General features: G+C 51.5%; 4 protein-coding genes across 7 annotated transcripts; 1 reads left to right on the top strand and 3 right to left on the bottom strand.

Moving 5' to 3' along the window:
* The first annotated feature begins 31,366 nt into the window (after window positions 1-31,366).
* On the top strand, window positions 31,367-190,501 carry OBSCN (obscurin, cytoskeletal calmodulin and titin-interacting RhoGEF). 3 transcript variants are annotated; one of them, XM_047851995.1, is made up of 118 exons: window positions 31,367-32,352; window positions 33,512-33,781; window positions 34,478-34,738; window positions 35,491-35,799; window positions 35,922-36,188; window positions 36,978-37,253; window positions 37,680-37,955; window positions 38,598-38,873; window positions 56,110-56,385; window positions 59,317-59,592; window positions 63,377-63,652; window positions 67,060-67,335; window positions 79,377-79,652; window positions 83,413-83,688; window positions 86,362-86,637; window positions 90,028-90,303; window positions 92,160-92,435; window positions 94,628-94,903; window positions 98,848-99,123; window positions 100,776-101,051; window positions 102,008-102,292; window positions 102,488-102,754; window positions 102,877-103,146; window positions 103,939-104,205; window positions 104,460-104,726; window positions 104,893-105,005; window positions 105,104-105,257; window positions 105,437-105,598; window positions 105,686-105,790; window positions 106,485-106,751; window positions 106,849-107,118; window positions 107,247-107,513; window positions 107,875-108,141; window positions 108,245-108,511; window positions 110,654-110,926; window positions 111,526-111,792; window positions 111,936-112,202; window positions 113,740-114,012; window positions 114,326-114,592; window positions 115,349-115,615; window positions 115,703-115,966; window positions 116,284-116,547; window positions 119,294-119,557; window positions 119,899-120,162; window positions 120,502-120,765; window positions 123,686-123,949; window positions 124,482-124,745; window positions 125,082-125,345; window positions 125,886-126,149; window positions 126,674-126,937; window positions 127,274-127,537; window positions 128,087-128,350; window positions 128,687-128,950; window positions 129,491-129,754; window positions 130,091-130,354; window positions 130,671-130,937; window positions 131,707-131,973; window positions 132,078-132,350; window positions 132,777-133,049; window positions 133,298-133,494; window positions 134,079-134,154; window positions 139,800-140,072; window positions 140,401-140,676; window positions 140,950-141,237; window positions 141,353-141,712; window positions 142,798-143,171; window positions 144,182-145,046; window positions 146,249-146,527; window positions 154,549-154,627; window positions 154,841-154,965; window positions 155,098-155,295; window positions 155,720-155,752; window positions 155,966-156,064; window positions 156,358-156,576; window positions 156,899-156,971; window positions 157,182-157,249; window positions 157,947-158,066; window positions 158,199-158,338; window positions 158,690-158,890; window positions 159,000-159,082; window positions 159,260-159,433; window positions 160,033-160,189; window positions 160,438-160,554; window positions 160,651-160,815; window positions 161,168-161,326; window positions 161,436-161,613; window positions 162,041-162,154; window positions 167,011-167,178; window positions 167,390-167,492; window positions 167,652-167,781; window positions 168,770-168,871; window positions 168,999-169,011; window positions 176,372-176,635; window positions 177,657-177,753; window positions 177,983-178,104; window positions 178,659-178,771; window positions 178,918-179,086; window positions 179,236-179,317; window positions 180,053-180,253; window positions 180,757-180,817; window positions 181,205-181,282; window positions 181,593-181,765; window positions 181,910-181,936; window positions 182,509-182,661; window positions 182,762-182,807; window positions 182,942-183,019; window positions 183,406-185,431; window positions 185,929-186,006; window positions 186,324-186,434; window positions 186,583-186,750; window positions 187,663-187,785; window positions 187,962-188,132; window positions 188,566-188,650; window positions 188,872-189,111; window positions 189,339-189,562; window positions 189,685-189,760; window positions 189,899-190,048; window positions 190,192-190,501. In XM_047851995.1, the coding sequence occupies exons 1-118, from the start codon at window positions 31,374-31,376 to the stop codon at window positions 190,367-190,369; spliced, it is 27,408 nt and encodes a 9,135-aa protein (XP_047707951.1). In that variant the 5' UTR covers window positions 31,367-31,373; the 3' UTR covers window positions 190,370-190,501. The 3 variants fall into 3 exon arrangements, with proteins under 3 accessions (XP_047707951.1, XP_047707935.1, XP_047707941.1); XM_047851979.1 differs by lacking the exons at window positions 67,060-67,335; window positions 168,999-169,011 and having other exon boundaries at window positions 37,680-37,979; window positions 168,770-168,878; window positions 176,351-176,635; XM_047851985.1 differs by lacking the exons at window positions 31,367-32,352; window positions 33,512-33,781; window positions 34,478-34,738; ... (7 more) ...; window positions 67,060-67,335; window positions 168,999-169,011 and adding an exon at window positions 61,235-61,262 and having other exon boundaries at window positions 132,057-132,350; window positions 168,770-168,878; window positions 176,351-176,635.
* Window positions 190,502-219,133: 28,632 nt separating this feature from the next.
* Window positions 219,134-227,360, bottom strand: TRIM11 (tripartite motif containing 11). Its single transcript, XM_047872798.1, has 6 exons — window positions 226,812-227,360; window positions 224,051-224,146; window positions 223,613-223,843; window positions 221,259-221,281; window positions 221,070-221,170; window positions 219,134-220,549 (listed from the first exon to the last, which is right to left on the bottom strand). The coding sequence occupies exons 1-6, from the start codon at window positions 227,217-227,219 to the stop codon at window positions 220,002-220,004; spliced, it is 1,407 nt and encodes a 468-aa protein (XP_047728754.1). The 5' UTR covers window positions 227,220-227,360; the 3' UTR covers window positions 219,134-220,001.
* Window positions 227,361-228,196: 836 nt separating this feature from the next.
* TRIM17 (tripartite motif containing 17) lies at window positions 228,197-235,341 on the bottom strand. 2 transcript variants are annotated; one of them, XM_047858598.1, is made up of 7 exons: window positions 235,261-235,341; window positions 232,754-233,187; window positions 231,956-232,051; window positions 231,343-231,573; window positions 229,365-229,387; window positions 229,174-229,274; window positions 228,197-228,930 (listed from the first exon to the last, which is right to left on the bottom strand). In XM_047858598.1, exons 2-7 carry the CDS (start codon window positions 233,180-233,182, stop codon window positions 228,383-228,385), a joined length of 1,428 nt encoding a protein of 475 aa, XP_047714554.1. In that variant the 5' UTR covers window positions 233,183-233,187; window positions 235,261-235,341; the 3' UTR covers window positions 228,197-228,382. The 2 variants fall into 2 exon arrangements, with proteins under 2 accessions (XP_047714554.1, XP_047714602.1); XM_047858646.1 differs by lacking the exon at window positions 231,956-232,051.
* An 11,937-nt stretch (window positions 235,342-247,278) lies between these two features.
* H3-4 (H3.4 histone, cluster member) lies at window positions 247,279-247,676 on the bottom strand. The gene is given in 2 exon segments (XM_053447927.1): window positions 247,279-247,535; window positions 247,538-247,676. Coding segments are annotated over 2 exon segments (396 nt in total).
* Between the last annotated feature and the right edge of the window lie 16,941 nt (window positions 247,677-264,617).

Genomic DNA, 264,617 nt, shown 5'->3' with positions numbered 1-264,617 from the left:
TCCCCCAGCCTCCCCCCACCCCGCGGGGACTGTTTGCAGGGTACTCCCCCAGCCCCGCAGTGGGAACTGTTTGCAGGCTCCCTCCCCAGCACCCCCCTTCTGCCCCCCGTGGGAACTGTTTGCACCCAGACCCCCGTTGGGGACTGTTTGCAGGGTACACCCTCAGCCTTCCCCCCGCCGTGGGGACTGTTTGCAGTGTTCCCCCCAAGCCTCGCGGTGGGGACTGTTTGCAGAACCCCCGCGGTATCACACAGGACCCGCTGGCCTCATGCAGCCCCTCTTGCACGCGCGGTCCGCGTGCCCGTGAGTTGTTAGTCTTATCACCAGGGGCGCTGCTGTCTCGTGAGGTTGCTTTGTGTCCTTATCTCCTCGCGCAGCTTGGTGTAGTGGTCTGTCACGCTCTGTTCCAGCGCTGCGGGGGCGGGGACCTTTGGGTGGTGCATGTTCACCCCGGGCTGTGTGCGCACGGTTTCCGTGTCCCTGGGATGCGGGCCCGGGAGAGGCCAGGCTGCCTCACGTGGTGGTGGCGGCAAGCTTATTGTCCCAGGAGTTGCACGTTTTCCCAGCACTGCTGCACCGCAGTGCGCTCGGGGGGGGGGGGGGGGGGGGGACCCCGTTTCCTGCCTCCTGCCTAGCATCCGGGGGCGGGGAGTGTTCTAGCTGCCCCCGTAGGTGTGTGGTGCTGGTTTTGGTCTGAACTTCCCCCGCGGCTCCTGGGTGCATTCACTGGTGGAACGCCTCCTCGGCACTGGGGTACAGGCCCTCCTCCCTTGTCCGAGGCCAAGGGTACTCACGACCTGCGGCAGGTGCTGCAGATACTGCCACCTTGCTCCTGGGGGACCATGGCCCATCAGTAGGCAACTTGGCATGCTGTGCGCTTGGTTCACCGACGCCTGATGTCAGGCACAACACTACCCCACCCGCAGTCAGCAGATGAGGCCCAGGGTGGCCTTCTTGCACTGAGGACCACCAGACGGCTCTGCATCCTTCGCGCTCCCGGGCAGTGTGAGTAGGGAAACCACCAGCAAAGGTCCAGAAATGCAGGCGGCATGGCCCTGAGCCAACCACCTTAGACGGGGAAGAGGACACTGGTTTCAGTGTGGAACAAAGCACCCGCCCCAGCTCGGTCTCACCGCTCTGAGCCTATACGCAAGGACGACTGATAAGGGGTCACAGACACACCGGACCAGTGGGCCAACTTGCACCTACAGAGGCCAGAGGAATGAGGGTCGGCTGTGGTTTGCAGATACTTTCTCCCGGGATAGCTAGACCTGCCATCCTTGCACACAACAGAAGCTTTAGGTTTTGACCTGGTGCAATTATCAGTGCTTCCTTTTTTATTTCCTTGTTTTTTGGCATCTCTGTTGTGGAGACAATAGTAGTTTATAGTTTCATTTTATTTTTTAAATTTACTTTGAGAGAGAGAAAGAGTGCGCACGTGCACGAGCGGGGGAGGGCCGGAGAGAGAGAATGCCATGCTGTCAGCACAGAGCCCGACATGGGGCCGGAACCCACGAACTGTGAGATCATGACCTGAGCCGCAGTCGGACACTTAAGCGACCTAGCCACCCAGGCGCCCTTGGTTTATAGTTTCCGTTGCTTTTGGCCTTAGGGCAATGCTGGCCTCACAGATGAGGTAGGAGGTGTCTTCATGCTCTGCCTCCTGACAGGCTGCGGAGGTGGTGTTGTTTCTCCCCGAGATGTGTGGTGGAATTCACCCATGAACCCCACTGGGCCTGGTGCTTTCTGTCGTGGAAGGTTGTTAGCTACCAGTAGATAGAGGCCCATTTGTGCTATTTGTCCTTCAGAGGGTGTTGGCAGGTGGCATGTCAGGCAATTGGCCTGTTATACCTGGGTTATCAGCTTTGGGGCACAGGGTTGTGCACCATATTCTTGTTGTCCTCTAACGTCCGTGGGGCCTGTAGTAATGCCCCTTCTCTCCCTGGCCTCTCATGTATTTGTTGATTCATTTGTTTAGCATATTTATTTTTCACCAAAGTGTAGTTGGCACTTAGCGTTACATTGGCCTCAGCTGTGTGCCACACTGATCCAGCTCCTCTGCCCCTTACACTGTGTTCCCCACTCCATCCACACTACCACAGAGCCACTGACTGTTCTCTGTGCTGTGCCTTTCATCCCTGTGACTTACTCGTGCCATACAGGAAGCCTGGATCTCCCACTTCCCTTCACCCATTTTCCCCTCCCCTCTGGCAGCTGTCTGTGTGTTCTCTGTATTTGTGGTTCTGTTTCTGCTTTTTGTTTGTTTCTCAAATTCTGTGTAGGTATGAAGTCATATGGTATTTGTCTGTCTCTGACTTATTTCACTTAACATATTACACTCTGGCTCCATCCGTGTCCTTGCAGATGGTGAGATCTCATCCTTTTTTGTGGCTGCATACTATTGCACTGTCTGATGTATCCATCCCTCTGTGGATAGACCCTTGGGCTGCCTCCACATCTTGTCTGTCATAAACACTACTGCACAAGACACAGGGGTGCATTTGTCTTTTCTGATCAGTGTTTCACCCTCTGTGGGTAAACGCCCCATCGTGGTGTATCGATGTCCACTCTACCTTTTACGTATCACACTTCTGGGGTCAGGTGCAGGAGCTGTTTGCCGAGGCCCTAGATTCTGAAAGTTTTCTCCAAGATCTTTATGGTTTCTGTTGTGTGTTTAGGTCCATGGTTTGAACCAGTTTGGCGAACATGAGGTATGGGATTTGTGGGAAGGTGCCCAACACCATCTGTTGAAAAGGCTCCTCCCTTGGGTTGTGTTTGCACCACTGACAGGGGCCAGGAGGTCATGTCCGCGTGGATCCCCATGTGGGCCCCCGTGTGTGCCCCATCCTGCTCATCTGTGTGGCTCTCTGCCACACCACGCCTCTTGATTCCTGTGGCTGCACATGTGCTGGACGTCAGGCACAACGGTTCTTCTACCTTCTTTTTCAAGATGTTTAGGCCTTCTAGGGCCTGCGCCTTTCCATATGAATTTTGGATTAAGTGTGTGCCTGCAAGAAGCCTTGTGGTGGTTTCCCTTCTCCCCTTCCTTTCCCTTCCCTTCCCTTCCCTTCCCTTCCCTTCCCTTCCCTTCCCTTCCGTCTCCTCCCCTCCTGTCCCCTCTTCTCCCCTCCCCTTCCCTCTCCTCTCCTTTCCTTTCCCTTCCCTCCTTCCCTTCCCTCCCCTCCCCTTCCCTCTCCTTCCCTTCCCTTCCATTCCCTTCCCTATCCTCTCCTTCTCCTTCCCTCCTTCCCTTCCCTTCCCTTCCCTTCCCTCCCCTCCCCTCCCCTCCCCCTCTCCTCTCCTCTCCTCTCCTTTCCTTCCCTCCTCCCTCCCTGCTGTTCCCTTCCCTACCCTTCCCTCCTTCCTCCTGCCTCCTTCTTCCCTCCCTTCCTTTCTCCTTCCTCCCTCATCCCTCCTCCTTTCTTCTCCCTCCCTCCTCCTTTCTTCTCCCTCCCTCCCTTCCCTACCCTTCCCTCCTCCTTCCTCCCTCCCTCCTTCCTCTTCCCTCCCCTCCCCTTCCTTCCTTCTTCCTCCTCCCTCCCTCCCCCCCTCCCCTTCCCCTTTTTCTCTCCCTCCCTCCCTTCCTTCTTTCTTGTCTTGAAGCATGGTGATTACTGTGTAAAAGAGGACTATGAATTTCTCTACCTACACTAACGAATAAATTCTCTTCAAGGCAGTTTTACTTCGGCATAGAATTCAGGTATGCACACTAGCTCATCTAAGTACCTTTGCAAACACATGGAGGAACTTCTGAGTGCAGGCCTTGTGCTGGGTGCTGGAAATCTAGCGGTGGACAGTTGGCACACGGTGGACAGTTTTCAGCCCATGCCACTTGTGAATGGACTCTTTGTATTGGTAGACTCTCTGTACAGCTGATCAGTTTGGCGCTACCTTATTTTGTAGTATTTGAATATTGGAAATTAAGAGGCTTGTCCGGTATCAGTAAAAATTTGTGTTGGGGGCACCTGGGGGCTCAGTTGGTTAAGCGTCTCACTCTTGATGTTGGCTCAGGTCATGATCTCATGGTTCATAAGTTTTAGCCCCGAGTTGGGCTCTGTGCTGACAGTGCAGAGCCTGCTGGGAGTCTCTCCCTCTCTCTGCCCCTCCCCTCTCACTCTCTGTGTCTCTCTCTAAAATAAATAAATAAACATTAAAAAAATTTGTGTTGGAATGCATCACCTCCGTGCAGGGTCTGATGTTATCACCTGAAGCACTGAAGATGTCAAGCACAAGACAAAGTGACTGAAGGTCTGAAAGACTCGAGTGATGATTTAGGAAAATCTCTGACCCACAAGGCATAATTGTAAACAGTATTTTCCAGTATATAATGGGGAAGACTGTGAACTAAGTTTTTCAGCTTAGACTTTTCTGCTAAGGAACCTATCTATAGTATTCATGTAGTTATGTTATGTTATTAAGTAGGCTTCCCACCCAACGTAGAGCCCAATGCAGGCTTGAACTCATGGCCCTGAGATCAAGACCTGAGCTGAGATCGAGTCCAATGCTTGACCAACTGAGACTCCCAGGCACCCCTACCATATTTATTGTAAATGTAACTCATAGGAAAATTGTGATTCCTTCTCCAGAAATTTACTTTATGGCTAGAGGTAAGACAGGTGGTGGAAAGTCCATAGAGAGGAGTCCCCGATGGGGGGGAGGGGACACAAGGGAGATGGTGACTTGGACTGTAAGTTGGATCCTCACAGGCAGGTTTTGTCCTAAAGGGAAGGGGACAGACGGTGTGGATGATGGGCTGCAGCAAACCTTGAAGCTCTGCCAGGCTCTCAGAGGCGGAGAACCAGCAACAAAAATTCAGACCTAGAGCCATCCACTGAAACTTCACCCTCCTGGGGAGAATGGAGTCAGATGCCAAAGCTGAATTCTGTAAATGACATACAGTGCCATGTAGGGTGAGAGAGGGGGAGGGGGAGGGGGGTAGATCAAGCAGGGGTCAGGAGAGAGGAGGAGGGAGGGGAGGTGGATCAAGCAGATGGCAGGAGAGGGGTAGGGGCAGGGAGCTGGATCAAGCAGGTGGCAGGAGGGGGGTGTGGGGGCAAGGAGGTAGATCAAGCAGGTGTCAGGAGAGGGGGAGGGAGGAGGGGAGGTGGATCACGCAGGTGGCAGGAGGTGGGGGCAGGGTGGTAGATCAAGCAGCTGGTAGGAGGGTCGTGGGGACAGAGAGGTGGACAGGCACCTGGCAATAGCGTCCTGGAGAGTGCATGCACCTGTGTGTTATGAGCAGGGGCACAGAGACAGGGCTAAGATGTGTAGGAATTCAGACTCACAGAGCATCAGTGTCAGGCTGCGATGGGTTAAGAAGCCTGCGGATCTGCAGGGGTTGTGCGATCTGGGACTAATACAGTCTTCAGTTAGCTCTACCCACTTTAAGACCATGGCTGATCTTTCTGCCGCTGCATTGACTGACTGGTTTGGAGAGCATTGCTCTGTTCTGTGAAGCTAGGTGATGGCTGTGGCCCCAGGGCACACAGACAAGGAAAGGCAAGGGCTGGAAAAGATACTCTGTGGAATGGGAAACGAAAGGGAGCCTGGGACAAAGCAGACTCAGGAGACCCAGAAGGCCACCGCGTGTCCTGTCAGGGGGCCATGGCACTGTTGAGTGTGTATGCACCCAGCACTGGAGCACAGAATAAGCACTAGAAGGTTCCCAGGGCGGGACACACAGTAAACACCAGTGGGGGCCTCATCTCCAAGCTCCACAGCGGACAGATGGTCCACACAGCAGCTGGCCTGCAAACAGTGCGCCTGGCCTGTTCCCCAGGCCACATGGATCCAGCACACAGATTCTTTCTCCATGGTGCCGTCTTGGGACATGCATGTTTTACTGGGCACAGTTAACTTTTATTAGCATCTTTAAGGTGTGTGCATTTACCATGCTTAAAAAATCTGCACCACCCTAAAGGTCATGACGCTGTGACCCTACTACATTGGTTTCTTTTCTTTCTTTCTTTCTTTCTTTCTTTCTTTCTTTCTTTCTTTCTTTCTTTCTTTTAAAAGATATAGAAGATTTTATTTTTTATTTATTTTTATACTAAATATAATTTATTGTCAAATTGGTTTCCATACAACACCCAGTGCTCATCCCAACAGGTGCCCTCCTCCCTCCCCATCAGCCACTTTCCCCTCTCCCCCACCCCCAATCTGCCCTTAGTATGTTCTCAGTCCTTAAGAGTCTCTTATGGTTTGCCTCCTTCCCTCTCTATAACTTTGCTTTTTCCCCCTTCCCCTCTCCCATGGTCTTCTGTTAAGTTTCTCAAGATCCACATATGAGTGAAAACATAGTGTATTTGTCTTTCTCTGCCTGACTTATTTCACTTAGCATAAGACCCTCCGGTTCCATCCACATTGCTGCAAATGGCCAGATTTCATTCTTTTTACATTGGTTTCTGATACTTCTGCAGTTGTTCTTGCCATACTGACATTGTAGTTTTGGGGTTTTTTGTTTTTGTTTTAAATTTTTTTTAATGTTTATTTTTGAGAGAGAGAGAGGGCGAGGGAGGGGAAGAGAGAGAGGAGACACAGAATCTGAAGTAGGCTCCATGCTCCGAGCTGTCAGCACAGAGCCTGATGTGGGGCTTGAACCCAAGAACTAGGAGATCATGACCTAAGCCAACTAAGCCACCCAGGTGCCCCAGGATTTTTTTTTAAGTGTATTTATTTATTTTGAGAGGGAGAGAGCATGGAAGGGACAGAGAGGGAGACAGAGAATCCCAAGCAGGCTCTGAACTGTCAGCACAGAGCCAGATGCAGGGTTCAGACCACGAATTGGCAGAAGTTGGATGCTCAGCCAACTGAGCCACCTGGGTGCCCCCCACACTGAGGCTTTGAGGCTTTAATCTTCCTCAGACAGATGTGGGTGAGTGGTGTGAGGTAGGGGTCAGCTTTAACACAGACTTCCACATTGTCCCTTGTGGATGGCCACTTGTCCCAGTGCTGCCCACCGAACCATCCTTCTTTCCCTTGTCCCTGTGTCTGTCCGAACCTGGGCTGGTACCATGTCATCTTAATTTCTGCATCTTGGCGATTGTTCTTGGGAACTGGTGTGGCCCTAGAGCAAGCCAAGATGTTGAGAGAGCACCCAGGCCATTCTTTTCTAGAATCAAAGTATAACTGACATACAAGATGACATGAGTTCCAGGCGTACAACATGATGGTTTGATATTTGTAGGTACTGTGAAGTGATCGCCACGGGACGTCTAGGTGACATCATCACCACAGTTACTTACAGGGCTTTTTTCCTTGTGAGTAGAACTTTGAAGAACTACTCTCTTAGCAGTATTCAAATGTGCACTACAGTGTTCCTCCCTAGGGTCACCATGCTATACGTTATGTCCCCAGGACTGGTTCATTTCATGACTGGAAGTTTGTGCCTTCTGTCCACCTTCACCCATTTCATTCCCCTCCCCAACTTTTGTCAACTACCCGTCTGTTATCTGTTCTCTGTATCTATGCATTTCTTTGTTTTTCTTTGCTTAAGGTTTTTTTTTTTTTTAAAGATTCCACCTATAAGTAAAGTCCTGTAATTGAGAACTAAATGTCTGTGTTAGACTTATATCACTTAGCATAATGCCCTTGAGGTTCATTCATGTTGTTGGAGGTGAAAAGTTTCCATTCTTTTTATAAATGAGTACTATTCCCTTGTATATATACACCACATCTTCTTTATCCATTCATCAGTCTGTGGACACTTGGGCTGTTTCCCTGTCTTGGTTGTTGTCAATAACGTGATATAAACATTGGGGTGCAGATATCTTCTCAATGTAGTGCTTTAATTTTCTTTACATAAATACCCAGAAATGGATACTAGGTCATATGGCATTTCTAGTTTTAATTGAGGACCCTCCATGCTGCTTTCCACAGTGGCTGCACCAGTTTGCATTCTTACCACTGGTGTGGAAGGATTCCTTTTTCTCCACATCCTCACCAATGCTTGGCATTTCTCATCTTTTTGGTAATAGCCACTCTAACAGGTGTGAGGTGATATCTCATTGTGGTTTTGATTTGTATTTCCCTGATGATTCATGGTGTTGGGCATCTTTTCATGTGCTGTTAGCCATCTGGATGTCTTCTTTGGAAAAGTGTCTATTCAGATCCTCTGCTCACTTTTTAATCATACTGTCTTTTTGTTTGTTTGCTATTGAGTTATATTTATTTTTTATTTTTTTAAATATTTATTTTTGAGAGACAGCGTGCACATACGTGAGGGCAGGGGAGGGGCAGAGAGGGAGGGAGAGAGAGAGAGAATCCCAGGCAGGCTCCACGCTGTCAGCATAGAGCCCGACATGGGACTCAATCCCATGAGAACCATGAGATCATGGCCTGAGCTGACATCAAGAGTTGGATGCTCAACCAACTGAGCCACCCAGGTGTCCCAAGTTATATTCATTGTTTTATATATTTTGGATATTAACTCATTATCAGATATATGAGTTGCAAATAGCTTCTCCCCTATCATAGGCTCCCTTTTCATTTTGTTGATGGTTTCCTTTGCTGTACAGAAGCCTTTTAGTTTGATGTAGTCTATTCCCTTGATATGTGTCTACTTTCATGCCAGTACCATACTGTTTTGACTACTGTAGCTTTTTAATACAGTTTGAAATCAGGAAGTCCAATGACTCCAGCTTTGTTATTTTTCTCAAAATTGCTTTGGCTATTTATGGTCTTTCATGCTTCCATACAAATTTTAGGATTGCTCTTTTTCTGTGAAAAGTGCCTTTGGATTTTTAATAGAGATTGCATAGAATCTGTAGATTGCTTTTGGTAGTATGCAGATTTTAATGATATTAATTCTTCCAATCCATGAGCATGGTATCCATTTCCATTTATTTGTGACTTCAATTTTTCTTTTCTTTTCTTTTTTTTAAATGTTCTTAGTCTTTATTTATGTTTGAGAGAGAGAGAGAGAGCAAGCAGGGGAGGAACAGAGAGAGAGGAGACACAGAATCCAAAGCAGTCTCCAGGCTCCGAGCTGTCAGCACAGAGCCCGATGCGGGGCTCGAACCCACAAACCGTGAGTTCATGACCTGAGCTGAAGTCAGATGCTCAACCCACTGAGCCACCCAGGTGCCCCTCATTTTTTCTTTTTTAATCAATGACTTACAGTTTTCAGTGTACACATCTTTCACCCTCCTTGGTTAAATTTATTCCTGAGTATTTTATTCTTTTTTGATTCAATTGAAATTAGATTGTCTTATTACTTTCCCTTTATGATAGTTTGTAATTAGTGTATAGAAATGAACAGATTTCTGTGTATTGGTTTTGTGTCCTGTGACTTCACGAATATATTGGCTCTTGGTGCTTTGCTGCTCCATGTGAATTTGAGTCAGACTGACTGCTGTCTGTTCTCACACATACTCTTACACACACACGATAGCATTTGACCAGCATTGCATTAAATTTGTCAAGTTGAGAACTGTTACCCTAGTGCTACTGAATTTTCAAGCCCATGGACATCATGTATGTCTTCATGTATTTAAATCAACTTTAATGTCTTTCACAACAGTTGTATCATTTTCCTAAAGTTCTTACATATTTGTTTTATTTATCCACGTACTCTTAAAAATGACTGCATTACTGGGGCGCCTGGGTGGCTCAGTTGGTTAAGTGTCTGACTTCGGCTCAGGTCACGATCTCACGGTTCGTGATTTCAAACCCCACGTCCGGCTCTGTGCTGACAGCTCAGAGCCTGGAGCCTGCTTCGGATTGTGTGTGTGTCTCCCCTGCTCATGCTCTGTCTCTCTCTCTCTCATTGCAGGGAGTATGGCTGGAGTCACAAAAGATGACTCTGCAAACAAAGTGCAGTTAAGTGAAGGTCCTCATACTTGAGTCTCGAGTCTTGTCTAGTCATCTGGGAATGATGCTCCAACTCCAGAATAAAGCTTCTTTTTATTAGGATAATTACTAAAGACTACATGCATAAAGTTAGCTAAGCAAGTGTGTTAATCAATTTAATGGTTTAGCTTTTCAAGGTTGAATTCCGAGTTAGTTGGTTTCTATAACACTAGGAAGGGTCAGGTGTGGAGGAGGATCTGGCCCTGGACAATGTTAATGGCTCTAGACGTTCCTTATGAGCCACAGCCACGCTCAGCTATGTAAACATGTCCTAAGGCCTTGCACCTTCTCCAGCCCTTCCCTTTTGAAGTCTTTTCCTTTGATGCTTCTCTCTTGCATCTCCCACACTCTCTCAAAAATAAACATTAAAAATTTTTAAAAAATGACTGTATTGCTGCCACAAATGGCAGCTTTGTGAAACTGCATTTATGTTTTTGTTCATGACTGTGTCAAAATAGATTTGCAAAACTGTAACTGATTCTTCATGACTCTTTTTTTTTCTGTACGTGGTCCAGGGCTTTTACTGTAGACAGTCCTATAATCTGAGATGAGCGACTGTTTTGTTTCTGGCAACCCTCATGCATTTACCGCCTCCCTGCCTTCCTGCGGTGTGTTGAGTTAAACAGGGATGAATGAGGTGCCCCCCCACCCGCCATTCTTGTTCCTCAGTGAGATGCTATTGCTATTTTTTTGGTGGATATCCTTTTTCAGGCTGAGAAAGTTTCCATAACTGGAAGTCTAAGTGTGTTAAGGTTTTTTTTTCCTTTAAAGTCATGAATGGTTGTTGGAGTTTATTGATTTTTGTGGGCACGTGTTGAAATAAATGATGCTTGTCCTTTCTGAAAACTTGTCTGTATCATCACATTTTCAGATTTGTTGTGAAAAACGTTGTTCGTAGTATCATTAAGAACATAAGCTATATTGGGGTGTAGCTGGTGTGCAGTAAACTGCATCCATTTAAAGCATACAATCCAGTGAGTTTTGGCCAGTGTCTTACTGTCTTCTGTTTCTTTAACCATGCTGCACATTAGATCCTTGGGACTTTCCATCTCAGAAGGGACAGTTTGTGTCCTTGGCTGACAGCGCCCCTCTCCTCGTCCCCCAGCCCCTGGAAGCCACAATTTTACTCTCTGTTACTGTGAATTCGACCTTTGTTTCTTCCCCAGTGGGGCTGTATGAGTTCATTTTGGATGCTACCCCCTTGCCAGCGACTCAAATGTGAATTTGAGTCAGACTGACTGCTGTCTGTTCTCACACATACTCTTACACACACACGATAGCATTTGACCAGCATTGCATTAAATTTGTCAAGTTGAGAACTGTTACCCTAGTGCTACTGAATTTTCAAGCCCATGGACATCATGTATGTCTTCATGTATTTAAATCAACTTTAATGTCTTTCACAACAGTTGTATCATTTTCCTAAAGTTCTTACATATTTGTTTTGTTGGATGCTACCCCCTTGCCTTACAAATGTTTCCCCCGTTCTTTGGGCTGTCTTTCCCCACTTATGGATGGTTTCATTGCTGTACAGAAGCTTTTTCTTCCATGTAACCCTCCCTCCCTGTTAATTTTTGCTTTTGTTGGTGGTGCTTGGGTGTTATGTCTAAAAGATCATCGCCAAGACTGGTGAATAAAATCTTTTCAAATGACTTCTAAACTTTAGTTATTATTTTCCTACAAAGCCAGTTTAGTTTACTGGTAATACAGTTGCATCAGCTTTCTCTTGGTTGACATTGCCTTTTCTTTATTTTCCTTTTCTTTGTCTTTGAACTTTTTTATATGCTTATATTTCCAATGGTTCTCTAGTTAAAAAAAAACAGTAACATCATTTCAAGTTTTCTTTTTGTTATGCATGCCCCAGATCTTTTCTTGTTTAGCTGAAATACATGTCTATGTGTGTACATGTAAAACCACACATGTGTATGTGACTCTGGGTATATTCCTGCCTCTGGCACCAGCAGCTGCTCCTTGAAATCTGTTGCTCTTGTTTAATGCTGTTGCCTTAGGCTAATGTCCTGTGCAAGTCAGGGGTCCCTTGGAGCCTTGTGGCCTCAGAATTATGTCACTTCTTAACACTTTCACAGATGCCAAAGAGCTTTAGTCCCTGTAGGATAAGTCTACTGATATCAAAACAGAAAAACTGTGAATGTTTATTAATTAATCTAATAATAAGTAAGCCCAGGAGATGTTAATGTAAGAGACATATTTTTAATGAGTAAAGAATCATGTTTCCCAACAACAACAATGCACAAGTGGCATTTGTCACAGCGTGCAGATCTCTCTAACAGCCAGCTTCACACACAATGCTGGGTTCTCTGTTCCAGAGCCCCACAGCCTCGGATGATGCCACAAATGTGGGAGCATGTGTAAAATGCAGATGACATTTTCCCTGGGGACTGTCCTGACTGCCAGGTCTCTTGCAGGGCCTCAGAGACCCATGAGGTATGGGGACCCCACAGTGAGAGCCACTACCAGCTTCTTATGTTGAGCTCTGATTAAGATTTCATTGAAAGAAATGCTCTGAAGGCAGGTTGGAAAGTGCTTAGTGAAGGGGATACCTGACCCCAGGCTGGGCCTCACAGCTGCAGTGAGGCCACTCCTGCCCTAGCCCAGCTGGGCCTGCCTCGTGGCCTTTACTGAGGTCTTCCCTTTTGCCCTCACTTGGTCCTCACCATGGTCTTCCCCATGGGTCTCCCCATGGCTTTCTCCATGGCCCTCCCCTTGGCCCTCACCATTACCCTCACCATGGGTCTCCCCATGGCTCTCTCCATGGCCCTCACCATGACCCTTACCATGGCCTTCATCATGACTCAAACCATGGCCCTTACCCTGGTCCTCACCTTGGTCCTCATCTTGATCCTTCCCTTAGTCCTCACCATGACCCTCACCATGGCTCTCACCATGATCCTCACCATGACCCTCCCCTTGGCCCTCACCACAGACCTCATTTTGATCCTCCCCTTGGTCCTCACCATGGCCCTCACCATGGTCTTCCCATGGCCCTCACCATGTTCCTTACCTTGGTCCTCATCTTGATCCTTCCCTTTGTCCTCACCATGGCCCTCACCATGACTCTCACCATGACCCTCCCCTTGGCCTTCACTATGACCCTAACCACGGCCCTCACCATGGTCCTCCCATAGCTCTTGCCATGGTCCTCACCTTGGTCCTCACCATGGCCCTCACCTTGGCCTTCACTATGACCCTAACCATGGCCCTCACCATGGTCCTCACCTTGGTCCTCATCTTCATCCTTCCCTTAGTCCTCACCATGACCCTCCCCTGGCACCATGGCCCTCATGTTGATGCTTCTCTTAGTTCTCACCATGGCCCTCACCATGGCCCTCACCTTGATCCTTCCCTTGGCCTTCATCATGACCCTAACCATGGCCCTCACCATGGTCTTCCCATGGCCCTCACCATGACTCTTACCATGACCCTCCCCTTGGCCCTCACCATAGCTCTCACCGTGGCTCTCATCATGGCCCTCATATTGATCCTTCCCTTGGCTCTCACCATGGTCCTCATGTTGATCCTCACTTTGATCTTAAATTTGGTTCTCACCTTGGCTCTTACCCTGGTCTCATCATGGCCCTCTTTGTGGCCTTCATCTTGGTCCTCACCATGACCCTCATCATGGCCCTCTCCCAAGGCCTTCTGTCCTTGGACTTGGACTGGAACATTGGCTCTCCTGGGTCTCCAGCTTGCTGATCCAGATGTATGTATATGTATGGGCACCCCATTGGTTCCGTCTCTGTAGAGAACCCTAACACCAGTGTCTTCCCATGTGAGTGGGTGAGAACCTGCCACATTGCCTCTGTGGTGGTGCCCTGATTTATTGGATTCTCCTCAGGTGGTTGAGACATTGCCGCTGTGGTGGTGCCCTGATTTATTGGATTCTTCCCTGGTGGTTGAGCTTGTTGACAATGTTTTCCCATCGTGTGCCACCTTGAACATCTCTGTATTGTAGTGCACACATGTTAGAAATCCCAAAAGCCTTGAGTGTGGCAGGTGTCATTTCCAGTCTGTTTTTGGTGTCTTTTGTCAGGCAGCCATTCAAATTAGTTTTTTCTCTTTTAGGATGGCTGCTGTTTTGTGTCTTGCATAAGAAATGTTTGCATATAAAACATTAAAAAATTAAAAATCTCTGCATACACATGTTCTTGATTTTCTTCTAAAAGTTTTTTGTTTTGATATTAGAGAGCACGAGGGGGGGGGGAGAGAGAGAGAGAGCGAGAGAGAGAGAGAGAGAGAGAGAAAATCTTAAGCAGGCTCCATGCTCAGCATGGATCCCATGACCCTGGGATCATGATCTGAGCTGAAATCAAGAGTAGGATGCTCAATTGGCTGAGCCACCCAGGCGCCCCTTGTTTTGATTAAAAATTTTTTTAATGTTTATTCATTTTTGAGAGACAGAGAGAGAGTGTGAATGGGGGAAGGGCAGAGAGAGAGGGAGACACAGAATCTGAAGCGGGATCCAGGCTCTGAGCTGTCAGCACAGAGTCTGACGTAGGGCTCGAATTTGCCAACCATGAGATCATGACTTGAGCCGATGTCAGATGCTTAACTGACTGAGCCACTCAGGCGCCCCTTGATTTTGTAAGTTAGGTTTTAAAATTCAGCTCAGCTTGATTATTTTTTTGAAGTAAGATTCATATAACATAAAGTTAGCCATTTTATTTTTATTTTTAATTTTTTCATTGAGATATAAATGACATATGATATTATAATGATATCAGGTGCACACAGTGACTGGAAAATTAGCCATTTTAAAGTGTACAACTTTGTGGCTTTATTACATTCACTATTGTGAAACCATTACCTGTATGTAGCTTCAAAACATTTTTGTCTCCCCAGAATCAGGCAGTCATATCCTGCCCCCTTATCCCCACCCCACCCCCTCCCCTGACCTTGGTAACCGAGAACCCACCTTCTGTCCCTGGATCTGCCTGTTCTTGGACATTCACATGTGGCCTTTTGTGTCTGGCTTCTCTCACCAAGCATCTTGTGTTCAAGGTCCAGCCATGTTGCACCAGGTGACTGTGCTTCTCTCCTTTTGTAAGGAGAGACCACACTGTTTATCCATTCATCAGCTGAGGGGGACGTCTGTGAATAGTGCTGCTGTGAGCATTTGTGTACAAGTTTTTGTATGGACAGGTACACATCCAGGATTGATGGGTCATGTGGTAATTCCTGGGATAAAAGTCATCTTGAATTTTATATGTGGCATTGTATTCACTCCCTAGGGCTTCTGTAATAAACTGGCACAAGTTGTGTGGCTCTAATCAGCAGAAATGTATTGTCCCAGCACCAAGGTGGGGGCAGGGCCACACTCCCTCTAGAGGTTCTGGGTAGGGGCAGGGGGCTTTCTTGCTTCTTCCAGATCCTGGTGCCCCAGATGGTCTCTCCCTCTGTCTTTACATGACCACCTTCTGCCTGTGTGTATCTGGGTCACCTTCCCTCTCTGTGCACCTAAGTTTCCCTGGATGCCATTTCTTGGGTTGGGGCCAATCCTGATTACCACATCCTAACTTGATTGCATTTGCAAAGATCCTACCTCTGTATAAGGTCCCATACATATTCTGGTGGTAAGGACTTTGACATATCTTTTTCTGGAGTCACCATTCATTCCATGCAGGTGCAAAGTAGTGACCTGATGTTTGTGTCTTCCAAGGAGAACTGATAGTTCTTGTTCCCAGGCTCTCTGTTTGTTCTATTTTCCATTCCATTCTATTCTACTTTATTATTCTATTCTGTTCTGTTCTGTTCTATTCTATTCTATTCAATTCTACTTTATTATTCTATTATATTCTGTTCTATTCTACTTTATTATTCCATTATATTGTATTCTACTTTATTTTTCTATTATATTCTGTTCTATTCTATTCTACTTTATTACTCCATTCCATTCCATTCCATTCCATTCCATTCCATTCCATTCATTTGCCCACCCCTGAGCCACTATCTTCATTACTGAGCTTTCTGATAAGGTGTTAGCACATCTGAGAGTCAGTGTTTAGAAAGTAGGGTGTGTTTCTTGCTTGGACAGTAACAACTTTGTTGAGAGCATCTCTCAGTACAGCCCTTGTGTAAAAGACAAGGGTAGGCTTTTGAACGAGGTGACTCTCAGATTGTGATGCTCAGGGGATAATGAATGGGGGTCTTGAAGTTCTTTGGGAAGGCCAACAAGGCAGTGACTGATCGGAAATGATGGAGTCAGTTAGTAGCAAAGCTCTGGCCGTGAGAAGAGCCACTTTCTGATTATGACAGAAGGGGCAGGATTGCCAAATTAAGTCACCCGGTTAAATGTGGCCCTTAATTTCTACTCTAGGAATTTGTGCAGCCCTAATCTTAGCCCTTCCAGGGAGGGAAGGCAGCTGTTGGAAGGGCGGGTGGCTCCATGCTCCATGGCAACTCCCAGACCCTGTGGGCTCTAATTTTAAACCATGACAATGGTGGGGGGGGGGGGGGGGCGGCACACAACTGTGCTGCTGACACCAGTACCAGGGTGCCCGGGGGCTCGTTTTCTTTGGGCACATCAACAAGGTTTTCCAAGAGCCTTTTCAAAGGTTTGGCAAATACTCTGGGCCAGAAAAATTTCCACATACATTCTCTGGCATTTGTTTTAGCAGACACAGTTTAGATCCTCAGAATCCTTGCATTTACTTTGTTAAAAGTCTTGCCTGGTGTTTGCTCCTGAAACTCTCTGTCAGATTATGGACTCACTTTTGGGTTTTTGCCCAAGTTAGTCGCTGCAGGTGAATTCCTCCTGAATGCTGTTCAGAGCATCTCTCTGCTCTGAAACTTTCAGGGTTGATGAGAATGTCTACACTGTACCCAGCAGCACTGCAGCCCCCCTCCTCCTGCAGGTGGGCTACCCGTCTCCTGCCATCCTCTGCAGGTGGCCTACCTCCCCCCACCACCCGGAGGCAGGCTACCCCCCTCCAGCACCCCCCACCCGCAGGTGGGCTACCTCCCCGGCACCCCCCCACACAGGTGGGCTATCCTCTCCCTCCCACCCCCACAGATGGACTAGCCTCTCTCACCCCCCCACACAAGTGGGCTATCCTCTCCCCCCCTGGTGGGCTATCCTCTTCCCACCCCCTCACAGGTGGGCTGTCCTCTACCCCCGCCCCCCCACAGGTGGGCTATCCTCTTCCCACCCCCTCACAGGTGGGCTATCCTCTCTCCGCCCCCCCACAGGTGGGCTATCCCTTCCCCCACACACACAGATGGGCTATCCCCCCCCACCGGGTGGGCTATCTGCTTCCCGCCCCCCCCCATAGGTGGGCTATCTGTCCCTTGTCCCCCCCACTGGTAGGCTACCCCCTCTCACCCCCACCCGCAGGTGGGCTACCCCCTCTCCTGCCGCCCCCCCTTCAGGTGGGCTACCCCCCTCCCACCACCACCCCACAGGTGGGCTAAAGCATGTAAAGCAGCCTCCCCCCCCCCCCCCCCCATAGGAAGCCTGTGTTGAGAACAGTTACTACCCTGAACAATAATAACAATTGAAAGCACACTGCATTTATTTTCGTGTTCTGACTCTACACTTTTTAGGATACCATTTGGCTGAGCTGCTGTTTCGTGTTCCACTGTTTGGGGGAGAGAATGAGTGGTTTTCCCAGGAGCCGTGCCCTTTGTCATGTACCTGGCCAGTGCCTGTCTCTGACCTTGTGGGTGGTCTTCTGCCCTTGTCCACTGGGCGTTGTTTTTACCATGTGTGTATTGGTGTGCTTGTTGGGTACCGTCCCGCATTTCCCCAGGACTCTCCCTTTCCCCTTATCCTTTATTCTCTCTGTCGTTTGTACTGCACGACCTGTTGCAATCTATCTTCAAGCTCACAGGTGCTGTCTTCTGCCACTGAGCCGCTCTCGCGAATGCTGACTTTTATAATTCCTCTGTCTTCGTTGGTGTTCCCTATTTGATGATGCACAGCATCACGGCCGCAGTCTCCTGGTGCTCTCAGAGCAGTAGAAATAGCAGCGATTGTTTCTGTGGTCTGCCTTCCCCTCCTGTGTTGGGGCCAGGCTTTCCTGTTCTTGGCATGTCTCCTGTTTGTGGTTGAAAACTGGATACTTCAGGTGATACGTTGTACAACAAGTCTGGACACACTCCAGTCCTGCTTGTGTGGGCTTGTTTTGTTTTCGTGGTGGCAGGTGGGCATGTGTGCTTGGACTGTATCAGTGGGGTCTCTGTGCCCTGCAGGGTGAAGCTGCTGGTGTCGGTGCCGAGTCAGCACGCAGCTTGAGTGTGAGCACCGCCACCGGGTGCAGGGATTTCCGGGGCCTCTCTGCCCATCGCTTTTCCAGTCCCTCCATTCGGAGGCCTGTCTCAGCTGATGTCTCAGTCAGCCTCGGGCCCCCTTGATTGCTGGCTGACTGATCTCTGTTTTCAGCAATGCTCAGCCTCGGGCAAGCAGCGCTTCTCAAGGCCAGTGGGTAGGTTCTGCCCAACCCCGGGAGGTTCTCTTGAGCCAAGTCTTTCCGAGGTTCAGCTTGTTGCTCTTAATTAAGACAAGCTAATGTTTTCAAGGGTAGCCTACAGCCTGAACTTTCCTGCGCTCTGTGTCAAAGGAGGTCAGTTCCTTTGGAGAGCCCCTTGACTGGCCTCTCCTCCCTAAGGCGGGGTCTCAGCAGGCCCTGGGCAGCGGTCCTAACCTTCCCCGTCTGCTCTCCTGGGGCAAACCCTGTGCTCCGCTAGTGCGCTGGACTGGGGGCAGCCAGGTCCCAGATAAGCTCAATCTGCCACGCCTCCGTGCATGGGGTACAGCCTCCAAATGGAAGACTCTGGGCCACAGTGCTGCAGGGTTTAGCCCCCTTGACTTGGATGGGGAGCTGAGGAATGTTGCTCTGATACCACACCTGATCAGGAGCCCTGTATTGGCCACACCAACCACGAGTGGCACTGTGTCCCGCTTGAGCTGGAGGCAGAAGCTCATGGTTCTTACCAGGTTTTAGCAGATGTTCCTGAAGCGTTGGCTGTATGCACTGAGGACAACTCCGGAGATTAGAAACGTTTTCTCTAACTGGCTCTCATCACTTACACCTGGTTTGCTGCAGCGCTGTCCCCGAAGTGGGCCTCTGCACCTGCTGTTTGCACTAAGGTCGATGCCCATGGTTATGGGACAAGGCCTAGGACCCCTGCTGCCTGGACTCTGCACCCCAGGTGTTGCGATCTGGTTGTCCCGGGCTGTGGCCTGCTGTAGGGACGATAATGTGCACCCAGGGCTACTACACCCAGGGTGTTCAGCACTACATGAGCCACGCGGGGTATGTGGGATCAGGTTGTCCCGGGCTGTGGCCTTCTCTAGGGACCGTAATGTGTGCCCAGGGCTGACTGCACCCAGGGTGTTCAGCACTGGGTGAACCACACGGGGTTGGAGATGGCAACTGATGGGGGAGCTTCTCCATTGGTCTCTGGACACACCAGCCTCATCCCAGCGCCGATTGACCACATTCAGCCTGAGGACACAATGCACCTTTCAACATTCTTTACAATATGTGTGACCTCCCCTTAATCTTGGTTATAAAGTATTTTCAAAGGCCACAGGAGTTTTTCCAGTGACATGAGGCACAGTCTCTTGGCACCAGGTAATTTCTGCAAGTGGCTGATGCTTTGGAAAGCAAAAAAGCTGATTCATTAAAGTGCTCAGCATTTACAGGGGCACCTGACTGGCTCGGTCAGTAGCACATACAGCTCTTGGTCTCAGAGTCTCGAGTTCAAGCCCCACGTTGGGTGTGGAGCCTGCTTAAAAGAATGTTTGGCACTGACAACATCCATGCTACAGTAGTGGTTTCTCAGGATGCCAACAGGGTGAAGATGTGAAATTTGGTGTTTTTCAGTGGCTGTAAGGAGTGCCCGTGGGTGTGCAGGCGACAAGATCTGTTAGCTTATCTTCGCGGTTTTATTTTCCACAAGAGTCACACGTGTCCTCAGGGAAATTTTCTGTTACAATTGCAGTGCCCCTTGAGGTTTTACAACAGATAGGTGTGTTGGTGTTTTCCGACAACATCAACCAATTCTCTGATTCTCCACGGATGCCAGCTGGGGGTCCAGCAGTTTAATTCAGCTCTGGTCCCATCTCTGTGGGACCCACAGGCTCGGGGATCCATCCCACAAGACCACCCCACTTCAGACGCCAACCCCATGTCCAGACATCACCTGTGCTCTGACCCATGGGCGACAGATGAGAGGTTCCCACGGCCCCTCCTCGGGTTTGATGAATGTGCTGGAAGGACTCACAGATCCTAGGGAAACACATATGGAAAACTTAGCGGTTTCTTACATAGGAAAGGATGTAATAAAGGGCACAGATGAACAGCCAGATGAAGAGGCACACGGGTGAGGTCCGGGAGGGTCCTGAGCCCAGTGGAGACATGCCCCAACCCAGAAGCTCCCTGAACCCCCCACTACTGGGATCTTTGGGGTCTTTGCCACATAGGCACAAGGGATTGTGATAGCTCCCTAGGGGACGGGGGTGGGACTGAACGTTCCAGGCTTCCAGTCAGGTCTCCATCTTTCTGGGGACCTGCCCCCACCCAGGAAGGAACCAGCCAGGAGTCGCCTGGTTACATCAAGAGACGCTCTGTCACCGGGAAATCCCAAGGTGGGAAGGAGCTTGGTGTCAGGACCAGGATGGAGACCAGATGTGCCACCTTCCTTATGCCACAGGTCCTGAGCTGGGCAGCAGCCCACACGCCGAGCACCTGACCGTGTGCACACCTGCTTTTCCGGAGGACTCAGTGATTGCCTCCGAGTAAACCCAGCAGGGGTTGTCTAACCCTTTAGAACCCTTTCACTGAATGCTTCACTGTGAGGATGTGAGAGTCATGGTTTCAAGCATGCGGGCGTGGCCTTTCCAATGCCAGGTCAGCCAGGGTGCTGTGCCCGGACACCACAGACCAAGGGTTGTGAACACACTTCTTTCTCAGGGCTCTGGAGGCTGGAGGTCTGAGACATGGTGTCTGGTGAGGCTGATTTCCTGGTTCATGGACAGCATCTTCTGGAGGTGTCCTGTGGTGGAAGGGGCAAGGGTGACTTCCTAAGGGCACTGATCCCATCATTGGGGCTCCACCCTCAGCACCTCATCACCCACCAAAGGCCCTGCCTCCAAGACTGAGGCCCTGGCAGTATGAATTCGGGGTGGGGGGACCAAGGTATCCAGGCTGTGGAAGCCGGCTCAGGTCCCAGGGTGGTGCTGGGTGCCTGCTAACTGGCCGCTTAGTCTTAAGCCCACGTGCCAGTCCCTTCGGTCTGTGCTGCGGCCAGGAAGGCTCAGGTTCCTTCTGGGATAAAGGGTCTCTAGGTTCCGCTCACACTTGAGTTGTCCCTGAAGAAAGGGTGTCTTGCCCCAAATGTAGATTCATTCACGCTCTGTCTGGATGGGAGAGGGCACGGCCGACCCCCAGCCTCGCCCTCCCCCAAGGAAGGTCAGCAGGGAAGCGGAGGCTTGGCCTGCCTCTGTGTTCGGCTCAGTGAGCGTTTTCCAGATGATAATGTTTGCTGCACACTTGTTTCTCGCTGGACATAACCATATGAGGCCACACTCAAAAGTTAGCAGGTGGATTCAAAGGGCCCGCGTCCTCAGCTAGGACCCCACGTAGCCGGCACTACTTAGAAACGCGTATGTATTGCCCAGGGGAGCAAGTCTTCCCAGAGGCCAAACCTACTTCCTTAGGAAGGGTCTGCCCCAGCGCATGTCGCGGATAAACTTTGCAGACCCCTGCGCACGGACTCAGCTCCGCAGACACGAGGCTGTGCTGTTTGGGGTGCGGCTGGAAGAGCCCAGGGGCTTGAGTGAGCCCTGCACGCACCTGCAGAAGCTCGGGTCATTTCGGTCGTGCCGCTGTGCTCCCTTCTCTCGGGGCCTCGCTGCCGGCAACAAGGGCAGTAACTTAGAAGATTTGGGGGCCTGCACCCTTGCTCTTGCTATGGAAACTAAAATGAAGTATCTTTGGGAGGAAAGGAGGGGGATGGGAGCCGGTATCCTCCACAGTCAGGGTTTCTCCTGTTGGACGATGCGCAGAGCCAGAGAAGCACACGGGCGGGAGAAGGAACGGGTTCAACGGCATCCATCAGGGGCTACCCAGAGGCACGCTGACAATGCGGGGTGGGGGGGGGGGGGAGTAGGAGCGGATGGGTGGGGGGGGGGGCTCTGCTCTCCCCACCTGAGTCGGGCTGTTTGCATGGGCTGGTGTCCCCCCCACCCCTTCCCCGGTGCAGCCTCAGCGCCCTGGGTGGGGGTACAGCCTCAGCGCCCTGGGTTGGGGTACAGCCTCAGCACCCTGCGGTTGGGGTCGAGCTCATTTGCTCCAGTAGATCTTACCTTGTTCCTGAAATACTCCTGGGGAAAGTACACTTGAACCTGACTGGAATGAGGGGGGGGGGGGTGTCCCTGGAAGCCAGCAGCGTGGCCCACTGGCGTTCACAGAAGCCTTGTGGAGAACTGCGTTCCTCGCCCCCACGGGCCGCCAGCAGGACAGGAGGGGGGGGACCCCCCCATACCCAGGTGACTCGCATCATCACCTGTTTTTCCAAGAATGGATTTTTGTCTCTCACTTCTTTCCTTGCAAAGAAATACATGTTCGGGGTCTGGAGTCAGGGTAACACGTGGGCATGTTGGGTTACAGCACAAGGGTACTGGTGCTGGCCACCATGGCCTACTGACGGCTTTCAGCTTCCTGGCCTTCTGGCCTTTTTCCCAGTCCTGTGGCTTCTGGTGGAGGGTCGGAGGCAGTGTGGGCTGTTGGGCTCCCTTCCTGCCCCAGTGGTGTACCCCCATGACTCTCGAGGCCATTCCTCCCGAGGCCATTCCTCCTAGGCCTGGGAGGGTTGGGACACAGCCTTCTGCAGCTGAGGAAATCACACGCTTCGTCAGGAATCAGACCAGCTGGAGGCCTCCCCTGGGGCCGAGTCTGGCCCCCCATTTCTTGCACACAGTGTAATTGTGTGACAACTTAGTTTTGTAGCCCTTGTGACCTCTCAGGCTTGCAGCTGCCCTGAGCTCCACTGCAGCATCTCCCCTGCCCTTGGTGGCAGGGCCCAGGCCTGGAGGTCAGCCGTGCACGTCCTGAAACACGCTCCAGGTGTGGCTGTGGGCATGGGTGGGGCCACATAGCAGTGTGTGCAGGTGCAGAAGGAGACGGGCCCCCACAGGGGTGTGCCCAGGGTCACACAGCAGTGCTGGCAAGTGCAGGAGATGGCCCCGATGGCTTTCCAGGGGAATTCTACCAGACATTTAAGGAAGAGTTAACACCTATTCTCTTGAAGCTGTTCCAAAAAATAGAAATGGAAGGAAAACTTCCAAACTCTTTCTGTGAAGAGTTACCTTGATTGCAAAACTAGACAAAGACCCCACTGAAAAGGAGAACTATAGACCAATTTCCCTGATGAACATGGATGCAAAAATCCTCAACAAGGTATTAGCCAACCAGATTCAACAATACATTAAAAAAATTACTCACCACAACCAAGTGGGATTTACACCTGGGATGCAGGGCTGGTTCAATATCTGCAAAACAATTAATGTGATTCATCACATTAATAAAAGAAAGGACAAGAACCATATGATCCTTTCAATAGATGCAGAGAAATCATTTGACAGAATACAGCATCCTTTCTTGATAAAAACCCTTAAGAAAGTAGGGATAGAACGAGCATACCTCGAGATCATAAAAGCCATATATGAATGTCCCAAGGCTAATATCATCCTCAATAGGGAAAAACAGAGCTTTCCCCATAAGGCCAGGAATGAGACAGGGATGTTCACTCTTGCCACTGTTATTCAACATAGTACTGGAAGTCTTAGCCTCTGCAGTCAGACAACACAAAGAAATAAAAGGCATCCAAATCAGCCAGGAGGAGGTCAAACTTTCACTCTTTGCAGATGACATGATACTCTATATGGAAAATCCAAAAGATTCCACCAAAAAACTGCTAGAATTGATTCATCAATTCAGCAAAGTTGCAGGATATAAAGTCAATGCACAGAAATCGGTTGCCTTCCCATACACCAACAATGAAGTGACAGAAGAGAAATCAAGGAATTGATCCCATTTACAGTTGCACAAAAAAACATAAAATACCTAGGAATAAATCTAATCAAAGAAGGGAAAAGTCTGTACACTGAAAACTATAGAAAGCTTATGAAAGAAATTGACAAGACACAAAAAAAATGGAAAAAGGTTCCATGCTTCTGGATAGGAAGAACAAATATTGTTAAAATGTCGATACTACCCAAGCAATCTACATATTCAATGCAATCTCTATCAAAGTAACACCAGCATTCTTCACAGAGCTAGAACAAATAATCCTAAAATTTGTGTGGAACCAGAAAAGACCCCGAATAGCCAAAGCAATCTTGAAAAAGAAAACCAAAGCAGGAGGCATCACAATCCCAGACTTCAAGCTATACTACAAAGCTGTAATCATGAAGACAGTATGGTACTGACACAAGAACAGACACTCAGATGAATGGAACAGAATAGAGAACCCAGAAATGGACCCACAAATGTATGGGTAGCTAATCTTTGACAAAGCAGGAAAGAATATCCAATGGAACAAAGACAGTCTCTTCAGCAAGTGGTGCTGGGCAAACTGGACAACAACATGCAGAAGAATGAACCTGGACCACTTTCTTACACCATACACAAAAATAAACTCAAAATGGATGAAAGACCTCAATGTAAGACAGGAAGCCACCAAAATCCTTGAGGAGAAAGCAGGCAAAAACCTCTTTGATCTTGGCTGCAGCAACTTCTTACTCAACACATCTCTGGAGGCAAGGGCAACAAAAGCAAAATTGAACTACTGGGACCTCATCAAAATAAAAAGCTTCTGCACAGCAAAGGAAACAATCAGCAAAACTAAAAGGCAACGGACAGAATGGGAGAAGATATTTGCAAATGACATACCAGATGAAGGGTTAGTATCCAAAATCTATAAAGAAGTTGTCAAACTCAACACCCAAAAAACAAATAATCCAGTGAAGAAATGGGGAAAAGACATGACTAGACACTTCTCCAAAGAAGACATCCAGATGGCCAACCGACACGTGAAAAAAATGCTCCACATCACTCATCATCAGGGAAATACATATCAAAGCCACAATAAGATAACACCTTACACCTGTCAGAATGGCTAACATTAACAACTCAGACAACAACAGAAGTTGGCGAGGATGCGGAGAAAGAGGATCTCTTTTGCATTGTTGGTGGCAATGCAAGCTGATGCAGCCACTCTGGAAAACAGTATGGAGGTTCCTCAAAAAACTAAAAATAGAACTACTGTATGACCCAGCAATTGCACTACTAGACATTTATCCAAGGGATACAGGTATGTTGTTTCAAAGGGACACATGCACCCCCATGTTTATAGCAGCACTACCAACAATAGCCAAAGTATGGAAAGAGCCCAAATGTCCATCAATGGAGAAATGGATAAAGAAGTTGTGATATATATATAGTGGAGTATTACTTGGCAATGAAAAAGAATGAAATCTTGCCATTTGCAACTACGTGGATGGAACTGGAGGGTATTATGCTAAGTGAAATTAGTCAGAGAAAGGCAAAAATCATATGACTTCACTCATATGAGGACTTTAAGAGACAAAACAGATGAACATAAGGGAAGGGAAACAAAAATAATATAAAAACAGGGAGGGGGACAAAACAAAAGAGACTCATAAATATGGAGAACAAACAGGGTTGTTGGAGAGGTTGTGGGAGGGGGGATGGGCTAAATGGGTAAGGGGCATTAAGGAATCTACTGAAATCATTGCTTCACTATATACTAACTAATTTAGATGTAAATTTTAAAAAATAAAGTTAAATTAAAAAAAACAGGGAGGGGGACAAAACAGAAGAGACTCATAAATATGGAGAACAAACAGAGGGTTACTGGAGGGGTTGTGGGAGGGGGGTGGGCTAAATGGGTAAGGGGCAGTATGGAATCTACTCCTGAAATCATTGTTGCACTATATGCTAAACTAATTTGGATGTAAATTTTTAAAAAATACAAAATAAAACAAGATAAAAAAATTAAAAAAAAAAAAGAAGGAAAAGTCCCCGCAAGGGTGTGCCCAGGGCCACACAGCCATGCGGGCAGCTCCAGAAGGAGACGGGCCCTGCAGGGGTGTGCCCGGGGCCACACAGCAGTGCAAGCATGGCCCCCTCCCCTTGGTGCCTCCCAGATGGGCCTCTCCCCTCAGACGGACCACTCACAGCTCAGCCAGGCCCATTGCTCCTGTCAGAGCCATGAGGAGGACGGGACAGTCCCATGGCATGCAGCCAGCATGTGGATGGTCTGGCACACCACATGAGCAGAGTGTAGATGCAGGGAGCATCAAGGAGGCCAAATGTCCCACAAGAGCCCAGTGATGTATGGGCAGGGGCTGCAGCCGGTGGCCTGGGGTCTGTCCACAGGCAGCAGATGGGCTGGTGCCAGGGGTGCATGGCCGGGGGGATCCTGATCTGCAGGTGCCACTTCCTAGAGCCAAACTTGCCTGTCTTTGACAGGGCATAGGGACAAGGGACTCAGAGAGACTTATGAGTGTGAGCTATGGGGGGTTACAGGTCAGAGAGGAGGATGAGCATGGGGGTGAGCTATGGAGGATCACAGGTCATGAGGAGGACAGAGGAGGAGGGTAAACTATGGAGGGTCACAGGTCAGGGAGGAGGATGGGGGAGGGTCTCCAGACCCCTCTATGGAGGGTCACAGGTCAGGGAGGAGGACTGGAAGAGGAGGATCCCAGGACTACAGGAAGTCAGAAGTCAGGGGGTAACTGCTAATATGCTGGTGTCAGGGGATCATCAAAGTTGAGATCATTCCCGGTCCCCGTGTGGCATCAGTGTTCACAGAAGAGGAAGAAGGACCCTGGAGGGCTTGCCCTCTGTTGGCTACAGCGTGACTAGCTATCTGTGTCTGTACCACCTCGGTGTCCAGGATCTTCAGGCACCTTCTCAGAATGTAGCTTCCCAAACCCTGAGAAATGAATGTCTGTTGAAGCCTTCTATTCTGTGGTTTTATCATGGTGACTGAGCTCAGATTTTGGGCACTCTGGGTGCATCTGGTCTGTGCTCAGATCCTCGGTTTCCCCAGCAGACACAGGGGTGCTGGCTGAGGGCAGGGGTGAAGCTGAGTGTGCATAGAACTCCCATCTTGCTGGCTATGGTGGGTCTGCTTCCTCCCTACCCTCCTTCCCACCTCCCTGGGTGCTCTGGACCCCTGGCCCTTACACCTGGCTGTGGTGAGGGTCAACTGGTGGACACACCTGCAGGAAAAGTCCTCAGATCAAGCAGGTGCAAGGGGCATGCCTGCGTGTCTTCCCCTGGTCCCTACCCTCATCTGGGGTTCCTGAAGGGGGTTTCTCAGACCTGGGCTGCTGGAGGCGGGGATCAACCACTTCCCAGCAGGTGGCCCCTCTGGGTCCTGGTTAAGCCCCACCAGACAAAGGCCACCTTTCACCCAGGCAGGGCTGGCCTTTTGTCCCTGCTTGTCCCTGCATCAGGGAGATAGCCATGGAGTTGGGAACAGTCTTCCTGGGTCATTTGCAGCACACACATTGTCCTGCCGGCCCATCCTGGGGCCTGGGGCCCTCCCTTGTCCATGGCCAGCAAAGGCCCCTAGCTGGGTTCTCAGGGGTTCCCATTTAAAGGTGCCATGGACACAACAGCTAGGCCAGGTGCTGCCGGAAGCACCAAGGATACAATACCTGCCCTAGGCCTGTGTGTAGCTTCTGGCTGCCCACCTATACCCAGAGTCTGCAGGACCTTCAGACGGCCAGTGCACTTGGCATGGTCCTGGGACCCCTGTCCCCTCTGGGCAGTCCTGGGTGCCCTCTGTGTGGTTTCTGGTCCCCCTCTCCCCTCTGGCTGGTTCTAGTCCCCTCTGGGCAGTCTTGGACCCCCTCTGGCTGGCTCTGGGTCCCCTCTGACTGGTTCTGGATCCCTTTCTGGGGGAGGGGTCCCAGGTCCCTTCAAGGTGATCTTGGATATCCTCTGGGGGTCTCAGGTCCCCCTCTCTCCTCTGGGTGGTTCTGGGTCCCCTAGGCTCCTTCCTTCCCTGCACTCCGGGATATTAGTCTGAACAGGGTTCCCCACAAGATGGGGTCCCTGCCCTACCCACATCCCTGCTGTCCCCCACCAAACACCTGGCCATGCAGAGTCTGTGCCCTTTGCTTCCATGGGGCTGGGGGTGAAACCAAATCCGGGGCAGTGACACCCGGGCTATTTTGGAGTTGGGCTGGGTTGGGCTGGCTGGTGGTGGGGGCGGGCCCAGCCTTCCCCAGCTGACAGCGTCCGCCTGTCCTTTCGTCCCTGTCCAGTCTGAGGACCGGCTAGAGAGTGGGCTGCTGGGTGGGAGCCGTGTCGGTCCTGGGCCCGTGGAGGGAGGTGAGACCCAGCAGCCCCTGCCCTGCCGTCTGAGCCCCCCGCCTGGGTGCTGCTCCCAGCCTCCCGTAGAGACAGGTGAGGAGGCAGGACAGACAGGGGTGGGGGCCATCCTGGGCCTAGCCCCTCTCCTCCAGGACTGCTCTGTTGAAGGTCAGGGCTGTGGGGTACAGTTGGCCCTGGGAGGGGGCTGGTCTAGCCAGGCTGTGCCGCTCCTCTGAGGGTTGGAGCCCTGGAATCCAGTCCCTGCAGTGACCTGAGCCCTCATTTGGGGAGGGAGCAGCTGGGGTGTGAGGTCAGGGGGCCATGGGGTGCATCCACCTCCTCCTTCGCTGGGGGCTCCCTGCTGTGAGGCAGGCCTAGAGGTCTGGCCGGCCCTGCCCCCAGCTCTGCTGAGATGGATGTCCGCTGACAGCTGGGGCTATTTTAGGCCTGTTGGCTCAGCAGAGGGGACAGCCAAAGGGGCACTGACACCTGACTCCAGGAAAGAATTTCCCCAGGAGTTCGGGAAGCCGCCAGCCCAGGGGTCTAGGGGGAGGCACAGACTCCAGGAGCTGCCCTTGGAAGTCTTTTCTGGAAGGGTGGGGGCGGGGGCAGCAGGGATTCCCAGGAAGGGACCAGACTCTGCAGTCAGGCTGCAAGTCACTTCCCACCCTTGGTGCATCTGAGAAATGGCCCAGGGGCCCCTGGAAGAGGACCTGAGATTGGCCGAGTTCTAGAAGAGCCAGGATGGAGGGTGTGGGCAGGGCTCAGGTCAGCCCCAGGGACTCCTGGGCTCTAGAGAAATGACCCCAGGTGGGGGTGGGGGAGTCATGGTCTCCATGTGGAGGGAGGCTCCTGCCAGTGCCAAGCTAGGTCCTCCAAGGCATCAGGAATCTGAGTGGGGTCTACAGGGAGCTGCCTTCCCAGGCGGGCATCTGAGGAAGGAAGGGGCTTTTCCTGGGAGGCTGGGGCTGTGTCCCCTCCTGAGTCTCCTGTCTCTGAGCTCACTGCTGCATGTATGTGCCCAATGGGAGTTCTGGGGGCCCCCAGAGGGTGTTCCCGACTTGGCCTGAAGGACGGTGGGTGGCTCTGGAGTCCTCGGGCAAGCATTTCTGGAGCTAGGGTTCTACTGACCAGTGGGGATGCCTGCCTGGCAGGGTAGACTCGGAGGCAGCTGTATCTGTGGGAGCCCCCAACCCTGGCTTCATGGTGTCTGCTGCATTGAGGTGGGAAATACAGGCTGTTAAATGAGGAGACAGGCATCAGCACTGTCCCTGGGGGCCTCAGAGGATCTTGGAGGTCTCTGCCCACCCCTGCCAGGCCAGGGGTCAGCCTGTACACCTGCCAAGGTCCTGGGCTGGCTCCCCCTAAGCACGTGTGGTGATGGGAGCTCCCTGTCCTGTCCCTGTTGCTGTTCCTGCCCCCCAGAGGCTACTAGCTGTGGGGTGGCCCCTGCCCATGCCCACTCATGAGCTCAGAGGACCTATCTCCCATAGCTGCACCTGGTGTGTTGGAGGGAGGATTCAGTGTCCTGCTTTGGGGAACCCACCGACTGTGATTCAGGAGGGGGGCCCTGGGAGCTTAGATCTCAGGGGAGATCTGAGTAAGCCTTCTCTAGAGGGACATCAAGGCCCAAGAGGGCGTCCCCAGGGGCGGGGCTCTGGTGGCCACCTGCCCAGGTCCTCCCAGCTCCAGAATATGGCCAGGCTGTGGGGGGCAGGGGCCAGAGGTGCTGACCACACAGTGAGTCAGCAGGCTGGAGCGGTCTCACCTCCTAGAGGGGGATTAAGGGGGATTAGGCCCTGAATCACAGGACATCACACCACTTGTCCCCCAGTGGGCAGCCCACGCTAGAAGCCCAGCTGTGGATTGGGGAAGGAGTAAAGGTGCTTGAGGCCAGCCCTGAGCCCAGTGAGCTGCTATTCTTACATAAAGAAGCCGGGGGTGGGGTGGGGGGGTGGGTAAGGCCCAGGCTCACCATACCCACCTGTGCTGAAGGCCAGCTGGGGCCTGAGGGGGAGGGGAGGCTTAGGCAGAGACCTGTCCCCTGAGGCTTTTGGGTGGTGCCCACCCCATCCCCACAGGGTGCCTGGCCAGTGGAGCCACAAAGTCTGTAGAGTGACAGGGCTCCTGCCAGTCAACCTGGCCAGGCCCTTCCCAGGGGACTCTCTGCCTGTCCTCCCTGGGCTCACTGCTGACTGTGTGCCCTCCAGATCCTCCTGTGGCTGTTCACAGCGAGGGAGTGTGGGCAGCTCAGCCAGTTAGGAGGAAGTCACCTGGCAACAGGGTCTCTAATCCTTCCCTGCTCATCAGGGTTTTTTGGCAGGGGAGGGGAGGAGGCATCGCAGGACAGGTGCAGGCAGCTACAGGTGGGACAGGTCTCTGTCGTGGGCACTTCCTGGGGCGAGGAGGGTTGAGCTGCACCCGGCAGGATGTGTAGCCCAACAGCTTTGGAAGATGAGTCACCCGGAGGAGGAAGTGGGGGGACAAAAGGGGACACGCAGGGCCAAGGGCTCAGAGGAGAGCCTGCTGGGAGATGGGTCACCTTGGGTGCACTCCCGCCAGGGGCCAGGCCCCGTCCAGGTGTGGAGAGCTGAGTGGCAGTGATGTAAGCAGACTGGAGTTTCAGACTCCAGGAAGCAGAGGTGTGTGGGGGACGGGAACTGGTCACCAGGAAGCAGCTGGAGTGGGCAGGGGGGAACAGGCAGGTCTGTGTGGAGAGGTACAGCATGGCCCCCAGGGGAGGGAGGACCCTGGTGCACAAAGAGGAGGGCCAGCCTGGCTGCTGGTGTGCTGTTTTGGGACAGGTTCTCAACTGGACCTGAGTTGGGGCGTAGGGCTAGAGCTGGGGGGACAGGAAGGAGATATGCTCACCCATTAGAAAAGCCCGTCGAGGGGTGCACCAGACTCCAGGTGCCCAGAAAGGGGTAAATCTGATTTTCTGCACCACTGTGCCTTCTGGTAGTTCTACCTGCGCGTGGAGGTGGGGGGTGGAGATAAGGCCGGGAGGTGTCCACCCTGGGTTAGACTGGGTTCTTCAGGGACACTGGTTGGGAAGCCGCGGAGGATTCAGACAGCACCTGCGTCTCATCCCCACTATGACCTTCCCCCAACCTGCTCTCAGGTCCGTCCTGCCGCCCCCCGCCCCCCACCATGGATCACTCATTCAGCGGGGCGCCCCGATTCCTGACCCGGCCCAAGGCCTTTGTGGTGTCGGTGGGGAAGGACGCCACGCTGAGCTGCCAGATCGTGGGCAACCCTACGCCGCAGGTGAGCTGGGAGAAGGACCAGCAGCCGGTGGAGGCGGGCTCTCGCTTCCGGCTGGCCCAGGACGGCGACCTGTACCGCCTCACCATCCTGGACCTGGCCCTGGGCGACAGTGGGCAGTACGTGTGCCGCGCGCGCAATGCCATCGGCGAGGCCTTCGCGGCCGTGGGCCTGCAGGTGGACGCCGAGGCCACTTACGCCGAGCAGGCGCCCCACTTCCTGCTGCGGCCCACGTCCATCCGCGTGCGCGAGGGCGCCGAGGCCACCTTCCGCTGCCGCGTGCGCGGCTCGCCGCCCATGGCCGTGAGCTGGGCCAAGGACGGCCGGCGCCTGGGCGCGCCCGACGCCCCCCGGGTGCGCGTGGAGGCCAGCGGCGAGGCCAGCGCGCTGCGCATCCAGTCCGCGCGGCCGCGCGACGGAGGCACATACACGGTGCGCGCCGAGAACCCGCTGGGCGTCGCCAGTGCCGACGCCGCGCTCACGGTAGACGCGGACCCAGACGCCGCCCCGCCGGGAGCCTCCACTGCCGGGCTTCTGGCGCACCTGCAGCGGCGTCGGGAGGCGATGCGCGCCGAGGGCATCCCTGCCTCGCCACCTGGCTCTGGCACGCGCACCTGCACGGTGACTGAAGGCAAGCACGCGCGCCTCAGTTGCTACGTGACGGGCGAGCCTAAGCCAGAGACGGTGTGGAAGAAGGATGGCCAGCTGGTGGTGGAGGGCCGGCGACACCTGGTGTACGAGGACGCTCAGGAGAACTTCGTGCTCAAGATCCTCTTCTGCAAGCAGTCGGACCGGGGCCTCTACACCTGCACGGCGTCCAACCTGGTGGGCCAAACCTACAGCTCCGTGCTAGTCGTCGTACGAGGTGAGCGCCTCGCCCGCGGGGGCCGGGAGTGCACGGTCCCCGCCCAGGTCGCTGCCCCCAGAGCCCAGAAGCAGGCGCCTCCCCTGTCCCGCCCCCACCTGGAATGGAATCCGTGGTGGAATCCTGAGGCAGAGCTGTTGGCGGCTCTAGCCTCTTCGGGCCCAGGAAATGAGGGTGACACGGATGACCCTCGGCCTGTCCCATTGTCTTTGTGAGAGTCACATGAGTGAACAAAGCGCTTTGTCCTAAGCAACCCCTCCTCCTGAGACACTGTCGGGGTGAGCCAGGCCCTCCACCCCAGTGACAGGTTGCCAAAGGGGTCTCCCAGGCAGAGTCGGGGAGAAAGGCAAGGGCTGGGGCTGGGGCCGAGCCGGGTTGAGCCAGTTCACAGGTTCCCGTTGAGGATCCCTGGAGGGGTCTGGGGCTCCCTCCGGGTTCTGGAGGGAAGCCCTGGTAGGCGACGTGATCAGGTCCTGCGGGCAAGTTGGCGAGGCTCCTAAGAGCAGAGACTGACCTCCACTTCTGACCCGCTGTAGGATCTCAGGGCGCTCCGACCTTCAGTGTGCGCCCCAGGCCATGGCCCACGCGGAGGAAACAGCCCGGTTCCTTGGGGAGGGAGGCTGCACAGGGGGAAATGCGCAGGGCAGCGGGGCCTGGCCCACAGCCGGTGATCAGAGACTGCAGTGATCTGGAGCTGGCCCCGCAGCCTGGCTGCTGCGTGGGCGTGGGCGTGGGCGTGAGTCCCCCGAGCTTTGCGCTGGGCTGCTGCCTGCGGGCCTCGGTTCTCCTTTTTGTCTTCAGGACATCTCCTAATGTTTAAGGGAAAGGGGCTCTTCAGGTTCTGTGCCCTCGCCCGCCCCTGTCCCACCTCCATCCCCCTACCTCCCTACACACTTCCCTGCTGCTCGCCTGCCTCTCCACTCCCCCCTGCCCCGTAGCCCCCTCAACCCTGCCCTGGTCCCCCGCCCCCCACGCTCCAGCCTCCCACTCCGAACCCCTTAACCTGCCCCCCTTCCTGCCCTCCCCCGCAGCTCACCGCTGCTCCATCCCCACGATCTGCCCCCTTCCCCCTCCTCTGTCTCCTCGGAGCTCTCTTCCCTGCCTCGCCGCTGCAAGCATCCCGCCGCCCCAGCACCTCTCACGCGCCTCCTCCCCGCAGAGCCCGCCGTGCCCTTCAAGAGGCGACTTCAGGACCTGGAGGTGCGGGAGAAGGAGTCGGCCACGTTCCAGTGCGAGGTGCAGCTGCCGTCCACGGAGGCCGCGTGGTACAAGGAGGACACGCGTCTGTGGGCCAGCGCCAAGTACGGCATCGAGGAGGCGGGCACTGAGCGCAGGCTCACGGTGCGCAACGTCTCGGCCGACGACGACGCCGTCTACATCTGCGAGACCACGGAGGGCAGCCGCACGGTGGCAGAGCTAGCGGTGCAAGGTGGGAGGGGTCGGGCGGGAAAGGGGTAGGGTCCTACGGGGGGGGGGGCAGGGGGTCATGTGGAGGTGAGGGCAGGGGTCCTGCGGGTGGCAGCATGGGTTGGGGGGGTAGGGGTCCTGCGGGTGGCAGCGCCATGCTGGTGGTGAGGCCTTGCAGGAGGTGGGCAGCGATCAGAAGGGGCTGGGCAGGGGTCCTGCGGGATGTGGACAGGGGTCCTGTGGGGGGGGGGGTGAAGGGGCCGGAAGGGGCAGGGAAGGGGTCCTGGGGGGGGCAGGGGTCATGCGGGATGGGGCAGGGGTCCTGCGGTGGTGGGGGTAGGGTCCTATGGGGGGAGCAGGGGTCATGTGAGGGTGAGGGCAGGGGTCCTATGGGAGGTCAGGGGTCGCGTGGGGGGAGGGCCAGGGTCCTGCGGCTGGTGGGGCCATGCAGGTGGAGGGGTCATGTGGAGGGTGGGGCCTTGCAAGGAGTGGGCAGGGATGGGAAGGGGCAGGGCAGGGGTCCTGGGGGATGGGGACAGGGTTCCTGGGGGGGCAGGTGTCTTGCAGGGGCACTGGGGGCATCATGCAGGGGGCGTGGGGCCATGTGGGGGGTGGGGGGATGGTGTCTTGCAGGGGTGGACAGGGACCCAGAAGGTGTGCTGGAAGGAGGCTGGGGCAGGGGTCCTATCTAACCAGCCTCTCACCCTGACCACCACAGGAAACCTCATTCGGAAGCTCCCGAGGAAGACCGCGGTGCGTGTGGGTGACACGGCCATGTTTTGTGTGGAGCTGGCCAGGCCCGAGGGCCCTGTCCACTGGCTGAGGAACCAGGAGGAGATGGTGGCCGGGGGCCGCGTGGCCATCACCACAGAAGGCATGTGCCACACGCTGACCATCTCCCAGTGCAGCCTGGAGGACATGGGCGAGGTGACCTTCACTGCTGGTGACTGCCGGACGTCCACCCAGTTCTTCGTGTCTGGTAAGGGCCTGGGGAGTGCCCTTGGATGGACAGTGCCCTTTGCCTCCTTCGTCCATGGGGCCCTGCTGTGCTCTCCAGCCCGCTGCACGGAGGGCTTTGGGGGACTGAACCAATGGGTCATAGCTTCAGTTTCCTGGGGCCCCTGGTTTGTTTGCGCCTTTCTTCACCGTGATCACCCCAGGTGACTGTGAGGTAGCAGTCTTGGTGGCCTCCCCACTCTATGAACCAAATTAGAAGGTAGGGATTGTTGTGGGTGGCATGGGGTGGGTGTGGGATTTCAGGTGTAGGCGTGTCCTCTTTCTGTGACCTTTGGTATCCCATTTGTAGATTGGGTGGTAGGTCCCTCCCCCCACCCACACCCATTGGTCAGCCCTTGGTTGGGGTAGGAATGTGTCCCTGCACACAGGTCTGAGCACCCTCAGAGTGGTCACTGCACCTGCTTTGGTCACTGGTTAGCCTAAGACCTGCAGAAACGGATAAGCCTGGTCCCCAGGCCACGTGCACAGTTTGAGTGGCCTGAAGCCGGAGCACTCTTCCCACTGCAACCAAAGAAATGGCCACAGGGCTGGGACAGGGGTGGCGGGCCCACGCCCTCCCTGGGCCCAGCGTCCCCTTGTGCCATGGCCATTCCCAGATCATGAAAGTAGCTCCCCCAGCAGGGTGGGGTTCTGTGACACCTTGAAGGGCTGAGCTTGGACCCAGGGCTTTGGGAGGGAACTGCCGGTCAGTGATATTGACTGTGCTCTCTCCAGCCCCTAGGAGGCCGCCCCTGCATGCCCCTGAGGCCCCTGTGGTAAAGGGAAGGACAGAGTGTTCTGTCACCCTTGCCTGGTCCCCACCACCCCATGGGGACCGCCCTGTCCCCATCGACGGGTATCTGGTGGAAAAGAAGCGGCTTGGTGCCTACACCTGGAGCCGGTGCCACGAGGCGGAGTTGGTGGCTGAACGTGAGCTGACTGTGGCCAGCGTGGCTGAGGAGGGGGACTTCCAGTTCCGGGTATCAGCTGTGAACAGCTTTGGCCAGAGCCCCTACCTGGAGTTTCCAGGGACTGTCCACCTGGGTAAGTGAGGAAGGCTCCTGGAGCCTGTCCCAAGGGCTTCCTGGGGGAGGGGGAACTTAGGCTCTGGAGGGGGAGCAGAGGAGGGCAGAGGCCGGCCCCTTCCTAAGGCCCTCACTCTGCAGCCCCCCAGCTGGCTGTGAAGACTCCTCTGAAGGCAGTGGAGGCGGTAGAGGGTGGCGAGGTGACCTTCTCGGTGGACCTCACTCTGGCCTCTGCTGGAGAGTGGTTCCTGGATGGCCAGGCCCTAAAGGCCAGCAGTGTGTATGTGATCCGTCACGACGGCACGCAGCATGCCCTCACCATCCGCTCCGTGTCCGCCAGCATGCATGGCGCTGAGCTCAAGTTCGTGGCCAACGGAATTGAGAACAGCATCCGTATGGAGGTCCGAGGTAGGGGGACTCCAGCTGTGACCCCCCAGGCCTCTTCCCTAGGGGCAGGGTGGGCTCCCAGGTAGTCTCCTGGATGTGGCAGGCAGGGGAGGGGCGTGTGGCTGTGAACCCCCCAGGCATCTTCCCTAGGACCAGGTGGGCTCTGGGTGGTCTGGATGCGGTGGGCAGGACAGAGGAGGGGGGTGTGAGGCAGCTTGCCCAGGGCTGGGGGCGGCCTCGGCCTCAGCGTGAGTGGAGGAGGAGCTGCAGGACCTCACTTCTGCATCTATCTGCTCCCCTCTCTCTCTGCAATCTTGTCTCTTCCTCTTTTTTTCTGTCTGTTCTCCCATACCCCACCCCCCACTGTATCTACTCTTTACTGTCTCATTCTCTTGCCCATACATCCTCTCTGTCCGCTTTCTCTGTCCACTCTCCTCTGCCCCCTCCCCATCCCTGTCCATCTCCTCTGTCCCCCTCCTCTGTCCCCTCCCCCTCCATATCCATTTCCTCTGTCCACTCTCCACTGTCCCCTCCCCCTCCCTGTCCCCGTCCGTCCCCTCTGTCTGCCTCCTCTGTCCACCCCCTCCCTCTGCCCCCTCCCCTCTGCCCCCTCTCCCTCTGTCCACCTCCTCTGTCCCCTCCCCAATGTCCCCTCCCTTTGTCCATCCCCTATGTCCCCTCCCCATCTGTCCACCCCCTCCCTCTGCCCCCTCTCCCTCTGCTCCTTCCCCTTCTGCCCCCTTCCCCTTCCCCCCCCCCGTCCACCCCTCTGTCTACGTCCCCTGTGTCCACCTGTGTGGCCCCACACAGCCCCAGGGCTGGCCGCCAAGCGTCCAGTGGCAGCTGTGAGGGAAGTGCTGGCCCGGCTGCATGAGGAGGCACAGCTCTTGGCAGAGCTCTCAGACCAGGCTGCGGCGGTGACATGGCTGAAGGACGGCCACGTGCTGCCCCTGGGCCCCAAATACGAGGTCCAGGCGAGTGCCGGACAGCGGGCACTGCTGGTGCGGGATGTGGTGCGAGATGATGCTGGCCTGTATGAGTGTGTCAGCCGTGGGGGCCGCATCGCCTACCAGCTGTTGGTGCAAGGTGATGTCCTCTGTGTGTGTGTGTGTCCACGTCCTCGCCTGCCCACCATCACCATAGTCACGGCCACATATTATGTTCCCAGCTCTGGGCAGGCTCTAGGGGGTCTGGGCAGTGGGAGCCCCTGTCCTCTGTCCTTGTGGGAGGGTGGGGGACTTAGCTGATCTTGGGGAGCGGGAGTCTGGGAAACTGGTTCCAGTGACGCTATGGTGTGAGAGGTGGACAGCCTGTGAGAGGGTGGGGAGGGTCTTCCTAAGAGCAGGTGGTGCGTGAGTGGTTAGAGGTCAGCATCCCAGGCCAGTCCTGCCTCTGAATGGGACCCTGGTCAGTGAGGCCCTGGAGCTCTGGGCGTCTCCATCTGCTGTCTGAGTGGGTGGATGTGTGGCCAGGGCTCTGCCGGCCCCCTGACCTGCCCATGTGCCCTTGCAGGGCTCACTCCCTTTCTGCACAAGGACACAGCTGGTGGCTTGGTGGATGCCGTGGCCGGGGGCCCAGCCCACTTTGAATGTGAGACTTCTGAGGCCCAGGTTTGTGTGCGCTGGTACAAGGATGGCACGGAGCTCAGCCGCTCCAGCCAGCGCTTCCTGCAGGAGGACGTGGGAACGTGGCACCGGCTGGTGGCAGCCTCGGTCACCAAGCAGGATGAGGGCACCTACACATGCCGTGTGGGCGAGGACTCCGTGGACTTCCAGCTGCGTGTCAGTGGTGAGCTGCAGCCTCCAGGACTTGGTGGGTAGGAAGCAGGTCCGGCTGCATCAAGCACTTGTGAGGCCAAGCTGCCCGGCCCTTCCTTTTTTCCAAGAATGCTTGTGGGGGTGCAGTTGCTTCCGGAATTGGGGAAAGAAAGTGCCCACAGAACTAATGTTTAGATGAGAGAGGAGTGTGGGTATGGAGAATAAAAGATAAGAAATTTGCAGCCCTTTTTCTCTTTTTGAGGATGAAAAAGTGAGGCTGGCAAGACCCAAAAGGTGCCGGAAGCCACCTCGGCAGGTTAAATTGGGATCTTGATGGACGAGGCTCTGGCTCTTTCTAGAACCTATTGGTGCATCTTGGTGGATTCTCAGGATCTGGCTTTGCCTGAGTCCTGGCTCTTAGTAGGGTCTTGGCCACTGCCCCCCATGCCTCCCTCCATCTGTCCCCAGGCACCAGCCGGGGTGCCCATCATGCTGCTTAGAGGGGTTAGGGCACAAGCCCCACCCTGTGCCTGAGGAGGGTCCCACTGGCAGCACCTGACATGAAGGATTCCCAAGGTGGCCTGGAGTCTACAGCGTGTCTGTGCCTTGGCTCCAGGTCTTGGGAAACCTCACCTAACTAGACCTCTGACCACCTGTCCCTCCCTGTCCTTAGAGCCCTCAGCCGTGTTTGCCAAGGGGCAGCCGGCATGCAGTGAGGTGCAGGCCAAGGTGGGGGCCAGCGCCATGCTGAGCTGCGAGGTGGCCCAGGACAAGACGGAGGTGACGTGGTACAAGGGCGGGAAGAAGATGAGTGCCAGCTCCAGAGTGCGCATGGAGGCCACGGGCTGCAGCAGGAGGCTGGTGGTGCAGCAGGCGGGGAAGGTGGACGCCGGGGAGTACAGCTGCGAGGCCAAGGGAGAGAAGGTCTCCTTCCGCCTGGACATGACAGGTCAGTTGATGAGGCAGATGTATGACCGTATCCTAGGAACAGGCCTGGAGGAAGTATATAGGTGGGGACTGGGGCAGTGATCTGCAGCTTGGTCAGGGCCTGTATCAGTCAGTTATCTGGTGCCATGTAAGAAGTACCCCCAAACTTTGGAGACGGTTGGTTCTGTGGTTAGGAACTCAGGCAGGGCTCAGTGAGACCGTTCATTTCTTCTGGGACAGGAAGATCCAGCCTGGCTTCATCCATGCATCTGAGGTCCTAGTAGGGGTGGTTTCAGTGGATGCATCTGTCTGGGACAGCAAGCCTCTCTCTCCTTGTGATGCTGGCGAGGTTCACTCCTGTGTCTGGGATACCTTTCTTTCCTCATGATGCCTCACCCCAGGGCCCATTTCTCCCTGTGGAGAGCCAGCTCCTTCCCCTCAGGGCATAGCAGAGCTACAGGGCTCGTTAATGTCTGTGGTCAGAGTATGACCTCCGTCACCTTGTATGGTGGAAAGACAGGCATAAGGCCAGTCTGGTTTCAAGGTGGGGGAGAAGTAGACCCCACCGTTGAGGGGTGTGGACTCAGGGAGGCTTGGCTTATCAGGGACCACTTCTAACAGTCTATCACAGGGACATCCCGGGGACAGTTTCTGTCTGTCTCTAATTCTCTGCCTTCCTGAACACAAGATAAGGATCTTTCTAATGCTTGTTGCCTCATGGTCACAAGATGGCTTCCACAGCTCTGGCCATCACATTCAAGGTGGGAAGAACATGCAAGGGGTGTTTTTTAATTCCTTTTTTGTCTGCTGTGGTTTCAAACACTCTGATGGCCACACCCCCCTGCAGATAGCCTGGAAAAATGTGCCCCTGGCCCTACTGCCTCAGCAGTGGGATGTCGAGGGTGGAGGAGGTGGGCCAGTGGTTACATGGCTGGCCTGTGTGTGTGCTGGGACTGCCCTGTCCCACGGGGTGACTGCACGCTGAGATTGGACACCCTGTTCAAGGCAAGCAGTGCAGGGATCAGAGTGTAGATAGGGTCAGATCTAACCTCTGCTGGGTGACTGGGGCAACTTGTCAGTGTTGTGTGTCCCTGAAAGTCACCTGTGCCCCCAGACCTCAGAACGTGGCCTAATGTGGACATGGGGTCTTTGCAGAGGTGATCAAGGTTGAGGTGGATCTTGAGGTGAGAGCATCCTGGATCAGGGTGGGTCCTTATGAGATGAGGGAGGGGGATTTGAGATGGCCACATGGAGACAGAGGCAGAGATTGGGGATATGGCCACAGCCATGAGCCCAGAATGCCTGGGGCCCTGGCAGCTGGGAGAGGCAGGAGGGACCCTCCTGGAACCTTCCAAGGGAGTGCGGCCCTATGGCACCTTCACCTGTCTCCTGGCCTCCAGACCTGGGAAAGAACAAAGCCTGCTGTCCTAGGCCCCCCATTTGTGGTCATTTGATCCTGCCACCTGTGACTCAGTTTCATTTTCTGCGAAGTAGTAACAGAGCTTCTAAGACTTTGCTGAGAGACTCTGTCCATAAGACCATCCCTGGTGCTCTGTGAGAAGCACAGGCCTCCCGTCCAGACACTGTGAAATCTGGCCTCTGAACCAAGGTTCTGGGGGCGAGGTAGGGAAGAGAGGGGACAACAGCTTGCTTGGTGGGGCTGAGGTCCAGGCAGGAGGGTCCTGGCATCAGGTCCTGGAGGATGAGCCCAAGTGTATCAGGCGGGTGGCGCTCAGGGAGTGAGTGTACGTCAGGGTGCCCGGAAAGTTCTGGAAGGCAGCTGGTGGTGTGTTGAGGCTTGGGATAGGAGGCTGAACAGGAACTGGTGCCAGGCAATTGAGTAAAATGCCATAAAGTCTACCCTTGTACAGCATACAATTCTGTGGTTTTAGTACATTCACAAGGCTGTGTGATGGACCGCACCACCACCTAGTTCTAGAACATTGTCATAACGCCGTGACATGCTAAACCCACCATCACCCTGTGTTTACCCTCCCCCATGGACTCACGAATCCACTTTCTGCCTCTGTGGGTTTGCCTGTTGTGGACACTTTATTTAAATGGAGTCATACAGCATGTAGACTCTTAAGTCTGGCTCTTTCCATCGAGCACCATGTTTCCAAGGTCCATCCATGCTGTACCATCAGTGTTTAATTCTCTTATGGCCAGTAACATTTCCACCATGTGGATTGCGTCCCACATTTCGTCTATCTTTTTATCAGCTAATGCATATCATGGTTGATCCCAGTGTTTGGCTGTTACCAACAGTGCTGCTAGAACATTCTTACATGGGTGAACATATATTTTCAGTTCTCTTGGGGTTGCTTGGTCATAAGTAATTTTATGCTTAACTCCCTGGAGGACCATTCTCCACAGTGGCTGCCCCCTTTTACATTCCCACCAACAGTGTGCAAAGGTCTTTCTCCACATCCTTGCCAGTGCTCATTATTTTTGTTTTATATATTTGTTTTTTGCTTCTAGCCACACTAGTGGGCATGAGGAGGTATCTCATTGTGGTCTTGTTTTGAATTTTCCAGATGATGCATGATGTTGAGCATCTTTTTATGTACATGTTGGTCATGTGCATGTCTTCTTTGGAGAAATGTCTATTCAGGTCTTCTGCCTTATTTTTAAATTCTGTTATCTTTTTATTGTTGCATTGTAAGAGTTCCTTACATATTCTGGATACTATATCCTTATCAGATAAAATATTTTCAAATATTTTCTGCCATTCACTTTGTTGAGAGTGTCCTTTGATGCACAAAAGTTTTTTAATTGTGATGAAATACAATGTACCCTCTTTTGTTGCTTGTATGTTTGGTGTCCTAAGAAACCAGTGCCTGATCCAAGGTCACACCAGTTGACACCTGTTTTCTTCTAAGAGTTGTCTAGTTTTTGCTCTTACATTTAGGTCTTTGATTCATTTTGAGTTAGTTTTTCTATATGGTGTGATATAGGGATCCAGCTTCATTCTCTGCATGTGGGGATTCAGTTATTCCAGCACTGTATGTTGAACAGACGTTTCCCCCAGTGAGTTTTCTTGGTACATTTGTCAAATATCAGTTGATATTGGGGCATCTGGGTGGCTCAGTTGGTTGAGCATTGGACTTGGGCTCAGGTCATTATCTCACAGCTCATGCGTTTGAGCCCCACATCAGGCTCTGTGCTGACAGTGTGGAGCCCACTTTAGGTCCTCTGTCTCCCTCTCTCTGCCTTTCCTCCACTACGTGTGCATGCGTGCTCTCTCTTTCCCTCTTTCTCACAAAAATAAACACTAAAAAAAATCATCTGACCGTCAATGTTGGGATTTACTTCTGGATTCTCAATTCTGTTCTATTGATACATAGAACTGTCTGTTCTATGTCAGTACCACAGTTTAGATCACTGTAGCTTTGTGGTGGGTTTTGAAATTGGCAAGTGTGAGTCCTCCAACTTTGTTCATTTTTCTTTTTTAAGATTTTTTTGAGTATTTGAGGTCCCTGCATTTCCACTTGAATTTTAAGATCAGCTTTCAAATTTTGCAAAAATGGCAGCTGGTATTTTGATTATTATAGTACTGAATGTGTAGATCAATTTGAGTATTGCTGTTTTAACAACATTAATCTTCTGATCCATAAATACAGGCTACCTGTCTATTTTTCAAGCTTTTTAATTTTTTTTCCAAAATTTTATAGTTTTCAGTGTAAAAGACTTGTGGAGTTTGTTGAATCTTCCGATCTATAGTTTTCAGTGTAAAAGACTTGTGGAGTTTGTTGCCATGCATTCATTTTTCTTGATGCTTCTTTAAATGGAATTGTTTTCTTAATTTCACTTTCAGATGGTTTGTTGCTAATACACAGAAACAGAACTAACTTTTGTATATTGGCCTTGAGTCCTACAACCTTGCTGAACTGGTTTATTCACCTATTAATTCTTTCATGGATTCCTAAGGATATTTAAAAAAAATTTTTAATGTTTATTCATTTTTGAGAGACAGAGAGAGACAGAGCATGAGCAGGGAAGGGGCAGAGAGAGAAGGAGACACAGAATATGAAGCAGGCTCCAGGCTCTGAGCTGTCAGCACAGAGCCCGACACGGGGCTCGAACTCATGGACCATGAGATCATGACCTGAGCCGGAGTCAGACGCTCAACTGACTGAGCTACCCAGGCGCCCCTAAGGATATTTTTTTTTAGATACAAAAAGGTGTCACCTGCATGTACAGATAGTTTTACTTCTTTATTTACAGTCTAGATGCCTTTCATTTTGTTGTTGATTATTGATTGAACCTCTTTACTTTTTGTAGGTCTGTTCAGGTTTTCTATTTCTTCTGGGGTCAGTTTTGATAATTTGTGTATTTCTGTGAGTTTGTCCATTTTGTCTGGGTTGTCCAATTTGTTGGCATACAGTTGTTCATGGTATTCTCTTACCATGCTTTTAATTCTCTAAGATCTGTACTGATGTCCCCACATTTATTTCTATTTTAATAATTTGAGACTTCAAACTTTCTGGGTCAGTCTAACTAAAGGTTTGTCAATTTTGTGAATTTTTAAAAATGTCCTTTGTTCTTTCTATTGCTTTTTTATTCTCTATTTCATTTGTCTCCACTCCAGTCTTTATTTCCTTCCTTCTTCTAACTTGGGGTTTTGCTTACTCTTTATAGGTTTGTTATAGTTTTATAGTTTTAAGCTTTATAATTTTATAGTTTATAGTTTTTTTTATAGTTTTATGGTTTTTTAGAGAGAGAATGTGTGTGCATGTGAGGGGGGATGGGCAGAGGTAAAGAAAGAGAATCTTAAGCAGGTTCCACACTCAGTGTGGAGCTGGACGTGGGGCTCAATCCCATGTTCCTGAGATCATGACTGAAGCCGAAATCAAGAGTCAGACACTCAACCAACTGATCCACTCAGGTGCTCCATAGTTTCTTAAAGTGCGAAGTTAAGTTATTGATTTGTGCTCATCTGTTTTGACATAGACCTATAATATACAACTATCAGTACTACTTTCAGTGCACCTTAGTAGTCCTGAGGTGTTGTGTTTTCATTTCCATCTATCTAAAAATATTTTCTAATTTTCCTTATAATTTTTTAAGAGTGCATTGTTTCATTTTGACAGGCTTGTGAATTTTCCAGTTTTCCTTCTATTATTGATTTCTAGCTTCACTCCACTGTGGTTGGAAAAGACTGTTTGTATTATTTCAATCTTTTTACATTTATTGAGACTTGTTTTATGGCCTCTCCCATGCTCTGTGCTTTAGTGAAGTGTGTTTCCTGTTGTGGTTGGGTGAAGAGTTCTGTAGACTCAGCTGGGTCTGCTGGTGTGCACTGCTGTTTATTTAGTGAGCTCCTGTCTGGATGTATGTCCATTACTGAAAGTGGGGCATTGAATTATCCAACTATTATTGTACGACTGTCTGTTTCTCTCTTTAATCAGTTGGTTTTCACTTCGTGTAGTTTGGTCTCTCCTGTGAGTTGTGCTTATGTTCATAGTTGTCAGATCTTCTTGATGAGTTGACCCTTTTATCAACTTATGATGTCCTTAATCAATACATTATTCAACCAATATATAGTGTTTTGTAATGGTTTGCCTTAAAGTCTGTTCAGCCTGACAACATAAAAACCATCTTGTCTGGTTGCTCTTTGTAAGGAGCATATCTTCACTTTAAAATTATTTGTTTCAAAAAAACCCTATTTTTGTCTTTGGATCTAAAGTGAGTCTCTTGTAGACAGCATATATTTTTTTAATCTGTTTTGCCAATCTCCACCTTTTAGTTGGGGAATTAAATCTATTAACAGTTAAATTAATATTTACAAGGAAGGCCTTTTACTATTTTTCTCTCTTTAAAATTTTTAAAAAATGTTTCTTTATTTTTGAGAGAGAAGGAGAGACAGAGTGTGAACAGGGGAGGGGCAGAGAGAGAGGGGGACACAGAATTTGAAGCAGACTCCAGGCTCTGAGCTGTCAGCACAGAGCTTGATGCAGGGCTTTAACTCATGCGCCATGAGATCATGACCTGAGCCAAAGCTGGATGCTCAACCGACTGAGCCACCCAAGCACCCTGTATTTTTCTCTTTTAATATGTCATATCTTTTTTGCTCCTTATTTTCTCTATTACTGGTTTTTACATTTAACTTATTTTTTTCTATTTTCATTTCCTTCTCACTTCTTTTTCTGTACTCAGAACTAAGTATATATATTTACTATATTTAATTTAACATGACTTTATATATATTATATATATTTATGTACAATATTTACTCTTTTGTCTGTCTATATACCTTCCTACCTACCTACCTACCTGTCTAGTTTTTTCTTAGTGTCTACTGTCTACTCTTAGTGGTTTTGACAGTTAACATCTTAACTTTATAATAATCAAGTTTAAAATTATACCATCTTAGTTTAAATAAGAAATTGCTTCTTTACAGCTCTGTGTGCACACACAAAGGACAACTTTATGTTGTTATCATCATAAATTATGTTTTCATATACCAAATTTAGTCAGTTAACTTTATGGTTTTATAATTATTGCTCATGCATTTGCATTTTAAGTCATCTGGGAAAAAAGAATAGTTAAAAACTAAAAATACTGGCTTTTATATTTACCAGTGTCCTTTACTGGTAAATATATTTACTCTTGTCCTTTATTTTTACATATGATTTTAAGTTACTGTCAGTGTTTTTTCATCTAAACCTGAAATGCCTATTTACCATTTCTTGCAGGGTAGTTATAATGCAACAAAATCCTGTGTTTGTTTGACTGGGAATGTATTAATCTCTCCTTCACTCTTAGGGATGGTTTTGTCAGAGATTAAGTTCTTGGTTGATAGTTTTTTTTTTCACTGAGAAGTTTAAACACATCACCCATTAACTTCTGACCTCTATGGTTTCTGAAGGGAAATATGCTGTCACTCTTAGTAGGAGTCCTTGTATGTGACAACTGGCTTTTCTCTTTCTGCTTTCAAGATTCTTTTTGTTTTTGGCTCTTGACAATTTTGATATAATCTCTCCATGTGGCTCTCCATTAGTTTGTCTTGCTTGGAGTTTGTTGAACTTCTTGGATGTTAATTTTAGAGATTTTTGATCATTTTTTTCTTAAACATCTCGGTGTCTCTTCCTCTTGCCCTCTCCCTATAAATATCCCCCATGTGCATATATTGCCCAATGGGCATCTAAGGCTCTGTTCATTTTTCTTCATTCTTATTTCTTTCTGCTCCTCACACCGGATAATTTCAAGAGACCTATGTTCAACTGTGCTAATTCTTCCTTCTGTGTGCTCAAAGCAGATGCTAAATCCCTCTAGTGACTTTCCATTTCAGTTATTCTTTTCAAATACAGAATTTCTATTTAGTTTTAGAAATCTAACTTGTTATTGATATTCTCTACTTGGTGAGACATTTTCCTCAAACATTACTTTATTCTATGAGGAATGATTTCCTTCGGTTCTCTGAACATATTTTAAATAGATGACATAATGACTTTGACTGGCGAGATAGTATCTGGGTGTTCTCAGGGACAGTTCCTGTTGACTGCTTCCTTTCCTGTAACAGGCCATGCTTCTTTGCATGCCATGTCATTCTTTGTTGATAAGTGGAATGTTAAATAATATAACATGGGAACTTGAGTTCAGATTCTCCAACCCCTCCCCCAGGTTGTTGTTGTTGCTTTTTGTTATTGTTGCTGTTGTTTGTGTGTCCAGTGACTTTTCTGAATGACTTCTGTGAAGTATGCATTTTTGTGCTGTGTGAACCACTGAAGTCTCTGATTGGTTAGTTTATTGGTCAGCTAATGGTTTTGTAGTGATTTCCTTAGATGCTAGTAACCAAGAGGTCTCCCAGTTCTTGCCAAAGGCCATTATGTTGTTACATGCATATGCCACTCAGCAAGGCAGTTTCTGAATTTACACTTGTCTTTACTTTATGCTTTACAGCCTCAAGGTTAGCCTGATGTGTGACTTTAGGGCCTACTCAAGTGTTTCCTGAGTATACATATATATATGTGGACTTCTAGATGCCCAGGGATGTGCCAGAGCTTTCCAAAGCCCTCTATGGACATCTCATTCTTCAGCTTTTCCTTGTAAGCTGATTAGTTAGCCTCTTCTCTGCCTGACTTTGACCCCACTTCGAGCAGCCATGATCAGTAGTGCGTGTGATTATTTTCAACAAATGCCAATGGGGAAAAGGCTGTTTGCATGGGATGGCCTTCTGTTTAGGTTTGAATAATAAGGAAAGAAGGAATGAAGACATACAGATAGACAGACAGACAGACAGGCTTGTGAGTGGAGTTTTCCAGTGAACCACCAATAGGTCAAATAATAATAATTCCCTGGGAATGGGCTGTGAAAGAGCTCTTGTCTCATTCTACTCCCTCATGTGGGTTCCAAGTGCCAGTGTTCCCTGTGATTGTGGACTATTGGTTTTCCAGGCTACCTCAGAGTTAGGGAGGAGAGTATGAGGATTGGGTATGTTAAAACACCACAAATCTTGATGTTCTTACTGAGATTCAGCTGTTTTCCTTGAGTACATGCCTCCTAGATTGCTGCAAGCCTTCCGTTAATTTCCAGAACACTAAAAAAGTTGACTGCAACAATTTTGCAAGGTTTATGCAATTTTTAAAAAGTTATTTTGCCATTTTTGCTGACATCTCTTTGAATGATTTTAAAATATTTAACCATCATTGTAATCCTGGGATTAAGGCTACTTGATTGTGGTTTGTTATTCTTTTTACCTGTTTCTGATTCAATGTGATGCTGTTTGGTTGAGTATTCTTATATTTATTTTCTTAAGGAATTCTGGCTTGTAGTATTCTTATACTGTCTTTGTCTGGTTTTGTCCCCAGAGTAATGCTGGCCTCACAAAATAGGTTGGAAAGAGTTATCTTCTCATCTGTTTTCTGTGAGAGATTGTGTAGAATCAATGTGATTTCTCTTCCTTCTTTTTTTAATTTTTAATTTTTTTTATTTTGAGAGAGAAAGAGAGAGAGAGAAAGGGCAAGTGGGGGGGGGGGGACAGAGAGAGAAGGAGACACAGAATACGAAGCAGGCTCCGAACTGTCAGCACAGAGCCCGACACGGGGCTTGAACCCACGAACCGTGAGATCATGACCTGAGCCGAAGTCAGATGCTTAACCAACTGAGCCACACAGGCGCCCCTTCTTTTCCTTCTTTATTTTTGTTTTTTTAGTTATTTCCCTGATAAAGTCAGTGAAGTCTTCCTAACCTAGAAATTTGTTTCTTTAGAAGATTTAAATTTTGAAAACATTTTATTTATAGTGATGAAACTGTTCAAGTTACCTATTTCCTCTTGGGCAAGTTTTAGTAGCTTGTGGTTTTTGAGGAATTGTTTTGTCTCATCAAATTTGTTTAATTTATGTGCATAGAGTTGCTTATAATGTTTTCTTATTATACTTTTAATGCCAGCAGGGTCTGGGAGATGTTCTGTTCCATTCTTGACATTGTTAGTTTAGGTCTTTTCTCTTTTTTCTTTACTAGTCTTGTTAGAGATTTATCAATTTTACTGATCTTTTCAAAGAACCAGATATGGTTTTCATTGATTTTCTCTATTTTTTCAATCTAACTGATTTCTGTTCTTATCTTTATTACTTTTCTTTCTGCTTGCTCTTGGTTTATTTGCTTCTAATTTCTTAAGGTGGAAGTATAGATTACTGATTGAATTTTTTCTTTTCTATTAAAAATATTTAATAGTGTTAAAATTTCACTAAGCATTGCTTTAAATTTATCCTACAAATTTTGATATGTTGATTTTCATTGTTGTTCACTTTAAAATATTTACTAATTTCCTTTGAGACTTCTTTGACTTCTATATTTTCAGAAGCATGCTCTTATCTTTCTGTTATTGACTTCCAGTCTAATTCCATTTTGGTCATACATACATACATACATACATACTTTGTATTACTTCAATTTAAAAAATGTTTTAGAAATTTCTTTTCTGAACTACTATGGCCTATGTTGGTAAATGTTCCATGTATAGTTGAAGGGAAGGTATATTCTGTTGCTGTTGGGTGGAATGCCTTACAAATATGAGTTAGGTCATGCTGGTTGATGGTTTGATTCTTCTATACCCCTGATGATCTTCTGTCTACTAGTTCAATCAATTGTTGTGTGAAGAGTGTTGAAAACTTCAGCTATACGTGTGGGCTTTCTATTTTACTTTCAGTTCTGTCAGTTTTTACTTTGCATGTGTTGAAGCTCTGTTGTCAGGGGCTTACTCATTTAGTATTGTTATACATTCTTTGTAAATGTAACTCTTTTATCTTTATAATATCTCTGGTAATTTTCTTGGCTCAAAGGTTTACTTTATTTTAATTTTAATATAATAATATTAATATAAATTAATTTTAATATGATATTAATATAAATATTCCAGTTTTGTTTTGATTACTGCTTGCACTGTGTATATTTTTAAAATTCTTTTATTTTTACCTATACATATTTGAAGTGGGTTTCTTGTAGCTAACATAAAGTTGGTACATTTTAAAAAATCAATTCTGACAATTTCTATCTTGTAATCAGTGTGTTTACACTATATCCATTTAATGAAATAATTGGTATGTTTTGGTCTACTATTTTATTATTTGCTTCTATTTTTTCTGTTTTTCCCTTTTTTCACATTTACTGCATTTTTGGGTCATTTGGCATGTTTTTAGTATTCCATTTTAATTTGTCTGTTGTGGTTCTATGTATATTTTTGTGTGGTCACCCTAGGGATTGTGTTAAACATATTCAACTCCTTAGAATCATTATTTTACTACTTCAATTGGGATGTAGAACTTTTATCAATTTGTAGGTCCTTTTACTCTCACACCATTATGTTATTAGTTGTTTTATGCACTATGTCTACCATTGAAAACCTCATCAGACAATGTGGTAATTCTTGATTTCAATGATCAAATATATTCCAAAGATTTCAATGGAAGAAGAATAGTCTATTTTGTTTCACCAGTGTATTAGTCAACTCAGGCTTCCATAACAAAAGGCCACAGGGAAAGCCTGGGTGGTTCAGTTGCTTAAGGGTCTGGTTCTTGATATCAAGGTCATGAGTTCAAGTCCTACATTGGGCTCTGTGCTGGGCCTGAAGCCTACTTAAAAATACACACACACACACACACATGCACACACACACCACAGATTGTGTGGTGTATACAACATAAATTTATTTTCTCATAGTTCTGGAAGCTAGAAGCCCAAGATCAAGGTGCCAGCTTGGCCATGTACTGGTGAGGCCTCCTTTTCTGGCCTGGTTTCTGTGGGTTTATGGAGAGCAAGAGAGATCTCTGGTATCTCTCTCTTATAAAGGTGCCAGTCCTATTGTTTTAGGGTCTCACCCTTATGAACTCTTTTAACCATAATTAACTCCTTAAGAGTCCTAATGCCAAAATTGGGGGTTAGGACTTCAACAAATGGATCATGGGAGGGAAGACAGTTCATAGTCCATAACACCCAAATACTTACCATGTGTGTTGGTCTTCCTTAATTCCTGATGCTCTGAATCTTCCTACAATGTCATTTCCCTTAGTAATTCTTGTAGAGGCGATTGGCTGACAGTGAGTTTTCTTAACTTCCCTTCATACAGAATGTCTTTATTTTATCCTCATTCCTGAAGGATATTTTTGCTAGATACAGAATTCTGGGCTGATGGTTCTTTCTTTCAGCACTAATTTTCGATGAGAAAAATTCATGGTCACTCAAGCTGTTCCCCTACAAATCATGGGTTTGTATTCTCTGCCTGCTTTCAAGAGTCTTTGTCTTTTAATTTTCAGTGGCTCTGAAATGGCGTGTCTAGGTGTGGATTTCTTTGGATTTATTCTGTCTGAGATTTACTGGGCTCTCATAATCTGGTTAATGTCTTTTACCAAATTTGAAAAGGTTTGAACTACTGTTTCTTGAAAATATTTTTCTGACCTTTACTCCTCTCTTTCCAGGACTGATGAGATGAATTTCAGTCCTTTTGGTTTCATCCCATAGATCCCTGAGGCTCTATCTAAAAACTCCCTTTCTTGCTCTTGTTTAGATGGAATAATTTCCATTGATTTATCTTCAAGTTCAGTAAGTCTTCTGTTGTCTGGATTCTGCTACTGAGCCCATTCAGTGAGTTATTTCAATTATTTTATTTCCCTACTTGTAAAAGGTCCATTTGGGTTTTTATATCTTGTTTTTCTTTGTTGAGAGTTTCTGTCTTTCCATTTCTTTCAAGAGTATTTGCTTTCATTTGTTGGAGCATTTTTGTAATAGTTGCTTGAAAATCTTTGTCAGATATTTCCAGCATCTGTGTCATTTTGACATTGGTATCTGTTAATAGTCCTCTCCTATGCATGTGAACTGAGAGCTTCCTGGTTTTTCAGGGGGCTGTTTTGGATGGCATCCCGTATATACTGAATGGTATGTTTTGAAACCCTGAGTCTTACATTTAATGAGGGATGTTGATCTTAGTAAAGCTGGAAATAGGCCTTGTTGAGTTCAGGCTATGGGTTCCTGCCAACTCCCCGTAGATTGTTTTCTTTACAGAGACTTTGCAGTGCCATTTGAATCTGTCCTGAATTGCCCACCTAGTGGTAGGTGTGGCTCTGGACAGTGGCCTCTGCCCAGTTCAGAGTTCAAAATTTTTGGTTTGGTTTTTGGGGTCATATTCAATCAAATGTGACTCAATGGTGATCCCTGGCATTTCTGGACAACCACCTGTTCCAGATCTTCTGTCTTCTTTTTCAGTTCTTTAGTTGGGAAGCTGGAGCTCTAGGCATGTTATTGTGATACTTACTTTTAATGGTCCCACCTGCACCGGTGTCCAGTGGCAGAATGATAGAAAAGAGAAAGATCAATGTACTCCTTCAGTTGCATAGGAATACTATATTCTATACCCTCAGTGTTCTAGGGGTCTCTAATCTTCATGGGCTGGGGCATGAGAGCATGGAGAAAAAATGGGGTATCTTCCATTCTCTCTCAGCACTTGGGGTTCTCTTCCCTAAGTTTTGGGAGAGGGATGGGGACCTGCTTCTGGATGTTGAGCTTCCTTGAGTGCAGGCAAAGGGGGAAAGGTAGACTCACTTCTGGTTTGGTGGACTTTGAATTCTGTTTTTTCTCCCCAATCTGCCTGCTGCTGCTTACTTGGAGAATCTTCATATGGCTGCTCCATGGCCCTGTGGCTGCATTTGGTGACTGAAACAGGGTGGAGTGTTTATGCCCAGAACTGGAACCAAGTGCAGGTGTTTTTGTAAAAATATGGGTTTTAATTTTCTGTAACTATGTAGATGGACCCAAACTTTGGCATTTCTAGTGTGGGAAAAATCCTAAGCATCCTTTCAGGGATATTTATAACTCATTCAGGTGAATTTTGAAGGCAAAACACTGTAGCTGGGGGCCTCATGGTGTGGGCTCAGCTGTGGGGTCAGAGTAATCATGGAGGGCTCCCACATGTGCTTCTTCCTGGGCACAGATAGTGGCAGGCCATCTCAAACACACACACATACACATGCATGCACATTTAAACACATACATGCTCATCCATACACACATGCATAGACATACATATACCCATGTACATAAACACATATACATGCTCACAACACACATACACACATGCATAGACATATATTCACATAAATTTCAATGCACATACACACTCACAAACATATATACACACAAACATACATACATGACACATACACACATACATACATGCATATTTTTAAAGTTTGCTTATTTTTGAGAGAGAGAGAGACAAAGTGGGGAAAGTGCAGAGAGAGAGGGAGACACAGAGTCCAAAAGCAGGCTCCAGGCTCTGAGCTGTCAGCACAGAGCCTGATGTGGGACTTGAACCCACAAACCATGAGATCATGACCTGAGCCGAGGTCAGATGCTTAACCAACTGAGCCACCCAGGCGTCCTCATACATGCACATTTAAACACATACAACAACATACACACGTTTAAACACATGTACAAAGACATGCACAAACATATATGTGCACATACAACCGTACATGCATACCCCCACATATATACACATAGACACACACACACACACACACACACACACACACACAGTGTGATCAAGAATGATTTCATGACATGCATATCAAAGAGACATAGTTTTCTTTAAGATTAGTCTGTGAGGACTCCTATGAAGTGAATGTCAGAAATAACAGAGACCTGGTGCAACCCCACCTTGGGGATGCAGCTGAGTCTGGGGCCACAAAATGAACATGAGGTGCCTCACTGTACAGTATGAAAGTTGTGTGTTCAGCTGGTTATGGATAAAGGTGACAGTTGGCTGTATGGTTAGGTGTTCTCTGCTTTTGCATGGTAGTGTTTGTGAGGACTCATCTGGTGGTAGCCTCACGGGTGGAGAAATGATAGAGAGACCATGATTCCAAAAGCAAAGCTGTTGGCTGGAGGGAAGATGTGGCAGAAGCTCAGGTGGGCATGGCATCCACAAGAAGCATGCAGACTCCACTTAACCCATCTGGTCCCCAAGGACATCTTACTGCAGAGGTTTTGCTTCTGGAGATGTCCAAGTCAAACAGAGGCTGTGGTTGAGGGGACAGAGAGGGATGATGAGTGCATGAATTCGTGCTCATGTGGGTGTGGGCTGAGAAGCAGGAGACATAGATGAATCTTAAACCCATGTGTGAATACATAGATCTAGGGGTCACCATATGAGACATGGCAGGTAGACAGGAGCATATTTGCTGGAAGAAGCAGGTGACATGCTAGCCTGGGATGTCCAGGGGTGGTCAGCTATCTGGGCATGGTACTCAGTTGACACTGGTCTGGGGTTGGAGATTCAGGATTTGTTGGCATGTTTGTGGTGGGAGGGACTGGGGGAAGAAGTGGTGTGGAAGGAGTGGATAATGATGGGACCTCCCCCTGGGACACTGGGGGACATGAGACCATGTAGGGAGGGGCTTGGGGTGGGAGGAGAACCAAAGAATATTGAGGCTGACCACAGCCCCTGCCAGTCACTGCATAGATTTTTGGATCATCATCACTGCCTTCCATCCAGACACCTGTCCTAGGTGGTATCAGGTCACCGAGGACAGGTAGGTGAAATTCAGCAACCTGGATGCCTTATCTTTTTCTCCATGAAAAATATATTTAAGGCATAAAAATAGAACCATTTTTACTTTGGCTATTTGAATTTTAAAAAAATATTAGAAATCCAATTAAAAATCTTGTAACTCAAGGATAGTGCCCATTCTTGGTGATAGCATGTAAAGAATTCTCCCTGAAAATACCAATGCTTTGATGTGCAGGCCAAAAACCAAGAGTTCCACTGACTTCTGTTGAGAAAATAGGCATTCCTGAAGCAGAAAGTCCCTAGTGCATGAAATTGAATAATCTCATGTGGAAAGGTAGACTTATAAACACCCCATCTGGATTTGGGGTTCCAGCGGTACTGTGGACTTCTGTAATGTGAAAACTCTCCCATCATAGACATCTTAAAATGTGGGACAGAATGTAATAAAGTCAAGTTAAGTTAATATCTGGACTGGCAAGACGAAAAAGGAACATTTCCAGGTTCTAGAAAGGAAGAGGCACTAAGAAACTAAAGCAATGGGTGATGAGTTGGTGCACAATTGCTGTGGGGGACTTTGGGTCCCAGGGATCTGCATCTGACTTACACCACCAGCTTGCAAATAGGCGGTGGGAGCAAAAAGGAAGTGGAACAAAAAACAGCATACAAGGATGGAAACGTTGTAAAACCACATCATTAAAGAAAAGATGGACCAATAAAGCAATATGCCTTGAGCTCAGGGAGATTATAGGGCACTTGTCTTTCTGCCTTGGCCCAGGTGGGTGGGTTACCTCACCACCGAGGCCACACTTAATACTACTGGCTAAGGAAACCATGCTAGATGCACTCACAATAAAATTCATCTAAGCGCCGGAGGAATAATCCTACATAGAAGAGAGTTGGAAGTCACAGTAAAGATCAGGATTAGACCACCTGGGGACCTCAGATAATAGAACAACTATCTGAAAGAGTATTGAAATAAGCATACTTAAAACGAGTTATATGGGAGACTTGAAAATGTAAGAAAAAAGTAAAATAGTAAGAAAAAGAATAGGCAGATTCAAAAAAGAACCAAATGAATGGGAAGCACATTTGGGAAGCTTCTTGAATGGGAAACACATTTATGATAAACAATTTAGTGGAGCGATAAGTATCAAATTAGACATAGCTGAAGAAAAATCACTGAATTGGAAGATAGATTTGGGGAAGTTACTCAGAATGAAGCAGAGATTTAAAAAAAATGAGATAATGACAGATGTGGGGAAGAGAAGCAGAAGGCCACACATGTGTCTAAAAGGACTTTTAGGAGAGACTGGAGAGAATGAGGAAGAAGAAATAATGAAAGAAATCACGTAGGTAATTTTTAGCACTGATTGAAGATGTGAATCCTAAACTTCAGGATTTACAAGTGATCATGAGGAATGTAGGGAACATAAGTCCACAGATAGACACATCACAGTGAACCACAGAAAAATAAAGATTAATGGGAGGACAGTTATCCTTCCTGCAGATTTGTCAACAGCAATGAAGAGCACAAAGAAGGGATCACCTTCAATGTACTGGGGAAGATACTGTCAACTGGAATTCTGTATCCAGCCAAACTATCATTCAAAATTCAGAATGAAATAGAAATGTTTTAAGGAAGCAAATGGAGAGAATTTACCATCACAAAACCTTGCTGGAAAAAAATGCTGATGGATATACGTCAAAAGGAAGAAAATTTAGTCTAGAGTGAACAAGTGGGTCCTAGAAGTAATGTGATGTGAAGCAAAAGAAGTAAGTTAATAAAAACCACATCCAGTCTCAAGGACAGGGGTTTGATTATAGGAATGGTGATTGGCTTGCTAGAAGTTACAGATTGCATTAGAAGTCATTGTGTGTGTGTTCTTGTGCCTTGGGCATCACCCACTCTTGGTGACAGTGCACAAGAAATTCTCCCTGAAAATACCTGTGCTTTGATGTACAAGTGACAAGATATGCCTCCATTTGTTAGGATAATTATGGTATCACAAATGGTAAATGCCTAATCCTGTAACATGACACATACTGACCTGGAAATTATTTGACCTGGAGCCTTCAGATTCTGAGAAACAACCTGTTCTTTGCTTTATGCATCTCCTGAGTATGGAATTCTCTGTGTGGAGGGATCCAGGAGCAAGGCAGGCTTGTGCCCAAGGAATCCTGGTTTTGAGACCCAGAAGGTGGGCCCTTATTCAGTTCTAGACATTTAATTGTCCATTCTTATCCCCAGAACCTGTATTGGTGTTTGCCAAGGGACAGACAACACACAGTGAGGTACAGACCAAGGCGGGGGCCAGTGCCACACTGAGCTGTGAGGTGGCCCAGGACAAGACGGAGGTGACATGGTACAAGGACGGGAAGAAGCTGAGTGCAAGCTCCAGAGTGCGTGTGGAGGCCAAGGGCTGCAGCAGGAGGCTGGTGGTGCAGCAGACGGCAAAGGCGGATGCGGGGGAGTACAGCTGTGAGGCTGCGGGGGAGAAGGTCTCCTTCCACCTGGATGTCATTGGTGAGTTCCTTGACGTCTGTCTTATGCTCCTTAAGCTAGTTGTTAAGGATTGGGGTGGGGGCGCCTGGGTGGCGCAGTCGGCTAAGCGACCGACTTCAGCCAGGTCACGATCTCGCAGTCTGTGAGTTCGAGCCCCGCGTCAGGCTCTGGGCTGACGGCTCAGAGCCTGGAGCCTGTTTCCGATTCTGTGTCTCCCTCTCTCTCTGCCCCTCCCCCGTTCATGCTCTGTCTCTCTCTGTCCCAAAAATAAATAAACGTTGAAAAAAAAAAAAGGATTGGGGTGTGCACAGATGACATCTAATGGTCTATTTTGTCATCATGCTTTCATATAGCTAGCAGTTATTAATTATATACCCATGGCAGCATTTTATGAATGCTTCTTGTCTTTTCACTTGTGCAAACATTACAACAACCTCAGAGGAGGAATTCTGAATATTCTCATTGTAATATGAACTAAGAAAATTCTATAACTTGCTGATATTCACACAGCCAGAAAACCTAAGAGCCAGGGTTTGGGCCCAATATTCTGAGATTATTTATTTACTTTTTCTGCTTGAAAAACTTTTATCATGCATATTTATTTTGGTAGGTATTCTGGTACTTTAATTTCTTTTTTTGCTTATTTGAAAAAGTATTTATTTTGTCTTCAATTCTGAGGCCTATTTTCTCTGGGTATCAAGTTACATATGTAAATACAGTGGACTCTTGATCAGCATGGGTTTACACTCCACAGGTCCACTTATATGCGGATTTTTTCTATAAATACAGTACAGTATGTAAATGTGTTTTCTCTTCTTAATAACATTTCTCTGTAGCTTATTTCGTTGTTAGAGTGTAGTCTATAATACACATGTGATACAAAGTGTGTGTTAATTGATTATATCATCCGTGAGGCTTCCAGTCAACAGTAGGCTACTAGTAGTTACATTTTAGGGAAGTAAAAGTTATACATGAATTTTTTTTTTTACTGCATGGTGGGTTGGCACCCTTAACCCTTGTGTTGTTAAGAGTCAATTTTATATATTTTCACATTTTAAAGATATCATTCCATTGTCTTCTAGGTTCCATATTTTCTCTTAGAACATCAACTGTCAGATCTGTTATATTCTCTCAAGGGTTTTCTTTTCTTTTCTTTCTTTTCTCCTGTTGCTTTTAAGATATTGTTTTTGGCCTTCAGAAGTTTTACTTTGATGAACCTGGATGTGGTTTTCTTTGTATTCATACCAGTTGAGGCTGTAGATCACCTTGAGTGTGTGGGTTTATGTCCTCATCAACCATAGGCTATCCTTGGCCTTTCTCTATTCTGTCCTATCTCTCTCCTTTGTCAGAACTCTCGTTATATTTTATTTGACCTTTTTATGTTTCCCCACATATCTTGTTGCATCTTTCTTTCTGCCTTCTAATTATTTTTCTCTCTCTGCTTTATTCTGGGTATGTTGTTTACCTGCCTTCCAATTTTCTAATATTGTATTCTGCTATATCTAATGTGCTGTCCAACTCACTTATAGTGTGTTTACTATTTTCAAGTGATATAACTTCCATTTTTTAATTTCTTATAGATTCCAGACTCTGTAGTAAATTTTTCATGTTTGACCTTTTTTTTTAAAATTTCATTTTAAAACTGTATTAATCATGGCTGTATCCCAGTCTGAAAAAACATAATAATCAATCATCTGATATTGTACTTTTTTCTTGTTTAGTTTTCTATTTACTCCTGTCTGTGGCACATCAGCAATGCTTCGATTGACTGTCAGATATTGCATGAGAAAACTTGTTATATGGATGATGCTATCTTATTCCAGAAAGAGGGTTGCTCTTTCCTGTGATAGGCAGGGAGAGGACAATCAAACTTTGGCTCATTCAAGGACCATGTTGAGTTGGGACCACCTTGTAGTTTTGTTCAGGGTAGTCTGACTCTGGTGGGCTCAGAGCATGGAATCCCTGAGATCCTTCCTGCATGTACATACTTGAGTTTAATGGGATATACACAATTTTTTAAAAAACGATGATCTCAAGTGTTGGTAAGGATGTGGAGAATCTGAATTATCACACACTGTCAATGGTAGAGTAAGTTGTCACAATCATTATTGAACACTCTTTGGAAATATCTATTAAAGCCAAATTTAGCCATATGTATGTACTAGCAGTTCTGTTTGTCCCCAAAGAGACATACAAGACTGTTCAAGGCAGCTTTACTCATCATATCCCCAAATGGGAAATAGCCCAGATGAATCACAAGAGGTAAAGCAAACACAAGCTGAGGTGTTCATACAGTAGAAAACTATCCATGCATGCAGCAGCATGGGTAGATCTCACATTCTGTCAAGGGGAGGAAGACAGACCCAAAGAACACCCAATGGATCATGCATTCCTGTGAAATCAAAGTCCAGGCAAAAGTAATTGATGGTGGCGGAGGTCAAGATAATGGTTACTTTTGGGCATGGTTAGTAGTGAGTGGGGAGATAGATGTTTTCTGTTTGTTGTTGTTTTGGTTCTGTGGGGACAGTCACACCAAACTCCACTGGACTGTGCAAATGAATTAGTGCATTAATATGGGAGTTACACTGTGGTAAGGTAGTCTGTGGTGGACACACCATGTGCTGGGGATATAGGAGTGAACAACCCCATCTGCCCACAAGGGCTGGCTGTCACCTGGGAAGGACCATGAACTAGCAGAGACAGGTGATGGAACAGCCTCTGCCACCTTGCACCAGCCTTAGAAATTGCTCTTGAGTCAGGACACATCCAAATGTACACTTGGGCTGTAGGACAGGAGGCTTATGTTTACAAACACACTCCAGCACTCTTCTGGGCATGTGATGGCATTTGCTCCAAGTAGAAAATTTACTGAACCATGAGGCTTTCATTCCTGTGACCTAGGCTGGTGACAGCTCTGTGTCTCTGAACCTGTGCATGCCTCTTTTTCCCCAGAGCGCTCGGCCATGTTTGCTAAGGGGCAGCCAGCATGCAGTGAGGTGCAGGCCAAGGCAGGGGCCAGTGCCACGCTGAGCTGCGAGGTGGCTCAGGACAAGACGGAGGTGACATGGTACAAGGATGGGAAGAAACTGAGTGCCAGCTCCAGAGTGCACATGGAGGCCAAGGGCTGCAGCAGGAAGCTGGTGGTGCAGCAGGCGGGGAAGGTGGATGCTGGGGAGTACAGCTGTGAGGCCGGGGTCCAGAAGGTGTCTTTCCACCTGGATGTCACAGGTCAGTTCTTATGGGACTGTCATAGCCTGTGTGGAGGTGATGGGATTGGCTTACATCCCCAGCCAACCATGGTGCTCTTCCCACCAGACCTCATGTGTTCACATGGCCCATTCTCCCAATGCCCTTACCCATGGCTGGGCCAAGGGAGGTTGGGTGGGAAGGGTATGAATAGAAGGGAGATTGTGCTCCCAGAAACCCCAAGTGCTGTTTCCACACAGTAATGGCAGTTGTAAGTTCCCTGTATCTGCTCAGAAATTCCTGGGTGTTCTTTGGTACCTGGACCTCTGGCTGTTCCCTGCACTTGGAGTCTGAAGTAGACCAGGCATTTCTCACCCATGATACATGCATTTTCCTCTGCTTAATGTCCTGACAGCTCCCAGGTGCCCTCATCTAGCAACATGTTGTTTCACCCTAGGGAGAGATGTTTGAATTTCATTAAACCAGGATAAGGAGTAATTTATTCCAGCCAATCATAGTTGGATGTATCTCAGACAGAACTATGGACTATCAAAGTTTTAGGCATTCTGGGACACCCTTTCCTCCTTGCACATGGACACGGAAGTTATCTTGCACATGGACACGGATCTAGCAAAGTCTGGATCCCTGTTCTCTGCAATGTCTGCACAAAGCAAACTGAGAGCAGAGGGCTGACAGATATGTGATAGACACATGTGAAGTCTGGATTCTCTTTTTGAAGCAAATCTTGCTTCCCCTCTCTTAGAACATTCTGTGTCAGAATTCCCCTTGGGGTATGATTCATCGATTTAGAAATGGAAAAGAATAAGTGGCTTATCTTACACAAGCACACTTTGTTAAAGATGAGGTCTTTAACAGCTGCTGTCTGGTAAAGCAGCATTTCATACCATTTTCTAGAGACTTGCGTGTCTGTCCATTTCTGGCTGGTTCACAGAAAAGGGTCCGAACTAAATGTATTTTCCTTTCCTTATGAGTCTTTTTAAAAATTTTTTAAATGTTTTTATTTATTTATTTTTTTGAGAGAGAGAGAGAGAGCAGGGAAGGGGAATAGAGAGAGGGAGACACAGAATCTGAAGCAGGCTCCAGGCTCTGAGCTGTCAGCACAGAGCCCGACACAGGGCTCAAACTCATGAACCATGGGATCATGACCTGAGCCAAAGTCAGATGCTTAACCAACTGAGCCACGCAGGCACCACTCCTTATGAGTCTTAATGGCAAATAAAAATGGGCTGCAGTCCTACGTTGGCTTCTAGGTGCCACCACCTGACTGTTTGGTATTGTATCCGCAGAAAATTATTTGTTGGTGTATGCAGATACCAAAAAATCTACCATGTGTCTTTTTTTAGTGTTATTTTCAGATGATATAACAAATTATTTTATGGTAATACATATGAAAAGGTTTGGCAAATTGACCAAATTCTTAGAAAACCAGATAAAAGTGACACAAGAAGATTTCAACACCTCAAATAGTCCTAGAATGTTTTAAACAAATAGAGATGTAGTAAATAATCTCACACCATGTGCACTTTCTCACTGGTAGATTATGTGAAATGTTCTGGAAAGAAGTTAGTGCCTATTCCTGGAGATTTTTCTAGAAAAGAGAAGAGGAAGCTATTTCTGATTTACTTCACAGAGACAGCATAATGTTGATAACCAAACTCTGAAAAGCAAAGGATGAAAAATTCAAATTACAGGTCAGTCTGTTATGGATTTTCAAGGTCAAAATCTTAAACAAAGCATTAGGAAAATAAATTAGCAAAGTATTTAACAGATAATACACCATGATGAAGGTCATAGTCTATGAGTTCAAGGCTTTTTAAACTGGAAATATTAGCAGATCAGTATAATGCATGGCATTAACAGACTGAATGAAAAAGAATGAAGTGATTACTCCATAAATGCAGAATATAGTAGCTGATAAAATTTAACATCATAAATCCAGAAGAAGTGTATGATAAAGTTCACATCAATTCATGACATAGAATTCTTAGGCAATTATAAATAGAATGGTTCTTTTTTCAGTTTATAAATGATGCTGCAGAAAAACCAGCTAATCACACAGAGTGATCTGTGAGACAGGGAACTACCCAAGGAAGCTAACCGCTATCACTTTTATCCAATGCTATGCAGCATAGTTAGGGGGCAAATAAAGTCAACAGAAGTTTGAAAAAAAACAAAAATAGAATTTATGGATAATATGATATATCCAAAAGATAAATTATTTGGCCTAGAAAGTTGATAAAGATTACTGTGTAAAAAGTCAATATTGAGAAAACTCTTGTATCTGTGCTGCCAAGAGACACTTTGAAAATGAAAACTTAAGAGTTATAAGAGCATCAAGACTATCATGGTTCTAATTCCTAGTTTGATAAAGAGATGCTGGGTGGCTCTGTGAGGGTAAATTATTACATGTTATTGAGAGACAGTCAAGAGATGGAAATAAATGGATAGAAAACCATGGAAGAAACAGGCATACCTGATACTAATAAACATCCAAGCAAATGGTCATTTTTGGTGGTGGTAGTGGTGGGGACTTTGAAAATTGACAAACAGATCATCAAGGCCACACACAGACAATATACCTCTTGAAGGAGAGCAAAGGGTGAGCATTTGCTGGACCAGGTATCAGAACTATTACAGATAGAGTGATTGAGAATGGTGTCTTGATGCCAGGAAAGATACACTGACCAAAGAACCAGAATAGTGATCTCAGAGACAGACCCATGCAGGAACTGATGACGCCATCCCCTCCACCTCTGTGTGTGTGTGTTTAATGTGGAACTGTGTACGAAGTAGAGACAGCATGGTTAAAACAAATGGTGCTAGGACCATTTAACCATATGGAAAAGGATTGGACTAGTAACTCATACCACTCACAGTCAACCCCTGGTGTTCTCCTCAGAGCAGAAGTGAAACCATATACTCTCAGGTGGTAATGTAGATGTTTTTAATTGCTTCAAGCTTAGGAATGATTGCTTAGAACAGAACACAAGTGCACTAACCACAATGAAACAAATATGAAATATATGAGGACATTAACCTAAAAATGTTGAATCATCAGAAGACAGCACAGAAAAGACAAGCCACACAGATGTGGAGGATATTTACAGCACACGTAATCACCAAAGATATGCCTTCATATATATAAAAAGATCCTAAAAACAAGCATAGAAAGGACAGACAATGCTATTGAAAATTGGGCAAAAGCTTTTAGCAAAAGAGCAAACACTAATAACCAAAAACACTGGAAAAGGTAATTCACTTTGTGAATCATCAGGACCAGGTAAGAGACAGCCCTGGGAGGTAGAGCTCCACTGCCCACAGTTGCTAAGAGTTGACAACACAGAGTAGGTGACAGTGTGGAAGTGTGGAGGTTCAGGGACTGTCTTGCACTGTGGGTGACATGCTCTTTGCACATTCATGTGCAAGACTCTGTATCATCTGGGAAAGTTGAAGTGTGCACACATCATGACCCAACATCTCCTCACCCAGAAAAGCGTGTACATAGGAAAGTCTCTCGGAGTCCTCGCATGGAACAGGGATAGAATATATGGTCCCCACCTGGAATAGCCCATGAGGAGCAGTGATGGAATGTATGGTCCCCACCTGGAACAGCCCACATGGAGCAGTGGTGGAATGTATAAATAAATTGTGTTAGTTGTTGCTGAGAAGGTGGTGAGGCTTCTCCAGGCCACACAGCTGGTGCAGAGCCTGGATAAGATTCTACCACCTCCCCATTTATTTCTTCTTTCCCCTGTGCTACATCTTGAATTACTTTTTGACTTTGTGTGTCCTTCCCTGTCCCCAGAGCCCTCAGCTGTGTTTGCCAAGGAGCAGCCAGCATGCAGTGAGGTGCAGGCCAAGGCGGGGACCAGTGCCACACTGAGCTGCGAGGTGGCCCAGGACAAGACAGAGGTGACGTGGTACAAGGACGGGAAGAAGCTGAGTGCCAGCTCCAAAGTGTGCATGGAGGCCAAGGGCTGCAGCAGGCGGCTGGTGGTGCAGCAGGCAGGGAAGGCAGATGCCGGGGAGTACAGCTGTGAGGCCGGGGGCCAGAAGGTGTCCTTCCACCTGGATGTCACAGGTCAGTAATCTTTAGGGTAGTGAATTAGCCTTGTTTGAGAGAATGGGACTGACTTTGAGAGCAGATCATCCCTAGTGTTCTCACCATCAGTGATCTTCCATCTCACATCCTCCTACCTTCCTGTTTTTCCTCCCATGGTAGGGTCAAGGGTGGCTGGGTTGGACAGGTGTGTAAGAATGAAGGGGACCTCTTGTGTCCATCTTCAGTGGTGTTTAGAACACTGATGCTTAGTTATATATTCCTAGAACCTACCCAATTTCTTTGTGTCCTGGAGATCTGAATCTACTTAGCATTTGGGTCTGAATTAGACCAAGTGCCTCTTGTAAATTTCCTCCTATTGGATGTTCTGCCAGCTATCAGGTTTGTTCATTCAGAATCACAGGCAGGTTATCACAAGCCAGATGTTTGGATCTCACTGACCAAGGATAGGAGGATATTTCAACTACCCATCCATACTTGTAAATACCTCAGACTGACTGTGGATTATCAAAGTTTAGATGTTCTGTGAATCTCTTCCCTCCTTGCACATGTGTAGAAAAGCTCTTTCTGCACCTGTGTGCTGTAGCATCTAGATCCATTCCATGTTGCAATGTCTGTGCAAAGTATACAAAAGCAGAGATTGGTAGATATGTGCCTGTGATATGTACCTCTGATGTACAGGATATTCCTTTTAAAGCATATCTTTTGTGTTCAGTTAAAACATTCTTTGTCAGAATTCCTCTTGGAGTCTGATGTATAAATTTGGAAATAGGAATAAATAGCTTAAGCTGTATCAGCACATCTTGTTAAAGACAAGTGACTGTAATGGCAGACTGACTGGTGGACCAGTATTTATTTTGTTGCATTATGTAGTGATTAGTGTGTATTTGTGCTTTCTTGGCTGGTTCGTAGAGAAGGTTGAGAAATGTATTCATTTTATTTTGTTAAGAGGGTCTTTTGTTTTGTTTTTGTTAGGAGAGTCTTAATGTTCAGTAAAGGTCTGACATTTGACTTCTAGGTGCCACCACAAAACAGTGTGGTATTGTATTTGTATTCAGTGGTTTGTGTGTGTATATAGATACAGAGAAACATGCTAGTTATCTTTGTGAAACGTTATTTGAAGAGGACTTGAAAACTTACTTCATACTAAACATTTTAAAAGTTTTAAAATTTGATAGAAAACTGTATCAAAAATGACATGAGGAGAAATAGAAAACTGAAACAGTCCTATAACTTTTAAAGAAATGGATCCAGAAATATAAAAAAAAAAAATTTCATAGAAAGAGTCTATGTTCAGTGGATCTACTGATTAGTTATACCAAATATTTCTGGAAAGACATTATTACATTTTCATAGAGATTCTTCTAGACAACAGAAAAAGGGTGTACACTCTCCAACTCATCTTATGTAGATGTAGATAAATAATATTGATGTTGAAATCTTACAAGGAAAACATGTAGAGTTAAAATTACAGGCCAATGCTTGGGATTCTGTGTCTCCCTCTCTGTCTGCCCATCCTCTCTCTCTCTCTCTCTCTCTCTCTCTCTCTCTCTCTCTCTCTGTCTCTCTCTAAAATAAATAAACATTTAAAAAATTAAAGGGAGACCTGGGTGGCTCAGTCGGTTAAATGTCCGACTTCAGCTCAGGTCATGATCTTACGGTTTGTGGGTTTGAGCCCAGCATTGTGCTCTGTGCTGACAGCTCAGAGCCTGGAGCCTGCTTCAGATTCTGTGTCTCCCTCTCTCTGCCCCTCCCCTGCTCATACTCTGTCTCTCTCTCTCTCAAAATAAACAAACATTAAAATATTACAGGCCAATATCTTATGAATATCAAAGCTAAAATCTTAAACAAGATATTAGTCAACCAAGTAATCCGACACATGAGGCAGGCAATACACTATGATGGAAGTCATAGTTCAAGAATGTCTGGTTGCTTTAACATTAGAAACATTAAAAAAGCAAAACAGTACATGATATTAACAGATTGAAAGAGAAAAATGTTGTGGTTATCTCGATAAATGCTGAATAAAAATGTTTGATAAAATTTAACATAATCTCATAATATAAAATTATTAACTGACTATAGATAAAGGGTTTCTTCCTTAATTTAATTTGGAAAACAGTACTACAGGAAATACCAGCTAGAATCACCCTTAAAATGAAAGAGACCTGACTTTGTGATTGGAAACAAGGTAAGGAGGCTTTCTGTCCAACAATGGGCAATACAATAAGGAGGAAAATAAGACAAAGGTATAAAATATGGGGACAAACGTGGAATTTACAGATAATATCAATTTCAGAAAATCCAAAAGATTAATGATTAGACTTTAATAAGAGACTTGGAAAAATTAAAACTTAAAAAAAAAGCAATATACAGAACAGACCACACACACACACACACACACACACACACACACACATCAACTCCAGGTGTGTAGACCCCTGAGTGTAAAAGGTAAAACAATTAGCTCTTAGCAGGTAATGCAGACTATTTAGTGACATAAATGTAACAAAAGACTTAATAAATGGGTTAATCACAAAGGACAAGTTGGTATGTTTGTATTAAGAACTTTGATCAGAAGACACTATGAAGAAGGGAAAATGCAAGACACACAGATGGAGAGAATTTTAATAAGACATTTAATGACCAAACCCTTTAGCATTTAAAGCAACAAAGAGCTTGGGGTGTCTGGGTGGCTCAGTCAGTTGACAGTCTGACTTTGGCTCAGGTCATGATCTCACAGTTCTATGAGTTCGAGCCCCACATCGAGCTCTGTGCTGACAACTCGGGGCCTGGAGCCTGCTTCAGATTCTGTGTCTCCCTCTCTGCTCCTCCCCTGCTCACACTCCATCTCTTTCTCTCAAAAATAAATAAATATTAAAAAAATTTAATTAACAAAGAGCTCCTGAAAATGAATATAAGAGAAACATACAGTGGTATTGAAAATGGGGCAAATCTTGAACAGTGACATCATAAAGAGGAAATGCTAATGGCCAAAAACATCAGAAAATGTGCATCACTTTATCAGTAATGGGACCACAGGGAGGGACAACTTCAGTCCCACCAAGTTGCCAACAGTTGACAACACAGGGGAGGCAAGAGTGGGAACTTCCTCCCTGACAGTCCTGTGGAAGGACTCTGCATCATCTGAGAAGGCTGGGGTGTGCATGTATCACAACCCCACAGATCATTTCCTAGAGGAGCTTGTGCAGAGGGATGTCTCCAGTGTCCACACCTGCAGCAGCAACATGGAACAGTGATAGAATGTATAGATAGATTGTGGTTACCCATTTCTAGGAAAGGTAGGGGGCTTCTCCAGGCCTTACAGCTGGTGCAGAACCTGGAGAAGTTTCTGACCCCCTAGCTCACCATTCGGGCTCCTCTTACCAGAGCTGCCTTCCTGACTTGCAAGGTGACTCTGTCCCCAGAGCTTGCAGCTGTGTTTGCCAAGGAGCAGCCGGCATGCAGTGAGGTTCAGGCCAAGGCAGGGGCCAGTGCCACATTGAGCTGCGAGGTGGCCCAGGACAAGACGGAGGTGATGTGGTACAAGGATGGGAAGAAGCTGAGTGCAAGCTCCAGAGTGTGTGTGGAGGCCAAGGGTTGCAGCAGGAAGCTGGTGGTGCAGCAAGCGGGGAGAGCAGATGCCGGGGAGTACAGCTGCGAGGCCAAGGGAGAGAAGGTGTCCTTCCACCTGGATGTTACAGGTCAGTACTTGGGGGTAATACTCTAGCCTTGATGGAAGGTGATGATGGGACCATCCAGGATTACACCCGGATGGACTTTTGTGTCCTTTTCCTTTAGACCTAATCTCTTCATGTCTACCATTTGTCCATATGCTGTTTTCATCTCCTTTTTTTCACATCAGTTTTGGGTCAAGGGAGGCCTCATGGGAAGGGTATGCATGGAAAGGAAAGGGGCCGTTTCTGTAATCTGGAATGGCAATTTGGTGCAACAATGCTCAGTCACATTCCTAGCACCTGCCCTGCTCTTTCTGGTGTTCCTTGGTGTCTAGGATTCTAGTTCCATCTTGTGCTTGGGCTCGAGGTCAACCAGATATCTCTCACCCTTGGATATGGCACATTTTCTCCATTATATGTTTTGACAACTACCCATGCCACCCATCAGTAGCTCTGACCAGTTTTTGTCAGTGAGAGGTGTTTCAATTCACTTGGGCCTAGATTAGGGGAGATTCTGGCCACACAATCATACTTGGAATTGAGATATCAAGAGTGAACCTTAGATTATCACACTTGAGGTGTCTGGGACACTCTTCCTTCTTTTTCACTGATAGAGAAGCTCGCTGTTACCTGTGTGTTGACAAAATGTAGGTGCGTGTTTTGTGACAGTGTCTGCTGTGCAAAGGGAAGGAAGAATGGGTGATTTGTAGATACTCACCTGTGACATTTAGGATTATTGTTTTCAAGCAAACCTCACTTTGCCCTTCTCTCCAGGTTGGAGATACACTCTCAGTGTCAGATTTACCCTTCTGGTTGCTTTTGTAAACTTAGAAATGGGAAGGAGTAGGTAACTCCTGGCACTCAGTGTGCTTTGTCACTGAGGTGTTCCCACAGTAGCAGCCTGACCAGGAAAGCAGCATTTATTTTGTAGCATTTTCCTAATGTTTTGTGTGTATCTGCATCTGCTGGACTGGTACATAAAGTGTAAAAAATGGAAATTTTTTTCCTTTGTTAAGAGAACCTTGGGGAGCTTGGATGGCTCAGTGGGTTAAGCGTCCAACTTTGGCTCAGGTCATGATCTCGCAGTTCCTGAGTTCCAGCCCATTGTCGGGCTCTGTGCTGATAGCTCGGAGCCTGAGGCTGGCCCAGATTCTGTGTCTCCCTCTCAATCTGCCCCTCCCTGTTCACACTCTGTCTCTCTCTGTCTCTGTCTCTCTCTCAAAAATAAATAAACATTAAAAAAAGAGAGAATCTTGATACCAAATAGGGGTGGGCTCCATCCTACTCTGACTCCTAGTTGCCAGAACATAACAGTTTGGAATTTTATCAGCATATAATGATCCATGGGTGGGGGTAGGCACCCCAAATCCCATTTAGGTGTCTGTGAAATCTTATTTTAAGACAATATGACAAAAATATTTTATGGTAATAAATTTGAAAAGTTGTGACAATTTGGCTAATTCCTAGTAAATTGTGAGAATGGACACAAAAAGATACAGAAATCTCAAATAGTTTTATGACTTTTAAATAAGTGGAACCAATAATACAAAATCTTTGAAGTCAAGTAGTTCTCTGGTAAACTATGTTCAATATTCTTTAAAATGGTTATTCTATGCTTGAGGAAATAATTGTTCTGGGGAATATAAAAACAAGATATATTTCATAACTCATTTTAGGTAGTGTGAGAAATAAGCCCACCAACTCAATCAAAGGAGGGGCACAGAGACTTGGAGCACAGTGAAACAAGGCTTTGAGCAATGTTCTTGCAAGAGCAGTGTCTGATGGATAGGCACACTCAGGGCAGTTACAGCAGACAATTTACCTCCTAGCATGCAAGTCCCTCCTGTGTTTCCTCATTGGCTGAGCACTGCGGGTATTACAGTCTTACCCAGACATTGCTTGTGCCCATGGAAGGCAAAAAGTAGTCTGATTGGAACAACTGTACATTCCCTAAGGTGACGCAGAGACTTTCAGCCCCTCCTCCCTTTGTTCTTTGGCACGTGTTCATTGCAAAGCCTACCAAACGGAGAGGGGAAGAAGAGCCAGGAAGTGAAGAGTCTAAGGGTTTGGGACTCCACTGTGTGTGTGGGGTACATACATATTTCCAATAAGTTGTAAATCTATTGTTAACTAGACACAATGGCTTTTATTTGGTATTCAAAAATGAATCATCTCCCTTACTTCTCACAATCCCACCTCTTCTTTTCTAAGTTGATTCCATTTTCATTTATATTTCCTTCATTTTTGAGATCTTACTCAAACATGTTTAGTAGGTGTTGGCTCTCCTCCTCATAGTAAGGTTTATTTTTCAATAATAATAGGTCATTTTGGGCATAAGCACAAACATTTGTTCATTAATAGCAATGAGTCTTTGGACTCATTGTCCAAAGAGTTTAGAATCAAAGCAACCATTCCTTTCCATTTACTAAAGCATACTTCTAACCAGTCACTAAACAAGTCACTACTCCCTGAGTTTTATGCTAGTTCATTGGCTAGAGTTGGTAGTTCCTGCAAAGCTTTGGTGATGGTGCCGTCTGCAGCAATGTTGGGGAGAAAGGTACAGCACTGGTCTCCTAACATAACACAAAAGAAAGACTCCCTATTTCTCTGCTAGCATCATGTCTAAGGCTATCCTATTTTCCCATGCCATTCGAGTGGTAGCATCTAACTTACTGGCTACTCCTTGGAGTGCAGCCCTAGTGAAATTGATAGACCTTTGCTGATTTTAGCAGATGTGATTAATCCAGTCCACATTCTTATCAATGGTAAACCACCAGAAAAGTGAGGACTGAAATCTAGCAGCTATCTGATTCCTGTCCTTAAGTTCATTGGAGACACCCCTGTAGGACTCCTATTGCACCAATGTACACATTGGAATAAAAATATCACTGTAAAGCCCTCTGGTTTCTGTGGTGAATGTCACTGTCTTTATCGGTTTGATGGAATGCCAAAGTGAATGAAATGGCCATTTGGACTAATGCACAAGTTCCACTCCAATTGGACAGAAACTGGTTAAGTAGTCTCCTCTTCCCAAAGTATCACCAAACATCTGCTCGTGGGATGTTCAAGTTAGAATAGTTGTGGCTCTGTTCACCAGTGGCATTTAGGATGTGCATGTGGGTCAGCCAATATCCCACAGGTTTGTTGAATTTTTTCCCTACTCTTGAGAGACAGGAGGAGTGATTCCTTGTCCCTATGAAGGAAGAGGGGATGGCCCTTGGGTCTGACATTTGTAGTGCATGAAAGAGCAATGACAGGATCTTGCAGGTCTCATTTCCCCAAACATCCGTGACTGATGGAGAGCTATCATGCAACTCATTCCTGCAGGGTCTGTATCCCATCCAGAGGGAAATGGAACAATTTGCCCCTGTGGCCTTTATGCACCACAAACATAACAATTGTTTTTGTTAAACATCTGCACAGAGAAGTAAACACATTACACCCATGCATTAACATCTCCGTATCCAGTCTAGATCTTAAGGGTTTGTGTCAGGTCTTTGATTTCAACTTTGCTTATCTTCTTTGGATCATTAGTGGGAGAAATTAAATACCCCCTTGGATCTGTGGTTGGTTGAGGCATACTACAGATGAGGTTATCAACTGACTTAAGGGACAGTAGTCCCTTAAGTTCTTAAATTCTTGTAACATCTACTCCTAATCCATATGTTCCAGGTGCTGCCCTTGGGTCCTGATCTGCAGTGAGGGGGCTGTTAAATGGTTAGAAGCATGGGGTCACACTTTAAGTTCTGGCAATTTTTCAGTGGGATACCCTTAGATGGATGTATTTTAACTGTTAAAGTGTCCATGGGTTTGGCTGTCCATTCCTGAATCTGAGTAGTCTACGATGCCAAGTCCCAACTCCCAAACAAGGTTTGAGGTCCAGATGACTGTAAAGATCAAAGGTATCAATACAAAGATATTTATCTGCCTGTGATAGCCACCTCTGTTTTTCTAAATTCCCACATGATAGGATGAGGCAGGCATCAAATTTCAAAGTTTGAGGGGATTCAGTTCTAGTTACATTAATTAGTAAGCTAATGGGATAGGCTTGAGGCACTTCCTTTTTGGAATTTTCTCATCCTCTGGTGGTTGCCTACCCAAGCCATAGTATTCCCCAGTTGCAAGGCCAGACTCTAACCTTTATTGTACACTCTGAACTTCCTTTCTTAAGGGTAACTTTAAGGGGTCCTTGGTTGTCTTATATACCTCCCATCGTCCCTTCACCTTACTGTCTAGAGTCCGCGTTACCGGCCCCTTGACCTGAGTGTAATGAGTCCGTCCCCTTTCAGCAGTCACTACAACAGTTTCAGTGGTTACAAGGACTTCATAGGGGCCTTGCCAGCTAGGTTGGAGTATTTTCCTCTTTCCAACATTTGATTAATGCCTGATCCCCCAGTTGAAAGTGATGGGCTGTGAAGTGGCAGGGTCTGTGTGAGAGCCCTTTTACCCTAAGGGAAGATAGAACAGAGGATGTGGCCAGTACATATCTCTGAGGAACTGACCTTTAGTTTCCAGGGTGGGTAAGTCCAAGTCCAATGCCCTCCCTAAATAAAGTAGCCTATCAAGAAGCTCATAGGCAGACAACCCTGCTAGGAAGTTAAGCAAACCTATTGTGGCCTTGGAAACTTCGGCTCACTTTCCCTTGAAATCAGGAATTCATCTACATATTGAAAGAGTTGAGTGTCTGGCGGGGGGGAGGGAGAACATTTTTATTACAGATTCCATATTTGACTAAACAAATTGGAGGCCTCAGTAAAGCCCTGTGGCAATACTGTCCAGTGGTATTGTTGCTTTCTCCTGCTTACAGGATTCTCCCATTCAAAGGCAAAGAGATCTCTGCTCTCTGGGTCTAGTGGACATGCCCAAAAGTCATCCTTCAAATCTACTACACTAAACCATTTATGCCCATAAGGAATTTTACTGAGGGGGTAATAGGGATTAGGGACTGTAGGGTGTTGGGTCCAAACTATCTGGTTTACTGCTCCCAGGTCTTGCACCAACTGGTAGGACCCATCTGGATTTCATACTGGGAGTTCCAGAGTATTGTATGGGTAAATACAGGGTTCTAGCAACCCATCCTTGATAAGACCCGTGGTCACTGGCTGGAGTCTTTTTGTTCCTTCTATTGGAATAAGAGACTGCTTCCTGCACACTGTTTCACCTGGTTGTTTTAAGCAAATCTTCACTGGGAGAATTTGAAGCCCTCCTCTGTTTCTCTCTTTGACCCATATCTCTGGATGTATCTTACTTTCTTCTTCCTCTATGAGGTAAGCTATGAGAACTTTAATTTGGCTCCTCTCTATCCCTATATCCAAACCCAGCTGTATAGTGAGGTCTCTGCCTAGGGGGTCGACTCCTGCTTCAGGAACGAACAAGAAAGACACCTCTGTTTCCTCAGTCTCAGTTCTTACAGTCATGGTTTCATATATACAAACCTGAAATTTTTCTCCTTTTATTCCTGAAACCAAAAGTTTTTGTGGTGAGAATTTTGTCCCCTGTGGCTTAAATGTTAGGGAGGAATGGGCAGCTTCTGTGTCAAACAAGAAGATTGTATCTTCTCCCTTGGGCCCCACCTTTGAATGTATCAAGGACTGCTGCTGGAGTCTAGCAAAGGGGAACCCCTAACCCCCTTTATCTTCTTCTTCCAGAGCCATAAGGGGGTCAGTTCCTCTTCCTTCTTCCATAGAGGACACTCCCTTTTAAAGTGGCCAGGCGGTCTGCCTTTATAACATTTCCTTTCTTCTCCTTCTCGCATTCCTCTCGTTTTACTTTGTTCCCTATGATCCCTCATTTCCCCCCTGGGGGATCTCTATTTCCTCCTTCCCTTTCAACCATTTTCTCCACAGTAGTCACCATAATTTTTGCTTTCTGTTGTTGCTTCTTTTCATCCCTCTTTACAAATACCTTTTGTGCCTCCCTGCGCAATTCCTCTATCCACCTTCTATAACTTTCTGGCAATATCAGGCCAACTTCTGGAGACAAAATTAACCTTCAGGAGACCCTGCCCCACTGGGTACTCCGGATCAAGGCCTGAATATTTCCTCATTTGATCCTTAAGCCTCTGTAAGCAAGCAGTTGGGGTTTCCTCCTTCTCTTTCTGTATCTCAAAAGCCTTAAGGGGCACCTGGGTGGCTCAGTTGGTTAAGCATCTGACTTCAGCTCAGGTCACAATCTCATGGTTTCTGGGTTTGAGCTCTGCATTGGGCTCTGTGCTGACAGCTCAGAGCCTGGAGCCTGCTTCGGATTCTGTGTCTCCCTCTCTCTCTGACCCTCCCAGCTTGCACTCTGTCTGTCTTTCTCTCAAAAATAAATAAAACATATATATATATATATATATATATATATATATATATATAATTCCTTGATGATACTCTGAGATCTTAGAGCTGATCCCCTGATCCCTCTGATGATTGGTTTTCTTAATTTCTGCTTCCTCCTAACTCTGTGCCCAAGATCATCATTGTCCCAACCAGGATCTAGGTTAGGAAACTTCTGTTCCGCTGGCTGAACTCCTGGCCAGGTGGGTGCTCTCTCCACCAAACAGACATTGCACCTCTTCTGATTATTCCTCTTTGCTCTCCGGTAAATAGGATATTCATGATAGACATCAGCCTAGCCCAGGAATAAATATTAGGTCCGCAAAACTAATCAACCTGATCTACCAAACCTAGTGGATGTTCCAACAGTGGTTTCATTTCCTTCTTGAAATTCCTCACCTCAGTACTGGTGGTGGTGGGCATTGACAAAACCAATCTCTCCTTGTCCCCTTTAAAAGGACCTTCCTTAATGGAAATAACTTAGGGCTGCAGCAATCTATCCTTGATAAGATCTGCGGTCACTGGCTGGAGACTTTTTTTTTTTTCCTTCTATTGGAATAGGAAACTGCTTCCTGCAAACTATTTCACCCAGTTGTTTTAAGGAAATCTTTTTTAGGGGAATGAAGAGCTCCCAGAGGGAAGAAGGAAGTTCTCTATGTGATTTTTACATTTTTTCAGTTCCCTCCTGAGGTTTGTATACAAACCAGTAAGGCATAAGGTTCCTCCTGTCCACCCAAATTCTCTGTTTTGTTCCCTCCTACCCCCTCCTGTGGGTTGACCTGGGGATTATAAGGAGGAGGAGTACAAGAGAGGGCGTCCCAAGGCTTCTTCTTTAGAGATTCCTAGTACTTTCCGTTTTTGTGTTAAGAAGAAACATAGAAGAGTTCTTGGTAGACAGCAGAGAGCATATTCCTTCACCTACAGTGTACTGGAACTTTGTCATTCACATAAAGGACTAGAGCCTGGCAGACCCAGTCTTTCTCTGAGACGAACTGAGGCCAAAAAACAGAGGGACCTTTAACTGGGTCTCTTGTCCAAACAAAGCAGCAGAATTTGATCATTTTATGTTTGTCCTTGTTCCCTGTATAAGGAGCATCCTCCCAGTACTGTAACATTCGCCCCAGTGGACTATCTGGGGGAAGCTGAAGAGACCCCACCTATTTCTGGGTCTCTTTCCTTACCCCTAGGCCTAGAATTTTTGTTCCCCATCCTTGAAAATGCTGGTTCCTGCTCCTGAGCTTCCCTGGGGTGCTCGATCCCCCAACTAATGGAGGTTTCCTGCACTCTCCAGAACCCACTTTGTCTCCAGCCATTTCCCTCATAGGAGAATGGGACTGCAGATCTAGACTCTGCATTGTCTTCATATCTAGGGTATGTCTCAGTCATACACACTCAGCTTCTAAGGATTTCCTGTCCCAAGGCAGTACTTGTAGTCAAATTTTCCTACCTTGGTCTGGGTGATGAGGTTTTGAGATGATGGTAAGGGTTCATGGGGTCTGGAGCTGAAGACCAAGAAAGAATTCTTGAATACGTCTTTGGTGCAAAAAGTTGATTTTATTAAAGTACGGGGACAGGACCCACGGGCAGGAAGAACTGCACCGGGGTCATGACGGGGTAACTCATTCTATACCCTCAGGCTGGGAAGGGGTCAGGGATAGAGTAAGTCTCTAAGGAATTTTGGAGGCAAGGTTTCCAGGACCTTGAAAGGCTAGCTGTTGTTAGGAAAATGCCATTTATTACCATTTAGTAAAACCTCAGCATGAGACCCTTCAGATGTACATTGGGGGCCATAAGCTTGGAGCATGATTGCCAGCATGTATCTTGGGGCATTTGAGATAAAGGAAATAGACTTACAGGATCCTTGAGGTTGGGGATAATGTTCAGCCAAGATTCTCTTTTGCCCCCAACAAAGTGTCATCATTGAGGCAGCTGAGCTCCTAGAGGAAGGTCACTTTGCCTGTGTCAAGGACTTGTCAACGGGCTGTAGGCAGGAAGGGAATTTCATTTTTCATTTGCTGTAGTTTCCCCACATCATGGGGGCCAGCACTTAAACCCCTTTCCTTTGTTCTTGGGCAGCCAAGAGTGTCCGAGCAATATCACACATTCCACTGGGGGTGGGTGGGTGCTAGCTTATACTTTGCCGTTAGCCTGCTTTATGCTCCCTCATCACATGCACAGTTATGGGTCACCGCGGTGCTGTCTTTTACCCTTTCCCCAGCATCACTTCTTTCTCCAAAGATAAAAAGTCTTCAGCTCCACAGATACCACAGAGGCCAGGAGCCCTCCCATGGAAAGGCCACCCTAACTGGGATGAGCCAGTTAAGTCCTCACCCACAGGAGGACTTGGACCCTGCAGGTTGAGGTGAATCCTGGGACCTCTCACATTTGTTCACCTTCTCTCTTTGTTCTTTGGTGCAAGCTCATTGCAAATCCCATGAAAATAAGTCCCTGAAACAGAGACAGGAAGAAGAACCAGGAAGTAAAGTTTGGGACTCCATTGTTGGGAGGGGGTTGAACATATTTTCTCTAGATTGTAAACCTAATGTCAAATGGACAGCACAGCTTTTATTTGAATCGTCATGATGAAAATGAATCATCTCCCTTACTTCTCACAATAGCAAATGTAACAGTGGTACCAAAATCTTACAAGAAAAGTAGGAAGAATTAAATTACAGACCAACCTATTGGGGATATCAAAAACCAAAATCATAAATGAAATATTAGCAAAATTAATTCAACAATATAGCAAGAGAGTACCACATGGTGATGGAAGTCATTGTCCAGGATTGCAAATTTGGTTGAATGTTAGATCAATGTAAAGCCTGACATTAAGAAACTAAGTGAAAAACGGTGTGATTATCTCAACACAGAATAAAAGTGTTTGGTTAAATTTTTATGTCATAAATTCAGAAAATGTGTTTGATAAAATTCAGCATCAGTCATGCCATAAAATTCTTAACACACTGTATGACAGTGCTCTTTCTTGGTTCAGAAAGTGAAGTTACAGAACACATGAGGAATTTATAGGAGACACTGAAAGCTTTGATTTGGGGACCATACAAGCAGGCCACTGTAATTACTGAGCAGTGTAAGGAGGAAAATAAAATAGATTCCATAAAGATGGAAGATACAGTGATAGAATGTACACTGATGATGTGATTTCCAATTCAAAAAATCCTAAATATAAATTACTAGGCCAAATAAGATTCTTGAGGAAGATTACCATGCAAAAAAACATGCAGATTACCATGTAAAAAAATATTATATGTGCTAGCAAGAAACACTTTGAAATCGAAACCTTACAGTTATAATAGCATCAAAAATGTTGTGTTTCTAATTCCAACTCTGATAAAAGGTTCTAGGAGGCTCTGTGGAGGGAAATTATTAAACATTTTTGAGACAGCCAAGAGATATAAATAGATGGGTAGAAATCCGGGAAAAATCAAATATTTTCATTAATCAAAATCTAAACAAAAATTGAGGGGAGGGTTGAAAAATAATAAGTGGATTCCAAAGGCAAAGTATAGCTGATACACTTTTCTCTTGAAGAGAATCCAAGTGTGAGCATTTGCTATACCAGATGTCGAGAATTATCATAAAGCAATAGTATGTAAGACAACGGGATCTCAATGCAGGAATAGTTGCCAGATCAAGGAACAAAATAATAAAACACAAACATATTCTTGCATAAATGGACTCCTGTCACCCCCAGTTTTGGTTCTACTGCGATGTATAGCTACCCTATGACCCAGCAATAGCACTGCTAGGAATTTACCCAAAGGATAGAGGAGTGCTGATGCATAGGGGCACTTGTACCCCAATGTTTATAGCAACACTTTCAACAATAGCCAAATTATGGAAAGAGCCTAAATGTCCATCAACTGATGAATGGATAAAGAAATTGTGGTTTATATACACAATGGAATACTACGTGGCAATGAGAAAGAATGAAATATGGCCTTTTGTAGCAACGTGGATCAAACTGGAGAGTGTTACGCTAAGTGAAATAAGTCATACAGAGAAAGACAGATACCATATGTTTTCACTCTTATGTGGCTCCTGAGAAACTTAACAGAACCGTGGGGGAGGGGAAGGAAAAAAAAAGTTAGAGAGGGAGGGAGCCAAACCATAAGAGACTCTTAAAAACTGAGAATAAACTGAGGGTTGATGTGGGGTGGGAGGGAGGAGAGGGTGGGTGATGGGTATTGAGGAGGGCACCTGTTGGGATGAGCACTGGGTGTTGTATGGAAACCAATTTGACAATAAATTTCATATTAAAAAAAGAAAAAAATGAAAAGAAAAAAAGAAATAAAAAGAAGTAGAGAAGTTTGTTGTTTTCATAAACGGCATTTGAATCATTTAATGCATGAAAAAATTAAATTCTGGGAATTTACACAACACACAAAAGTCAACTACTGGTGGGTTAGAGACCTCAGTATAAAAGCTAAAACCATAAAACCCATAGAGGACCAACACCCTTGCTTAAAGATTTAGGTAAAGAAAGTTTCTTCAACAGAATGCAGATGCCCCAAATGCAGTGGGACAAAATAGACATATTTGCCTACATTAAAACTAAAAATTTCACTCATCAGAAGACTCCATGAGAGAGTGAAAAGTAGTCACAGCATTCGGAAAACACCTATAAAATACATAGTTGTCATTCTCTAACATTTAAATATGTAAGGAGTGCTTTACAATGATAGAGAGAAGAATATACTGTTGGTATATGAGCAATGACTTGAACAGAGTCACCACACAGGAGCAAATAGTAATGGTCAGACCAGTAATCTTGGGGAAGGTACTCAGCCTCACTGGTCTTCAGACAATGGCAAAGACAATCATGAGGAAGTACAAGGACTCCCACCAGAGAGCCAGTAGTCAACAATACTAAGGAAGGAGCACTGAGTCTCAGCAACTTTGAAGATGACAGGTGAAAGCATTCCCTTCAAACCATAAGGAAAAAGCTGATGTCTTCTAGGAAGGTTGAGGGACACATCTCTTATGGCCCCACAGAGTCCATGTGCATGGGTAGATTTCCCACAGTCCTCACCTGGGAAGGCCATGTGGAGAAGTGACAGGATGTATGATAGAATGTATGGTCCCACCTGGAGCATCCCGGGGGGGCATGGATAGAATGTATGGTCCCACCTGGAACAGCCCAGGAGGAGCAGGGATAGAATGTATGGTTCCCACCTGGAACAGCCCAGGAGAAGCAGGGATAGAATGTACAGTCCCACCTTGAGCAGCCCAGGAGGGGCACAGATAGAATGTATGGTCCCACTTGGAACAGATGAGGTGGAACAGGGATAGAATGTATGGTCCCACCTGGAACAGCCCAGGAGGAGCAGTTATAGAATGTGTGGTTCCACCTGGAACAGCCCAGGAGGAACAAGGATAGAATGTATGGTCCCACCTGGAACAGCCCAGGAGGAGCAGGGATAGAATGTATGCTCCCCACCTGGAACAGCCCAGGAGAGCAGGGATAGAATGTATGGTCCCCACTTAGGACAGACAGGGTGGAGCAGGGATAATATATGGTCCCCAACTGGAACAACCAGAAAAGTGGTAGAGTGTGTAAATAAATTGTGTTAGTTGTTGCTGAAAAGGTGCTGAGGCTTCTTGGCCCACACCTGATGCAGGGATTGGAGAGAATTCCAGTCCCCCTGCCTCTCTGTTTAGACCTTCTTTCCCAGACCTGCATTCTTCACATGGATTGTATCTTTGACCCCATGCATCCCTTCCTCTCTCCAGAGCCTGCAGCTGTGTTTGCCAAGGAGCAGCCAGCACACAGTGAGGTGCAGGCCAAGGCAGGGGCCAGCGCCATGCTAAGCTGCGAGGTGGCCCAGGCCCAGACAGAGGTGACGTGGTACAAGGACGGGAAGAAGCTGAGTGCAAGCTCCAGAATGCACGTGGAGGCCAAGGGCTGCAGCAGGTGGCTGGTGGTGCAGCAGGCAGGGAAGGCGGATGCCGGGGAGTACAGCTGTGAGGCCGGGGGCCAGAAGGTGTCCTTCCACCTGGACATCACAGGTCAGTTCTTTCAGAGTACAAAATTAGCCTCTTTTATGAGGTGAGCTTGGAACAGATTTATACCCAAGACAGACTCTCGTGCTCTTTCAGTCAGACTTTTCCATTGACATCACCCATTCACCACTTCCATTTCCACATCTCAGGTGGGACCATGGGAGGATGGCTGGAGGGAGTGCACAGGAAGGAGACAGGTCATTCTCATACACCATGGGTTGTGTTTCCACGTAATAGTGCTGGTCACATGTTCCCAGCACCTGCTCAGAACCCACTGGTGGACCTTGGTATCCAGAAGTCTGAATCTCTCTGATGCATGGGATTGAGGTAGACCAGATATGTCTCCACTGGAGTTGTTCTGAACATCACAAATGTCGTCCTCCAACACACATGAGAGTTTCTGGTGGTGCAGATGTTTGATTTCACTGAACCAGGATAATGGTAAATTTGGGGCACACAATCATCCTTGGAGTTTTCCCAGGACTGTGCTTTGAGTGTCCACAGCTATAGGTGTTTTGGGAGACTTCCCTGTTTTCACAGGGATCTACGAGTTCTCTCTGCACCCATATGTAGCCAAATCTGTATCTGTATTTTATTGCAATGGCTGTGAAGCTTTCAAAGAGAGCAATTACAAATCAATCAATTCCTAAGGAATTATATTGAAACTGGCACAAGAAAAAATGGACAACTTGTACAATCCTAGCACTTAAAATAAATGGATGATTATATAATTTTCTCACAGAATAATGTCTAAGACCAGTGGCTCTACTGTCAAATTATACCACATATTCTGGAGAGAAATTACTCCATATTCATAGGATTCTTAGAGTGTTGAAAAGAGATGTAGTCATCAACTCCTTTTACATAGGTAGCATATCAATACCAAAATGTGACAATGTAAATATGAAGAATTTTCACAGGCCACCTCTCGTTGATGTGAAAGTAATATCTTCCATAAAATATTATCCAACTGAATTCTGCATTTTATCAAGGGGACAATACACTAGGACAATAGTCATATTCTGGGAATGCAAGGCTGGTTCAACACCAGAAACATTAGAAAATCAACACAAAGCTTGATATTAACAAAATCAAAGAAACAATGATGTGATTTCCCCAATAAATGAAGAGTAAAAGCTCTGGATAAAATAAAGCATCAGAAACACAGGCAGAATATTCCATAATATTTGGCATCAATTCCTGACACAAAATTCTCATAAGCTTTAAATAGAAGGTTTTGTCCTTAATGTAATAACTGGTGGTATTGAAAAGGCTAGCTGACATCACACTTCACGTCGAACTTTGAAAGCTTTGCCTTTGAGATGGGACCAAGACAGGGAAGCTGAATGTCCTCACTTTTATGCAACGTTCACAGCACACCATGGAGGAAAATAAAAGTAAAGATATGAAAGTTGGAAAAATGAAAACTGAAACTAACAGAAGATATGATTATCAATGTGGAAAATCCCAAACAGTTTCGATTTTTTAAGTTAAATTAAAAAAAGTATTATTGTAACCCTACAAGGGTATTTAAAAATATATATCAAAATAAAAAAGAAATCAGAGCATCGCTAAGTTTGAGTAGTTTGGGTATAAAGTAACAAATTTAGGGGCACCTGGGTGACTCAGTCTGTTGAGTGTCCAACTTCAGCTTAGGCCATGATCTCATGGTTTGGGAGTTTGAGTACCACATCGGGCTCGCTGCTATCAGCATAGAGCCTGCTTTGGATTCTCTGTTCCCCTCTCTCTTTGCCCTTCACCCACTCATGCCCTCTCTCTCTCTCTCTCTCCACAATAATAATAATAAAGTAAAAAATTTAGTAAACATTGTAATTATAGTTATTGTGTCTACTATTCAAGGTATTTATATTCAAAAGTTTTAGTCACATTAAAATTTTAATTGTAATTTGCACTTTCTATGAGATTTTAACTAATTGCATTTGTAATAAATTGTATTTTACTTATTTTTTATTTTTTTTTTTGCCTATTCTGGAAATTTCATATGTAGCGTTTTACTTTTTTTAAAATATGAAATTTATTGTCAAATTGGTTTCCATACAACACCCAGTGCTTACCCCAAAAGGTGCCCTCCTCAATGCCCATCACCCACCCACTTTCCCCTCCTTCCCACCCCCCATCAACCCTGTTTATTCTCAGTTTTTTAAAATTTTTTTTAACGTTTATTTATTTTTGAGACAGAGAGAGACAGAGCATGAATGGGGGAGGGTCAGAGAGAGAGGGAGACACAAAATCCGAAACAGGCTCCAGGCTCTGAGCAGTCAGCACAGAGCCCGATGCGGGGCTTGAACTCACGGACCACGAGATCATGACCTGAGCTGAAGTCGGACGCTTAACCGACTGAGCCACCCAGGCGCCCCTATTCTCAGTTTTTAAGAGTCTTAAAAACCATTACTTTTTGGACGCCAAAGAGCGTGAAGAGAGATTAGGACATACAAAAATCAATATATAGAAAACATTTATCTATCTATACACCAGACACCAAAAGCTGGAAGGTGACATTTTAAAGGGGTTACAACAGCATCAGAAAAATCCTGTTATCAATTTCAGGTCTAAGAAAGGATTTTCAGATGCTTTTTGGGAAAAAAAGTATTCAACTTTATTGAGAGACAGAAAAAGATCTAAATCATGGATGGAAATTGATGAAAGACCCAGAGGCAGTCAGTCCTCATCAAAACCCAAATAATAGCTCTTATGTGAGTGAGAGTATTGACAAGTGAGTTGTAAAGCCAGAGAGAGGAAATCCACTTTTGACAAAAACCAGCAAAACCAAAACCAAAAGAAATCCCCAAAGCAATGACGTTGATTTTCTTGGCTTTTGATAAAACGACAGCAATTCAAACAATTGGGGCTTTAAATAGAGACTGAGAAACTTCTCAGGGAAACAGGAAGTGAGTCCAGAAACAGCTTTGTATAAAACCCAAGTCCCTTCTCTCTCTCTCTTTTTTAAATCACTCTAGAGCTCTCAGTGTGACTGTAGTAAAGGGTTGGTCTTTCACAAATGGTGCTAAGATCATTAAACATATGGAAAACTGAAATGAAGTTGGATGTCTATTTCTTGCCATGCAAGAAACTGAGCTGCATGTGAGTTAGAGACCTCGGTGAGAAATGTGGTTCAAGCTCTTACCAACAATGTCAGTCATTCATGACCTCAGCATAAGGAAAGCTTCCTGAGACAGAATGAAATGCACAAAACACAAAGGAGAAAGTAATATATCTGCCTATAACAAAACTCTTGCTTAACATTTTTTTTTCACAAAACAGTATGAAGGGGTGGAAATGCCAGTCACAAGATGGGGAGGGTATATAAATACACATAACCACAAACACTGACATTTACTTAAACAAAGAGCTCCCAAATGAATATGAGTAAGAGACAGTGCTGTTGTAAATGGGGCAAAACACTTGAGCAATGACACCACAGAAGATCAAATTATAACTACCAAAAACTTCAGAAAGGGTGCTATACTTTGCGAGTCATCAAGTCAATGCAAAAGACAGCCACAGGAAAACACAGATGGAGCAGTGATAGAAAGTATACTCCCACCTGAACAGCCAGAAAAGTGGTAGAGTAAATATTTGTGTTAGTTTTTGCTGAGAGGGTGATGGGGCTTCTTGGCCACATACCTGATGCAGAGATCAGAGTGAGTTCCATTCCCCATGCATCCCTGTTTAGACCTTCTTTCCCAGACCTGCATTCTTCACATGGATGGTATCTTTGACTCCATGCATCCCTCCCTGTCCCCAGAGCCTGCAGTCATGTTTGCCAAGGAGCAGCCAGCACACAGTGAGGTGCAGGCCAAGGCGGGGACCAGTGCCACACTGAGCTGCGAGGTGGCCCAGGCCCAGACAGAGGTGACGTGGTACAAGGACGGGAAGAAGCTGAGTGCCAGCTCCAAAATGCGTGTGGAGGCCAAGGGCTGCAGCAGGCGGCTGGTGGTGCAGCAGGCAGGGAAGGCGGATTCTGGGGAGTACCTCTGTGAGGCCGGGGGCCAGAAGGTGTCCTTCCGCCTGGATGTCACAGGTCAGTTCTTAGTGCAAAATTAGCCTTTTCGTGAGGTGAAGGTGGAACAGGTTTATCCCCAAGACAGACTCTCGTGCTCTTTCAGTTAGACTTTTTCCCTTGACATCACCCATTCACCACCTCCATTTCCACATCCCAGGTGGGACCATGGGAGCATGGCTGGAAGGAGTGCACAGGAGGGAGATAGGTCATTCTCATACACCAGAGGTTGTATTCCCACATTGTTCCCAGCACCTGCTCAGAACCCATTGGTGGACATTGGAGTCCAGGACTCTGGATCTCCCTGATGCCTGGGACTGATGTAGACCAGATGTCTCTCCCCTGGGGTTATTCTGGGAGGTCACAAATTTCTTCCTCCCAACCCATATGAGGGTTCCTGGTGGTGGAGATGTTTCATTTCACTGTATAGGGGAAAGGGAAATTGAGGCCACAGAGTCATACTTGGAGAGTTCTCAGGACTGTGCTTTGAGTCACAGTTTTTGGCATTTTGGGGCAAACTTTCCTGTTTTCACAGGGATATAGAAGTTTTCTCTGCACCCATATGTAGCCAAATCTAGATCTGTATTGTACTGCAATGTCTGTGCAGTTTACAAAGACAGCAGACAATTAAAAATCAATCAATCAATTCTTAGGGAATTATATTGAAACTCATACAAGAAAAATTGTACAACTTGTACAATCCTAGCATTTAAGATAAATGATGATCATAAATAATTTTCTCACAGAATAATGTCTAAGCCCAGTGACTCTACTGTCAAATTCTACCAAATATTCTGAAGAGAAATTATTCCATGTTCATTGGATTCTTATAGAGTATTGAAAGAGATGCAGTCATCAATTCCTTTTACATAGGTAGCATATCAATACCAAAATGTGACAAGGTAAATATGAAGAATTTTCACAGGCCACCCCTCATTGATGTGAAAGTAATATCTTCCATAAAATATTATCCAACTGAATTCTGCATTTTATCAAGGGGACAATACACTAGGACAATAGTCATATTCTGGGAATGCAAGGCTGGTTCAACACCAGAAACATTAGAAAATCAACACAAAGCTTGATATTAACAAAATCAAGGAAACAATGGTGTGATTTCCCCAATAAATGAAGAGTAAAACTCTGGATAAAATAAAGCATCAGAAACACAGGCAGAATATTCCATAATATTTGGCATCAATTCCTGACACAAAATTCTCATAAGCTTTAAATAGAAGGTTTTGTCCTTAATGTAATAACTGGTGGTATTGAAAAGGCTAGCTGACATCACACTTCACGTCAAACTTTGAAAGCTTTGCCTTTGAGATGGGACCAAGACAGGGAAGCTGAATGTCCTCACTTTTATGCAACGTTCACAGCACACCCTGGAGGAAAATAAAAGTAAAGATATGAAAGTTGAAAAAATGAAAACTGAAACTAACAGAAGATATGATTATCAATGTGGAAAATCCCAAAGTTACTTTTTGGATGGCAAAGAGAGTGAGGAGAGAATAGGACATACAAAAATCAATATATAGGAAGCATTCTGTATCTAGACATCAGACAGCAGAAGCTGGAAAGTGACATTTTGAAGGGGTTATAACAGCATGAGAAAAATCCTGTTACCAATTCCAGGTATAAGAAAGGATCTTCAGATGCTTTGTGGGAAAAAAGTATTCAACTTTATTGAGAGACAGAGATCTAAATCATGGATGGAAATTGATGAAAGACCCAGAGGTAGTCAGTCCTCATTAAATCCCAAATAATAGCTCTTATGTGAGTGAGAGTATTGACAAGTGAGTTGTAAAGCCAGAGAGAGGAAATCCACTTTTGACAAAAACAAAGCAAAACAAAACTGAACAAAAACCAAAAGAAATCCCCAATGCAATGGCATTAACTTTACCTGATATCAAGACTTCTGATAAAAATACAGCAATGCAAAAAATTGCGTGTCTATGTAGGGCCCCAATGAAGGGGTAGAAATGCCAGTCACTAGATGGGGAAGGTATATAAACACACATAACCACAACAGTCTGACATTTACTTATATAAAGAGCTCTTAAATAAATATGAGTAAGAGATAGTGCTCTTGTAAGTGGGGCACATCTCTTGAGCAATGACACCACAGTAGAGCAAATTATAACTACCAAAAACTTCAGAAAGGGTGTTGTACTTTGTGAGTCATCAAGACTATGGAGGATACAGCCACAGGAAGGCAGGCAGATCAGTGATAGAATGTACGCCCCCCCCCACCCCAGAACAGCCAGGAAAATGACAGTCTGTAAATAAATTGTGTTAGTTGTGGGGCGCCTGGGTGGCGCAGTCGGTTAAGCGTCCGACTTCAGCCAGGTCACGATCTCGCGGTCCATGAGTTCGAGCCCCGCATCAGGCTCTGGGCTGACGGCTCAGAGCCTGGAGCCTGCTTCCGATTCTGTGTCTCCCTCTCTCTCTGCCCCTCCCCCGTTCATGCTCTGTCTCTCTCTGTCCCAAAAATAAATAAACGTTGAAAAAAAAAGAAAAAAAAATTGTGTTAGTTGTTACCGAGAAGGTTGTGGGGCTTCTTGTCCACCCACTTGGCACAGAGATTGGAGAGAGTTGCAGTCCCCCTGCCTCCTTGTTTATACCTTTTTTCCCAGACTTGCATTCTTCACATGGATGGTATCTTTGACTCCATGCATCCCTCCCTGTCCCCAGAGCCTTCAGCTGTATTTGTCAAGGAGCAGCCAGCATGCAGTGAGGTGCAGGCCAAGGCGGGGGCCAGTGCCACACTGAGCTGTGAGGTGGCCCAGGCCCAGACAGAGGTGACATGGTACAAGGACGGGAAGAAGCTGAGTGCGAGCTCCAAAGTGCACGTGGAGGCCAAGGGCTGCAGCAGGCGGCTGGTGGTGCAGCAGGCAGGGAAGGCCGACGCCGGGGAGTACAGCTGTGAGGCCGGGGGCCAGAAGGTGTCCTTCCACCTGGACATCACAGGTCAGTTCTTTCAGAGTACAAAATTAGCCTCTTTTATGAGGTGAGCTTGGAACAGATTTATACCCAAGACAGACTCTCGTGCTCTTTCAGTTAGACCTTTCCATTGACATCACCCATTCACCACCTCCATTTTCACATCCCAGGTGGGACCATGGGAGGATGGCTGGAGGGAATGCACAGGAAGGAGACAGGTCATTCTCATACACCATGGGTTGTGTTTCCACGTAATAGTGCTGGTCACATGTTCCCAGCACCTGCTCAGAACCTACTGGTGGACATTGGAATTCAGGAATCTGGATCTCCCTGATGCATGGGGCTGATGTAGACCAGATGTCTTTCCAGGAGAGTCGTTCTGAAGGTCACAAATATCTTCCTCCAAATCACATGAGTGTTCTTGATGGTGGAAATGTTTGATTTCATGGAACCAGGGGAAGGGAAAATTGGGGCCACCATCATATTTGGAGTTTTCCCAGGACTGTGCTTTGAGTCACAGTTTTTGGCATTTTGGGACACACTTCCCTGTTTTCACAGGAATGTAGAAGTTTTCTCTGCACCTATATGTAGTCAAATCTAGAACTGTGTTGTATTGCAATGTCTGTGCAGTTTACAAAGAGAGCAGACACTTACAAATCAATCATTTCCTAGGGAATTATATTGAAACTTACACAAGAAAAATTGGACAAGTTGCACAGTCCTAAGACTTAAGATAAATGGAGGATCATAAGTAATCTTAGAGAATAATGTCTAAGCCCAGTGCCTCTTAAATTGTATAAAATGTTCTGGAAAGAAATTATCTCATGTTTATAGGATTCTTATAGAGTTTTGAAAAGAGACACACACATCAATTTATTTTACATATATAGCATATCAATATCAAAATATGACAAGATAAATATGAAGAATTTTCACAGGCCACCTCTTGTTGATGTCAAGGCAGTACCTTCAAGAGAATATTATCCAACTGAATTCTGCAATTTATCAAGAGAACAACACACTAGGACAACAGTCATATTCCAGGAATGCAAGTCTGGTTCAACACCAGAAACATTAGAAAATCAACAAGTAGCAATCATTAAGAATGAAATCTTGCCATTTGCAACAATGTGGATGGAACTAGAGAGTATTATGCTAAGTGAATTAGTCAGAGAAAGACAAATATCATGACTCACTCATATGTGGAATTTAAGATACAAAACTGATGAACATAAGGGAAGGGAAACAAAAACAATATAAAAACAAGGAGGGAGGCAAACCATAAGAGACTCTTAAATACAGAGAACAAATTGAGGGTTGCTAGAAGGGTGTTAGGTGGGGGAATGAGCTAAAGGCAAGGGCTTTAAGGAGGACACGTGTTTGGATAAGCACTGAGGGTTATATATAGGGGATGAATCACTGGATTCCATTCCTGAAATCATTATTGCACTATATGTTAGCTAACTTGGATGTAAATTTAAAAAAATAATTAATAAAAAAACTAACAGAAAAATCAACAATAGCTTGATATTAACAAAATAAAAGTAAAAGCAATGTGATTTCCCCAATAAATGATAAATAAAAGCACTAGATAAAATATAACATCAGAAATCCAGGGAGAATATTCCATAATATTTGGCATCAATTACTACCAAAAAATTCTTCACAAACTTTAAGTAGAACATTTTGCCTTTAATGTAGTAATTGGTGGTATTGAATACCTGACATCAAATTTCACATGAAAACTTGAAAACTTTGCCTTTGAGATGGGACCAAGACAGGGAAACTGAGTGGCCTTACTTTTATGCAATATTCACATCACACCATGGAGGAAAATAAAAGTAAAGACATGAAAGCTGGAAAAGTGAAAACTGAAACTAACAGAAGATATGGTTATCAATGTGGAAAATCCCAGTTACATTTTGGATGGGAAAGAGAGTAAGATTAGGATATACAAAAATCACTACAGGAAACACTCTGTATCTATACACCAGACACCAGAAGCTGGAAAGTGACATTTTAAAGGGGTTAACATAGCATCAGAAAAATCCTGTTACCAATTCCAAGTCTAAGAAAGGATCTTGAGGTGCTTTGTGGGCAAAAACTATTCAACTTTATTGAGAGACAGAATAAGATCTAAATCATGGATGGAAATTGATGGAACACCCCGAAGTGTTCAATCCTCTTCAACACCCAAATAATAGCTCTTCTGTGAGTAAGAGTATTGACAAGTATATTGCAAAGCCAGAGAGAGGAAGGCCACTTTGAAAAATACAAAACAAAACAAAACAAAAAACAAAAAAATCCTTCAAAACAATGATATTTAGTTTACTTGATATCAAGACTTTTGATAAAACTACAGCAATTCAGGCAATTGGGTCTTTATGTAGGGACTGAGAAACAGCCCAAGAGAACAGAAAAGTGAATCCAGAAACAGGTCTGTATAAACCGTGAGTCCCTTCTGCTTTTTGTTTTTTAGTTTGGTTTTCACCGTGGTGCTAAGTGTAACTGTAGTGGAGGGTCAGTCTTTCACAAATGGTACTAAGACTATTAACCATATGGAAAACAGAATTGAAGATGGATGTCTATTTCTTCCCCATGCAAAATCTCAGCTCAATGTGGGTTAGAGACCTCAGTGAGAAATGTAGTTCAAGCTCTTATCAAACAATGTGAGTCATTAATGACTTGAGCATGAAGTTGTCCTTAAAAAGAACAAAGTGCACAAAATAAAAAGGACAAAATAATATATCTGTCCATAAGAAAGCTCTTAACATTTTGTCACTAGAAACATGAAGGTGTGGAAAGGCAAATCACAAGATGGGGAGGGTATATAAACACACATAACCACAAACACTCTGACATTTACTTAAATAAAGAGCTCCCAAGTGAATATATGAGTAAGAGACAGTGCTGTCGAAAATAGGGCAAAACACTTGAGCAATGACACCACAGAAGAGCAAATATTAAGGTCCAAAAACTTCAGAAAATTTACTGTGCTTTGTGAGTCATCAAGTCAATGAAGGAGACAGCCACAGGAAGGCACAGGTGGAACAGTGATAGAATGTATGGTCTCTACCTGGAAGAGCCCGCAGAGAACAGTGATAGAATGTATGGTCCTCACCCAGAACATCGCTGATGAGCAGTGATAGAATTTTTGGTTTCCACTGGGGACAGCCCAGGCAGAGCAGTGATAGAATGTATTGTCCCCAATTGGAACAACTAGGAAAGCAGTAGAGTGTGTAAATAAATTGTGTTAGTTGTTGCTGAGAAGGTGGTGGGGCTTCTTGGCCACACACCTGATCCAGGGATTGGAGAGAGTTCCAGTCCCCCTGCCTCCCTGTTTAGACCTTCTTTTCCAGACCTGCATTCTTCACATGGATGGTATCTTTGACTCCAAGCATCCCTCCCTGTCCTCAGAACCTACAGTGGTGTTTGCCAAGGAGCAGCCTGCACGCAGTGAGGTGCAGGCCAAGGCAGGGGCCAGCGCCACACTGAGCTGTGAGGTGGCCCAGGACAAGACAGAGGTGACATGGTACAAGGACGGGAAGAAGCTGAGTGCGAGCTCCAAAGTGCACATGGAGGCCAAGGGCTGCAGCAGGCGGCTGGTGGTGCAGCAGGCGGGGAAGGCGGATTCTGGGGAGTACAGCTGTGAGGCCGGGGGCCAGAAGGTGTCCTTCTGCCTGGATGTCACAGGTCAGTTCTTAGAGAATGCAAAATTAGCCTTTTCGTGAGGTGAAGGTGGAACAGGTTTATCCCCAAGACAGAATCTCGTGCTCTTTCAGTTAGACTTTTCCCTTGACATCACCCATTCACCACCTCCATTTCCATATCCCAGGTGGGGCCATGGGAACATGGCTGGAAGGAGTGCACAGGAGGGAGACAGGTCATTCTCATACGCCAGAGGTTGTGTTTCCACGTAATAGTGCTGGTCACATGTTCCCAGTACCTGCTCAGAACCCGTTGGTGGACGTTGGAGTCCAGGACTCTGGATCTCCCTGATGCTTGGGGCTGAAGTAAACCAGATGTCTCTCCCCTGGAGTCATTCTGAGAGGTCATTGTATCTTCACCAAACACACCTATGGGTTCCTGCTAGCAAGAGATATTGGCTTCACTGAGTCAGGGGAAGGGGAAATGTGGGCCACACAGTCATACTTGGAATTATCTTGAGACTGTGCCTTGGGTTTTCAAAGTCTTATGTGTTCTGGGATACTTCCCTCCTTTCACAGAGGTGTAGGAGTTCTCTCTGCACCCATACGTAGCCAAATCTAGATCCATATTTTGTTGCCATGTCTGTGTTGATTACACAGAGAGCAGAGGACTGGTGTGTATGTGCCCCAACAAACACCTGTGATGCTTGGAATTTCCTATCAAAGCATATCTTATTTTCACTTTGTCATAAGTTGGTGTTTTGCCTCTGAATTCTGTTTGTAGTTAGACCTATACATTTGCCAATGGAATGCTGAGTAGCATATTGTCTACCAGCATGCCCTGCTAAGAATGAGGTCACAGGAGCAGCCGCTGAAAGTAATTTAGCATTTATTTCACAGCATTTCCTAATGATTAGTGTGCATCTGTGCTTCCCTGGCTAATCAATAGAGATGTCTGAGAACTGACTTTATTTTCCTTTCATATAATTCAGATATGTACAGTTACATGTGGCTCCTGGATGCCAGCACATAACATGTTGGTATTACATTGGGGTTTAATGGTTTGTGAGTGTTTACAAATGTTTAAAACCCTATGTGTGTATTTGTGATGTGATTATCTGAGAATATGATATAACATTATGCAAGTAAATTTGGAAAGTTTTGACCAATTGATCAAGAAAGCTATATCAAAACTCATGGAAGAACACATAGACAATTTGAGTAGTCCTATAACCTTATAAATTATTGGAACCATAATAAACAATCTTGTCACACAATACTGGATAACCCTAGCAGCTCTACTATCAAATTGTACCAAGTATTCTGGCTGTAGGAACATTCCTGCACTGCAGGGAGGATGTTCTTAGGCAGTCATGTGGTAAAGTCATGTGGTTTGCATCATCTATAAATGTTGAGGTGTACAGGCATAATGACCCCACAGATCCCACGTGCACAAGAGTCTCTTACAGAATTCCCCCCCCCCACCACAATACCTCAAGCAGAGTGGTGGTAGAATGTAGTCCCCACCTGGAACAGCCCACATGGAGAAGTGGGGTAGAATGTACAGATAAATAGTGTTACTTGTCCTTAGGAAGGCAGTGGGGCTTCTCCAAGTCACACAGTTGTTGCAGAGCTAAAAATTGTGGCTTATATACACAATGGAGTACTACATGGCAATGAGAAAGAATGAAATATGGCCCTTTGTAGCAACATGGATGGAACTGGAGAGTGTTATGCTAAGTGAAATAAGCCATACAGAGAAAGACAGATACCATATGGTTTCACTCTTATGTGGAGCCTGGAGACTTTCAATTCTCCTGCCTCTCCATTCAGTCTTTTCTCAGTGCTGCCTTCCTGATTTGGACAGTATCTTTGACCCTGTGCATCCCTCCCTGTCCTCAGAACCTACAGTGGTGTTTGCCAAGGAGCAGCCTGCACGCAGTGAGGTGCAGGCCAAGGCAGGGGCCAGCGCCACACTGAGCTGTGAGGTGGCCCAGGACAAGACAGAGGTGACATGGTACAAGGACGGGAAGAAGCTGAGTGCGAGCTCCAAAGTGCACGTGGAGGCCAAGGGCTGTAGCAGGAGGCTGGTGGTGCAACAGGCGGGGAAGGCGGATGCTGGGGAGTACAGCTGTGAGGCCGGGGGCCAGAAGGTGTCCTTTCACCTGGATGTCACAGGTCAGTTCCTTTTGATACTAACAGTCTTGTTTGGACATAATGGAGGAATTGCATTACAGATCCCACAGGCTCTGATGTTCCTTCCCTTACTCTTCATCTTTTCCCCTCTGCCATCCTGTTGCCTCCTATTTTCATAGCCAAGGTTAGACTGACAGAAGTTTAGTGAGAAGGGTGCTCAGGGAGTGAGAGGGGCCATTTTTGTGTCTTTGAGCAGTTCTCTCAGTCATGCATCTGAGCACCTGCACAGGGCCCTCCTGGAGTTCCTCAGTGCCCAGGACTATGGCTGTTCTTCATGTTTGGGTTCTGAAGTAGACTAGGCATCTCACACCTTGGTTATGTGCCTGTGCTTTCCTGGGCTCCCTAGATGCCCCCTTCAGTGCTGTAAGGAGTTCTTACTAGTGAGAGACATTTCAGTTCCTTTAAACCAGAGTAGGGGAAATTTTGATGATACAATCATACTTGGAATGATCTTAACTAAACTTTGGATTATTAATGTTTTGTTTGTTTTAATGTATTATTTTGCACATGAATATATGTTATCTGTGCACCTGTATGTAGCAAAATCTAGACCGCTGTTTTCTTGTAGTTCCTGTGCAAAGTAAACAGAACTAGAGGGTTGATAGATTTGTGCCTGAGACATGCACATGTAAGTTCTGGAGTTCTTTTTCTAAAGCACATCTTGTTTCCTTGTGTCTTCAGTAAGGTCATTCTGTGTCATAATTCCTCTTGGAGTCTGATTTATAGATTTAGAAATGGGAAGGAGTAAGTATCACCATGCTCTGCTATAGATGAATCCTTGTGGTGGCAATCACTGGCTGGTATAGCAGTATGTCATAGGATTTCCTAGTGGGTATTGTGTGTTTGTGCCTCCTGGCTGCTTCATGGGGAGGTCTAAGGACTAAATTTATTTTGCTTTTGTTAAATTTGTCTTAACATCAGAGGAGGGTGGGCCATAGCACCACATTAATCCTAGCTGCCAGCCCATAATAGTTGTGATGGTATATCAGTATATAATATTTTGGGGTGTGTACAGATACCAGAAATCCTACATTTTTCCAAAATGTTTTTTTGAGAGCATATGGCATATTATTTTATTGTATCAATTTGAAAAGTTTTGATAAACTGACCAAATTCTTAGAAAACCATCTGAAAAAGTGACACAAGAAGAAATATATAACTCAGGTAGTCCCATAAGTTTAAATAAATGGAAACAGTAATAAAACTTTTTTTTTTATTAAAATTTTTTTTTCAACGTTTATTTATTTTTGGGACAGAGAGAGACAGAGCATGAACGGGGGAGGGGCAGAGAGAGAGGGAGACACAGAATCGGAAACAGGCTCCAGGCTCTGAGCCATCAGCCCAGAGCCTGACGCGGGGCTCGAACTCACGGACCGCGAGATCGTGACCTGGCTGAAGTCGGACGCTTAACCGACTGCGCCACCCAGGCGCCCCAATAAAACTTTTTTTCATAGAGAATGATCTAAGCCTAGTAGCTCTGCTGAAAAATTATACCAAATATTATGGAAAGTATTCATGGAGATTATCCTAGAGAATAAAATAAAGATGTACATTCTTTTTTGATTCATGGAGCTAACATAACATCAACACCAAAATCTGACAAGGAAAGAAGGAAGGATTAAAATTATAGGCCAATCTCTTATGGATATCAATATCCAATATCTTCAACAAAACATTGGCAAATTCATCTAAGCAAGATGTCAAAAAATATGCTTTGATGAAGTCATAGTCCAGGAATGCAAAGTTGGTTTAATATTCAAAACAGTAGAAAATCACCACAGTTGATCTCAGTGATGTAGGGATTAGGGGTGGTAGTGCCCAATGCAGTAAAAAATCCACTTATAACTTTTGACTCCCCCAGAACTTAACTGTTAATAGCGCACTGTTGACTGAGAGTCTTGCCGATAACTTAAATAGTTGATTTTGCATGTTATATGTATTATACTCTGTATTCTTACAATAATGTAAGATAGAGGAAAGAAATGATATTAAGAAAAGAACAAGAAAGATAAAATACATTTATAGTACTGTACTGTATTCATTTTAAAAACACCTGATGCGGGGATTGGAGAGAGTTCCAGTCCCCCTGCCTCCCTGTTTAGACCTTCTTTCCCAGACCTGCATTCTTCACATGGATTGTATCTTTGACCCCATGCATCCCTCTCTCTCTCCAGAGCCTGCAGCTGTGTTTGCCAAGGAGCAGCCTGCACGCAGTGAGGTGCAGGCCAAGGCAGGGGCCAGCGCCACACTGAACTGTGAGGTGGCCCAGGCCCAGACGGAGGTGACATGGTACAAGGATGGGAAGAAACTGAGTGCGAGCTCCAGAGTGCGCGTGGAGACCAAGGGCTGCAGCAGGCGGCTGGTGGTGCAGCAGGCGGGGAAGGCGGATTCTGGGGAGTACAGCTGTGAGGCCGGGGGCCAGAAGGTGTCCTTCCTCCTGGATGTCACAGGTCAGTACTTGGGTGGTGGTGGCGTGCCATGTTAGCCCTGTTTCAGCATGATGTGTTGACTGACTGACAGCTATGAAGAACCTGTGGTCTCTCCAGTAGATCTCCTGTCCTCACATCTCCCATATCCCATCTTCATGCCTGTGGCCAAGCCCTGGGAGAGTGGATGGGAAGATCTGTGTACAGCACACCACCCCTGTTGTGCACCCTGCATGATGTGTCCATGGAGTAATGCTCCTGGAGTTCCTGTGTCCAGTACTCTCGCTCCATCTGGCTTCACTGCCTAAAGTAGAGCCAACGTCTCTCACCCCAGGGCATGTGAATTACTTCTAGAAGCTCCCAGATGACCTCACCCAGCACCACATGAGGGCTGAATATCTTTGAACCTGATACAGGTGCATTTCAGATACCCAACCCAGTCATCTTAGAGTTGTCTTGAGACTGAACTTGGCATTACCAAAATTTCAGTCATTTTGGGACACTCTTCCTGCCTCACATGTGGACATGGAAGTTACCTGTGCACCTATGTGTACCCAAATCTCGATCCCTGTTCTGTCGCAATGTCCGCACATAGTAAACCAGGAGCAGAGGGCTGGGAGATATGCGACTTGGATGTGTATCTGGAATGTGGGATATTATTTACTTACTTATTGATAATTTTTAAATGTTTACTTATTTATTTTGAGGGGGGAGAGAGAGAGAGAGAGAGAGAGAGAGAGCATGAGCAAGGGAGGGGCACAGAGAGAGGGAGACAGAGAATCCCAATCAGGCTCTGTGTTGACATTACCCGAAGCAGGGCTTAATCTCAGGAACTGTGGGATCATGATCTGAGCTGAACTTAAGACTGAGATGCTTAACCAACTGAGTCACCCAGGAGCCGCTGGAACCTTCTTTTGAAAGAAAATTTCAGTTTCCTTTTGTCTCTGTGAGAATGTTCTGTGTCAGTATTGTGCTTGGAGTTTGATTCATAGATTTTGAAGCTGGGAAGAATGAGTAGCTTCTCTGAAATCAGCACACTTTGGGACAGAAAAGTTACTATAGTGGCAGCCACTGACTGGTGAAGCAGTATTTATGTATTTATTTCATAGCATTTGCTAGTGGTGTGTGTGGGGGGGTGGGGGGTGCACGCGTATGCCCATCCCTGGCTGGTTCACAGAGATGTCTGCAAACTTACTTTAAGTTATGAGAGGTTAAGCTCAAATAGGTGGTCTGTGGCCCCACATTGACTCCTAATAGCAATGTGTGATTCTTCAGTAGTGTATCATTACATGATTTGTAGATGTGTATAGATAGTAAGAAACTTACTAGGAACACTTTTGACCCCGTCACTTCAGTAGAACGTGATATTATTTTACTCAAGTAGAGTTGAAAAGTTTTGGCAAATTGTCCAATTCCTCGAAAACCGTATCAAAACATCCACAAGAAGATATAAACAATGTGAACAATCTTATAACTTTTTTAAAAAATGGAACCATCCCAAAAAACCTTTTCATTAGACAAGATTAAATTCAGTGGTTCTGCTGGTAAGTTACAATTTACGAATTATAGATTACAAATTACAAATTCTGGAAAGAAATTGTCCCATGATCATGGAGGATTCTTTAAGAGGACAGAAAAGGGATGTACACTCTTAACCCATTTTACGCCGCATTGATACCCAAATTGGACAAGTGTGAAGAATTGCAATTGGAGGCCAGTCTCGGATGCATGTCAATACCAAATTTTACACAAAATATTGTCCAAGTAACAGTGCAATACTCAAAGTGCAGACACACTGTCTGAGCTCATCTCCTAAGAACATAGGATTGGCCAACACCAGAACATTAGAATATCAGTATAATCTGTCATATTTAGAACTTAAAAGGGAAAACACATTTTTTGTTTTGTTTTATTTTCACATGACTGCTTGATAAAATTTTTACATTATATGCAGAAGAAGAATTTCATAAAATTCTTCCAGGAGCATACATTCAAGGTAGTCAAGTCCTTGATTAACTATAAGAGGATGTTCCTTAATTTGACGCAGGATACAGAAAACTACAACACATCACATTCACAGGGTGTCTCCTTCTAACTGGAGCTCGTACATGGCTCCACTGGTACAATTGTGTGCAACACTGTACAGTGAATCAGGAGAAATATAAAATGAAGTAATATAACTGATAAAGCTGTAGTAGGAAGACATCAGGTTGCAACTTGGGGATAGGTGCATAGCACAAAGGGACAAGTGGTAAGGTTCAAATAGACCATGCTGTGACCAGCTTCACCCACCCATCCTTTTCCAGTTTTTAAAAGGAGATTTTTTAATGTTTATTTATTTATTTTCAGAGAGAGAGAGAGGGAGCTAGAGCAGGGGAGGGGCAGAGAGAGAGCCCAGGTGGAGCAGTGACAGAATGCATGGTCTCTGTGCTGCTACTGCAGAGCCCAGTATGGGGCTCACACCCATAAGCCGTGACATCATGACCTGAGCTGAAACCAAGAGTTGGACACTTAACTGACTAAACCACCCAGGCACCCCCCCCCCCCACCTTTTCCATTATTTTTATTCTGTAATTCTGGCACATGGTATAGAGGTAGATTGTCTTTTCATAAATGGTGCTCAGACTATGTAACTTTGTATCTATCTATCTATCTATCTATCTATCTATCTATCTATCTATTCTATCTGTATATCATCTATCTGTGTCTTACATCTCTCCATCTTTCCATCATCTATGTGGATTTTGTCTCTCTCTCTCTGTCTCTCTCTCTCTCTCTCTTTCTCTCCATCTTTCTGTCATCTATCTGGATCATCTATCTATCTATCTATCTATCTATCTATCTATGTATCTATCATCTACTATATCATCTATCTGTATCTATCTATCTATCTATCTATCTATCTATCTATCTATCATCTATCTGTATCATCCATTACTCCATCTTTCCATCATCTATCTGGATCATCTATCTACCTACCTACCTACCTACCTATCTACCTACCTACCTACCTATGTGTGTATCTACATATATATGTATCATCTATCTATATATATCCATCATCTACCTGTATTATCTATCTATCTATCTATCTATCTATCTATCTATCTTTTATGTCTCTCTCAAATGATCTATTTATCTATAATAAAAATGGGGGGCTCCCCCACATCATGCATAGGTACCAACTCCAGCCAAGCTAGGATTCCAGTGTGAAAGACAAAACACGCTCTTAGCAGAGAACACACAACATTTAATGGCCTCAGGGTAATGAAAGATTTCTGAAACAGAATATGAACACACCAACCACAAAGGACACATTGACATACCTGCCTAAATCACAACTGAGAACTTTACATCATCAGAGGACACAAAGGGATGAAAAGGCAAGTGACAATGATGGATAAATTATTCACAAAACCATGATTATCAAAGCTCTAATGCAAGTGCAAGAGCTCCTAAAAACGAATATGTAAAGGACAGGCCATAATTAGCAATAACTGATAACCAGACAGGGCATTGCAATGATACCACACTGCAGAAGAGAAGAGTCAGAGAAACCTGAACGGTGCTCCACTGTGTGAGTCATCAGGGACTTACGTGGAAAGACCACAGGAGGGACATATCCAGGTGCCAGCAGTGGACATCGCAGGGTAGGTGAGAGCAAGGAGTGGCAGCAGCTCCCTGCACAACCGTGAGGAAAGACTGCATCACCTGGGAAGGCTGGGGTGCGTGTGCATTGCAACACCCCTGCACCTCTCCCAGAGGTATGTGTGCACAGCGAAGTCTTTTCCAGCATCCCCATGTGGAACAGTGGTAGAGCCTATAGTGAACTTTGGGTACTTGTGCAGCCAGCACAGAGCCTGGAGGGGTTTCTGTGGCCCTGCACCCTCATCCAGGCCTGCTCTCCCAGTGCTGCGACCCTAATGGATATGGTGTGTTTGATGCTGTGTGTCCCTTCCTGTCCCCAGAGCCCTCGGTCATGTTTGCCAAGGAGCAGCCAGCACTCAGTGAGGTGCAGGCCAAGGCAGGGGCCAGTGCCACACTGAGCTGCGAGGTGGCCCAGGCCCAGACGGAGGTGACGTGGTACAAGGACGGGAAGAAGCTGAGTGCCAGCTCCAGAATGCATGTGGAGGCCAAGGGCTGCAGCAGGAAGCTGGTGATGCAGCAGGCAGGGAAGGCGGATGCCGGGGAGTACAGCTGTGAGGCCAGGGGAGAGAAGGTGTCCTTCCACCTGGACGTCACAGGTCAGTTCTGGGGCTAATACTTTATCCTTGATTGCCAGCGATGATGGCACTAGTGCGCAGCCCAGACAGACCCTGATGCTCTTCCCAGATCCCAGCCTTCTGCCTTCCATTTCACTCTGGTGGCTGAACCCACGGATGTGGGAAGGGAAGAGTGTCCAGACAAGAGAGAGCTCCTCTTGGGTACTCCATGGTGTGTCCACATGGCCATGCTCAGCCACTGTCCCCAGCACCTCTTCAGAACGTACTGTGGCTCCTTTGGCGTCCGGGATTCAGGCTCTATGTGCTGCACTGGGCTGAGATTGACCAGACGTCCTCACCTGCAGATGCTCTAGTAGCTTCCATAGCCTCATTTAAAGGTTCTCACTATCAAGAGATGTTTGGGTTTCAGTAAGCCAGGATAAGAGGACGCTTCAGCCTTCTGATCATAGCTGGAATCATCTCGAGGCTGAACTTGCATTATTGAGGTTGTAGGTATTCTGGGCCATGCTCACGGGTGTGGAAGCTCCCTCAGTGCAAAACACAGATAGATGTTTATTGCAGCATCTCGGCAAAATAAATAACGAGCGGCGAAGTGGTAGTAGCTGAACACCTGTGATGAGCACCTGTGTGGTTTGGAGCTGTTTTCAAAGCAAATCTTGTTTCTTTTTGTCTTCAGTTAGGATACCCTGTGTCAGAATTCCCCCTGGATGAGGTACAGGTTGAGGGAGGGAGAGGAGTAAGTGGCTTGTGGGACATGAGCACACTCAGTGGTAGCAGCCCCTGACTGATAAGGCGGTATCCATCCCACTGTGTTTCCAGATGGTGCTCAGGGACACTGATGCCTCCTGACTGGTTCCAGACAAGTCTGTGACCTATCTTTATTTTCCTTCTTGTGGGAAAATTGAACTTCAGAGCAGCCCCGCCTGACTCCTGGGGGCCCCCATAGCAGTTTGCTGTTGTATCAGTACATCATGGTTTGTGGGTGTGTATGGACACCACAAAACCTGTTGTGTGTCTTTCTGACAAGTCACTTGAGAGAATATGGCACTCTTTAATGCCAGAAAATCAGAACAGTGGTGAAGTATGGTCCTAGTGGTTGTAGAAAAGCAAATCTCAACGGACGTAAGAAGTGGACAATGCCTACAGCGTCATTGGAACAACAGAAGCAGGAACCAAAGTGTCTTCATGGAACAGTATGGAAGCCTGGTGACTTGCCTGGTAAATCCTTCCAGGCATTCTGGAAATTATATCCTGTTCACAGACATTCTTGTAGAGAAAAGGAGATACACTCTTATCCCATCTTACATGGTAGTGTAGCTTCTGTACTACAACACGATGGGACAGGGGAAAGAGTGCAGGCCAGTGTGTCATGGCTTTCCAGGCCTATATTTAGACAGAATATCAGTGAACTGAAATCAGCAGTGTATCAACAGAATCATGCACTGATAGGAGGTACAGTTCCACTCTCCCTGCATTGCCAGCAGATGCTGACACAGAGTAGGTTGCAGCAGGGAGCTGCGGGGACTCCGTGCCCACATGGGAAGGACCCTGCAAGCCATGCACGTGCAGAGCCTGGAGACTATTCCAGCCATCCCGTTTACCTCTTCTTTCCCAGTGCTGCCTTCCTAACTTAGATGGTGTGTTTGTTCCTGTGTGTCCCTCTCTGACCCCAGAGCCCTTGGCCATGTTTGCCAAGGAGCAGCTGGCATGCAGTGAGATGCAGGCTGAGGCGGGGGCCAGCGTCACGCTGAGCTGCGAGGTGGCTCAGGACAAGACAGAGGTGACGTGGTACAAGGATGGGAAGAAGCTGAATGCAAGCTCCAAAGTGTGCATGGAGGCCACAGGCTGCAGCAGGAGGCTGGTGGTGCAGCAGGCGGGGAAGGCGGACACCGGGGAGTACAGCTGTGAGGCTGGGGGAGAGAAGGTGTCCTTCCGCCTAAACATTACAGGTGGGGGCCAGCATTGGGAAGAGGGTATAAACTCCTGACAAATCAGGAAATGAGCCCTTCTCAGACAGGGCTGTGTGTTGTACCTGTGTTGGGGTCTCTGCTGACGGGCCCGGCCCAGGGCTCTGTCCACTGCCCAGGTCCTTGGATTGGAGACACTCCCTGTAGCCCCTGTTCTGGGACATTCCCGACATTTGCGTCCCCCAGTTTCTGCCCCTCTCCGCCACATCCCCACCTTACCCCCACACAACCTGACCACCAAGGCCTGTGGTCTGTGGCCATAGCCATTCTGTCTAGGGTTGGTAGGCAGACACGTTTCCCATTGCAAACGCACCATGCACAGTTTTGGAGCCCAGCGCTGTTCTGGGAGACTTACTTGAGGGGTTTGCCCTCAGCGGGGCTTGGCTCCCTGTCTCTTGCCTTGGGATCCCAAGTGTCCAGCTGATGTTCAGTCAGCCCTGCGGGCTTGCCCTGCTCTGATGCCCATCTTGGTCTGGGCCAAGCTGTCTTCTCCTGCCTCCTCTCCTGACCCTGCTCCAATGTCTTTCAGTAATGTGGGCCCAGGCCCCAGGCTGTGGTCTCTCTGACCTGCCTGCTGCCCACTGTCTACAGTGTCTGCTCATGAGGCCCCCTCTTCCCTGCTGGGCAGGGATGCTGGGCTCTCAGCTCTTGGCTCCCGGGCCCGTGACCCCAGGTGTCTCTTCCTGACCACCCTGTCGCACCCCCGGGAGCCTGGATAGTGACCGTTAGGTGGCATGGAGCCTTGCTGGATTAACTCTCAGGCTTGTTCAGCAGAGTCTCAGCAGAGGAGGACTGGACGGGCCAGGCAGCGGCAGAGCAGTGGAAGTTTGGGTGGGGTGTGTGTGTCCCATTTCAGATCTCGTCCCCCGGTGCAGCCCCTAGGTGGGATGAGCGAGGCCAGGAATGCCCTGCTCTCATGCTCATTGATCTCCCCACAGAGCTGGAGCCTGAGACCCCCACGGTGGAGAGACCTGGCCGCAGAGAGCCTCTGGTGGTCAGGGAGCACGAGGACATTGTCCTGACCGCCATGCTGGCTACGCCCTCCGTGGCCGCAGTGACATGGCTCAAGGATGGCGTGGAGATCCGCCGCAGCAAGCGGCACGAAACGGCCAGCCTGGGGGACACCCACACCCTGACGATCCGCGGCGCGCAAACCCTGGACACCGCAGTGTACAGCTGTCGCGTGGGCGCAGATGGGCAGGACTTCCCAGTGCAGGTGGAAGGTCAGAGGGACTGGGGTGTCCTCTGGGAGCCCCGTGTGCACTGGGGTGCCCGTGGGGCTGGAGGGTCTCCCATGAGGTTGCGTAGGCAGCATCCCGGCGTGGAGCTGGAGTGGCACTCTGGGCGCATGACTGGTTGGCACAGAGTTTGTCCCCTGGCCCAAGCCCCGCGGCTGACACCCCCCTTCCATCCCGCAGAGGTGGCCGCTAAGTTCTGCCGGCCCCTGGAGCCTGTGAGCGGGGAGCTAGGTGGCACGGTGACGCTGGCCTGCGAGCTGAGCCCACCGCAGGCCGAGGTGGTGTGGCGCTGCGGGAGCACGCAGCTCCGGGCTGGCAAGCGCTTCCAGATGGAAGCCGCAGGGCCCCGGCGCTCGCTCACCGTGTCCGGCCTGCGGCTGGAGGATGCGGGGCAGTATGCGTGTGAGACCCGGGATGACTGCACCAGTGCGCAGCTCTCCGTCAGTGGTAGGCAGGGGCGAGACGCATCTGGGGGCCTTCCTGGAGAAGGTGTGTGCTCTCTGTGTCTGCATGGGGCGGGGGGTCTCTGCCTCTCCTACTCATCTCTCAAGCAAAACTCCTGTCTGTAGCCCCTCGCGTGGTCAAGTTCATGTCTGGGTTGAGCGCCGTGGTGGCGGAAGAGGGCCAGGAGGCCACCTTCCAGTGCGTGGTGTCCCCCAGCGATGCAGCAGTCAGGTGGTTCCGGGACGGCGCGTTGCTGCAGCCCAGTGAGAAGTTCCTCATCTCACAGAGTGGCGCGAGCCACAGCCTGACCATCTTGGGTCTGACCCTGGACGACCCAGGCCAGATCACCGCAGAGGCCGAGGGGGTCTCCTCCGCTGCTGCCCTCCGGGTGCGAGGTACGTGGGAGGGCCTCCCAGGGGGACTGGTTCGAAGGCCGCATTCTGATGCCAACCTGTGTCCAGCTGGTTCGGGTGACCTCGAGGGACACTGGGCTTTGTTGGCTAAGGAAAGGAGACTCAGGTGGGACCCAGGGGCCAGATACCTACTCTGAAGGGGACAAAGTAAACCTCTGTAAGGTGCGTCTGGTTGTGGGTGGGCAGAGGTTTAGGCCATCAAGGGAGACTGCCTGGAGGAGGCATCCCAAGCTGAGTCCCATGGTCGGCAAGGTGGGAGGGAGTGGAGTTAGCCAGTGCAAGCAGGGTTGGGGGTGGGGGGGGGGTGGTGCTGGGACCTCACCTGGTGACCTGCTGCTGGTTCTGAGTGAGTTAGTAACATGGACACCTGGAAAGGTCATCCAGAGCCTGGGACTGGGAGGTGCAGCTGACTGGCTCCTTTCACTCCTTCACGTAGAGTGTCCAGGGTCTCCTTGGGGCAGACTGGCTGGGGGCTCAGCATCTGTGTTACCTGCCCCCCCCAACCGTGCCCCATTGCTGCTGGTCATGGTGGGCTTGTCCTGAGTAGGAGGGTGCGAGGTGAGAGACAGGCTAAGGAAGAAGCAGCTCCCGGGGCCTCTGTTCCCTTCTCTACAGTTGTATCTGTACAGGTGTGCAGCTGGGCCTAGTGTGGAGTGAGAACATGAGATCACGGTGGGGGCAGCTGTGCCGACTGTGGAGGTTCAGGCCCCTCTGTGCCCTGGCTTTCCTGGGAGTGGCAGTGGCTGCGATGACCTCCCTTTCTCATGACCCCAGAGGCTCCAGTGCTGTTCAGAAAGAAGCTGGAGCCACAGACGGTGGAGGAGCAGAGCTCAGTGGCCATGGAGGTAGAGCTGACACGGCCATGGCCCGAGGTCAAGTGGACACGGAACGCAGTGGCCCTGGCGCCAGGCAAGAACGTGGAGATTCACGCCGAGAGCACCAGGCACCGCTTGGTTCTTCACTGCGTGGGTTTTGCTGACCGCGGCTTTTATGGCTGTGAGACTCCAGACGACAAGACACAGGCCAAGCTCACCGTGGAAAGTGAGTGGCAGCAGCAGGCTGGGCGTGGGGGTCGGGCGTAAAGGAAGGAGGATGGAAGGGGGTGTCCCCCTGGAGGGACAGGCCCTGGGGGGTGGCGGGAGGCAGGGAGGATGGGAGAGAAGGAAGGGAAGGGCTGGGCCTTTCCCTCCAGGATGCCTGGCTGGCTCTGAGGCTCCTGGGGAGGTGAGTGGGGGATGGCTGAAGGGCCTGGGTCTCACGGCGGTGCCTCATGCACCCCCACGTTTGTCCCGCAGTGCGCCAGGTCCGGCTTGTGCGGGGCCTGCAGGCGGTGGAGGTGTGGGAGCAGGGCACAGCCACCATGGATGTGGAGCTGTCACACGACAACGTGGAGGGCAGCTGGACGCGAGACAGTGTGCGGCTGCAGCCAGGGTCCATGTGCCAGCTGGCCGTGCAAGGCCCCATCCACACCCTCATCCTGTCGGGGCTGCGGCCGCAGGATAGTGGCCTCATCGCCTTCAAAGCCGAGGGGGTGCACACGTCTGCACGGCTCACGGTCACTGGTGCGTGGGCACGGGGGGGGCCACTCCTGAGTGCACCTGCCTCTGTCCCCAATGAGGCCCGGGGAGCCAGGCAAGGGCAGGGTGGGGGGTGTCATTCCCAGAACTGGCTGTGTGAGACCACACATCTCAGGCCCCGCTTCTCACCTCCCCCTTCCTGCCAACCCAGAGCTGCCTGTGAGGTTCAGCCGCCCTCTGCAGGATGTGGTGGCCACAGAGAAGGACAGGGTGACCTTGGAGTGTGAGCTGTCTCGCCCCAACGTGGATGTGCGCTGGCTGAAGGTGGCTTGGGCTGCTCCCGCCTGTCACTGTGGGCTGGCAGGGGTGGGACTGCTCTGTTGGCCACCTCCAGTGCCTGACCCGACCTCGTTCCTCCTCAGGACGGCGTGGAGCTTAGGGTGAGCAAGACAGTGGGCATGGTGGCCCAGGGCGCCTGTCGGAGTCTCATCATTTTCCGCTGTGAGCTTGGTGACCAGGGCGTGTACGTGTGCGACGCTCGTGATGCTCAAAGCTCAGCCTCCCTGAAGGTGCAAGGTAGGCAGATTAAGGGTCAGGGTCTGCTGGGCCAGAGCCTCCTGGCCACCCTGCATCCCCCCAGCAAAGTGCTTAGCCCTCTGGCTCTGCCCCGCCCTGCACCCCTCAGCAATCTGGGTGGGAGGGGTAAGGAGGAGCTCTGGGCATCCACAAATGGCACGGCCTTCTTGCCACCCCAGGTCGTAACATCCAGATCGTGAGGCCCCTGGAGGATGTGGAGGTGATGGAAAAGGAGGGCGCCACCTTCTCTTGCAAGATCTCTCACGATGAGGTGCCAGCCCAGTGGTTCTGGGAGGGCAGTAAGCTTCGGCCCAGTGACAATGTGCGCATCCGCCAGGAAGGTGAGCTGTTGGGCAGGTGTCAGGAGGGCTCGTCCTCCATCCTGCCCCCAGGGCCTGTTCCCAGTACTGACTGGCCTGTGTTTCCAGGGAGGACATACACCCTCATCTACCGGAGGGTCCTGGCAGAAGATGCAGGAGAGATCAGATTTGTAGCCGAAAATGCAGAGTCTCGAGCTGAGCTCCGAGTCAAAGGTGAGGGAGCCCAGGGGAGGGTTTTTGCTGGACAGTGTATGTGAATGCACAGTTTTGCAGCCTTACAGGGACTGACAGGGCAGCTGTCCCAGGACACCAATGACCCAGAAGGAGGAAAAGGAGGTATTGCCTCCTCACCAGGAAGACAGGGGTCTTGGAGAGGCAGCTCAGGAGGTCACAGTAAATCCTTCCTCCTGGGACTTAGCAATGGAGAGAAAGCACTGTGGGGTCCCGGCATGTGGTGAGCATGAGGCCTTAACAGGTGGCCCTAGCCACAGTCAGGGCATAGAGGAGGGAGGGTCTGCCACAAGTTGGGGGGAAGGTATATGAGATTTGGAATTGCTTGATGCAGGATTGTGCAGGGCGAGGGGTGTGGATGTGAAGAGGCAGGGCAGGGGTGAGGCCAGGGTGCTCTGGATGAGCTTGTCAAGGGCGCACAGTGCAGTGGTGTGTGTGTGGGGGGAGTGGTGCGCCCACCCTTCACCTGGTCAGCTCTATGCAGTGGGTCTCAGAGAAGCCGAGGGTGACACCTGGCCTCGCCACCTGCTGGCTCTGGCAGAGAGGTTCCAGCCCTCTGGAGGCTGCAGAGGCACAGCACTCAGACCCGGGTGGGTGGATGGGTGGGGGTTCAGGTGGGGTTTTTGGGGCACTGAGCATCCCTTATCCTGTCCCCTCACCCCTGGTCACACCTCAGAGCTGCCGGTGACCATCCTGCGCCCACTTCGGGACAAGATAGCCATGGAGAGGCACCGCGGTGTGCTGGAGTGCCAGATGTCCAGGGCCAGCGCCCAGGTGCAGTGGTTCAAGGGCAGCGTGGAGCTGCAGTCAGGACCTAAGTACGAGATGGTCAGCGACGGCCTCTACCGCAAGCTGATCATCAACGACGTGCAGCCGGAGGATGAGGACACCTACACGTGTGATGCTGGCAACGTGAAGACCAGTGCCCAGTTCTTTGTGGAAGGTGCGGGCGGGGCCACCCTGGCACCTCTCCACTGTGCCTGTGGCTGCTGGCGGTCCTCCCTGTGGGACTGCCCCAGTGACCAGCCCCTCACCCACAGAGCAATCCATCACCATCGTGCGGGGCCTGCAGGATGTGACTGTGATGGAGCCCGCACCTGCCTGGTTCGAATGCGAGACCTCCATCCCCTCGGTGCGGCCGCCCAAGTGGCTCCTGGGAAAGACAGTGCTCCAGGCCGGGCCCACCGTGGGCATGGAGCAGGAGGGCACGGTGCACCGGCTGACGCTGCGACGAACCTGCTCCACCATGACTGGGCCGGTGCACTTCACCATCGGCAAGTCGCGCTCCACCGCACGCCTGGTGGTCTCTGGTGAGCACGCAGCTGGGGCGAAGGGGCGCAGACCTGGCAGGTCTGGTGGCAGACCTGGCACAGGGTGGGTTCTGGGACCCCACGGTCCCTCCGCTGACGCAGCGCTGCCCTCTCCCCTCCCGCGGCAGACATCCCCATGGTGCTCACACGGCCCCTGGAGCCCAAGGCGGGGCGCGAGCTGCAGTCGGTGGTCCTGTCCTGCGACTTCAAGCCGGCCCCCAAGGCCGTGCAGTGGTACAAGGAGGACACGCCCCTGGCGCCCTCCGACAAGTTCAAAATGAGGCTGGAGGGCCACATGGCAGAGCTGCGCGTCCTCCGGCTCACGCCCGCGGACGCCGGCGTCTACCGGTGCCAGGCCGGCAGTGCCCAGAGCAGCGCTGAGGTCACGGTGGAAGGTAGCCAGGGCGCACGGGGTCGCCCCGTGCCAGGGCGAGGGTCTCCGCCTGGGGGATGTGTTCCCGGGGTAGAGGAGGGAGGGGCGGGGAGAGGGTCCCGGAGGGGAGGGTCTGGGGGGGAGGGTCCCCAAGGAGGAGGGTCGGGGATGTGGGGAGGGTCTTTGCCGTGGGGCGGGGGCTCCGGAGGGGGAGGGTGGGGGGGGAGCATCCTCAGGGGGTAGGGTTTTGGGGGGAGGGTCCTCGCCGGGGAAGGGGAGGAGCGTCCCTAGGGGGGAGGGTCTGGGAGAGGAGGCGAGGAACCCCCTCTCCCCCCGGGGAAGGGTCTCCTGCGGCGGTGCTGAGTGGCTCTGTGCTCTGGCAGCGCGCGAGGTTACAGTGATGCAGCCGATGCAGGACGCAGAAGCCACGGAGGAGGGCCGCGCCTGCTTCTCGTGTGAGCTGTCCCATGAGGACGAGGAGGTCGAGTGGTCGCTCAACGGCACACCTCTGTACAACGACAGCTTCCACGAGATCTCCCACGAAGGCCGTCGCCACACGCTGGTGCTGAAGCGGGTTCGGCGGGCCGACGCCGGCCTTGTGCGCGCCTGCTCCCCCAAGGTGTCGGTCACTGCCCGCCTGGAGGTCAAAGGTGAGGCGTCGCTGTGGGTCCTTGGGGTACTCCCAGCGCGGGGCGCCGGGGTCCTTGCAGGCCGAAGGTGGAGCTCGCTCACCTGCCCACGACCTCCCCGCAGCAAAGCCGGTGGTGTTCCTGAAAGCGCTGGACGATGTGTCCGCGGAGGAGCGGGGCACGCTGGCCCTGCAGTGCGAGATCTCAGACCCCCAGGCCCGCGTGGTGTGGCGCAAGGACGGGGTGGAGCTGGTCCCTAGTGACAAGTACGACTTCCTGCACACGGCGGGCACGCGCGGGCTCGTGGTGCACGACCTGAGCTGGGAAGACACCGGCCTCTACACTTGTAGTGTGGGCTCCGAGGAGACCAGCTCCAGAGTCAGCGTGCACGGTGCGTGGCTATGCGGACTGGGTCCAAGGGGAGGGTCCCGGTCCTGGAGGCGGGGGCGGATGCAGGGGCGGGTCCGAGTCCAAGGGGCGGGTCCGGGTCCATGGGGCGGTCCGGGTCCAGGAGGCAGGGCCGGGTCATGGGGCGGGGCGGGTGCAGGGGTGGGGCTGGGTCCAGGGGGCGGGTCCGGGTCCTTGGTGGGGAGGCGGTCCAAGGGATGGAGCGGGCACCAGGAGGCAGGGCGGGATCCACGGGGCGGGAGCGGGTTCAGGGGCTGGTCTGGGTCCATGGGGCGGGTCCGGGTCCAAGGGGCGGGTCCGGGTCCAGGAGACAGGTCCGGGCCATGGGGCGGGGGCGGGTGCAGGGGCGGGGCTGGGTCTAAGGGGCGGGGCCAGGTCCTTGGGGCGGAGCCAGGTCCAAGGGGTGGAGCGGGCTCCAGGAGGCAGGGCCGGTCCATGGGGTGAGGGCGCGTGCAGGGCGAGTCCGGGTCCACGGGGCGGAGGCGGGCCCAAGGGATGGAGTAGGCACCAGGAGGCAGGGCCGGGTCCATGGGGCGGGGCCGGGTCCAGGGGAGAGTCTGAGTTCAAGGAATGGAGCCGGGTCCAGGGACGCGTACGGGTTCATGGGGCGGAGTTGTCGCTAGGGGCGAGGCCGTCTCTAGGGGCGGGTCCGGGTCCAAGGTAGGGCCAGAGTCCATGGGGTGGGGCCGGGTCCAAGGCATGGAGTAGGCTCCAGGAAAGCTGGGTCCATGGGCGAGGAGGCCATCTCTAGGGGTGGGGCCATCTCAGGGGCAGGCTGGTTGCAGGAACAGGGCCGGGTCCAGGGGCGGAGCCGGCCCCAGGGGGCGGGTCTGCGTCCAGGGGCGTGTTTGGGTCCAGGGGGCAGACAGAGCTAGGTCTAGGGATGTATCTGAGTCCAGGGGCGGAACTGTTTCTAGGGGCGGGTCCGGGTCTAGGAGCGGGTCTGGGTCCAGGGGCAGAGCCCTGTCCACTGGTGGGTCTGGATCCAGGGGGCAGGCGGGGTCGCGGCCAGGGGCGGGGCCGGGCCCAGGGGTGGGTCTGGGTCCAGGAGGCGGGTCCGGGTCCAGGGGGCAGGTGGGGCCTGCCACTGTGGTGCCCACCCGCTCAACCGTGCCAGGAGCTGCTTTGTAGAGCCCAGGAGGTCAGGGGCAGGCTCCTGGAAGACCAGGCTTGATGGTCCCTAAGAGGCCTAGGTTGCAGACAGTGGGGCGGGGACGTTGAAAAGAAGAGCTCTCGGGGACACTGGGCTGGCCATGAGTGATAGAGTCCCAAGATGCCAGGGATTCAGTGCAGGCTAGTGACATTCAATCTGCATCAGGGGATGTGTGTGGTCAGGTGTGGGAACCACAGAGGGAGCACAGTCAAGGTCGCCTTTTGGGGGTGGCTAATGGCAGAGGCCCAGATGTCAGGCATAGGATGCTCTGGAAGGACTTCCAGGCCACAGGAATAGCCTGGTGAAGGTGGTTGTTGGCAGGCCACATTTCTGGTTTATCAAGTTGCCTCAGAAAGGTTGAGCTGCACCATGGGTTACACAGCCAGCAGGGCAGCATTGCCCCCCCCTTCCCCCTGGCTTGGAACACACGGTCCCTTCAGAAGTCACTGTCAGCCTAGGCCTGGCCTCCTGTGTGCACTGCTGTCCTGGCCCACTCCTCTGGTCCTATTCTCTCTCCTGCATGTGCATGGCAGGCTCGCTCCGCAGTCACCCTGGGACGTGTCCCTGGTGGGCTGGCCAGGGTTTGAGGTGAGACAGGGAATGGGGCAGGGCAGCATGGTGAGTTTGTTCTGGAGCTGGATGGCTCCTTCATTCGGGCCTGTCCTTCACCTCCTGGAGCTTTGAGCTGGCCACCACCATGGACAGTGAATGTTCTCTGCACAGTGAGTGTTCTGTAGCAGATAGGAGGGTGGCCACGCTGGTTTACACTCACAGCTCTCTGTGATCCATACAACAGGGTTCGGCCAGCTGGAGACATTTGCTTAGCGGGGAGTGGGACTGGGGAGGGAGGGAGTGAGGTCTTGCCCCTTGTGGGGTCTGACCTGGGGCAGCAACGGGCTTGACAGTGCTGGTGTTAAGAGGCTGGTGTCCGAGGGCCTGGCCGGCATGACCACCATCTTCCGTGGCCCACAGACCTGCACGTGGGCATCACCAAGAGGCTGAAGTCGGTGGAGGTGCCGGAGGGCCAGAGCTGCACCTTCGAGTGTGTCCTGTCCCATGAGAACCCCAGCGATGTGGCCATATGGACAGTTGGCGGGAAGACAGTGGGTGGCTCTGGCCGCTTCCGGGCCACACGCCAGGGCCGCAAATACACCCTGGTTGTTCAAGATGTGGCTCCTGGAGATGCTGGGGAGGTGGTGTTCTCCGTGCGGGACCTCACCTCCAAGGCCTCCCTCATCATCAGAGGTGGGCACCGTGTGCAGGGATGGGGGCCTGTCTCCACTGGGGTGAGGGTGGACTGGGGCCTCGGGCCAGAAACGGTGCTTCTGGGGACAGTCCCCCAGTCCCCGGGGAGCTCCCCTGTTGGAGGCCCAGAAGCACCTGCTGGGGTGCAAGGGGTGTCTGGTCATCTCAGAGAGCTCACTCTGTGGAGCGAGAGCCTCCAGTCTGTGGGCAGGAGCAGGGTTGGGGGTCTGACAGCATGGTGGCCCCTAGGGCTCACTGCTCACTGAGCTAGTGAAATCGCCATTGGCATTCCTAAGCTTGTGTACCTGGTATAAATACTGGTGCAGGTGGGTGATATTCAATTCACAGCTGGCAATGGCGGTGGCCACACTTTTGAGTCTTGGGGCTCTGAGTGATACCAAGGTGTGAGGGTCTGTGGTCTCATATCTCCCCTCCCAGGCCCCTGCCTTGTGACTGTGGGGCCTCTTGCACTCCAGACCCTGAGGCCCCAGAAGGTCCTGTGGTCTCCACCTCTGCAGTGCTTGCCCTGCCCTCACCCTAAGCACGGCTGGGGTGTGGCCATGCCTCACGGGGGCTGTTCTGCTCTCTGCTCTCTTCAGAGAGGCCGGCAGGTATCACGAAGCCTCTAGAAGACCAGCAGGCTGCTCCGGGTGAGGATGTGGTGATGAGCTGTGAGCTGTCTCGGGCCGGGACCCCGGTGCGCTGGCTAAAGGACGGGAAGGCCATTCGCAAGAGTCAGAAGTATGACCTGGTCACGGAAGGCACTTGGGCCACTCTGGTGGTCCGTGCGGTGTCGCTCAAGGATTCAGGAGAATACACGTGTGAGACAGAAGCTTCCAAGAGCACAGCGAGTCTCCGTGTGGAAGGTGACCCCACAGGAGACCCTGGGATGGGTCCCCTGGCCTCTGTCCCTCCCTCCCTGCCCATGGTGGGGGCTGTTCCCTGTCCGGAGGGGCTGGCATGGGGTCTGCACAGCCCTCAACCCCCACTTCTTCCCACTGCCTCCCAGAAAAGGCCAACTGGTTCACAGACGAGCTGACCGACCTGCATGTGGAAGAGAAGGGCACAGCCGTGTTCACGTGCAAGACAGAGCGTCCCGCAGCTGTGGTGATCTGGCGCAAGGGCCTCATGGAGCTGCATGCCTCTGGGAAGCATGCACCCAGCCAGGAGGGCCTGACCCTGAGGCTCACCATCAGCGCCTTGGAGAAGGCGGACAGCGACACCTACACCTGTGACATCGGCCAGGCCTGTTCCCAGGCCCGGCTCCTGGTGCAAGGTGGGGCCTGGTGCCATGCTGGCCGGGGGTGTGGTTGGGAGTAAGCTTTGTTCAAAGTGGGCTTGGAGGCTGTCAGGGACCAGCCTCAGTTTCCCCATCCCTGGGAGCTTGGCCCTGGGTGGTCTCGTCTCTGAGGTCCTGCTAAAGGGACACAGTGTGAATGAGCATGTGTCCTCATGAATTCACGCAGTTGTTTGCTCGGAGCCTGTGTGCTGGAATGTGCCTGGCCCCCACACCGGGGCTCTGCAGGGAGTGTGGCCTGGGGATGCCTCCAGGTGTCAGGAGTAACAGTTGCACCAGCCAGGCGGCATGAATGCTATTCTCCCACCTCCCAGATGGGGAAGTGGGGGCCCGATGCAGTCCATGGTTGGCCCAGAATCATAGGGCATATTGATGTCCAGGCGGGATGGTGCACTCCCCTCCCAACGCCAGGCTCCAGCATTCAGGGAGGTCAGGAGGAGGGCCCTCCCGGGGGCAGGGGGCTCTGTCAGTGGGAAATAATGAAAGAACAACAAAGAAGCCTTGCTGTGGTTTTTTTCCTGTCCTCTTCTGTGAAATCCAGCAAGCCCAGTGAGCTCACACCACATCCACTCTGTAAACTCGTACTCATGCTTAATCCAGGAAACATCAGCTAAAGTGAGAAACACGCTGTCACACAGCATCCTCTTCAGAGACAATACACACTTGCCCATCTGGCTGTGCGGCCAGAGCCTTTTCTTTGCGCACCAGTCTGTGACTCAGTTTCCTTGTCTGCCCTGCACACGTCATCCACCAATGGGCCATCCATGAGTTCCTTTTGTGGTCCCATAGATGTAAAACACCTTCAGGTGCAGAAGAAGGCTGGAGACAGTCCCTCTCCATCATTAGGACTTCTCTCTGAGCCTTCCCCACACCTAGGTCAGCTGCAGAAGTGGGTTTTTTCACGTCGCCAATCTTCCAAAGCATTTAAGTTTTCACATGGCCACAACTGTTTTCACACTCCTACTTCTTTTTTTAAAAATATTTTTTAATGTTTATTCATTTTTGAGAGAGAGCGAGCGAGCATGAATGGGGTAGGGGCAGAGAGAGAGGGAGACACAGAATCCGAAACAGGCTACAGGCTCTGAGCTGTCAGCACAGACATGGGGTTTGAACCCAGGAGCTGTGAGATCATGTCCTGAGTCAAGGTTGGATGCTTAACTGACTGAGTCACCCAGGGGCCCTCCTATTTCTTCTTTTAATCTATGATTTAATTGCATTCTGTGACCTTGGGGATGGACGTAGGCAGGTGTGGAGAAGAGTTTGGGGAGAGGAGGGCTCGCTCTGACCCACCCCATGTGCTCTGAGAAGGACCCCAGAAGTGGGCTTGGGGTTCATCAGTGGAGCCAAAACTCGCACGTGTGGACAGTTGAGCTCTGATACATTTGCTGTGCTCTGGGTTTCATCATTCTGAGCCTTACTCAGTCCAGCTGTGAGCCCACCCCCAGTCTTGGGGAGTGCCCCTTTCCCTTGGCAGCTGGCTGCAAGGGACCGTGACTTGCTAGTCTGTGCCTTGCAGGCCGGAAAGTGCTCATCACAGAGGATCTGGAGGACATGGAAGTGCGTGAGGGCTCTTCGGCCACCTTCTCTTGTCGCATCTCCCCTGCCGACTATGAGCCTGTCCACTGGTTCCTGGACAAGACGCCCCTGCACCCGAATGAGCTCAATGAAATTGAGGTTCAGCCAGGTGGCTACCACGTGCTGACCCTGCGGCAGCTGGCGCTCAAGGACTCAGGCACCATCCACTTTGAGGCAGGGGACCAGCGGACCTCAGCTGCCCTTCGGGTCACAGGTGGGCTGTGTGCCCAGTGCTGGCATGGGGCCTGGCCCATAAGGCTGAGGGTGCAGCCTTGTAGAAGGCAGATCTTGGCCATGTGCAGAGCATGGTCCTGGGGCTCACAGACAAGGTGCCCGGCCCACAGATCCCGGGGAGGTGGGGCTCTTTGAAGGTGATTGCGGCATGTGGTATGCAGAGCTGATCCCTCAGTCTCCAAAGTGTGGGCTGGGCCATGCCAGGCCTTCTCTGTATCCCTGGCAGCCCGTTTGTGACCCCAGCCTCATGGGGCAGGGGCCCACACCTCCTGAGCTTTCCTCTGCACCTCCAGAAAAGCCAAGTGTCTTCTCCCGGGAGCTCACGGATGCCACGGTCACAGAGGGGGAGGATCTGACCTTGGTCTGTGAGACTACCGCCCCGGACAGCCCCGTGTGCTGGACCAAGGATGGAAAGACCCTGCGGCCATCAGCCCGGTGCCAGCTGAGCCAGGAGGGCCACCGGGCCCTGCTGGTCATCAAGGGTACCACTGTGCAGGACGGTGGGCGCTACAAGTGTGAGGCCGGGGGCTCCTGGAGCAGCTCCATTGTCAGGGTCCACGGTGAGTTCCTGGGCTCATGTCCTACTCTCTGTGTGGGGGAGGCTGTGGCCCCCCTTGTGCATGTCCAGGTGTCTGCTGCTTTGGTAGAGTTGACCATCTTCCACCTGTGTCTCCTGACCAGCAGCGTCTGACTTGCTTCATTCCTATGTCTTGTTTTCTGACATCTCTGTGTCCCCTCATCCTAGCTTGGTTCATCTCCAAGTGTCTCAGCATAAACCACATGACAAATACCATGGATCCACAGACCAGTTAAACCATGGACATTTACTGTGTCCCAGTCCTGGAGGGGGAAGTCTGAGATCCAGGTGTGGGCGGGGCTGTTTCCCCACTGAGGCCTCTCTCCTTGGTTTGCACACACCGCCCCCTGCCTATGTTCTGGCTTTGTTCTCCATCTGTGTCCTCAGCTCCTATGTGATCGCTCAGATACGTGGGATTCGGCCCATCCCAATGACCTCAGGTTACCGAAATCACCTCTGTAAAGACTCCATCTCCAAACACAGTCACATCCTGAGGTTCTGGGGGTTGGGGCTCCAGCATATGAATTAGGGTGGGGGACACAGTTCTCTTCCCAACCGTTTGCCACCCCCCCAGAGGACAGAGTTTTGGAGTTCGCTGCCCATAACCCCCAGTGTAGAAAGAGTGAGGTGGGCCTGCCTGAGCCCTCTGGCTGCTGTGTCCTCAGCTGTCCCCAACCCCAGGGGCCCTCAGCTGGGGTGCAGGATGGAGGGGTCAAGCCAAGCCTGTGCCTGCTTACAGCACGGCCGGTGCGGTTCCGTGAGAGGCTGAAGGACCTGGAGGTGCCGGAGGGTGGAGCTGCCACACTGCGCTGTGTGCTGTCATCCATGGCCGCGCCTGTGGAGTGGCGCCGTGGAGATGAGGTTCTGCGGCCCGGAGGCAAGTACAGCCTGCGTCAGGAGGGCACAGTGCTGGAGCTGGTGGTCCGGGACCTGCGGCCCCAGGACACCGGGCAGTACTCCTGCCACTTCGGGGACCAGATGACTTTGGCCATGCTCACAGTGAAGGGTAAGCATGCGTGCCTGCCTTGCCCACATGCTCCTTTCATTCCTGTGGGAGGTCAAAGGTGACATTCCCTGTTGGGCCCTGTTGTAGCCCTGCCTGCTGAGTTCATAGGGAGACTGAGAAGCAAGGAGGCCTCAGAAGGGGCCACAGCCACGCTGCGCTGTGAGCTGAGCAAGGAGGCTCCCGTGGAGTGGAGGAAGGGGTCTGAGACCCTCAGAGCCGGGGACAGAGTCAGCCTGAGGCAGGACGGGACCATGTGTGAGCTGGAGATCCGTGGCCTGGCCGTGGCAGATGCTGGGGAGTACTCGTGTGTGTGTGGGCAGGAGAGGACTTCAGCCATGATGACCGTCAGGGGTAAAGACCACGTGTGGCCAAGCAGTCGTGATTTGGTGTCCAGTTGACTTTGTGATGTCCATCTGCTCTCATTCCATGTTCATGTTCTTTCTCTCCCACATTCTCTGGTGTCACCCTCCACCCGTTACTCTGTGGAATCTCTCCCCTTCCTGGGCTGTTGTGTGAACTGTGAGAAGCCAGTATCCCAGCCACTTACCACTCCTTGGTCACTGCTGGTCCTGTTGTTCTGTAGAAGTCTGTCTTGTCATCTGTCCCATCATGTACCACCACCCCCCAAAATCTCCAGAGAATCTGATCTTCTATGTCTGACTTCCCAGCCCTGCCTGCTGAGTTCATAGGGAGACTGAGAAGCAAGGATGCCACGGAAGGGGCCACAGCCACTCTGCACTGTGAGCTGAGCAAGGAGGCCCCTGTGGAGTGGAGGAAAGGGTCTGAGACCCTCAGAGCTGGGGGCAGAGTCAGCCTGAGACAGGATGGGACCATGTGTGAGCTGGAGATCTGTGACCTGGCTGTGGTGGACACTGGGGAATACTCATGTGTGTGCGGGCAGGAGAGGACGTCGGCCACACTGACTGTCAGGGGTAAGGATTTTGTGTGGTCATGTGGAGCAGTGTCTCCATGTCTCAAAAAGGTGTGTCATGTCCTGTTGTTCTGCCCTGGTCGCCATAGGGTCATTCTGCCTCTCTGCCTCTGTCTCCTGCATCCTGCAGCATGAATCTCTAGCATCTGCTTGTGTGAGGCTCATCCCAAATAAACTGCAGAGAATGAGGTTCTTTCTGCCCTCAGGGGGTTACATCTCAGGGAGAAATGGGGGGCATCCTACACTACAACTGAGGATTACAGACTTCATGAGTTCTCTGGAGGGAACATGCCGCAGAGGAGCTAGGAACTAGATCGAAGCTTGGCACTCAACGCAGCGATACTGAGAGGCTGACTGAGGAGGGGAGCCAGGAAACACATGCAGGGACATGGAAGAGATGTGGGGGTGAAGTGTGAATGTGGAGGGTGGATGGAGGCAAGGTCAAGGTGTGCAGAGTGAGGTGGGGTGAGGTGAGGTGAGTTGGGTTTGGAGGTAAGATGTGGTGAGGTAGATGTAGACTATGAGGTGAATCATGTGAGGTGGGTGTGGAAGGTGAATGAGGTGAGTTTATGTAGAAAGTGTGTGAGGTGAAGTGAGGTTAGATTGGGTGTGTAGCGTGAGTTGAGGGGAGGTCTGTGTGTGGGGGGGTGAGTTGAGTTGAGGTGACATGAAGTCTGGGTATAGATGCAGAGATAAAGTGAAGTGAGGTGATAGGTGTGGAAGTGAGATTAGATGGGTGTTGAGGTAAGGTGGATGGATGGGTGTGAAGGTGAAGGGTGTTGAGGTGAGGTGAATGAGAAAAATGAGGTGAGGTGAGGTGATTGTGGAGGTGAGGCAGGTGTGGAGGTGAGGCGAGGTGGGTGTGGAGGTGAGGCGAGGTGGGTGTGCAGGTGAGGTGAGATGGGTGTGGAGAGAAGTGAGGTGGGTGTGGAGGGGAGGGGAGGTGATTGTGGAGGTGAGGGGGTGTGGAGGTGAATTGAGGCAGGTCTGGAGATGAGGCAAGGTGGATGAGGTGAAGTGGGTGTAGTGGTGAGATGAGGAAGGTGAGGTGAAGTGGGTGTGGAGGTGAGATGAGGTGATTGTGGAGATGAGGCAGGTGTGGAGGTGTGGCAAGGCAGGTGTGGAGGTGTGGCAAGGCAGGTGTGGAGGTTATGTGGGTGTGGAAGTAAGGTGGGTGTGAAGGTGAGGTGAGGTGATTGTAGAAGTGAAGTGGTGTGGAGGTGAGGTGAGATGGATGAGGTGAGGTGATGTGAGGTAAGGTAGATCAAGAAGGTGAGGTAGGTGTGGACATGAGGTGAGACAGGTGTAGGAGTGAGGTGGGTGAGGAAGGTGAATTGAGGTGGATGAGGTCAGGTGAGGTGGATATGGAGGTGAGGTGGGTGAGTGTGGAAAGTGAGATGAGGTGGGTGAGGAAGGTGAGGTGGGTGTGGAGAGGTGAAGTGGATATGGAGGTGAGGTAAGGTGGGTGTGGAGATGAGGTGAGGTGGATGAGGTAAGGTGATGTGAGGTAAGGTGGTCAGGAAGGTGAGGTGGGTGTGGACATGAGGTGAGGCAGGTATGGAGGTGAGGTGAAGCAGGTGTGGAGGTGACAGTGGGTATGGATGGAATGTGGCGGGTGACGGAGGGGAAGGTCATGTGTGCCATGCCCAGGAAGGCAGGGGGACATCCATGTGGAGGTGGGGTCCAGGTCTGATGCTGACAGGTGGGTAGGTCTGCTCACAGCATTGGCAGGAAGTCTTTTGGGAGTGGGGCATCTCAGACATGGTGGGATTCAGGATGCAGGGCAGGACAGGAGGGCTGGTCCAGGGGTTAGGGATGACAGGCCCTGTGAGGGGCAGGTGGGAGTCCCTATGCAGTGGAGCTGCCTGCCATGGGTCATCCTGCCTGCTGTCCCCGAGGCCCTGCCTCCAAAAGGCAGCTGTGTTGCCAGGTTGATATCTGTGGCCATTTCTCATTTGCTCTCTGTGCGTGTGTCTGCTCCTCTCAGGCCTGACAACCCCTACACCAAGGTCCTGGGGCCTGAGCAGGCTCTGGGAGGAACTTGTGCAGTGGTGCGAGGGGCCCGAGACCCTTGGGAATGGGGGCTCAGAACAGGCCCTGCCATGGTGTGGCTGGTGGCCTCCTGATGTGGCCCGGGTCCTCAGGGGCCCTTATGGGGGCCTGGTCACTTCCTGCAGGGAAGCAGATGAGACAAGGTAGGATGAGGCCACCCCCCACATCCCGAGGGTATCCTAGGAGCACCCGGGCCCCTATGGTGCTTGAACTGTGTGGATGAACATAGCATCTTTGCCATAGGAGCACCGGGTGACCTCATGGAGCATGGGTGCCCTCTAGTCTGGGAGCAGTTGTCAGAGGCTGCAGCCATGATGTGGTCCAAGCAGGGCAGCCTGGGGTATGCGAGGTGGATGAGGGACCTGGGACCTTGAATCTAGCATCAGGTACAGTCTAAGACAGGATTGACCATGGAAGATGCTGGCAGATGTCCCCGTTGGCCACTATGTCTATCTGTTCTGTGGGCACTATGACCATTCCCATGCATGTGTCCATGTCCTGAAGTCCACTGTGGATGCCAGCTCCTCTGTCTCCCTGCTGCCCAGCCCCCACACACTGTGATCCACCCATGTGTCCATGTGTCCATTCTTTGATTTCCTATTTGCTCCAGGGTGCATTTCATTGTTGAGTGTCCACATCCTGACTTCTTCAGTTACTTGGTCTGATGCTCTCTGTGTCACCTTGTTCCTCCCCAGCCCTGCCCGCCAAGTTCACAAAGAGCCTGAGGAAGGAAGAGGCCACAGAAGGGGCCACAGCAAAGCTGCACTGTGAGTTAAGCAAGGTGGCCCCCGTGGAGTGGAGGAAGGGGTCTGAGACCCTCAGAGCTGGGGACAGAGTCAGCCTGAGGCAGGACAGGACTGTGTGTGAACTGGAGATCCATGGCCTGGCTGTGGCAGATGCCGGGGAGTACTCGTGTGTGTGCGGGCAGGAGAAGACTTCGACCACGCTGACTGTCAGAGGTAAAGATTGAGTGTAGTCATGTGGCCCTGTGGCTTGGTGTCTCCACACTGTGACTATGTCACCATCTTCTCCCTGTCAGACTCCGTGGGCATCTGTGCCTCTCCAGCTGTGTCCTCCTGGGGACTCTAGCCTTCATCTCCCCATCCAGTATTTGTCCTGATGTTTGTGTCTGGGCTTGTGTCTGTCTTTCCTGGGCCATTTGCCTCCTATCCACCCTGTGCTCCATTCACTCATTCATGCTGTGGCCCTGGGCAGTTTGTGTGGTGCTTGTGGGTGTCTTATCCTGGACACAGAGTCCCCGAGACAGTCTGGAGTCCTCCTGATCCTTGGCTGTCTCCAGCCCTGCCCGCCAAGTTCACAAAGAGCCTGAGGAAGGAAGAGGCCACAGAAGGGGCCACGGCCACTCTGCACTGTGAGCTGAGCAAGGAGGCCCCCGTGGAGTGGAGGAAGGGGTCTGACACTGTCAGAGCCGGGGACAGAGTCAGCTTGAGGCAGGAGAGGACCGTGTGTGAGCTGGAGATCTGTGGCCTGACCATGGAGGATGCTGGGGAGTACTCGTGTGTGTGTGGGCAGGAGAGGACATCGGCCACACTGACCGTCAGAGGTAAAGATTGTGTGTAGTCATGTGGCCCTGTGGCTTGGTGTCTGCACATTGTGACTATGTCACCATCTTATTCCTGTCAGACTCCGTGGGCATCTGTGTCTCTCCAGCTGTGTCATCCTGGGAGACATCTCCCTTCATCTCCCCATCCAGTATTTGTCCTGATATTTGTATCTGGGCTTTTGTCTGTCTCTCCTGAGCCATTTGCCTCCTACTCACCCTGTGCTCCGTTCACTCATTCATGCCATGGCCCTAGGCACTTTGTGTTGTGCTTGTGGGTGTCTTGTCCTGGACATAGAGTCCCCGAGACAGTCTGGAGTCCTGATCCTTGGTTCTCCCCAGCCCTGCCTGCCAAGTTCACAAAGAGCTTGAGGAAGGAAGAGGCCACAGAAGGGGCCACGGCCACTCTGCACTGTGAGCTGAGCAAGGAGGCCCCTGTGGAGTGGAGGAAGGGGCCCAAGACCCTCAGAGCTGGGGACAGAGTCAGCTTGAGGCAGGACGGGACCATGTGTGAGCTGGAGATCCGTGGCCTGACCATGGAGGATGCTGGGGAGTACTCGTGTGTGTGTGAGCAGGAGAGGACATCAGCCACACTGACCGTCAGAGGTAAAGACTGTGTGTGGCCACCTGAGTGACTTCCCCCTGCCTCTTGGTCTTTGCTCCCCTATATCTCTCAATGTTGCTGTCTCTCCAGGACCACACGATAGCCATGTGGAGCATCCCACAGTCTCACACTAAGAACACACTGGTCAGTCCTGTCCAGGCCCCGGGGTGGATGGTACGGGGACCCCCAGGAAAACATGTACAGATGGGCATCACAGTCCAGGAGAATGGCCCGGGGCTCCTGGCCTGTGATCAGGCTGTGGATGGGCACGCATCCTGGGCCCAGGTGTGGGGCTGGGAGCATGTCACACACATGACGAATGTGTGAAGGAGGACTGAGGGCAGCATTGGGGTGTTCAGGGATAAGGTGGCCAGACAGGCCAGGCCCTCCTTTGTCTGGTGACAGGGTTTGATTGCCCTCTGAAGGGCTCTGTCCCACTTGGCTTGGGCTGCAGGACAAACACTGTCACGGGTCCCACACTCGTAGTGGCTGGAAGTCTGAATCCAGGTGTTGGGACCCAGGAGCATCCGTCCTTAGAGTGTACACATTGTCTCCTCCCATGTCCTCACGTGGCTGTCCCTTTATTTGTGTCCTGATCCCCTCTTGTTAGGATGCCAGCATGATTAATGACCCGCCCAGTGACCTTCTTTACCCTAATTACCCCTCTGAAGGGTAATCGTATTTCCATATGTGCTCATATTCTGAGGTCTCGGGGGTACAACTCCAGGATACAATTTGCTGGTGGGACAAGTTTGTGCGTGACACTCTGCCCTCTTACATCCCTGGAAATGCATGTCCTTCCCACGTGCAGCGTATGCACACCCCGTCCCCAAGGCTCCAAAGCCTTACCTGAGTCCAGTGTCACCACAGAATCCAGAGTGTGATGGAAGCATGTGCACCAGGTTTGGGTGACACTCAAGGTGGCTTCCTCTCAGCCATGAACCTGCGAGGTCAGACTGCACACCTCCCAAACGCAGCCGCAGGACATGTACCAGACGCGCATTCCTGTTCCGAAGGGGAGAAATGGAAATGAGGGAAGAGGTCCCTGGTCCCTGGAGACACGACACTGGGCAGGGAAGACTCCTGGATTTTAAGGCTGGACAAGGAGCCTCTGGCTCAATGCTCTGTCCTCTGGGCCCACAAGTGGTGCCGTGGGCCGTGGGTAGATGTGGCCTGGCCTGTGGATCCCATGCCGTGGCAGTCCTGCAGCCTCTGAATTTCCCTTGCTTTCCTTCTTGCCCTTCTTGACGAGTGATACGTGCCCACAGTTGGGCAGCTCCATGGGCGCATCCCGTAGGACCCCTGGAAGTCTGATGGTTTCCTCCATTTCAGCCTTCTCATCTCTGATTCAGGTGTGGCTGTAGCATTTCTGCATGCTCTCCAAAACTTCGTTGGTCTCCCATGCAGCTCTCAGGAGTGTGGCTCATCAGACCAGCCTTCCGCACACCCTGCCTGGGCGACCCTACCTCTGTTCCCGCTTCTGCCCTGCTCTTACCTGTGTTTCACCACAAGGAGTGAGAAGAAATCAGGCTGCTCCCTCAACTCTCTTCTTGGAGATCTCTCAGCTAACCAGTGCAAGTTCACTGCTTATGAGGCCCACCTTCCACAGATTCTGGGCAGAATTCATCCACCCACAGACTGGGCAGAATTCATCCAGGTTCCTTGCTACTTCCTACAGATACTACTTTTCCTGAAAGTGTCCAGTCAGCTGTTTCTCATTGCCGATTTGGGCCTCACCAGAAGTGCCATAATGCCTGTACTGACCCCTGCTCCCATGATCTACTCCAGGCAATCTAGATCTATCCGGCTGTCTGTCAAAACCCAGCCTTCACTCAACATCAGTTCCAAAGCTGGTTCTAGAACTTGAGGTCTTTGTTATGGCAGGAACCGCTCCTGCTATCAAAACAGGCATGACTGAGATATAGAGAAGTGGCCTTGACATTGGAAATGTGTAGTCTCCCAGTCCTGGAGGCTGGAGTCTGGGATCCAGTCAGGACAGGGCTGGTTCCTCCAGAGTCCTCTCAGTGGCTTGCAGATGACTGCCTTCTCATGTCCTGTGTCTTCACGTAGCTGTCCCTCTCTGTGTGTGTGTGTATGTGTGTGTGTGTGTCCCGATGTCCTCTTCTGATAGGGATCCAGTCATATAAGATCAGGGCCCACCCTAGTGACCCCCTTTTACCTTAACCACCTCTTTAAAGACTCCATCTCCAGCCCTGTTCTGAGGCCCCCTGGGGCCTTGACATGAATTTGGGGTACGGGAATCACCCCACAACATGGTGTGACTAGGGTGGACACTGGTCACCTGTAACTTTAGGACCTCATTGTGCCTACAGTTGGAATTCAGGTGACAAGGGCCCAGGGGTGTGGTTAAAAGGCCATGGCTGCATCCATCATAGTCTTGGAAATCTGAGCAGGAGAGTGAGTGTCTGGTGGAGTCTGGACAAGAACATGTGAGGTGGAGCAGAGAGGGCCTAGTGTGGGTGGGGATAGTGTGCAATGAGCCCAGGTGTGGGCAGCAAGAGATGGATGCCCTGCTTTGGCTGGGAAACATGGGGTGAGAAGCAGCAGTGGAGCAGTGAATGTCATGACCACGAGGTGCCTCATGGGCATTCTTCCATGAAAGAGCCATAACGTCATGTGTGAGTGGGAGGAGCCTGGCTTCAAGCTCAGTGCAGGTGAGGCCAGAGCTGGGCTAGTACGAAAGGTCGGGGTATGAGGATATTGAGAAGACATGACACCTGGAAGGAGGCAGTCCCTGGGTAAAATGCCCCTCAGGGCAAGATGCCAGAGACCATTGCAGTCGAACATGAGCTGATCTGCCTGTCCTCCTCCATACTTCTGCTTTGTTGATCCTGAGTGTTCACGTCATGCCCCAAATCCTCCAGAGGGATGGATGACTTCTATCCATCTGACCCTCCACAGCACTGCCTGCTCAGTTCATCCAAAATCTGAAGACCCAGGAAGCCATGGAAGGGGACACAGCCACACTGAACTGTGAGCTGAGCAAGGCAGCCCCTGTGCAGTGGAGGAAGGGGTCCAAGACCCTCAGAGCTGGAGACAGAGTGAGCCTGAGGCAGGATGGGACCATGTGTGAGCTGAAGATCTGTGGCCTGGCCGTGGCAGATGCTGGAGAGTACTCATGCATGTGTGGGCAGGAGAGGACGTCGGCTATGCTGACCATCAGGGGTAAAGACCACGTGCGGCCAAGCAGAGCTGTGATCTGGTGTCCAATTGACTTCCTGACATCCATCTGCACTCATTCTGTTTTCACATTCTTTCTCTCTCACATTCTCTGGTGTCACCTGCCCTGTTACTCCATCGAATCTCTCCCCTTCTGGGCTGTTGTGTGAACCACCGGAAGACAGCATCCCAGCCACTTACCCACTCCTTGGTCATTTCTGGTCCTGTTGTCCCATGGGACTCTTTCTTGTCCTCTGTGCTATTGTGTCCTGCCCTCAACAATTCTCCATTCTGTGTCTGACTCACCAGCTGTGCTAGCCAGAATCATACACATTATGAGGCTTGAGGAGCAACCAAAGAGGCCATGGCCATACTGTGCACAGGACAGCCTGAGGGAAACCACAACCCATAGTGTGTGCTCAACCACTTAGTACATGGCCCGTGTCCATTTATTTGTCTTTTCTGTGTTGCTTGTGTCCTGTCTCGTCCATGTGCTCAGAGACCGTGACTGTGTCTGTGTCTTTCTGACCATCCCCAGCTGTGCCTGCCAAGTTCACAAAGAGCCTGAGAAAGGAAGAGGTCACAGAAGGGGCCACAGCAAAGCTACACTGTGAGTTAAGCAAGGCATCCCCTGTGGAGTGGAGGAAGGGGTCCGCGACCCTCAGAGTTGGAGACAGAGTCAGCCTGAGGCAGGACGGAAACATGTGTGAGCTGGAGATCTGTGGTGTGGCCATGGAGGATGCCGGGGAGTACTCGTGTGTGTGCGGGCAGGAGAGGACATCGGCCATGCTGACTGTCAAGGGTAAAGATCATGTGTGGCCACGTGGGCCAGTGTCTTGGTGTCTGCATGTTGTCCATTATCGCCACCTTCTCCCTGTCAGACTGTGGGCATCTGTGTGTCTCCAGCTGTGTCCCCCTGGGAACTCCCAGCCTCCATCTCCTTGTCAAGTATTTGTTCTGGTGTCTGTGTCCAGGCTTGTGTTTGCCTCTCCTGGACTGTTTCTTCACCCACTCTGTGCTCCATTCACTCATTCGTGTTGTGGCCCTGGGCAGTTTGTGTGGTGCTTGTGGGTGTCTCGTCCTGGATATAGAGTCCTCGAGACAGCCTGGAGTCCTCCTGATCCTTGGCTCTCCCCAGCCCTGCCTGCCGAGTTCACAAAGAGCCTGAGGAAGGAAGAGGCCATGGAAGGGGCCACGGCCACGCTGCGCTGTGAGCTGAGCAAGGTGGTCCCCGTGGAGTGGAAGAAGGGGTCTGAGACCCTCAAAGCCGGGGACAGAGTGAGCCTGAGACAGGATGGGACGGTGTGTGAGCTGGAGATCCGTGACCTGGCCGTGGCAGATGCCGGGGAGTACTCGTGTGTGTGCGGGCAGGAGAGAACGTCAGCCACGGTGACCGTCAGGGGTAAAGACTGTGTGTGGCCAAGTAGAGCTGTGATCTAGTGTCCAAGTGACTCGTGATGTCCATGTGCACTCATTCCATGTTCACGTTCTTTCTCTCCCCCATTCTCTGATGTCACCCTCCACTGTTACTTCGTGAAATGTCTCCCCTTCCCTGGGTGGTTGTATGAACCAAGAGAAGCCAGCATCCAAGCCACTTTTGACCTCTCAGTCCCTGCTAGTTCTGTTGTCCTGTGGGAGTCTGTCTTGTCCTCTGTGCTACTGTGTCCTGCCCTCAACAATTCTCCATTCTGTGTCCAACTCTCCAGCCATGCTAGCCAGAGTCATACAAAGTATGAGGCTTGATGAACCATCAAAGAGGCCATGGCCACGCTGTATATAAGCCAGTGAGGGAAGCCACAACCCACAGTGTGTGCTTGGCACACCCAGCAAGCACATGGCACATGTCTAGTTTGGTTTGTGTCTTTTCTGTGCTGTTAGTGTCTTGTCTTATCCATGTGTTCAGAGACTGTGATTCTGTCTGTGTCTTTCTGACCATCCCCAGCTGTGCCTGCCAAGTTCACAAAGAGCCTGAGGAATGAAGAGGCCACAGAAGGGGCCACAGCCATGCTGCGCTGTGAGCTGAGCAAGGCGGTCCCTGTGGAGTGGACAAAGGGCTCTGAGACCCTCAGAGCTGGGGCCAGAGTCAGCCTGAGGCAGGATGGGACGGCATGTGAGCTGGAGATCCGTGGCCTGGCTGTGGAAGATGCTGGGGAGTACTCATGTGTGTGCGGGCAGGAAAGGACATCAGCCACTTTGACCATCCAGGGTAAAGACCGTGTGTGGCCAAGCGGAACTGTGATCTGGTGTCCAGTTTACTTTGTGATGTCCATGTGCTCTCATTCCTTGTTCACATTCTTTTTCACATTTTCCGGGGTCACCCTATACCCATTACTCCGTGGAATATCTCCCCTTCCTGGGTTGTTGTGTGAACCATGAGAAGCCAGAATTCCAGCCACATATACTTCTTGGTCACATCTCATCCTGTTGTCATGTGGGAGTCTGTGTTGTCCTCTGTGGTATTGTGTCTTGCCCTCAAAAATGCTCCATTTTGTGTCTGACGCCCTAGTTGGGCTAGACAGAGTCATACAAAGTATGAGGCTACAGGAGCCACCTAAGAGGCCATGGAAACACTTTACATAAGCCAGTCTGAGGAAAGCCACAACCCACAAGCACAACCAGCATGTGGCCCACATCGAGTTTTGTTTGTATGGTCTTTGTGCTGCTAATGTCCTGTCTCATCTAAGTGGTCAGAGACTATGATTGTGTCTGTGTCTTTCTGACCATCCCCAGCTGTGCCCGCCAAGTTCACAAAGAGCCTGAGGAAGGAAGAGGCCACAGAAGGGGCCACAGCCAAGCTGTGCTGCAAGCTGAGCAAGGTGGCCCCTGTGGAGTGGAGAAAGGGGTCCAAGACCCTCAGAGCTGGGGACAGAGTCAGCCTGAGGCAGGACGGAAACATGTGTGAGCTGGAGATTTGTGGTGTGGCCATGGAGGATGCCGGGGAGTACTCGTGTGTGTGCGGGCAGGAGAGGACATCGGCCATGCTGACTGTCAAGGGTAAAGATCATGTGTGGCCACGTGGGCCAATGTCTTGGTGACTGCATGTTGTCCATTATCACCACCATCTCCCTGTCAGACTGTGGGCATCTGTGTGTCTCCAGCTGTGTCCCCCTGGGAACTCCCAGCTTCCATCTCCTTGTCAAGTATTTGTTCTGGTGTCTGTGTCCAGGCTTCTGTTTGCCTCTCATGGACTGTTTCTTCACCCACTCTGTGCTCCATTCACTCATTCATGCTGTGGCCCTAGGCACTTTGTATTGTGCTTGTGGGTGTCTCGTCCTGGATATAGAGTCCTCGAGACAGTCTGGAGTCCTCCTGATCCTTGGCTCTCCCCAGCCCTGCCCGCCAAGTTCACAAAGAGCCTGAGGAAGGAAGAGGCCATGGAAGGGGCCACGGCCACGCTGCGCTGTGAGCTGAGCAAGGCAGTCCCCGTGGAGTGGAAGAAGGGGTCTGAGACCCTCAGAGCCGGGGACAGAGTGAGCCTGAGACAGGATGGGATGGTGTGTGAGCTGGAGATCTGTGACCTGGCCGTGGCAGATGCCGGGGAGTACTCGTGTGTGTGCGGGCAGGAGAGAACGTCAGCCACGGTGACCGTCAGGGGTAAAGACTGTGTGTGGCCAAGCAGAGCTGTGATCTAGTGTCCAAGTGACTTGTGATGTCCATGTGCACTCATTCCATGTTCACGTTCTTTCTCTCCCCCATTCTCTGATGTCACCCTCCACTGTTACTTCGTGAAATGTCTCCCCTTCCCTGGGTGGTTGTATGAACCAAGAGAAGCCAGCATCCAAGCCACTTTTGACCTCTCAGTCCCTGCTAGTTCTGTTGTCCTGTGGGAGTCTGTCTTGTCCTCTGTGCTACTGTGTCCTGCCCTCAACAATTCTCCATTCTGTGTCCGACTCTCCAGCCATGCTAGCCAGAGTCATACAAAGTATGAGGCTTGATGAACCATCAAAGAGGCCACGGCCACGCTGTATATAAGCCAGTGAGGGAAGCCACAACCCACAGTGTGTGCCAGTGTGTGCTTGGCACACCCAGCAAGCACATGGCACATGTCTAGTTTGGTTTGTGTCTTTTCTGTGCTGTTAGTGTCTTGTCTTATCCATGTATTCAGAGACGTGATTGTGTCTGTGTCTTTCTGACCATCCCCAGCTGTGCCCGCCAAGTTCACAAAGAGCCTGAGAAAGGAAGAGGCCATGGAAGGGGCCACGGCAAAGCTACACTGTGAGTTAAGCAAGGCATCCCCTGTAGAGTGGAAGAAGGGGTCCGCGACCCTCAGAGTTGGAGACAGAGTCAGCCTGAGGCAGGACGGAAACATGTGTGAGCTGGAGATCCGTGGTGTGGCCATGGAGGATGCTGGGGAGTACTCGTGTGTGTGCGGGCAGGAGAGGACATCGGCCATGCTGACTGTCAAGGGTAAAGATCATGTGTGGCCACGTGGGCCAATGTCTTGGTGTCTGCATGTTGTCCATTATCACCACCTTCTCCTTGTCAGACTGTGGGCATCTGTGTGTCTCCAGCTGTGTCCCCCTGGGAACTCCCAGCCTCCATCTCCTTGTCAAGTATTTGTTCTGGTGTCTGTGTCCAGGCTAGTGTTTGCCTTTCCTGGACTGTTTCCTCACCCACTCTGTGCTCCATTCACTCATTCATGTTGTGGCCCTGGGCAGTTTGTGTGGTGCTTGTGGGTGTCTCGTCCTGGACATAGAGTCCTCGAGACAGCCTGGAGTCCTCCTGATCCTTGGCTCTCCCCAGCCCTTCCCGCCAAGTTCACAAAGAGCCTGAGGAAGGAAGAGGCCATGGAAGGGGCCACAGCCACGCTGCGCTGTGAGCTGAGCAAGGCGGTCCCTGTGGAGTGGAAGAAGGGGTCTGAGACCCTCAGAGCCGGGGACAGAGTGAGCCTGAGACAGGATGGGATGGTGTGTGAGCTGGAGATCTGTGACCTGGCCGTGGCAGATGCCGGGGAGTACTCGTGTGTGTGCGGGCAGGAGAGAACATCAGCCACGGTGACCGTCAGGGGTAAAGACTGTGTGTGGCCAAGTAGAGCTGTGATCTAGTGTCCAAGTGACTTGTGATGTCCATGTGCACTCATTCCATGTTCACGTTCTTTCTCTCCCCCATTCTCTGATGTCACCCTCCACTGTTACTTCGTGAAATGTCTCCCCTTCCCTGGGTGGTTGTATGAACCAAGAGAAGCCAGCATCCAAGCCACTTTTGACCTCTCAGTCCCTGCTAGTTCTGTTGTCCTGTGGGAGTCTGTCTTGTCCTCTGTGCTACTGTGTCCTGCCCTCAACAATTCTCCATTCTGTGTCCGACTCTCCAGCCATGCTAGCCAGAGTCATACAAAGTATGAGGCTTGATGAACCATCAAAGAGGCCACGGCCACGCTGTACATAAGCCAGTGAGGGAAGCCACAACCCACAGTGTGTGCTTGGCACACCCAGCAAGCACATGGCACATGTCTAGTTTGGTTTGTGTCTTTTCTGTGCTGTTGGTGTCTTTTCTCATCCTTGTGTTCAGAGACCATGATTGTGTCTGTGTCTTTCTGACCATCCCCAGCTGTGCCTGCCAAGTTCACAAAGAGCCTGAGAAAGGAAGAGGCCATGGAAGGGGCCACGGCAAAGCTACACTGTGAGTTAAGCAAGGCATCCCCTGTGGAGTGGAAGAAGGGGTCCGTGACCCTCAGAGTTGGAGACAGAGTCAGCCTGAGGCAGGACGGAAACATGTGTGAGCTGGAGATTTGTGGTGTGGCCATGGAGGATGCCGGGGAGTACTCGTGTGTGTGCGGGCAGGAGAGGACATCGGCCATGCTGACTGTCAAGGGTAAAGATCATGTGTGGCCACGTGGGCCAATGTCTTGGTGTCTGCATGTTGTCCATTATCACCACCTTCTCCTTGTCAGACTGTGGGCATCTGTGTGTCTCCAGCTGTGTCCCCCTGGGAACTCCCAGCCTCCATCTCCTTGTCAAGTATTTGTTCTGGTGTCTGTGTCCAGGCTAGTGTTTGCCTTTCCTGGACTGTTTCCTCACCCACTCTGTGCTCCATTCACTCATTCATGTTGTGGCCCTGGGCAGTTTGTGTGGTGCTTGTGGGTGTCTTGTCCTGAACATAGAGTCCTCGAGACAGCCTGGAGTCTTCCTGATCCTTGGCTCTCCCCAGCCCTGCCCGCCAAGTTCACAAAGAGCCTGAGGAAGGAAGAGGCCATGGAAGGGGCCACGGCCACGCTGCGCTGTGAGCTGAGCAAGGCGGTCCCTGTGGAGTGGAAGAAGGGGTCTGAGACCCTCAGAGCCGGGGACAGAGTGAGCCTGAGACAGGATGGGACAGTGTGTGAGCTGGAGATCCGTGACCTGGCCGTGGCAGATACCGGGGAATACTCGTGTGTGTGCGGGCAGGAGAGAACGTCAGCCACGGTGACCGTCAGGGGTAAAGACTGTGTGTGGCCAGGTGGAATGCACGCATGCCTGTCCTTGTATATGTCTCTGCATCACCACTGTGTCTTGGGCTCTTACCTGCTCTGTGCCGTGTCCACTCACTTTGCCAGTCGTTTTTGTCTGCTCACTGACCCCCATCCTCGTGGCCTCACGTGGTCATCCTGCTGGTGGGGTAGAATCCCCACCTGGTGTCCCCCTCCCACCTTACACCAACCTGTCCAGCTTTCCTGCCCTCATTGGGTCCAGTTGGGTGTGGGTGCTCCCCTCTTGGGCTGACTGTATCTCCCCTCTGCACCGCTTCCCTGCAGCCCCACAAGTGGTGTTCAGAGAGCCACTCAGGAGTGTGCAGGCTGAGGAGGGTGCCTCGGCCACACTGCGGTGTGAGCTTTCCCAGCCCAATGCTGCTGTGGTCTGGAGCAAAGGTGGCCTGGAGCTGCAGGCTGATGGGCGCTGGGAGCCTCGGCAGCGGGGCTACACTGCGGAGCTCGTGCTGTGGGACCTGCGCAGAGAGGACGCGGGCGAGTACACTTGTGCCTGTGGACCCCAGGCCACCAGTGCTACCCTCACCATTACAGGTGGGCCCCAAGGCAACACCTGTCCCAGGGGCAAGTCCCTTGTGCTTTGGGCTGGGCCTCTGGGATGCAGCGCCTCCCTGGGAGTCCCTTGGGGGATAGGGGCTCCTGTAGACATATCAGGCCTGGCAGGAGCCTCAGCCCCCATGACTCCTACCCTGGTAGCTGAGCCCCTGAGGTTACCCCTACCCCCTGCAGCCACACCCCTGTGGTTCCCCCATGAACCCTTGTGGGAACCCTGGGTCTTGCCCTCACTTTCTCCCTAATCCCCATAGCTGTACCCCTGTGGTCTCCCTGCACTCCACAGCTGCACTCCTGTGGTCTCTCCCTGCACTCCCTTAGCTGCACCCCCGTGGTCTCTACCTGCACTCCCATTGCTGCACCCTCATGGTCCCCCTGCACCCCATAGTTGTACCTGTGGTCTCCCTGCACTCCCATAGCTGCACCCTCATGGTCCCCCTGCACCCCATAGCTGTACCCGTGGTCTCCCTGCACCCCATAGCTGCACCCTGGGTCCCCCTGCACTCCTATAGCTGCACCCTTGGTCCCCCTGCACCCCATAGGTGTACCCGTGGTCTCTCTGCACTCCCATAACTGCACCCCGTGTCTCTCCCTGCACTCCCATAACTGCACCCCCATGGTCTCCCCCTGCACTCCCATAACTGCACCCCTGTGGTGTCTCCCTGTGCTTCCATAGCTGCACCCCTGTGGTCTCCCTGCACTCCCATAGCTTCCCCTGCACCTGCCCTCACGCTGCCCTGCTTCCCTGTAGCTGCACCGGTGCGCTTTCTCCGGGAGCTGCAGGCCCAGGAGGTGGATGAAGGTGTCACTGCCCACCTGCGCTGTGAGCTGAGCCAAGAGGGTGCTAGTGTGGAGTGGCGCAAGGACTCCCTGCAGCTCTTCCCTTGTGCCAAGTACCAGATGGTGCAGGAGGGAAGGGCTGCCGAGCTGTGGGTGCACCACACTGAGCAGGAGGATGCTGGCCACTATACCTGTGACACGGGCCATGCGCAGAGCACAGCCAGCCTCTCTGTCCGAGGTGAGCTGCTCAGCGGCTCCTGCCCTCCCTGGGGTCTCACCCCCACCCTGGGAGCAGTGGGCACTGTGCTCACCAGCCCTAAGCACCCCTCCCTGGCCCCCCAGCCCCTAGGCCCACATTCCAGATGGAGCTGCAGAGCATGGAGCAGGAGGCCGGCAGTGTGGCCCAGCTACGCTGCCAGCTGAGTGAGGCAGAGCCTAGAGTCCCAGTGCAGTGGCTCAAGGAGGGTGTGGAGCTGCATGTGAGTCCCAAGTATGAGATACGGCGTGTGGGGACCATGTGCGAGCTGCTGATCCATGGGCTGGAGGCCAAGGACACGGGCGAGTACGTCTGCATGGCCGGTGGTCAGAAAACCATGGCTTCTGTCATGGTCAAAGGTGAGCCATCCATGCCACACCCACTGCCCCGGGGGAACACTTGGCCTGGCACCCACTAGGGCCAAGCGCCCCTCTGGACGTGGCTCTGAGGCCTTTGCAGTTACAGGCTCTTCTCCTTTCTGCTCACTCTGGTGTGGGTGGCCCCAGCATGCAGGGGGACAGCATGTCCTAGGACTTCCTGAAGGGCTTGCCTCCCTGCTGGGGTTGGCCACAGGGTGGGGGTGGACAGAGGCAGCCCCCCACCCCACAACCCCTCTGCTTCTTCTGAGTGCCCAGACTTAAGTGTGATGGAGACAAAGGTTGTGCGTGGCAAATAGAGGCAGAGTGGGAGGATGTTCAAGAAGACTTGCTGGAGGAGGGGAGTGGAAGGTGGGCCTGGTGCACTGGTGTGGCTGGTAAAGGGACCCCATCGCCTACACCCCCCAGAGCCCGAGGTGACCATTGTGCGGGGGCTGGAGGATGCCGAGGTGCAGGTCGACGGGGAGGTGGAGTTCAGTTGTGAGGTGTCACGGGCTGGGGCCATGGCTGTGGAGTGGCACCTCCAGGGCCTGCCACTACAGAACAACGAGGTGACAGAGCTGGCCGTGCGGGGTGGCCGCACCCACACGCTGCGGCTGAAGGGCGTGACCCCTGAGGATGCAGGCACCGTCTCCTTCCACGTGGGCGCCCACACATCCTCTGCCCAGCTCACTGTTCGAGGTAATGGGTGCCACACAAGCTCAAGCCCTCTGTATGCCAGAGACAAATGCCGGGGTCCCTGCCCCTGGGTCTGAGGGACGGGTGGGGAGGCGGCCCTGTGAGGGGTGACTTGGGGACAGTGGAGGTGTGATGGAGGGGTGCCCCACATGCTTGTGTTCAGGAAGTGGGATGGGGTGCTGGGAGGCACCCCTGACAGTGGGCAGTGGCATCCCAGATGCTGAGGCCCACACTGTGTGTCCGCTGTGCAGTCCCTGATGTGAGCATCCTGGAGCCCCTGCAGGATGTACAGCTCAGTGAGGGCCAGGACGCCCACTTCCGGTGCCAGCTATCCAGGGCCTGCGGCCAGGAGGCCCGCTGGGCCCTGGGAGGGGTGCCTCTGCAGGCCAATGAGATGAATGACATCACCGTGGAGCATGGCACACTGCATCTGCTCACCCTGCACAAGGTGGCTTCTCTGGGTCCTGCCCCATTCATGGTGCTCCCTGGGGAGTGGGGGGAAGTCTCCCACTCCATTTGGACCTGGCTGGGGGCCAGCCACGGTGCTCCCTGGGGAGTGGGGGGGGGGATAGATTACCACTCCATTCACACCTGGCTGGGGGCCAGCTGGGTTGCTCCCTGGGGACTGGGGGAGAAGGCTCCTACTCCATTCAGACCTGGCTGGGAGCCAGCCACGGTGCTCCCTGGGGAGTGGGGAGGAACGCTCCCACTCCATTAAGACCTGGCTGGGAGCCAGCTGGGGTGCTCTCTGGGTAATGGCCGGGGGGAGGTTCCCACTCCATTCGGACCTGGTTGGGGGCCAGCCATGGTGCTTTCTGGGGAGTGGGGGGGAAGGCTCCCACTCCATTCGGACCTGTTTGGGGGCCAGCCATGGTGCTCCCTGGGGAGTGGGGGGGGGGGAAGCTCCCACTCCATTCAGACCTGGTTGGGGGCCAGCCATGGTGCTCCCTGGGGAGTGGAAGGGAGGTTCCCACTCCATTCGGACCTGGCTGGAGGCCTGCAGAGATGGAATAGACCCCCTCTCTCCTTCAGGTGACCCTGGAAGATGCGGGAACCATCAGCTTCCAAGTGGGCTCATGTAGCTCAGAAGCCCAGCTGAAGGTCACAGGTGGGCAGCCCCCTCTCCTAATCAGCCTCTTGCTTGCGGATGTCTGTATTTCCTTAGTTGGGGAGCTGTTGGCAGTGGTGTGGCCAGAAGCCAATGCCTTCCAGAGGTGATCTTACCTTGGGATGGTTACCGTCCACCCCTTGATGGCTAAAGTCACACACCAGAAGGATAGTGTGTGGGGGATCCCAGTATTGGATTAGTGCTGCCCACAGGAGGGAGATGTGGGCCTGGGCCTTTGGGATTTCTCCCCTGTGAATGTCTACTCTTGTGGCACACGCCTGTGTGTGCCACGTAGATAATCATGTCTACATTGATACATGCCTGCACATCCACAGGTTTCCAAGTGACACATGTGGTTATATACAACAGCATACAAGGTCCCAGGCATGTAGGGAGGACCTAAAGACCTTCAACTTGGGTTATACTTTGTCCCCAGAGCTGGTCATCTCTCTGAGTGCCTGACCCTGAGAGCTTCTCCTGTGCTGTCTTACTCCTGGTTGTCAAGCTGGCCCCATGCATCCACCATCCATCATTCATCTACATGTCCATCCACTACACGTTCACCACCCATGTTTTTGTCCATGTATCATCTGTTTACCTATATGCTTATCCATTCATCTACCATTCACCCACCTACTATCCATCCATCCATCCATCCATCCATCCTTTCATTTACCATCCATCTATCCATCTGTTGTCCATCTACTCTTCCATCCACCACCCATCCATCTGTCCAATCACCATCCACTTACATATTTGCTCATCTACCATATATTCATCCATGATTCATCCATCCACCATCTATCATTCATCTACACATTCATCCATTACACATTCACCACCTGTCTTTTTGTCCATTTATCATCCGTTTATCTGCTCATCTACCCACCCAACATTTATGCATCCACCATTCATCCAACCATCCTTCATTCATCCATCTATCTACTGCTCATCTATCTGTCCACCATCCGTCTGTTCATTTACTGTCCATCTGTTCATCCATTATCCATCCACTCATCCATCTACCACCTATCATCCATCTGTTCACTTACCATCCATCTGTTCACCCACCATCCATCCATGGACATCCATCCATCCACCTGGCATCAATCTACCCTACATGCCTCTACCTGGAGAGGGCCTGAAGCTGTGCCATCAGGGAGTCCCCAGTCTGCTGGTAGAGTTAGACATAGAGATGGAGTGTGTCCTGAGTCTCAGGTGCCCCACCAGCCCAGATCTTGAGAGGGTCGACAGACACAGTCAGCTCTGTGAACTGTGGGGCTGAGAAAGGCACCAGAGTGCAGTGCCCTCCATCTGAGTGATGGGAGAGGGGAAGTATCTTGGGTGTTGTGATCCAGGTGGGTCCAGGAAGCGCCTGTGTGTTCTTAAGAGTGGGTGTCTGTGAGGGGGCAGTGTGGGAGTGGATTGAGCCTTACAGGTCCCACTGAGGGCTGTGCCTTGGCCCCTCTTGGCCTGGTGTCCCCAGTTGAAGTGTGCTGAATGATGTAAAGATACCTGGCCATGGTCTTATGGGAGGGCCATGAGCATGGGGGTGGGGTACAAATGGGTGTCCTGGTAGGTGGTATATGGACAAGCTTGGACGCTCTGTTGGGAGACGAGAATGGGGAGATGATGCAGTAGGGTGGGGACATGGTCAGGTGTGCACTTTTGGGAGAGGATAGGAGGGAAGGTGGGGGCTGGAATATCAATGGTGTACCCTGGGAAGGGTATGGGGGGTCTTCTGCAGGAGGGCCCAGCCATGGTGGGTACAGGGGTACACAGCAGGCATCGTCTGCATCTGGGAAGCCCCTGGGTTCAAGCCCCACTGTGTGACAGGGCAAGGGTCAGTTGCCATGCAACATTAGGGCCCCAGAATCTGAGGGCTGGAAGGACCTCGGGGCACGTCTGGGTAAATGGACCTCTGGGGACAGGAGAAACATCTACTTCCAAACGCCCAGGGATGGCAGTCTTACTTCCCAAGGGAGATCCCGCACTTTATGAGAGCAGGGGGCCCCATGACTTCTTCCCACCCCACACCCACCCCCCAAGGATTGGAGCCTTAGGGCTTGTCTGCTCTGCCTCCTGAAAAGGGCGTGGATACAGGTGACCAGTCTCCTGTGGTGAAACAGGACATGTCCCAATGGGGGTGTTGGGTACAGGGGGCTAAGCTGCCCTCCCATGGGCTTGCTGTGGGTGGTTTCTGTGTCTCATTCTACAAGCAAGGTGGGTCAGCTGGCCTGGGTGGACCTCTTGTCTCAGCCCCAAGGCAACCTCTGCAGACCCCAGGTTGGCTCCACAGACCCAGGGTGCCTAGACCCCCTCCTTTTGCCCTCTTGCACAGAGGCAGTACCACGCCTGGTACGTGGCTTGCAGAACGTGGACGTCTTTGCGGGGGAGGTGGCCACATTCTCCTGTGAGGTGTCCCGTGCGGGGGGGCCGGAGGCCCGCTGGTGGCTGGATGGCACCCTGCTGCAGGATGGTCCCCAGAGTGCTATCTCCGTGCGTGACGGGACCTTCCACTCCCTCACACTCTCGGGCCTGGGGGTTGCTGACTCAGGCACCGTCACCTACCGTGCAGGGCCCCTGGTTTCCACGGCCAAGTTGTTGGTCAAAGGTATTGGCCAATGGGACCCTGCCCTGAGCTGACGCTTCTGTACCTGCTGACCCTGAATGCTTGCTGCGGGCTCCCAGGGTGCCGGGTCCAGGGCTGGCCCCAGGACTCGAGCTGGGCATCGCTCTGTGTGTGCCGTGGGCAGGCATGGTGGGAGGTCTGCTGTCCCGATTTGTGGAGGAGGAGGCCAGGCTGGGGAGAGGTGAAGCCAACCCCATGCCCACCTCCCTGTGGGGCGCCAGGCCTGGCTTCCTGCCTGGTCACCATTCTGTGGCTGTCTATCCCTCGCCCAGAGGGCAGCTGGGGAGTGAGAGCCCCCTTCCTGGTCCTGGGCCTGGCCTGCTCTGTCCCTGCTCGCCACTGCTTCCCTTGCTGTGGGCTCAGTTGGGGTCCTGTGACCATCTGGGAAAGATCCATCTTTGGGGAGGATGACAGTGGGGTGTCCAGTCCTCCAGGATGGCTGGCCAACAAGGCTTCACTCAGTGCTTCTGTGGAATAAGTGCAGACATTCACCCATGTCCAAGGGGCAGATCAGTTGTTGAGTAGGATTTCAGCAGGCTGAGATGGGACAGGGACCCCGAGGTTGGCGAGGACCCTGGGGGTGCCATGGGCCCAGCAGAGTTCATAGACCCTGAGCAGGGGTGTTGTGCCCCTGCTGAGGCAAAGCATGCCCTGGGCCAGGGCTGGGGAGGGAGGCAGAAGGTTCAGGAAGGGCCCAGCCCCGACAGAGGCCAAGCCTCCAGTGCCACCTACCCCAGGGAGAGCACAGCTTCCCCCATGAGGAGGGCCCTGGGCTGCCGCGATGGGTTCTCCTCCTGCCGCAGCCCCCCCCCCCCATTCCTGCCCAACACCGCTTGCTTGCTGCTGAGCTGCTGAGAGCAGAGGGTGGGTGGGGTGCAGCCACGCTGCACCAGCTGACACATGACCGGGGTGTCGGCCGACAGATCCCACGGTGGAGGTGGTCAGTGCCATGCAGGACCTGGCCGTGGAGGAGGGTGGCCCAGCCGAGCTCCTCTGCCAGTACTCGAGGCCTGTGCAGGCCACGTGGAAGATGGACGAGCAGGAGGTGTGCGCTGACGGGCGCCGTGTCATCATAGAGCAGGACTGGACCGTGGCCAGGCTGTCGTTCAGGCCGGCCTTGCCCTGCGACAGTGGCATCTATTCTTGTGAGGCTGCGGGCACCCGTGTGGTGGCCCTGCTGCAGGTGCAAGGTGAGGCCTTGCACGGCTCCAGCGTGGTTGGGGCCATCCTTCCTGGTGCAGAGGCGGGTGTGACAGTCAGCATTATGTGGCCGTGCTGGAAAGACAGGGCCCCAACAGGCAGGCCTCTGCTTCTCCTGGAGCTGCCTGATGGGACAGGAGGGGGGTACTGGGCTGCATGCCCTGAGTCCCTGATCTTAGGTGGGGCACTGGAGCCCTGTGTCCCTGTCTGCACACAGCAAGGATACCGTGTGGGGGACCAGGGGTGGGGGGGGGCAGTTGACTGCAGCCCCCAGGGGAGGGACGTCATTTGGCCACTGCCAGTTCCTGGTTGGGAAGATCGGAACACTGCCCAGTGAGGAGTGATCTGGAGGCATTAGTGAGAGGGCCATCCAAGCCAGGACAAGCAGGTCCTGGTTCTGTAAACAGTGACGTTTTTAAAGCACCTTTTTCCGGTCCCAGGAGGCACAGCTCAGAATACACAGCAATCCCTCCCTCCAGGGGGCTGTCCCTCTGGGAGCTGAAGTTAGACGTGACAGCAGCTATGGGGAGGGGCTGCCCTTTGAGCCCAGACCTGAGGGAGGCGGGGGTGCAGCTGAGGCATGAGACCATCTGGGATGGGTAGGGTACAGTGGAGCCCAGAGAGGCAGAAAGGGCAGGGGCTCACTGCTGCTTTGACATCTGGGATGTCTAACCCCCATTGGTGCTGTTGATTCTGATGTGGGCAGGAAAGGAGCTGGGATGTGGGGAAGTCTGGTCTGTGGTATGAGGAGCCCGGGAGTGGGACGGTGGCCAGAAGAGAGACATGGGTGGGTCCTGTGGGGGTGTCTGCTCTGAGATGCCCTGCCCCATTCACTCCCTGGGGCTTCGTGTCCAGAGCAGATGCCCCTACCTGCAGGGCATGTGTACTCTGTGGATAAGCTGGGATTGAGCACTAGGGCTGTGAATAGGTTCTAGTTGGGTATGTATCCCAGAGAGCAGTTGGGGCTGTGGTTGCCCCATCCCCCATTGCCCAGGTCAGGCTCTGTAGCGGCTTCCTAAAGTCATGTGGGTCAAGGTCACACCCTTCCCAGCATCCAGACCAGTCCTGGGTCACCTGGTTCTCCTTTCCTGCCTCACATGTGCCCTGCCCAGCTCAGTCATGCCCAGCCTGAGATTCTTCCTCCTCCAGGAAGTTGCTCAGACTTCCCACTGGCATCACTTGCTGTACAGGTGGTGTATCATGGGAATGGGCCGTGGCAGGTGGTAAGCCTGGGCTGCTGTTGGGGCCAGGCAAGCCCAGTCCTGAGCTCATGGCTTAACACATCAAACACACATCCACTTATTAAGTCTGGTGTACTGTGCGAACGAGAGAGCTGGAGAGGGGTGGGGAAGTAGGGCAGGGGTCTCTCTGGTCCCTGTGAGTGAGGGGAGCAGCCCAGCATGTCTGATAGCGCTGGCTGAGGATTGGGAAGAAAGGGGGCCATTTTCAGAGTCCCACGCTGCAACCTGGGCAGGGGCATATAACTCTTGCTGGGGGCAGGGTTTGAGCCTGGCTGTGGGCTGGGCAGCTTTGGGAATACTGAGGCTTCTCACCTGTCTGGTGTGGAGAAGCACGCCCTCCCTGGCCACCAGCCAAGGCAAGCTACCAGCGTGGTGATGGTATGGGAGTGGGCAGGGCCTCAAGAGGCCCCCGTGGTGGCCCCATGTGGACACCGTGCACTGCCCTCCACTGGGCCACATGCTGGTCAGCCCTTAAGCCCTTCTAATGGGGGTGGGCTCTTCCACATAACTCTGCAGGGGGCCCTGGGGCAGAGGAGGCCCCAGCGCACCCTGAGCCGCCGCCTTCCCCACAGCCAAGAACACAGTGGTGCGCGGCCTGGAGAACGTGGACGCACTCGAAGGCGGCGAGGCGCTGTTCGAGTGCCAGCTGTCCCGCCCCGAGGTGGCCGCCCACACCTGGTTGTTGGACGATGAGCCTGTGCGAACCTCCGAGAACGCGGAGGTGGTCTACTTCGAGAACGGCCTGCGGCACCTGCTGCTGCTCAAGAACCTGCGGCCGCAGGACAGCTGCCGGGTGACCTTCCTGGCAGGGGACGTGGTGACGTCCGCGTTCCTCACAGTCAGAGGTTAGGGGTGCGGGGCGGGGCTGAGGCCTCGTGGGGGGCGGGGGGCGTGTATCTGGAGACCCCTCCCACCGGCTGCCGCTCAGCAGGTGTGTGGGGTCTCTGAGACCCCTCCCACCGCATCCTCCGCTGTGGAGGTACAGGGCTGGGGGCTGAGGACGTTGGCAGTGGAGGGGGGGGGGCGTCGGTCTTTTGAGACCCCTCCTGCCAGATGCCGGGCCTCCTTCTCTGCCAGGAGCAGGGGGGCGGGGCTGGCGGGACCCGGTGGCCGGGAGGTTTCCCAGACCTGCCTCCAGGCCAGAGCACTCACCGCATACCCCGGCCCCCGCAGGCTGGCGCCTGGAGGTACTGGAGTCCCCGCAGGACGCGGCCGTGGGAGCCGGTGGGCAGGTCCGCTTCAGCTGCACGCTCAGTGAGGCGGTGCCGGTGGGCGAGGCGACGTGGTACATCAATGGAGCCGCCGTGCAGCCGGACGACCGCAACTGGACGGTCACCGCCGACGGCAGCCACCACACCCTGCAGCTGCGCAGTGCCCAGCCACAGCACGCTGGCGAGGTCACCTTCGCCGCCCGCGACGCTGTGGCCTCCGCGCGGCTCACCGTGCTAGGTGGGTGGTTTGGGCCACCTGCGGGCAGGCAGGTTGCGACCAGGGTTCTGCTGTTCCAGCCCCAGAGGCTGCCATCCAGGTAGGCTCAGGGTACACTGTCTCCCTGGCTCTGAAGTGCACGACTTTTGCGCTCTCAGACGGTCGGGGCCACCAAGTACAGGGGCTCACGGGCCAGCGCCCACTTCTCACCCCAGGATCAGAAACCAGGCAGGCAGGGCTGGGCACCCGCGGGCGCGGACCGAGAGCCTCCACTGACCAGCTCCGTCCCCGCAGGCCTCCCAGACCCTCCAGAGGACGCAGAGGTGGTGGCGCGCAGCGGCCGTTCGGTAACGCTGTCCTGGGTGGCGCCTGCAAGCGACGGTGGCGGCGGTCTCTGCGGCTATAGGGTGGAGATGAAGGCGGCGGCCACAGGCGAGTGGCGGCTGTGCCATGAGCTGGTGCCTGGGCCTGAGTGCGTGGTGGACGGCCTGGCCCCCGGGGAGACCTACCGCTTCCGTGTGGCAGCAGTGGGCCCAGCGGGGGCTGGGGAGCCCGTGCACCTGCCGCAGACAGTGAAGCTCGGTGAGTGGTTGGCCTTCCTAAGGTGGGTGGTGGTAGTCCCGCCTGGAGCGCTCCAGACCTCCCCAAGCTGGAGAGCCCCAGCGCGTCCTTTCTGAAGTGGCTTTGTTTCTGGCAGAGCCCCTGGAGCCAGTGCCTGCGGCCAGCGCCCCCGTGCCTGCGGTCCCCGCCCCCGTGTCTTCAGTCCCCGTGCCTGTGGCCCCGGTTCCTGCGCACCCAGCTCCCACACCTCCCGCTCCCGAGAGCCGGCAGGTGGCTGCCGGCGAGGACGTGTGTCTGGAGTGTGAGGTGGCGGAGGCGGGCGAGGTGGTGTGGCTGAAGGGGGCGGAGGTCATCCAACCCAGCGGGCGCTTCCAGGTTCTCTGCCAGGGTGAGCGGCGGACGCTGGTGATCCGGGGCTTCTCAGCGGAGGACCAGGGGGAGTACCGCTGTGGCCTCACCCGAGACCCGGCCTCCTCTGCAGCTGCCTCCTTCCAGGGTGTGTCCTTGGGACCCAGCTAAGGCGGGGGTGGGGGTGGGGTGGGGTGGGGCGGGGCAGGTGGGGGTAAGCCAGCCCCTCCTCTTCATCAGCTCCTTGATCCTCTTGGGGAGCCCCTCTCACACCAAAGAAGACTGAGGTCTGGTGGGGAGATGCACAGACCCGTGTGGCTGAGTCTCTTGTCACAAATCATAGAGCTGGTACCTCAAGCCACACTGCTCCCTGAGCACGTCCTGGCCCACACACCCCTTGGTACCCACTGCTGGTCCCCTAAGCTCTCGGACCCTGCCTTCTGAGCCTCCTCCTCATGCATAGGGACTTCTTGTGCTCTGAGTCCTCCCACTATGAGCGTCCCCACTCTGACCACATTCCCCTGTGCTCTGAACCCCCCACTATGAGCCTCCCCACTCTGACCACCTTCACCTGGTGCTCTGAACCCCCACTATGAGACTCCCTACTCTGATGGCCTCTCCCCTATGCTCTGAGCCCCCCACTATGAGCCTCCCCACTCTGACCACCTCTCCCCTGTGCTCTGAAACCCCCACTATAAGCCTCCCCACTCTGACCACATCTCCCCTGTGCTCTGAAGCCCCCACTATGAGCCTCCCCACTCTGACCACCTTCCCCTGTGCTCTGAGCCCCCCACTATGAGCCTTCCCACTCTGACCACCTTCCCATGTGCTCTGAACCCCCCACTATGAGCCTCCCCACTCTGACCACCTCTCCCCTGTGCTCTGAACCCCCCGCTATGAGCCTCCCCACTCTGACCACCTTCCCCTGTGCTCTGAACCCCCTCATACTATTTGTCCCACTGCATCTGCACTGATCCTGGCCCCGTGCTCCCCTGGGCTCACTCCTCCTGTGCAGGTGCCCAAGGTAGGGTGAAGTCTGGCTTCAGCAGGGGAAGCTGAGGCTGAGAGGGCAGTTCAGAGCCTCTGAAACTTCATAAAGACTGGACCTCCAGAAAACCCTGGTGGCCCAGGGAGGTGCCAGAGGCCTACTGAGAAGAACCACACAGCCGCCATGGCCAGCCTGGGGTTGAGGGTCTGTCCCGACTCTGCTGATCAGTCTCCTGTCCTTCTTAGTGGTGCTGACCACGGGATCTGAGGATGAGGCCCCTGCACAGCCCAGCCTGCCCCCCGAGGCAGCCCAGGAGGGTGACCTGCACCTGCTGTGGGAGGCCCTGGCCCGGAAGCGTCGCATGAGCCGTGAACCCACGCTGGACTCCATCAGTGAGCTGCCCGAGGAGGATGGTCGTTCACCACGCCCGCGGCAGGAGGTAGAAGAAGCGGCCCCAGACCTCTCTGAGGACTACTCCACAGCAGACGAGCTGGCACGCACTGGCGAGGCCGACCTCTCGCACACCAGCTCTGACGACGAGTCCCGGGCAGGCACTCCCTCCCTGGTTACCTACCTCAAGAAGGCTGGGAAGCCCAGCACCTCACCACTGGCCGGCAAGGTGAGTGTCCAGTGTGGCCTTCGAAGAGAGGCCTGGATGTCTCAGATCTTCATCAGCCATATGCCCACCCATTTCTCCATTATCCATACATCTGTCCATATAACATCCATTTATACAACCACCTATCCACTCACCACCCATCTGCCATCCATTCTCTGTCCATGCATCCATCCATCCACTACCAACCCACCCATCTATGCATCCATCGATCCACCATTCACCATCCATCCATCCATCCTTCCACCATTCACCCACCCATCCACCATCCATCCACCCACCCATCCATCATTCACCATCCATCCACCCATCCACCACCCATCCATCCATGCATCCACCATTCACCCATCCACCACCCATCCCTCCATCCACCATCCCCACCCACCCATCCATCCATCCACCATTCACTCATCCACCACCCATCCATCCATCCATCCATCCACCATTTACCCACCCATCCACCACCCATCCATCCATCCATCCATCCACCATTCACCCACCCACCCATCCCTCCATCCAACATCCCCCACCCACCCATCCCTCCATCCACTATCCCTCACCCACCCATCCCCCACCCACCCATCCACCATTCACCATCCATCCATCCATCCATCCATCCACCACTTACCCACCCATCCATCCACCACTTACCCACCCATCCATCCACCATCCCCCACCCACCCACCCATCCATCCACCATCCACCCACCCATCTCCCACCACCCATGCATCCTCCCACCCACCATCCACCTGGCTGTTAAGAGCTAAACTGGTCTCTCTGTGGTGTTCCTCACAACCTGTCAGTCCCTGTCCAGGTAGGTGGGCTTGCCTCTCAGTGGCAATAGGAGTCATAAGGCATCCAGCCTCTGTGAAAGTTATGCAATTTCAGGCAGGCAGAAGGCAGAGCAGCATGGTGAAGTGAAACATGAGCTTTGCTTCCAGCTTCCTGTATGTCCCTGCACTGTCTTTTCTCTATCACGGGCCTCAGTTTCCCTGCCTTACCTGTGCACACAGCTTGGGATCCCTGCAGTTGGGAAGCCACCGAAGCATCAGGAACAGCCACCTGCAGTTCACCCACCCCCGGGAAGCCTGAGGGCTGAAGACCTGGGTGACCCGTCCATGGACAAGGCAGCGGTGAAGATCCAGGCTGCCTTCAAAGGCTACAAGGTCCGCAAAGAGATGAAGCAGCAAGAAGGACCCGTGTTCTCCCGCACATTTGGGGACACTGAGGCACAGGTGGGGGATGTCCTGCGTCTGGAGTGTGTGGTGTCCAGCAAGGCGGATGTGTGTGCTCGCTGGCTGAAGGACGGCGTGGAGCTGACTGACGGCCGGCACCACCACATCGACCAGCTTGGGGACGGCACTTGCTGTCTGCTGGTGACGGGCCTGGGCCGTGCAGACGCTGGCCGCTACACCTGCCAGGTGAGCAGCAAGTTCGGCCACGTGGCCCACAGCGCCTGTGTGGTAGTCAGCGGGACGGAGAGCGAGGCGGAGAGCTCCTCGGGGGGCGAGCTGGATGACGCCTTCCGCCGAGCAGCCCGGCGGCTGCACCGCCTGTTCCGCACCAAGGGCCCGGCCGAAGTATCGGACGAAGAGCTCTTCCTGAGCGCAGACGAAGGCCCGGCGGAGCCGGAGGAGCCGGGGGACTGGCGGACGTACCGCGAAGAAGAGCACTTTGTCTACATTCGCTTCGAGGCGCTTGCCGAGGCCCACCGTGCGGCCACCTGCTTCCGGGAGATGTTTGGCACCATGGGCATCGGCGTGGACATCAGCCTGTCAGAGCAGGGGCCCCGGGGGGTGGAGATGCGCATCAGCAAGGTGGCTCCTGCCCCCACAGCAGCTCAGGAGGTGGTGCCCCGGCCGCTGACCACAGACGCCGGTGAGTCTGCGCGCTGTCTGTGGCGGGGCCGGAAGGGGGAGGGGCGACAAGGGAGGAGGGGTGGGGGCAGGGTCTGGAGGGGAAGGGCGGGAAGGGGAGGGGCGGGACCAGAAAGGGGGAGGGGCGACAAGGGGGAGAGGCGGGGTCAGGGCCTGGAGGGGGAGGACAGGAAGGGAGAGGGCGGGGCCTGGAAGAGGAGGAGCGGGGCTGGAAAGGGAGGGCAGGGCAGGGAAAAGAGGGGGCGGGGCCTGGAAGGGGGAGGGGCCTGGGATGAGGGGGGGTGGTGCGGTAAAGGGTGGAGCCTAGAATGGGGATGGGGCGGGGCCTGGAAGGGAAGGTGGGGCGGGGCCTGGAAGGGAGGGCGAGGGAGGGGCCTGGAAGGGAGGGTGGAGCAGGGCCAGGAGGGGGAGGGGCAGGGCCGGGAGGTGGGGGGGCAGGGCCGGGAGGTGGGGGGGCAGGGCCGGGAGGTGGGGGGGCAGGGCCGGGAGGTGGGGGGGGCAGGGCAGGTGTGACCTGGGTCAGCTGAAGACTCAGGGAGCTGGCTGGGCTCCAGCTTGGGGCCACTGCGGATGCAGCTGCCCCGAGCTGGAGGAGCCCTGAATTTGGGGTTAGAGCTCGGTTTAAGTCCAGCTCTGTCTGTTACGTGCTAGCTACTCTGAGCCTCAGTGTCGTCTATGAAGTGGGTATAGGAATATGGACTTTCCAGAGTTTGTGTTTGCTCCGTGAGGGTTTGGGGTAAAACCAGTATAAAAGGTGGTATTCCACGGCCCCCATCTTCTGCTCCAGCAACTAAAATTATTTTTAAAGCTACTCCACCATTCCCTTGTGTTTCCCTAGGAGTAAAGAAGGTATATAACCCCCATGGCCTCATGTCTGGAAACCTCCCCTGTGCAATTATGGGCCATTCTCATGCTTGCAGCCCACACGACTTCTGTCTCTCTTTACCTGCCCCTCCTACCTGTTTCCTGCCCACTATCCCTCTGGCTTCTCAGTGGCTTGAGATGCAGGTTGGCAAGGAGAGGATCCTCCTAGAGAACAGGGGTGAAGCTGGCAGACGCAGAATTGTGTTTAGCCCCGGGGTCTGCAAGCACTCCCACGTGAATGGGTGCCGTGAACTGGATGCACGTTGAGCCGCTGGCAGCTGGGCTGACTGGTGGAGACCCTGGGGCCAGCTCATTGCATACCCTGCCTGACCCTCCCAGCCCCAGTGTTCCTGACTGAGCTGCAGAATCAGGAGGTGCAGGACGGGTACCCCGTGAGCTTCGACTGTGTGGTGACAGGCCAGCCGGTGCCCGCCGTGTGCTGGTTCAAGGACGGCAGGATGCTGGAGGAGGATGACCACTACATGATCAGTGAGGACCAACAGGGCGGCCACCAGCTCATCATCACTGCAGTGGTGCCTGCAGACATGGGTGTCTACCGCTGCATGGCTGAGAACAGCATGGGTGTGTCGTCCACCAAGGCAGAGCTCCGTGTGGACCGTGAGTGTGGCAGCCCCCAGAGAGCACTGGTTTCGGGTCGGACAGGATGTGGAGCCTCATATCTTGTGGCTGGGGTGGGGGCAGAGACCTTATCTCCTTGGGAGGTGCCTAGGCTGGGGAGGGTCCTGGGACAGTTTGGAGGTGTCCGGCACACTTGGGCAGTTAGCTATGGCACAACAAGAAATATGTACTTGGTCTTGTTCCGGGTTCCTAGCACACAGTTCTTAAATCCCTGGAAGTTTCCTGAGTGATATGGGACCAGGAGGCATGTTGTATTCTAATGCCGAGACTCCTGGTGGGCCTCAGGACAAGTACATCCATTTGATTGTTGACAGAAGTGCAAGGGCAATTAAGTGGAGGCAGGATAGAATTTCAGATTCAAGGATAGAATCTCAAGTAGTGCTGGAGTCATTGGGACATTTATAGGCAAAGAATTAGACCTTGGCTTTATACAAAAATTAGCTCAAAATGGACTATATATGTAAATGTTAAATACAAAACTATGAAGGTTTCAGGAAAAAAAATAGGGAAAAATATTTAGGATCCAGGAGAACACTCCTTAGATTTGATACTAAGCACACCCATAAAAGGGAAAATTGGTAAAGGTTATGAATGTTTGCTCTGAGAAAGACCCCGTGCAGAGGGTTGTCAGAGTACAGGATGGGAGAAGGTATCTTCAAACCACATATCTAGTAAAGGACTTTATCTAAAAATATATACAATAAATTCTACCTCTGAAACCAATAAAAATAAGGAAAGCATGAAATATATGTGCAGGAAAACTTGGGTTTGTGAGCATAATTCATTCCGGAAGCATGTTTGTAATCCAAAGTGCTCCTATATCAAAGCAAATTTCCCCATAAGAAACAATAGAAACTCAGATGACTTGCTCCACAGCCCCGAAATACTCATATAAAAATGATTACAATACTGTAATATAATGCAAAATAATCAAGAAAATACAAAATATAAAGAAAAATTAACATGTACTTACCCTGAAAATGTTTGTGGCTGGTGTAAGGGAGACAAGGGAGAGGAGGATTATTGTGTAGGGCAACCTTCACTATCACTAATGGAATCACTGCTATCTATTGGTTCCATGGAACCTTCTGCATGGGGGCCATTTTATACACTCACACGGATGTTGACCTCACTACAGTATTAATAAACTCTTGTCATGTATTGAATGTAACTGTCAATAAGGCGGCAGAGGAAATGATCTATATCTGCAGGCAGCCTGACCTAGAATGAAGCTAAGCATTCCTACCTAAGCTCACTCTTGTATGGAAAAGCAAAGGGCTGTCCATAGGTGATTGGAAGTGACAAAAAAAAAAAAAAAAAAAAAAAAAAAAAAAAAAAAAAGCACAAGTGCCAGTTGTGGGCACCTTCCAATGTTTTGAAAAACCACTGATTTCTGTGAAATGCCATGGCCTGAGACTGAGCATGAGCATCTGAGCATAGAAGACAATCACCCACAATCCTGCAGTGAGAGAGAAAGAGAGAGAGAAGAACCATTGGCTCAGTTGTAATCATGTGACATTCAGTGTCACGTACTACTCATATTGCAACACATCGCTCAGTTTATCAAGTTAAAATTTATTAGAAATGTTTGCTCATCTTGTGGAATGCTCGCAGAACAAGTTGTTCACAATCCACAGTTTTACTGTGTATATAAAGAATGGTCAACAGTAAACAATAAAAAAAAAGAAATTAAAAATCCAGTTAGAACAGAAGCAAAAGACATGTCCAGATGTTTCACACCAGAGGACACCCTGAAGGCAAATAACATGGAAGATATTCACCATCATTAGCCACCAGGGAAATGATGATCAAAACCCAGCGAGACGTCACTCTACACTTAGCAGGATGGCTAAAATAAAAAATAGAGACAACACCCAGTGCTGGCGAGGAGGCAGAGAAACAGGATTGATTATGCATTGCTGGCAGGAATGTAACATGGTACACTCCATCTGGAAAAGAGGGTGGCAGTCAGTTACAAAACCAACCGCATAGCTAACATGTAATGCAACAGTTGCTGTTTTTGGTGTTTATCCCAGAGAAATGAAATCCCAAATTCATAATAAAACTTGTACCCAAAGGCTCTTAGCAACCTTATTCTCAACAGCCAGTAACTGGTCACAACCCAGCTGTCCTTCAGTGGGCGATGGTTACATAGTGGTACAGCCATTGTAGGGAACACTGCTTGGCAAGGAAAAGGGATATGTCAGTGTCACCTTCTGTAGTTATGACACAAGCGACCTCGGTTGCTGGAGACTGAAGGGTATATAAGGTCTGAGAAAAACTAGGTTATCTCTAACAGATTCACGGGAGGCCAAAGCAAACCTCCCCCATCCCAGTTTTGGTGGGCACTTCTAAGACCTGTATATGAGTTTCCAAGGGGCCGGGAACACAGGGGCCCAGGAGAGGTCATCAAGCAACACTAACAAGATGTAGGGCCAAATGTGGAGTCAGTATCATCAGCACAACTGCACACAACAGTAAGTCAGTTACCTCGAATGAGACCAGATTGTGTGTTTACCCAGTAGGAGATATTTCATTCTGCTGTGTAGATCTGGATTTCCATCTGCTCTCACTTTCTTTCTGCCTGAGGGACATCTTTCCACATCTTTTTTGTAGTCTGGGTATGCTAGAGTTCTCTCAGCTTTTGTATGCCTGAAAGAAACGTCTATTTCTATTTTGGTTCTGGAAGGTATTTTTGTTAGGATGTTTTTTTTTTTTCTCTTTTTCATTCTTTAAAGGTGCTGTTCCACTGTTTACTAACTTGCATTGTTTCCACCTGAGAAATAGGATGCCATTCTTACCTTTGTTTCTCTGTGCAAAATTTTCCTTTTCTCTTGGGATTTAAAATGTTTAGATATTTACACACCATCGAAGTTGTTTAAAAATGTGCAATTCAGTGGATTGTAGTATATTCATAATGTTGTGCGACCAGCATGACCATCCAGTGCCAGAGTGTTGCAGACTTTGAATCTGAAGTTCTCTCGTGTCCAGCAAGAGAGCAGATGCAGAATTGCATATGAGAGAGGCTAATGTCCGGGAGGAGACAAGAACCCCAAACAGGGGTTTCGTGTCTGTATTGATTGAGCTCTCAAGGTTTTACATATGTGGTGAACTTGCTGAAGAAACCAATAAGCTAGGGACCAATAACTTGTGTGTGTAACAAGGAAAGGGTTCGGGGGGCGAGTGGCATTAGAAGTTGAGATTAAATCTGAGTGTGGTTTTGATTTGTATTTCCCTGATAAGGAGTGACGTTGAGCATCTTTTCATGTGGAGGTTCCTCAGAAAATTAAAAATAGACCTACCCTATGACCCAGCAATAGCACTGCTAGGAATTTACCCAAGGGATACAGGAGTACTGATGCATAGGGGCACTTGTACCCCAATGTTCATAGCAGCACTCTCAACAATAGCCAAATTATGGAAAGAGCCTAAATGTCCACCAACTGATGAATGGATAAAGAAATTGTGGTTTATATACACAATGGAGTACTACATGGCAATGAGAAAGAACGAAATATGGCCCTTTGTAGCAACGTGGATGGAATTGGAGAGTGTGATGCTAAGTGAAATAAGCCATACAGAGAAAGACAGATACCATATGTTTTCACTCTTATGTGGATCCTGAGAAACTTAACAGAAACCCATGGAGGAGGTGAAGGAAAAAAAAAAAAGAGGTTAGAGTGGGAGAGAGCCAAAGCATAAGAGACTCTTTTTTTTTTTAATTTTTTTTCAACGTTTATTTATTTTTGGGACAGAGAGAGACAGAGCATGAACGGGGGAGGGGCAGAGAGAGAGGGAGACACAGAATCGGAAACAGGCTCCAGGCTCTGAGCCATCAGCCCAGAGCCTGACGCGGGGCTCGAACTCACGGACCGCGAGATCGTGACCAGGCTGAAGTCGGACGCTTAACCAACTGCGCCACCCAGGCGCCCCAAGAGACTCTTAAAAACTGAGAACAAACTGAGGGTTGATGGGGGGTGGGAGGGAGGGGAGGATGGGTGATGGGTATTGAGGAGGGCACCTTTTGGGATGAGCACTGGGTGTTGTATGGAAACCAATTTGACAATAAATTTCATATATTGAAAAAAAAAGTTGAGATTAAAGCACAATGATACACCAGATGGACAGTGTTTCTCTGTGGGTGATACAGCCAAGCAGCTCCTATCTCCAAAGTGTAAGGTTGCTGGAGCAGGGTGCCTCAAGGCTAACAAAGCACCTTTTCTCTAGCTAACGTCGGGTGCTTCTACCCTGTAGTGGCTTTCCGCCTCTAACTGGTCGCGGACACTTTCATCCTGTCGAGGCGGCTTTCCATCCTAAGCCTTGTTAACTCATTAGTGCAAGCTCAGGAAATTATTATTTTTATTTTTTTAACATTTACTTATTTTTGAGAGACACAGTGCGAGTGGGGGAGGGGCAGAGAGAGATTGAGAGACAGAGAGAGAGAGGGAGAGAGAATCCGAAGTAGGCTCTAGGCTCTGAGCTGTCAGTACAGAGCCCAAGGTGGGGCTCAAACTCTAGAACTGCGAGATCATGACCTGAGCTGAAGTTGACACCTAACTGAGTCACCCAGGTGCCCCCAAGCTCAGGGAATTCTTATGCTTATTTCCCACACCAGAGCATTTCTGTCATCCCAGAAAGAAACCCTGTGTCCATTCACTGTCAATCCCCACTCTGCCTTCCCTGGCCCCTGGAGACCACTAAGCTACTTTCTGTCTCTGTGGCTTTGCCTGTTCTGGACATTTCATATAAATGGAATCATATGATACGTGGCCTTTTGTGTCTGGTTCCTGTCACTGAACATGTCCCAGAGATCCATGTGTGTTGTAAAATGCATCAGTACCTCATCTGTTTTTCAGGTTGAACAATACTCCCTTGTATGTGGACTGCTTATCCATTCATCAGGTGGTGTTTATCCATCAGTTGTCTTGGGTCTTATAAGTAATGCTGTTGCACACATCTGTGTACAAGTAATTGTTTTTTGTGACATACGTGTTCAGTTCTCTTGGACACATACCTAGGAGTGGAATCACGTGGTCATATGGCAATTCTGTGGCTAACTCTTGGAGGAATGGCCATGCTCGACAGGGGCTGTGCCATTGTCAATTCCCACCAGCAATGGATGCAGGTTCAAATTCCCTACATCCTCATCAGTACTTGTTATTATTCACCTTTTTATTTATTAAAAAAATTTAATGTTTATTTATTTATGAGAGAGAGAGAGCGAGCAGGGGATGGGCAGAGGGAGGGAGACAGAGGATCCTGTACTGTCAGCACAGAGCCAGATGTGGGGCTCAAACCCACGAACCTTAAGATCATGACCTGCGGCAAAGTTGGACACTCAACCAGACTGAGCCACCCAGGGGTTTTTAGTAATTGCTGCCCTAAGCAGTGTGGTTTAGACCTGCATTTCCCTGGTGACTAATGATGTTGAGTATCTTTTCATGTATCTTTTATTGGATATTTGTGTATGTTTTTTGGGAGAAATGTCTACTCAGGTCTTTTCCCCATTTTCAGATTGGGTTTTGATTTTGAATTGTAGGAGTTCTTTATATATTCTAGGCCATTATCAAATATATGATTTTTGAACATTTTTCCCCATTCTGAGGGTTTTCTTTCCACTTTCTTGATACACAAAATTTTCAATTTGATGAAGTCCACTACTTTTCCTTTGCTTGCTTGTACTTTTGTTGTGATGTCTACAAGACCATCACCTAGTTTTTGCTATACACATTTACAACCATGCTTTCCTCTAAGAGTTTTACAGGTTTAGCTCTGACATTTAGGTTTGCTTTCTGTATATGGTGAGAGGCTAAGGGCCCAAATTCATCCTTGTCTTGTGGAAATCCAATGTTCCAGCACTGTTTGTGGAAAAGACTATTTTCCTCCATAAGATGGTCCTGGAACTCTTGTCAAAATCTCATTTCCATGAAACAAGTGGGTTTATTTCTGGGCTCTTCATTCTGTCTCATTTATCCATGATCTGACCATCATGCCACCACCATGCTGTCTTGATGGCTGTAGCTTCATTGTAAGTTTTGAAATCTAGACATGTGGGTCCTCCAACTTTGCTCTCGTTGAAGACTGTTTTGAGCCTCTGGGTCCTTTGCATTTCTACATGAGTTTTAGGATCAGTGTGTCTGCTGATCACATTTCTACATGAGTTTTAGGATCAGTGTCTCAGACCTTCTTGAGATCCTCCTCAGAGGTGGGGCCCAGGAAGCTGGGCTGATTCCCTCCCTCTACTGAAAGGAAAGACTTCCTGAGCACCTGATCCACAGACTGTGAAAGTTTCCAGTCTGACTAGAAACACAGTATCCTCCGCACTGTGTCCATGGCCCCTTCAGAGGTCTCTTTCCCCATGTTCACATGCCAGTCAGTGCTTTGCTGACCCTCCAGTGAGAGGGTCCCCACTCTCTGTGTGCAGCTCTCTCTTCTCTGGCTTCCGTCCTGTGGACTCCAGCAGCCTTCATCTCCCAGGATGCCAACTCTGTCTCCTCAACTCAGGGTCTACCTGGCTCTGCCAACCTCAGTTTCCCTTCCTAGACCTGGACACTGAAGGCAGGAAGCTGGGGTGATCACAGGGCTCACCATTATTTCCTATCTGTAAGGGATCAACAGGAAATTCTCTGACACCAGCTGGGGGTCCTACAATTCACTCAGCTCTGGCCCCATCTATGTGGAGATGGCATCAGACCCCACAGGCTCAGCCCCACAAGACCACCCCCACTTCAGACGCCAACCCCAAGTCCAGACATCACCTGTGCTCTGACCCACAGGCAACAGATCACAGGTTCCCACGGCCCCTCCTCGGGTCTGATGAATGTGCTGGAGGGACTCAGAGAGCTCAGGGAAATGTTTGACTTGCTAGATTAGTGGTTTATTACAAAAGGATATAACTCAGGGATAGCCCATTAGAAGAGACGCCCAGATCAAGATGCTGGGGAAGGGATGGGAAGCTTCCATGCCTCTCCAGGCATGTCATTCTCCCCACGTCTCTATGTGCTCCCCAGCCTTCAATCCCCCCCAATGCTGAGACTGTCCCTCTGAGTTTTCATGGGGGCTTCATTGCATAGACATGATCGATTAACCCATTGTCCATTGGTGATTGATTCCATCTCCCCTTCCCAGAGGTCAGGGGAAGGACTGAAGCCTCCAACTCTCTGGTCCCACGGTGGGGTCCACAGGCCACCAGCCGCCATCCCTAGGGGCTTTCTAAAGTCACCACAACAACATGAATTTGGGCTTGTTATGAACACCGTGACACCTTCATTGCTGTCTTCAGTTGGGAAACCCAAGGGCCTTAGGACCTCTGAGCCAGGAACAGTGACAAGGGCCGAGTCCGTATTTCTTATAAATCACACTATCACAGCCATTGTCCCACATTCTGTATGGGGAAAGGGGAGGCTGTTGGGGCTACTGCAGCAGGGACCAGGTGGTAGAAACAACAGAAGTGTACTGCTCGTGGCTGCAGTCAAGCTCTTCCTCGCATGGGGTTGCTTCCTGTCAGGGCACTAATGCCATTGCCACGGTGGGGGCTCCGCTGTCAGGAGCTCCTGACTCCCTGACTACCTCCCAGAGCACCCGCTTTTGACACCAGCACACTGCAGGTTTCCACATTTGAGGTCAAGGGGACACGAACATCCTGCCTACAGCAGAGGGTGAGTCCAGACCCTGTTACTCCTTCACGGCTGGCTGTATATGTCACCCCTTGTTCCCTAGTGGGGAAGACTGGAGGATACAGCTGTGGCTGCTCTCTGCCAGTCACAAGGCCCAGCATCACCCAGTATTGACAATTTGTTGGGACTTGCAGTTAGATACAGGCCTGGAAACATGGAGACAGCCTGGGGTGTGGAGGGGACACCGTCTACCATGTGCCCCATGTCCTCTCCCCCAGGAGTGTCAGTGGCTCCTAGGGATGGCCTCGCACTGAGAGCCAGGTGGGGGGCCATGCCTGGGCAGGTGGGGCACAGAGCTCACTCCAGCCACTGTTCCTCTCCCAGTGACCAGCACGGACTATGAAACTGCGGCCGATGCCACGGAGACCTCCTCCTACTTCAGCGCCCAAGGCTACCTGTCCAGGTAGAGGTCCATGTAGACGCAGGCAGCACCCAGCAGGCTGGTGGTGCAGGCCCAGGGGGGGCGGCAGTGCTGGCCTGGGCAGACGGAACCTGAGTCCTGGAGCTCTCAGCCAGGCCCTGGAAGTGTCCTGCCAGCAAGCAGGGGTCTGCAGGAGCCATCCAGGCCTGACCCCTTGCTGGTCCACCTCATGCCCCTTCTCTGTTCTCCCACCAGCCGGGAGCAAGAGGGCACGGAGTCTACCTCAGAGGAGGGGCAGCTGCCCCAGGTGGTGGAGGAGATGAAGGACCTCCAGGTGGCCCCTGGCACACGCCTGGCCAAGTTCCAGCTCAAAGTGAAAGGTGAGGAAGAGAGACAGATGGCCCGGAGCGCCATCTGGACAGTGGAGGCTGGGTGGGCATGGGGGCCGGGGGTTCTGAGAGCAGGGCGCACTGGCCGGGGGCTGTGTGCTGACCAGTCCCCTGTGGTCCCAGGCTACCCAGCGCCACGGCTGTACTGGTTCAAAGACGGGCAGCCCCTGACGGCTTCTGCACACATCCGCATGGCTGACAGGAAGACGCTTCACACCCTGGAGGTTGTATCTGTCACCAAGGAGGATGCTGGCCAGTACTCAGCCTACATTAGCAACGCTGTGGGCGCTGCCTACTCATCAGCCCGGCTGCTGGTCCGAGGTGGGTGCGGGGGACTGGGTGTCCCCACCTGGGCAGTGCAAGTGGCCTGGGTGGGGGCAGGCAGGCAGTGAAACAAACCCACAAGTGTGGGAGCACCAGGAGACTGCAGAGGAGGTCAGGAGTCACTTTTGGAGGATGGGTATGAGCTCCTTTGTCCCAAGTTCTGAGCATCGCAAGGTGCTCCCAGGTCACGCCAGAGGGAGTGGCCGAGGGACCCAGCTCTGCCCAGGCTTCACTCACCCTTCGGTGCCACCCCACGTGCTGGCTCCAGATCGACGCCCACACTCTTGGGGCCGTGGAGGGTTGTGTGTATGAGAGTGGGTGGGACACCCCTACAGACTCCTACCCCTAGCAGGTGCACAGGCCCAGAGGAGGGAGGCCCCCTGGTGCTACAGGCCTGACTTCCATTTCTTGCCTCTTTCAGGCCCCAAAGATCCCGAAGAGAAGCCAGAATCAGGTGAACCGACTCGGGTGGGCAGAGGTGGGTGGGTGGCTCAGCAAAGTGAGTGAGGGACACAGCGTCGCAGGTGGAGGAGGGTGCACTGTAGGCTGTGGAGACCCAACCTCCAGATGGGATGGGGCTGGGACCTGGGAGGGGGGCCTTGGTGCCCCGAGGATGGGGAACAGGGGTTCGACATGCATTCATCACCAATGCTTGCTGTTTCTCCAGATGTGTACCAGCAGCTGGTGCCGCCTCGATTCCTGGAAAGATTCACCTCCAAGAAAGTGAAGAAAGGCTCCAGCATCACCTTTTCAGTGAAGGTGGAAGGTGGGGCCCTCCTACTGTCCTGCCCCTTGACAAGGACAGCCAAACCCAGGATCAGAGCGGGCCCCGCCCCCTTCCTACCTAGGACTCTTCCCTCAGGATCAGAGCAGGGCCCCTCCCTCTTCCCACCTGGCACTCCTCCCCCAGGCTGAGGGGGGGGCCCTCCCTCTTCCCACCTGGGACCCCTCCCCCAGGATCAGAGAGGGCCCTGCCCTCTTCCTACCTAGGACTCCCCCCAAGGCCCTTCAGTCTTCCCATCTCCCCAAGTCTCCCTCACTGTTCCCTCCTGCCCACAGGGTGCCCGGCCCCAGCCGTGCACTGGCTGCGGGAGGAGGCTGAGCGAGGCGTGCTGTGGATTGGCCGTGACACGCCAGGCTACACGGTGGCCAGCTCTGCACAGCAGCACAGTCTGGTCCTGCTGGATGTGGGCAGACAGCACCAGGGCACATACACCTGCATCGCCAGCAACAGCGCTGGCCAGGCCCTCTGCTCCGCTAGCCTGCACATCTCTGGCCGTGAGTGGGCGTGGGTGACTGCGGGCAGCTGACCTTCACTGAGCCCCCGACCCAGAGCCCTCTCCTGTTGGCCCCCTGAACACAGAGCCCCATGGGCCAGCTCCCACCCCTGTCTTGTAGGCTCTGCATAGCTGGATGAGACCCTCCTAGAAGCCTCCTGCCCCCCTGAGTGTTTTCCTCCTGGGCCCCACTCCACCTTGGGGCTCCCAAGGGCCAGGGTCAAGGTCCCTGCTGGGGGGTAGACACCCTGGGTCAGGTCCCCACCAGAATTGTCTTAGGGCTGTGGGGCGTCATCCTGAGGCTCACCCTGTTCTCCTGACAGTGCCCAAGGAGGCAGGGGCAGCAGAGGAGCATGCTGGGGTGAAGGAGGCCCTCATCTCCACCTTCCTGCAGGGGTGAGTAGGGGAAGCAGGTCAGCAGCAGCAGGCCTGGGAGTGGGGCGTTGCCGCCCTTGGGAGGGAACCCCATCCAGACTGCAGCCCAGCCTTGCCCCTCAAGGACTCTGTGGCTTGGGCCAGGCCCTGTCCCTCTCTGTGCCTCAGTGTCCCCACTGTAACACCAGGGCTTCGGCTGAAGCATTCCCTCAGGATGCCCCTCCCCTTTAGGACCCAAGCCGTCTCCACGCAGATGTCAGAACCTGCAGGTTTCACTGATCTTGCTGGGCAGAGGAAAGGTATGGGCTGATTGGGAGCAGGGAGCAGGGTGGGGGTCGATGCACCCAGTGCAGGGGTGAGGCATGGAGGAGGCTGCTCCAGACCCACAGCTGCTCCAGAAATACCTGCTCGTCCTCTCTGGGCCAGGGCTTCCTGCCCTCTCCTGGGCCTGATTCTGAATGCTAGTTGGTGTCAGGGCCATTTCTGAGCCTTGCAGATCTGACCCTTGACTCACAGCTCATGCCCAGCGGGCTGTGTGGATGCCTGGCCTGGACACAGGTGGCAGTGATGGCTAGGTGAAGGCAGTGCAGGAGGCAGGTGCTGGGCATGCCAGCATCCAGACCTGATCTGTCCTGGATTCTCCCCCGTCCCCAGCAGGGTCCTTCGGTTCATTTCCTGGCCACCTGCACAGGCCCTTCTGGCACCTTGGGGTATTTGTAACTTTTTAATGGAAAGCAGGGAGTCTGCACAGAAGTAGAGAAGGGAAGGCCATGTGCTCTGTGTGCTGGTTGCCCACCTTTGGGGTCACTTCTCAGCTGACCCCCACTCATCCAGGCAGCCCTCATTCACACTTGACCCGACCCTGCAAAGCTTCCAGCAGTGATGGCCCCAAGTCTGTGCATTCCTCTGCACTGCTGACACTTGAGCCCAGGTCCAGGCCTGGAGAGCACAGGTCTGCAGGGCCTGCAGCTAGCTGAGCCAGCTTCTGGTCCCCAGGAGAGCCCATGGCGGTGGAGGCCCATAGCCACTTGTCCCTGGCTGAGGTGGGCACAGAGGAGTTCCTGCAGAAGCTCACCTCCCAGATCACAGAGATAGTGTCGGCCAAGATCACGCAGGGTGAGGGCGCCGCTGGCTGTGGGGCGAGGGTAGGGGCAGTGACTGAATTCCCTTGTCCACGCACCCTGGGGACCCACGGGGAGGGGATATGGGCCAGGCCCTTCCTGGGCATCACATGCCCTATGCCCCCAGCCAAGCTGCAGGTGCCTGGAGGTGACAGCGATGAGGAATCTAAGACACCGTCTGCATCCCCCTGGCATGGCCGTTCCCGCCCCTCCTCCAGCGTCCAGGAGTCATCCTCGGAGTCGGAGGATGGGGACTCTCGTGGCGAGGTGCTCTGATGGGGCAGTGGGGGGCAGGCAGTGGGCAGGGCACCAGTAGGGGGACGAGTGGAAGCACAATACTGCCACCTGGGATGGCCTGGACCCCTGGGCCCTCTGGGGTGGCCTCACTGCCACCCTGATGGGATTTCCATCAGCAGAGTTGGGTTGAGCTTGTCCTGGAACTTCTGGAACCTCAGGATGGCTTCTCTCCCAACGTGATGCCAGGCACCCCGCAGCCTCAGGAGGCCCGGCTGGCTCCAGTCTGGGTTTTCCCCGCTCTGGGGTCTTTGTGGGGGCTGTGGGGGTCTTGGTAGGTCAGGCTGGCATCCCTCTGGTCTGACTTGGCATCATCCCCCCCAGATCTTCGACATCTATGTGGTCACGGCTGACTACCTGCCCCTGGGGGCCGAGCAGGATGCCATCTCACTGCGGGAGGGCCAGTATGTGGAAGTGCTGGACTCCGCCCACCCGCTGCGCTGGCTTGTGCGCACCAAGCCCACCAAGTCCAGCCCCTCACGCCAGGGCTGGGTGTCCCCTGCCTACCTGGACAGGCGGCTCAAGGTACCAGATGGCTGGGGCGGGGTCCTGGGATGGACCCCTGGGTCCTCCCACAGGGCAAGGCTGGGCCAGAGATGGGACCACCTGCCACCATCCCCCATTTTCTCACCAGCTGTCACCCGAGTGGGGGCCCACTGAGGCCCCCGAGTTCCCGGGGGAGGCCGTGTCTGAGGATGAATACAAGACAAGGCTAAGGTGAGGGTCCGGCAGGCAGGGGCAGGAGCGGCTTTGTGGCCTCCAGGTAGCCTTGGGGGTGCTGCCCACATTGCCGGGCTTGTTCTGAAGGTGGGCGGCGGTGGGCTGCATGGGAGGAGGAGGCCGCCCGCCCCCCTCAGGAGCTCCTTGGTCTCTCCTCACCCCATCCCCTCCCAGCTCCATCATCCAGGAGCTGCTGAGCTCTGAGCAGGCCTTTGTGGGCAAGCTGCAGTTCCTGCAAAGCCACCACATGCAGCACCTGGACCGCTGCCCCCATGTACCTGCGGCTGTAGCCTCCCAGAAGGCTGTCATCTTTCGAAACGTGCAGGACATCAGCCATTTCCACAGCAGGTAGGTGGGTAGGCAGGCCACACGGCTGCTCTGGAGCCCCCAGGTGTGCACACAGACACATGCACATGGGCCAGCCAGGCATGCACAAAGGTACAAGCACACGTGACAGTCACAAGTGCACAAAGACGAATGCATGCATATCAGTGATGCACATGCACACATGCTCACGCATGCCTGAGAGAACTTCACTGACTGGGTTTACCCACTGGCGCACCACACCCCTGTTTAAGGGCACAGATGTCCCTAGGAACACAGGCATGTATACCTGGCTCGCCCACAGAAGCGCCTGTAGTATCCTTGCCTGCTGCCGGCACCCATATGTGAGAACGCTCCAGAAACTTCTCCAAACACATGACAGGCACGTCCCACGACATGCACTTCTGTGTACACAGACACAGGCGTGCATACCTGCATTCAGACGCACACTCTGACACGTGTGGGCATGCATGTGTACACGACACACACACGTCATGTGTGCAGATGTGGATGCCCTCACACACCGCACCTGCAGCCTCTCCAGCCCAGACCTGGGCAGCAGCCTGTTTCTCCCCCAGCCTGAGGGCTCGCCATCCCCCTGACCACTGTCCCCTGTTCTGCAGCTTCCAGAGGGAGCTGCAGCAGTGTGACACGGATGACGATGTGGCCATGTGCTTCATCAAGAACCAGGCGGCCTTTGAGAAGTACCTGGAGTTTCTGGTAGGCCGCGTACAAGCCGAGTCTGCGGTGGTCAGCACAGCAGTGCAGGAGTTCTACAAGGTGCCCCCCAGCCCATGCCTCATAGTTTTCTGAGAAAAGCAGGGCCCCTGAAGCTCTGGGCTCAGCTTCAGAGGGTGACACTGCGGGGGGCAGGAGGAGGGTGTGAGGCCCACCGGAGGGAGGAGCAGTGCACATGTATGCACATGTGCATGTACCCCACGCCCCAGCCCTCCAGCTTTCCGCCCTGGTAACACTGGCCATCGGGGGTGCACATGTGTGTCCCCAACCCCGTGCTGCGGTTCCCACAGAAATACACAGAAGACGTGCTGTCAGCCTTAGACCCCTCACAGCCACCACCGCCACCCCTGCAGCACTTCCTGGAACAGCCTGTGGAGCGGGTCCAGCAGTACCAGGCCCTGCTCAAGGTACAGGGCCGCCGCGTGGCCGCCCTCCCTGGCCTTGGTGGGCGGTCAGGCAGACGGGCGGGCGGTAGGGCTCGGGCCTGACGCCTTCTCCCCCAGGAGCTGATCCGCAACAAGGCGAGGAACAGGCAGAACTGTGCGCTGTTGGAGCAGGCGTATGCCGTGGTGTCGGCCCTGCCGCAGCGCGCTGAGAACCAACTGCACGTGTCGCTCATGGAGAACTACCCAGGCACCCTGCAGGCCCTGGGCGAGCCCATCCGCCAGGTGCTGGGCATGGTGGAGGGCCTGGCGGGGCCACGTGGGTGGGGGTAATGGGGCACGGTGGAGGGCCTGGTGCGGGGCCATGTGGGTGCGGGGTGTGGGGTGCTGTGGAGGGCCTGGGCAGGGCCATCGGGTGCGGGGTGTGGGGCATGGTGGAGGGCCTGACAGGGCCATGTGGGTGCCGGGTGCAGGGCAGGGTGGAGGGCCTGACGGGGCCACATGGATGCGGGGTAGAGGACATGGTGGAGGGCCTGGCGGAGCTATGTGGGTGCTGGGTGCTGGGCGCAGTGGAGGGCCTGGGCGGGGCCATGTGGGCACCAGGTACCGAGCTGACTGAGAGCCAAATGCTCCCCAGGGCCACTTCATCGTGTGGGAGGGGGCGCCGGGCGCACGGATGCCCTGGAAGGGCCACCATCGGCATGTCTTCCTGTTCCGCCACCACCTGGTGGTCTGCAAGCCCAGACGGGATTCCCGCACCGACACCTTCAGCTATGTCTTCCGGAATATGATGAAGGTTTGCGGGTGCCCATGGAGCCCAAGTGGGGCAGAGGGGGTGCCGGCTGGGCAGGGAGTGTGGAGTCCTGCTTCCAGACAGTCAGTTTGCATCCCGCCTCCCCCCACAGCTGAGCAGCATCGACCTGAATGACCAGGTGGAGGGTGACGACCGCGCCTTTGAGGTTTGGCACGAGCGAGAGGACTCTGTGCGCAAGTATCTGCTGCAGGCGCGGACGGTCATCACCAAGAATTCCTGGGTGAAGGAGATCTGCGGCATCCAGCAGCGCCTGGCCCTGCCCGTGTGGCGTGAGTGTCCTGGACATGGCAGTGCTGCCAGATTGGGAGCCTGAGCCTGACCTGAGTACAGGAAGCCTCGGGGTTCACACAGCCCTCCACTCCAGAACAAGACAGGCACCCAGACTGTTAGGGACGTGAAGGACCTGGTAACCCCAGGTCGGCTTCCCCACCTAGGACAGGAGAGAGGATCCCCTTTCTCCGCGGTTCTTTGTTACCCATCCAGCTTGCCTCACTCACCCTGACTCCCATCGGACCCAGGTCCTGGATGGAAGGTCGCAAGGGGTGGTGTCCATAACAATCTCACTCTTTGACCTTGAGGCTTCTGGCTGTGCCAGGGACGCACCAAGGACTTGGGGGGGGGGCTATCCCACCCACCAAGAGCTCAAAGCCTGTGTGTGTGTTGTGTGTGTGTGTGTGTGTGCACGCGTGCACCTAGAACCCCCAGATTTCGAAGAGGAGCTGGCAGACTGCACAGCTGAGCTGGGTGAGACTGTCAAGCTGGCCTGCCGTGTGATAGGCACACCCAAGCCCATCGTCAGCTGGTACAAAGGTAGGCCCCTGGGGCTCAAGGGATGTTGATCCTGCACCAGGAAGAGGCGCTGGGAGGGAATCCATCCCGGGCAGGGGCTGGGGAATGAGGGGCGGCCTGCTGGGGGGCTGGGCACAATCACCGCCAGCCTGGGTGGGTGCGTGGGTGGACGAGGTGGGACAGAGTCAGAGGGTGTGCACCCATGATCCCGACACAGTGATCGTACCCACCCCAAACTCACTCCTTAGCTCTCCGAGGGCTCACACCCTGTCCCAGGTCCGGTACCAGGCCCTGCCAAGGGGTGCTGGTCGTCTAGGGGAGGAGACAGATGGCAAACCAGGAGACAAACATGTGGCATGAAGGCGACACGGCCAGCTAGAGAAATGAGGCAGAGGGGGCAGCTGGCAGGCCTCCCTGGTGAACATTCAGGAGCTCTGAGTGGGCAACCAGGAGGCCAGGAGCAGGGAGAGGGCACTGAGGCTGGCTCTGTGGTCAGGGTTCCCAGGAATACCCCCACTTCTGGCATCAGCTGCACTTTGGGGGTCTCTGGGAGCACCTCCACTTCTGACATTCTGGGGGTCCATGGGACCACCCCCACTTCTGACACCAGATGCAGCTTGGGGGTCCCCGGGACCACCCCCACTTCTGACACCAGATGCAGCTTGGGGGTCCCATGACCACCCCTACTTCTGGCACAAGCTGTAGTCTGGGGTCTCTGGAACCACCCCCACTCTGGCATCAGCTGCAGCTTGGGGGTCCCTGGGGACCACCCCCACTTCTGGCATCAGCTTCACTTTGGGGGTCCCCATGACCACCCCCACTTCTGACACTGGCTGTATTCTGGGGGTCCCCAGGGACCACCCCCACTTCTGGTATCAGCTGCACATTGGGGGTCCCCATGACCATCCCCACTTCTGACACCGGCTGTATTCTGGGGGTCCCCGGGACCAGCCCCACTTCTGGCATCAACTTCACTTTGGGGGGGTCACGACCAGCTTTGGATTCAATGAATCACCTGAAGGACTCACAGAACTCAGCAGAACATTCCGCTCAGGGTGTGCTTTATTGAAGGAAAGGGAAAAGCAACATGGGGAAGGGTCCCAGGGTCCCCCCACCCAGTGGTCATGCAGACTGCATGTTCCTCCCACATGCATGCGTGGCAGCACTCAGTCTGGCCCTTTGGGGACATCCCTCTGAGCCTTGTGGCTTGTGGCCTTGTGTCCAGGGCCTCTGTTCGGGGTCACTCATGCAGGCACAGGTGACCTGTCACGGCCCCTGCAGAGGTCAAGCTAATGACATGTGACCTTAAGCCCCAGCCCTAAACCACAGTGTAGTACAGCCATCTGACATGGTCCAAGGCCCCCAGGTAAACTGAGACACTCTCACTGTGGGTCACTTGGGCTGGCAGACAGGTCTCCAAGTCCTCAGTTCAGTCTGAATAACCAAGTCCAGTCCCAGTTTTGGGGAGCTGTCCCAGGGGCAGGCCCTCGGGTTGAGCAGCCAGGGGCACTGGTTTGTCCTTCATGGCTGAGGATGGGGCTAGAGCGGATACTGGTGGTGTTGCTGGGACACAAGAGGGGCCTTCCCCGTGTCCTGCGGTCAGAGCCACAGGCTGAAGCTGGGGGACACAGGGACTGGTTCCCGTCAGCAGTTTGGGAGAGCGGCCCCAGGGTCGTCTTCTGGAGGGAGGCCCCGCAGCCACCTCGTCCTGGGGTCTGAGGAGATCCATCCCCAGCTGCCTCCCCTGCACAGAACCTGGGAGGGTACCTGTCCATCCCGCTGTCCCCTCATGGCCAGACCTTTGACCTGTGAGGACGGGTTCATACCCTCCATCCTGGGAGGGGCAGAGTGGTTCATACAGTTCCCTGGAAGCAAGAACAAACCCCTGGGGCCACCTGTTTTGGCCAGGCTGCCTCCAGGAGGGTGTGCTGGCCGGGGCCCACGTCCAAGGGGAAAGGGGGACGTGCTGCCCAGGAGTGGACAGTGAGTGCTCTGGAGGGGATAACTTGGCTGGGGATAGCTGTGTCCAGTGACCAGACTGCCTCCCCAAGGGGTGGATGGAGGAGGTGGGGGCAGCCACATGGTCAGCCCGTGTTGACACATGCTGTCACAGTACACGCAGCGCACACAGTCATGTGGTAGGGACAGAGCTGCTGTGACCCAAAGCAGCGTCATGGCAGGAAACCCCACCGGTAGCTGACGGAGACACTGATTTGCCAGGATGGGGAGTCCGCCCCCAGCCTGGCCTCTGAGCGGTGTCCCATGCAAGAACCTCACCTCGTTCACCGCCCCAAGGAGGGGTCTTCAACTGACTGGTCTGTAGCCTCTCAGGCTGTGTCTTTTGCAACAGCTCAAGGCTGGTGGGCACATAGCAGTCTTCACTGAGAAGAGCATCACCAGTGGAGCCACACAGTTGGCCCTGAGCTCTGCCCATGGAACTGGGACCCGGCTCCCCGCCATGTGGCCTGGACTGCTGCTGTGCTCACTGCATAGCCTGGGTCTCCCCTGAGCTGGATGACGGGGCGGGGGAGGGGGAATTGGAGGGAAGGTCCCCTGGGAGGTTCTGTCCCAGTACATGAGTCTGTAGGTGGGGGTCCCCTTTGTAGGCGTCAAAGAGGTAAAGGTTGGTTATTGCAATGGAGGAACTCAGCGTGGGGAGACTTCTGACTTGCCAGCCAGCAGAATGGCAGAATGTCATGGGTGGACGCTTCCCATGTTAGGAGCAGAGAGGGGCAAGTGCTGACCCACCCACAGGGGCCACATGTCCAGAATGGAGGGCCCCGGACACGAATCAGAGACCTCGCCTCGAGAATGCGGAGAGGTCCTGGTGCCTGCGTGCCTGAGGGTGGAAGAGCAGGATCCATTGCTCTGCACGGGGGATCCCCTTACAGCAGCCTGTCTACACCTACTGGAGCCATAGGAGCAGTTGCCTTTGCCCAGCCACCTGCTCCTTCTGGTGGCTGCTGCCACATCTGCGCCTGGAGAGTCCACACTGGAATGTCCCCTCCCCACATTCCCTCTGGCCCACGAACTGCATACCGCAAACATTGGGTCCAGAGGTAGAAGTTGCAGCCACAGAACTCTGACTTGGCCTCAAGGTGACATTCAAGTCCTGTGAGTGGATGCAGGTGCTGTGAACATCCTACCTCTCCCTGCCTGGGGTCTCTGGGCACAGGGGACCAAGGCTCACCTGTCAGGTCAGGGTGGAGGAGCAGGAAGACACAACACACTTCCGCAGCTCAGTAATGTCCTGCGTTTGGGGCTCACCCAAAACTCCGTCTGGAGCAGCGTCTCTGCAAATACTGTTTTGGCTTCGGGGATGTTGACTTAGCAGCCACGTCACATCACCGTCCGAGGCTCTGTGCCCCTTGGTTGGCTGGGGACCCCCCGCAAGGTGGTGACCTTGCTGATGGGGCTCCTTCTGGCCCAGAGCAGCAGTCACATCCCCCAGCCTTTCTCAGGGCCACCTGTCAGAATGCTCCTATAGCCCTCCACTCACCTCCGCCTCCTCCAGCCTGTCACAACATTATGGATGCCACGCAGGTTCCACCAGCCCACAGGATGGGCATCAAAGGCTCCCTGTGGGGACATGGCTCCTCTGCTGTCATCCAAAGGAGTCCTTCACAAACTTCCGATGCCCGGCCTCCCAGCCCAGGTGCTGGCCCTCCTGCCTTCTGCCCATCCGGACTTGGTGACTGCACCCAGCATGGGCTCTCGTGTTTGTTAGGAAGCCAGTCAACGTCAGGCGTCAGGAGGGAGCGTATCAGCCAAAGCACCACCCAGAGATCTGCTTTTGGCCCTGCTTCTCGGTGCTGACTGCAGCCTCCGGCCCCACGGCTCTTCCTCCACAGGCCACAGCGGTGGCGGGGGGTGGGGGGTGGGGAAGGGGTGGGGGGTGGTTTCCTGCCCAGTGGACCTCGTGCTGTCTGCCACCGACTCCACAGACCTGTCATGGGTCCTGTTACCTGGCCCAGTGGGGCCTTCTGTTTATCTTCCTCCTCCTCTCGCTTCTGGAACACCTCGTCCCTGACCGTGTCCCTTCTTGTCACTGAAGCATGAAGGGTCTGGGGTGTTTCCCCACTTGGAAACCACAAAGCCAGCCAGATACAGATAGAAAACAAGGCCTTCTGGCTGGAGCCGCATATGTCAGTCCCCACATTTGGGGGCCAGATGTTAGCTGCAGGCAGTGGGTTGCCCCCCAGTGGAGAAACCTCAGGTTCTAGGAGACGCTGGACTTCTATGGGGCTGCTAGCAGGCCTGCCTGTGTCCTCTTCCCCAAAGTGACTGGGTCACTTGACGTGGCTTAAAAACAGTTGGCATGGGTTCCTCTGAGTTAGGGGTCACGATGCTGCTTATGAACTGTTATTTAAACAGCCTCATTCGGCACACACAAGGTCCCCTGTGAAGTTTTAGGTATTTGTGGAGGACACAGTTCCTTGCGGGGAAAGATGCACCTCTCCTGGCCTCCACGCAGGGGAGAATCGCATGATGGCTGGAGACATTCAGTTGGGTAGTGATGAGGGACATGGGCAGTGTCTGAGCATGTCTATTGGGTGGGGTCCCGGGGAGTAGCGGAATCAATGGGCAGATGAGTGAAGGTCTGCGTGCCAGAATGAGACATCTTCTGTTGGGGCCAGGTCCCTCTGCCCGGCCCCTACCTCCAGCTAGGAGCCTACTTTGCAAGGCTGCACATGGGACATGGAGGTCTGGGGAAGGAAATGGCACTCTGGGTCAGCTTGGCCAGCCAGGCTCCCCGCCAGGGGTCCATGCTCCAGAAGTGCTCCTCCATCGCTGCCCCATGACTGCAACCCCCCAGGCAGGCCAGCCTCCTGTCCCCAGCAGGGTCTGCTCTGTGACAGCCCTGCCTTCCTTTCCAGACGGGAAGCCAGTGGAAGTGGACCCTCACCACATCCTCATCGAGGACCCCGATGGCTCATGTGCTCTCATTCTGGACAACCTGACTGGCATGGACTCCGGCCAGTACATGTGCTTCGCGGCCAGTGCTGCTGGCAATGCCAGCACCCTAGGCAAGATACTGGTGCAAGGTGAGCCCTGGGAGGGAGGCTGGGGTGTGGGGCATCTGGACCCTGCTCTACCTTGGGGACTCAGTGGGGGGCACAGGCCTGCGGGTGGGGCTGATGGTGGCCATGTGGATTCCGACCACATCTGGGGAACTCACCGGTGGAGTAGGGTCCCTCTCCATCATGGTGTCTCTCTCTATATCTCTTCCCCTTCCACCACTCGGTGGCCCCACAGTACCCCCACGGTTTGTGAAAAAGGTCCGGGCAGTGCCCTTTGTGGAGGGAGAGGACGTTCAGGTCACCTGTACCATCGAAGGTGCCCCACACCCCCAGATCAGGTAGGCCAGGCAGTGTGGGGGCTGGGACAGGGTCTGCTGGATGCTGGCAAAGTGTGGGTGGGCTCCATGTGCAAGCCCAGACTGCAGGGGGGGCGAGAGGAGCGTCTCAAGTCGGGGAGGCTGGGGTGGCTCTGCCTCACACTGTAGGGTTGGCCATAGGTGGTACAAGGACGGGGCCCTGCTGACACCCAGCGGCAAATACCGAACCCTGAACGAGCCCCGCAGTGGCCTGCTGGTGTTGGAGATCTTGGCGGCCAACAAGGAGGACCTGGGCCACTATGAGTGCGAGGTGACATGGGCAGACATAAGGGCAGCTGAGGGGACTAGCTTGGGGCCTCCCATCACCCAGTGTCCCTGATGAGGGAGGGACCCCGGCTCCCCATCACCCAGTGTCCCTGAACCATGATGAGGGAGGGACCACAGCCCCCTATCACCCAGTGTCCCTGATGAGGGAGGGACACTGACCCACCATCACCCAGTGTCCCTGAACCATGATAAGGGCAGAATCCTAGTCCCCCATCACCCAGTGCCCCTGATGAGGGAGGGACCCTGGCCCCCCATCACCCGGTGTCCCTGATGAGGGAGGGATCCCAACCCACCATCACCCAGTGTCCCTGAACCATGATGAGGACAGAACCCTAGCTCCCCATTACCCAGTGCCCCTGATGATGGAGCGATCCCTGGCCCATGATCACCCAGTATCCCCAGTGAAGGAGGGGATCTCTGGCCCACCATCCAGTGTCCATGACAGGGGACAGGGACCCAGATGGGAACCCTGGGTGGCATCCTCTTTTCTCCCAAAGCCACTTGCCCACCTGCAGGGCCAGAGGTGGTCTGTGGATGGTGTGTGCAGGCTGTGGCTCTTCCTGGCTACAAGCCCCCTCTGTGTGGCTGCTGTTGGTAGCCTAGGTGGGGCCTGGCCCCTATGGAGGTTCCTGTGGGAACACACAGACCTGAGCCAGCTCTGGACCCATACTGTCTGATTCAGTCACTACTGGCCACATGCAATTTGAATTGAAATGAATAAGTTACCTGTAGGTAAAGATTCGGTTCCATGCATGTGCTTGGGCCCATATGGCCACCACACTGAAGTGTGTAGACAGTGTCCCCAGTGCCTAGGAAACCCTGGGCAATGCTGGGTCTGTGTGGGAACCCTTTCTTTGGTGATAGGCTCTATGCCTCTGGGACACAGCCAGGGAGGGCCCCCACTACAAACGACCTGCATGGTCCCCAGGGAGCCGCAGGCTCTAAGCAGGCTCCTGCCATCTGCCCTGCAGTTGGTGAACCGGCTGGGCTCTGTGAGGGGTGGGGCAGAGCTGTGCATGCAGAGCCCAGCTGTGCGAGCCCGGGAACAACGTCGCAGAGAGCAGCTTGCAGCTGTGGAAGGTGAGTGCTGTGGGGCTGGGTTGGGGAAAACTACCAGCTTTTCCAATCAAGGTGTGCTTCTTGGAGGAGGGGCAGTGAGGGCCAAGGAGGGGTCTGGCTGGGAGAGGAGGGGATGCAGAGGCCATGGAGCAAGGTCTGGGTCCCAGCGCCCTACTGGGGCAGCATGAGGTGAGCCATGAGCCCAGAGCTTCAGCAAGGCTGAAGGGCTGCCCTGGGGGTGGCATCTTCCTCACCATCTCTGGGGCAGTAATGAGTGCATAGAAAGGTCCTATCTGGGCCAGGCAGGCTGCTGGACAGTAGCCAGCCAGGCCTTGTGATAGGTGGCAGCAACATTAGGTAGGACAGCTTTGCCGTGTGCAGAGCGCAGGGCTGCCGGGTCTCAGCTTGGCTCCCAGGAGAGGGAGTGGTGTTGGGGTTGGGTTGTTCATGGGAAAAACAGAATGCCGTGGCTCTGCCTCCCTAACCTGGCCGGGCATGGCCCCTGGGGTCCTGGGATGTGTCTCACTAGGGGGAGATGTGCTTTGGGGTGGGAGGTGAAGGGTGGGCGGCAGGGCACCTCACGCCTCCACTCATGCCTGGGTCCAAGATCCCAGATGGGCCCAGCCCAAGAATGGCTGGGATGGGGAGGGTAGCAACTGGAATCTGTTCTGGGCCTGCTCAGTCCCAGAGAGCAGCCTGATGGGGCAGGGTGCAGCCCCAGGGACAGCTTCTCCCAGTGCAAGTATCCCCACCTATAAGGTGGTAAGTCTTCTGTTCCTGGAGGCATACAAGCAGAGGCTTGACTAATACCTGGTGGAGCTTCAGGTCCCACAGTAGGAAGGGCTGGAATACATGTCCTCCCAACTTCTGAATGTTGGCTTCTGTGATGCCTTGGGCTACTGGATCCAGTCCTTCCTGGGGCCCCATGCCTGGGCGCCTCTGTCTATCTAGACCCTCCTACAGTCAGCCTACTTGGCACCTGAAGTTTGGCCTCACAGCCTTTGAGACCCTCCACAGCCATCACAGAGAGGGCAGGGGTCCTTGTTCCTGCCCCCCAGAGGATCCTGTGATGTCTGCAGGCACCTGCACTTCCTGCAGTGTAGCATCTTATGTAGGGGAGGTGCTGCATAGGGACTTCAGTGCTCCCTCTCAGGCTGGCAACAAGCATGTCCTACAGAGGCATTCACTTCATTGTCATGATGGGTCACTTTCTGTCAACGTCCGACGGCTGTGGAGTCTGGAAGAGGGGCAGCCTCCTGGTGCCTCACATCCAAGAAGGCGGGTTCTCACAAACCCAGGATTGGAGCCCAGCGCCTACTGCTTCCTAACCCTATCCTGCCGCTTCATCTTTAACCTGGTGGCTCTATGGCCAGCACGGCCCTGGCCAGCCTTGTGGGGTGGGTGCTGCCCCCTCGCTTGTGGAACCGCACTGGGCCAGGAGCCTCGCTTAGCACGGCTGCACCTCTCCAATAGCTGCCAGTACTCACTGGAGCTTAGGGCCCATCAGGTGGCTGGCCAGTTCAGGAACAAAAGCACCAGGCAGCCAAGACATGTCCTGACTACCACCCCATAGAGCAGCAGGAGGGGACCCCAGTCATGGGGGGGGGGCGAGGAGAGGAGTTCTGCACACAGGGTCCAGTCTGCAGGTGGCAGTCTGGCTCTCTCTGGCCCCAACTTAATCCTCACACACAGGGCATGTTGGTGCATTCCATTCTCTCTCCCAGGGGGCTTCCCTCTCCAGGAGGCAGCTAGCACAAACACACACATGTACATACATACATGCATGTGTGCATGCACATGCTTGTGTACACACATATACACAAATAAATGAGGCTCCCAAGGGCCATACGGATACAACTGGTACATTTAATTCATGTGCATCCAATTGGAGACAAGTTTAAAATACTCTTGGTCATCTAAAAGGAAAATCATTTTTCTATATGGCACTGTGGCAAAGCCTGAAATCCCACACACGAAGCCAGGGTGCTGTGTGCCCCAGGCCATGCCACTTGACTTTTTTGAGCATCCCACTCAGCTTTGTCCCTAGAATGGTAAAAGGGACTGTTGAGACCTAAGGGTACTGGTAGCCGCTGACTGCCTGCTGTCCAGCAGGGTGTGGTTGGGAGGGGGCATCTCTGTGGCAAACCTGGCCCTTCCCAGAAGTTGCAGAGGAAGAGACCTTGAGACAGGTTGGAATAGGTGCTGCTTGGTCCCAGATGAGTCTTATCCTGTCTCTGGGACTCTGATCCTCCATCTGCTGGCTCCAGAGGGGTAGAAAGGTAGGGTAATCAAGGCAGTTGAATTTGTAGGTAGCTTCTATGGGGAGACCTAAATTTCTCTACTCACTTAGAGCTCAGGACCCTGTCCAGGCATTTCTGGTTGCTCCTGATGGGATTTTCATGGCCTCATGCTACAAAGCTCATATGTGCCACCTCCCTGGATAGATGCCTTTGTTCTTTAGGAATTTTTATAAAACAGGCACCAGCCATCCCAGTCGCAGTTGGATTCCCATGAGCCATTCCTTTCCCCACGCCTAGCCTTCAGTTTTTGTCTGAGCAGTGGGACCTTAGGTTTGACAAACTCACAGGGCTCCCTGGCACATGAGCTGAAGAAAGAGCTGGAATTTCTGTGTGGACTGCCCAGATGGGGCCCCTACTCTTGCTATGGTCCCTGAAAGACCCTCATTTCCTCATGTTAGACACATTTGATGTTCTACTTCCTTATCCCCCAGACACTCAAAGAAGGCTCTGTCATCTCCATTTCAAAGATGACAACTGGGGCTTCAAGCTGAGACAGATAGGCCAGGCAGGGCTTGGATCCAGTGCTCCTAAGCCGAGCAGGTTACTACACTGCCATGCCATTCAAACAGCTCAGCTCCTGAGCGCTGGCTGACCTGTAACCCTGGCTATTCCGACTGTTTTCTTTGTAGTCACTGAGCAGGAGACTAAAGTCCCCAAGAAAACCATCATCATGTAAGTGCAGGCGTGTTCCTAACTTTCCTTCTGACTGCAGTGCCCCCTGCATGCCCACTAACCCACCTGGACCTTGCCTGTGTGGCCCGGCCACCTGCTTGTCTGACTACCTGCCCATATGGCTTTTGCTCACCACGCAGACTGCCAGCACTTTGCAGAAGCTCCAGAGGGGACCCACATTCCCCTGGGGTCTTGACTACCTTCACACTTCACAGCTCTCTCTTAAAGGGCCTCCATGGCTCCATTGCTTCCGCAGGGTAGACTTACTCTGTATACTTCACAGCAGTACACCCAGCTTGGACCCAGAATCACACCAGTTAGTTTGGAGCCGGGACTGAGAGCTGTTTCCCACAGTGGGCCAGAGGCAGAATTCTACTCAAAACCCTAGAATCTAGGACATTTCTGTCCAACAGAGCTTTCTGTGATGTTGGAAGTATTCTCTATGTTGCACACTACAAGAGCATCCACTAGCCATATGTGGCTGCCAAGTATTTCAAATGTGTCAAGTGTAACTGAAGAACTGAATGCTAGATTTTAGTTATTCTCATTAACTTGCATTTAATTAAAATAGTGTAACCCTAGTGGGCAGCACAGCTCTAGGTCCCTTACATGTCTCCGAGCCCAACCCTAGCATTAGGGAGATGGGGAAACTCACGTTCAGGGAAGAGGCTTGCTCAGGGTGTCTCATGATTGGAAGCCAACTGATAACCCATTTCCCCGGTGCCACGCCCGCCATCCCTTTCTTTGGTGCCTTCAAGGCTGGGGTTGTTGCTACTTAAATTACACAAGAGGTTTGGAGCTGAGTGAAACCACAGAAGGAAGAATTGGTTTTGACCTGGATGATCGGGAGGACTTCCACTAGAGGGCGTGTGCAGGTGGAGATTGTGGAAAAGCTTGCAAAAGCCAGGAGGCAAGAAAAACTGCTCTAAGACCAGATGGCTGGGAAACTCTGGTTAGTCCCCATGGACCTATGACCTCCTCAAGGGGCCTGAAGTTGTTCAAGTTATGGAGAATCTTATCAGACATTTGGTCAGATCCTGGGTTAACCCTTCCTCGACTTCCTCCCTCCTCCCCCAAGGCACGTTGCTGCCCCACAATACATGGGGTAGTAGTAAGTACCCCATCCCTGGAGCTATGCGACTGTGTCTGAGCTTTATACAGATTAACTCTATGTTTCATCCATGAAAGGAGCATCTCTATTATTTACATCTTATGGATGGCTCCTGCTCTCTGAGGGCTCACTGGGGTAACCCACATGATATAAAACATAAGGCACTGGTGGGATGGACAAGGAAGGCCATATGGCTATGTCCCTGCATACCTTCCCATTAACTGCACAAAGAGCACTGGGATCTCCGAAGTGAGATGGTCATAAATGGAGGAGAGACTAGCACACAGAGACATTGTAATGTGGGTTTTGAGGCACCTTGTAATGTGGAATGGCCCTCCCCTGATGCCTCAACTCTTGTTTTGAGATATGCACACTAGAGTTTGAGGTTAGCCAGATGGGGCTTTGTGCTTTGTTTCTTTGGTTCTCTGTAGGTTCCAGAGGTTGGGCTCAAGCACATGTGTAGGAGTTTGTGCAATGTCACCACTTGCTTGTGAGGACACTAACCCAATCACTCATGTGGCCCCTGCATGTGCTTATGGCGCGGGCACTGAGCAAGGCTGCAGGTCTCTGTGCCCATTTCCTCTTGGCCCTCTCCCCGCAGAGAGGAGACCATCACCACCGTGGTGAAGAGCCCCCGTGGCCGGCGCCGGTCCCCCAACAAGTCCCCTTCCCGCTCGCCTTCTCGTCGCACTGCCAGCCCACCCAGGCCAGGCCAGTTGGCCCCTGAGGTGCTCTACTCACTGGGGGCCAGCCAGCCTCAAAAGCCTGAGGTGGAACCAGGCTGGAGGCCCACTGTGCCCACGCTGTACGTGACGGAGCCTGAGTCCCACACACCGGCCCTGCCCCAGGGCACGAGGCCCCAACCCAAGTGGGTAGAGGTTGAGGAGACTATTGAAGTCCAGGTGAAGAAGACGGGCTCCAGGGGTGCATCTCCTGCCAGAGAGGCACCTGACAGCTCCACAGGGCTCCTCTTCACGATGTCAGGTGGGACACCCACAGGAGACCCCAATGCAAACAATTCCAACAACAAGTTACTGGTTCAGGAGCCCCAGGCCCAGGGCAGAACCATAGTCAGTGCTGGACAGCCTCTCACCTTCTGCATGGACGCTGGGCCAGAGGAGACCCCTGAGCCTTTCCCTCCCCAAGCAGCTGAAGAAGAGGCTCCCCTCGAAGAGATGGAGGAAGGAGGTGCCCTCCTGACAGAGGAGCCTCAGGGCACCAACAGCCTTTGGAGCCGTGACCCCAAGGTCCTCACACACGACGGCCGAGTGCTGACGCTGGCTGACCTGGAGGATTACGTGCCCCGGGAGGGGGAGACCTTCGGCTGTCATGGCCCAGTGCCCAGCACTTCTGATGACCCACCCTGCGAGGTTTCTGTGCTTCAGAGAGAGATCAGTGAGCCCACTGTGGGGCGGCCTGTCCTGCTCAATGTGGGGCGTCCCCTGGGCCCACGAGGCCCATCCAGCTTTTTCAGTCACCGGGAAGTGTCTCCATCAGGGCCTCAAGTCCTTGGCCCCAGTGGAGTCTCCTTCTGTGTGCAGGAGGTGCGGGCTGGGGGTGCTACCTCCTGGAAGCCGTCCTTCTGCACCCAGGTCCAGCGGTCTGCAGACAGTGGCCAGAGCAGCTTCAAAACAGAGGTTTCCACCCAGACAGTCAGCTTTGGGACAGTGGGTGAGACGGTCACTCTGCACATCCACCCAGATGGGGACAAGGCCCCCAGCCCCTCCCAGGGTTGAGGCCATAAGCGTCAGGGGCTTGGCTGTCAGGCACCCTGATGCAGCCAGTGTGGCTGTGTGGAGGAAGCCAGTGCCCCATGGATATGTGTGCTCTGATCCTCCCCTCCACTCTCCAAGAACTCAGGGCTGGAGCCTGCCTGCCCCTTCTACCCCAGGCACTTGCTACCTCACAAGGCCTGGTCTGGCTGAGGACACTGCACACAGATCTGGAGTCTCAGAAAGTACAGAAGCCTCTGAAGAGTACAGGCTGGAGAGACTCATGGACTGCAGCTCTGGGCTCAGGGCTCTAGACATAAGTCAGGGACACTGTATCTGTCTGGCCATGTTCACAAGGCCGGGATGTCAGGTTTGTCCTGTCTGCTCCAGGCTAGGGTCCTGGTCTTCCTCTCAGGTGGGGGCTCCCCAGCCGCATCTTCACCATGAACATTTGTCTTGGCCTCTGGGAGGCCTGTGCGGGGCACAGCCCTGCAGGCCCTCCTGATCCTTTCTGCAGGGTGGACCAGGGTCTGTGCATGGGAAGTGGCCCATCAGATGGCCCCGATGATGATAATAAACTGGTTCCCTGCACTGTGTCTTCTCTGCTTTCTTGCTTCTCTGCCTGGTGGCTCCGGCGACTTGTTGGGGAGGGCCTTCTATGCCTGGTCCTGGGGACCACCAGTAGCAGCCCTTGGTGGGCACCTGACACCAGCCTGTGGGTTCTGGCCCATCCTAGGGTCCCTGGGTGGAGGCGTGACAGCTCGCCGGTGTAGCTTGCTCACACAGGCTGTGTGGCTGGTGACAGGTGCTACCTTGTGACAAGACTAGTGGTCATTCCCAGCCCTCTGGAGGCTGAGCAGCCCTCCCTACCATCTGTGCTGGGGGGGTTGTTGGTGAGATAGGCACAGAGGCTGTGATGTGTTCGGGGTCTGTTGACCTCCTTGGACTGGGGAAGGATGAGACGCATGTCCCAGTGCCATTGAGGGCACACAGACAGCAGACTGACTAGTCGCTTCTCCAGCTTGGAGGGTATGAGCATACAGAAGATGAACAAGAGAAAAAGTCTGGGGTGAGGGGAGAGCTCCAGGTGGGGGGACCTGCTGGGAATGGAGTGGTAGGCATCCCTGGGCATGTGTGAGGCTGTGGTGTGACCATAGGAAGAATGACCCCCAGGTGGGGGAGGAAAATGCACCAGGAGCTAGAGGCAGGGAGCCAACAAGGATACAGTGGCCTCAGTGGGGCTAGGCTGCAGGTGGAGGGGAGGCCACTGCCATGCATGGCTGGCCTGGGAGGGCAGGAAGGACCCCTTGGCCCCTGAAAGCATCAGGCTGTTCCCAGGCTTCCCTAGAGTGTGGGGCTGGGTTCCCTTGGGCCTGGGTGGCCCAGTACCCTGGGGTCTGGAGTGGACCATGGTGTGGAGGTCAGTCCCTGGGTGAAGGTATGGGATGAACTGAGACTGAGGGGCAGGGCCAAGACAGAGGGCAGGTGTCCAGACCCACCTGTGCCCAGAGGAGCCCCCATGTTTTCAAAAGTCCTGGGCTCACTGCCTTGAGTGTGTGGTGGGTCAGATTGGTGGGAAGGGCAGCTTGGAGTCAGCTCACTGGGGCAGCCTCTGAGGACTGGGACAAGGTTTCTGGAGCCCTCTTCTTGGGCCCAGGCCACGCTTCACCCCTACACGCTGACCCGCCTCTCCCACAGATGCTGCTGCCCCTCCCCCAGTTGCCCTGGAGCCAGCAGACAAGGAGATCACGTCTGTTCCAAGGACGCTGGTGTGCCCCGAGGCTCCAGGACCCTCCACAGGGGACCACGCTGGCCCCATCCCTGGCCCTGGGGGGCCACCCAAACTCCAGGAGGCTGGCCCCAAACTCCTAGGCATGGAGGTTGCAGATGCATCTGGTGAGGCCCAGTGGCCTCAGGCTGACCACAAAGTGCCACCTGCTCTCAGGGTCCCCCCTGTGCTGGCTTCAACCTTGGCCACCCCAGGTATCCACCCTATTCAGGTGAATGGGAAGAGCCCTGGGGACCCTGACATCCCAATGGCCCCATGCACTGGGGGACCTGGACAAGGCCCAGTTTAGCTCAGCCTCAGGCTCCCCAACTGTGAAGCTATAGGCAGGAGGTGGGTGCTGGGAGGTTCTTCCCACCCTGAGTACATCTGTCCTGGAAGCCAGAGGCTTTGGTGGTTAGCCCTGGGCACAGAGCCTGAGTGCCCTGTGCTTCTGGGTAGGTGAGAAGGAGCGGGGGAGGAGGGGGGGAAGAGGAGGAGTGGGAGGATGGAAGAGAAGAAAAAGGAGGGAGGAGGAGGTGAGGGAGGAGTTGGAGAGGAGGAGGAGGAGGGAGGGGGAAGAAAAAGAGAGAGGAGGAAGAAGGAAGAAGAGAGAAGAGAGAGGAGGAGATGGAGGAGGCAGGAAGGGGGAGGAGGAGGGAGGAAGAGAGAGGAGGGGAGGGAGGAGGAGGATGAAGGAAAGGGGGAAGAGGGAAGAAGAGGGATGAGAGGGAGGAAGAGGAGTAAGGAGGAAGAGGAGGGAGAAAAGAAAGGAGGTGAGGGAGGAGGAGAGGGAGGAGAAGGAGGAAGAAAGGAGGAGGAGGGAGAGGGAGGAAGGAGAGGAGAGGTAGACCCCCTCACCACCACCCTGGCCTGATGAGACCCCCCCCTAGGGATGCTGCCTTGGGGCCCCTCCCCCCCAGAAGCTGCTGCACCTGGCTGTCAGAATGGCCCTTGTCTGGGTAGCTGGGACCCTGTTGCGTGGCTGCTGGCCCAGGCCAGAAGCTAGGACAGGAGGGTGCACTGGCTCCTGGGCTCTGCAGGGAGGTCAGGACCCCTGGGTTTGGAGGAGGGTAGTCCCTGTCTGTTCTTACCCACAGGGGCCCTGCGCTCCCACAGTCCCTCCTCCGCCTTGTGCTCCCACCCTCTGGGCCTGCAGGATGACATGGGGACACATAGTGAGAGGCAGTCCCAGCTCCATCCCAAGCTCCCTCTCACTAAGCCCCTGTCTCCTACCAGCTGAGCCTCAGAAGGTGCCAGAGCCTCTTCCCCAGGAGGGCCAGGAGCAGGACTTGGGGGCCCATGCTGAGGCCCAGGGACGCACTGTGCCCATCCGGTAACCTCCTTGGCGTGCTGGGTAGGGGCAGTTCATGAGGGGACATCCCAGGGTCAGGGCACAGAGGAGAGACTGCTCAGGGTGAGGGGTGGAGCCCTCACCTCACCCGGGCCTGGGTCCCCTCTTTGTGCATCCCCTAAAAGTCTGCTGTAGTACGGGGGGGGCAGAGCTGCCCACACTCCAGGGGTGTAGGAGAAGAGCAGACACTCATCCAGCTCCATGACCACAGGATGGAGGGTACAGCCTGGCCCGGAGCAGGAGCAGTGGACCTATGGGACATCCACAGCCAGGTGTTCATGGAGACCACGCATCGGACATACGTGTACCAGGCCAGCGACACGGGTGCCACAAGTAGGCGGGGGCTTAGTGGGTCATGTCTGTGTGTGCTCCCAGTGCCCTGGACCGGGGGAGGGACGCTTGTGCAGAGGAACCTGCAGAACCACCTGGCCTGTCCCAGCCTTGCTGGGGCGGGGTAGGTGTGGGGAGCTCTCTGCCCCTGTGTCCCCCCAGGGAGAGGTGAGGGCTGTCACCTGGGAGGGTTGAGGGGCTGAAGGTAGTGAACTGTTTGCTGGGGGCCACCTTCTCCAGCAGGCGTCGACATGCTCTGCACACCCTGCCCTTGGACAGCTAGGAGAGACAGAGGCTCGTGAGAAGGAGGCACTTCCTGACCATCAGGGGCCTGGGCAGAGTCAGGAGGGGGGCGCCCCCATTAGGGAGGCAGGTGGGCTCTTGTTGCCCCAGGAAGTATCACAAGGCTTGGGGGTATCAGGACAGGTGTGCGTGGGTGGTCAATGCTGGCCCACTATAGGGGGGCAGTCTCTGACGGCAAGGCCCAGCTCCAAGACTCAATGTGGGCTGAGGACACAGCCTGGACCTCTCTCCATGGGCTCCCTCCTGCACCCCAGGGCCCCCATCCATGCAGGTCACCATCGAAGACGTGCAGGCACAGAGGGGCAGCACCGCGCAGTTCCAAGCGGTCATCGAGGGCAACCCGCAGCCCACAGTGACCTGGTACCGGGTAGGGACAGGCACCGGGCTGGGGGCTGGGACTGGCGAGTGTGTAGCATTCCCACCCGCCAGCAAAGCACTCGCAGTAGGGCGGGGGCGGGATAGAGTCCATCCCCAGGTTGGGCTGACAGCCGCCCCGCCCGCCTGTGCCCCCAGGATGATGCCCAGGTGGTGGACGGCGCCCGGCTCAGCCAGCATCGGGAAGGGACTACCTACTCCCTGGTGCTAAGGGACGTGACCCAGCAGGATGCAGGCGTCTACACCTGCCTGGCCCAAAACGCTGGTGGCCAGGTGCTGTGTAAAGCGGAGCTGGTGGTCCACGGGGGTGAGTCCGGGGAACCCTCCTCGAGGGCATGGGACGGGTGTGGTCTGCAGACTCCCTCAGGCTCCAGCATAGTCCGTCCAGCACAGAGACGCTCCAGTTGGGGGTAAGTGGACATAGTTACACCTACGACTCCCGTTCTTCGACTACAGGAGACAGCGAGCCTGACACTGAGAAGCAAAGCTATCGAAGGAAGCTGCACTCCTTCTATGAGGTCAAGGAGGAAATTGGAAGGTATTGTCCACATACGCAGCCCCAGGAGAGGGCCGCTCCTCGACACCCCCGCAACCCAGAGCCCCTTCCCCCACTCTCCACCCTGGGAGCCCCCAGCACCTCCTGGAACCCCTGCGCCCCGCGGACCCCTGAATCCCTGGAACTCCATCCCTCAGCCCCTGCCTCCCAGAGCTCTTTCCTCCCAATCTCCGCCCCCGGAACCCCCAGGATCCTGGAAACCCTGCGACCCGCGAACCCCTGCGCCCCAGGAACCCCGCCCACCACGGAGCACCTGCCTTCTCCCCCGGGAGCCCCCAGCACCCCTGGAACCCTTGGTCCCCGGGGACCCTTGCTTCCCCTGAACTCCGCCCCTCAACCTCCACCTCCCAGAGCCCCTTCCTTCAAGTCCCCGCCCCCAGCCCCCCCGGAGCCCCAGCTTCCCGGGACCCCGCCCCCACGGAGCACCAGCTTTCTCCAGGGAGCCGTCAGTATCCTCTGGAACCCCTGCGCCTCGGACCCCGCCGTCCACGAAGCACCCTCTTTCCCGCCCCCCTGTTCTCCGGAAATTCCGCCTCTCAGGAGCTCCACCCCTTCCGCTGACCCAACGGCACGGGCACCCCCACCCAGAACCCAGTCCCCCAGAAACCTCCTTCCCTGGAGGACCCTCGTGAGCACAGCTCTCCGGAACTCTACCGCTCCTCCAACCCCGTCCTGGGGAACCGGCGCGCGCCCTCAGCGTGGCTCCCCTCCTCCCAGGGGCGTGTTCGGCTTCGTGAAGAGGGTGCAGCACAAGGGAAACCAGATGTTCTGCGCGGCCAAGTTCATCCCCCTGCGGAGCAGGATGCGCACCCAGGCGTACCGGGAGAGGGACATCCTGGCCACGCTCAGCCACCCGCTGGTCACTGGGCTGCTTGACCAGTTTGAGACCCGGAAGACCCTGATCCTTGTCCTGGAGCTGTATCCCACAGCCAGGCCAGAGGCCAAGAAAAGGGGCGACCACGCAGACCCTTGGCAGGCATAGGTCGGAGGGCCCCAGCAGGGCCTGTTCTGCTATTCCTGGACACAGCCCTGGCCTTGTAGCTCGCGGTCCCCTGGCTCAGGAATTTTGGCAGAGCTGTGTCACAGGGTCCAAGACAAGCCCTCACTGGGCCATCCCATGCTCCACGGGGCCTTGCCCAGCAGGGAGGTCAGACTTATGGGCCACACTCAAAGCTAATGCTGAGGGTCCTCAGGCAGCCCATCCGAGCTCCAGGGAGGGGTGCACATGCCCTACTCACCCATCCCACTCTGCTGCTGTCCACTGACCTTGGCCCCCCTCCTTGGGGTCCTTGTCCCTCCCACCCTCCACAGTCTGAGCACCAACCTCCCCAGCTTGGCCCCCACCCCCACCCCAAGATAGGAGGTGTGTGTGGGGCCAGGTGGGTTCCAGACTCCAGAGCTTTCCTTGACCTGAGCCCCAGGTGCTCTTCAGAGGAGCTGCTGGACCGGCTGTTCAAGAAGAGTGTGGTGACCGAGGCTGAGGTAACTGCACGGTCTCCTGTTTTCCCTGGCCACACCCAGCACACCCCAGCTTGGAAACTTTCTGGGGTTCCCCCGGGCCTCATGGGGTGTGGCAGTTCCTCACTAGGGCTCTCTAAGCCCTTCCATGCACCCCCCTTCCCCGGGGGGCCACAGCTTTCCTCTCCCAGTCACCACCTGGCTGGTGGGGCCCTCCCTCCTGAGACACCAGGTGCTTCCGGCTTTAGTCAGGCCCATCTGCTTTCCGGGCTGGAGGAATCCTCTGGCCTTGGGCTCTGGGAGGCTTTGCACACCACCTGCCCTGCGGGATCCGTGCCCAGCTCAGATCTGGGGGCGAGTGGAGCAGTAGGTGGAGGATGGACCTCCTCTGAGTCCTGGCCTCGGTTCCAGGTCAAGGTGTACATCCAGCAGCTGGCAGAAGGGCTGCATTATCTGCACGGCCAGAGCATTCTCCATTTGGACATAAAGGTGCTTGACCTTCTTGGGGCCCCGCAGGGACCAGGGAGGGACCCTGAACATGGGGGGGGGGGGCGGGTAGATGCAAGTCTAGCACTTCCAGACTCTCTGGGGATGCAGAGTGATATCAGGTGGGGTACAGCTCAGATGAACTGGAAGCTGTCCCCAAATAGCACTAAAACCTACCCCAAGACTGCCCACTGTCCCACCAGCATCACCGTTGCCTTGGGAAAGCCCTTCACAGACCCCTGTGTGTTCCCTGCGGCCCTGGGAGCCCCCTCCTTAGGGCATGGCCTCCCCTCTCCCTGACTGTGTCTCGCAGCCCCCAAATATCCTGATGGTGCATCCCGCTCGGGAGGACATTAAAATCTGCGACTTCGGCTTTGCCCAAAAAATCACCCCAGTAGAGCCACAATACAGCAAATATGGCTCCCCAGAGTTTGTATCCCCTGAGATCATTGAGCAGACTCCTGTGAGCGAGGCCTCGGACATCTGGTAAGTGAGTGGCCACTGGGGATGCCAGCAGCCCCGCCCCACACACAGTCGCTGCCCCTCCTCCCACACCCCCCAACTCTGAGCATACCCTTTGCCTGAAGCCCAGGCATGGGATGACTCAAGACTGTGCTTTTGCTCCTGCAGGGCCATGGGGGTCATCTCCTATCTCAGGTAAGCAGACACCTGCCTCTGTCAACCACCCCCTCTGAAACCAAGCGCTGATCCCTTCCCCATCAGACCCATGACAAGCCACGTGCACTACTGGCTGCTTCCCAGATCAAAGACCCAAGACCCACAGGGCAGCTATTATGGGAACCAGCGGTCAGCCAACTCTGATAAGTGGTTTCTGCTGCACTCTTTTCTTACACACTGTTGCCCAGAGGAGCTTGGCCGGGTCACCAGGCAAAGCACTGAGCTGTTTCCCTAAAGGGTCTGCCCAGAGCCTCCTCATTACAGTTACAGCTGCCCTCGAGGAGGCTGCTGGTGTAGATTGAGCCTGGATCCCACCTCACGCTAAGGCTGGGTACATACTCCAGGTTGACCCTTGATCCCTGTCCCAGGCTGAGTGTGGATCTCTGGGCAAATATTGGCCATTTCTGGGACTCTCAGGGCTGGATGGGAGTGGCTCTGTGGCCACTGGGGGCCTTGTAAAAGACCCAGCACTGTTTGCTCTGGCCACCTGCTCCCTATGCATCCAGAAATCCAGGTCACTTCTGAAGGCAAAGTCATGTCTCTGCTTTCAGCCTGACCTGCTCGTCACCGTTTGCCGGTGAGAGTGACCGAGCCACCCTCCTGAATGTCCTGGAGGGGCGAGTGTCTTGGAGCAGCCCCATGGCTGCCCACCTCAGCGAGGATGCCCAGGAATTTATCAAGGCTGCCCTGCAGAGGGCCCCAGAGTGAGTGTGCTACCCTTTCCCTGCCCCGGGTTCTCACAGGCCTGCCTCTGGGGCAGCTGACCACCTGGCCTGACCGCTGGCCTTCTTCTCCTCCTCGCAGGGCCCGACCCAGCGCAGCCAAGTGCCTGGCCCACCCTTGGTTCCAGGTGAGCAGGCTGAGCCCAAGCAGGCCTGCACAGGGAGGGAAACAGGCCATGGGGCTGGGGAGGCGGAGGTCTGCATGGACCACAGGGTGCACCAGGGTCTGCCCTCACCGTCTCTGTCACCTGGGCCCTCTCAGAAGTCCGTGCCCGCGGAGGAGGCCCACTTCATCAACACCAAGCAACTCAAGTTCCTGCTAGCCCGCAGCCGCTGGCAGGTGAGCAGTGCAGCCTCGCGGAGGGAGTGAGGGTTAGGGTTAGACCCCCCAAAAGATGCTGAAGAGGGGGCAGAGCTGCGAGGTGGGGGCTGGAGGCCCGCAAGGAAACCAGGCCCCGAGGGCTGGCTGTGCGTCCCCGCAGGGCCTGGGAGAAAGAGAAGCCAGGCTGGGGCATGCGCTCTCTGAACCCCGGGGGCGGGTCTGGGAGGAGGTGCGTGCCACGTGCAACGTCCCAGCCTGGGCAGGAACAGAACGACACAGCCCTAGGGGATGAGGAGTGGAGCTTGTAACGCGCTCCAGTTCCTGGGTGCCCCTTCAGGGGCCACTAGGAGCCGCAAAGCGGGCGGACACACGGCTGACGTGCCCCTGTCCCCCGCAACCCCCAGCGCTCCCTGATGAGCTACAAGTCCATCCTGGTGATGCGCTCCATTCCCGAGCTGCTCCAGGGCCCGCCCGACAGCCCGTCCCTCGGGGTGGCCCGGCACCTGCACGAAGGCGCCAGCGCCGCCTCCAGCAGCTCGTCCTCGTCCTCCGACAACGAGCTGGCACCCTTCGCCCGGGCCAAATCGCTGCCGCCCTCTCCGGTGACCCACTCCCCGCTGCTGCACCCGCGGGGCTTCTTGCGACCGTCTGCTAGCCTGCCGGAGGAGGCCGAGGCTTGCGCGTCTGCCACCGCCACGCCTCGGCCAGCATCGCCCCCAGGTGCAGAGGTGCCTGCTGCCCCGGGCTGTGTTCCCCGGCAGAGCGTCATCCGCAGCCTCTTCTACCAGCAGGCAGGCGAGGCCCCAGAACGCGGAGGCCCCGCCATGGGCGGCAGGCGGCACCCCGCCCGGCGGAGGCACCTGCTCAAGGGCGGCTACTTCGCAAAGGCCCTGCCCGGCCTGCGAGAGCCGCTGCTGGAGCATCGCGCGCTGGAGGAGGAGGCCGCCCGGGAGGAGCAGGCCGCTCTGATGGCCAAAGTGCCCTCCTTCGAGACCGCCCTGCGGCTGCCTGGCTCCAGCGCCCGAGTGGCACCCAGCCGCAGCCGATCCCTGGAGCTCGACCAGCCACACTCCACCAGCTCCTCCACTGAGGCCTGTGGCAGGGGGCAGTGCCCTGCCCCAGGCCTCTCAGGCCTCCAGATAGCCTCAGAGGAGAGCCTGCCAGGAGGGGTCACATGTGCCCAGGAGAGGCAGTGTCCAGAGGGATCCCAGCAGGGGCCAAGACTATTGCCATCCATCGGGGGCCTCCCAGAGGCTGCTCAGCAAGAGGGGTCATCCCAGGACAGCTGTGGGTGGCAGCCCGCCCCTTCCTTCCAGCCCCAGTGGGGTCCCGCTCCCCTGCAAGGCTGTGGCCCCCCTAAGGCTGTTACACCACAACTTTCTGGCTCCTTCCCTTCAGAGCAGTGCACGGGGACCCTCTGGGCATCCTCCAGCCCCTTCCTCTCAGGGGAGACCCAGGGTCCCCTCTCCCCAGCCCAAGAAAGCTGCCAGCCAGGCTCTATGGAGAGTCCAAAGGACACTTGTCTCCCTGGGAGGCTGAGTCCCCCTAGCTCCTCAGGGCTGGCTTCCCAGGTGGGCACGGGGCCTGGTCCCTCCCAGGATGCCACCCTGGAGCTGGAGGATGCATCAGAACCGGAGCCCAGCCCACAGCGGCCTCAGGAACAGGCCACCATGCGGAAGTTCTCCCTGGGGCAACGTGGGGGCTACGCAGGAGTGGCGGGTTATGGCACCTTTGCCTTTGGTGGGGATGCAGGGGGCATGCTGGGGCAGGGTCCCCTGTGGGCCAGGATGGCCTGGGCCACCTCTCAGTCCTCAGAGGAGCATGATGACACTGGGGCTCAGAGCCCACCCCCCCAGGCCAGCGCAGCGCCCCTTCCCGAGGGCAGCAGAGCACCCCCAAGGGCCTCCCCAGAGCTGAGCTCGTGGGAAGACTTCGGCAGGGGCTCCCAGGTGTCCCTGGTGCAGATCCGAGACCTGTCTGGGGACTCAGAAGCAGCAGACACCGTGTCCCTGGACATCTCAGAGGTGGAGCCTGCCTACCTCAACCTGTCCGACCTGTATGACATCAAGTACCTCCCTTTCGAGTTCATGATCTTCAGGAAGGTCCCCAAGCCTGTGGAACCAGAATCACCTTCCTCCCCAGAATCCGAGGCAGAGGAGGAACTGGCTGAGTTCCCAGAGGCCGCGTGGCCCTGGCCAGGCGCACTGGGTCCAACAGCCAGCCTGCAGATCACAGAGGAGCCAGAGGACATGGAGACCCTGCTCGGGGAGGCCACTGGCAGTAGGAAGCGGAAATGGTCACCCCCCTCCGGTGGCCTCTTCCACCTCCCCAGGAGACACACGCTGGAGGAGCCCCTGGAGCTGGGACTGCGCAGGAGGGTGAGGGCCTCGGTGGCCCACATCTCCCGCCTCCTGAAGGGCAGGCCGGAAGGTGACTTCCCCACCCCACTCCACCCCCTCCCTGCAGGTAGTAGGTGTCTTGTTTGCACTTTGGGGCACCTTGCCGCCTCCGCGGCTGGGAATTGCTGGGTGGCACAGAAGCCACTCTGCTCCAGGGTCCTCTCCCCTGCCCCACATGGGGGCCTCTGTTTCTGAGGTCTCCTGTGTGGCCTCAACCCGCAACCCCCGTGTGCATCTGAGGTCCCTGTGTTGGGACCTGAGAAGGCTTGGAGACACTGGTACAAAGAGAATCAAACCAGTCCTGGCCTCCCCAGGCACCCGTGGCCCCCAAGTCTTACCTGCCCCTGGTGCCCTTGCCCAGGACAGGCTGATCCTGACAGGGGTCAGAAGGGAGCGGTCTCTGCAGCAAGTTTAGCTCATTTGCAACAAAAGTCTGTGGGATCTGGGCTCTTGTGCCCCGTGTGGGAGTCCACTGTGGGTGGCAGCTGGGCCCCTTAGGTGTGACTTCTGGAGGCCTCCTCCCTGCAGGTCTGGAGAAAGAGAGCCCCCCCAGGAAGAAGGCAGGCCTGGCTTCCTTTCGGCTGGGCCTGAAAAGCAAGGACCGAGGTGGGTGTGCTGCCCTGGGGGGCTGAGCCGCACTGCAGCTGAGGGGACCCAGCTGTGGGGGATGGGAGCCCCTCCTCAGTGCCCAGACCAGTGTGGGGGACAAGCTTACATCCACGGGGGCTGGAGCCCAGATAGGTGAGGGGGGGTGCTCTGGTCCCATTATTGGGGCAGTTCTGGAGGACTTTCTGGGGCAGGTGCTAGTGTTGAAGATGAGCTGAGTGAGGGTGGGCTTCTCCAGCATCCCTGCCTCAGGGGTCCAGGTTCTCAGGTTGGGGATCATCTCTGAAGGCTCCCCTGCCTCCCTTCCTGCTCCCCAGCGCCATTCTTTCTAAGGGAGCTCTCAGATGAAACGGTGGTCTTGGGCCAGTCAGTGACTCTTGCCTGCCAAGTGTCAGCCCAGCCAGCTGCACAGGCCACCTGGAGCAAAGGTAAGGAGGTGTCCTGGGGCTGGGGTGCAGGAAGGAGGAGGGCACTGCTCTCACTGTATAGAGGGAACCTGAGGCCCCAGGAGGGCACGGGTCTCCAGGCAGGGTGCATATTCGAGCTGCTCCCCAGGTCTGCTCTGTCCTGCTGCAGATGGGACTCCCCTGGAGAGTAGCAGCCGCCTCCTTATCTCCTCCACACTCAAGAACTTCCAGCTCCTGACCATCCTGGTGGTGAATGCTGATGACCTGGGAGTGTACACGTGCAGCGTTCGCAACACGCTGGGGACTGCGGCCACCACGGCTGTCCTCCGGAAGGCAGGTGGGTGCACCGTGCCAGGCCCTCTGGGTGGAGACAGGGAGAGGGGCCACCCCACATGCCACTGCCTCCTTCTGGAGGTTTCCTCCAGGCCCACGGAGGCGGGGGAGGGGATGAGACTCTTCTGGGGTGCCTGGAGACCCCTTATCACTTTGAGGGTGGGTTTATGCCGGGCCCCTCTGCTGGAGGCCTACAGAATGTGACGCTCACCAGCCAGTTGTGCACACCCCAATACACTGGCAAGCCTGGAGGGGCCACAGAGGGTAGGAGTCCGCTCTGCAGGCTGGAACCACCAGGATGGGAGGCAGAAGGCAGGAGGCAGGGTGGCCCACCTGGCCCAGCCCTCTCCCTTGCCCTTCTGGGCGTGGGGGGGGGGCTCCTCTCCTTGCATTTCACACCCATTTCCTCCCAGTTCTTCTAGCCAATGGAGGACCAGCCTGCTTCCCAGTTTGTATTTCTATTAAGGTCAAACTATGATCTCAAAAACAGTGCAGGGGACCCCAAACAGGGTCTGTGGGTGCAGCCCTCGGGCCCTGGCTTAATTCTCAGCGATGGCCAACCAGCAGGTATTTGTCAGGTGAACCTGAGCAGCCAGGACAGGCCTCCCTGTGGGGGGCCTGGCACTGGCAGAGGGCTGTCCCTGAGGGCCACTCCACGGGCTTCCTGAGTACATGGTGGGAAGGTAGCCTGGCAGGGTACACACCTACCAAGGCCCCCACCACAGGAGGCCCTGGGCCCTTCTACCTACTGGTCAGTGCTGGAAGGGGACCCCGAACAAATGGGACTAGGGGATGGTGGGCTCAGGGTCCTGGCTGCAGGTGTAGGAGGGCAAGGCGGGGCGGGCAGGGGCTCTGAGCTGCATCGGAAGCCCTGGAAAGGCCCCCCCCACCCTGACTGCTGACTGTGGCCCCGCAGAGCGCCCCTCGTCTTCCCCCCGCCCGGACATCGGGGAGGTATATGCCGACGGGGTGCTGCTGGTCTGGAAACCCGTGGAGTCATACGGCCCCGTAACCTACATTGTGCAGTGCAGCTTGGAAGGTGCGAGCCGTCCCGGTGTCCCCCGGGTGCCCATCGGGGAAGCCTGCCTGGCTGGGGGGCCTCAGGCAGAGCCCAGCCAACTCCGTGCTTCCTCTGGGAGGGGTCTGTCCACCCCCTGGCCCTGGGGAGGGGGGCCTTGGGCTAGTGCTCACCCATGCCCCTCCTGTGTGGCCCAGGTGGCAGCTGGAACACCCTGGCTTCTGACATCTTCGACTGCTGCTACAGTGCCAGCAAGCTTTTGAGGGGCGGCACATACATCTTCCGCACGGCCTGCGTCAGCAAGGCGGGCATGGGTCCTTACAGCAGCCCCTCAGAGCCGGTCCTCCTGGGAGGGCCCAGCCACCTGGGTGAGCCTGCTGGGCGGGGCGGTGGCCATGCGCTATCACTCCAGTCACACGTACTCTCTGGGATGCTTTTTAAATTTATTTTTGTTTTATTTATTTTTGAGAGAGAAAGAGCATGAGCAGGGGAGGGGCACAGAAAGGGAGAGAGAATCCTAAGCAGGCTCTGAGCTGTGGGTTTGAACTCACCAACCATGAGATCATGACAAGAGCAGAAATCAAGAGTCAGACGCCTAAGGGACTGAGCCCCCGGGACTGCCCCTGGGAAAGTTTGGTTTAACCTGTAGGTTCCTGCATCTCCATGGCCCAAGGAATGAGGTCAAAGTGTGGGGATTCACAGAAGGGCCCCTGTCAGGGTGCCTGGGAAGGGGGAGAGGAGACGAGGTGGGGGGAGCTGGGGCTGGAGGGGTGCCTCCGTCACTGACTCCTTCTCCGGTAGCCTCTGAGGAGGAGAGCAGCGCCTCGCGGCCAGCCCAGCCCCTCCCCAGCACGCAGACGTTCGCCTTCCAGACGCAGATCCGAAGGTAAAGGGAAGGCGGACCTCCCCGCCACAGCCCACCACCCCGCTGGCCCAGCCTCCCTCCCCACTTGGCGCCTCCACCCAAGTTTGGTTCAGAGCCTCTGTGCCGTCCTCTCCCTTCCCGGAAGGCTCTGGTCACCTCCCGCTGGGCTTGCTTTACTGATACTGGGAAGGAGGGTGCGTGGGGGGTGTCCTCACAAGCCTGGCCGGTGCCCTCTCGCCCAGGGGCCGCTTCAGCGTGGTGCGGCAGTGCCGGGAGAAGGCCAGCGGACGCGCGCTGGCCGCGAAGATCGTTCCCTATCGCCCCGAGGACAGGACTGCCGTACTGCGCGAATACGAGGCTCTCAAGAGCCTGCGCCACCCGCACCTGGCCCAGCTGCAGGCCGCCTACCTCAGCCCCCGGCACCTGGTCCTCATCTTGGAGCTTTGCTCGGGACCCGAGCTGCTCCCCTGCCTGGCGGAGAGGTGAGGGGTGGCCTGCCTGCTGGTCCCGGGGCGGGAATGTAAAGAGCGTCGGAGCGCGGAGGGGCGCGCGGTGCGTACCACCTCCCGGCTCCGCCTCCACCGACCAGCCCACGTCCCGGAGCTTTAGCAGAGCGGGGGTGCCCCTCCCAAGCCCACGGGCAGGGCTCGTGTCTCCGCGCCCCTTCTGCCGTGGACAGAGCCGAGTCCCTCTTCTCACGCGCCCCCAGGGTCTCCTACTCAGAGTCGGAGGTGAAGGATTACCTATGGCAGATGCTTAGCGCCGCCCAGTACCTGCACGCCCAGCGCATTCTGCATCTGGACCTCAGGTCGGAGAACATGATCGTCACCGAATACAACTTACTCAAGGTCGTCGACCTGGGCAACGCCCAGAGCCTCGCCCAGGAGAAGGTCCTACCCTCCGAGAGGTTCAAGGACTACGTGGAGACCATGGGTGCGCGGGGAGCGGACGCCAACCTGACCTAGGGGGAAGGGTGGGCCAGGAGGAAACCCCGCCCCCAGGCCTGCGTCCCTCCCCAGCCTCTCACCTGTGCCCTGACCTGTACTCACTCCCAGCTCCCGAGCTCCTGGAGGGCCAGGGTGCCGTCCCACAGACCGACATCTGGGCTATAGGCGTGACAGCCTTCATCATGTGAGTTCTCCAAGCGCAGGGGCGGGGGGGGGGGGGGGAGGGACTGGGCATCCACGGAGGGTTCTCCCAGATCCCCCGCTGTCTCCCCCCCCCACACACCCGATGGTTACCTGAGTCTCCTGATCCCCACGCGCGCAGGCTGAGCGCGGAGTACCCGGTGAACGGTGAAGGGACACGCGACCTGCAGAAAGCCTTGCGCAAGGGGCTCATCCGTCTGGGTTGCTGCTACGCGGGGCTGTCCGGCGGCGCGGTGGCTTTTCTCCGGAGCACGTTGTGTGCGCACCCCTGGTAAGGTGGCCGTCCTGTCCGTCGCATCACCCTGCGCTCCGCCCCGAGCCCAGCCCTCCACCCCGCCTGGCCCACGCCCTACGTCCCTTCTCCGCTCGGCCTCCGCTCCCAGAGCTCAGCTGGTACCGTTTCCCCCTCTCCAGGGGCCGGCCGTGCGCTACCAGCTGCCTACAGTGTCCATGGCTAACCGAGGAGGGCCCTGCGGGCTCCCAGCCCGCGGCTGTCTCCTTCTCCACCGCGCGACTTCGAGCCTTCGTGCGCGAGCGAGAGAAGAAGAGGGCGCTGCTGTACAAGAAGCACAACTTGGCCCAGGTGCACTAAGCACCCGGCCTGGCAGAGAGGGGGTGTGTGTGATGGGGGGTGGGAGGTCGCCCTTCTGGGCTGCGCCCCTCAGTCTCCGCTCTAGGACTCGCTGTATATGAACAGACAGGCCAATAAAAAAGCAGAACCGGATGAAGTGTTATCTCTTTCTTTGTGGGTTTGTTTGGAGAAGGAGGAGAGGGTTCCGCCACCTCACTTGGAGGTTGGGGGCCAGACAGCAGAACTGCCCTTCCCTGTGGAATGGGTGGAAGTCAGGCATCCTGGTTCATGGAGTGGGGCAGCCAGGGCACCCTCAATGGAGGTGACCAGCTCATCCAGCTTACAGTCCTGGGGAAACTGGGACAGTTGGTCCCCAGCCTCGCCCCACCAGCTGGCCCCCAAGGCACCTCTCCTGGGCTCCTGGATGCTCCAAAGTGCATGGATAGAAAATCATCAGCTTGGCCCCCATTGTCACCTCCCTGGCCTGGTGTGGCCTCCAGAATTGGCCATAGCAGCTCTATCTCAGTCGGAGGCAGAAAGGAGCCTGGTGGGTGACCAGCAGTCCCTCCCCCCCAGAGGGAGGCAGAGGTGGATTCTTATACAGGAGGGCCGGAGAGGCTGAAGAGGGATCCTGAACAAGAGTCCCCCCAACCCCCTGCCTCCTGCTCCTGCTAGATGTTCTGGCCACTCTTACCGGGAAATCTCATTTGGAAAGAATGTGTGGTTCTGATGTGCCATGAGCACTTGCTGCCTTGTTTGATCTCTACCAGTTCTAATTCTAGTTTCGGTTAGGAATGGCCTCCCTCCAGCACTCCCTTCTGGAACAGGTCCACTGTGCCTAGGGACTCTGAGCCCTCTACTGAGAGTCCCTCCACAGTCCTGTAGCCCTGACCACTCTTGTTCAGACACACAGTGAACACACCTCTAGTCTCAGTCCTCATGATCTACATCTGAGCCCACTCCTTCCTCTCCATCACATGCTCATCCAGCCCCAGCTGGCTTGGCTCTGCACATGGGGACCCAGGTGAGACTTTGAGCAACCTGTCTTCTGAGACTGCATTTCTTTGGTAACCTCCTCTGTGTGATGTTCTGGGATGATATGTCCTTGTCTGAGCCTGTTTAGATCTAATTTTGCAGGGTCAGCCCAGCTCCGACTGGCACATGTTGAGAGATACTCACTGGGGCTGCAGAGAGGCAATGTCTCCTCCAGTGGCTCAGCTTCCCTCGGTCCTTGCTGGTGGCTGGCCTAACTTCCCAGCAAACCCAGGTGTCCTTGAGAGTTCTACCTTGTTACTCTGCCCCTGTGCTTAGTGCACAGTGGCTAGTGCGTCCTCACAGACTTGTTTTGGACTTGCCCTTTCTAATGTCATGTGGCATGATCCATGACCCTTTTCCCAGACTGAACCCTGTTGAATGAACTCACTCAGCCCCAAAGTCCCTGCATTTATCTGTTATGACTATTTCGTTGGTAAGCTGTTTCTAAAGATCAAATCTAACACAACTTGTTTTTAACAGTTGTGTTGTACTTTAGGATGTGGTAACTTTTTAAAATGATTTTTTAAAGTCTATTATTTTGAGAGAGGGACAGAGTGGGGCAGAAGAAGGGAGAGAGACAATCAAACAGGCTCCACACTCAGCAAGGAGCCTGACACAAGGCTTGATCCCATGACCCTGGGATCATGACTTGAGCAGAAATCAAGAGTCAGATGCTCAACTGACTGAGCCACCCAGGTGCTCCTGAATTTTGAAGATTATGTGTGTATTCTGAATATTAATCCTTTGTGAGATATGTGGCTTACAAATATTTTCTTCCACTTTGCAACTTTTTTCCCCATCCTTTTAACAAGGCCTTTCAAAGAGCAAGTTTTAATTTTTTAGGACAGTAATTTTTATTTTTATTTCTTTTGTTAGCACTCTTTATGCCCAGCATGGAGCCCAATGTGAGGGACCCGAACTCATGACCCTGAGAGCCAGACCAGATCAAGATCAAGAGTCAGATGGCTAACTGACTGAACCACCCAGGCACCCCCAGAACGATTTATTTACTTATTTATTTATTTATTTATTTATTTATTTATTTATTTTAAAACAAATAGACATGGGGGGGAAAAGAGAGGCAAACCACAGTCTTTTTAGTGTTTATTTTTGAGAGAGAGAGAGAGAAAGAGAGAGAGAGAGAGAGAGAATGAGCAGGGAGGGGCAGAAAAAGAGAGAGACAGACAGACAGACAGAATCTGAAGCAGGTTCCAGGCTCCCAGCTGTCAGCACAGAGCCTGATGCAAGGCTGGAACTCACGAACCCTGAGCTCTTGACCTGAGCCAAAGTCTGACGCTTAATTGACTGTGCCACCCAGGCGCCCCCAGATTGGGTAAATTCTATTGTCATATCTTCAGGTTCACCAGTTCCATTCTCTGTCCCCTTCATTCTGCCGTTGAGCTATATTTTGGTTATTGTATTGTTCAGTTCCAAAATTTCCATTTGGTTATTCTTTATGTCTCTACTTCTTTCCTAAGACTCTCGATTTTTTTGCTGAAACATTTGACTTATACCTTGTTTCATGTGTGTTTGTAATTTTTGTTGAAGTATTTTTATCATAATAGCTTTAAAACATTTATCAGATAATTCCAACAATATTGTCATGTCGATATTGGTGCCTATTCCTTGTCTTTTTTTTTTTTTCGTTTTCCACTCATTTTGGGATCTTCTTAGTTTTTGGTTCTTAGTTATGACAAGTTATGACTTTTTACTGATATGTGGACACTTTCATAACATGTTATGAGACTCTGATTCTTTTAAGGCTTCTGTTTTAGCTGCCTGTAATATAAGAAGAAGTATATGTGGTCTTTGTCCTACATTCCTGGCACAGAGTCCCTAAAATTCCAGGCTCCTTGGAATTTCCTGAGTGATGCAAATGTTTTTTTGTTACTCCTGAAGAGTTCCTTTAGAGCATACCTTAGTTTATGCTAATGAAGTGACTTAGGATGGGAACCATGGGTGGCCTCGGGATGACCAAAAGAGCCAAGTGCCTAGAGGATTGGAACTTCCATCTCTATCCCTGATCTCTGGGGAGGGGAGGGGGCTGGAACTTGAGCTCTATAAAATCACTTGAACAACGAGATTCCAAGAGCTTCTCGGTCGGTGAACAGGTCAACTTGCCGGAAAGGGTGATGCCCCAGAGAGGGTATTAAAGCACCATCCTGCTCCTGTACCTTTCCCTGTGCCTCTCTTCCACCTGGATGTTCCTGAGTTGTATCCTTTGTAGTAAACTGGTAAACCTAAGTGTTTCATGAATTCTGTGAGCCACTCTAGCAAATCATCAAACCTGGGGAGGAGCTTGTGGGAGTCTCCAATTTATTGTTGGTTGGTCAGAAGTACAGGTGGCCTAAGACTTGCACCTTGCATTGTAAGTGGGAACGACTTGTGGGGTCTGGACCTTTAACCTGTGGAATCCGATGTTAATTCTAGGTATGCAGTGTCAAAACCAAATTGAATAGTTGGCTGCCTAGCTGATGTCCAGAGAATAAGAGAATTGGTTGTTGGTGATGGAAAGCAGCCCTGACTGGCTGTCTCCAACACTACTCCAGCAGGGGAAGGTTTGATGTCACCTCATTACTGCCTGGCAGAGGGAGAAGGGGTACCACTGACATTGCTGGCAGGGTGGGGGCTCTAGTTACTGTTGAACAGAGGTGGGCATTGCAGCTACCCTCTGGTCTCCTCTGACTCCCAGGTATTGCACAGCAAGGTTGAAAGTCCAGCTCCCCACTTGGTCTTTTATGGAACTCTCCCAGAAGGGGTGGGTTTTAGAAGGCTCATTACAGCCTGGCTGGGGCCAAAGTCTGGGATATTCAAGTTTTCTGTCCTGCTAGGCTGTTCCTGTCCTGGTCCTATGGCTAGAAGGAGTAGGCTTTTGGGGGACATTTTTTTTGTCAGTGCTCATTTGTGTTTCTGAGTTGTTGGCTTCTTGTTCTCCAAGTCTGGGATACATGAGGGAAAAAGAAAATGCAGGAGAATCACCATGGTGTTGTTCCTAGGATCACAAGTTCCCTACAGTCCACCTTGTGTCTCTACCTTTCAAGGTTGTTGTAGGCTTGTGCCCCACCCCCCCAAATTATATGTTCAATTCCTAACCCCCCAGACCTCTGAGGTGACTATATTTGTGGCAATATTTGGAAATAGGGTGTTTAAAGGGTTAATTAGGGTACAATGAGGTCACTAGTGTGGGCACTAACCCCACAGGACTGATGTCATTATAAGAAGGGGAGATCAGGACACAGGCTGGCACAGATGGATGACCATGTGAGGACACACCAACGAGAGAGGGGCCTCGGGAGGAACTATCCCTGACCATACCTGGATCTCAGACTTCCAGCCTCTGGGAGTGGGGAAAAGTAAATGTCTGTTATTTAAACCTCCTAGTGTTTATTATACAGCCTGAGTTGACTAGCATAAGGGTCTTCTTATGTTTGTTTTATATGCAATTTCTGAGCTCTTATTTGTATCTAGTGAAGGGAATAGTAAGAAGCTCACATACTCTATTGTCTTCAGAAGTGAGGGTCCTTTAGTTACCTTTTTAGAGTATCTCACTTTCTTTAACCCAGGTGTTCAACCACTGATTAACCGGTAAAGAAGATGGGGTCCATGCATACAATGAGATATCACTCAGCCTTAGAAAACAAGGAGAGCTTCCCATTCACTTGTAACAACATGGAAGGGCCTAGTGGGTATTATGCTAAGTGCAATAAGTCAGAGAAAGACAAATAAGATTTCACTCATATCTGGAACTTAAGAAACAAAGCAAATGAACAAAACAAAGAGAAAAGAGACAGACAAAATAACAGATTCTTAAATACAGAGAACAAACTGGTGGTTGCCAGAAGGGAGGTGGGGGGGCGGGAATGGGTGAAATAGATAAAGTACAAATTTGCAGTTACAAAATAAAGAAGTCGTGGAGATGAAAAGTAGAACAGTAAGATTTTAATAACATTGTTTGGTGACAGATGGCAACTATACTTATTGTGATGAGCACTGAGTAATGTATAGATTTGTCAAATCACTATATTGTACACTTGAAACTAACATAAAACTATATGTCAATTATACTTCCATTTTAAAAAGAACAGAAAAAAACACCTAACTAGGCACCTGGGTGGCTCAGTCAGTTAAGCATCCAACTTGGTTTCAGCTAAGGTCATTATCTCATGGTTCATGAGTTCAAGCCCTGCATTGGGGTCTGTGCTGATAGCAAAGAGCATGTTTGGGGTTCTCTCTCTCCCTTTCTTTCTGCCCCTCCCCTGTTTACTCTCTCTTGCTCAAAATTAATAAACTTTCAAAAAAAAGTTAAAAAAACCACCTAACTAAATATGAGCAAATAGAATCCCACAATATATAAGGATAACCATGATGATAATGTAAAACTTACCTTAGGAATAATAAGTTGGTTTACGATTCAAAATTAATCAGTGTAAGAGAGTGACATTAGTCAAATGACACATTAGGAAGCTCCATTTTTAAAATTTAAATTATAGTTAGTTAACATACAGTGCAATATTGGTTTCAGGAGTAGAATTCAGTAAGTCATCATTTACGTACAGCACCCAGTGGTCATCTCAACAAGTGTCCTCCTTAATACCCATCACCCATCTAGCCCATCCCTCACCCACCTCCCTCCATCAACCCTCAGTTTGTTCTCTATCATTAAGAGTCTCCTGTTGTATGTTTTCATCTCTCCTTTTCCTCCTCTTTCCAAATGTTCATCTATTGTGTTTCTTAAACTCCACATGAGTGAAATCATATGATATTTGTCTTTCTCTGGCTGACTTCTTTTACTTAGCATGATACATTCTAGCTCCATCCACATCTTTGCAAATGGTAAGATTCCATCCTTTTTGATGGCTGAGTTATATATATCTATCTCCTAAGGAGAAGCTAGATTTCTCTTTGAGAAATTAAGACATTCAAAAGCAGCCATGTGTACATGAGAATTTAAAAAGTCAGTGAGTTCCAGGCAATATGTATCAGAAAATTCCCCAAAACACCTTGAGAAGATCTCTAGGCTTGGAGCATGTTCAACTAAACAGTAGAGAACTGTACCAGCCAAGAGCCAACAAGAAAAGACATGAGGAAGTGACTGCTTTTGTCAAATGTCTGCTTTTCTAAAAAAACAAATATCACAAGGCATATAAAGAAGAGGGGAAAAAATGGGTCATCCAATGGTACAAAGTAAATTTCCAGAAACTGTCCCTGAAGAAGCACAGGCATTGGATTTACTAGATAAAAACTTGAAGACAATTGCTTTAAGTATAACCAAAGAGCTAGAGGAAAACAAATGCAAAGAACTAAAAGAATTCAGGAAAAAATATATGAGCATAATGAGAATATCCACAAAGCGATAGAAAATACATAAAAAACTGATAAGAACTTCTGAGCTGAAAATACAGGAAATATATTGAAAAAGATAATTTATTTTATTGTTTATATATATTTTTAGATTGTATGTTTAAGCAATCTCTACACCCAACGTGGGGCTCGAACTCACAGCCAAAGATCAAAAGTTGCAGCTCCGCAGACTGAACCAGCCAGGTGTCCCCCAAAAAAGAAGTTAAACAGCAGATTTGTGCAGGCAGAATAAAGAGACCGTGCATTTGAAATTATGTAGCCCGAGTATCAGAAAGAAACAAAATGAAGAAAAGTGAATAGAGCCTAAGGGATTGTGGCACAACATCAAAGGTCTCAACACAGGCATTATGGGAATCCCAGAGGGAGAAGTGAGAGAGAGACAGAGAAAGGTCAGAGAGATTATTTGAAGAAATAATGGCTAAAAACATTCTAATTAATGAAATATAGAAATCCTAAACTCCAAGAATCTAAAAAAAATCTATTATCAGAGAAATACAAATCAAAACCACACTGAGATACCATATCTCATGCCAGAGTGGCTAAAATGAACAAATCAGGAGACTGTAGATGCTGGAGAAGATGTGGAGAAATGGGAACACTTTTGCACTGTCTGTGGGAATGCAAACTGGTGCAGCCACTCTGGAAAAGAGAGTGGCAGTTCCTCAAAAAATTAAAAATAGATCTACCCTATGACCCAGCAATAGCACTGCTAGGAATTTACCCAAGGGATACAGGTGTGCTGATGCATAGGGGCATTTGTACTCCCAATGTTTATAGCAGGACTTTCAACAATAGCCAAATTATGGAAAAAGCCTAAATGTCCATCAACTGACAAATGGATAAAAAAGATGTGGTTTATATATACAATGGGATACTACTTGGCAATGAGAAAGAATGAAATCTGGCCATTTGTAGCAACATGGGTGGAACTGGAGGGTATTATGTTAAGTGAAATAAGTCAGGCAGAGAAAGACAGATACCATATGTTTTCACTCATATGTGATCCTGAGAAACTTAACAGAAGACCATGGGGGATGGGAGCGAAGTTACAGAGAAGGAAGCAGACAAACCATAAGAGACTCTAAAATACTGAGAACAAACTAAGGGTTGATGGAGGGGGAGGGGGAGGAGAAAGTGGGTAACGGGCACTGAAGAGGGCACCTGTTGAGATGAGCATTGGGTGTTATATGGAAACCAGTTGAACAATAAATTATATTTAATATTAAAAAAACTAAAAATTAATGAACTCCTACAAGGTAAACTAAGAACTGAAGCATAGTATAATCAAACTGTTGAAAGAGAAAGACAAAAAAAAAGCAGCAAGAGAAACAACTAATCACATACAAGGAATTCTAAATAAGATCATAAGTCAATTTTTCAGTAGAAACCTTGTAGCTCAGAAGGCAGGATTGAAAAGTTGTAAAAGAAAAGAAAACTGTCAACTAAGAACTCTATAGCTGACAAAACTGTCCTTCAAAACTCAGGGAGAAATTAAGACCTTTCCTTATAAACAAAAGGTGAGAGGGTTTATTTTTAAACACATTTTTCTTAAAGTATAACTAACATACAGTGTTAATGACTTTCAGGTATAAAGGTTAGAGAGTTTATTACCACTGCTCTACACACACACACACGAGTATGGGAGTCCTTGAGGTTGAAATGAAAGGAATTAGATGGTAACCCCAAACCATATATCAAGACCTATGCAGCATCACTTTGACCCCTGGAGAGACTAAAGTACTGAGGTCAGCACTGCAGACCATAAGCCAAGTCTCTGTGAGCAGCAAAGCTCCATGAGCTCCTCTGCCACCATGTTGCCATGTATGGTTTCTGGATCAGTTAAGTGCTATCCACAACTCCACTGAGACAGGACAATTGGAAGCTTGCTCTTGGTGTATCCTTGGTGTATCCCTGCCCCATGTGCCTCTTTCCTTGAAGTGATTTTCACCTGTGACCTTTCCCCATAATAAACCATAATTCTGCTGAGTTCTGAGAGTACTTGTAGTGAATCACTGGTGGTCTTGGTGCACACCCCAACAGCATCTGTTGTGATTATTCCTGAACTCGAAACTCCTGGCTAACTACCAGCTCAACCCTTCTGCTTGGAGGCCTCGAAGACCCCCACACACTCAGCATCAAACAAAACTCACAATGCAGTCTCTACCTGATACACCCGACCTGGCCCAAACCTCATCCGGGGCTCTATCATTTCTCAGATGTTCAATCTGGAAACAGGTACCAAAATTTCTCCGCAAATAGCACTCCCATACCCAATCATCCCCTCCACCCTGTCCCTCATGTCCTGAGTCTGTCAGATCTTCCCTCCCCTACCCCACATGCATGACCATCACTCCAATTCAAGCCAACATCTCTCATTTCTATGACAACAGTATCCTATCCACTGCCTCTGCATCCAATTAGCTTCCTAGCCTGCTGTCCATACCACCATGACTTTTGAAAACACAAATTTCATCCTGTCCCCCCAAGTGGCTTCCCAATGCTTATAGAATAAGGTCAATCCTTACTTATCTTCACCTGCAAACTCCTATGTCCTCTCCCCAACCCCTCCTCATACCCCAGTAGGTTCTCTGTAAGGCACACTCAAATAGCCATGCCACTTTCTTGGAATCTTTTCTCTGTTCATAGCTCCACTTCCTCTTCCATGTCCATCTGGCTGGTCTCCCTCTTGTGCTAGGGCCATGTCCATTCTGGCATCTCAGAACCCAGCAGACACTTAACCACACACATGTGGAACAAACATTCTGGGTTGTTCTGTGTTATTCTAGAATAGTTATGTTATTCTGGTTATTGTTATACTACCATGGGATTTATTCTTCCATGCCCTCCCAGTTGGCCTTTTGGGTTGCTATGAAACATGACAGATTCGGTTTAAATCACTTGTTATGAAGATGTGACCTAATGATCACCTTACAAGTATAAAACTCTAATGTGTCCTCTGGTGTAAATATGCCTGTCCTTCCCACCTCACACAATGTAAGACTCTCCGTTTTATTAATAATTTCTCTAGGAGGCACATTCCAGCTCTATGAGGATAGAGGATCTGAGTTCACTTGTTTGTCGCCAGCACCATAAGTAATGCCCAGCAGATACAGGCACTATTATGGGATGAATATTTGTCTTCCTACAAAAAATTTTATTTTTTAGTTTAAAAACATGTTTATTTATATTTGAGAGAGACAGAGTATGAGTGGGGGAGGGACAGAGAGAAATGGTGACACAGAATCTGAAGCAGTGTCCAGGCTCTGAGCTGTTGAGCACAGAGCCCAACACAGGGCTTGAACCCATGAACCAAGAGTTCACAACCTGATCCAAATTGGGACGCTTAACCAACTGAGCCCCCAGGCATCCCTGGGTTCCTACAAAAATTTTTATGTTGAAGGCCTAACTCCCAATGTGATGGTGTTAGGAGTGGGGCCACTGAAAGGTACTTAGGTTTAGATGAGGTCATGAGGGTAGAGCAGCCATCATGGGATTAGTGTCCTTATAAAAAAAGGAAGAGACCAGAGCTCTCTCTTCCCACCATGTGAGGGAACAGCAAGAAAGTGGCTATCTGCAAGCCAAGAAGAGGCTCTTACCAGGAATAAAATCAGCTGGCACCTTGATCTTGGACTTTTCAGCCAGTAGAAATATGAGAAGATAAATATCTGTTGTTTAATCCCCTCCAGCTTACAGTATTTTGTTATGGGGGTGAAAGCAGACTAAAAGAGGTGCCCAATAAATATTTGCTGGTTGGATGAGTAAATGAATGTTATCTTTGGACAGGCACAATTTAGAATGAAAACCAAAGATTTTAAAGGAGTTTACTGGGCCAGCTTATTAATGATAGGATAGCATTTTATTTATTTTTTAAAAAAAATTAAAGTATTTATTTATTTATTTATTTATTTAAGTAATCTCTACTCCCAATACGGGGCTTGAACTCACAATCCTGAGATCAAGAGTCACATGTTCCTCCAACTGAGCCAACAAGGCATCCCTAATGATAACATTTTTAAAAATGAAATAATCTGTACAAAAGATAAATAGTGTCATTACTATAAATCTTGAGCTATTTGGTATGTCTTTATAGTTGCATAATGGATGAATCTCAAATAATATTAATTTAGAATTTACAAACCTGATAGTATCAGAGTACTTTTGTTATAACTACTTCTTCTTTAAAATTTATTTATTTATTTTGAGAGAGAGAGAGAGTGCAGGAGTGGGGGAGAGAGAATACCAAGCAGTCTCTAAATTGTTAGCACAGAGCCCAATGCAGGGGCTAATCCCATGAAGTATAATACCATGACCTGAGTCAAAACCAAGAGTTGGATGTTTAACCACCCAGGCTCCCCATAACTACTTCTTACACAGACAATTCTTAATCTAGGATGCTTATGCGAAAATATTTTTAATTAGTTTAGAGAATCATACAGAACCATCTAGAAATAAAATTTGAGTAAAATTCAATTTATGCCAAATGGGATAGGAAAAGATGAGGAAGTAACTGTCTCCAATGTTTGTTAATTTTGTACCATCACAAGAAGCTTGGAGTTGGGTTGCAAGTGTCTGGAAGTGTACACTTAGGGTCTTCTGGGTGCTGGGGACCTGGTTGGAGGGAGTAAAGTGGCCATTGAGGCAAGGACATTGAGCTGATGGCCCCAAGATAACTTAGTTGGTCTGTGACCCATTGTCCCAATGCCTGAATGGATCCTGGGAGGGGTGTATGTTTGAGGGGGACACAGCTAGATTTCAGGGCACATATTTCTTCCAAGGTCCATGAAATCCATCTCCCAGTGCCTCATTCATCTCTGTATGAATAAGGGAACAGTGGAGAACCTGCCCAGCCACTTAAAAAATGGATGACTGAGGAACTCAGCAAATTCTCTCCCCAAAAAGTAACATTAAAACTGGACAAAGTTGTCAAAGCAACTATATAAAAACTGAAAATTGACAAAAAGCATACACCAAATTGAAAATATTTATTTAACAGAATATCCTGAACCTTGGCAAGGATGGGGATGGGGCATCTGGGGCATGTTAGCCTGGAGTGGCTCTGTTCCCCATCTCCACAGCAGAGCACCCAAATACATGAGGTCAGAGGTGACAGGCCTGAAGGAAAGAAATAGACAGTAATATAATTATGGTAGGAAATTTCAGTACCTCACTTTCAGCAATGGCTTGAACAACAGACAAAACGTCTGTAAGGAAACAGCACTTGAACAACACTACTGATGAATTGGACCCAACAGAAATATACAAAACACTCCACCTCAAAGGAGCAGAATATGAACTCTTCTCAAGTGAACATAGAACATCCTCCAAGATGGATCACATGCTAGGCCACAACACAAGTCTTAACAAACTTAAAAAGACAGTGACTGGTGATGAAAAAGAATGAAATATTGTCATTTTGCAACAATGTGGATGGAACTGGAGGATATTATGCTAAGTGAAATAAGTCAGTCAGAAGAAGAGAGATATCATATGATTTCACTCATGTGTGGCTGGGCTTAGGGTTGGGGGTGGGGAAAATGGATGTTAAGCATTGAGGAGAACACTTGTTGGGATGAGCACTTGGTGTTGTTTGTAAGTGATGAATCACGGGAATCTACTCCTGAAGCCAAGACTACACTGTATACACTGAATGTTAGCTAACTTGACAATCAATTATTTTAAAAAAATAATAAAAATAAAAAACCTGAGTCATACAAAGTGTCTTTTCTGACCACAATAGAATGAAACTAGAGATCAATACCAAAACGAAAACGGGGGGGGGGGGGGGGTGGGACGTATACAGGTGGAAATTAAACAAATGGTCTTGAACAACCAGTGGGCCAGAGAAGAAATCACAAGGAAAATTAGAAAATATATTGAGACAAATGAAAACATAACATGCCAAAACATATGGAATGCAGCAAAAGCAGTGCTAGAGGAGGTTTATAGTGGTAAATGCCTACATTAAAAAAAAGGGTCTCAAATCAATAACCAACTTTACAACTCAAGGAACTAGAAAAAGAACAAACTAAACCCAAAGGTGATAGAAGAGAGGTAATATTAGAGGAAAAATTAATAAAACAGAATAGAAAACTATAGAAAAATCATTGAAACTAAGAGTTAGTTTTTTGAAAAGATCAACAAAACTGACAAGCTTTTAGCTAGAACAATTGAGAAAAAAGAAGAATCAAATAACGAAACTGAGAAATGAAAGGAAAACATTACAATTGATGCCAGATGAATTAGGAGGATCAAGACCCTATTGTGAACAATGAATGCCAATAAATTGGGTAATTGAGAAGAAATGGATAAATTCCTAGAACCATACAATGTAGCAAGACTGAATCACAAAGAAATAAAAGTCCTGAGCAGACCTATAACTCATAAAGAGATTTAACCAGGAATCAAAATCTTCATAATAAAGAAAAACCTACAACCAGATGGCTTCAATGGAGAATTTCATCAAACTTTAAAGAACACTCCAAGGGGTTCCTGGGTGGCTTAGTGGGTTAAGTGTTTGACTTTGGTTCAGGTCATGATCTCGCACTTCGTGGGTTAGAGCCCTGTGTCAGGGTCTGTGCTGTCAGCTCAGAGCCCAGATACTGCTTCAGATTTTGTGTTTCTCTCCTTCTCTTCCCCTCCCCTGCTCATGCTCTCTCTCTCTCTCTCTCTCTCTCAGCAGTAAATAAATGTTAAAAATATTTTTAAAAAATAAAGAACACCCCAAACTCATTTTGTGAGGCCAGTTAGACCCCATTACCAAAGCCAGGCAAAGCCATGACAAGAAAGGAAAACTTCAGGCCAATATCCTTCATGAATATTGATGCAGAAATCCTCAACAAAATATGAGGAAACTGAATTCAGCAACACATGAACTAAACACATCATAACTAAATTGGATTTATACCCAGAGTGCAAGTTATGGGTCAAAAATATGAAAATTTAAAATAGCATCAAAAAGAACAAAATATTTAGGAATAAACTTATCCAAATTGCCAAAAGACTTGTATACTAAAAACTGCAAAATGTTGCCAAAAGTAATTAAAGAAAATCCAAATAAAAATGGAAAGCATCCTATGTTCATGGATTGGAAGACTTGATATTGTTAAAATGTCCATACCATCCAAAGTCATCTACAGATTCAAAATAATTCAATCCTTGTTAAAATGACATTTTTGTTTTGTACAGAAGGAGAAAAAAATCCTAAAATTCATGTGGAATCTCAAAGGACTCAAATAGCCAAAACAATGTTGACAAAGAAAAACAAAGCTGGTGAGTTCAAAAGTCCTGATTTCAAAACATATTCCAAAGCTACAGTAATAAAGGTAGTGCAGTATTGGCATAAAGACAGACATAGAACAAAGGCACAGAACAAGCTCTTGCATTTACTGTGGTAGGATCCCCTCCCTAAGGAGAGAAAAAAAGGGAGATAAAACTTCAAGGTAACCTGGCTATGCACCTACGTGACAACATCTCTCATGACCTTGTAAACTGAGACTACTTAATCAGACTACATGTTTGTGTGTTACCATATATGGGAGACAAAGAAAATATATTTTAAAACTATGCCACATGACATTCGGTGCTTAGTTCTTCGGGTACGAACCCAACTGAGCAGTGCCGGCACGAATAAAGTTGCTTCCTGGAAATTAAAAAAGCCTCCGCGTTATGACTCTCTGTGTGAGAATCCTGCTATGATACTGCCAGATGATCCTGGTGCCAAGGCTAATTGATGGGTATTTTCCCTGCAATAAATACTGCTGGGGAACCTGGATATCTACAGGCAAAAGAGTGAACGTGGACTCTTACTTTATACCATATACAGAAATTAACTCAAAGTGGGTCAAATATCTAAACTGTATAACTCCTGGGGCACCTGGGTGGGTCAGTTGGCTAAGCATCTGACTTCGGCTTAGGTCATGATCTCACGGTTTGTAGGTTCAGGCCCCGCATCAGGCTCTGTGCTGATAGCTCAGAGCCTGGAGACTGCTTCATTCGGTTTCTATGTCTCCCTTTCTCTCTGCCTCTCTCTCTCTGACTCTCTCTCAAAAATGAATAAACATTAAAAAAATTAAAAGAAAACCTGTATAACTCCTAGAATAAACATAGGGTAAAAGTTTCATGACATTGGATTTGACAATGATTTCTTGGGTATGACAGCAAAAGCAGAAGCAAAAAAAGCAAAGATAGACAAATAGGACGATGTCAAAATTAAAAAAAAATCTACACATTAAAGAAAATAAGCAGCAGAGTGACAAGGCTACCTATGAAATGGGATAAAATATGTGCAAATAATAGATTTGATAAAGGGTTAATATTCAGAATATGTAAAGAACTCCAAAACTCAACAAAAACAATAAGTAACCATATGTTAAAAATGGGCAAACAACTTCGATAGACATTTCTCCAAAGAAACTATACAGAAGGTCAACAAGCATTTAAAAAAAGGCTAAATGTTGGGGCTCTTGGGTGGCTCAGTCAGTTAAACATCTGGCTTTGGCTCAGGTCACAATCTCACGGTTTGTGAGTTTGAGCCCCAAGTCAGGCTCTGTGCTGACAGCTCAGAGCCTGGAGCCTGCTTCAGATTCTGTGTGTCTCTCTCTCTCTGCCACTCCCCCACTCATGGGAGCATGCTCTCTTTCTCTCTCTCTCTCTAAAAAACAAAAATTAATTAACATTAAAAAAAGGCTAAATGTTATTAATCACCAGGACAATGCCAATCAAAACCACAGTGACATATCACTACGCAATCATTGATGGCACTATCCAGCAATGAAAATGACAAGTGTTGTTGAGGACGTGGAGAAACCAGAACTCCTATACATAATTGGTGAGAATGTAAAATGGTATAGTTCTGATGTAAAACAATATGGAGCTTCCCTTAAAAATTAAAAATAAGGGGTGCCTGTGTGGCTCAGTCGGTTGATTGTCTGACTTTGGCTCAGATCATGATCGGCTCAGATCATGATCTCACAGTTTGTGGGTTTGAACTCCGCATTAGGCTCCGTGCTGAGCACAAAGCCTGCTTGGGATTGTCTCTCTCCTTCTATCTCTGCCCCTCCCCCATTCACGCTCTGTCTCTCAAAGATAAATAAACAGGGATCCTGGGAAGATGGCGGCATAGGAGGACGATGGGTTCACCACGCGTCCTGCTGATCACTTAGAGTCCACCTACACCTGCCTAAATAACCCAGAAAACCGCCAGAAGACTAGCAGAACAGAGTCTCTGGAGCCAAGCGCAGACGAGAGGCCAACGGAAGAGGGTCTGATTCCCTCCTGGTGCCGCAGGGCTCCTCCCAAAGCGGATCTCCGAAGGAAAAGCGAGCTGAGCCTGCCCCTCCCACCCCTTTGCACCTTGCCGATCCACCCCAGCTAATACGCCAGATCCCCAGCACCACAAGTCTGGTAGTGTGCAAGTAGCCCAGATGGGCCACACCACCCCAGAGTGAATCCTGCCCCTAGGAGAGGGGAAGAGAAGGCACACACCAGTCTGACTGTGGCCCCAGCGGTGGGCTGGGGGCAGACATCAGGTCTGACTGTGGCCCCACCCACCAACTCAAGTTATTCAAGACAGCAGAGGGGAAGTGCCCCCCAGTTCCGTACCACTCCAGGGACGATCCAAAATGTCTAAACGGAGGAATTCCCTCAAAAAAACATCCAGGAAATAACAACAGCTAATAAACTGACAAAACGATTTAAACAATATAACAGAAAGTGAATTTAGAATAATAGTGATAAAATTAATCGTTGGGCTTGAAAACAGTATAAAGGACAGCAGAGAATCTATTGCTACAGAGATCCAGGGACTAAGGAACAGCCAGGAGGAGCTAAAAAAAATGCTATCAATGAGCTGCAAAATAAAATGGAGACAACCAAGGCTCGGATTGAAGAGGCAGAGGAGAGAATAGGTGAACTAGAAGATAAAATTATGGAAAAAGAAGAAGCTGAGAAAAAGAGAGATAAAAAAATCCAGGAGTATGAGGGGAAAATTAGAGAACTAAGTGATGCACTAAAGAGAAATAATCTACACATAATTGGTATTCCAGAGGAGGAAGAGAGAGGGAAAGGTGCTGAAGGTGTACTTGAAGAAATAATAGCTGAGAACTTCCCTGATCTGGGGAAGGAAAAAGGCATTGAAATCCAAGAGGCAGAGAGAACTCCCTTCAGATGTAACTTGAATCAATCTTCTGCACAACATATCATAGTGAAACTGACAAAATAAAAGGATAAAGAGCAAATTCTGAAAGCAGCTAAAGATAAACGTGCTCTAACATATAAAGGGAGACCTATAAGACTCATGACTGATCTCTCTACTGAAACTTGGCAGGCCAGAAAGGAATGGCAGGAGATCTTCAATGTGATGAACAGAAAAAATATGCAGCCGAGAATCCTTTATCCAGAAAGTCTGTCATTTAGGGGCGCCTGGGTGGCGCAGTCGGTTAAGCGTCCAACTTCAGCCAGGTCACGATCTTGCGGACCGTGAGTTCGAGCCCCGCGTCGGGCTCTGGGCTGATGGCTCAGAGCCTGGAGCCTGTTTCCGATTCTGTGTCTTCCTCTCTCTCTGCGCTTCCCCCGTTCATGCTCTGTCTCTCTCTGTCCCAAAAATAAATAAACGTTGAAAAAAAAAATTAAAAAAAAAAAAAAAGAAAGTCTGTCATTTAGAATAGAAGGAGAGATAAAGGTCTTCCCAAACAAACAAAAACTGAAGGAATTCGTCACCACTAAACCAGCCCTACAAGAGATCCTAAGGGGGATCCTGTGAGACAAAGTACCAGAGACACCACTACAAGCATGAAAACTACGGACATCACAATGACTCTAAACCCATATCTTTCTATAATAACACTGAATGTATGGAATAAATGAACCAACCAAAAGACATAGGATATCAGAATGGAAAAAAAAAAAACCCAGGACCCATCTATCTGCTGTCTACAAGAGACTCATTTTAGACCTGAGGACACCTTCAGATTGAGAGTGAGGGGATGGAGAACTATTTATCATACCACTGGAAGTCAAAAGAAAGCTGGAGTAGCCATACTTATATCAGACAAACTAGACTTTAAATTAAAGGCTGTGGGGTGCCTGGTTGGCTCAGTTGGTTGAGCGTCCGACTTTGGCGCAGGTCACGATCTCACGGTCCGTGAGTTCGAGCCCAGCGTCAGGCTCTGGGCTGATGGCTCAGAGCCTGGAGCCTACTTCCAATTCTGTGTCTCCCTCTCTCTCTGCCCCTCCCCCATTCATGATCTGTCTCTCTCTGTCTCAAAAATAAATAAAACGTTAAAAAAAAAATTTAAAAAAATAAATAAATTAAAGGCTGTAACAAGAGATGAAGAAGGACATTATATAATAATCACAGGGTCTACCCATCAGGAAGAGCTAACAATTATAAATGTCTATGCGCCAAATACGGGAGCCCCCAAATATATAAAACAATTACTCACAAACATAAGCAACCTTATTGGTAAGAATGTGGTAATTGCAGGGGACTTTAACACCCCACTTACAGAAATGGATAGATCATCTAGACACACGGTCAATAAAGAAACAAGGGCCCTGAATGATACAATGGATCGGATGGACTTGACAGATATATTTAGAACTCTGCATCCCAAAGCAACAGAATATACTTTCTTCTCGAGTGCACTTGGAACATTCTCCAAGATAGATCACATACTGGGTCACAAAACAGCCCTTCATAAGTATAGAAGAATTGAAATCATACCATGCATACTTTCAGACCACAACGTTACGAAGCTTGAAATCAACCACAGGAAAAAGTCTGGAAAACCTCCAAAAGCATGGAGGTTAAAGAACACCCTACTAAAGAATGAGTGCGTCAACCAGGCAATTAGAGAAGAAATTTAAAAATATATGGAAACAAATGAAAATGAAAAGACAACAATCCAAACGCTTTGAGATGCAGCGAAGGCAGTCCTGAGAGGAAAATACATTGCAATCCAGGCCTATCTCAAGAAACAAGAAAAATCCCAAATACAAAATCTAACAGCACACCTAAAGGAAATAGAAGCAGAACAGCAAAGACAGCCTAAACCCAGCAGAAGAAGAGAAATAATAAAGATCAGAGCAGAAATAAACAATATAGAATCTAAAAAAAACTGTAGAGCAGATCAATGAAACCAAGAGTTGGTTTTTGAAAAAATAAACAAAATTGATAAACCTCTAGCCATGCTTCTCAAAAAGAAAAGGGAGGGGACCCAAATAGATAAAATCATGAATGATAATGGGATTATTACAACCAATCCCTCAGAGATACAAGCAACTATCAGGGAATACTATGAAAAATTATATGCCAACAAACTGGACAACCTGGAAGAAATGGACCAATTCCTAAACACCCACACTCTTCCAAAACTCAATCAGGAGGAAATAGAAAGCTTGAACAGACCCATAACCAGCGAAGAAATTGAATCAGTCATCAAAAATCTCCCAACAAATAAGAGTCCAGGACCACATGGCTTCCCAGCGGAGTTCTACCAGATGTTTAAAGCAGAGATAATACCTATCCTTCTCAAGCTATTCCAAGAAATAGAAAGGGAAGGAAAACTTCCAGACTCATTCTATGAAGCCAGTATTACTTTGATTCCTAAACCAGACAGAGACCCAGTAAAAAAAGAGAACTATGGGCCAATATCCCTGATGAATATGGATGCAAAAATTCTCAATAAGACACTAGCAAATCAAATTCAACAGCATATAAAAAGAATTATTCACCACGATCAAGTGGGATTCATTCCTGGGATGCAGGGCTGGTTCAAAATTCGCAAATCAATCAATGTGATACATCACAGTAATAAAAGAAAAGATAAGAACCATATGATCCTGTCAATCGATGCAGAAAAGGCCTTTGACAAAATTCAGCAACATTTCTTAATAAAAACCCTTGAGAAAGTCGGGATAGAAGGAACATACTTAAAGATCATCAAAGCCATTTATGAAAAGCCCACAGCTAACATCATCCTCAATGGGGAAAAACTGAGAGCTTTTTCCCTGAGATCAGGAACACGACAGGGATGCCCACTCTCACCGCTGTTGTTTAACATAGTGTTGGAAGATCTAGCATCAGCAATCAGACAACAAAAGGAAATCAAAGGCATCAAAATTGGCAAGGATGAAATTAAGCTTTCACTTTTTGCAGATGACATGATATTATACATGGAAAATCCGATAGACTGCACCAAAAGTCTGCTAGAACTGATCATGAATTTAGCAAAGTTGCAGGATACAAAATCAATGTACAGAAATCAGTTGCATTGTTATACACTAATAATGAAGCAACAGAAAGACAAATAAAGAAACTGATCCCATTCACAATTGCACCAAGAAGCATAAAATACCTAGGAATAAGCTTAACCAAAGATGTAAAAGATCTGTATGCTGAAAACTATAGAAAGCTTATGAAGGAAATTGAAGAAGATATAAAGAAATGGAAAAACATTCCATGCTCATGGATTGGAAGAATAAATATTGTTAAAATGTCAGTACTACCCAAAGCTATCTACACATCCAATGCAATCCCAATCAAAATTGCACCAGCATTCTTCTCGAAACTAGAACAAGCAATTCTAAAATTCATATGGAACCACAAAAGGCCCCAAATAGCCAAAGTAATTTTGAAGAAGACCAAAGCAGGAGGCATCACAATCCCAGACTTGAGCCTCTACACAAAGCTGTAATCATCAAGACAGCATGGTATTGGCACAGAAACAGACACATAGACCAATGGAATAGAATAGAAACCCCAGAACTAGACCCACACAAGTATGGCCAACTAATCTTTGACAAAGGAGGAAAGAACATCCAATGGAAAAAAGACAGCCTCTTTAACAAATGGTGCTGGGAGAACTGGACATGCAGAACAACATGCAGAAGATTGAAACTAGACCACTTTATCACACCATTCACAAAAATAAAGTCAAAATGGATAAAGGACCTGAATGTGAGACAGGAAACCATCAAAACCCTAGAGGAGAAAGCAGGAAAAGACCTCTCTGACCTCAGCCATAGCAATTTCTTACTTGACACATCCCCAAAGGCAAGGGAATTAAAAGCAAAATGAATTACTGGGACCTTATGAAGATAAAAACCTTCTGCACAGCAAAGGAAACAACCAACAAAACTAAAAGGCAACCAACGGAATGGGAAAAGATATTTGCAAATGACATATCAGACAAAGGGCTAGGATCCAGAGTCTATAAAGAGCTCACCAAACTCCACACCTGAAAAATAAATAATCCAGGGAACAAATGGGCAGAAAACATGAATAGACACTTCTCTAAAGAAGACATCCGGATGGCCAACCGGCACATGAAAAGATGCTCAACGTCGCTCCTCATCAGGGAAATAGAAATCAAAACCACACTCAGAAATCACCTCACGCCAGTCAGTGGCCAAAGTGAACAAATCAGGAGACTATAGAGGCTGGAGAGGATGTGGAGAAATGGGAACCCTCTTGCACTGTTGGTGGGAATGCAAATTGGTGCAGCCACTCTGGAAAACAGTGTGGAGGTTCCTCAAAAAATTAAAAATAGACCTACCCTATGATCCAGCAATAGCACTGTTAGGAATTTACCCAAGCGATACAGGAGTTGATGCCTAGGGGCACTTGTACCCCAATGTTTATAGCAGCACTCTCAACAATAGCCAAATTATGGAAAGAGCCTAAATGTCCATCAACTGATGAATGGATAAAGAAATTGTGGTTTATATACACAATGGAGTACTACATGGCAATGAGAAAGAATAAAATATGGCCCTTTGTAGCAACATGGATGGAACTGGAGAGTGTTATGCTAAGTGAAATAAGCCATACAGAGAAAGACAGATACCATATGTTTTCACTCTTATGTGGATCCTGAGAAACTTAACAGAAACCCACGGGGGAGGGGAAGGAAAAAAAAAAGAGGTTAGATTGGGAGAGAGCCAAAGCATAAGAGACTCTTAAAAACTGAGGACAAACTGAGGGTTGATGGGGGGTGGGAGGGAGGGGAGGGTGGGTGATGGGTATTGAGGAGGGCACCTTTTGGGATGAGCACTGGGTGTTGTATGTAAACCAATTTGACAGTAAACTTCATATATTGAAAACAGAAGAAAAAAAAGAAAAAAAGATAAATAAACATTAAAAAATAAAAATACAATTACCATATGATTTAGCAATTCCACTTCTGGGTATGTACCCCAAAGGTTTGAAAACAGGATCTCAGAGGGATATTTGTATAACTATGTTCACTGTAACATATTCACAATAGCCAAGAGGTGGAAAAAACCTTACTGGCAATGGACATGTGAATGGACAAAGCAAATGTGGTCTATACATATAATGGAATATTATTTGACCACTTAAAAGTAGGAAATCCTGACATCTGCTGCAACATGGATTAACTTTGAGGACATTATCCTAAGTGAAATAAGCCAGACACAAAAAATAAATCCTGCATGAATCCACTTCTGTGATGTATCTAAAGTAGTCAAACTCTTAGACACAAGAACATGAGTGGTAGTTGCCAGCAGCAGAAGGGACAGGGGGAAGAGGGAAATTGTTGTTCAACAACTGGGTATAGAATTCCAATATAATTAATCTTACTGTATTGTGCACTTAAAATGGTGAAGATGGTAAATTTTGTTTGATGCTTTTAGCCTTATTTTTAAAAGATTAGTAGGCATGATTTCACTCATATGTGGAATTTAAGATATAAAAGAAATAAGCAGAGAGAGAGAGAGAGAAAGAGAGAGAGGGAGAGAGAGAGAGAGAGAGAGAGAGAGAGAGAGACCAAGAAATGAACCCTTTACTCTAGAGAACACATTGATAGTTCTGAGAGTGGAGATGGGGGGGATGGGGGAAATAGGTGATGGGGATTAAGGAGTACACCTGTTGTGATGAGCACAGGCTGATGTACAGAAGTGATGAATCATGATGAGATTCTACACCTGAAACTAATACTACAGTATATGTTAATTGGAATGTAAATAAAAACTAAAAAAAGAAATCAGTAGGCATTTCAATACAGAAATAAAAATAATTGTAAGGATGATGACAATGATCCATATAGATGAAAATGATCAAAACAGAGAAATCATATCCAGGAAACAGATGGATACTGTCCTCCACAAAGGAAAAGGAAAGAATGATATTCCCAGATATACAAAAACAGAGAGAATTTGTTGATAGCTGACTTCCCTTGCAAGAAATACCAAAGAACATTGTTCATACAGAAAGAAATTGACCCCAACGAAAACTCAAATTGACCTGAAGAAATAAAAAGCACAGTAAAGACAGTTACATGGGAGGATATGAAAGACAATATCAATAAAATTTGTTTTTAACTGATTACAAAAACAACCACATGCAACAATATTTATAAAATTGTACATCTGGGAGGATAATACGTAAAGATCTAACATATATAACAAGAAAAGCACACAGAATGAAGTGAGGAATGGAGCTACACTGAAGAGGCACTGACAACAGTTATGCTAACCCAGAGGAAGAAAAAAAAAAGTACTAAAAATGAGAAACATGTAGGTTAATGTAAAAGTCTCTATGAATATGTTTCTCTCTACTTCTCTTAACTTCTTTAAAATACCTAAGATTAGGGACTCTGTTGGTTCAGCATCGGACTCTTGATCTTGACTCAGGTCATGATCTCATGGTTCATGAGTTCAAGCCCTTCATTGGGATCTGTGCTGACAGTGCAAGGCCTGCTTGGGATCCTCTCTCTCCCTCTCTGCCCCTCCCTTGCTCTCTCTCTAAATAAAATAAATAAACTTTAAAAAATAAAATGAAATAAAATACCTAAGATTATATAAAGCAATAATGAAAACATTGTATCATTGGGTTAAAACATATAGACATCATCTATCTGTCATCTATCAACCTACCTATTTATATTTATCTACACATATACACACACAGAAGGGGAGAGTAAATAGAGTTATAATGAATAAAATCTTCTGTTTTTTACTGGGATTAAGTAAGTATTGATCTGATGTAAATTGTGATAAATTAAGATGCATATTTCCATGTCACAAGCAATCAGTAAGAACCACCAATAGAAATAAAAATGACCACTGGAAAACACTTCTTTAATATAAAAGAAATTGGTAAAGGAGCACAGGGTAACACAGAAAACATGAGACAGAGAATAAATAGCAAATTGATAGACCTGCATAAAGCAATTTGAAATAATTTGAAGTGAAAGTTCATGAAATACTCCAGTTAAGAGGCAGAGATTGTCCCTGATCAAAAAAGCAAAATAGATAAACAAACAAATAGAAGTGGTGTTTATAAGAGACACACTTTAAGACACAAATAGATTGAAATCAAAAAGGCTGAAGTTGCAAACTGTCTTATGGTTAATAAAAGCTAAAGTGGTTATAATAAAATAATCAAAAATAATGTATAAAACAAAAAAAGGTTACTAGAAAAAAGGACGTTTTATAATAAAAAATTTAATATTACAAAGATATGACAATTATAAACATGTATGCACCTGACAAAAGAGTCTGAAAAATCATAAAGCAAAAAGTGTCAGAATTAAAGGGAGAAACAGACACTTGAACAATAACAGCTGGAAATTTCAATAGTTTCCTCTCAGTAATGGACAGGATAAATAGAAAACAAACAGCAAGAATATGGAATTACCAAACACCATCAAACAACCTGGCAAATCTGACATCCATAAGTATGCTGTGTTTTCTCAGATTCTAGATTTGTCTATTTGGCCTCATAGTGCCAGTTGTATTAAATATATATCTATACATAAAGTTTATTTATTTTGAGAGAGAGAGAGAGCAAACAGGGGAGGGGCAGAGAGAGGGAGACACAGAATCTGAAGCAGGCTCCAGGCTCTGAGCTGTCAGCACAGAGACTGATGCGGGGCTCAAACCCACCAACCATGAGATCATGACCTGAGCCAAAGCCAGATGCTTAACAGACTGAGCCACCCCCCCATATATTTTCTTATTTTCTGTATTTTTCATGCTCTGGTGTTTATGTCCTCTCTGACGGGGGTGAGGGGGAAAGACCACCCCTTCCCAGGCTGAAAAATTCTTAGAGATAGTAAATGCTCTTCTTTTGTAAGCATGGTATCCAGAGCAGATCCCACACCACCAGCCAACTTGGATTCTCAGCCACCAAGCCAATATTCTCCCTGCCCTGAGTAAATGCAGGACCAGGTATGGGACAGCTAGACCCTCTGCCCCACAGCCCACTAGAATTATTTAAACCAGCCAAGCTAAGCTGTTTACCCCGTCCTGCTTTCTCTTTCCTGTGGAAACCAGGGGAACAAACCTGGGTCTCTCCCTTCACTACTTTCTTCTGCCTCCTACCAAAACTGCTGTTTCCCTGAAGTGGCCCTGGGTGGCTTGGCATGCCCCTTTCTCTTGAGACATATCAGTAATGGATTCTTTCCAGTGCTCAGTAGGTCACCCCATAAATTAAACTCCTGTGTGCGCACAATATAACACTGACTGGCAGCAGAATGAGCAGGACAACACAGGTGTGCCTGGAACATTTTCCAGGGGATGCCCTGCCCCAGACTGTTCACAGCTAATAGCATGCAAAATCTATCAGAAGTCAGCCATGCAAGGAAACTTGGGAATGCCACACACATTTGCAAACTAGACAATATATTTGGGAATAATCCATGTGTCAAGAAAGAAATCATGAACATAATTAGAAAGCGTTTTGGGCCAGATGGGAATGGAAACAGTAGTTATAGGGCACAGCTAAAGTGGGGCATGAAGGGAAATTTATAGCTGCAAATGCCAGCGTCAGAACAGACGCTGAAATCAATTTTAAGAAGCAGATAGAGAGGAGCAGGGACGCCTGGGTGGCTCAGTGGGTTAAGTGTCCTACTTTGGCTCATGTCATGACCTCAGGGTTTGTGGGTTCAAGCCCCACGTCGGACTCTGTGCTGATGGCTCAGAGCGTGGAGCCCGCTTCGGATTCTGTCTCCCTCTCTCTCTGCCTCTCCCCTGCTCACACTCTGTCTCTCTCTCTCTCCAAAAATAAACATTGAAAAGAAAAAGGAAGAAAGAAAAAAAAGAAAGAAAAAGAAAGAAATGTAAAATCTGAACAGACTTGCCACAGCAAAGAAACTGAGATGGTAGCGAAAGAACAGAGACTCCCCAGAATCCCCGGAATCGGATGAGGTCACAGCACAGTCCTGTGCCAGCTAGTTCTCAGAAAACAGTGGCGGGGGAAGGGAGACCCCGGTCCCCAGGTATGAATGCAAGCCCCCTGGCACAGTACGAGCTCACGGAGTCCAAGAAGAGGAACAGGAGCCAGTGGGATTTACCCAGGAAGGCAAGATGGGCGGATTTAGTAAAAATCTCTCCAGTGTGCGCTTGAGACAGCTGCGTTCTTTGGCGTGAAAATTAGACCTCGGGCCTGGGGTAATCAGGAGGGGAGAGGTCAGTGCAGGGGTCCAAGCAGAGGGGCCAGGCGGGCGCGCTCACTCAGGGGACGTGGGGGACTGGGGCGCGGGGAGCAGGGAGGCTGTGGGGTACGTGGGAGGCATGGAGGGCGGGGCATGCGCGGGCTGTGAGGCGGGGTCTGGAGCCACAGAGCACACGGGGATCTCAGAGGACCGCGGGGGCGGGGTTAGGACACGGATCTGGGCGAGGGGAGGAAATCGTAGAGCCTGCCAGGTTCCGGGGACGTGCCCAGTCTGGGGCGGGGGGGTGCTGGGCGGGGCTGTTGAGCGCAGCGCAGGTGGGACCGAGCTGTCCTCCACGGGTCCCTCAGGGTCTCCGCGCCCGCGCGCAGCACGTGCGGAGACTCGCGGCAGCCCCCGAACGCACCGCGGGTCGTGTGGACTCCAGGGCGCGTAGACGCAGCAGGTGCGGCCCAGCCCAGGGACGCTGGGGGTGGGACGCTCCACCCCGGGAGGTATTCCAGGGCGCCGGGGAGGTGGGACGCGGTGCGCACGGATGGTTGCGCAACTCTGCCCAAGTTTACGGAAGTCACCCAGTTAGTTGTACGTTTGCAGCAGGTGAAGTTGGGGTACAATGAGTCCTCAGCAAAGCTTTTGGAATGCAGGCAGCGCTCCAGGAGATTGTGCGGGTGTGAGGGAGGATGGTGCTGACCTCACTACTGGCCGCTGCACTAGATGCAGGAATGTGTCCCGCAGGTGCAGGGAACAAGACGCTTGTCTGTTAAGACAGTCTTGTGGAGGCTTTCCTGACCAGGAGAGGTGCAGGAGGGGAAAGGCTTGCAGGGAATGACCAACAGCCAGCACCAGCAGGGATGGTTTTAGTTCTTAATGTTCTTTTTACCTCCACGGAGCCATGCCCTGAGATTAGACCAGGCGCTCCCTTCCTGAATATTTTCTTCATTCCACGAATTACAACCCACAATGCCTGTTTCTCTTCTCTACCTGCTTTCTCTGCTGTCTCCCCATTGGACGGCTGAGCCACCAGGGAGCAAGGCGTCTGGGAACTTTAGGAAGTGGTAGGCTCCGTGCTGGGTTTTTGTGGAAGCCTCTGGATTGGCTGAGCACACGGGGTGCGCATCCTGGTTCTCTGCTCCCAGCCTTGAGTTATCCGCCTCCAGAGCACTCATCACTCTGAGGGGATGGGGGGGCTGAGAAAACCAGAGTAGGGGCTCACACCCGCTGCTGCCAGTGTAGGACATCATGCACTGGTCATCACCCCCCCCCACACACACACACACACAAGGGCATCAGCCCCACAGGCAGGAGCTGGCATGTTGCTGTGGTCTGTCCACCATCTAGAACAGTGGATGGCGCCCTCAGGCCGCTGGAGTCAAGCAGGGAGACCAGGTGGAAAGGTGAGTGTGTGAATTTAGGGTGTGTGCTTGTGAACGGGTATCACTGAAGCTTGCTCTCTTTTCGCCTGGTGAAGGGTACCAGAATACGCCACCTGAAAATATCCCACTTTGGCATTAGGATTATTTTGAGATGGAGGCAGATGAGAAGAGCTCTGTACCCTTCCTTTATGTCCCTAAAAGCGGGACTCAAATGTAGGTGTCCATCTGTCCTCCATGCCAGGAAGGACTACCGGTCACAGGAGAGAGCTCTAGACAGCCTGAATGTGGCAAGGCAGGAGGGCGATCCACATGATCCCACTAACTAGCCTTTTCAGTTTACCTTCCCGTGGCACCTTGAAGCTTGATGCCACTTCCTGTGTCCTGTGACGTCTGCACGAAGTCATACTTTCAAACTGTTTTTTTTTTTTTTTAATGTGTATTATTTTTTAGAGGTAGAGAGACTCAAGAGTGTGAGCAGGGGAGGGACAGAAAGGGAGGGAGACACAGAATCTGAACCAGGGTCCAGGCTCTGAGCTGTCAGCACAGAACTCGATGCGGGGCTCGGACTCATGGATTGAGAGATCATGACCTGAGGTGAAGTGGGACGCTTAATTGACTGAGCCACCAGCCACCCCTAAACTACCTTTCTAAGCTGCTGGTCTGAGTTACTCATTTTCCATAGGTATCTCCTATCAGTCTCTGTGTCGAAAACACAGTGAAGCCGTCAGAGGGGCAGAGGAAAAATGAGGTCTCCACCCTTACACCAGCACCCAGTGCCCTCCTAAAGCCATGGCCAGAGCATCTGTCCTGGTGTCCTGGGTGTGGCTTTGTGCTTGTCCACTCTCCTGCCCATGAGGCTGTCTTGCTGCTGGCTGCATTCCCGATGGCCACTGTTCCAAGTCCCAAACCATAGGGCCAATCTTACTGCAGGTGGGAGCACCCAGTATTCCCTGATCCTCAAGCAGGAGTGACGCAACAGGAAGTCACTTGGGAAGAGGTAGGAAACACTGCCAGACCCCCGCTATACTGAGAAAATACTCACCCATTGGTATGTAACGTGAGGGAGCTGTCCAGGATGTTCAAAGTGGTATAAATTTATAACAATAGCCAAGGAGCACTTGGGGGGGTGGGGCTTAGGCCGCTAAGCACACGACTCTTGATGGTGGCTCAGGTCATGATCTCGTGGTTTGTGGGATCGAGCCCATATAAGGCTCTGTGCTCACAGCGTGGGCCTCCTTGGGATTCTCTCGCTCTGCCCTTCCCCCACTTGTGCACGCACACTCGCTCTCAAAATAAACATAAAAAGAAAAGTAACAATAGCAAAAAGTCAAAAAATGGGAGAATGCATAACCAAATAAATGGAGCACTTAGCTACTGTGCACTTTCTGGGTATCTGGAAAAACAAAACAAAACAAGAAAAATGTTCCTGAGGCAGGTGCATGAGATGAACGCACAGGAGAACGCAGCTGGGAGTCTGCTGTGCCCATGCGGGTGACTTGTGCCCCTGACTTCACCCTTGGGGGTCCCGCCTATGTGTCACCCTCCCGGGGCCATCCCCCTCACTGGTGCATTTCCTCACCTCCACAACTGCAGACAGCAGATTACAGACAACAGTTAATTTATTTGCTGTGACATCGGTCCTTACAATAAATAAAATCTAGGGTACAAAGAATTTGCAGCACACCTTTAAGCAGGGTGACCAAGAGTCTGAACAAAGCAAAGACAAATCCCAGACTGTTAGCAGGAAAGGGAGGGGGCTCTCTGAGCCTAGCCTTCCCCAGGCAGGGCAGGGATGCCTATGGACCGGGTACACAGAGTTCTGGGATCAGCGAGAGGGTGACTGTCTAGCTGGTGGTTCTCAGCCCAGGGGAGACCGTGGGCTCCTGTGCCTGCTCACCTCGGGGGCCCTAACCTCTGCTGCACCTGACCGGGAGCCAGGGAAGGGCATTTTCCGGAAGACCCAAGTGGTCTGCATTTGGGGGAGGGGCGTGGTCACTCGGCCCCCTGACCTGCGCTCCCAGCTTCCTCTGGCCACCTCCGCATACCACCCAGTACCTGGCTGTTCCGAAGCCCATTCTGCCCTGCCTTGTAGTGGATGGGACCTGGACACAGGGTGGCAGGCTTGGAGTGGCCTCCTGCCGGCAGCTCCGGGGCCGTCGGGGGCTCAGGCTTCAGCCGGAGAATGTCCCACAGGCCGTGGTGCCTCTCCCCAGACCTCTGTAGGGCTCCGAAACCAGAGACTGGGGATGTCTCAGCGCCCTGTGGTCCCCAGGAAAGAACGCAGCTGGCTCCGCACATGCCAGCGCACGCTTGCAGGAGCGAGCGCACTTCAGTTCCGCTGTGCGCACATCTGTGCACGGCACCGTGAGCATCTCCCTGGCTCAGAGGACAGCACTACCCACCCAGGGTCCTGTGTAGCCAGAAGTCCCCAATCCCGGAGCCAGGGTGAGGAGCCACGAGGCTCCCCCGTCACTGGGGAGCCAGCGCGTCCCCGGGCCCACCTTTCAGCCTGCAGATGGTCATGGGCGTGGGGCTGCTGGACAGAGGTGAGAAAAGGGCCCGCAGCGTCCCCGAGAAGGGGGTCTCAGGGAAGGCATACAAGAGGGAGCCATCAGTGGCGCTGTAGAAGGACAGGTGCCCGGCCTCGTAGTCCAGAAAGATGCCCACGCGCCGTGGCGGGTTGCGCAGTGGGGCGAAGGCACGCTCAGATGAGTTGTAGTAGCTGCCCAGGAACACCAGGATCCAGAAGCCATTGCCGGCAAACAGCTCGCCCTTCTCCTTGCGGTTGGCTGTCTCTCTGCAGACGCCCAGCGCCCAGCTGGCCCGCTCCCCCACCTCCACCTCCCAGTAATGACGACCCGACGTGAGGGCCTCCCGGCCCAGCACGCAGGGCCCGGGGTCGAAGCGCTCAGGACTGTCGGGCAGCGCCTGCCGCAGGTCCCCCCGCCGCACGCTCCTCCTGTCCTCTGACAGGACCAGCTCGGGGTTGGCGGTGTCAGGATCCAGGGTCACATCCCCTGCAGATGGAGTGGAGGTCACTGGGGGAGCAAGTGGGCAGCCCTGCCTGTGCGCCCCTGTGGACCTCTGTGGGGGCTGGCTGTGCACTGGCCACGCCCCATGTTGCCTCTCTCCCTGAAAGCTATCACCTAACCACCTGCCATTGCAATTCGGAATGTTCCAGAAGGAGGTCCAGGCTCCCTCGCGATGCACCCTCCTTCAGAGGACCTGTGAAACCCCGAGGGTTTCCTGCAGCCACTCCTCCAGTTCGTGGGGCAAGGGAGGAGTGTCCAGCCTACTTGCATCCTGGACTCGCCACAGCTGGGGTCCGTGCGGGTGGACCTGTCCACCCCGGCGGTGGTCTGACCTCTGCTCTTCCTACACGCCCAGGCCAGCAGCCAGACCGGCCCTCCCTTAGCTGCTGTCTGGTGCCTGAACCTTCCAGGTCTCTGTGAACTGGTCCGCCACAGCAACAGACCCACCCTGCATGCCTGCAGGAGCTTAGGACCAGTGTGTCCTCTGGGCCACAAGGGTACCCACCTCGGAACTTCCGCAGGGCCTCCACCAGCCCCGGGACCCTGCACACCGTCCTCATCTCCATGGGCACCACCTCAGGCGGCTGCAGCTTCACGTCCTGGACCCTGGAGGGGGCAGAGCATGCGTCAACCCCCATGGCAGCCCTGCCCTGCACCCTGCCCACCTTCCCCGGGGAGAGGCCGGGGCTCCTACCTGCGCAAGGTGTCCCTGATGTCCTGTGGGAGAGACACACGCCAGTCAGCGCCTGTCCCCTGACCCTGGGCCCCCCCACGCCCCGGCCACCAGTGTCCCCCAAGACCCAGCTCTGCCCCCCCTGTCTCACACTCACTCACACACTCATACACCAGTGATCAGGAACCAGCGGTGGGCTGTCCCAAGTGCAGCTTGGACATGGGGACCCTGGAAAGACCCTGGGCTCAGCCACCGTGCAGACCTGGCCTCACACCCCCCATGTGCTTAGAGGATGCAGGGCACTGGCTACTTCCTTGCCCACCCAGAGCCCCCAGCACCCCTGGGTGGTGGGACACGTGAGCGGGGTCCTGGCCTCCAGGGCTCAAGGGTACCTGGCTGTCTGCTGCCTGCCCTCCCACAGGTCCCAGACTCACACCCACCTTCCAGGTGAGGCCTCTCCACTTGGACATTCCTCTCTCCCATAATGACACACACAAGCATTGTACTCAGCATGAGGGATTGACTATGTCCCTCGAATCCAAATGTTGGAGGCCTAACCCCCAGGGCCTCAGAACGGGGCTGGATTTGGAGATGGGGACTTTACAGAGGTGGTTTGAGTAAAAGGAGGTCACTAGGGTGGACCCTGATCCCACATGACTGGGGTCTTTATCAGAAGAGGGGACTGGGGCACAGACAAGGGACAACCATGTGAAGATACAGGGAGGAGACAAGGAACCTGGTGTGGGTAGCATGCAAAGCAGAAACAGCCTGTCCTTGGTAGTTTTGGTGGGTGGGCAGCCCACCCAGGGGGCACTGGGGAATGACGGGGGCAGTTCTGGTTGTCACAAGGCCTGAGGTGAGAGCAAGGCCCTACCTACCCTGAGGGTCATGTGGAGGGCCCTGAGCTCCAGGAAAGGGGCTGGCCTCCATGCAGACCACATGGCCCCTTGGAGACACATATATCCCTTTGGGAAAAGGCTCTGAGCGGACCGAGGATGGCTACAGGGTGAGCCTGGCGGGGGAAGCTGGGACCCCCAGACTCTGTCACACAGCTGGGACTCATAGGTGTGGGTTCCTGGAAGTCACCCAAACCCTCACTTCCTCTGTCCATGAGGGTGCACATCCCCACCCACCCAGGTGCCAGAACCCATGCAGCAGTCCTCTGCCTAACACTGAGGTCCGAGGGTGCAGGTGCACCTGACCTCACTCCCTCACACCAGTACACAGGGTACTGCTGGGGTCTGCTCTCCTGCCCCTCCACACGGCAGACCCCACCCCACCCCTAGCACAGGCAAGGGGGGCTCTGGGGCTGGGGGGTGATAGGAGAAGGGACAGGGGTCCTCCCTCTAGCTAGCCAGCCAGCTAAAGATCCAGGCCAGGAGATGTGAGCAGGTTGGGGGAGGCAGTGGAAGGCAGGTGGGGGAACAGGCAGGGGGCACTGGGGGGCAGGTGGCCACTTTCAGGAGTGCAGCAGGCCAGTCAAGACCACCCACCCACCCACAGCCTCCAGTGAACCCAGTGCCCGCGCCACTGGAGCCTCCAGTGAACCCACTGGGACATCTCACATTGTCCCAAATCACGTTTCATACAGACCTGGGGTTATCATCTCACGTCTGGGGCTGACCCCTCCTCTTTCCAGAACTTGGGGTGTCCCTGCCTTCTCCACCCTGGTTCACTTCCCCTGACCTCCTTGGCTGGCGGCTCAGACTCTGCCTCACTGACCACAGCCTACTTCTGCCTGAAACCCCGCGAGATACTTGGTCTTGGGTTCTTCCTCTTTTCCAGGCTTGAAACTGCCTGGTGTCTCAGCAGGGCGGAAGGACCAAGTTCAGACCCCAGGAAGGCAGCCAGGAGCCTCTGCCTGGTCAGTGAGACGCAGGAGGGTCACCACCCGTGGGAGACGCCCAGGGCTACACACACAGCGTCCTCACTCCCACCCTCTGCCAAGAGCCAGGCAGAGTCTCAGGGCCCCACAGGGCTGGCGCAGGAATCCTACAGGACTCCTGCCGGCCCTTCGCAGTCCAGGGGACCAGAACCTCTGGTGCTAGCCTGGTGACCCACAGACCCCAGATGCCACCTGTCACACGGTCCAATAGGCCTACAGGACAGGCACTGGAGCAGTTCCAGGAGAAGTTCCAGATCTGCACCCACTCCGCAGGACACGCAGCCACATGTGGATCGCCGGTCCCAGCTACCCCCCCCCCAACCGCGCCCTCACCTCTCACAGGTGGGTGACACCTGGGTGAGCTGAGTGCGCAGACTGCCCCATGAGCCCATCCCTGCCCAGAGCCCCCACGCAGGCACCCCCAGGGCACAGCGCTGCCCATCCCTTCTCAGAGCCAGCATGCGCACACCTGGGGCGCAGCGTGCCTCACCTGCAGCAGCCCCAGCGCAGGCAGCTGGCAGCGCCCCTCCAGCTCTGCGATGAGCTCGGCCAGCTGCGCGCTCTGCTGACCCAGGCGGGCAGCGCTCTCCCGCAGCGGGGGCAGGACCTCCAGCTCCTCCTCCTCCAGCCTCTGCAGCAGCCGCTGCTCCTCCTCTGCCAGCAGCCGGCGCAGCCTCTCGAACTCCGCCAGCACGTTCTGCCGCTGGCTCTCCACCATCTTCTGCAGGGTGAACAGGGCAGCTGAGGGCCCAGGAACCTCATCCATCCCCCACCTGGGGCCCCCACGTCCTGTCCAGTCCCCAGCCTCACCCTCCTAGGCGGGTTACACGCAGGGAGCCTTCCTCATACACAGCATGAGGCAGGCGCCCGCTTGCCTGCCGCCCCCCCCGCCCCCCCCCCCCCCGACCTTGGGCACCTCGCCACCTGCCTGCCACAAGGCACAGGTCTCCTCGGCCTGGGCCTGGAACAGCAGCGCGTCCTCCATTTGCTTCCGCAGATGCTCTAGGGACTTCTCCAGTTTACCCTACGGGAAGGTAAGGCCAGTGTGACCCTGGCTGGGTGGGCCCCATCCCCGTTCCAGTCAACCCAGCCAGGCATGACACATGGGACAGCCTCAAATTAACCTATGAGTCCCCTCCCCCCCAGCACTGAGGCCCCTTGCCCTCCCCTGACTCAGTCCCCTTTCCTTCTCCAGGCCTGCTCTGGGCTCCCTGCAGGCCCCACACCTCTCCACCTGACTGCGCTCTCCCTCCAACTTTTAGATGGACTGAGGCCTGGGGAGGTGGCGCTTTGGGGGACCCAGCACCCCAGGGTGTGCAAATGCCAGGCACAGCCCTTTGGGGGCAGGTAAAGATGGTGTGCTGCGCACCCCTAGCACGAAGGGTAGCTACCTGCTAGTACAGGGAAGGAGGTCAGAAGGTGCCAGCCCAGAGGGAGCCACTTTGGCACAAGGACTCTCTGGAGATGTAGGAAGAGCCCTCTGCCCTCCTCCTTTCTGCCTCAAGGCAGAGCAGAAATTTCCCACAAGGGTGCCCTCCCTGTCTGTACCCAGAAGGGGACGGCACTCATCACAATGTCTGTCAGACAGGACTGTGCCTGAAAGGACTTTATGACTCAGATAACCCTGACCTATCACTTGTTCCCCCCATATATTCCCTAGTTCCTTTCCCACAACTTACTGACCCTACAAGCCCTAATTCCCTTTCTTTTGCCTAGCCACTTCTCCCCAGTTTATCATCACCCTTTGTTAAAATAGAACATAATCCCATATCTAAAAGGGTTTTTCATTTTGCCTCTGTGAAGCTCTTGTGCCATAGAACATTTAAAAGACTGATAAAATTATGGGGCCCCTGGGTGGCTCAGTTGGTTAAGCGTCACACTTCAGCTCAGGTCATGATCTCAAGGTTCACGAGTTTGAGCCCTGCATTGGGCTCCATGCTGACAGCTCAGAGCCTGGAGCCTGCTTTGGAAATCTGTGTCTCCCTCTCTCTCTGCCCCTCCCCTGCTCATCCTCTGTCTCTTTCTCAAAAATAAATAAAACATTAAAAAAAATTAAAAAAAAAATTTTTTTAATGTTTAATTTATTTTTGAGACAGAGAGAGACAGAGCATGAGCAGGGGAGAGTCAGAGAGAGAGGGAGACACAGAATCCGAAGCAGGCTCCAGGCTCTGAGCAGTCAGCACAGAGCCCGACGTGGGGCTTGAACTCACCAACTGTGAGATCATGACCTGAGCTGAAGTTGGATGCTTAACCGACTGAGCCACCCAGGTGCCCCTAAAAAAAATTTTTCTTTAAAGACTAATTATGTTTTTTTTCACTTGTTACTCTGCCTTTGTTAGCTTAATTTGCAAGCCTCAGTCACTGAACCTAACAAGTTGGACATAAAGCTTTGCCCTCCCCTACGATAGGAAGGGGTTTAAGTGCTGCCCCAAGAGGCGTTATCAGGCCAACCGAGAGGGGCCTCTGGAGAGCGGCATGGTCACTTTCTGCTCAGTGACAGAGCACATTTGCTGGACGGACAAAAGGGGTGGGGCATCCGCGTGTTGTGCCTCAAAGTGGAAGGCAAGACTTCAGGGGTCTCCGTCAGGATGAGCCCACAGATGCAGATCAGGATCCAAGTTTGTCCTGTTGGTTCTAGAACACTGACAAACTGGCCAAGTACTGGTTCACGTGGCTACGCCACATCCTTGGAGCAAGCCAGCAGATGCTCTGGGCCATGAAGCACAACGTACACCAAGCCAAACGTTGGCAAGGTGTCAGCCGTGTAGTCAATACCTGGGGCTCCAGGAGCAAACACTCCTGAGGCCCAGTGAGGACCGCACATGGGTGTCTGCCCCGAGCTCTCAGCAGTCGGGCGAGGGCTGGCCTGGATTTTGAGGAAATGCGTTTCCAGAACAAAGCAGGTGGATCTTGCCATGTCAGGTGGCACAAGTGGCTCCAAGCATCCCACTCGGAAAGCTTGACGGGCTGCGGGGACCCTGGCACCTGCCTCCCAGGGAAACGGCTGTGTCCCCACCCATCCCAACCCAGTGATTCCTCAAATCTCGTCTCCACCCCACAGCCTTGCCTCGCCCATGGCCCTCTGAGGGCTGAGCCCACTTCTGTCTACGCGGAGAACCTAAGGTTCTCTTCCTGCTTTCTCCTTCTCTGGGCTCCATTCCTGATTTTCAGGCCGGTGCCCCACTGGTGAATGGTGTCCTAGCCAGTAGGTCTGGGACAGGCTGCACACACACCCTGTGCCTCGTCCTTAGACCCTGGCCAGGAAGGTGCCAGCCTAGACCGGATGTACAGGTACCCTGTGTCCCCTACTCGCTGGCCAGAAGGGTGCTGGTGTAGGCCTGCTGCACTCAGACCCTGTTTCCTCTAAACCCCAGCCAGGATGGTACCGGTCTGGGACTGGCTGCACACACACCCCCCAAGAGGGTACCAGTCTCCATTGTTGCACGCGCACCCCTACAACCCGGCCAGGGTGCACCCCCAGCCAGGAGGATGCTGGTGTGGGCTTGCTGCACTCACATCCCGTGCTCCTTAGAACCCGGGCCAGGGTAACCCCGACAACCAGAGGGTGCTGTGTGAAGCCGGCTGCGTGCACTCCCTGCACCCGAGCCAGGAGCACACCACCCCCGGGATCCCGCCCGGGCCGAGCCACCACCCCCGGGCCCCGACTCCAGCCGGGCCCCGCCGCGCACCTTGAGGTCGTCGGCCGCGTCCTGCAGCGGGCGCACGCGGTGCGTCCAGTGCTCCCCCGAGCGCTCGCAGGCGGCGCACAGCAGGCGCAGCTCGTCGCCGCAGAAGGCAGCCAGAGGCTCGCGGTGCGCGGCGCACACGCCCTGCGGGACGGGCGACGGCGGGTGCAGGCGCCGCGCCATCTCGGCCATCTTGGCGAGCGGGCGATTGGGCCGCAGGTTCCTCTGCGGAGACAGCTCGCGGCACTCGGGGCAGGCGTACGGGCCTTCGGGCTGGCCCCAGCAGCGCCGGATGCACTCGCGGCAGAAGTTGTGGCCACAGTCGGTCATCACGGGGTCGGTGAAGTAGTCAAGGCAGATGGCGCAGGTGGCCTCCTCCTGGAGGTTGGTGGACAGGTCGGGGGCGGCCATGGCGCCGGTCGGGCGGAGATGGGCGGCGCTTTCCGCCGGCTCGGGCGGTGTGGCCTCCGTCACCGAGACTCCGGGTAGCACTCGGAGACGCGGGGGCTCCAGGGACGCGCGGAGGAAGAAGCGCCGCGGCGGAAGCAGGAAGCAGCTGGTTTTTTTTTTTTTTTTTTGGAACAACCCGCTTTAGCTCCGGATTGGCTGAGGCCGGCCACGCGGCCCGCGGGCCCAACCGAATTGGAGGCTGCATGCCAGCTGACCTTGTGGCGTAGCCTCCGCTGTCTGCGCGCGCGCGCGTGCGCTCCAGGTTGTGGGTCACCTCTCCCTGGCGTCCCGGGAAGGACCGGTTGCAGGACCCGGGCCTGCGGGCGCCTCACACGTTCACTGGGTTCCCCGCACAGCACAGCGACTTCGAGGACAAGGGGAGCCTGAGGCCGCGGCGGCGAGCCCCCTGCGCCGGGCATGATCAGGATCAGTGCAGGAAGGGGCTCGGCCTGTAGGCACTCTGGCCTTAAGGTAGACATACACCGACTGGGATTCTGGGTGCCCGGCCTGGCGTAGGGCGGTTAATGCGCCTGAAACTGCGGGGGCGGGGGCCAGAAAGGACTCTCCTCCCACCACCACCGCCACCGCCCCCCCCCCCCCCGTGACCCGTGATCCCTGCAGGTGCACCTTCAAGGCTGGACTGCTCTGAGGGTTTCAGCGATGCAGTTTGAAAAGTGTCATCTTCCCATGGTCCCCCCTTCCCCATGATACCCGCGAAAGGTGCGTGCAAACGTGGAAGTTTTGGAAGACAAGGTGGGCCCTGCTCTGCGAGTCACAAGCAGCCCATGCGTAGGCAGCATCCCTGCTTGGGCGTGTGTCGAAGTGGGGGCTAAACACCAGCATCCCACGCTGCGCCGGGCACGGGAGGTCCCCACTTAGAATCGGCCCACTGTGAAACCCAGTGGTTTTCAAAGCCTCCTTTATGACGCATGTGTGAATACAGTCTCTTGATATTTAAAGGCTTTAATCGCGATTACACTTCAGCTTTGAGAGCAGCCAGCCAGTGGCTCACAAGCGCTCCACCACCTTAGATATGTCTGGCAGGTGGCCTGCGCTGAGTGGAGCCACCTCACCTTCTGGAGAAACCAGGAATGCCCGCGCCCCCCTTCCCCCGGCCTGTGCCCCTATCCCTTCACCCACAGCGTCACTGTAGAGATGACCATCTGGCCTGATTTGGGGGCCCCCAGGCAGAAGAAGGGCTTCAGGGGGCCGGAGAATTGCAGCTGGGCGTAGGTGTGCATGTGGGACCCGTCCTTCAGGTTGTAGAAGGACACCTCCCCCGCCTCGAAGTCCAGGAAGACCCCCATGTGGCTGGGGGGCTCGGCCAGCGTGACAGGGGTTGGGGCAGATGTGCCGGGTGTGTACTTCTTCCCTTTGCACAGCTGCACCACCCAGAACCCATTTTCGGGGCACTTGGGGACCCTGTCCCTCCGGCTCACATTGTCCCTGCACACGCCCAGGGCCCAGAGAGCGTCACCGGTGAGGTTCATGCCCACCTCCCAATAGTGCCTGCCCGAGGAGAAGGTCTCCCGGCCCACGGCGCAGGGGTAGGCCAGGAACCGGTCCTTGCTGTGGAGCGCGCCCTCCAGTGGCGTGCTCAGGTAGCGCCTCTGGCGGCTCTCGTACAAGAGGAGGTAGGGGTAGGCGGTGGCGGGGTCTGGCACCACATCCTCTGCAGATGGAGGGAAGGGGGCAGCGAATCATCCGTGCTCTCCCTAACCAGGCTCCAGGGCTGAGTCCAGCTGTACACCTGGGCCACTGGGGTCCCTCCCCCAACTGTCCATATTGGTGGTGCTAAGGAGCTGGGAGCTGGGGGACCATTTGGGCACCTCACCGTGTCTCCCATAGGAACAGAAAGGGCACAGAGTGTGAATGTCCCATAAAGGACAGTCCCCCCGGCTGGGCTCCTGCTTACCTTGGAAACTCTTCAGCACCTCTATCTGCCCAGGGACCCTGCAGACTGTCCTCAGCACAGTTGGGGTGGCCTCTGGGTACTGTACACTCAGGCTGTTCCTCCTCCGGTGGACACAGGGTCATTGTCCCCTCTGACCCCACGCGGAGCCCTCCCTGCGCCCATCAGTGCCTCCCCTGCAGCTGGCCACGTACCTGCTCAGGAGCTCCTTCATGTCCTGCAAGACACAGAAGGAGGGAGATTGGCAAAGCCTCGTGAGGAATCTGGGGCATTGTGCCTGCATTTCTGGTCTGTGGTGCTAGAAAGGCTAAGATGTTTTCCCACAGCCCTGTGCCCACTTTCCAGAGCGTAACCCGGTCTTGGCTGCACACAGGAATCCTACGCGCTGGCCTGGCCAGGCCTCCTGTTCTCCCCACATAATGCCTGGGGACATGGAAGCTGTGCCAGTGAACCCATGGGTGGAATTGGGGGCACAGGGCAGGTGACCATCAATGTGCCTTTTGTAGTTCAGCATCACTGTGAGTGACAAAAAGGTCCACATGTTAGTTTGTAGATAGGTTGCTTTTTAATAGAAGACAAAACGTTCCTCTGAGCTACATAGCCTGAGCTACCATATAACCTGTCATCTAGAACAGGCCCCTTCCTGGGGACAAAACCCACAGAGGTCAGGACAACAGACAAAAACCTGGGCCTGAGCCAGGCAAACGGGATGGATGCATGGATTCCCTGCATGTGGCATTTGCTTCTCTTGTGGAAACATGCACACAGGAGTGTGTGCAGTCTTATCTGTCGCCGTGGATTCCGTCCCTCCACATAGTTGGTGAATCACCCACTTGTTGGCCAACATAACCCCCTGCTTTCAGGGCCTCGGTGGGCCGGTCTGTCCTTGGAAGGCCAACTGTGGCCTCTCGTGACTGCCATCCTGGGGTGCAATCACATGACTCTGCCTGTGAAGTCGTGGGTGTCTATCTGGGCCAGTGTGTCTGTGCCCCACATCACCTCACTAATGACAGCCGCCCCCAGGCCACCTCCCTGGGCTAGGAAGGGAGGGGACACACATCTGCAGGACGAGAGCCTGTTATGGGCTGACTGGGCTTCAGATTCACACACTGGAGCCCCAGCCCGCAGGACCTCAGAGGGGGACTGTATTGGTGATTGGGTCTTTAAAGAGCCGATTTACGGTAAAGTGAGGTCACTAGGGTTGGACCCTAATTCCCTAACACTGGTGTCCTTGCAAGAAAAGGAGTTTAGGACACAGACAGGCAGAGAGGGACGACCCTGCGAGGACTCAGGGAGAAGATGGCCACGTATACGTCAGGGAGAGAGGCCTGGGGAGTAACCAGCCCTGCCTGTGCCTGGATCCCAGACTTCCTGCCTCCAGGACCAGGAGACACAGTCCACTGTGTGAACCACCTCCTGTGGTCTTTGTGAGGCAGCCTGAGCTGAGACAGAGCCTTCCCCTGTGTGTACTAGTTACTGCAGTCACCACCTGACCACACCTGGGCATGAGTCCCCCCCACCCAGATAGGTGAGCAGGGGTGCTGAGGTCTCACCTACCCCCCCCAGGTGAGCAGGTGTACTGAGGTCTCCCCTCCCCCAGGTGAGCAGGGGTGCTAGGTCTCCCCTCCCCCCCAGATGAGCAGCTGTATTGAGGTCTCCCCACCCCCCAATATGAGCAGTGGTGCTGAGGTCTCCCCTCCCCCAGGATCAGGTGTCCTGGGGACTCCCCTCCCCCAGGGAGCAGGGGTGCTGAAGTCTCCACTCCCCCAGGTGAGCAGGGGTCCTGAGGTCTCCCCCCCCCAAGTGAGCAGGGGTCCTGGGGTCTCCCCTCCCCCAGGTGAGCAGGTGTACTGAGGACTCTCCCCCATCCCCCAGGGAGCAGGTATACTGAGGACTCCCTCCCAGGGAGCAGGTGCACTGAGGACTTGCCACACCCCCAGGTGAGCAGGTGTACTGAGGACTCTCCCCCACCCCCCCAGGGAGCAGGTGTACTGAGGACTCCCTCCCAGGGAGCAGGTGCACTGAGGACTCGCCACACACCCCCCCCCCCCAGGGAGCAGGTGTACTGAGGACTCCTTCCCAGGGAGCAGGTGCACTGAGGACTCGCCACACCCCTAGGGAGCAGGTGTACTGAGGACTCTCCTCCCCCCAGAGAGCAGGGCGCCCCCTCACCTGCAACATCTGCAGTGGGCTGTGCTGGTTCTTGTCCTCCAGCTGGAGCAGCAGCATCTCCAGGGAGTGGCCCTGCCGCTCCAGGGTGGCAGAGCTCTCCCGCAGCCTGGCTCCCACCTCCTCATCCTCAGTCTTCAGGGCCTGGAGCAGGCGCTGTTCCTCCTCCAGGAGGAAGAGGCCCATCTTCTCAAACTCCACCAGGATGCGCCGCCTCTGCTCCTTCACCTTCTCCTGCAGGAGCCAGCGGTGGGGGAGGGGGGATTGCGGGTGTGAGGGACCCGGGACCCGTATCCACTCCCTTTCCCCACCAGCCAGATGGGAGGGCAGCTCCCAGGACGCTGTAACCCCCCAGGGTCCTGGTGACCCACAGAGAAGAAGCTAGCCTAGCAGGGGAGGGAGCCCCTCTGTGGGGGTCACCTGCTGAGCCCCAAGCAGCGGCACCCAAGCGTCCCTGCATCTCCAAGGCGGCCGGCCTGGGCTGGGCGTGTGTTCTGGATCCTGATTCTAGCGGGAATCCTGAGCTCCGGGTATGTGTTCGCATCCACACAGCTCTTGTGTGGCCTGTCCGAACCCACTGGGCTCCTGTGTGTGCACCCCGTCCCCGGGCACCTGCCTGCCACTCAGCCAAGGTCTGTCTCTCCCTGGCCTGCAGCCTCCCAGTCTTCATCATCTCCTCCCGAAGGTGCCCCATGTCGGCCTGCAGCTTCAGCTGTGAGACACATGGACCGCAGAGTGTGGGGTCAGAGGCCCTTATGCCCTGGCATCTGCCCAGTGCCCCCACCCCAGAGAAGGACGTGAGGGGGTCCTGGGGAAGAACACATGGCACCCGAGACATGTGCCTTGGGCAGGAGGGTTATTATGAGCTGGAGCCAATCAAGGATCAGCACTGCAGAAATAGACCTTCCTGGGGCTCCCCTTAACTGAGTAAAGGCCAGAGGAAGAGAAGGGCCAGGGGTCTCATCCCAGGAAGGTTTATGGTCCTACAGGAAGGTGGCGAGCCGGTGCCCCGATGCATGTGCACTAACAACCCTTCTCTTCCGTGAGTTTCCCTATATTTGCTTTCTGCTGTGCTTGGCACATGTCTCCAAGCCTACATGCTGAATACGAACCCCCAGCGCGGAGTGAGGAGGTGGGGCTCCTGGGGGGCAATCAGGTCACGAGGGTGGCGCCCCCAGGAATGGGATTAGTGTGATCATACAACAGACCCCACAGAGCTCCCCGCCCAGCGAGGACAGGGAACCAGGATGAGGGCTATCAGCCCATGGTGCTGGAGCCCTAACTGCACGGACCTGGGGCAGGGCCTCCAACAGTGTGGACTCCAGGCCACCAGCTTTGTGGACGTTTGGGCTGTGCATTATGGGGGCTCTTGTCCTGCCTACTACATGTGCACCAGGACGTCCCTGTGACCCACCTTGTACTCTTGCACGGCCTCCTCGACCGGGACCACCCTGTGGGTCCTGTGTTCCCGGGCCTCCTTGCAGACGACACAGATGGGGATCTGGTCGTCCTCACAGAAGAGTTTCAGCAACTCCTGGTGCTCTGCGCACAGGTCCCTGCTCTGGAAGCCCGGGTGCTGCCGCGCCATCTCAGCCACTTTGGTCAGCAGGCGGTTGGGCCGCAAGTTCCTTTGGGGGGATAGCTCCCGGCACTCGGGACATGGGAAGGAGCCCTTCCGCTTCCTCCCCCCTTTCCTGCCTTTGGCCTTCTCCCAGGCCAGCCGGATGCACTCACGGCAGAAGTTGTGGCCGCAGGAGGTCATCACCGGGTCCGTGAAGTAGTCAAGGCAGATGGAGCACGTGGCCTCCTCCTGCAGCTTTCTGGCAAGTTCCAAGGCATCCATGCTTCCTGGGCAGGGAGTGGAGTGTCCCTCACATGCTCCTTGATCCTCTCCACACCAAACCCTTGTCTGTGGCCGGCCCCACCCACTGTAGGGAGAATCTTGCTAGGTTGCATTAGAGCGTCCCCCCAACCCCCCACCCCCCACATGATGTCTGATCTGGCTCCTCACCTCCCACTGACCTGTCTACAGCAAGAATCCTGTTCGGCCAGTTTGGCAAGAATCTCCCTCTCAGAGATTTTTCATCACTAACCCTCACTTCCCCTGAACTGCCATAAATCCCCACTGGTCCACCCTGTACTGAGTTGAGCCAGTTCTTTGCTGGGATCTCTCATCCCCTATTACAGTAATCCTGAACAAAGTCTGTTTTTACTGTCCTGACTACGCGTCAGCTCTGGTGTTCTGCCACATGGTGCAGTGCAGAAAAGACACCTGGTGTGCGTGAGTGCATGCACAGACATGCACACACACAAGAGCAAACACACACACGTGCACATATGCACACACACGAGAGCGCACCCATGCACACACGCACACATATACACACATACACATGTACAGAACATACATGCACACATGTATACACATACACAAATACACACACATGCATGCTTGCACACATATGTGCACAAATGAACACACAAACATACACACGTGCACACACATACACACATGCACATGCGCACACAAGCAGACATGCACATACACATGCAATGCAAACACATGCACATACATGAGAGCACACACGCACATGCGCACATATGCACACATACACGAGAGCACACATGTTCAGAGAACATATATGCACACATGTGTGCACACATGCACAGAACACACAGCACACATGCACACACAAACGCGCACAAATACACATGTACGCACACATGCGTGCACATGCATGCACACACACGCACACAAATACACACATGTACATGCGCGCAGATGCACACATGCACACACAGAGACATACACACGCATGCACACACATGCACACATACAGTCTCACAAGCACACACACAAATACACACACGCACACACATGAGAACACACACACACACACGGTCACACACGCACACACATGGTCACACACGCAAGACATACGTGCACACACACGAGAGCATACATATGCACACACAGTGCACACATGCACACAAATACACATGCACGCACACACGTATATGCACACACACGGTCACTCATGCACACACATACATGCACTCATACATGCAAATATGCACGCACACACGACAGCACACCCACATACGGCCACACACATACATGCACACATGTACGTACATACGAGAGCGCATACACGCACACACATGCACACACACACGAGAGCACACGCACAGATATACATGCACACACATGAGAGCACACACATACACACTCGCACACATAGTCTCACAAGCACACACATACATGCACACACAGTCACACACGCACACACGTACATGCATACATGCATGCACACATGAGAGCACACACATACACACATGCACACACATGGTCACACTGGGTGTGGCTGTACCCCTGACCCTATGCCAGGGAGGTCCAAAGCCCCCTCTGCAGGTCACAGGGTGTTATTTGAGCCCTGTTAGGGGATTGGAACATCATTTCTGGACTTTACTATCCCAGCTCCTTTCTCTGCAGTCATCTGCAGTGAGCACGGCTGGATGCCTCAGGCCTCCCACGTCCCAGACCCTGGTACAATTTATCTGGAGCTGTCTCTGCAGACACTGTGAGGTCAGGGTGTCCCTCTGCTCTCTCCACCCTAAGGGGCACTGCTGCCCATCCAACAGAAACGCGGGCCAGCGGGGCAAGCTGGTGGGCTGGGGGTCTGGCTCAGGATGGAGGCGACACGCCCAAGGGCTCCAGGTCAGTGAGGATGGACAGGCCACCCTCCGTCCGAGAATGCTTTTCTGTAAAGGGGCAAAACCAGTTCACCAGTCTGGTCCCAGGCTGTAACCATCCTGGAAGCTGTGTCTGCTACAGGGGCAGCGCACGAAGTCCCCACCAGAGCCTCAGCGCACAAGGGGTGACGTGCCGCCTGCCCCCTCCCTGGAGGGACAGGTACTCACCACCGGGGAGGGGGCCACAGGCCGCGGTCGTCCTCAGCCACGCGCGCAAATAGCGCCCTGGAAAGCCTGCGTTTGCGCAGTGAAGACCATGGGGCGGTGGTCACAGAGGGCGTGGGGGCCCCGGGGGTGCTGGGCTTTGTGGCGTCAGCAGGGGCGGGGGCAAGGGCGGCGTGGGGGGGGCGCTAGTTATCAGGTGGGGACAGGGAATGGGGGCGGGAGGCTTTGTGGGGCGGGTTGTCAGCAGCCTGGGGATGGGGCGGGGGCCAGCGCAGAGTGGGTCAGGGGTGGGACGGAGGCGGTTTTGGCAACCCAGCCGGGAGGAGGGAAGAGGGATGATAGAGATTGCAGGGGCAAAGGCCAGTGGGGGGTAATCTTTCTGAGAGGTGTGGGAAAAGAGGGTTGCAGGCAGGGGTGTGTGGGGAAGGGGCAAGGGGTGGATCCACAATGGGGAAGAGATGAGAGCAGAAGACGGAGCAAGTCTGGGCTCCCTGCGGCATGGAGGGGGGGGGGGGAGGTGCGGGAGGTGAAGGGATCGCTGGGTGCGGGTGGGGATGAAGTGGGGTCGCTGGAGGAGGCAGCAGGGCGGGCGACCCTCTCACAACAGCCCCACCTCTCCCGTGGTGACTTCGCTAGTGCTCAGAGCCGGGTCCAGGGGAGGGGGCGTCGTCCAGATCCCCGGTTAGGAAAGGAGGATCATATCGACGGGCACTGGGAGCGGTCGACCCCTTGGGATCCGGCCCCCGCCCGGAGGTTGCTTCGGCGGGTAGCTGCCCCCAACCCGGACCTAGAGCTCGCTGGTGGCTGAGCACCCCCAAGTCCTAGGGTCTGGGGGACCGACAGATGAGGAAATTGAGGCTGGGCCAGGGCAGGAGGGCGGGGAAAACAGGCATGTGGCTGTAGACGCACAGGACCAGGACAGGCTGGGCGCTCACCCTTTTTATGTGCGCCTGGGCCTGGGCGGTGCAAGAGGCTCCAGGTGGACAGCCTGATGCTGATTCTAATACCCCCTCCCAGAGCCACGACCCCTCTGCTGCCCTTTCCATCAGCTGGGGCGTTCTGGGCGGAGGATGTCTTTCCCTTCAGGGAACAGAATCATGGAATGTTCAAACCTTGAATAAAAAGGTGTCAGGAAGACCCACAGGAGAGCAACGAATCCCGTGCATAAAGTGCCCAGATGAGCCTTTTACCGCGTTTGATGTATCTGGCCTGTTGTTTTGTCTGCGGGGAGACAGAGCACAGGCAGGGGAGGGTCAGAAAGAGAGGGAGACACAGAATCTGAAGCAGGCTCCAGGCTCTGAGCTGTCAGCACCAGAGCCCAATGCGGGGCTCAAACCCACTAGCTGTGCAATCATGACCTGAGCCCAAGTCAGACGTTTAACTGACTGAAACACCCAGGCGCCCCAAACGTTGTGTTGTTTAAGCAAACCCCAGACAGCACTGGATTCATCTTTTGCCTGCTCCAGACAATACCTGGAGGAGGACAGACAGAATGACAGGACAAAAAACTACCTTACTGTGTATCCTTGGGGAGCCAGAAAAGGTTAGAAGGGGTGTGAGTTTCATACGCACCTTGGGAGGGGGACACGTAGCCTCTGTGGGGAAAACAGGTTCCTTTAGGAAAGGCAAGTGGGTTTTGGGGGAGAACAGGAGATAAGCTTTGTCTTCACAGCTGCCAGTGGTCTTTCCGTCTCCTTGGGGATGGAGAGGTTTCCAGCAACCTCGTTCCCAGAACTTGCTGCTTTTAGTCAAACAAGAGAAGCCCCAAGGCAGCTTTCTTTTGCATCTGTTGAATCTTAAGTGATTTTGTCTTAAAATAATGTGGCAGTTCTGGGGTCCAGAGTGGCCCCCACACTTCCCACACATCTCCAAAACTGGGTTTTTTACATAACCACCATCGACTGTCATTCCTGGGAACTCCTTGCCAAGGAAGGTTTGCTTTAGAGCTGAGCTTTGTAAGAGGGCTACACAGTGGGGACTCCCTCGGTCTTCTTCAGGGAACTTTAATTCAAAAAAAATTTTTTAATGTTGATTTTTTTTTTTTTTGAGAGAGAGAGAGCACTAGTTGGGGAGGGGCAGAGAGAGAGAGAGGGAGGCAGAGGATCTGAAGCGGGCTCCAGACTCTGAGCTGTCAGCACTGAGCCCGAGATGGGGCTCGAACTCAGGAACTGTGAGTTCATGACCTGAGTCGAAATCAGATACTTAACCGACTGAGCTACCCAGGGACCCCTCCCCCGGGGAGCTTTACACAACTCTGCAGGGGCAGCTCAGAATCTCTATGGAGGGATCTGGCACCACTATTTTTTTTAACATTTATTTATTTTGGGGAGACAGAGATAGAGCACGAGCAGGGAAGGGGCAGGGAGAGAGGGAGACACAGAATCCAAAGTGGGCTCCAGGCTCTGAGCTGTCAGCACAGAGCTTGACGCGGGTCTCAAACTCATGAACCATGCGATCATGACCTAAGCCAAAGTCGGATGCTTAACCGACTGAGCCACCCAGGCGCCCCTGCACCACTATTTTTAAAGCTGTCAGAAAGCCTCTCACTGTCAGAAAAAATACAATAAAAAACAAGAGGTTTGGTTCTCTCTGTTGAAAATAAGAGACTTCCTTTCTCCTGGTGCTTTTGAAATGCATCCTTTCAATGTCTGAAGAAGGGACTGGGAACACGTGGTGGGTGGTCTGGTTGAATGTTCATTCGACAACAAAATTGTTTTCTTTCTTTGTTTGTTTCTCTCTTTGTTTCACTGGGTTGGGAGCATATTTCATTATATTTCCCCAGCATTAACATGCTGCCACTGTTGTGAACCAGGTTGGTTTAGAGCATGATCTGATTTACCTAAAGATTTTGATGTTTGGGTTCTATCCACATTTGCCACTTTTAGTCAGAGGAACAGAAACACAAAATTAAAGTATGAAAGGAAATATAAAGTTTCAAATGATGATTTTTGTGCATTTGTAGTGTTTAGTCTTTAGGGCTTCTGAGGTGTAGGGAAAGGAAATCTTTCTACCCTCTTAGATTCTTAGCCCGAGGTCTGCAAATTAAACTGACAAAGACAGAATAACAGAAGAAAAGCCTATGAATTTGATTTAATGTTATTTTTTTATGTGCATGGGGCTTCATAGAAAAGAATTGAAAAACCCAGAGCAACAGACTTGGGGGTCTGTATGCAATTTTAACAAAGGGTGATATATTGTGCAGAACTGACAAAAGGGAGTTTGGGCTTCTTTGGATGTTAAATCATGAGAAGGTAAATATATGTGGGGGAAACCAACTAAAAAGGGTTATAGTAAGGTTTTTCTTATGCAGATTCATCTCCGAGCTGCCTCCATCTCTGGTAATAAGGTCATTCTCCGTTTCCTTCACAAGGGGGATTTATGCCCTGCTTTTAGGCAGATAGAAAAAGAGCAGTAAGCCCATCCTGTGCTCAAAATAACCCTTATGCCAAAGTGGAATGTTCAGGGGTGACATATTTTGATTCCCTGACATATTTGATCTGAGATACACAGAGCTGGTTACTAGGTAAAGGTGGTAAAGGCATTTTATTCAGCAAGAATGGAAAGATGCTCTTTTCACTTCAACTGAGCTGAACTCTGAATGCAACAGAGACAGCTGGAGATTTCTACCAGTGAGTGAGAGAGGGGCTCAGCCCTAACAGGCTACTATAGACAGGGTGGCTTATAAACAACATATTTTGCATAATTTTGGAGGCTGGAAAGTCTGAGATCAAGGTGCTGCTAGATTCAGTATCTGGTGAAAGCCTAATTCCTGGTTTGTGGGAGGTGTGTTCTCGTTGTGTCTTCACTGGTGGATGGGGCAACGATGCTGCTGTCTGGAGTCTCTTTTATAAGGGCACAAATGTCACCAGTGGGGCCACCCTCAGGACCTCATCAGCTCCCAAAGACCCTGCTTCCAAAACCCACAACACTGGCAGTTACGTTTCAACATATGAATTTTGGAGAGACACAAACCTTTAGTTGGTGGCATTGGGTTTTCAATATTCTTACTCAGGCGGGTCAAGGATATATAAAAATGTCAGAAGTGGGGAGTGAAGGGGGTGCCTGGGTGGCTCAGTTAAGCATCTGACTTCAGCTCAGGTCACGATCTCGTGGTTCGTGGGTTTGATCCTCTCATCAGGCTCTGTGCTGACAGCCCAGAGCCTGCTTGGAATTCTCTTCCTCTCTCTCTGCTTCTCCCCCACTTGCGCTTTCTTTCCCTCTCAAAATAAATTTTAAAACCTAAAAAAAAAAAAGATGGGTGGTGAGGAACTTACTCAGACATCAAGCGTCGGGGCAGGGTGAGATCTATCACCAGGCAGACTCAACAGGATTCTTGCTATAGCTGGGCTCTGCTGGGATGGGCACAGAAGTCCACGGGTGAGGTCCCACAGGTGACTCGCGGAGAAGAGAACTCAAGGGGGCCTGGCTGGTTTGGTCAGCACTGAAGCATGAGCTGAACGCCCTCAGAGCTGTGATGTAGGATGTAGATGGGGAAGCTGGAGGGCCATTCCCCCTCCCCTCCCCCCCCCCCCCCCCCCCCCCCCGACACAGCAGGACCCTTCCTGCAGGAACCCTCACAATGGGCATCTGGCTCCTGGAGAGCGACATGCTTTTCTGTCCTGTACCAGGAATCTGGGGGGAGCGGCCTTAGGTCAAGTGCCGGCAACCCTGCAGCATCAAGGTGGGGTTCTGGCTTTTCCTTTGGAAACCGCACAGAGTCATCCTTGTCTTCTTCTACCTCATGTAGTCCCTCAAATATCTGCAGGTCTCAATTTTGTGGCTCACCCTACCCCACCCCGTTCCCCCTGTCCCCTGCCTACCAGATTGTAGCCCCCTACCTGCATTGCTGTCACCATTTCTTGGAGACCCTGGTTTCCAAATTTCTTGCTAACGTGATTGTTTTTATCTGCAGTTACCACAGAACCAGCTGTATCTGTGAGGATTCTGTGGCAGAGGCACACAGTTCTGCATCCTGGAGGCTCACCACAGCAAGGGTTGTTTCTCACACTCACTATATGGGCACCAGGGACCTTGTAGGGGAGGAGGGAGATCTTTTCTCCTACCCTCTTATCTTCTGTACGTGGAGTCTGTGAATTAAGGTGACAACAGCCAGAATAATAGAAGAGAAGGCATACAGATTTTATCTTATGTTTGTAATGTTATGTGTATGGGCCCTCACAGAAAGGAAGCAAAAACACAAATTGGCTTATGGGTGACAGATTGTGGAGAAGTAACTAGACAAAGGAAAGGGGATTGGGGCTTCTGGAGGTGAATTGTAGGAGGGTGTCTGGGAAACTTGAGGGAGGAACCAATGATAGGTAAGCGTTGTTTACACAGACTCATCTCTGTCCCATCTCTGGTGATAGGAGCTCACCCTGTCCTCTTTCTGGTACAGGAGAGGGGGCACCTTTGCCAATGGAAATTTCCTGACCAAATGGGGATTTTTGCTTTGCTTTTAAGTGGAATAGGTGGGAGGGCAGAGAGCTCCTCCTGTGTTTGCTGTTTCTCAATTGCCTTCAGCTAAAATCATCAGGATGCCAAGGGGTAGCATAGCCCCATTTCCCTCAGCCTCTCGGTGATCATACAGCAACACATCCTCAGTCAGGAGGCCAGTTCACAGCCTCTACCACGTGACAGGGGTCACCAGCTCTCAAAGCCAGTGACTCCAGAAAATGCGGGAAGGTTGCTCCTCTGGCTTAATGAGACCCCCAATGAATCTGAGCCATTGGGACCCGAGGCCCAGGGCTCTGCAGTGATGGCTGGCAGTGTCTGTTTGGGCCTCTGCTGCCTTAGCAGGTGGTGACAGCCTCCCCAGGACCATGTCTCAGCTCCTTCCCATATCCCAATCCAGGCAGCTGAGACCACGGGGGCTTTCCTGTTTTGGGGTCTGATGTTACCCTTTCCTGGGTGACCATCTTCTGTATGTGCCCTTCTGTCCACTGTGCACCCTCTGCCCCCTGGGTAGCACCTGTCTTTCTTCTTGGGGACGGGGCAGGGGACCGTCAGAGGGAGTTCCTGGTGGGGTCCATCAAACAGGGAGAAGCAGGAAGGCAGTGGACAAAGCCTAGAATCCAGGTCCCAGCTTCCTGGGCCAGCTTCACATGACGCTAAATGGCATGACCAACAGCCCCAGAGTCTCAGCTTCACCCACCAGAACAAGAGTAAGGCAAGTCTCTCTTGCCCCCAAATCTAGAAACCTCTGTCTAGTGGGAGGGAGAAAAACAACTAATTTGAGTGCTGATTTTAATTGTGATGATAGCATATCAGTCAGCTTGGGCTGCATAACAAATACCACAGCCTGGATGTGTATTGTCACACATACATTGTCTCCCAGGCCTGGAGGCAGGAAGTTTGAGACCCAGGTGGTGGCGGGGCTGGTTCGTCCCCAGGTGTCTCTCCCTGGTGTGTAGATGAGCCTGCTATGAAAAAACGGACTTCTGTGTGTTTCTTGTACTTCCTTTAAAAAAAAATTTTTTTTTTAGCTTTTATTTATTTTTGAGAGAGAAAGAGACAGAGATAGAGACAAAGACAGAGTGTGAGCAGGGTAGGGGAAGAAAGAGGGAGACACAGAATCTGAAGCAGGCTCCAGTCTCTGAGCTGTCAGCACAGAGCCCGACACGGGGCTTGAACTCACAAACCAGGAGATTGTGACCTGAGCTGAAATCAGATGCTCAACCGACTGAGCCACCCAGGTACCCCTCCTCTGACACTTCTAATCACCACATATATGTAGGGGGGAGGGAGGGGTTCTTTCCCTACACCCAGCAAGTCTGCGACAGCAGATGGGGAGGTCCTACAGCACAACACAGTTAGGACACCATCTATGTGGACTCTGCTCTGGCCCTGTCCACATGGAGTCAGCATCAGACCCCACAGGCTCAGCCCCACAAGACCACCCCCACTTCAGACGCCAATCCCAAGTCCAGATGTCACCTGTGCTCTGACCCACAGGCGACAGATCAGAGTTTCCCATGGGCCCTCCTCGGGTTTGATGTTCTGGAGGGGCTCAGAGAACTCAGGGAAATGTTTCACTTGATAGATTCGTGGCTTATTACAGAAGAAATGAAAGCATATGAATCAGCAGCATGATCTGGATGGATCCCACCAGCAGGAGCTGCTGTCCCCATGGAGTGGAGAGAGCATGACCCTCCCACTATGTGGATGCATTCTTGTTCCCCAACCCAAAAGCCCTCTGAACCTTATCCTTCTAGGTTTTCATGGGGGCTTCATTGTATAGGCGTGATTGATTAACCCATTGCCCATTGGTGATTGATTCCTTCTCCCCTCCCCAGAGGTCAGGAGGCGGCACTGAAGCCTCTAACCCTTTGGTCCCATGGTTGGGTCCCCCAGTCACTAGCCACCATCCCTGGGGGCTTTCCAAAGTCACTGCAACAACACAGATACAGGGGACTGTTACAGACATCATGACATCCATCACTCTCATTACAGAAAATTCCAAAGGTTTTGGGAGCTCTATGCCAGGCATGCAGAGGGAGACCAAATATGTCTCATTATCAATTACAGCATCACAGCCATCCTCTTCCCGTGTCCTCATATGGTCGCCCGTCTGTGCGTGTCTGTGTCCTATCCTGTTATAAGGACACTGGTCCTAGGGGATTAGGACCTACCATAGTGACCTCATTTTATCTTAACACCACTTTAAAGGCCCCATTTCCAAACACAGTCTCATTCTGAGGTCCTGGGAGTTGGACTGCAGCACAGGAATTTTGCAGGGTTTGGGGGTACACGCAATTCACCCCATAACAGGGAGTGGACACACTTGGGCATCCCCTTAGTGGGACTTTCTGATGTGATTTTCTGGGAACCCTCTGGTCTGGGAACAGACATTCTTATGCCCAGGGCTTGTGGCCCAGCTCAGGGTGGATATGCACACCTGAGTCAGGGACTCAAATGAAGGTATTATGTCCTTCAAAAACTGCAGGACAGGCTCAGTGGGATGGCTGGAGATCTCAGGCAGTGGGGCTGGCAGATGACCAGAAGCCATCTGCTGGTTTGTAACCCCCCAGGGAGCTCCCCAGGTGCAATCTGGAATGGGTCCCTGGACTCGGAAGGCAGGGGGACATCCAAGAGAGAGGATGGCAGGAGGCAGCTGTGGTAAGCAAAGGGAACTTACACCCAAGGCTTGTCTTGGGGGCCAGCAAGACAAATAGATACCCACACAGGCCCACCAGATCTGAAACACTTGTAAAGGGGCCTTAACTGGACTCAGCCACATATATCACATAGCTGTTTCAACACCACATCAGCATCTCAAGGCTCTATCTTGGAGCAGCCTCTGGGAGTGGGAAAGGCAAGTGGGAGCCACATTCCTAAGACAAGGGGTGGAAGTGAGGGGCCTCTGAATGCCTGGGGCCAGCTCTCGGGTCAATCAGTGGTCATGTGTTTTTTTTTTTTTTATGTTCCTTTCTTTTGAGAGAGAGAGAGTGCGTGCATGAGGGGCAGAGAGAGAAACGGAGACAGAGAATCCCAAGCAGGCTCCACGACGCCAGTGTAGAGCCGGATATGGGGCTCGGACTCACGAACGGTGAGATCATGACCAGAGCCAAAATCAAGAGTCAGATGCTTAATCAGGTGCCACGGTGGTTGTGTCTTTTGATGTCATTCCCCAACATTGTCCTTTAAGAAGAGTCAGGGGTGGGGGGCCCCTGATTCCTCCTGACTCCCTAGTCGGGAAGTCCAGCCTGCTCCCCACTCTGCCCCAGGCCCAGTGCAACCCCAGCTATTTATGTCCCATGTCCTTCTGGAGTGCCAGCCCCACAGGGCTGTCCTTGAATGCACCTGCTGTGCCCTCCTTTCCATGACGGCCTGTCATGGGGCTCCTGAACCAGCACTCTTGTGTCCTCCACGGATTGCTGGAATCCACGTGGCCCATCCTCTTCTTTCAGTGTGGCACTTTTTGTGTGTGTTTGTGTGCTGGCAATATTTCAGGCACTGAGGATCCCTCCTGCTCCCTCCCCCCCAAATTAGGGCATATATTCACAGCCTGTAAGGAGCACAAGGAAAAAGATTAATTTTACTAAGCAGTAAATGCACACACCGGAATACAGTATGCATGAGGTATGATGAATGAGAAAAGGAACATCGCTGGCCCACGGGATATGTCTGAACCACCATGTGCCCCGTCCTGCCCCCTCCCCACCATGAACCATCTCGATTTATCAGAGCCTAGCTTTTTATCATCAATTTGAGCACGTGTGTGTGTTCTTGTCTCACAGGTGTCTGTCTGGGTAGTCCCACTCTGACCCTCAGCCAGTGATCCTGTCCAGGCCTACCTTCCTTCATTTAGTTTTACAACTTCTGTCCCTGAGGGGTGCGTGGGTGGCTCAGTCTGTTAAGCATCTGACTTTGGCTTAGGTCATGATCTCATGGTTCGTGAGTTTGAGCCCCGCATCAGGATCTCTGCTGTCAGCACAGAGCCTGCTTCAGATCCTCTGTCCTCTCTCTCTGCCCCTCCCCCAATTGTGTTTTTTTTTTCTTTCTCTCTCAATAAACATTAAAAAAATAAAATATTTAATCTGTATAAACCATTATAAAAAAATGGGGCACCTGGGTGGCTCAGTCGGTTGAGCATCCGACTTTGGCTCAGGTCATGATCTCACGGTTCCTGAGTTCAAGCCCTGCATCGGACTCTGTGCTGACAGCTCGGAGCCTGGAGCCTGCTTCAGATTCTGTGTCTCCCTCTCTCTACCCCTCCCCTGCTTACACTCTGTCTCTCAAAAGTAAATAAACATTAAAAAAATATTCATGAGGCACCTGGGTGTCTCAGTCAGTTAAGCGTCTGACATTGGCCCAAGTCATGGTCTCACAGTTCGTGAGTTCGAGGCCCACGTGGGGCTCTGTGCTGACAGCTTGGAGCCTGGAGCTTGCTTTGATTCTGTGTCTCACTCTCTCTCAAAAATAAACATTAAAAACTTTGAAACAAATATTCATGCAATTGTGCACTTCAGATGACAGCACTCTCTCGATGTGCATATATATGTGTTTGCTGACAGATCCCAGCTACACCACAAGTGAGGCAACTCCTGGCACGTCCTGCCCCTGTGCTGTCTCCCTTTCCCACTTTTCCCGTGGTCCTCTCTCTCGTGCCCTGCCATGCTGCGAGGGTGCCAGAACGTTCTCTGGAGAGCAAGGAGGCTGTGTCTCCCTTGGCAGTGGCTCTGCCCAGATCAGATCTCCTGAGGGTGGTTTTGTGCAGAGGGTTTGCTCAATGAGGAACCGCCGCCACTCTCCCCAACTCGCACTCCCCCACCCCTCCCCCCCACCCCCCCCCACCCCTGCTGCAGGGACACAACCACAGGTTCAGATAAGTGTGTGGGAAAGGCTTCCTTCACTATCCATTTATATGACTGTGAGGGATGTCAGTTACCTTCTTCCTTTATCATCACTTCTTTGTTTTTCTTTGCTCCTCACCTCTGGTCCTCGGGCAGAACATGCTCTGTCAGAGTCTGTTCTGGAACAGAACAGAATGACGTGGACCTGCCCCGCTCCCCCACCCCATGGTCTTCCATCATGATTTGTGGCCTATCTTCCCAAGGACACATCATCTGCATGGTTTCCCATCATCTGGGTTTCCCCAGATGTAGCTAGTTGCCCAGCCCCAGGTCATATGGTAATGTGGGGAAGGGCATGGAGGGTTAGCTCTCCCGCATTGGAAAAACCTTGCCAAGAAAAGGGACTTGTGAGCACAGTAAAGACACAGTGGCCAGACTTGAATCTACTTAGAAGGAGCCTAGCATTAAATGTTAGCACTGATTTTCAAGCCAGAACATGGGCTTCCCTGAACACCGTAAGCTTGTGTACATCCTAAAACTTCAGGATTCTTCTCAACATTCAAAACACACTTCTGCATGTGCTACTTTCATTGAAGCTTTTGAATGAAGTCTAACGGATAACAAACTGGGTCTGAGGTTGAAAATTCACCCTTGCACACAGACAGCATTGGGCTGTCACGCAAACACGTTCACACCAAGTGTTTCTCCGTCTGAGCCTTCACTCAGGAGGACCTGGGAAGTGTAGGCTGGCCATCTGCAGGTGACCAGCACTGGCCAGCGACTGGGTTTTACCAACTTTAAAAACAAATTTTATTTTAAAGTTTGGTTTTGAAAGAGACGGTACATGAGTAGGCACGGGACAGAGACACAGAATCTGAAGCAGTCTCCAGGCTCTGAGCTGTCAGCACAGAACTCGATGCGGGGCTCGAACTCACCAACTGTGAGATCATGACCTGAGCCCAGTTGGACATTTAACTGCCTGACCCACCCAGGAGCCCCTAGAGTTCTATCAACCTAAAATTTTAATTATGAACATGCTTGTGCGGTGCCTGGATGGCTCAGTCGGTTGGGCAGCCAATTTCAGGTCAGGTCATGATCTCTCGGTTGGGGAGTTCGAGCTCCACACCCGGCTCTCTGCTGTCAGCACAGAACCTGCTTTGGATCTTCTGCCCCCCCTTTTTGCTACCCTCCCCCTCCCCCACTCACACTCTGGGTCAAAAAATAAACATTAGGGGAACCTGGGTGGCCCATTTGGTTAAGCAACTGACTTCCTCTCAGGTCATGATCTCGCGGGTGAGTTCGAGCCCCTCATCAGGCTCTGTGCTGACAGCTTAAAGACTTGAAGCCCCTCCCCTGCTCATGCTGTCTCAATAATAAACGTTAAAAAAATTTAAATAAAAAACATTAAAATAAAACCAAACATGCTGGCACCCAGTGGGAAAAAGCCCTCCAACCGCATTCTCTAGGTAGCCCTACTCTGGTGGGCTCCTCTCCACTCCACTCTTGGACTTATGGGTAGTCACCCCGGTTGTTAGGGTTTTCATTTGGTTAAACCCCCGCGTGAACCCTAGGGAACACAACCAGCTAACTGGAAGCTAAGGAAGCTGGAACCAGCCAGCAAGAACCCGATTGGCACAGCACCCTTTGTGGACTGGTGGTGGCTCTGAAAAGAGCCTTTAGGGGGAGAGCGACGACTCAGGGCTTGGCGGCCCACACATGTGCGTGGCGCTTAGGCGCGCTCCCCGCGAATGCGGCGCGCCAACTGTAGGTCCTTGGGCATGATGGTAACGCGCTTGGCGTGGATGGCGCACAGGTTGGTGTCCTCGAAGAACCCCACCATGTAGGCCTCGCACGCCTCCTGCAACGCCATGACGGCCGAGCTCTGGAAGCGCAGATCGGTCTTGAAGTCCTGCGCGATCTCGCACACCTCCCGCTGGAACGGCAGCTTGCGGATCAGCAGCTCGGTGGGCTTCTGGTAGTGGCGGACACTGTGCCAGGCCAGTAGCGGTGCGGCTTCTTGATGCCGCCGGTAGCCGGCGAGCTCTTGCGGGCCACTTTGGTGGCCAGGTGCTTGTACGGGGCCTTGCCGCCCGTGGACTTGCGCGCTGTTTGCTTCCTGCGAGCCATGGCTTGCAGGGTTACAGAAAAAACCGAAGCCACTTGTCCCTATGGAAATCGTCAAAAACAAAAACAAAAACAAAAACAAAAACAAAAACCAAGGCAGTGTCAGCTTTTATAGAGGCCTCGGCCTTCCCATTGGCCGGCGTGATGGCGTGATGGTAAGCTGTGCTCTGACTGGCCCGCGGGACGCTCCACTCAGCTGCCTGCCCCTTTATCTTCGCACCTCTGCGGCAAGACTGTTAGTAGCAAGGAGATCTCCTGGTTCCACGGAGTGTTTGTTCTTGCGCTTGCAGGCCAGGGGCTAGGGTCAGGGTAAGGGTCAAGGTCAGGTCATCTCACCAAGGGCGTCGTTGTGGGCGTTGCCTGTCCCACACAGCTCCCTCCTTTACCCCTCAACACTCCTCTTGGCTCCCGAACGCTCCAGGGCCCGAAGACCCTTCTAGAAGCCTGCATTCTGAAGCCTGCATTCTGAAGTTCAGCTTTTCCGGGGTGACCACATAGTTTTCCCTGCCAGCAGTTAAAGGGGTCCCCCACCCCTCGTGTCTGCCTGACTCTGACGCAAATCAGGGGTGCCCCTTTGCTGACCCGTGACACCATGGGGCACAACTTGTCCACATCCCCGTCCTTCCCTTCCCCCAGGGACAGTTGGCTGAACTGCCTGTCTCCATAGGCGGATCCAAACAAGGTGCCTATTTGCCCGGATGTGGTGAAGCGTCCGTGCTGCTCCGTGTCCTGATCCCTTGCCCCTCCTGGGAACCCGTCGGCCCAGGGCAAACCTTCCCTGACCCACTGTCCTGTCAGCTGCCCTGTCGTGTTCCTTTCATCCTATGGAAGGAGATCCCCCATTGCCCCACCCCAGTGACACTTGGGCACCCCGATGTGCTATCCTCAAATGCAACTTCCCTGCAAGGATTATTCTGAGCTAAAGGCACTTGAAAAACGGCAGACGTAAGAGGAGAGCTCGGATGCCTCTGTTTTCTTTCCTGAAAACAGGAGGTAATTCTCCTGTGTGTGAAGACTGACCTGTACCTGGAGGAAAGAAGCATTTGTATCATCACCCACCGGACCCCGCACTCACAGGCCTTACTGACGTAATTCTGATCTTCCTTCGGTGTGCCCACGTCTTTTTTTTTCTTTTCTTTGTTTTACAGTTTGAGAGGGAGAGCATGAGCAGGGGGAAGGTCAGAGGGAGAGAGAGGATCCCAAGCAGGCTCCACACAATCACCGCACAGCCCCACTCGAGGCTCGAACCCACAAACTGAGAGCACCACCTGAGCCGAAATCAAGAGTGGGACACTCAACCACCGGAGCCACTCAGGCGCCCCCACCCCTTGCATTTAAGTTACTTTTCCACAGTTGCCTCTGTTCAACCCAGTGTAAAAGCATTTAGGCTTTGCCCCTTCTGTAAGTCTTCATTCCCTTTTGAAGGGTCCTGTGTCACAATAAAACCTAAAAGCTTTCCTTTAATCTGTCTTTGGTTACAGAGTCCCTGCCAAGTCCTAAGATGAGTAGAGGCAAGAATTTTCCTCTCTCTCTCCCTCACTCTCTGCTCCTCCCATGCATCTCTCTCTCTCTCAAAATAAATAAAGTTGAAAAAAAAGAAAAAAGAATTTTTCCTGTCCTAATACTCCTTTCCCCTGCCTTGTAATAATCCTTTCAGATAAAATCTCTCCTTACTAAATCTGCGTGTTTTTTTATTTGGTAATGATTGTCACACAGAATCCCCACTGCCATCCCTGAGTCAGGTTGGGTTGGCTGAGCACCAGGAAGAGGGACTAAGGGACACACCTAAGGTCTCCTGGTGTGTATGGTGTGGATCTGACGCAGTCTGACAGGGACTTGTTGGTTAATCTCCCAGAGCTGTCCCTATTTCAGGGCAGACAGAGTCCAGAGCTCTGCGTGTCCCAAGGGCTAAAGGGGACAATGGTGGGTGGATGCTGGATTTCTGGCACCAGCTGTGACTTGCACAGGAGCACCCAGGAAGGAGCCCTTTGGGGATCAACTCAGTCTACGTGGCTGAGGGTGGAAACCCAGGCGGCACTTTGAGACTGTTTGGGTGCATGTCTAAGGCCTTCTCTTCTGACCACAAGAGCTTTAGTTTTATTTTTCCTTTTTGTTTAATGTTTATTTATTTTTGAGAGAGAGAATGAGTGTGAGTGGGGGAGAGGCAGACACAGAATCCGAAGCAGGCTCCAGGCTCTGAGCTATCAGCACAGAGGCCAACATGGGGCTTGAACCCACAAACCGCACGATCATGACTAGAGTCAAAATCAAGAGTCGGACACCCAACCAACTGAGTCACCCTGTCGCCTCAGTTCTGTTTTTAGATTTATGTTTCTAGATTCCCAGGGGACTTGAGTCCATTCCCCGGACATGAGGCAGAATGTTACCTGGTTCCATGTGTCTGAAAAAATACACACACAAAACATGGAATTGGGGGCTGCCTATTGTGCACCCTCCCCACCTGCAGTGGGATTTGAAACCATAATCTGCATTACATGTGTCAACGCAAATTGAGCAAACCTTTAAAAAAATTTTCCCCCACCTATTTAAATTTTGAAGAGTGGAGAGTTTTATATGAGCTGCCTGGATACACCATCCTCACAAAGAAAAGCGTGTTCCAAGGAAGGAATATTTGGTGCAGGGTTACATTAGTATCATCATCATCATTATTATTCTTTGTTTTTTACATAAAGAGTTACAGGTCATCACGATGAAGAACATTCCAGAAGGTTATAGACTTTATCTTATGTTTGTAGTATGTGCAAGGCTGTATGCCTTTAGTCTTACGGGAACCAGGGAAGGTTTTTGTTTTTCTTTATGTTTGGAATGCTCCTTTTTCGTTTTATATATATATATATATATATATATATATATATATATATATTTATATATATATGTATGTATATATATATACATATATATATTTAATGGAGCAGATATACAGAAATAGAGCCCATGCTTTGAGGTTCTGCTGAGTTTTTTTTTAATGCTTATTTATTTATTTTTGAAAGAGAGAGAGAGAGAGAGAGAGAGCAAGGGAGAGGCAGAGAGAGAAGAAGAGAGAATCCCAAGCAGGCTCCATGCTGTCAACACAGAGCCTGACACGGGGCTCGAACTCATGAACCGTGAGATCATGATGTGAGCGGAAATCAAGGGCCGGACACAACCAACTGAGGCACCCAGGCACCCCTTGCCAAGTCTTTTTGACCTTGGTAAAGGCTAAAGTATAGCTTCCCTGGGAGCCTGAAGGCAGATCCCACAAACCAGAAAAGTCAAGAATTGGGGTGCCTGGGTGGCTCAGTCAGTTAAGTGTCTGACTCTTGATTTTGGCTCAGGTCATGATCTGACGGTTCATGGGGTCATGTTCTGTGCTGGGCTCTGCTCTGACAGCGCAAAGCCTGCTTGGGACTCTCTCTATCTCCCTCTCTCTCTGCCCATTGCCTGCCCGTGCTCTCTCTCCCTCTCTCAAAAATAAATAAACATTAAAAAATAAAAAAAAAAAAAAAAGAAAAGTTGAGAGTTTCCTTTATCACATGTTAAACCTCTTTTTTAGGGGCACCTGGGTGGCTCAGTCGATTAAGCGTCCGACTTCAGCTCAGGGCATGATCTCACAGTTCCTGGGTTTGGGCCCCACGTGGGGCTGACAGCTTGGAGCCGGGAGCCAGGAGCCTGCTTCGAATTCTGTGTCTCCTTCTTTGTCCCTCCCCCTCTCAATGCTCTGTCTCTCTCTCTCTCTCTAAAATAAACATTAAACAAATTTAAACAAAACAAAACAAAACAAAAACCTCTTCGCAGTTGGTTCAGTTGACAAGTTTTCATGATCTCAGCAACTGACTTCCATGTGGTTCCTACTCCCTCAGAGGCACTGAGGCCCAGGGAAACACATCCCCTAAAAAAACTTCCTGAGAGATTTGGTCTCTCTGAAGAGCGCTTCAGATGCAAGCATTTCCTCCCAAATACTGGCTTGTCCAGGACACATACACTTTGTTATAGATCAGGTCTGTGCACACGTTTGGTGCTGATCACTTTGATGGGGAGAACAAAGGGAAGAGAGATGTAGCTAACATTAAGCGTCCCTACAACTTGCAGGCCACTCATTAATCCCTGAGGCATGCGGAGCATGACATTCCTCAAGTAACTCATGGCTGCCTTCATGCTGATGTTTTAGTAGAGACTAAAACCAAACTTATCCTGACAACAGCCAGACCTCCAAGGTCCGGGAAACGTCAGTCTTAGCGTACAGCAATTCCTTAGAAACTTGCATTATCTCTACTCAGCCTCCCTCCACAAACTTAAATATATATTATCAGTAACTCCTCACAATCCCAGGGCAACTCTTTCTGCCCAATGTGTCTGGTCCCTGTGCTATGATAACAGCATCTTTTTGCACCATAAAACGTCTCAAGAATTCATTCTTGACCATTGCGCTTGGCAACCAAGCACCAACTACCATCCAGTGCTGGAGGGGAACCCTCCCTAACCTGGAATGTTCTTCCCTTGCTCTCATCACTCATGGAATTTGCACACACAACTAAGGAAATATGGGGTTGTGTGTAGTGCTTTGTTGTAGACTTGCCCCAGTCACTCACACCATCAGCCACCTCGCAGCATTCAAAGGATGCAGATGGCACCAAAGTGCTCTGAAACCATGCAATGCGCCTGGTTCTTCTCCAGCCCTAATGGGGTCCTCAGGACAGGGTCTTCTTCCCGTTTAGCCCATTTCATAAGAGGCTCGGTGTGGGGTTGTCTCCACTGCAGTGATTCCCCATGGACTCCACAGTAAGAAAGAATTCTGCCATGTGGTTAAATACATTTCCTAATCGTGCTTTGTAACTTTGGCCTCTTTGGGAGGTTTTCTTTTTCTGTTTAGTGTGAAGAGATAGCAAGAATTTAATTTTGTTTTTCTTTTTTTGGCCTCATGAACCCCTCTGGCAGTTTGGTGAAGCTGGGAATATTTTAAAACATTTTAGGGGCGCCTGGGTGGCGCAGTCGGTTGAGCGTCCGACTTCAGCCAGGTCACGATCTCGCGGTCCGGGAGTTCGAGCCCCGCGTCGGGCTCTGGGCTGATGGCTCAGAGCCTGGAGCCTGTTTCCGATTCTGTGTCTCCCTCTCTCTCTGCCCCTGCCCCGTTCATGCTCTGTCTCTCTCTGTCCCAAAAATAAATAAACGTTGAAAAAAAAAATTTAAAAAAAAATGAGTATTTAAAAAAAAACACATTTTATTTTATTTTTACCTCTTTAATTTAGAGAGAGAGAGCAGGGGAGAAGGGCAGAAGGAGAGAGAAAATCAGAAGCAGGCTCCACGCTGAGCATGGAGCCCAATGTGGGGCTTGATCCCACAACCCTGGGATAATGATCTGAGCCAAAGTCAAGAGCCAGACATTCACCTGACTGAGACACCCAGGCACTCCAAGATTTTATTTTTATGTAATTTCTACATCCAATGTGGGACTTGAACCCACAGCCCGGAGATCAAGAGTTGCACACTCCACCAACCCACCCAGCCAGGTGCCCCACTTTCTGCTTCTTAGAATCAGAAGAATGTAGAATTAGAATGTAGAATTTCATCTACAAACTCGCACACTTTTCTTCATCCCAATGTGCAAACACTTCATCAAGGATATTTGTAGCTGTAAAATTTTTCAACAATATATTAATATTTATATATATATGTATTGTGCTCTACTGGATGGATGTCCTTATTACATTCCCTGTTCCTTGTTTGTAATCGATTACTGAATGGGCACAGGGTTTATGTTTTTGTTTTTTTGTTTTTTGTTTTGTATTTGTGTAACTGCACTCTGTCATTTCTGCATATCCGGTACCTTTTAAAAGTTTCTTCTTTGCCAAATACTGAGTGACGGTGGACATTCCAGGATAAAGGTAAATACTAATGGCAACAGTGGGTTTCTCTGATTTGTTTCCAGACCTAATGGCAGCCACACTAAAGTAATTCACCAGCAACATGATGCTGGACCTCCACTGATCCTAACTCACAGATTATTAATTTCAAAAAATGATAAAAAAATTAGAGATGCATATAAGCATCTCTTATATGCATCTCTCTTCTCTTCAGACCTAACTGAGGTGACTTACGTTCTCTCCAATACTGAACGATTCTATGATTCCTCCAAGAAATTCAAATTTGTCATTGTTGTTGTTTTAGTGTTGTACCTAATATTTTAAGGTAGAATTTCTGAGGGCCCCTGGTGGCTCAGTTGGGTAAGTGTATGACTCTGGCTAAGGTCATGATCTTGGAGTTTGTGAGTCCTAGCCCCGCGTCCGTCAGGCTCTGTGCTGACAGCCTGGAGCCTGCTTTAGATTTTGTGTCTCCCTCTGTCTATGCCCCTCCCCACTCACACTCTATGTGTCTCTCAACAATAAATAAATATTAAAACATTTTTAAAAGGAAGAAAGAAAATTCTTATACTTTTAAGGGTTTTTTCCTGCCTGTTTTCTATTTCCTTGTACAAGATCTTTACAATTTTTTTTCAAATAACAAATAAAATCCTGAATTTATAGATCAATTTAAGGGAAAATAGATCTTTTTTTTTCAAATTTAGTAGCCAAGGAAGTGGGATCTCCCTGTTTTATTTAAACCTCTATCCACCTCTCAATGAGGTTTATACTTTCATGAAAATAAATTCTACTTTTTCCAAGATTACCTTTGTTTATTTACCACAATGAGCAAAGTTTTCCCCATTCGATTTTTTACTGACTCATTTGGAGACAGGAAAGATAATTTTGTGTGTCGCTGAATCTCCCAGTGAGCCCTTTCAATTGTGTTTTAGTTGTTTCTGTGGGGGAACTGGCTCTCAAAGGTTCACATCCATCTGAACACCTGAAAAGGTTTCCAAAGCAGATGACTGGGCCTCATCCCCTTTGTGACTCAGTGGGTCTAGGCTGAACCCCAGTTTGCATTCCTAACAAGTTCTCAAATGACCCAATGCTGGTTCAGGACCACACTCTGTACTGCTCTAGGATTTCCAGGCATTAAAAACTCGAACAAACAAAACCCACAAAAACACTCCCAAACCCTCTTTCTCTACATTTTCTAATATTCCAGAATATAGTCCCTGACTTCTTTGATACTCGAGGAATGATAGATTTCACCTATACGTCTTGCTGGGCTTTGAGAGCTACGTGTTTTAGGACAATGAGGAATCATGAATTTACCATCAACATCACGGGTTATGTTTACAGATTTGCCCAGGTGGGAAAGTCTCCAACTCATGCCAGTAACCCATCCTGGGAGTGCCTGGCCGGAGCGGTATTCGGAAGGCTTCTGGGGATATCTGTGTTCTGACTGGCTGACATCCCCAGCAATTTTATCCAATCAGACAGCCTCACTGCCTCTGGCTATTTAAAAATGTTCTTTGATCCAATCACATGTTGCGTTTGCCCAATCCCTCATTTGCATATAATCCATATAAATAGTACCGGGGTGCCATCCACCTTCTCTAGGACCAGCGCCGTCTGCACTGGAAACGCATTTCTGCTCCTGGGAGGGAGTGACGGCGAGATGTGGCTGGTGTTAGAAGGATGGAAACGCCCAGATCCCCAGGCTCACTAGCTGCAAGGGGGCTGCTTTTTTTCTGCGGTAAATTCCAAGACCCCCTCTCTTACCCAAACCTTCCCAGCTACTTTGAAAATAGACTTTATAAAAATAAATAAAAATGAAAATATTTCATATTGGTTTCCTATTGCTGCCGTATCAAATTACCTCCCAAAATAGCAGCTTAAAACAAAGCCTAGTTATTCTTTTGCGGTTCTGCCAGTGGAGGTCAAGGCTCAACTGGGTCCTCTGTGGAGGCTCAGGGGCTCACATCAAGGTGTCCGCGGCCTTGCTTTCCTCCCTGGGGGCTCTGGATTATCGCCCCCAGGCTTCCTTTCCTAGCTGACTGCGTGTGGGCTCTTTTCGCCCACACCCTGCCCACAGTCCCGCTCTGGTGACCCAGGTGCCCCCAGCAGGGGCGGGTCACATCCCCTTCCTGTTTCCAATCTGTCCAACTTCCGTGCGGCGTCTTTCTTCCTCTCTGCCTTTAAGGCGCCTGTGATTATATGGGGGACATCCAGGATGATCCCCTTATCTTCAATCTGTAGCCTTAATGACAGCTGCAAAGTCCCTTTAGCCCTGTGACAGGTCCTGCAGGGGCGGGTGAGGGTGGGGGCTGCAGTCAGCCTACTGTAGACACCTATAAACAGATTTTCCCTTGGGACCTACTTAGTCGTCTATTATTCAAATCAGGGAGGTTATGTAGTAAAAATAAAGCTCATTCTTCCCTAGGTGGACTCATACGTGTAAGCAGGGTTCACATCTCCACATGGACCTTCACAGAAGGCTCAATCAAAGGGGATATAACAAAGCTGGAAGCCACCTTTTACTTCGTTTTCTTTTTCAGAAAAATGACCTGATGAAACTCAGGTGTGCCAGAGAGCCCTAACGTGGAAAAGAAGGCACTGTTAGGTCTGAGTTTTTGCAGGGTGGGAATATTTTTCTTTCTTGAGTGAACGAATAGGACAATCTGGGGGCATGCATGGGAAGTTGGAGCAGACATTAGGGTTACACATGGGTACAAAATGTATTCACAGCAGAATATGTCTACTCTCACTGGAAAGAAATGAGGGCAGTAATAAAATTACATCCTCCCAGGATGTATGCTTAATACATGTGTGGCCATGGTTTTCATTATGACCTTATGATCAGGGTCATGATAAATAAGGTGACCTTAAAAAGTCTGTGGTTCAATGGCAATGAGAAAGAATGAAATATGGCCCTTTGTAGCAATGTGGATGGAATTGGAGAGTGTGATGCTAAGTGAAATAAGCCATACAGAGAAAGACAGATACCATATGTTTTCACTCTTATGTGGATCCTGAGAAACTTAACAGAAACCCATGGGGGAGGGGAAGGAAAAAAAAAAAAAGAGGTTAGAGTGGGAGAGAGCCAAAGCATAAGAGACTCTTAAAAACTGAGAACAAACTGAGGGTTGATGGGGGGGTGGGAGGGAGGGGAGGGTGGGTGATGGGTATTGAGGAGGGCACCTTTTGGGATGAGCACTGGGTGTTGTATGGAAACCAATTTGACAATAAATTTCATATATTGGAAAAAAATGTAAAAAAAAAAAGTCTGTGGTTCAGACTCAAGAAAAACAAAAATACACTTGGCCCTTGAACAAGGCAGGGTTTAGGGTGCTGATCCCCTAAGCTGTTGAAAATTGATGTATAACTTTTGACTCCCCCAAAACCTAACTACTAAACAGCCTGCTGTTGATGGGAATCCTTACCAAAAACATTAACAGTCAATTAACATGCATTTTCTATGTTATATGTATTATATACAGTATTTGTACAATAAAGCTAGAGAAAAGAAAATGTTATTAATAAAATCATAAGGAAGAGAAAAAACATTTATATTGTATTGTGTTTATATTAAAAAAACAAATCTGTGTATCAGTGGACCTGCACAGTTTAAACCTGTGTTGTTTTTAATTTATTTTTATTTATTTATTTTTTATTGTTTGTTTATTTTTGAGAGAGAGACAGAGCATGAGCAGAGAGCGGCAGAGAGAGAGGGAGACACAGAATCTGAAGCAGGTTCCAGGCTCTGAGCTGTCAGCACAGAGCCTGACGCAGGGCTCCAACTCACGGACTGCGAGATCATGACCTGAGCCAAAGTCGGATGCCTTAACCTACTGAGCCACCCAGGCACCCCATAAACCTGTGTTGTTTAAGGGTCAACTATAATGTGTTAAATAACTGGTTTTTTTTCTTTATAAAACTGGAAAATTTCAAACACATACAAAGGTAGACAAAATAGTCAGGTGGACTAGATTTCAACAATTATCAGCTGAAGACCAATTTTGACTTTATACGTCTTTCCTTCTCTTGCTCACTTTCTTTTGAAAAATAAAATCCAAAATATTGTATAATTTCATGCATAAATATTTCCCTGAGTTCCTATGCCATCCCAGTTGACTGAAAGAATTTTGTATGATATTTCAGGGATATAATTAATCACACTCATCATCCTGATGAAACAGGAAGATCCTGTCTTCCAGATGATAAGCAGTAATAAAACTTCTCAACAGTATCCTACACAGAGCTTATAAGCATTGATGAAGAACTGTTTCAACTTTTAATGTTTGTGGGCCCCAATCCTGGGGTCCCAGGGAAGCTATACTTTAACATTTACCATAGCCATAATGATTCGGCAAAACCTCAAAGTGTGGTGTCTATTTCTGTATGTCTGCTTTGTTAAAAAACAAAACAAAACAAAACAAAACAAAACACAACAAAAAGGAACATTCCAAACACAAAGATAAGAAAAACAAAAACCTCCCTGGTTTTTAAAATTAAAGTCATACAGGAGCACCTGGGTGGCTTAGTTGGTTAAGTGTCTGACCTCGGCTGAGGTCATGATCTCATGGCTCCTGGGTTCAAGTCCTGAGGCCGGCTCTATGCTGACAACTACTTTGGATTCTGTGTCTCCCTCTCTCTCTCTCTCTGCTCCTCCCCACTCATGCTCTGTCTCTCTGTCTCTCTCTCTCAAAAATAAACACTTTTTAAAAAAAGGTTAAAGTCACACAGCCTTGCACATACTAAAAATATAAGATAAAATCTGTGACTTTCTGGAGTGTGCTTCACCATGATGACTTATGACTCTTCATGTAAAAAAGCATATATAACCCTGTACCAAATGTCCCTTCCATGGACCACTCTCTTCCTTGTGAAGATTGTGTATCTAGGCAGCTGTCCCAATTTGGGCTCAAATAGAACTCTTTTCCTTTCTCTTTAAAATTAAAAAAAAATTTTTTTTCAACGTTTATTTATTTTTGGGACAGAGAGAGACAGAGCATGAACGGGGGAGGGGCAGAGAGAAAGGGAGACACAGAATCGGAAACAGGCTCCAGGCTCTGAGCCATCAGCCCAGAGCCTGACGCGGGGCTCGAACTCCCGGACCGCGAGATCGTGACCTGGCTGAAGTCGGACGCTTAACCGACTGCGCCACCCAGGCGCCCCTCTCTTTAAAATTTTAAAAAAGTGTTGTTCATTTGGTGTCGACCACACGACTGCGGGCAGTAGCAAAGCAGTCTTATAAAACCATGAGCATGAGCTGAGCATTGAGCCAGAGTCCCTGTGTATTGATTTGCTAAGGCTGACATAACAGATACCCAGCCTGGGCAGCGTGAACAACACACGTGTATTGTCTCCCAGGCCTGGAGGCAGGGAGTCTGGGATCCAGGCGGGGGTGGGGCTGGTCCCTCCCCAGGCTTCCTCTCCCTGGCGTGTAGATGGCTGTTTCTCCCTGTGTCCTCACAAGGTCATCCCTCCTTGCGTGTGTGTGTGTGTGTGTGTGTGTGTGTGTCTTAATCTCTTTTCTTTTTTTTTTTTTAATTTTTTTTTCAACGTTTATTTATTTTTGGGACAGAGAGAGACAGAGCATGAATGGGGGAGGGGCAGAGAGAGAGGGAGACACAGAATCGGAAACAGGCTCCAGGCTCTGAGCCATCAGCCCAGAGCCTGACGCGGGGCTTGAACTCCCGGACCGCGAGATCTGACCTGGCTGAAGTCGGACGCTTAACCGACTGCGCCACCCAGGCGCCCCTCTTAATCTCTTTTCAAAAGGGCACCAGTCATGGGGCTCCTGGGTGGCTGGGTCGGTTAAGCATCCAACTCTAGATTTCAGCTCAGCTCATGATCTCCCGGTTTGTGGGTTCAAGCCCTGCTTCAGGCTCTGTGCTGACAGTGCGGGGCCTCCTTGGGATTCTCTCTCTCTCCCTCTCTCCCTGCCCCTTTCCTGCTCTCTTTCTCTCTCAAAACAAATAAAACAAAGGCACCAGGCATACTGGATTTGGACTCACCTTAGTGACCTCAGATTTCCTTTAGGCAGACCTATATTGTCAACTCTTTCCTGGGTCCCCAGCCTGCCCCATGGATTTCAGAGTCACCACTATCACAATTACGTGAGCCAATTCCTTAAAATAGATCTGTCTGTATATATCCTATAGCTTCTGTGTCTCTTAAGAATCCTGGATTATAAAACCTAGAATCAATGCTCTTTTGTCTTTCACCCCTACTAGTAAATAAGCCAAGATCTTTTCTGATCTTGTTATTATTATTAATATCCTGACTCACATGTTCCCTGTCTGGCATCGGGGAGCAGTCTTCTCTGGGGCGTGTGGGTCTCTGGTGCAGGACAGGAGCACCTGGGTCGCTGCACCAGAAGCCCTTGCTCCAGAAATGGGGCGTTGTCCTCCCCCTCCCCCACCTGCCGTCAGCCAGGGGGAGCCCGTGGTGGGTCAGCTTCCTGGAGCTGCCCTAAGGAACTACCACAACCTGGGGGGCTTACAACAGGGGCTCCCCTACCCTCCTGGGCTTGGGGGCCAGAAGTCCAACATCAAGGTGTCACAGAGCCACGCTCCCTCTGGAGGCTCTAGGGGTGAGCCCTTCCTGTCTCTTCCAGCTCCTCGGGGTTCTCTTGGCTTGTGCCCACATGACCCCAATCTCTGCCTCCATGTTCACCTTTCCGCTTGTGTGTGTCCACACTCCCTCTGCCTTTCTCCTACCAGGAGACATGTTGGGAGGTGCCTGGGTGGCTCAGTCGGTTGAGCATCCGACTCTTGATTTTGGCTCAGGTCATGATCTCATGGTTCATGAGTTCGAGAGCCCCACATCGGGCTCTGTGCTGACAGTGAGGAGCCCGCTTGGGATTCTCTCTCTCCCTCTCTCTGCCCCATTCCCTGCTCTCTCTCTCAAAAAATAAATAAACTAAAGAAGAAGAAGAAGAAGGGAGACATGTGACTACATTGAGGCCCAGGATAATCTAGGGAAAGCCCCTCCTCTGGAGATCATTGATTTCCTCCCTTCTCCCACACAGGGTAATAATCGTGGATTCTTGATAAAGAGAATATTTGGCTGAGGGGCGGTTTTTTGGGCCTGCCACCCGTGGCCACACCCCAGGTCAGCGGAGCAGGGTGGCTGACTCCTGGGAGTTGGGCAGGGGTGGGGGGGAAGGTTACACATGGGGGAACATTCGCTGAACTCAAAGCAGCACAGGGAGATTTAGCACAGGGTAGACCCACCTGCTGTCATGATCGGAAACTAAGTAAACAGCACATTGGTGACTTTTCTTGAATCTGTATTGCTAAATGAAGCGAATCTGAGGACACAATGTACACGCGAAAGGCCACATAAAAAGTCATGTGGAAGAAAGGAAGGTTCTTTTTTTTTTTTAAGTTTATTTATTTGAGAGAGACAGACAGTCGACTGAGGGAGGGACAGAGAGAGGGAGAGAGAGAAAATCCCAAGCAGGCTCCGCCCTGTCAGCACAGAGCCTAACTCAGGGCCCCACCTCATGAACCTTGAGATCATGCCTTGAGCAGGAAGCCAGAGTCAGATGCTTAATTGCTGGAGCGCCCCAAGGACAGTTCTTGTCATTGTTGGTGGTTTTGTGTCAGGGAAAACTGCATGGATGGCAGGAAAACAATGGCAAAGTGGCAGTGGTCTCCTGGTAATGACGAACATGTCCTTTCCCTTGAATCAGTGGTCATGCACATGCGGACATGGCCTCCAGAACTGTGGGCATAGAACTATGTCTCCTTTGGGACGGCTGGGTGGCTCAGTCAGTTAAACGTTTGACTGTGGCTAAGGTCATGATCTCGTGGTTTGTGGTTTCGGGCCCCACATGGAGCTCTGTGCTGACAACTCAGAGCCTGGAGCCTGCTTTGGTTCTGTGTCTCCCTCTCTCTCTGCTCCTCCTGCATTCAGCGTGTGTGTGTCTCTCTCTCTCAAAAATAAACATAAAAAAAAAAATATATGTCTCCTTTGTTTCTACCCTGTGCTCACTTGGGTCGACCAGAGGTCTGGAAATTATAGAGGACCCCCCAGTGATTACAGGACTCTGGAGATCAATCTGTCTTCATAGGAGGGACATGCACGTCACCATGAGGAGAGGACAGTGAACAAGAGGAACAAGAATGGCCGAGTCAACATGCACACATATCATGGACCTGACAGAAGCAGCACTTACTACTGCCCTGCCCCCAGAGCCACTGTCAGGTGTGCATCCAGCTCCTGGACGTCATCTGTGTTATTAATTGTCATGAAGGGGTGCCTGAGTGGCTCAGGCGGTTGAGGGTCCGACTTCGGCTCAGGTCCTGATCTCACGGTTTGTGGGTTCGAGCCTCTCGCTGGGCTCGACAGCTCAGAGCCTGGAGCCTGCTACGGATTCTGTGTCTCCCTCTCTGCCCCTCCCCAGCTTGCACTCTGTTTCTCTCGCTGTCAAGAATAAATAACCATTTTAAAAACTGAAAAAAAAAAAAGTTAAACGATGTAAGAAGATTGTGTTGACTTGTTATCGATTTTGGTATAAAGGAAAGCGTTGATACATAAGCGTATTTGGTTCTTAAAAATGTGTGCATCACAACGTTCAGCTGTGCACATGCGCGGATTCCTCCCGGGAAGGAACCAGGAAAACAAAATGCGCGCGGAGCATAGGGGAGGAGGAGATAGATGCACAGCGGAAGCGGCGAGGGGACAGCCGACCTGCAGGGGGCGTGCTGGGGGCGCTCCATTCCTGCGCGCACTGGCGCAAAGGCCTCCGCCAGCCGTCCGGACCCGCCGACCCAGGCATCCCTTTCGGGGAGAACGCACCTAGTCATTTGCATCCATGGAATGCGCGCCCCTTCGAGAAATCAGAGACCTCCAGTCTGCACAATGCGGTCAGCATCCGGGATTCGGAGCCCAGAGGAGCAGCGGCGAGGCGGTCAGCATCCCAAGGCCACCAGGGCGAAATCGCCTCTAGGGCGGTTGGCCCCAGGGCTTTTGAAACGACCAACCGGGACACGTGCCCGAGCATAAACAGGGGCCTCAAAGGCTTCGGGTCTTCACCCAGAGACTAGGACCCGGAGCCTCCGAAGCCACTGTCAGCCTCGGCGCGCGCGCTCCAGCAGCAGTCCGCGACCGTCCCCTCCGCCCTCACGTGCAAGCAGCGCGGAATCCCCAGCTCCCTGCTCCCCTGCACCCCAGCATCCCGGTACCCCTGCACCCTTTGTGCCGTTGTATCCCCGCCCCTCTGCATCCCTGCCACCTGTCACCACCACCGCGGCTCCCCCGAGCCGCGCCACCCCCAGGGGTTCACCAAGCCTCCCTATGGCGCGCTGCCTTCCAGGACCGAGGACTGCGAGCTCGAGCCTTGCCGCCGTGGCACCACCGGCGGGAGGCGCTAGGCCAGCCAGGGCACCACCCCGCGCGGCGCGTCCCCGGCACGCCCAGGGACGCCCAGCGCATGCGCCGCATCCTCTGGGAGCCGCCAGGAGATGGCGACCCCGGCTTCCAACGACACCGTCAAGCCCACGTCCCTTTTTGCATTTCAGCAAAAACACTGGGGTCCTCTCTCCCCGATGGCCTCTGAAGAGGCCGCGCCTTTTAAGGCCTTTTGCAAACCGCTCTGTCGCATCTGGGAGCCTGCAGGAGGGTGGCCCTCATTCCTGAGGCCCTGATGTTCTTTTCTGGGTGACTTCCACCCACACCCGGAGTCGGCTCCTGCTCTGGGCAGTGCGCAGTCTCTGGATGGCTTCCGTGCAGCGACTGCTTTCAAGGGCTTTGTTCCCAGGGAGCTGGAGCTCTTCGGGCCACACACGTGGCGTGCGCAGATGGCATTTCACAAGCAGGAAGACGGCCATGTGTCACACGCGGACGCCTGGTACACCTGTTTGGGGACCGCGACACCCAAGTGCACGGGTGTCCTCGGGAATCAGGGCAGACAGGGTTTCTCCTGCTCTCGGAGGGCTCTGAGAGTCGCCCACACTATCCAGTGCAGTGAGGGGAGGAAACACAGCGCTTCCATTTAACTGGCCTGTCGCGCTCACCTGCCTGGGGGTAGCCTCCAACCACTGTGGAGGGACACTGGAGACTAACGTGCTCCCCAGTTCACTGCAGGGCTTAGCGCGGAAGAGCTCTCAGGCCTGTCAGAAACCTCAAACCAGGTGGTTTATTAAATCCATTTAAAAGACCCAGAAAAGAGGCGCCTGGGTGGCTCATTTGGTTGAGCGTTAGACTCTTGATTTCTGCTCAGGTCATGATTTCACATGATGACATGGTTAAGGAGTTCAAGCCCTGCTTCGGGCTCTGCGTAGAGTGTACAGAGCCTCAGAACCTGCTTGGGATTCTCTCTCTCCCTTTCTTTCTGCCCCTCCCCATCTCGCATGCTCTCTCTCTCTCTCTCTCCAAATAAATAAATAAACTTAAAAAAAAAAAAAAAAACTCCCAGCAGAAGCAAGGTGGAAGACATGGGGTGAGCTGACAAACTTAGGGCAGATGTCAGGGAGCCACAGGAAGTCCTGTGTCCTGTCACTCCCTGCTGCCTCAGCCTTCTCGCTGATGGTGGGGTCACCAGGACAGCTGGGCTGATGCACACAGGTGTGGTCCCCCAGGGACAGGCTCACCTGTGGAGAGCCCCAGATGTAGCTGATTAAGACCTAATGGAAACCGAGTGCCTCAGGGGTCCTGATTGCTGAGTGTCTACTAGTATACTTGGTGATCATGAATATTTAGTGCCTCACGTTTAACTACCTTGTGTCGTGGTCCTCCAGTCTCTATTATCCTTAAGATCCACTTACTCTACTCACTTAAAAAAAATTTTTTTTTAACATTTATTTATTTTTGAAAGAGACAGGGCACAAGCAGGGGAGGGACAGAGAGAGAGAGAGGGAAACACAGAATCCGAAGCAGGCTCCAGGCTCTGAGCTGTCAGCACAGAGCCCAACACAAGGCTCAAACCCACGAACTGTGAGATCAGGGCCCAAGCCGAAGTCGGACACTCAACTGACTGAGCCACCCAGGCGCCCCTCTACTCACTTTTATCTACACTTACATCTTAGGAAATTCATCCATCTCTCCCCACCCTGCCCCCCCCCCCCACTGCCACCTCTATTTCCTTGTC

Source organism: Prionailurus viverrinus, chromosome A1 (genome assembly GCF_022837055.1).
Source record: "Prionailurus viverrinus isolate Anna chromosome A1, UM_Priviv_1.0, whole genome shotgun sequence".
NCBI classification, from domain to species: domain Eukaryota; kingdom Metazoa; phylum Chordata; class Mammalia; order Carnivora; family Felidae; genus Prionailurus; species Prionailurus viverrinus.
The sequence above is the reverse complement of the archived record's forward strand: the minus strand, read 5'-3'. Positions and strand labels throughout refer to the sequence as shown.

Bases quoted from the DNA above. Each gene is read 5' to 3' on its own strand.
- OBSCN (XM_047851995.1), top strand. From the start codon at position 31,374: ATGGATCACTCATTCAGCGGGGCGCCCCGATTCCTGACCCGGCCCAAG. The intron at 105,258-105,436 runs GTAGGCAGATTA...TTGCCACCCCAG, and splicing joins AGCCTCCCTGAAGGTGCAAG to GTCGTAACATCCAGATCGTG. The intron at 114,013-114,325 runs GTGGGCTGTGTG...CTGCACCTCCAG, and splicing joins AGCTGCCCTTCGGGTCACAG to AAAAGCCAAGTGTCTTCTCC.
- TRIM11 (XM_047872798.1), bottom strand. From the start codon at position 227,219: ATGGCCGCCCCCGACCTGTCCACCAACCTCCAGGAGGAGGCCACCTGC. The intron at 223,844-224,050 runs GCAGGTGGCGAG...TTCACCCTGCAG, and splicing joins AGACCTGTGCCTTGTGGCAG to AAGATGGTGGAGAGCCAGCG. The intron at 221,171-221,258 runs GTAGGAGCCCCG...TGCCCCCTCCAG, and splicing joins ATCAGGGACACCTTGCGCAG to GGTCCAGGACGTGAAGCTGC.
- TRIM17 (XM_047858598.1), bottom strand. From the start codon at position 233,182: ATGGATGCCTTGGAACTTGCCAGAAAGCTGCAGGAGGAGGCCACGTGC. The intron at 232,052-232,753 runs GTGGGTCACAGG...TGTGTCTCACAG, and splicing joins AGGCCGTGCAAGAGTACAAG to CTGAAGCTGCAGGCCGACAT. The intron at 228,931-229,173 runs GTAAGCAGGAGC...CTCCATCTGCAG, and splicing joins GGTGCTGAAGAGTTTCCAAG to AGGATGTGGTGCCAGACCCC.